The 288,358-nt window shown below is 44.3% G+C and overlaps 1 protein-coding gene across 1 annotated transcript; it reads right to left on the reverse strand.

Annotated features, from left to right (window-relative positions):
• Positions 1-33,023: 33,023 nt before the first annotated feature.
• Zswim6 (zinc finger SWIM-type containing 6) lies at positions 33,024-187,060 on the reverse strand. Its single transcript, XM_051182902.1, has 14 exons — positions 186,221-187,060; positions 89,382-89,738; positions 78,406-78,554; positions 74,759-74,909; positions 55,295-55,474; positions 51,264-51,440; positions 50,847-50,993; positions 47,922-48,068; positions 45,929-46,189; positions 42,102-42,237; positions 38,802-38,959; positions 38,042-38,205; positions 36,377-36,458; positions 33,024-35,163 (listed from the first exon to the last, which is right to left on the reverse strand). The coding sequence occupies exons 1-14, from the start codon at positions 187,032-187,034 to the stop codon at positions 34,301-34,303; spliced, it is 3,786 nt and encodes a 1,261-aa protein (XP_051038859.1). The 5' UTR covers positions 187,035-187,060; the 3' UTR covers positions 33,024-34,300.
• Positions 187,061-288,358: the final 101,298 nt, after the last annotated feature.

Consider the following 288,358-nt stretch of genomic DNA (forward strand, 5'->3'; position numbering starts at 1 on the left):
ACACAGCGTGATTACCATCCCCACCACACATGTGTACACACAGCGTGATTACCATCCCCACCACACATGTGTACACACAGCATGGTTACCATCCCTACCACACATGTGTACACACAGTGTGATTACCATCCCCACCACACGTGTGTGTACACACAGCGTGATTACCATCCCCACCACACATGTGTACACACAGCGTGCTTACCATCCCCACCACACATGTGTGTACACACAGCATGCTTACCATCCCCACCACACGTGTGTACACACAGCGTGATTACCATCCCCACTACACATGTGTACACACAGTGTGATTACCATCCCCACCACACATGTGTGTACACACAGTGTGATTACCATCCCCACCACACATGTGTGTACACACAGCGTGATTACCATCCCCACCACACATGTGTACACACAGTGTGATTACCATCCCCACCACACATGTGTACACACAGTGTGATTACCATCCCCACCACACATGTGTACACACAGCGTGATTACCATCCCCACCACACATGTGTGTACACACAGCATGCTTACCATCCCCACCACACATGTGTGTACACACAGCATGATTACCATCCCCACCACACATGTGTGTACACACAGCGTGATTACCATCCCCACTACACATGTGTACACACAGCGTGATTACCATCCCCACCACACATGTGTGTACACACAGTGTGATTACCATCCCCACCACACATGTGTGTACACACAGTGTGATTACCATCCCCACCACACATGTGTGTACACACAGTGTGATTACCATCCCCACCACACGTGTGTACACACAGCGTGATTACCATCCCCACCACACGTGTGTACACACAGTGTGATTACCATCCCCACCACACATGTGTGTACACACAGCATGATTACCATCCCCACCACACATGTGTACACACAGCGTGATTACCATCCCCACCACACATGTGTACACACAGCGTGATTACCATCCCCACCACACGTGTGTGTACACACAGCGTGATTACCATCCCCACCACACATGTGTACACACAGCGTGATTACCATCCCCACCACATGTGTGTACACACGTGCATACCCCTACCGCACATGTGTGTACACATAATACCCCCTTCTGTTGTTCCTTTCTTGATGTTGTTCCTTTGTTACAGTTATAGGGTATAGGAATAAAGTTGGAGAGGGGGGGAAAGGGGTACGGGATGGTGTCCCGCGTGGAGGTCCCACGGTAAGGAGCTGAGTGGGAGAGCGTAACAGGTTCCATAGCAGGAGAGGGTGACGGAGGCCGAGGCGGAGGGAACAACACTCCAGGCAGATAGGGCTTACGGGAGAAGTTTATGTAGAAAGGGAGGTGAGACATAGAGACACCGGGAGCAGAGGAGAGCGGTGAGGAAGAGAGAGAGAAGAGCTGGAAAGAGCAGAGAGCAAGAGAGAGCATAAGTGGGCGGGGTCTGTCTTTTAAAGGGCCCTTTGCACCCGCGTGCAGATTACAAAACCATGGAAGCCTGGGCTGACCTGAGTGTATTCTGCCAGGTGACGAGCAGGCAGGCATAGTGCCTGAATCTTTACACCTACCACACATGTATGTATACATACATACCCCCTACCACACATGTGTGTACACATACATGCCCCCTACCAAACATGTGTGTATACATACATGCCCCCTACCAAACATGTGTGTATACATACATACCCCCTACCAAACATGTGTGTATACATACATGCCCCCTACCAAACATGTGTGTATACATACATACCCCCTACCAAACATGTGTGTATACATATACATACCCCCTACCAAACATGTGTGTATACATACATGCCCCCTACCAAACATGTGTGTATACATACATGCCCCCTACCAAACATGTGTGTATACATACATGCCCCCTACCAAACATGTGTGTATACATACATGCCCCCTACCAAACATGTGTGTATACATACATACCCCCTACCAAACATGTGTGTATACATATACATACCCCCTACCAAACATGTGTGTATACATACATGCCCCCTACCAAACATGTGTGTATACATACATGCCCCCTACCAAACATGTGTGTACACATACATGCCCCCTACCAAACATGTGTGTATACATACATACCCCCTACCAAACATGTGTGTATACATATACATACCCCCTACCAAACATGTGTGTATACATACATGCCCCCTACCAAACATGTGTACACATACATGCCCCCTACCAAACATGTGTGTATACATATCCCCTGTCACACGTGTGTACACATACATGCCCCCTACCAAACATGTGTGTATACATATACATATCCCCTGTCACACGTGTGTACACATACATGCCCCCTACCACACATGTGTATATACACATACATACCCCCACCACACATCATACACACAGCATGCTTACCCCCACCACACACGTGTGTATACAGAGAGAGCGTGAAACTGTAAGTTTCCACAGGACCATGAACACCCGTCACGCAGGGCAGCTAAGCAGATTGGCAGGCACGGTAGTACACAAGTGTTTGGAGCAGGGCGACATGTTGTCTTGGCAACCACATTGGACTTTCTACTTTCATGACATGTGTCATCACCAACATGCAGACAGCTCCAGCCAACTTTGAGGACAACTCTGTTACTTTGTGGGTCCCAAACAGAGGGGCACTTCAGTACCGCCCTCCGCCCAGTGTCTATCACTTTAGAGGCACCGAAGCAATTTCTCAGGAAAACAGGAGTTTCCACTCTTTCCCCTTCCCAGCATCCTCTTTCCCCTTTCTTCACATTTCAGGCAGACAGCTAGATCATGAAGCAGTATGCTTTTTCATTCCTTTGGGGTTGGGCGTCAAACACTGAGCTGCACACACGCTAGGCAAGCACTCTGAGCTATACTCCCTCTCCGGCACCACGCTTCTCCTCCTCGTCTTCTCCTCCTTTGTCCTTTTGTTTAGTTTTTGAGACAGAGATTCTCATGTAGTCCTGGCTGTCCTGGAACTCACTCTGTAGACCAGGCTGGCCTCAAACTCACAGAGATCTGCCTGCCTCTGCCCGTTGGGACATGTGCTGCCACCCGGGCTAGCACCATGCTTCTTAATCAAACACCATGAAAGATCCTACTGAGACACCATTATATGAAGAATATAACTGTTGGGGTTTGGCTATTGATTTGTAGCTTTAATTCACTGACTTAACACTATGTGTGCTATGTCTTCCTGCCCTTCAAAAATTCCAAGACAGTTTTCAGAGTGTTGCAGCAGATACTGTAGAGTGGCTTACTAGACAGCTAATCCTAGTCCCACTTTCTTTACCTTTAATACAGGGCCTGAAAAGCCACTGGTGTCCTCGGTTTCTTTAGTCATCTTCCAGGTAGGAACAGCCATGTTGTCAAGAAGTAGAAGCCTCAGGAAGCATGCCTCTTTTTCAACAGAAGGATAAAGCCTCTCCAGGGGAGGCTTCAGCACCCACCTTATTCCCACCCGGAAGCTGACTTGTAAACAGGAAGATCAGCCCAGGGATGCACACAAAGAAACGATGGGACAGAAAGACATAGAGGAACTGGCAGAACCATGGAGTGGCCATGCCAGCCCCTGGGCTGTTGACCTCCAGACTTCTCATTATTAAAGGAAAATGAAGCCCAACTCAGTAGCTGAAGTCTCTTCCTGATGAATTTCCTGTTATCTATAACGAAACTTGTTCTTAAATTATACAAGTATCATCTCCTGGGGACCTTGGGCATTTGGTATATTTCTCTCCTTAGTCCCTGACGAATCACAAAATAAAGTGTTAAGCTTTGTTTTGATGAACTACAGGAAGGGTCAAAGAGGAGGAATTGGAACTCTCCCCAGGCTCTAAGACCGAGGTTAGCCTGGCCTGTGTTGTGTTGCTTGCACCATAGACTTCCAAGTCTTTTGCATTGAAGGATTTTTCAAAATTTGACATCTATAAGTAGTCTGGATGAGACTGAAGTCTCCTGACATAAAAACATGAATGGTTTCACTTTTCAAACATTCCAGCTGAATGTTTGCCAAAGTTTTTATCTCAGAGAAACTATTTGCTGAGGTTCTAATATTATGTAAAATACAGAAGCAAGACTCCACCCAGGGGGGTCAGATTACTATTTAGCTTTATATTTCTTCAGTGCCTCCAATAAATCATGAACTTCCTCAGAGATGTTTGAGGGCAACCTATGTCTTTGACTGCAAACGACAAGCCATGAATACTGCATGCAAATCTCTTGTAGGGGCTTCTAAACGGCACAGCCTGTTCCCTTTGGACTCTGGCTTGGTTTTGAACAATTGCTCAGTGGAGCCTGGCTTCTGGTGAGTTGAATAAGCTTGAGGCCTCTCACTTCCTATTTATCTTAGGAGTCAAGACCAAAACCAGGAAATCTTGAATACTAACAGGTGGCTACAACTTCCAAAAATGAAACTAGAAAACCCTACAGAAGGCATCCCAGGATGTTCTAATTTTTGTAATGAGACTGAAAACTCCCAAGAGACATTTTGGTTCTCTACAAGCAAGTCCTAAAGTAGAGTGTCTAGACCTTAATTGTGGCCAAATAAATATTTATTGTATGGGAAGATTTGATGGATGGATAGGTGGGGGGAATTTAGGATGATGGATGGTTGAGCTCCCATAGCTGGGGGAAATACAGAAATAGAGTTGCTGTGATATAAAATCACAAAGAGTAGAAGCAGGACTTAATAAAAGTTTGTTTACAAAATTATAAATCAAGAGAAGCTTCACGAAAATGGCAAATGCAGAAGAGAAGAAGTTAACGTTACCGAGCACAAAGAAAGCCTAGAAGGCCCATTCACTTCAAGATAAGACAGGCCCCCTGTTGTATTAAGCACTTCTACTATACCTCTTTCTTCCTTATCTCTCTTTTTTTGTGAGTTCTCAAACAAACAGGCATACTCACCATTAACTCAGCAAACATGTGATGATCTGGCATTCCCCTTGGCCAGCCATCTGAATCCGTCATCAAGTATCTCACGGATGGATTCCAAAGTTCAGTGTCTACTCTGTGTAAATCATTGCATTCCTTGACTATATGAGTTCTAACATTTCTGACCACTCCCTGAATTCCCGCCCATTCTGTGTGATTTCTCTACAGGCTCTTACTTCTTCATACACCGTGTCCTCACTTTGTGTCTTCCTTCAGGTCCGCTGCCTCCTCTCAGCCCTCCCTTCCCCTTCCCTTCCCCTGCTACACTCCCCCGGCAATGCCAGTCGCAGACATGACTTTGGGTATCCACCCTTTGTGAATTATCTCCATGTGTTATTTGTCTTTGCAACCCGAGTCTCACTTAGACATTTCCATTTACCTATTCATTAATCAAACACTTATGGTTTGTCCTGTATGAAGTCTGGCACTGGAAATTGAATATACCCAGAAAAATAAAATATGGCTACTTTTAAGGATATAGAAGTTTAGGGGAGAAATCAAAAGTACATTGACGCATAATAGAAAAGTACAATAATACAGAATAACAGTTGTCACTACAGAAGCAAGCACTGCTGGAGACTCTAGGGGAAGGCTAATTGGAATATTGTGATAGCAAAAGATATCCTAGGCAGAGGGAAGGTCAAGAGTAGGAGGACTCAAGAGCAAAACATTGGCCAGCTGAGAACCCTCTTCCAGAAACAGATGGAAGCAGATGCAGAAACCCACAACTAACCAATGGGCCAAGCTCCTAAAATACAATCTAAGTGAGGGAGGAGCAATAATATGAACAAAGGAGTCAAGACCTTGGTGGGGAAACCCACAGAATCAGCTGCCCCGAGCCAATGAGAGATCCCTGACTGAGGTCGGACATATGGGGAACCTGTATAAGACCGACTTACAGACTTATAGACTGCCTTAATACAGGTGACAATGGTGTGACTGGGACATTATGAGGCCACTGGCAGTGAGTACAAGACCTAACACTAATGCACACACTGACTTAGTGGAGCCCATTCTATATGGAGAGATACCTTGCCCAGCCTAGACACAGTGGTGTGGGGGTAGAGAGGTGTCTTGGTCCTGCCTCAACAAGATGATGGGAGAGACTTAGTAGATTATCTATGGGAAGCCTTATCCTTTCCATGGAGCAGATGGGAAGAGGGGTGTGTGGGGAGTGGGAGGGGAGGAGGGAGGGGGAACTGGGATTGGAATGTAAAAAATAAATTAAGAAAAAAATTAAGGAAAAACCCATTGGCCAGCTAGCACTTGACAGTTCCCACCAAATGCAATCACCGTGCTCAGTGCTTTCACAGAATGTCACCTCCCGTCCACTTAATGATTATTAAGATCTAAGTATTTCTCTAGATGCTTCCCAATCTTCCAAAAACCCTAGAGATAAATGTGATTCCCTCAGTTTACAGCTGAAAAGACACCATCTGTGACATGATCTCATATCCTGACGGCAGCTGACAATCACCAGAGTGAGAGTCAGGGCCGAGGGAGTTCAGTAACTTGGAAACAAGTAGAGGTATATTCATTACAAGGCAGCTTGGGTGTGACAGGAACTACAGGTAAGTCTCATAAAAAGCTAGACTAGCCAGGTCTGGTAATATAGGCCTGTAATTCTAGCTACTGGGGAGGGTGAGACAGAAGAATCACAAGTCCAAGGCCTTCCTGAGTGAACTACACTGTAAGTTCAAGACCAGGCTGGACAACCTAGTAAGAACTTATCTCAAAATACAAAGTGTACGGAGAGCTGGAAAAATAGCTCAATGGGACAGCACTTGTCTACCATGTACAGGTACAGAGCTCTGAGTTCAATTCCCAGTAAAACACACACACACACACACACACACACACACACACACACACACACGGGGGGGGGGGAGGCACTAGAACTAGACCTAGGAAACCTCAGACCAAGGCAACTACTTCCTCCTTCCTAAGACAGCAGCTCCTCTCTAGCCACCTTCTCCACCCCTACCTCTTTCTCTACATCTGCAGACTGGCTTTCTCCCCTTTCTTATCGTGGTCTGTAGAAAGAGTGTGGTAGCTCCAAAGTGGTTTTCTTGTTCCTCTTCCCCCAGACAACAGCTCCCATCACATCAAATACCCACAATTACTGTCACAGTTGGGTCTATTAACTCTAAGCCCTCACAGAAGAGATTCCCATTAGCCCAGGCTGTCCACTCTAATCTCATGAGCTATAATCAGGGGCTGGGGGCTGGTGGTGGAAGTAGATTGGATGAAATACCAAACATGGCTTCAGGATAGGCTATTAAAAAAAAAAAAAAAAAAAAAAAAAAAGGAACCACAGACTGAGCCCATTATCCCCTAGGTCCCTAGACTTGGCTTTGGATAGTTGACTTTCCACCCCAGGCATTCTGGGCAGATGTTTTTCCTCCATCCCTCACTGACTTACTCAGTTAATCACATCCCAAATCAAGGCATCCCTGAGCAAGTCTCTTTTAATTCTTTATTTCAGTTCACAACATCAACCAATGCCCCCTCCCCATTTAATATTTCAAAGTAAGCATCCTTGTATCTTCCTGTCTTTAACACTCCACCTAATGTCTTGCCCTCAGCGTATTTGAAGAGAGCAATCATTTTTCCATCTCAGAAGCTCATCCAAGTGTTGATGGAGTTGGTTTTGCCTAGTCCCACCACCCTTCAGCCCCAAATAAATACACAGAGGCATATATTAATCATAAACTGTTTGGCCCATGGCTGAGGCTTCTTATTTGGCTAGCTTTCTCTTAATTATCAACCCAAACTATTAATCTATGTATTTCTACATGGCCTTATCATACCAGAGAGTGCCCAGAGTCCTATCTTTCCAGTAGCTACATGGCGTCTCTCTCTGGCAACTGTGTCCCAGAATTTCTCTTCCCAGAATTCCCCTAGTCTGGGAGCCCCGCTTACACTTCCTACTTGGCTACTGGCCAAGCACTGCTTTATTAAATCACTAAGAGAAACGTTTATTCACAGCATAGAGAAAGACATTCCCCATCACCCACAGTTGCAGTGCAACAGAGAACATCATCGCCTGTCGTCCAAAGGGCCGCCACGACAGGCTCTGCTCTGCTCACACAGCCCAGCCGTGAAGTTAGGAATTGCGATGGTTTGAAGGAAAATGGTCCCCATAGGCTCACAGGGAGTGGTGTCACTGGGGATGGGCTTTGAGGTTTCAGACGCTCAAGCCAGGCCTGATGGCTCATTCTCTCTGCCTGCTGCCTCTGGATTGGGATGTAAAACTCTCCGTTCCTCCTCCAGCAGCACTACATCTGGACTAAACCTCTGAACTGAAAGCTGGCCCTTATTAAATGCTTTCCTTTTTAAGAGTTGCATGGTCATGGTGTCTCATCACAGCAATAAAACCCCGACTAAGACAGCAAGATTGATTAGCCTATCTTGGGAAGGGCCAAGACAAATACAGAAGTAATTGTTACATATTACTAGTAAACTGACATTTATATTTATATTTTTTAAAAAAGATTTAGCAGATGCAAGACAGAAACAACGAGTAACCTTTCACAGTCAAGAAATGGCAGGGGGTTTGCCTCTCAGTTAAACATAAACTGACCAGAGAGCCAGGGGGAGAGAAAGAAAAATGTGTGACCTGAATTGATGCTAGCAAAAACGACCAAGACCTGAACAAAGGACCCCCCAAAACCCATGCAGGTCTCAACAAGCAAAACTAACAAACCTTCATCCATGTCCACAGCAGTGTGTTAACAGGTGTTTAACAACTGGGCCTTATGTGGATAGGAAACAGATAAATCGATACCAATTTCTATGGTATGAGTGCTCCTTCTGTGGTCAGTTCCAAACACCCAATCTGATCTTGTCAAGTGAGGAATCAGGGAGAGATGCTAGACTTGACATTCTGGAACAATGAAACCTGGTTCCAGCACTCCACAGGGCCGGCCCAAACTTCCTGACTGTGAATGTGTTCTATGCTGGAAGGAGTCTCAGTTCACCTGAATGAAAAGGCCCCTTTCTCAGCCAAATGAAGTCACCCTGGGATTTTTCTTTTATTTGAAAATAAAAGCACCCTACTCGAGATCAAACACCTCTTCCGTCTTGCTGTTAATCAATTTATGTTGTGGCACATATTATAATAGATGTGCCGAGCAGAAAAGGGCCCTGGAGAAACAGGGAAGAGGGACGCCCCTTTGACATGAAAGAGTTGGAATTTGGTCTGGATTCGTGAATGGAAGAGGGCATGGCAGGTGATTCAAGGCAAAGGGATGATTGAAACCCCGGGTGTGTCAGGAAGAACCTGCTCAAGGTAAGAAGTGGCTGAAAGTGGGTCCAGGGAGGTATTCTGGGTCAGCCTGGCCACTAGGAGATTTTTCCAAGGCTTTTGAAAGCAGTGTGGTCTTTGGACAGGGATGGGCAGCTATGTGAGTATGTATCTATGAGTGTGTGTGTGAGAGCATGTACACACAAGTATGCTGGAGGAGTGGTCAAGTGAACATGATAAGAAAGAAGATGGAGAGAGAGAGAGAATTCACACGAGACCACAGACTTGGAGGCAGTGGAGCAAGTGGAGAAAGCAAATCAGAGAGACCAGGCAAACAGAGCATCTTCCATCTTGTAAGGCAAGATTACACTGGAGAGATGCTCAGCGGTTAGGAGCACTGGCTGGCTGCTTTGGCAGAGAACCTGGGTCTGGTTCCCAGCACCCACATGCAGCTCACAACTGTAAACCCAGTTCCAGGGATTCGGATGCCTCTCTGGCCGCCATGGGTGCCAGACATGCATATATGTAATAGACATACATATATGTAAGCAAAACATTCATATACATTTTAAAAAATCACAGAAAGGGACACAGAACTAGACACACGTTGGTAATAAACTTGTGAGGAGAAGAAGGAATTGATCAGACATGGGACAGAGGGACTGTAATATATCTACTGTGCTGGTTTTGATAGTTTTGAAACTGCGCAACATGAATGTATTTGCATAGCCAGAGAGTTAAAGCTCCTTTGAGTAAATGTATAGAGGGTAAACATGAGGTTCCAGAGAACTTAAGATGTGTCTATGACACACGTGTAGGTGTGTGGTTTCCTCTGAAATCGAATCAGGAATCAGGGAGACCAACTGGGAATGAGTGTCAGCCACTGACCTATGTCAGGTCAGGACTCAGGGCTGGGTGGGCAAGGGTTCCTGTGGTTTGCATCTGTCAATGAAGTAGGGCCTAAGGAGGGCTCTTCCTTCCCTGAGAAGTAGCTGTCTCTTTACTTGAGCAAACTCCACCTCCTGTAAACCTTCATTCTCACAGCCATGCAGTAGTTCCGTCTTGTTTTTGTTTGAATGAGGTCTCCCTTGTGTCTTGAAGGGTGACCTTCCAGTGATTTCTTTACTGTGTCATTGTCTTGGCACGCTTCCACCTCGGCCTCTCCCTTACCATATGTGTAGGTGCAGATGACAGATACACTCTCTCACTCACTCATAACCCATGCAAAGACTGCACCCCTTCTACAGGGATACTCAGCCCTGGATGTGCTGACCAAGCCCTCTGTGATCAGAGGATACTTCCAGAGCCAGGAAGAGCCCGGCAAGTGTTTCTAAGCCTGCAGGGCGTCTTTTGGTCTCTGCCAGGGACTGCCCCTCCTCCATCACTTCCAGGTCCAGATCAAATCCCAACAGTTTCATGTCAGCTGGGGCTTCCTTCAAGCGCCCTTTTCAACGTCAGCCCTGTGTATTTGATACTTTGTATGCAAGGTCGTAGTTGTCTTGAGTTGAATGAATGAATCCATTGTGAGTGGACCCCACCTGGTATTTCCTGGCACAGTGCCTACTTAGCATCTTACAGAGCCTACTTAGCATCTTACAGACTGAACAAGCAAGACCCAAACTGTGAACTGTACCCTCATCCACTCTGTAGCCCTCTCTCAGGGCCGAATTTCAAACCAAGTACAGGGCTGCCTGGCGAAGGTTGCATTTCCTAGCCTTTCCGATGCCAGCTCTGGTCTTAAGCCCGGAGTTCTGGCCAGTGGGAAGTGAACCAAAGGACATACGTAGCCCACATTCTCTCCTCAGGAGTGCACTCCTTCTGCACCTGGGATACAGATGTGCTAGCCAGCCAGGATGGCCCTGGAGCATAGCATGGAAATGAGAGCAGAAAGGGAGCTCACATCAGACTGCATGGGGGTCAGTTAGTTTCCTCGACAGCCAGCAGGGCTGTCAACACATCCAGAGAAATGAGTCCTGCTGGGGCTGTTTCAGATCAGCCTCACGACGGCTGCTTTTGTGTTTCAGCTAACACAAGGTGCTTGGTAAGTGTTTCCTAAACCACATTCATGGACACTGGAGCCCAGTCTAACACAGGAAATAAGGACGTTAAAAGGCTTTTCCTTCACAAGCTTTAGACTTAAGTTTAAGCAGCATCACCTTGGGTATCAGTTCACCATGCCCTTGTCAAACACAAGACCCCGGGGGGGGGGTGGGGAACGGAATTGATCCTGTGCTTTATTGATTAAGAGTACTTATCCAAGATCAAATGTGCCTTGGCTGCGCCTCACGTCCCCGTGACTAGCAGGCTTTGCAGAGTACAGCCCTCCTTGCCTGGGAGGCCTCACCACACGGAAGATCAAGGCCCAGCAAGTATTCTTCAAAGACTCCTGTGACCTCAAGTGTCCTTTGGCTTTCTTCTGTGTTGAATCTGATTTTGTTAAAGTCGTGGGTCCCCAAGGAATCTGCACATCTCACGGCTAAAGAGTCCCATTCTTGTCTCTCCCCCTCCCTGGGGCGTGCTCTCCAAGCCACTCACAGCTGTGACGCCCCACCCCCATCCCAAGCTGCCCTAGACATGAGGGACCAAGAGAGGGAATGTGCCCTGTAGCTCCGCAGAAAACACTGAGGCCTCCCTGAGCCGCCAACCACTAGGCTTGCACCACGGCGTATACGGGAACTGGGCACCACATGTCCAGTGAAAAAGAAGATACAGGAAATGAGCCAGATTCCTGGGTTTGAGGGAGGGCAGGGCAGGCTCCTCCTTAACCAGAGGGGTCAGAACAGCAGCAGCCACATATGGCATGCTGAGCCCTTGGCAAACGGCACAAAGGAAGGCTGTGTCCACCCATTCTAGGGACAATTGGGTAGGGGGAGGGGCGGAGAGAAGGCTGGTGAACTTTGTTTCTTTTTCCCTTAGCACAAAACTTTGAAAAGTCTGAGTGTTCTCCCCGCCCCGTGTGTGTGTGTGTGTGTGTGTGTGTGTGTGTGTGTGTGTGTGTGTGTACACAAGCATGGACCAAAGCACGCATTTTATGCACAACTGTGCATCAAACAGTCTGGGAGTTCTACAGACCGTTAAGAGGCAAAAACGTCTAAACGGGCTCATGCAGCAGACAAAACCAGTGTTGGAAAAATGGCCAAGTGCGGCCCGGGAGGTTTTCTGACTCAGGACTCAAACCACACAGGCCAGCTCCTCCCTTTCAGAGGCTCACCACTGCATTTAAAGTCAAGGTACAGGATCCATGAGGAGGCTGAGCTACAAGATCAGATTGGTGTTGCCCATGTACCTTCATCTTCTCCTACATCCTCCCTGGACCTCAGCCACGAAGCCTGGGACCAGATCCTTCTATCCGGAAAAAACAAGTAGTTGACCCAGATTCTTGAGCTTGTTTTCTTCTTGTAATTGTTTTTTACTCCTGAATCCCAGGGTTGGCAGGCCTTCTGAGGACAGTAAGACCTTGCTCCATGCCCTGTGCCTTGCAGGCGATCTTTGGGGTCCCCTTGTTCATGAGTATCACTGTCCCTTGCTTCCAGCTTCACCTGGAATCTTTCTCCATGTGCATGCCTGGTCCCAGACTTTCCCCTTTTTATACAGACACCAGTCATTTTGGATTAGACTCCCAGTAAGGAGATCATCTTAACTCGTTTTATCTGCAATGTCCGACTTCCTAACAATGTCGCATTCTGGAGACTTGAGGGTTGAGGAGTCTATGTGAGAATTTTAGCCTGGACTGGGTGGGAGCATGTACCTAACTCAACCCATCACTCCCTACCTGGTATAACCATTGAAAGGCTACCTCTGGGCAATGCCTTCCCATCATGCTCCCTGTACTGCAAGGAAGGAACATGGATGTGGGGAGGGGCATGGGAAGAGTGGGCCTGGACAAAGCTAGAAGCCCGTGTCCATCTCCTTCTCTTAAGGTGATACATATCTGAGTGTTCTGAGCCCCTGGGTTGTTGAAACTCCTCAGTTATTTCCAAACGGGATTTACTAGGAAAGACAACTGTTGGCCTTTTACACCTAGCTTTGGTCCCTCGCTGGTGGAGTCACATTCCTATGGTCTTCCTCAGTGAGCCTGAAATCTTGGGCTTGAGGATAAAAAGAACCCACGTAACCAATGGGGGCCTCAGAAGTTCTACTCTAATAGCACATGCCATGACCATTCTGGGAAGAAACCAACACACCGAGAAGCAGAAATGACAAGATTCACCTCAAGAAGCATCAGAAACATACCCTCCAAAAATGAACTCAAGCCTCTGGAAGCCTGGGTGGGACTTATTGCACAACTGCCCACTAGTATCAGTACCCAGTGTCTTTCACCAGAACCAGTGCCCAGTTCCAGTAGCCAGCAGTTAGGGCTGGTCCCTTCTACATCCTCACCCAGGCATTAATCCATGATCCAGGTACCTGTCCTCCCACGAGGGCACTAATGATGTGCCCATTATTCTTATAATTCATGGTTGCCTGTACCAGAACTAAAATAGGAATACTGAAACTCAGTGTTGTAAGCTCAGATGTGTGATATCAATAAGGCACCTAGAATAGCCTGCATCTTTCCTTCATTGCTGACTGTGAGGATAGTTATGCTTCTTGAACACAGTAGGCACCCATAAAAATGCAAAGTGGGTGTTGGCTGAAGATCGGGTACAGAGGATCGTGCAAGCATCTCGTGTGCTGGAAGCTGGTTTGCCTTCTGCATCCTGAGCCTATTGTGGCTAGAAATGAGGAGGTGAGCAGGGAGGATGCTGCTGGTACTCTCAGTGGGAAGACTGAGCCTGTGACACCTTTCTCCCATCCCAGGCTTTTAAAAAGTATGAAATTTGCATTCTGTCCCTTTGGGGCTTGGCTCAGTGACCAGAGCCTCAGGTCTGAAATACTTCTGCTCCTAGGAAACTGCAGGTTCAAATCCCTGAGGGATTTCTGCCAGGCCTGGCATCCTTCTGAGACCCGTCATTTGAATAAATGCAATTTACTGAAGGCAGAGCCCGCAGAGGGGAGGCAGCCTCTGGAAAGGCGAGATGGAGAGCCAGTGGGAGGGCGCGGAAGGTCAGAGTTTTATCAGAGTCCCTCTGCATCCTTGCCAGACATCAAGGCTAATAAAAGGGGGGAAGCCAGAGAGAACTCACAGCGTATCTGTGGCCCAAAGCCTGGCCCACTCCCTGTCTTCCCTGTAAACCATTTGCTTCCTTCCCACCCCTCCCTACCCTCTGCATGGGTGCTTTTTGGAATGGGGGGAACCTCTACTAAACTCTTTTCTAATCTGGAGACCCCCCACTCCCCCCATCACCAAGCCCCAGCCTCCTTCAGTGGTTACAGACTCAGCTCACCTATCTGTAAATCCAGGCTTTCTCAGGTCCTGCTTATGTTGTCTGGGAAATCTGCCATGGCCTGCCACACCCTGTGCGCCCCCCCCACACACACCATGCATTTGCCTCTGCATTTCCAGAAGCATCTTAGTGTTATGAGCTCCCAAGCACTGCCCTGTTACTCCACTGCCCAGAGCACAGGGATTTGTTGGATAAAGGAGTCTATAAGGAAGCTCGCAGCAGCCTTATAATTCCCCAAGCAGGGTCAATAAGGAGCTGTCAGAGGGACCGAGCTTTATGACATTGGGATACGTCCCCCAAACCCTTCATTCCCATAGTTCACTATGAGCCCCTGAGAGTCTGCATAGCATTTTAAGGGCCATTGTTCTCAGGGCTATGATTTGCATGGAGGAGTATGAAGGGCTGAGGAGGCAGACCGACTGGTAGAAAAGATGGGACCCTGTCTGGAGTTGCATTCTCTTATATTTATGGTTGCGAGCCTACACTTTAATGGCTGAGCTATCCCTCCAGCACTGGAGTTGCATTCTCAGAGGACAAAGATGAGAGGGCTATCTGCTCACGGGGGCAGAGTCACATGATCAATACCCAGAGCCACATCCTAGCGTGTAGCACAATAATGGGGGGGGGGGAAAGTGTGGGGGGGGGATTCCATTTTGGCCAGGGAACTACTAGGGCTGACCCTGCATGAGTTTAGCATTGTATCTAGGAACATGGAGAGATTTCAAATTGCTGAGTCCAGAATGGAATAAAGTCACAACAGAATAAAGAGGATTCTCCTAGGACAAGACCTTCAAGGGCGTCTGAGCTGAGGTCCTCAGCCTCTGCCCGAATGTTCTCATTCCACAGTTGGGCTACGCTCCTCTTACTTACCTACTACAAGGTTGTTGTTATCCCTTTCTTTGTAGGAAAAGTTTGGCTGATCGTTTGGTTTCATACATGTATGTAATACACACTGACAACTCCCACACCCTACCCTCATCCCCTTACCATCCCTTTCTACCCATACAAGTCCTTTCCATGTCCATTTGTTTTGTTTCGTGATTCGTGGAGTTTAGCCAGGGTTGTGTGGATGGCTGTGCATTTGGAGCTAGCCATTAGAACCTGGTGGTGTTAGCAGAAGAGATGCAGTTGGAGACAATGACTCACTCACCCTGCTCCTAGCGACTACCTATAGTCAATAGCTTGGCACTGATTGGGTATGAGTCCTTGCTCCCTCCATGACTGACTGTTGACAGAGTCTGTCTTGTTCCCACCCAGAGAAAGTAACAAAGTTGCTATAGGTTCATTACCGCAGTGGTTGTATGGAGTCCAGAGGATGATGTGATTGTTTGAAAGGCGATGTCCAGCCATAGGCTCACCTATTTGAACATTTGGCCCCAGATTTAGGTGGTTAATGGACCCTTTAGGAGGTGTATTTTTGCTGGAAGAAATCTATTGTTGGGGTGGCCTTTCGAAGTTTATAGCCTTGCCTCACTTCCAGTTTTCCCTCTGTTGTGCATGCGTGTGTGTGCGTGTGCGTGCACGCGTGTGCGCGTGTGTGATCTCTCTGTTTCCTGCTCCCACTGCCTGTTGACATGTGTCTCAGCCCTTCACACTGTCTCCTGGCTCTTACACGCTTCTTGTCACTTTCTCTACAGTGTTCAACAAGTCTTTAGGGAGGTGATACAATGTCTTGTTTAGGGCTGAACCTTCCAATGGTAACTTACTCTCAGCATCTTGGACATCCATGAGTCTCTGCCCTCACTGCCATTCACTGTGAAGAGAAACATCTCTGACTAAGACTGAATAGATTTTGTTTATGGATATAAAATACATATTGAGAAGGCAGTTTATGTAAAGTTAGTAAGCCTACTTGAGCCTTAAGCCTCTCAATACACGAGTTGTTAACTACAGTTAAATTCAGCAGTACCCACCATGGGTTCTTTCCAGTGAAACAGGCCTCAAGTCCAATCAGAGAGTAGTTGGTTATCCTCAAAACAATGATGCCACTACACAGGTGGGTAGATCTTGCTCGTGAAGTTTTGGTTACTAGGGTTTACAGCTGAAGTTAAACCTCTCTAATGGTAAGTTACTACGGATTTTCTAGGCGAAGTGACTCTCTACTATTTGAAGACACCCTGCTTCTTCCATTGGGCACCAGCCGTGAACACTTGTTCATTCATTAGACAAATGTCTCCTTTGTAGTTTTCACATCCATCAAAGCACTCAGTCTCCATTGTGGAAATCAGGGGAGGGCACGGCACTGGGTTGAGAGTAGAAGAGTGAACCAAAAGTCTTCTATCACACAGCAGACAGCATCCTAGGCAGCAAGGCCAGACGCCGGGAGGAGACCTGAGACATCTTGGAGTTGAAGCTGTAGTAAGTGATGATAGTTTTGGATGTGGCTAAAGTGTTGCCTCCTGACTGGGAGCTCCCAGGGGACCCTTGCCGATGGCTTGAGACATTTCTGTCACACATGGGTGCAGTGCTGATGTTATCTAACACAGACAGTAACACAGGCCACCATCCCGTAATTTATCGTATGGGCAGCCCATACGATAAAATTTTATATGTTAAAATTTTCAGTCTTGCCAGTGTAAGGACCAAAGGGATAGAAATGGTAAGCCAGTAGATGGAGGTTAGACTCTGAAAGGCCAGACTAGGAGCTTTGGGGAAAATGATTTAGAGTGGGCTGACTCTGGGGTCAGGGGGGCTCTTTAGGAAGCTACAGGGTTGTCTGTCATGTGGGGGTTTGTTCATCATTTGGAGAGCATCTCTTAGGAGCCCATGCCTCTGTTACCTATGCAGGTCACTGGGGTATAATGGTAGATGAAATAGGCACAGTCTGTGTCACTGGGGGTTTTACAGGCTGAGTGTAGAAGAGACTAAACAAGCACCTGAATAATTCTGAGTATCGATCCTCGCTCTGGCGGGTACCACAAGGCAATAGCAGGAGCCGCCAATCACTGGTGGTTATGATAATGATAATAGGAAGAGCTGACTAAGGCTCCAAGAAGAGGCCCAGGTGGGAGATATGGCGAGTCTTCACTGAGCAAAGCATAGAAAAGATGAGCCAGTGAAAGATAAACTGGGGAATGGCAGGATGTATGGAACTTCATAGTCTTGTTAGAGATTACCTCCTGGGTCCAGGCAACACACTAGCAACAGTGGCCAAAACAAGATGAAGAGGGATTGATAAAGGAGAAACTGAATCTTTAGAATTGTATCAGACCTGTGAAAGATAGCTGCGTGCCCAAAGTGGTCCCCACATCCCATAGTAATACAGTGACAGCTAGCTTGGTGATAGAGCAGCTTTTATCCACTGAGGCGTAACTACTTACAACCTGTCATTTCTAGCTAGACAAGCCCTAAGGGGTAAAGACTGACTCCATTTTATAAGGAAGTCCCTATGGTCACAGAGAGTAGGTGACCTTTCCCAGGATGCTCAGCTGGATGGCGGTATAAACAAAGATCCCAGCCCTGGGCATGTAAGAGAGAAAAGGCAGAGCCCATCTTCCAGTTTTCTACTTCAGCGCCTAAAGTGGGACAACCCAAACCCGCTCTCTGGACAACGCAGGCTGGGCTAAATGGATCTGGAAGCAATTCAGTTCCTCTTTGCCTCTTTCGCAGCACTGAGATTGTAACAGGAAAATGAAACTTCTTGGAGGGGATGAAGCCACTCAGGAAGCAGATACTAGCTGGGAGCCAGGCTTGGGAATTCCGGGGGTTAGAGGACATAGCCTGCTGGTCCCCTTCAAGAGACCGAGATCCCAAGACAGCCAAGTGGACCAGTGATGTCCCACGGGACTCAGTCTTCCTGGACATTTAGCTTGTCAAGCCATATGCCAAGCAGGGCTCTTCCTGTCTCAGCATAGCCTGGGATCCTCTGAACTGAGCACGGTGGGTGTTCAAATCCCCACACTCCAGAGTGAGCTGCAGGGTCCTCTAGGCAGCAGCCTTCCTTGTCCATAGCCTGGGGGCATGGTTGGAAGCTGGAGGTCATTAAGAGTCAAACAATGTCTGGATGGAAGGCTTTGTCTGGAGAGGGTCACATGTGTGACAGGCTGTCTGTTGCTGAATATGGACATGAAATGGGTGGGTCCCCCAAGAGAGTGTTCTGCGGGACTATGGTCTGTATTTCCTGGAATTAGAGAGGCTGCAGAGATGGGTCCCTGACTCAGTAGCACGAGACAGCTGAGCTGGTGAGCTGAGAGGCACGCGTTTGCCTGAGGAGATAGCAATGGAGCCCCAACTCATCCAGAATAAAGACAGAACGTTAATGGTGGGGACAACCAACGAACTAGCTTCTGGAACCCTGTGATGAAGAAGCATTGTCCACAGAGAGTTGCTGAAAGCGAGAGCCCCCGGGAAGGGTGAGCCATCAACCAACCCACAGAAGCATACATACCACGTGCGAGCATCCCCTGGGCCCTGACCTCGCTCGGTAGTCTCATAGCTGCAGTGTATGTACTTTTGCTTGCAGAGTTCCTTCCGGAAGGATAGCAAACAGGTAAGTAATAGAGATGGGGAGTCTCACTACAGGACTCCAAGTTCTGTGAAGAGGCCCTGGTGTGTGTGTGTGTGTGTGTGTGTGTATACACTTCTGAGTGGGTGTGCGCGTGCAAGTAGGTGTGTGTGTGTGTTCGTGCATATGTCTGCACTTGTAAGAATCAAGCAGGAATTAAGGTTTAGACCTGGGGTTGAGGAGCACTTTGATTTAGATGTGCTGGATTTTTAATCCTTATGGGTGCCTACACCACTTTGAATGATGAAGCTGAGCTGGAATGGCAAGTTCATGACTATCGAGTGACTGTCCAGACCCATGGAGTGAAGAGGCAGGCAACACTGTAGATTTCCGAGGGACACTTACACCTACCTTGTAAAGTCCACTTTAGTCGATAAACCTATCACCTGTACTGAGGGAGGTGCCAGGCCATAGCTTGATTGTGAAGCTGTACCTTGCTCGGCCACAGTGGCAATGATAAGGGAACATTAACACCAACCAGGCCTGCATCCAGGGATACACAGTAGCCTGAGTACTGGGGACAACCAGGGCTCTACTCTTCACAAAGAACACCCCTCCCCAACCAGGCCCAAAGTATCAGGCTAGATAGGAAGCCATCAAAGAGAACTCAAAAAGTGTTGGGGATGCTGAAGAGTAGCGCTCTGCAACTGATGGATTCTGGCGGGGGTGTGGGAGGGGAAGGACCCAGTTCTACTTAAGGGGCAGGCCCCTGAGAGTTTGACCATGCTCTGGTGAGTATATCGATAGCACAAAATGGACTTGTTTTATTATTCTTACTCTTATTATTTTTTTTGGGGGGAGGGGAGAGGTCACAAGGACGGGGTGAAGCACAGACATAGAAGGACTGGGAAATGAATGGGATTGGGGTGCATGATGTGAAATTCCCAGAGAACCAATTAAAACATGTTGGGGGAAAAAAGAATGCAGGGAGGAAGGAAAAAAAAGGGGAGGGAAAGGAAGGGAGGGAGGGAGGGAGGAAATTCCCAGTGTCAGAACGGAGCTCACCAGGACCCTCACTACAGGCTCCTCTCCCTGACCCCCTCTCCCCTGTGGTGGTAATGGATGTGCAAAGGGCCCTGCTTCCCCCTTGCTAGTGAGGTTGGTAGGCATGAGCCTTGTAAGCCACATTTCTTTACAAATGAATTGCTTGCCTTGGGGCAGAGAAGATGCTGCCACCTCTCTTCCCTGAGCCTGTCCCTTCTGGGTGTTTTGAGAACAGTGCCTAGGGCCACTTTGTTTCCACAGCAGGAATGGGCCAACTTAATGCTCAGGGGATGGATGGTCTGGCAGGGTAGAAAATCTGTAGGCCATAGTCATGTGAGGCAGAGGACTTGGTCCTCTAGGATGTCAAGGACACAAAGGAGGGTCTCATAACACACCTCTGACAGGTCCAGACCTGAGTCAGTATGCTCTGCTGAAAGCCGAAGCTAGGTTCTTAGATCTGCAATGGAGCTGTGGCCAGCTGGCCTCACCTATCTGAATCTGGGTCCTTCCTTCAACATTCCTATAAGCAAGAGAAACACGTGAAACCCTGAAGTGGGAGCCATTGGGCCGATTAAAAAAGAAACAGTCTCGAAATGGTTAAGACCAGTGCAGGCACATAGAAGCTTTTCGCCGGGGGGTTGTTAGCTTAAACATAAACCCAGGAGGCATATTTCCTCAATTTTCGACATTGTGATGGCTTGCCTATCAGCTTGTTATCCTATGGTTCTCCTCCAAAGGCCTTGTGTGGGGATCAGGCAGAACCAGTGGCCAGGTGTAAAGAGTCAGGGCACGCTGCTGCCAACCAGGCTCCCAAAGGTCCGTAGTCAAAATTAGAGCTCCTATATACACTGCCAATCTTCTTTTCTTTCCTCCGTGACCTTTCTCCACGATGGGGACTTAATCACACACACACACACACACACACACACACACACACACACACACACACACAGCTCCTGGATAAGCCAGGCTGCCACTCTGCTGATGGCAAGAGCCAAGGGCGGAAATAGAAGACACAGTCCTGTGAATTCTGATGTCCCCAATTCCAAGACATTCTTTCCACAGTGTACACGGAAGCCATATTGCCATTGCTTTCTCAGGGTGGCCGCCTCTCTGAGTCCCACTGCAGATTAGAACCCCATCCCCACCCCTCCATGCCTTTATCAAATGCGTTGCTATGCTTGCTGACTGTGCCATTGTGAAGTAGATGTTTCCAGGGCCTAGAAGACCCCAGCATCCCCTGGTTATTTATTGACTTAATTAGTTTAGCCTTCATTGCCTCTAAGAACTATCTGAGGACCCAGCAATTCATTTCGAGACCCAGTCTCCGGAGGCCTGTAATGGTTGCCTCTTAGAAAGATTTCATGCAAAGGTCTGGCTCCAGCTGCTAGCAACGCGATCATGGCCTCTGAGTCAGACATGGTTTTGGCCCCCTGAGTGTGTTTAAATAAATGCCCTCTGGGTTTTCTATACCTGTAAACCAGGGAGGGGCTGGTTTCGAGACCATAAAGATGAGAATTTGGGTCAGAGTTGAAAGAGGGTCTCCTCCGTGCTGGGCCCTCTGCCTGAGCTTGGTTGGTGGCAATGCCACATGCCTCTTACCACTCCGCAGCAACAGGCAAATTCCTTTCCTCGGGTGTGTTCATGACCACAGTATAAAACCTTGGGCTTCCCAGCCATCAGACCTCCTCCCAGTGTGCTTCCTCTGGTAGAGATGGAAACTCTGGAGCTGAGCCTGGGAAGAAGCACATCCCTGGGTGCAGCTATGCACTGAGGAGCCACGCGCTCTAGATGGTCAGTGTCTTCCAAAATCCACGAGTTCCCACTGTAAGAATAGTAAGATGTGGGGCACAAGGGCTCCTCCCCCAGAAAGAGATTAGATGCCTTATAAAAAGGGTCTGTCCTGGGTAGCTTTTCAGCCACTCCACCATCTGTGGTGAGACGATGTGACAATCTTCCTTCTATAGCAGAGTTCACTCAAGGTCCATCCCAGAAGCCAAGAGCTGCAATCCTCACAGACAACAAGCGTGCTGGCGCCTTACTCTTGCGTTCCCTCTGGGTTCCATGAGTTAGTTAGTCAGGACCGGCTTTTCTGAGCAAAGTCTAAAGCAGGTGTGGTTCTCCAAGCCTGCTCTCCCGGAGGCCCAGGGGACCTACCATAAGCCATTCCACCTGCCCTAATAAGCCCCATTCAAGGGTGGGAAAGTTGGGGCACTTTGCACAGCTCTGGATCCCAGAGACGATGCGGTTCAAACAGTAAGAATATGACTGAGCTCAGGGAGAGGGTGCCAGAAGGCTGCCATTGCACACTTATTGGCACAGCTGTCTGACCACCTCATGCCAAGGGTACTGTGACTTCGGACTTCACAACTGAAGCAGTTTCTGGCCTGGCTGAAAGCTAGATAAAACACTACTCCCTGAGTGCTTTCGGGAAGAAGCCAGCCGCTCTGCTACCTCAGAAGGAACCGGTTTGCCTAGCATGAAGAGGGAGTCAAACACAAGGGTGCATCTTGGCATGGGCACTAGCAGTTTTGAGAGACAACTATCCATCCTGCAGCGAGCAGCAGCGAGCAGCCACCTTTGACCTCACTGGGCGGCTGGTGCTCCGCAGGCCCATTCAGGAAGCCCAGGATTTTATGAGATGAACAGAAACACACTGGTTTGGAACAATTCATCACCTACTCTTCCTCTGTCTCAGTCCAAGGCTTCCACTGAGTCATTGGATTCAATAGTAGAGAAAGAGGCCATTGCCCGTATCTCAGCTCTTTTGTGCGGAGTAGTCCTGCCTCAGTGGGTGACAGGTTTTCCGTAAAGAATAAAAGGACAGCCACTTTTATTACACCCCTTTGTGGTCCTAACCCATTTCCCTAGCTTTCTTGCAGCAAGTGTCTTTCCCTCTGGTTGTGCACATTCATCTGAGGGAAAGGTCCCTGGAGGAGCTTGTGGCAAGGTTTTGGCACATGCTTCTTCAGATCACCTGGAGTCAAGCAAAGCGAACTCAGGGCTGAAGCAAATGTGCAGGGGCAGCCAGGAAACACAGTGACTGGGAGAAGGGTTAAAAGCGAGGCTGTGAATATGTATCAAAGGCTGAGGTTAAACATAACCATTAATGCCTGGTGGCGCTGGCCCACACCTTTGACCCTCCTCAGTCTGGAGGCAGAGGCAGGCGGATCTCTGTGAGTTTGGGGGCAGCCTGGTCTACAGAGTGAGTTCCAGGGCAGCCAGGGCTACACACAAAGAAACCCTGTCTTGAACAGGTAACAACCATTGATTAGATAAAAGTGAAAAATTGTCTCCCTCCTAGTCTTGTACCCAAACCAAGGAAATCCCTTCTCCTTCCTAAGGGAAGGATTGTTTGAAAATATTCAAGTAGCTTTCAGTAGATAATCTACGCAGTCTATGAGCATATTATACATATGTTTTCACTCATTAAATATTATATATATATAATATATATATATATATCTTGCTTCCCCCCCTTAGCAGCATATTCAACAACTACCTAATTGCTTGCAATTAAATGTACTTATACTACTGTCATTTATCTGCTTTAAAAATCCATTGACTCCCAGATCTAAAACGCTTGAAAACTGCTGTCTTAGTCACTGCTCCATTGCTGTAAGAGACGCTATGACCACTGCAACTCTTATTAAAGAGAGAATTTAATTGGGGCTGGATTACTGTTTCAGAGGTATAGTCCATTGTTGTCTCGGCGGGGAGCATGGTGGCATGCAGGGACATGGTGCTGGAGAGGGAGCTGCGTGGTCCACCCCTGGATCCATGGGCATCAGGAAGAGAGCGCCACCAGGCCTGGCGTGGACTTTTGAAATGTCAAAGCCCACTCCCAGTGACACTTCCTCCAACAAGGCCACACCTAATCCTTGGGAACCAAGCTTTCAAATCTTGGGGCCCGTGGGGGCCATTCTTACTCAAACCACCACATGCTGCTTGCCTTTACCCCTCCTCTCCAGGCTCTGGTCTTTATGAAAGGACAGTATTTCTCCACTGAGAAGGCACGCCGCACTTACAGCCAGTTTCCACAGATGTCTTCACTGTTGCCTCTTCCTCTGCGGTAGCTACTCTCTCGGGGGAGTTTACACCCCTGTAAGCTCATGTCTTCTTCTGCGGTCTCCCCCAGCACCTTGCCAATGCCACTGGGCGGTTAGAGGCAAGGTGGCCTGAGATGTGGTTACCAGGATGTAGTGAGATAGTCCTTCTCTGGCACTGACCACACCCATTGGGGGTGGAGCCATGGGCGGAAGTGACCTGTGGAAGGAGGTCGGAGGGGGCCAGGAAAGGTGCTCTCTTTCTGGCATTACTTGACTTCTGGTTGTTACCTGACTTTGGGTTCTTCATTTAAAGTGAGTAAAGGGACAGCACTCAGTCACCTACCAGGCTGTTGTAAGGATGGATGAGTTAAGACAGAAAATTGCTCTGAGCCACCTTGGGCACATGTTAAGGTCTGTTTGTGAATTGAAAAAAGGAGTGAGTCTTACTGATAATAGCTGCTTTTCCTCCGGCTCTTAATTCTCTGCTTTGAGCTTTTAGATTGAGGTGCCACATTGTTTGAATTCATTTATTTTTTTTTAAATAGGATCAAGGCTTTTATCTACGTGACCACATTTTTCTGACGCCTGCTTTTTTCCCTTTTAACCATTCCTTTTTCTTAGCATCGCTTTCATATGTTTCTTGTAACATATTTGAATAGACCTGGGCTGATTCCTTTTCTTGATTAACACTCCTTGCTAGATTGTTCCCTTTCAATGGGACTAGCTTCCTTGGACCGGTGTTTTACAAGAGATAACTCTGGCAAGGCTAGCCTGAGTTTCAGACAAGCAAAAAATTGTGTAATCTTAGTACAAAGTCATTTCAGAAATCAGCACTTATGGATTAGGTAGCATGTGGGGTCTCTCTTCCTTGACCTCTCAACATGTCACCCCATGAACAATCTGTGACCCTCATTTGTTCTTAGTTGTCTGTCAACGCTGATATCAAATAGTAGACCAGCCTTGTCATCCCTTCCCCCTCTCCCGTTTGCTTCCTCCATCTCCTCTCTCCCCCCATCCTCTCCCCCACAACAATGTCTTCACGGTGTCGTTCAGAGTGGCCTTGAACTCTTCCATTTTAGCCTCGTAAGTGCTAGAATTACAAATATGTACCATCACACCCAGCTAAAGTTTGCTTTTGCACGGGTGGAGGTGTAACTGGGGAGCAAACCCAGGGCCTTGTGCCTGTTGGCAAGCACTGCAGCACCAAGCACTGACCCCAGCCACGGCTCGTGCCTGCCTAAGGCACCTGATTGGTCTGATAAAAAGCTGAATGGCCAATGGCTAAGCAGAGAAAGGACAGGTGGTGCTGGCAGGCAGAGAGAGAATAAGTAGGAGGAGAAATCTAGGCTCTAGGGAAGAGGAATGGGAGGAGGAAATGAGGGTCATGCCTGAGGGAAGATGACAGGCAGCCACCAGACAGACCCAAGGAGCAGAGAAAGTAATCTGTATAGGAAGGGGAAAAAAGTAAAAAGCCTCAGGGCGAACGGTAGATAAACAGGTAATTTGGTTAAGTTAAAAAAGGTCACCAGAAATGGGCCTAAGCTAGGCCAAGAGTTCAAAACTAGTAAGTCTCCGTGTCATGATTTGGGAACTGGCTGGTGGCCCTAAAAGAAAAAAGCCGGGTACACCTGGCTTCCTTGGTTTTCGAGAGGGTGATCTCTGTTCCTAGTAGCATTAGTGAGAGCTCAGACCCCATGTCACAACCACGCCATGGACAAGCGAGGCCCCAGGGGACACCCATCATTGGTGAGAGCCGCCTTTCCCGCTAAGCAGAGCCCATTGTGCTCTCTGCTTTTACCTACTCACTCTGAGATTCCCATCTGCTCAAGTTGCAGTCATTCACTGCCTCCTTCACGGGCTTGTAGTCTTCAGGTGTGTAAAACTGGTCTCAGCTTTAATGGGTGTCCGGATGAGGCAGACACCGTGGTTATTTGTTGAAAATATATGTTTCCTGACTACTCGATCCTGAGCTGGCTACCCTTGGTGTTTGCAGAACCAGAAGCGCCAGTGGGCTGGGCAACGTTCAGATTAGAAATGTATAAATGAAAGCAAACAGAAAAGGCAGGTGGTTAGGGAAATGGCTCTATTGACAAGGACTTCTTGTGCATGCATGAGGATCTGGATTTGATGCCTGGGGCCCAAGCCAAAACAACACACAAACAAACAAACAAACAAAAAAAAAACAAAGCAAAGCAAAAAACAGAATAAAACAAACAAACAAAATCAAGCTTGGTGGTGTTTGCTTATAATTCCAGCGCCAGGGAAGATAGAGATGGATTTCCAGGGTTGACTCTGGTTAGTCTCTGAGCTCCAGATCATTGCGAGGCTGTATCTCAAAAAACAAGGTTGGCATGTACAACACCCAAGGGGTGACACATCCCGTTGGCATCCAGCTCCCCGACCCATGTGTAGCCTACATTCATATGTTCATATTGACAGGAAAGACAATGTCATTTCTGCCTGCCTGGGTCATCCCAAGCAGGCCAGTCAAACACTTGAGTCACCCACAGAGTGTACACAATCATTTTTACCCCATGTGAGGACCTGCCTGCCAAAGGCAGGAATCCACTTTCTTTACACAGGTTCTGGGTGTGTCCCAGAAGGGCTTCAGGGGAAGCACGCCTCTGCCTCAAAGTCACTTCTGTACACACTGCAAGCAGAGACACTTTAGAGTGCCTGGAAGGCAGAAACCCAACTCATCTACTTCAGTCTCTCCTAAGCCATCAGGCAGAAGAAAACCCTCATGGAGCTGAAGGGCAAGTAGACCTTGAATGGGAATTCTCTGCTAGGCTGTTTCAAGAAATGGTCCTCACACCATTGGTTCCGAGTCCCCCAGATCTCCCGGAGTGACAGCAATCAAAATTGATTTGGGGAATTTCACCTACAAATTAAGTTTACCAGTCCCCAGTGCAGATGCTTGTGACTTTGTTTGGCTGCAGTGAGGAGATGGGAGGGTTTGAGGCATGACACGGGGAAAAAAACAAAACAAAAAGGCATGTATTTGATCATCAGGCATGCTAGAATAGCTTAAAGCAGAGGCTGCAGATGCTCCAGCTGTGAGCTGGGGTGGGTGTGGCTGCTCTGGAGTGGGTGTGGCTGCTCTGGGGGTGGGGGTGGCTGCTCTGGGGTGGGTGTGGCTGCTCTGGCGTCTGGCAGTGCCCTTTCTAGGGAGGCAGACTGTGTGCTCCTGGGTTCTTTTAGGTGCTGTGCATAGCTCATGCCAGCGTATGGATTTTCCCAGGAAGCCACGCTGCCCAAGATGTTTCAAGAGGACTTTTGCTGAATTCTTTGGGTTCCACTCATACTCTTCTTCAGGAGAAAGCCTGCCTGGGTCCACCCTGCAGCTATTCAGCTATTCTCTCCTGACTACATGTGGCCTCTGCAAAAGCCTGCTCCCTGCCCTTCAGCAGATGCTGCTTCTCTGGGTGGCAAGAGGGATTCCCAGAAAAGATGAGCACAGAGCAGGTGGCTGGGCCAGGTGAGTAGGGCTGGGATCTGGTTTTAACCAGAGGCCACCCCACAGATGGCTTTCCCAGGCCATCCTATTGGTCAACCCGCCTCTTACATAATGCGTGAGAATGCTGGGTATAAAAAGCAAAATAGTTCTTTTTTTAAAAGCTAAGCTTCATTATATACAGTCTTGTGTTCCTTACTAATAACTCAGTCTGGGCTGGTGTTAGTGTGTCTGACTGTCCTTCTGGCGCAGCCCTAATGCAGGTGGTTCATAGAGTACATTCTAATAAACAAACTCTGGTGGACCGGGCAATGCAAATACTAAAGTGATTAGATATATTTTGCTAATGTAAACATTAATGGGCTTGTCCCTTCCCTAGCTCCATTGTTTGCTGACCACTGGCTGGGATGCAGATGTCATGGCTGAATCCAGACTCGTTAATCAGGACCCAGAAACGGAAAACATGGTTGTGCCTTGGGTTCTCTCCGGAAGGTTAGGCAAGCTGATATGATTTCAGATACACACATACGTACACACCGCACAGAGGAGAGGCAGAGGAAAGCAGGAGGCGAGGCACGGATTGGAAAATGGTAATGTCACACAGCTCCACTGAGCAAGAACTTGAAAACTCAGGATAGGGTCTCCCTGTCACCTTGCTCACCCATTTTTAAGTTCATCTTAGCAAGTTCTCTTGAGAGTTAGAACTATGTAGTATATTCCTTTGAGCTCTACGGTGCAAAGACACGGGACATGATCAATAAACATAATTCCACGAGAAGCAACAGAGCATGAACCGCTTAGGGATATGGTTTTGGAGACAGTTGCCAGGGCTGGTAGCTGTTCGCTGCTGGTACCTGGTACCATGTTTTTGCTTCTTCATGGGCAAACCTGGCGTGGCAACAACACACAATTGAGCAAATGCATTCGCCAACGTAAACTGCAGATGAAAGACCTGCCGTTTTGTTGGCCTGTCACGACAGTGATAACCGAAACTCTGCGATAGGATCCAAATGTGCTCCACTAACCCTGAACATCCTTTGGTGTCTGTGGACCAAGATGGTGCGTTGTTTAAAGTGGAAGCAACGACCCCACCGTTCCAACACTGTGCATTTCCCGATTGAACATATTTACAAGGCAGCGCTCATTGAAAAGCCTCACATGGAAGAAAAGCAAGCCCCCACAACAGGCCTGTGTTTGAAGGTCTCTATTCTTCCAGGTGGGATTTCCAGTGGAGCTGAGAGCTTCCTTTTTTTTTTTTACCCCTCTTTGCTGAATGTTAATACACACCTATATAGGGCAATTTAGTTAGTTTTGTTTTGAAGATAGGGTTTCTCTGTGTAACAGCGCTAGCTGTCCTGGAACTCGCTTTGTAGAGTCTCAAACTCAGACATCCACCTCCCTCTGCCTCCTGAGTGCTGGGATTAAAGGTGTGAGCCCACCACGACCTGGCCCGTGGTTAGCTTTATAATTTTTTCTTTTGCTCTTCACAGTTCTTCCTACCTCCAATAGGAAGAAATCTCCAGTCTGACTCAGGCGTTTTCTCCTTTCTCACCTTGGACACAGGTGCCCATGTCACAGTTACAGTTCTCAGCAGAGCCCAGCCTTCCACACCGACAGGGCCTGCAGCCCAGGTCTAAGCTATGGATGTGAGGATCACACGGACCATTAGGAACACTGCAGCTTTCATTTCATTACTCTTTCAACCTTGAAAATTCACACACATCCCAGAAAGCTGGGATGGGGGGGGGGGAGGAGCCAGGACGGGAAAAGTACAGAGAAATCGGGGTGATAGCTTTAGTTGAATCTTAAGTAACTAGTAAGTATTCTTCACAAATGTAGACACTATGAAATCCATGCCAAGTGACAGCGCAGTAAAATCAAACTATTGCTAAGGCAGCTGTTCCTTAGGCTCCCATTGCTCTAGGGATATAAGTCACAGCTGCGGGCAGGCTCTCTGAGAATTAACTCTCAATAAATAGCTTTACCTGCTATGACCCAGCCTCAACAGGGCTTCCTTTGCCTTCTTCCAAATGAGAACGCCTCAGACATGACGATGGGCAGAAGCTTGCTTTCCACATATGGAAAAACCATTTAAGAGAATAAAGTCAGGCAGGCGGATCTCTGAGTTCAAGGCCAGCCTGGTCTACAGAGTGAGTTTCAGGACAGGCTCCAAAGCTACACAGAGAAACCCTGTCTCAACCCCTCTCCCAAAGAGAGAGAGAGAGAGAGAGAGAGAGAGAGAGAGAGAGAGAGAGAGAGAGAGAGAGAGAGAGAGACTAAAGTTAACTGTGGACAATAAGGACAATCTCAGAGGCCCCAGTGCAAGAAGGGAACTACCTTTCAGAGGTCAGGACCAGGAGAGCCTGTGGGAGTGAGGTAATTGTCATGGTAACAATTCAATTAGGCAAATAACGTTTTCTTAGGATTTTATTTCAGATAAAATTATCTTCACCCACTCCTTGGCCTATTACTGTATCAAACACTTAAAAATGAGACTCTTAAATGCTTTCTAGCACTGAGCTTTCTCTTGAACTACCCGCTGACAGATGCATTGGGGTCTTACAGATTTTTTAAAATGTGTAGCATGGACTGAACTCCTTTCCTGAGAAACCTGTATCCCTAGCATCCTCTCTATTTCCGTTCATCTCCCAGCAGCTCAAGATTGAAACCTGCGAGTCATTTCTGGTGGCTTTCCTTTTTAACACACAGCATTTAAAAACCAGGCCGTGGCTCAACCTCCTGCAACACAAACTACAACCACTGGTTAACATTTCTCCTGAGCCTGGGCAGTCCAAACTCAAATGGTTTGTCTGCAACAGCTTCCTAACTCATCTCTCTGCTTCTTTCTCATGCTCCTGACCACACGGTAGCTTGCAAAGGCTTCTCAGAAGCATCCTTGCCCAATCATGACCTCTCGTACCACATGGAACACTGCGCCTCTGACGTTTCCCTGGCCAACTACCTTAGTTCCCCAGGAGGCTGCTCAAGTCTCTCATCAGGCCATCCCGGGCTGGTCTTCTCTCCTTCCTTAGTCACATTTACTACCACTGAGCTGTTTACTCATCTCCCTCTCCATAGGATCCATGCTCTACAGAAGCTTCACTTTATTGTTATGTACACAATTGTAGTGCACAAAGTTTACTGAATGAACTTTCTCAATACATTTCCTTTTTTGCCTTAACTAGACTGTGTCCATATTGGTGAATATTTTTTACCTGGTTCAAGTGTTTTACTAAAGCACATCCCATTTCAATAATTTTCCTATCTTCTGATCATTTATTTCCCTACGTTTCTCAGCAATGTAAAAAGAATTTATTTTCCTCCGTTATCTTATTGTACTATTACAGCACAACACGACTAGCGACCTCAGTTTTTACTCAGTTGACAACTGAAGGTCATGAAACATTTATCACCCCCAAACTATAGCTCTTATCCTCAAATAAGATACCAAATAAAGGCTCCAATTAGGAGTCAACTCCTTTGCCTCTGGTGACCTACAATTGTTCCTTTGAAGTCTGCGAGTTTGCTAGCACAGAGCACTAGAGATGGGAAAACATGCTCACAATCGGGCTTCTGGGCTGAGGGCAGACAAAGAAGGGTCTGGAAGCTCAGACCGCTCTTCCATGCCTCACAGAGGGCTGCGGTCCCTTCTTGGTAACCAGAAAGCACGTGTCTTCTTCCTTTGGTGCCGCAGTTCCCTTTTGGTGGTCCACTTCTTTGTGGCATGTCCCAGCACCTAAACAGACCTGTATTTGCCCTTAGCAATATTAACTATTACAAAAGTATGAATACGCTCGCAAAAGAAAGAGGCAGTTCTGTACCACGTCAGCCTTTATTACTACCAGGCAGTAACTGGACTTTCAATGTCACCATAGGCTCATTTATTTTTCACTTCTGCCTACTGGCTTAACATCTGTCGCCTACCTCTAAGAACAGATGTTGGGAAACTAAGAAATACTTTAAAAGGGAACATTCTGAAAACAGGAGAACCTTACAACAACAAAAACCGTAAAAAAAACCCAAACAAACCATTTTGTCGATTTTATTTCTGGGTATGTACTTGAGAATCTTTCTAAGAAATATCTCCCCAATGTTAAAAGCATCACTGTTAACATCAGCCAAGGAGCAGAAGCAGCTCAAACGTCCACCGACAGATGAGTAAACAATGTGGTGGGTCCATACAACTGGATGGAGCGCAGCCTTAAAAAGCAGGGAACTCTGGCACACACTTCAACATGCATGAACCTGGAGGACACTGCATTAGGAGAGAGGGGCCAGTTGCAAGAAGACAGATTATCAAACAGACGGAGCCTTCATTCAAAGCAGCTAATCAGGAGCAACAGAGAGTAGACCGGGGCCAACGGGGCACTACTATGGGAAGTTGCTGCACTCTGCAAGCTGAGAAATTCCTGGTGATGTGCTATCCAGCAATGTTAATACACTGTACCGGACTGTAGTACTTCGGGGTGCATTTTGTGGTATCTTAAAAATGCACCCATACACACACTACATTTTCACCTTTCTGTACACACATCTTCGATAGAGGTAGTGCAGTACAGAAATCTACACTTGTATGTATACAATTTACCCCTTATAATGGGATTTCCTTTAGAGCCACTTACACTTGAACGCCTTACAACTTTAGCGTTTATTAAACATACAAATGACTTAGCATCCTAAATTAAGTCATTAGTCAGGGAGAGATGCCGAACTGTACAGACTGAAAACAATTCTGCTGCTGTCTCGTTTTTATCTTTGAGGTCATCTGATTTATATCTGTCTTGTGTGTCAAGTAGACAGCAAGCCCCAGGCTCTAGTTTTGTTTGCCATCGTATCTATCGAATCTCTAGGGCCTAGGAAAGTGCCTGGAGTACTGATCAGATGAATATAATTGTTATTAAACACCTCAATGAAGCAACAACCAGATTGATTATCACCCAAGTCAAGCATAGCAAGAGATACACCATAAAGGAGGCAGAATCAACTTTCAAAAAACTAATTTTAATCAAAACAAAAATTGTTGATCATTAACAAGTTTATAAAACAGTGATTTAGTTACATAAATAAATTGATATCAGTGTATCAAATCTTAATTACTTTCAACTTCATGAGCATGTTTACATGAGTGATGAAGTACAACCTTTTTTTTCTTTTTATCTATTATAATAAATAAAATGGAGCGCATGAAATAGTTCTTCTAAACAAAAATACCTACAAACATACCTCTAGCATGTTCTCTAATGAAGGGGACAAGAGACACGGGACAACTTTTGCACCAAAACATAAAGTTGCTTTAAGAAGCACTAGGTTACAGAACCGTCAGCTAAAGGAAAGACACTACACTGTAACCAAGGTTGGTATTTTAATAATATAATCAACAGTTTGGTAGTCACATCTCCAGTTTGGTTATTTTAAAGCATTAAGACAAGGCAAGATAGAAGGCTGCTTTCGTTTGAGTAAGTCTAGAGAAAATAAAATATATTAAAAAAAAAAAAAAAAAAAAAAAAAAAAAAAAAAAAGAGAACCGAAAGAGTCGAACAGTCATACCTACACAACTTTCTGTCCTGCACAAAGTCAAAATACCTATGCAGAATAGATATATAATATATATAATGTTATCTGTGCACAAACGTTAGCTTATTAGCTCACTGCAAAGGCGTAATGGATCATGTCAATTGTTTTGGAAAAACATCTTGCGTTTTGTGTCAAAAGGGTATTTTACGTTTCCTAGGCTAGGAGGCACGGACCCCAGTTCTGGCATACTGTATATTCTTAATGCTAAGGCTTGCTGCTCTGGCTGTGTGTTGTCCCTCTGTAGTTGAGTGCCTGTCACAAGCATGTGTGGTGTAGTGGTTGTTGGTGTCTGTGTGTATACATATATACATGTATACAGGGCTGTATAGATATATATACGTATGGAATCTTCCCGACAGATCTCAGTCCAACTGCGCGGTCCGAAGGTGGCTCTGCAGATGCCCAGCACCAGGTTCACTGCCTGAGCCAACCCCGAAGAAGCGAGGTGTACTTTAGTCCTTCTGATAAGGTTTTACTCTCCATTTTTGTTTTTGTTTAAAACCAAGCTACTGCAGCTTCAAGTATTTTGCGTTACATAGAATATTTTTTATAAATTAGTTAATGTTATATTTTCAATATTCAGACATATACTATAATATATATACAGTACAATAAATGCTCTCATTCTTTTTTTTTTTTAATTTTTTTGGATAAATCCCTGAGAATGTATGTTGACAGTCGCTAAGTTTCCACATGCACAAGCATCGTGTGCCAGCTGCTGGACGAACAGCACTGCGAAGCCGCGTGGGTCAGCCTTTTCACTACTAGTTTTTGTTGGTTTGTTAAATATGCTGAAAATGTGAAGATGAGTTACAAAGGAGTAAAGCTGAATCCATTCGAGGTACTTGTCACAGGATGGAGGTGTTTTGTTTGGTTTTTTAAAGCCATTTCAATTTTTTTTTTTTTTGAGGCTGTGAACGTATACAGAAAACAGGAGAGCTATGTGGACTTTTGCCACTTGACAACATATACTCAGTGTAAACCAAACCTTTTCAACCTCTCTCACACAAACCAATAAAAAAGAATTAAAAACAAAAGGAAAGAAAAAGGGAAAAACTTAAAAACACACAAACTTTCACAACAGGACAATTTAGTCTGCAAACGCAATATAACTATACACATATAATACCGGTGTGGCTCTGTTCTTTAAGTTAAAAAGGGTACAAAGGCAGGCTCAAGTAAAAACAAACCATCCCTCCCACCCCGCCCCCACCCCACTCATACAAGTTCTATCAACCAAACCTCTCTCGAACCAACATCATCAGTTTCTTTTTGCCTTTGTAGATTTGCTTCAGGTTGTCAATGAACTGTGTGAACTGAATGTGTCCGTCATGTGCCATTAGGAAGGTCTCTCGGGCCTTGCTGAGGAACTCTATAAACTCACTATAGTGCCGAGGGCTGATGTGTGTCAGTCGTGAATGCGTTGTGTTGATGTAGGCCCCAATCGTGGCATCCAAGAGTTGCCTCAAGGGAGCTTTGTCCAGTGACATGAGCTTACCAGAGTTCCTCCGTCCATGAAGTCCCACCATGCCAGGAGTGGTCAGAGTGCACCTGCGCAGAATGTCGGACAGTACCGTTGCACACTTGACACTCTTGACCACCAGAGGTATCACAGCTGCGAGCTCATTCTTACCAAGGGAGTGACTAAGCGCACAGGCCCACAGAACGTCGTTAATGGCAGGGTGTGTGTCCTGATTGTAGCTCAGGTTGAGATGGGTCATGGCCAGCGTAGCCAGCTTGTAGGCCCTCATGGGGTACCCGCGGTGCTCCATGTACCGTGCTATTGTAAAGAGCTGTGTGTAGCTCATGCCGGTGGTAGCAGCATCGAGGACAATTTGGTACGCCGTCTCAAAAGCTATGTGATCCTTCTCACAGAGAGTCAGTGCAGAGAGGGCGCAGTTCTGCGGGTCCTTCATGGCGCACTGCAATGCCAGTGTCCGGGCACTGCTGGCCAGCTTTTCCTGCTGGTGGCAGTCCAGGTGGAGGCGGACGATGGTGCTATTGGACATCACAGTAGTCGCAACAATACTCGTGGCCTCGGTGGGAGTAAAGAGTGTAAACCAGCTCTGCATGATGCTGTCCAGGGCATAAACACCTGTGAGGAACACAGACAAGGCTGGTTATTACTAACAGGAAGGCTGGACACAGGTTCTGCTTGCACTTTTAGAACTGATGCTCACATTGTTAACCACTACGGAACATGAACTAGACCGGAATCCTGAAGGTAACGTGCCTGGGAGCAGCCTTTAAGAAGAAGGTTACTTGCACTGTTAGTCTGTGAGTTCCGAAAGGAACACGAACGTCCTATAATAAAGAAGCAATCCTCTTGGTGGCTGGTATTTGCACTGCGCTGTTTGCCATTTCAGACATTTTTTTACTAATGAGTACTCCTTCGCTGGAGCCTCTTGTCAGTTACAACTGGAGGGGTAAAAATAGGCAAGAAAATGTCACCCACTATCAAGAAGTGGGTAGAAGGTGATCTGCAGATGACGCAGGAGCTGGAAAGGGCCGGTCAAGGCTTTGACCATTTGTACCCAGAGCCCAACCACTCAAAGCAGATGTCAACCTTGCCACAGAGGCAGAGGCAGAGGTGTAGGCAGTTCAAAAGCCCCATTACCTTTACACTGTCTCATCAATAGAGCACTCTAATAATCTAAAATGAGTTGTATGCAAGGTCAAATTCACAGTTGCCAAAGTAACAATATACCACACGCGAGTGAAAGAACACCAGAAATATTATCTAATTACACTAATGCTACTAATATCTGCTGGCAGTGTTCACTCAGGGCAGTGTCTTCCCAGCAAGAGGTGTGTGTCCTTTTGTGATGCACACAGGACCAAAAACAGTTTAACCAGTCAGTTTCAGAGGCCACCATTGCCTGTGTGAGTTCTTTCGGGGACAGAACAGTTCTGTAAGTCCTGCAGACACCAAATCACAAAGGGCCCTTTAAATCACAGCTCATGGACAGCCAGAGGACTGTCTTATGTTGGCTACAATTTCTCACACAATTCAAAGTCATCCAAGTTACAGAAAACGATCATCCTTTCCCTGCTATTCAGATAAAGAAAAACCTCAGAGGAATGAGGAGGTATTGGAACTGAGTAATAAAACATGCTTGTTCGCCGGTCCACTCCATTTAAAGCAGGAGACTGGAGCTGCCCGGTGTGGTAGGGTTAGGAGCAGTGTGTAAGCGCAGTGTGTAAGGGAGCCCTGGTGTGTGCTAGAGCGGGCAGGGCCCTGGCAGCCAGTGTCTCCTGAGATGAAATTCTGCCACGAGCACACCCACCATTCTCTGACAGTTACCCACCAACTTCAGTAGCACATGTCACCAGCCACCGCACCATTTCTCGACGTCGCCAATTGAGGGTTGACAGTGTCATTCGCATAACCTGTGAAAGCAGGGTAACAACATGTTTTGAAGATAATTTTATGTCAACAGGGAAAACAACCAATTCATCCCTCAGTCTAAAGTCTAGGCAGACTCTACGCCCAGGGGCCAGAAGGCATTCTTATGAGAGGGAAGATCTCCATGTCTGTTGGAGGTGTCCTTGGCTTCCCCCAGATGGCCTTGCCCTGGCCTGGGAGGTAGGAAATCCACTCAGTACTCCTGGTAGAAGCCACATGTGACATTATAGGAAAGCCATTCAGTGTCCTTTCTTTTTGTTTCAAAGCATGGGGTTAAAAAATTCGAGTCTGGACCCTCTCCTTCCCAGCATTAATATCCTAGGACTCCATTTCTGAGGTTTCTTATGAAGTTAAAAACAAACAAACAAACAAAAAACCCACAAGGCATGTATGGGTATGATGTACTTTACAGCAGTAACGCTGGTTGTTCCTTCAACCTTTGACCATGATGATGACCTCAGATCTAGGGTAAGTAACCGTCTTTGGCATCAGTGCTGATTTCTTTCCACCTACATTTTATTAAGAATTTCCAAAATCATCTTATACGCCTCTCCATGTTTACAAAAATATCTAGTATCCCAACACCCTGATGCCTTAAAAAGGGCCTGTGGTTCTAGAGAAAACGGGGTGAGGGTTGAGCACCCACAATTCCAAGCAGGCAGAGAAACCTCATTAACGTTTCTTTCTGCATTGCACCCTGAAAGATAAGGCAATTTATAATAAAAGTAAGCCAAATAACAAGAATTTATGCGTAAGAAAATAAATTGGAAACCATATTTGAAAGCACCCTCTGCGTCTTTGCTTATACAGTGCCTGTTACAATGGTAATGTGTTTCCCACTGCGTTAAACATTACTAATACGCCACAGAAAGAAGAATCGGTAACTTAGAAAACAAATCAATAATCTAATCACGGCCGTCTAATTCCCATGCTTTAGGTATAGTGTAACTACCTTTTAATGAGAGAGAACACAAATGTTAGCACAGGACTCAGGAAGAAGGCAGGGGCAGGCGTTGGTCCCTGGCCTGTGCAGGAACCTGTGTGGGAACTGAAAGGAAGCAAATGTCACCTGTGCCATGGACTCCTTGTGCCCTGCATTCTCCTGCTCTGAAACTGGGACCAGGCTGACGGCCCCGCCTTTACCCAGTTTTCTCAGGGTTATAAAAACTCACACTGCCTTTAAAAAGCCAGCCCTCACAACTCAATCTGTACTGCATGTGCTAGCTTTCCTCAACTCTCTGGTCAGCAGTGAGCAGTGTTTCTCCATTCATTCATGAGAGAAACAGGAAACAATAAAGCTGTATTTCAGAAAAGAAGAAGAAGAAGAAAAAAAAAAAACAAACAAACAAACAAAAAACCTGTTTTTACAGTTGAGGATTCTAACTGCGTGGCTGCAGTAACCCAGACTAAAATCTGGCTGAGCTGGAAGCAACCAGAGCTCTGGAAAGACAGAGGTGTTCAAAAGCACCTCACACCTGGATTCCAGAGAGTCACTAAAAAATGCAAACAAACACAACCCTGCAAGGTTGTTAGCGGCAGTCTTTGGTGCCCCAAGAAGGACCAGTACCTGCAGGCCCAGCTCCAGAGATACTTTCAAAAGAGTAATGTCTGGCAAACTGTCCATCAGAGTTGCTATTTTAAATGCATCCTGGGCAAGCTTAAAGATGTGTGATGAGGAGTGAATGTTTTTCTGGATGGACTCTAATACTGTTTCCAGCCTCCGAACATCGCCTGCAATGAACAAGGGAGAAGAAGTCAAACTGAGTTCAATGTAGGCGGAGCAATACAGAGACAAGCCTTCCAAAGAGACACACACACACAGGACAAAAGGGCGCAAAACAAAAGCCCAGGACCATTTACCTGCGCTGCTTGCAGCTGGTACAGATGTTATGACTAAGTGTCCCACAGTCACATAAATACGGGCTGAGACATACCCTCAGTGACTAAAAGCACACATAACCCAGAACCAAACAACTCGGGGGCATGACACGAACAGCTCTCCTGGCTTCTGCTTATGTACACTGCAGTGAACTCTCGAAGGACAATGAAACTAGCCACATCTTTTGTTCTATTTCTAAAGCTCAGTGATGTGGTGTTTTGTTAGGGGGCAGGGTTGCATAGCAGGTAACATGACGTAGGTAAACAAAGGTAATGCCAGTCTCAAATGGAAAGCACCCATTTGCCTCAAAAGTAAGAAGTCAGCTACAAAGACCCTTTGAAACTGATAGTAATACCACCGTGGAGAATTGAACTTAAAAACAATTAAACGAAAGGAAAAGAGTGCATGCAAACCAATAAAACAGTGAGGTTTCCAGACAGTACACTACCTTTGGCTGCAGTTAGCATGGTGGATGCCAGCTCACACTGCTGGGACTCAATGTGGCTTAAAGTGAACCAGCGAGGGTATCGGTTGGGGACAACTGAAGCAATGTGGTGGGGACGGGTGAGGTCTCCTGTCGGAGCAGTAGATTCCAATACTAGTAACCTGTGAAGAGGGGGTAAAGAAAGGCCATTCGGTTGTTATCTGTCCTTCACCCTGGCCACAATGACTAGCCCGAGGGAGACAGGGCCGTGGTAGGCACTTTTTAAGAGACTGATGCTAGTCCGGGGAACTGTACAGCTCACCGCTCAAACCTAATGACTTCCTATCACCCCGCAGCAGCACCGAGAAAACTGTGTGACGTTCAGGAAAATTCAGACACACAAGAATTATGAAACATGAGACTCGGTTCCCATGCACTATTTTTGAATCTTATCGCTTATTAAAAAAAATAAAAATAAACAAGCCAGGTGATGGCACATGCCTTTAATCCCAGGCTCAGGGAGGCAAAAAAAAAAAAAAAAAAAAGTAAAATTAATACTTAAGACTGAGATTTTACCAGAGAACACTAGATTAAAATCTTAACTTTTTAAACTATAAAGGGAAGGAAAACAAAATAGCTTCCTTTCTATACATTTATAACTTCTAACAGAATTAGTTCCTATAACTTCTGACTGAATGTAATTTCAGACATCAATTTTATGCCATAAGAATCATGAACACATTGGCTCCATCAACCCACTAGTATTAGGAACTATGAAATAAAAGCTACGGAACTCTGACAGTGACAGCCGGAAAATACTGTTGGCCCCAGGTCTGTTTAGACAGGCCAAATGGACCACTCACTGTTTACATCGAAGGTCAAAGAGATGTTAGCACTACAAAATGTGACCAGGAGACAGCCGGTGGTGGCGCACGCCTTTAATCCCAGCATTCAAGAGGCAGAGGCAGGCAGACCTCTATGAGTTCAAGGCAAGCCCGGTCTACTGAATGAGTACCAGGACAGGCTTCAAAGCCACACAGAGAAATCCTGTCTCAAAAAAACATAAAAGCAAAACAAACAAAAAGTATGGTAAGGCAGAGGTTAAAGAAGGAAGAATTTTAGCAGAGTTGCTATTCGGCTTTTTACAGAATTCAAGAATGCCGGTCTCCTTAGCAAGATCCTTGCCAGAGCTGCTATAGAGCAAAGTAGTCAACAGTCCTGGGGAGATGAAAAAGTGAGGACCCAAGGCTGCCCTTCCTCGCCTCGCGCAGGGCCAAGAAGCAAGCATGCAGGCTACACCGCTCTCTTCCTTTCCCGATCCCTGGCTGCCCTGAAATGCTCTTGTGCATTACTTCCCTACGCCCCATCCACAGTGCAGGAGAAGGCAGTGCCCTGTGCCCAGCTAGTGCCCTCTTGCCAGTGTTCCTGGCATCCATCAGGACAGTAGTTCTGTTACCAAGGAAGCCAAAACCACACAGCAACATGAGGCTATTTCACCCTTTACTTTTCAATGGTAGTAGCAACAGTACCTGGAGGTATCATAACTAACACTCTTCCCCTTAAAACAAGAATGAACTTTCCAAAAATGGAAATTTAAATCTGCTTATGAAAGTGTGCTCTAAAACATAAACCAAGTAGTATTGAACAATTTTATGGGGAAAAGTGTTGCTCACGTTAGTTACTGACTTATTCTTGGGCAATTTAAAGATCAACATGTTACGAGCAGCTTTCCTACCAGCCTGGTCCCACAGCCGCTTCAGCTTCAAATAACACACAGAGTCGCTGTATTAGACATAAAGCTGTTGGCCTGTTACTAGCGTTTCTTATCGGCTAGCTCTGTGTTAAATATTAACCCATTTCTATTAATCTAAGTGGTTCCACATGGTCTTATCTTAACGGAGTGAGGGTCTGGACCTCTGCTCTCTCAAGTCTCTACATCTCGAATTTCCTACTACATCTCCCAGAATCCTCCTTGTCTCCTAGCCCTGCCTATCTTGCTTTCCTATTGGCCAACAGTGCTTTATTCATTAACCAATAAGAGAAACATATTTACAGAATGACATCTCCTATCATCAAGAGAATATTAGAAGGTTCCTCTAATAAATTACTGATGTTTCCAGTGGTCTAGAAATGCATGTGGAACTACATGTCAGCCCTGAAACACCCTTTCACACAGGTGTACACATAAAACGTGTACACACACACCCCTAACTTTACACAAATATAAGGGTGCAATTGATTAGCACATGGTACTTATACAAGTATGAGGCAGATAGATGTTATAGTAACTTTGAAGACACTGGTAAGGATTCATGTGTCAATCTTACATCAATTATGGACAAGGATTTAAAGTTTCTTATGGGGTCAAATATACTTTTACATCTACACAGGTCTTGTCTTTAATCTATTATAATATATAATCTGAACTACCCATTAAAAACAGAGTGATTTATTCATCTAAAACAGGAAAAGGGAAAAGGCTAAAGCTATAAGAATGGCAGAGGTTCCCTTCAGGCTCTTCAAGTTGGACAGGTCATATACAAGATTTAAAAACAGGCCCTTAAGAGAATACCAGACAGTGTCAACCTTGAACAAATTCATGTTAAAAGCAATGATTTGGTGAATTAACTTTTCAAAGGGAAACTAGAGTAAGCAAGTACAGTGGCAGAGATCATTTCCACTGCCGTGACCAAATCCACTAAGGAGGAGAGGGGGGTAGTGTAGCTGAAGTGAACAGATCTTGGGAGATGCCTTGCAGGGACTCCTTTAGACCCAGACACACCCATTTGGCCTCCACTGGTGCACGTGTCCCGGTACTGCAGGCCCCTCCTGTACTAGTGCTGCAATGTGGGGTCCTGGGTAGGAAAGTTTTCCTCAATCCCCGTACTTTGTTAGTTATTAATATTTGTCATTCGTCATGTTTAAAAAACCAAATTCTGTTTTAAAGTAACTGCACTCAGGAAGAGTTAAACTGGTATCCTGTGATTAAATTGTTCTGAAGTTGTATTTTATTGCCAAATTCTACCATTAAGAGAAAAGGCTATGGTGGCCATTGTCTAACAGTAGTTGAGAAAATTAGTGCCCACTTACTCTAAAGCAAAATCAAAACATAACAGACAGATTGCCTCACAACAATTCAGGAAGGAAAAAAAAACAAAACAAAACAAACAAAACAAAACAAAACAAAAAACCCCAAAAAGAATCTGTAGCGTCTCTGTGGCCTCTAAGAGGCATGACTGAATATGAGGTCAGCTAACGGCTCGTTTCTCCCAGTGGGGGACTCAGACGGCACTGCGTCTGCTGGGCTGGGCTGTGGGTACATACCGCATTGCTCTCAGTGCAATCCTGTATGCCAATTCAGCATCATGAGGTAGGAGAGAGGTGAAGAGATACTTGGCAAATGTGTGCATTGGAACACTCTCCCGATGGATTATTTCACCTAAGCCACTGTACGGTCCAGCTGTAGAAGAGAACATAGACAGTTTACATCCCAAAAGCAAGAACTAACACGTCTTATTAACTGTATTTAAGATTCTTTATGTAGATTTATAGCTAATTTAAACTGTATTTCAAGTCCCTTATGTAAATTTACAGCTAATCAAGTTTAAGAATTGGAACTAAGTAGAAAGAAAAACAACTGTTAGTCAAAAGGCTCTTGAGGGCACAGTACCCCATACAGACTTCACATCATGAACAGTTCCCCAAGTGTCCCACTGCTAGACAGCAACCACGGAAGTGAGAGGCAGGGCCCACACACAGAGCAAGGACCGCTCATAAAGAGGGCCCCCCGAAGCACAATTCCTTGCAGAACCCAAGCAAGTTCTTTCTCGGTATATGTTAACTAATATCCAGATACAGAAATGCACAGAGGGCTGCTTAGCTAAGGAACCTGCCTCTTGACCAACAAGGTTTTAGGGCCACAGATGCTCCGGTTCAGAGAAGAGCTCAATCTCACACATGGGAGCACGCTGGGACCTCAGCACAGACTCCGTACACTGCTGCTTCTAATAAGCAGAAATAGTAATTCCATAAAGGGTCTAATAAGAAGTTACGTATTTGGTATTCACTATAAGCAAAGAAAAACATTAAAATAATGGAAATGTACTCTTCTGGCTCCGGCAGGCCAATTTTGAAAGCGAAATCACATTTAAGCTGTCAAAACTCATTTCTTAGTAAATTCTGACAGGTGCGGTGGCAGCAATGGTCCCCAAATGCTTCTCTCAGAGGAAGTACAGACTTCAGCTCTGAAAGGAAACCACCATGGTTAGTTCTAACACTCAGCATTTAGGTGTCTGAGGCTCAGTTACCGTAAAGTGCTTAATAAATTAGTTTCCACATCACCTTTGGGTAACATTTGTTTTACGATTGCTAGAATTATGAGCCATGACACTGCTGCTCAGGACACAATACATTTGTTTCCCATGAGAAAAACCAGTCTGGGAAGGAGTTCAGAATGCAAGAAATGCAGTTCAGAAAACATGGTGACACAAGTTTACTGAACTCAGTTTTGGGTAGGAGCAAGATACATTCTAGAGCATTCTAGAGCGATCTAGAAGTCATTTTGTAATTCAATTCCTAGTTTAGCATTTTTAAGTTATTCACTATTTAAACATTTTGAAAATCATAAGACAACTCATTTTAATAAAGTACACAATCCATGACTAATTTCTAATTTTGCCAAATCTATTAATCTTTGTAAGGCATTTCAAAATGTTTAGTAATCGAGTATTTGTTAAAAGTAGGTAGTATTATATGTGTACCCTTTGTTCACAAAACTGAGTTCCGTTACTGGGGTTTCTGTGATAAACTAAATGTGTATGAATCCCCAAACTTATACAGAAAAACTCCCACCCCAATGTGAGAACGCTCTGAGACACAGACACTATGAAATCAATTACATTTAAACAAGGTCCTAGGAGTGAGCAGGGCTAGTTCCTTCTTGCCCAGCTATGAACTCTCTGAGCTACAATAATAACTGGCCTGGCAAAATATGCCCACTCACTGGTAAAATAGCAGTACCAATAGCTTGGGAGTGCAGTCACTCTCTGATTATATCCAATGCTTGCTCTCCAAGTTAGAACCCACCTGGGTCTGAGAACCTCAGGGGGAACGACCTTCTGCTTTTACCCTGCTAAAGGAGCCTAGTATTAATTGACTCCTACGGACTGATTATTACAACCAACGATTAGTGTGTCTTTCAGGCCCCATCACAGAAGCTTCTTTTTGAAACACAGCAATTTACAGAGACCCATCCACAACTGTTCAAAATGCAGAGAATAAAGGACCGAAATGATCAGCCCTAAGTGGGACATATGTATCACACCCCTTCCTCCCTAGGATTAGAGGCCACTATGGGAGAGGGCAAAATGACGATGAGCCAGCAGCAGTGGTGACTACAAAGACATGGTGTTCTGAACAGAGCAGTGCAGCTGTCCCTAAGAACTCACAGCAGCTGTGACAGTAAGATTCAAGAGCACAGAGCGGGAGAAGAGAGACATGAAGTGCCACCCCTAGCTAAGATGCTATTAACCACTGATGGCTGCCGGGAGGGAGGGAGGGAGAGTCAGTGTCCTTCAGGTTACGGCTCTTGGGAGGCTCCCCATGCTCTGGTGCAAGGCCACGCATAAGAGAGTATGTGACAAAGTTGGGCGTGTAGAGGGGGGGGCAGTGGCCTAGGAAGAGTTGAAGGAGGAAAGTGAAAAGGATTCGAATTCCCAAAGGACTAACTTTTGTAGGGGAGGAGGGGTGTTGCAGCTTTCTCTGTCTCTGTCATGTGAGGGCAGACAGAGGTCTTCATGTCAGAAACAGCCCTCTGGAGAAGCAGAACTGGCCAACACCTTAGTCATGGATTCCAGGCTCTGCAAATTCCCAAAACACTGCTAGAAACGCAAACCTATTGCCTGTCTTGCCATCCGTCACGTGCTGGGAGTGCACCTAGGTGATACAAACCCCCAGGTCCATTTTACCTCGGGACAAATCACAGCGATCTACACATGCAGACCACCCACAGTTTTCACTAGACCTCCACTGCCTTTCCGAGTTCCCTTTAAACCACTAAGCTACCTTTTCATTACACAGAGAATGCACACTCAGTAAGTAAAACACTAAGTTCGGCATTACAGAATTACTTCTAGATTAGCAAGGGCTATACTCGCTGAATTTAAATGTGCTAAATAACAAAACCCTGACATATGGCATGAAGTTTCCCCAAGGGCACTTCTCTAATATGTGACTCAGTCACCAGTGCCACGGTCGGGAGACAGTCACACTCAGCAGCAGTACAGTTATGGCTCCCTCTGGTTGGGTGTCCAGCCTGCTAAGAAATTCCCGACTCTTTACAAATGCATGGAGCTCAAGCAGTCAACCCACTAACGGAGCTTGTTATCTTAGTTATGTACAGACATGTCCCACAGTCGCCTAACGACTGCTCCAGTCCTCTGGCAGCTAATCCCAGGCCCTAGAAGGTCAAGAAAGAGGAGGAGCCAAGGTAAGCCAGAGTCCCTCCCCCATCCAGACAGTTATTTTAAAAAGTTTGATGAGGAGTGAACTAATTAAAAACGAAGACTTCAAATGAAAGCATTGAACACAGAGATGTATTTAAAAGAAAAAAGGCAAATGATAAAGACATCACATGTTATCAGCTTTGGGGAAAAAAAATCTACGGCTAATGAGCCTCTGACATGATTAAAAGCAGTAGAGAAGCACCCCTGTGCTCTTCAGCACTTGCTGGCAAGTGCACATGACACTGAGAGGCCAGGTGTTGGTAGCAGCTCAAACATCTACAGGGATGCCAACGCTTCCACTTGATTATTTACTTGACCAAGCAAATAGGCGCATGGGTACCAACATCTCACTAAAGATCACTGCAGTATCTCAGGAACCACACAGCATGACAAAACTAGTCCTTTACCAAGCAAGTAGCATTCAGTGGGCTGATTTCAAACAAGCTATTCTGTATGACAACCTAAATCAAATGATAAAAAAACCTAAACATCTGTAACTTAAGTCGGTGGACAGGTCTCTTAGTTGAGCGTATTTTGGATGCTGTGTGATTATGTCCAAAAGGACACCGACCATATTCGACGTATCCACACAGTGCTCCTAACACAACAGACTAGTCCATAAACCAGACCCCTTGATCAGTTAGTTACCTTCTAAGAGGAAGACTGCTTGCTTGCGAAAAATCTTCACCAGTGTGTCATCCAATTCAATTTCCTGAAGCTTGGAAATGAGCTGCTCTTCATTGCGGCAAACTTTCTCTTGTGTGTACAGCCCATCAGGCATGACCCGCTGCTGCCCCAGGCCTATCAGGGCCACTTCCACGGCCAGCGTCACATAGGACTCTCCTTCTTCTAAGAACTTGTGTGCAGGCAGATGATGGTATTCCAAGGACTTGCACTGTCCCATGTTTTCTATTAAATGCCACAAAAATGGACTTAAGTTACATCTGATAGAAACTCTATGCTCCAGTCAGAACTAGTGAATGAACTGACTTAATTCTGAGAAAACAAGGACATCCAATTTTTACGTTAAGATGCGTAGCTTTCTTTTCTTCCCCTCTGCTTTTCGAGACAGGGTCTCTCTGTGTAACTGCCCAGCTTTTCTGGCACCCTCTCTGTAGACCACGCTGGCCTCGAACTCAGAGATCCATCTGCCTCTGCCTCCCAAGTGCTAGGATTAAAGGCATGCGCCACTGCAATCCAGCTAGCATATTTTAAACAGTAACTAAGGATGATAAAATATGTATTTTTTTTTCCTGGGATTAGTAGTAGTTTGGGTTTTTTTTTCCTTTGTTATTGAAAGTGAGATACCAAAGAAAACTATAGATGTAAGAAAATATGGTACCTTGTAAGAATCTTTTTAAAAAAATATTTTTTCATTTATTTTAAATACCAGGTACTAAGGATCTTAAAGAGTGAAAAACAGATTTTAATCAAAAGTAAAATTACATGTTATAGAGTTGTAAGACTCTATAACCAATACATGCTAATAATAAAAAGTTAACTTATTATTATTGTCAGTGCATGACTGACTATAATGGCACATTTTTAAGATTGGCATGGAAATTGTTTTCATACTTTTACTGCAATACTAAAATTTCCAGGGAAATCAGTAAAGAATAGAACATATGTAATTCAACTAACTCCAGGGTCCTTTGCCATCCAAGGTCAGTCAACGACAGCGAACCATTCTCTGTCCAGGAGCCTCAATCTGCCATTGTAAGTTTAGTCATCCAGCTCCCAGGGAAACATGAGTGTGGACTCATATTTGCTGCTCTCCCAACAGAACTTGGGTCACCCCTAACTCACGAAGACAGCTGAAATGGACAAGTTAATCAAACCTGTTTCATCTCGTTACAGAACTAACCCTCACTCCTCTTCACCCCTGCCTCAGGCAAACTTTTGAGGGATGATTCTGAATTCTCAAGAGACTAAAGAGAAATCTCAAACCATCACTTTTAAGGAATGTGCGGCACCATACAAGTTTGAAAGATATTTAATAGTTCCCTTAAGTTAGACTTTATTTAAGTAACTTTTCATGCAAAGAAAAATTTGAAAAGCAACTTAAATATTCTAGTTCTGACTGCTATGGTGCATGGTTTTATTTGTTTATTTATTTCTGTTTAGTCAAGGTTGGCAAATCATAAATGCTACTAAATTCTTAGTGCAGTAGCATGTGCCAGAATAGAGTACTTTCTGGGTAACCGACAAATATTGCCAGACGTTGACTCTGAAGATTTTCCTATCGGCAGAAGACCACGCAAGGCACAAGTGCCCACTTCCTAGCTTCACTAAGCCACAGGCACTATCAATTGCATGGTCTTGTAAAATATACTGTAGGGGCTGGGGGAGATGCTTGAGCAGTTAACAGCACTGGCTGCTCTTCTGGAGGGCCTGGGTTCAATTCCCAGCGCTCACATGGCAGCTCATGACTGTAACTCTAGTTCCAGGGGATTTAACACCACCACACAGATATACATGCCAGGAAAACACCAAAGCACATAAAATAAAAAGTAAATAAATCATTTAAACACACACACACACACACACACACTGTAAATTTATATACTGTAAAGAAAAACAAAGACGAGCATCCCTCTGGGTTTAGGAGAAGACAGCAGCAAACACGCGCTAATGGCTTTACCTGTAAAATCTGAGAGTCCAGAGAAGGTTTCGTCCTCAGCGTGGCAAGCTCCCATGAGGCTACTGAAGAGAGTACCCACAGGGTCTAGGGGGTGTCCAACCCAGCCTTCCAGATTGGTTATTGAGGTTATGCTTTTATGGGGTAGCTCTGTTTAAAAAAGGAATTGAGAAATGGGGAGAAGGTAGATGAAGGGAGAGAAGGGTAATAGAGACTGATTTAATAGCAGCATTCTGAAAAATTAATAATTCAAATGGAAAGCCCCTTCAGTTAAAAAAATAAAATCAGTGGAATGATGCTATAATTCCCACCTTGTGACTGTTTTGAGCTGTAAAGTTTCACCTACCAATCACTATAAATGGCACCTAAGTCCAAGAATGGCTCCCACATCTGTTTAATTCCTGTGTCCAACACCATGTGTTAACATTGACAGTATTGTAGAAAGACAGAATTCTGAGTTTTTCCTAAGAAGCTAAGCACCCTGGCAGAGGGTCGGAGATGCAAAGAGGCCTGGGCTCCCTGGCTGGGTCTGCTCTGAGCCTGGACACTGTCACTGTACCAGCACTCACTGGGCCATCGCAGGAGGCAGCGACGCCCTGGGGCTGAGTCAGACCCCACTGAGCACTGATTGATCACCCTATCCCTTCTGTGACCGGCACCGCGAGTGGACCTTTACCAAGGGAAAGCCACAGCACAGGTTAGATGAACATTGACAAAATGCATTCGCTCAGTTTCCGCACAGAATGTTAGCTCTTTCATGTTAACATGTGAGAAAAAACCTTGCAAATGTTTTAAGGTATAATCTACTAAAAATGCTATTTAAAGCTGCTCACCAGAATAGTAAAACAGCAGTATCTCCTTTTTAAAATATAATAAAATCTATTAATAAGCCGACGTAGCTAGCCAAAGGGTCATTTCTTTGGAAGCTTTCTGATTTTACATTATTAACTCTTAGCACACAAGAACCGCACATGAACGCTTATTCAAGTTGGGTCCCAGGGTCCTCAGAAAGGTCACTGGTCCCTGGTTGCTACCACTGGCTTTCATATGCATAGCAAGCGTGAGAGGACAAGCAGAGCCTCCCTCACTCTCTGTGACACCCAACTCTGTGCCTGACTAAAATTGTGTAGGTCAGAGGGACTGTGTGGAAACAAACACATCTACAGGTAGGTGAGGACTGTCGGAAACACACTTTCTCTCAGAATCACCGCATTTCCTAACCGTAGTCCATTTACAAGTAACTGCAATGCACACCTTGACCTTGACAGTGGCGACTAAACCTCAGTCTTTAATATTAGCAAAAACAGCAACAGCAAATTGGGGAGATGCATATGTAGGTTATAACCCACCAATATTCAAGAACTACCCGAGACACTTGGAAGTTTACAGAGAAATGTATCTGAGATGAGTCAGACCTGGCTAAAGCATGACTGACTCTAACAGTTTTACACTTTACGTTTCTTAAATAGAACATTTTTACACAGCAGAATTTAAAAACTAACATTCCTCAGAAAAATGTACATGGTTGCTATAAAAATCAGGCATAACCGTCATGAGCCAGCTCTTTATATGAAATGGAGTACTGCACATCCTCTTAGCCTGAAAGCTATCCTTCACACTATTCAGAAACAAATACCCTGGGCCAGAGAGGATCTGTGTGTTTAGAGAGAGTGGATTTTAGAAAAGATTTCTACAGAGCCTAGCAATGCATTCTGGGAGAATGAGCAAAGTCATTCCATATCGAGGCCATTAACATTCCAGTCCCATCTGCACTTTCTTTCCTCTCTGTGGTTAAAACGCTAACTCTAGAACCATCCCCACTGTGACTGACAGTGCCCCTCCACACTCTTAATACTTCTAACACAGAGGGAATTAAAACGTACAGTCACCACTTGCTCTGACTTCCAACCCATTCCAACAACCTTTAGCTATTACAGTTATTTATACTCAAGGTGAGTACACCAACACATTAAAAATATAAGTGAGAAAAAAAGCCAACAGTAACTAGAACTGTTTTTAGTTAAAAATAAATAAATAAATGAAAAAAAAAAAAACCAAAAAACAAAAAACCAAGTCATCCCAAGAAATGTCTGCCTATAGAAGGCATAAAGAGTAGGCAATCAGGCAAGGGGGTGCACCCCACTATCCTGGCAGAGGCAGGGAACCCGGCTAACAACCTTTGCCATTACCACTGTGGCGCTTACTCAAAATTAGAAGGTTCGTAAACAGATAAAGACAAGTTGAATGTGTCCTGTCATTTGACAGCTTATGAAATGTCATTTGTAGAACTCAAAAAACAAAACAAACAAACCAAAAAAAAAAAAAAAAAAACCAGGAGGGAGTTCACGTTTAGTAAACAGCTAAACAGCGTGTCCTCAAACACAAATCACTATGGCTATAAAGTAATAGAATGTCAGGCCCCGTTTAAGACTTTCTCAGTGGCTCTCAGAGACAGGCCCTCTGCTGAGACCTGAGAAAATAGTCACTGACCAAGGATGCCCAACATGAAATCTACTTCCGGAATTTAGTCATTCTAGAGTTCTAAGTGTTGGCGTTAAAACAGTTATGATCATTTAGATGATCCAGACATCTCACCAACTATTCCAAAAATAAAAATCTCCTTAAAGAATTATATAAGAGTTTTTATTTCTTTCAACATTCAACCAAAACAATTTATTTTTATAGATGTTATCAAATTTAATTTCTTCCTTTGTTTTTATCTTACGTGTATGGGTGTTTTAATTGTATGAATGTCTCTGTACCACATGAGTGCATTACCAAACATTTTTAAGAGTGGCGAGTAAAGCCATTTCTACGGCTGTACTTTAATTTAAAAAAAAAAATCTATCTCCTCTAGCAGAACATGAAACCAAGTTACATCCTCACCAAGAACCCCACTCCAACAGAGAGAACCTCCTCCACAATCACCTTTTTTTTGAGTCCGGAACATTTCCAACTGTTTCTGCTGTTGTCGTCGTAATGTGTTCACAATAGCTATTGCTAACCTCAGTGCTTCTCTGGGGTACCCATGGGAACGCAATGCATCCACTCTTGCACAGGCTGTAGGAACATGTTCTACAACAGAAACCCAAAGGGGTAAAGTTGCCACTGTCCGAACATCCATAAAAGCAGGCTACTGCGGTAAGATGTTTCTCCCCAAGCACCAAAGGAGATATGGGAAACCATTTCTGAACTGAGATCTGAATGAAGAGGGCAGCCCCTTTGCCAGGCACTCATTCCATCCCCCACTGAATGCCTCGATTCTCTCCCTCCCACTCCAATAATGCCATAGAAACTAAACAAAGAAGTAAGTCATGTAAGTGTCTTTCCAGTTTGGCCACTTACCATGCCAGAGAGGCCACCCTCGGGAGTCAAAGAGGGAGTTTTCAGTGTCGTCATGGTAACCGTAGTTGGTGTACAGGTCACTGCTGATGGTGTGCTGCAGGTGAGTATCCTGCCAGTGGAGATCACATGCCTCGATGGCTCTTGTGAACACTGTCCGATGTGGCCTGTTCGATGAATCTGTTTTTTCCACAATTCAGAAAGCTGTGTCAGCTATTATTCGCATGTGAATAAATCAGTCATACCATTCTGTGGCCAGATGTTCATGAACACACCCACACACACTGTCCTGCAGCTCCCTAGGCAGCAGGGTGAAGGGTGAACGGATATTCTCACATCCTAAGTGCATGAAGGCGGTCAGCCTAAAGAGCCTCCAGTCACTCTCTTGTTTTATCAAACCAAACATTCTGCAGCCATTAAAAGCTAAGTTAAAGGCATCCTGCAAAAGGAACTGTCAAGTCGACTCTCCATGCTAGATACAGTCAGAAGAGGCACTCAGCTTAAAAAAATCAACAACAACAAAACAAAAAAGCCACGTGAAAACTCACTGCCCCCCACTTCTGAGGTGCCGTGTTGGGCTGTCCCTGATGGGATCAGCAGCTCTCACAAACACTGTGCAAGAGATGCGACACCAGCCATGGAACCTTTCAGGAAGACGCAGTCAGCCTTAAAAATATGCATAAGGGTTGTGCTTTTGGTTGTATTTTTTAACTATATTGTGCGGTTTTGCACAATTAAAACTATTATGCTTCTTGGGATATAATGATTAAATGCCACTTTATATCCCAAAGGGCATAAATGCATATGTTTAACATTTCACAAAGCCACACAACATAGCTACAAAACAAACCAGCGCACTTACCTTGCCCCTACAGGCTGTCTCCTGACTCCTGGGCAGGTTCCATGACTGGTGTGATGTCCCCAGCATAACGTGTGCCGGGACATCACAAAAGAGCAGAAGCATACAGGCCGAAGGGGGTTCAAGGTTGAGGACCTGACGAAGAGAAGAAATGTTTGGGGAATAAAGGATATTCTCACCTCAGCTCCTTGGATTATTCAACCCCTAAAGAGACCACAGGCACTCCCACCCCTGGGCCCCAACCCTAAACTCACCTTCTCCTGTGGCACTAAATGTCATAGAGCAGTGAACAATTTCATTTACGCAGACCTAACTTTGCTCAAGTATAGTCCCCTTCTCTGCTGTCCAAGACTCAAATAAGTCAGAAGCAAAACAGGACCCTCCTTTATAGCAAGGGTTCACCTTCCTGCCCCACCCTGTCTGAGCACACAGAGGGCAACCATATGGCAAACAACTGAGCTGGGAAGCAGAGCCTAGAGAATCCATCTACTTGGGTTCTCTGTTCTGCTGAGGGAACTGTGCAGAAAACACCATGACTTGTCAGGATCCCACAGTCAGGTACTGCCAAGAGTCCAACACACCCCTTACTACAAGTTTAGCTAATGCAGCCACTTGCAAGTCTCACGTCAACTTAGTTATCCGTATCTAGAAGAAGACTATCACAGTGCACAGATGACAGATACAGCCCCATGTCAGCACGCCTGACTAGGACCCTTGCTGGCAGCAGATGGATGACCATCCATAAAGTTGGAAGGATAGGCCCAACTTATAACAGCTTTTTGTCAAGCAAAGTAAATGTGCTGTTCCAAGGAAGAAAAAACAGTTTTAGAACTCATAATCAAATTCCTCAAATTCAAGTATCTTGTAAGTATTTGTAAGTGGCCTTACCACTTACTTTGTTTATTTCAAATTGTAGAGGTAAAACGTAAAACTAAAGGGACTTCAAAATAGCAACTGGCTATTACACATGCTATGAAAGAGAGAGTTAAGGGTTCCAAGCACTGACTTGGCTCTCTATCTACAATACTAATATGAGCACGCAGTGAGGTTCCATTAGAAGAATAAACTGCAGTTTCAGTTTCATGGCAGCACAAAGAAAAATGGAGAACATACACAGCTTTTAAGATTGGTTTGCTCCAAGATACCAACAGAACCAAAAGTCACAAAAGGCTACACTCTCACAAAGTTATATTTAAATGACCATGAAGGCCATATCACACAAGAAGCACAAAAACTGACATATATAACAATATATTAGAAATCTGAGAAAGTAAAAACGGAGTAAGTTTTATTTTTTTAAAGTACCTACAAAAAAGAAACTGGTTTTCTCCCGAAAGAGGATGATCCAGATGCCATTCATCAGTCTAACACGTCACCCTAACCACGGGGGATATCAGAAGCCCCTGCATGTGTACTCTAACACATGTGTGTGAAACATATCTGCCCCACAGGCACAGTGATCTCAGGGGGATGCCATGGCTTTGGCCCCCCAGTCCCCAGGCTCTTCCCTAGATAGAGGTTTTCTAGGTATGAGTAAACATACCCTCTGTGGGATGATAAATAACCGGCACCCTCTGGGGAATGGCTCTTCTCTAACCCTCAGAAAGGGCTGCGAGTGTTTTGCTAAGAGCAGACACACTGGCTGCAAGGCACACACAGGCACAATAGCTGCCAGCTCTGTCTTTGGATACAGACCTAGATTCACACTGCCTAGACCAAACTGTGCTGTCCTGCAGGCCAGACCACTTCTTCTTTAACTATACTGGTGTTTTGCCTTCCTATGTGCCTGTGTCCACAGAGGCCACACAGTGCATAAGATCCCCTGAAACTGGAGTTACAGATGGCTGTAAGCAACTATGTGAATGCTGGGAACTGAATCCAGGGCCTCTTCAAGAGCAGTTAAGTGCTCTAACTGCTGAACAATGCTTCCAAACCCATCCGTTTCTATAAATACAAATGTGAAGTGTAGGATGCCCCCCCCCCACAGCAGCAACCTCAGAAAACGTCCAATTAATGAAACAAAAGATAAAAGGTCATCTATGGAAACATCAAAGAGCCACTCCCTAGCCATGAAAAGAATGAACATTGACCGATTAAACTTGACAACTAGGAGAAAAATGGAGATCTGAGGGGTACATTTAATTATTAAATAACATCACCACGAGCACGAGATAGACAGGGTTGACTTCAAATACTGAATTCCCAAGGCCAGCACCCCCAGGTAAAAGAGGGCCTGCCAATCATCTTCCTAGGCCCTGAAACCTCTTCTCATTGAACTAGTCCCTGTGGACTTTCATTGTAAAGACAGAAACCCGGCCAATGACACATCAGCACACTGCATAGCATCTCCTTTAGGAGTATCAGTTCCTGTAACAGCAAAGAATGCTTGGTTCTGGGTCCTTCCGACGGTGATTCCAATCCTGCTTCTATGCTATGATTTTAATCGCTTTCAAGTCCCCCACAGAGCATAAAGTCATTCAAGAACATTGGAATGAGTTAGTAAATGAGAGTAGATTTGTCCAAGACTTAAGAATGTGATTCTGCAAAAGATGAGAAAATTCAGCAGCATCTCAGAGAATAAAGCCAAGCTAAGGGGTAGTTCATTTTTAAAGAACCACAGGCTAAAACAATCTGGAAACATTTGGGAGCATTTCTTGGTTGTCTCAGAGACTGAAGGGCACTATTTACCTACTATGGGTGGGATCTAATATACTACATAACCTTTCACACAAGGAATTTCCCTGATGCAAGTGCCAACAGTATCCATCACAGGCCCCTCAGTGTTACATTTCCTTGCTAATATCCGAAATCTAAGAATGTTTAATTAAATACACAATAGCCCAAATCTAAACTGACCAACAAAGCCAAAAATCCTCAAGTCTCTCAATACCATTTTACATGGTAATAATATATTATTGCCCTAGTCTACATCTTTAGTTAAAAGGTAAAATTTGAACTAAACCATTAGTGGATTATTTTAATCCATATCAATACTTAAGAATATCATATCTACAATGTGTATAAAAAATGTTCTCACTTAAAATAAGGCACACATTCAAAGTAAACATGTATTGTCCTTGAATTAAATAAGTCCCCACACTCATTATCTGTTAATACTACAAACACACACACCAAGAGGTGGGTAGGAACTTGCATGATGCCACCATGGACTCACCTTGGTTGGCATTTGCCCCCTGAGGCAGGGCATTGGTCAGGTTGGGTAATTCACTGCCATGATTTCCATCTTCCCATGGGCAGACATCAACACTGTTCCATTTTTTCAGTTGTTTTAGCCAGCTGGCCTTCTGTTCCAACTTACAGTGGGGGTTTAAAACTATACACATCCACAGAGCACCTAATTAAAGAGGACAAAGAAACAAATTTCAAAACAATTACACAAAAGGTTCACAGTTAACAGCTTAAGAAGAATTCTGGATTACTTCAAGATGGACACAAGTCTGCCAGCTCTCCTAATATAAGACAAGATACAACCTAATCTTAACTCAAAGAACAAAGTGCTATTAAATATAAAGATGAGATGTATTTCACAAGTTCTAACTGTGGCCACATTCTTATTTGTATTAAACTTTATATATAAAAGTCAGTAACAAACAATCCTAGGGCCTAATTTAAACACACTAGTCCTTCAATATACTATTCCACATCATTCTTCCCCAATTTAAATGTACTTTCAAAGATTATCTTTGTACGATAAAATTATACAAAGAATATATAAGAATAAAATTATACTATAGACATATGTTTCCTAGTCTCTTTACTAGAATTTCAAACATTATGTTTATTAATTAATATCTGTAATTATGTGCATGTGTGTACACATTCTCATACACACACATCCACACACACACACAGACACACACACAGAGGTAAATGGAAAAAAGTCATTTAGGCTTAGAAGTCAATAAAATAAAACTTTTATAAATAAAGCTCAAAGCCAAGCATGGTAACACACAACTGCCATTTGGGAAGCTACAGCAGGAGAGTCACAAGTCTGAGGAAGCCTATGCTACATAGTGAATCGATAGCAGTCAAATACAATCTCAGAGACAACCAAACCAAACAAAATTAAAACATCTCCCATCACAGCTCCATTAAGCACACTTTCCTAAGCAATTCTAATGGGTACCAATCTTCATAAAAATCACTAAATGCTAATAAACACATTTCTCTAGTTTTTCAAAAGAAAAAAAAATAAATGCAATGGAAAGGAATAACTCATAATTTAAATATAACAATGGTGATTCATTATGCTTTCTGCACAGTTCAAAAAAGGTAGTTCACACAAATATTTTAAGTTTTAAATATAAATTTCGAAGATGATACCCCCCCCCCAGAACATTCACAGCATGTTTTCTCTAGAAAGGCATGCATGTCTGTCTAGGTTTTGATGACTCTTTGTCAGCTGGGTAAAAAAGGTAGAAATGAACAAGATGAACAGTTTTCTTTGTCCAAAAGGGATGCTTCACAGTCCTTCCTATTTAGTGCACAGAATACTGTGTATGTAAAATAGCGTAAAACAAAATACAGTTTGTAAAAACAAAAAGAAACTTCAACTTGCTTAAGCCCCAGATATTTACAATCTGCCTTTAAAATTTTTCAAATGCCAGTTAAAAACAAAATATGCTCAGCTAAGACAGAGTAAGCCCACCACAGCCTCACTTCCTCTCAGTGATCACAACTAAGAACTCTGTGGACAAAACAAAAAACAGTAACCCAAGGACTTTGAGAGGTAAACATCAGGAAGCTGGCAGAGAGGAAATCAGACAGCGAGGAAGCATATGGCTCTTATTTTCCATCACCCCCTCACCCAGTTTTTCTTCTGGATTTGACTTAAGATTAATAACTTCTCTTATGGAATACTGCAGGGGCACATGCATGAAAAAATGGAAACTTGACTGTCCCCAGTGTGTTGGGAAAGGAGAACACCCAACTCAGAGTGACTGAGAAGGGCTGTCCAAGTCCCCGTCACAGCATGTACAGAGCCAAGGCAGAGCAGCAGGGGCTCTGACCACGGACACTGGAGCGCTCCCCCAAAGTGATGTGACAAGGTATGGTCCCATCACCTTAGCTGGTTGCTTGTTTTAATTTTGTTTACCCTCCATGAAATTTTAATAGAATCCCGAGTCTTACAATATCCAAAATGACTGGAATCTAAAATCTTGGCTTACAAAGATGCGGGAAAAATGTGTCAACTCTCAAGAAAAAACTCTACATCAAGTAAAATGTTAGAAATGGAGATTTGAAAAGTCATAGTAATTGTGTTCTGTGAGTATGAAGGGAAAAGTAATTATGAGAAAAAAATATTATTCCCAGTAATGAAATGAAAAATATAAACAACTAAACAAATTTTAGAGGAAAAAAAAAAAAACCCCACTACATTTACTGAATGGGATGGAAAAGGGTGAATTTCGGGAGGGGAACTACCTCGTGGGACAAACGGAATACCCAGATGGCACTGGATTCCAAGATGAGAGGTGGAGGCCTGGGACAATAACTACTAACCCTTTTCAGATTTGCAGAGCGATGTTAATTCTCAGATCTAAGATGCTTAGTCACCCTCAGAAAGGGGTCTGTTCACAGAAAACCAAGGCCATCCATAGTATAGTCAAGCTGCTGGGAGCAGAGAAAAAACCGAGCAAGCAAAAAAAAAGAAAAATCAGAAATTACACAGGACAGAATACAATAAATGACACCAGCTGAGTGTTAAAAGAAACTGAAAACCCAATCCAGAATTCTACGGGCAGTGACAAAAATCACCCAGGAAGTATGGTGATACAGGCATTCTCAGAAAAAGGAAAACACAGAGCATTATTACAGAAAGAAAGATCTGTCTTAGAAAAAGGCTAAAGCCCTGATTAATGAGAAACAACCCTGAAAAGAAAGCTGATAATCTTGAAGTAAAGAATAACAGAAATAATGTCTGAGGAAATACATCATTTTTGCCAGTTTTGTTCTTTAGAAATAAATGAATATTCAAACAGTTTTATAAATTTTTAAATGTATAATATATATTTTAAGAACTACAATAAAGAGGGAGATAAAGATATCTATGATTATTAGACATTTAATGTGGCAAAAACAATTAATTCAATATTAGGTGCAGGCATGTTTTGCTATGCCACAAAATAAAAAGGATAAAGTAACATTTAACAACAATCCAATTAAGATGAAGTTCATGAAAACAGTTACAGAAAACAAATCAGTACAGAGAATAGAAAGAAAACAAAATATCCTCAACTATGTCAATAATTTCATGAGACATTGTGGTCTTGAACTAGAGATGAAACTTAGCTTGCCTCACATGCATGAAGCCATGGGCTCCATACTTGGCACAGCCAAATACACACGTGTGTGTGTGTGTGTGTGTGTGTGTATGTGTGTGTGTGTGTGCCTACACATGTAAAATGTATCTATGTTCTAAACATACCAGTTAAAAGGGGAAATCAAGTCAGATTAAAAGCTAAGAACCAATACTATGTTGTACATAAAGTATGACAATAAATGCAAAAGGATTAGAAAGACCATGGAGACACTTTCAAAATAAAGCTGGAACTTCACTGTAGACTTGAGCACAGGTATGGAGTCAGACATTACATGATAATAAGCATTTTCTCCAAAGATACAGTCCTAAGCTATACTTAAGGCTTCAACACAAAAGCAAAAATAGAACTATAAGGGAAACCAACAAAATTTCAGCTTATTTGTAGAGTTCAATACTGCTCTCTCAATAACTGACAGAACATGTGCACAGAAAATTAGCAAATAGCTCAACGAGTAAGGGAAGTCAAAGTGGACCACACACTTAAAAATCCAACTTAGCAACACAAAACTCCAACAACATACCTTGAGCTAGGTAAAAATGCAGCTGGAATACCAAAAGCATGGCCTATGAAAGAAAAACTGACAAAATGGACTTCATCCAAGTTGAAAAGCTTGCTCTACAACGACAAAAGAGGCCAGTCTCAAAAGGCTCCATACTATGTGATCTGCAAAAGGCGAACTAATGGGGATGGGGGCTATCAGTGGTTGCCCCAGCAATTAGGCAAAAGCCAGCCATGAAGATGGGAAGAGGACAGAGAATGTTTAAGATGGTGAAACTCCTCAGAGTACGATGCTGCAAAGGCAGGAATACACCACAAAGAAATCCTGTCTCAAAAAGACCAAACCAAAGGAAATCAAACCAAAAACACTGGTAACAACTACAGGCAAGGAGCCAAAGTCTAGGGGCATGAAGTAGTGGACAGCTACCTGCAAAACACATTTACCACAGGATCCAGAACTCATTCCTACACATTTGCCAAGGAGAATTAGCAAATGGCCACACAAAAATGTGGAAAGCTATGCTATTAGTTTGACTGAGAACAAAGAAAGACCAAAAACAAACTATGGTCTATCCATATAAAAGAACAAACTAAGCCTTGATACACTACACAGATACAAATGCACGTGGGTTGGTGATGAATATATTTTAACGACATTTTTATAGTGTTCACAGCATGTGTTTTATAGTATAGAAAGAATCAGACAACCTTAAATTCATCATCACTACAGTTAACGGTTAACATTTGCAACACACGGCCTAGAGTCTGGTCCTTAGTGCTGAAAGAACCACCAAGCAAATTGCCATATACTGGATGTCCACTATAAGCTTTATTTAAAACCTGGCAATCACACCTAATCAACTCATTATAGTAATACTCTTCAAAATTATTACTATTTCAATTTTAAAGTGAATGTCTTAGTCAATTCAGTCACTATAACTACATTTTACAGGCAACAGAACAAGCCAGTCTTCTGGAGGCCCAAGTGAAAGATCAGGGTTCCAGCAACTCAGAATACCCCTTCCCGATGGGCAGCAGCATCTTCCTGACGGATGGCCCCTTCCTGAGCATCCTCACATGGCATAATGGCACCGCAGCTCCGCCTGCCCCCCCCCCAGGGCATCTTTCAAAAGGCATTAATTCTACCATGAGATCTCAGTCCTATTCCCCTCCCCAAAGATCAGCCTCTCAGCACCAGCACCTTGACAGCTCAGATCTCATGCGAAGCTGGGGTGGCTACAAATATTCAGACATGGAGGGGGGGGGAATCAAACTCAAGATCCTAAATGTTCTTGGCTCATTTCAAAGATTTCTACAGGACCCGAGGAAAATAGAGATTCATAAAATTTGCCTCGAGTTTTCATGTTCACATTTCCCTAATTAGAAAAATTCCCAGTTTTCAGGAGAAATACTTCTTTTCCCCCAAAAGCTAAGTCTTTACTAATTTGCTTGTAACACCCTTTTATTGCTCACCTCCCTAAAGAGAGGTTTCATCCTAAATGGGTGTTCTTAATGCTAGATTCAAGTTTAGTGCCATAATAGATATGCTCTTTTATCTTAACAGTCATTAATACAAAGGCTGTAATTAGCTTTAACAACCAAATTAACCAAATTGAGTAAGTCATTCTCCAAATTTTATTAATTCAGAGCCCCACTTTGGGCATTTATCTCCTTTCCCTCCAGTGTGCCTTTGTAGCTTTAAAAGAAGTTCTTTACTGGTTAAACTCCACTTTCTCTGACATGGTAACCCCTTCAAAGATTCACCTGGAAGGTGGTAAGATGTGGTTAGGAGTTAGCATTGCCAGGGCCCTATGCTGGACCTGTAGGACACATAGTACAGTACTTCTGATTTTCATTACAGAGGATGCTTACTTGTTAGGAATTACAATGAAAACAAACTCCATATATTCACATTGATTTCCTAGGTTCAGGGCCTCAAAGTAAATAATGCTAGTACCAAATCCAGTTTCAGAATTATCTATATTTCAGCTCTACCTTTTCCTACCACTGTGGTGATCTGAATTGGAAACACAGGTTCAGGCATTTGGACACGGGATTCTCAGCTGGCCACATGGTTTGGAAGGTCTAGGTGGCGCGGCCTTACTGTGGCAATGTATCATAGGGGCAGGCTTTGAGATTCTACAGCCTTGCCCTCTCTTCCATTCTCTGCTTTGTGTTTGAAGGTGCGAACGTTCAGGTCCCTGCAGTCATGCCTGACACTTGTTGTTACATAGTCTTTTCTCTGCAGAATAAGCCAGTTTCTTTTTTTTATTACAGTGACAGAAAAAAAAAAAAAAATGACTAATACAGAAGTTGGAACCACAGAAGTGTGGTTATAAAGAACCTGACCATGTTGGTTTCTTTTGCGAAAGTGTGGAAGACTAGAACTTGTGGACTAGAAAATTGGTTGAAATCATAACTTAAAGGTAGGGAATTCCAGTTAAGAGCCTAGAAACTGTAGTGCTCAGAGCAATGTGAACTACGCAGGCCCAGTTAAAGGTTTCAAATGGGGAATAATATTAGCAAATGGTCTGGAGGCCAGTCATGTGAAATTTCTGAGGAAGAATCCAGCTGCCTTCTGCCCATGTACTGGGAACTTGCTTGAGAATAACGTAAAAAGTAATGGACTAATCTAATGGAGGAGAATTTAAGGCTGCATAATGTTGAGTCTGTGACAGGGTTGTTACAGATTCCCCATATGCAGGCCTACAGTGAACGAGAACAAGTCTCACAGGAAGAAATGAAGAATACACAGTGTAGAGAAATAGCACTATGAAGTTTAGGGTGAAAGACAAGCCACGGGCTGAAAGTGGATGCAACCGCTAAGGAAATCAGGCCCACAAAGAATTTGTAAGACTTTATTCTCTACTCTTGTTGAGATCAGACTGTACCCAGTTCTAGGTTAACCCAGATAGTGGAAATTTTGTTGTTTTGTTATGAGCTTGTGCTTTACACCTAGAGACTCCATTTTACAAGCTGCCTTTGATGCCATTTTGAGGATGGTAGATCAGTTGGCATTTGAATAGACAATGAATAAGCCCCATCTGTCTGGTACCACCCACTAGCAACAACTGATCAGGGCATTCCTGGAGTAGACAGTCTATCTCTCTATAAATTGAAGAGGGTGAATTGCTGCTACAGAGGCATACAGATGTGCTGAAATCCTACCAGGAGAACTAGGACCAAGAACTCATCATATACACATTACTAAGGAAAGGGTGAAACCTCACTTGGACCCTATGATCAGCCTATCATATGATGACTTGGTATGTGCATCAGGACGCAGACAACTCATGACTATTACATCAGTCTTGCTCAGTCCTCACCGCTTACCCAGCCTATTTGAACTGCTGTTCATCCCGTTTGTCACCTGTCTGGACCTGCTGCCTATGAATTTTGGACCCTTCACTGCTCTTAGTATCACCTCACGCTTGCAGCTCAACTCTAACTCTGCAGCCAGTCTCTCAAACAGCAGCAGGCCTGTCCATTAGACTGTGACATTGTAGAAAGATAAACTTGTCTGTTTTTGACTCAGTGCACTCATGACTAGTACCCATTATCAATAACATTTATAAATAATCTTAAATTTAACAAATATATCTATTTTTAAGGACAAACCTTAGTCTTCCTTACTGCTATTTTCTTTCTCTAAAATATGATCCAATACTCAGAATAATGGCTTTCAAACAGGGAGGGCTCTGTGTCCTTCTAGGACATACCTGGCCATAGGCAGTGTTATTTTAGTCATATAAAATAAGCTCCAGAGACACTGCTTAAACATCCCACAACACAAGGGATGAACCTCCACAACCAAGAACAACTTGCGAATGTGTGAATATTATTAGCTCAAATAATCACATGCAAATAAATCAATCAACAGACGAAAGAGCTGTAAGCCAAACAAGAAGCCATTATACAAACTTAACAAAATAGAAGGTACCCAAACACACTGCATTATTATTACATGCTGCTTTGTATGCAAATTTTTATCCCTTCAAGGAAAATCCTAACAATATCAAGTTACACATGTTGGGTTTCTAATTAGATTCTACATTTAACGTTTTTAAATGTCTGTCTTTAGGGTACAAAGATAGTTCCATCTAATTCAACTAACATTTCTAAAAGTGAATGGCATCTATACTTATTTACCTGACAACAACTGCTGTCATTTTACTGAATCTTTACCACACATTAACCCTGTTTAAATAACACATTAACCCTGTATAAATATTTACATAATTATCACATTACCCTCACCCCCCCAAAAAAAAAAACCAAACAAAAGGCACTACTCTGTAGACAAAGAAACAAGTTTAGAGAGATGATGCTACTAAAGGAAGGAGGAAAAATGTTCAAGGATTCTTGTTTCCTCAAAAACAATGTCCTTAAATACTACAGCTATTTTAACCTTTAGCTATGTAACCAGATAGTTGGGTTTTTGTTATTTTTTTTAAAGTTTGTATTAATGAAAATTCCAAGGCTATTGATTTTAGTTTAGTTTTTTCGACAGATTCATCTCTTGTATTTTATACAAATAATAAATATTTTATTAACTAAAATTATGACTATCCTGAAATCTTACAGTTAATAACCCTGTAGTCTATTTAATTGTGTTCTTTTAAAAAAAATGTATCTTTATTTTTACTGCATGACTGTTTTGCCTACACACATGTCTGTTTGCTATGCGTGTGTCTGGTCCCTGTGGAGGTCGGAACAGGAGTCACAGGTGGCTGTGAACCATTGTGTAGGTGCTGGAAATCAACCCTGGGTCTTCTGTAAGAACACCCAGGGCTTTAACCCAATAAGCCATCTCTCTAACACCGAACACCTGCCTTTAGCTGTGTTCTTACACACTTGATTCATATATAAGTAATTCAAACAAGAACCACAGGTCCATCGAATAAAGCCCAATTAAACAAAATAAAGCTGCAGGTTTTCAGAACTGACAGACACAGAAAAGAGGCAATTTCAGTGAAGATTGAAACAGTAGATGGGCAACAAAAGCTAACCAGAATTCAAGAGCGCTTATTCAGGTCAGATGGCATCTGTCTTGTCTGGAAACACTATGGTCTGCTCTGTTAAAGTTCAGCCTGCACCAGCACTTCTGGGGGACCCTTCTGCCTGGTGGCATATATCCTTGACATGGAATTATGAATTGTGAGCAGATAACTCAGCTGCAGATGCCCACTATTCCTAACTCTCCGAGCAGCTCCTTTGTCTTGTGTTTTGTTGGTGTTGTTAGTATCAAATCAATCCTGTAAGTCATAGATCTTTGTGGGGAGTTTTTTTGTTTTGTTTTAAGAGGGGAAGGAGGTAGAGTAATTAATATAACCCTGTTCATCTTCTGTAATGGATACCTCATTTATAAATGCTGCTCTAGGAAGGAACAGGTGTGCATGGTGCCGGGAAAACAGAGATGGTGACAATGGAGAAAAGGCCAGCGCCGGGCAGAGAAGCAGCGCCATCTCCAACAGATTAAAAGTCAGAGGATGGAAAGTTTAGTGTCGACATACTATTGTCATGGAAAGCCTTATGAAGTAGTGCAGGCCAAGTAAAGCAATCACTTTTAGTATTTCCAATGGCTATTAAAAAAAAATACAATATTTATTTTTGTTCTCAGAGGCTATTATAATAGTATAAATTTCATGCATGATCCAATTATCTAATCATATTTATTTAGAGGCCATGAAATACCTAATTGCAGCCACAAAAAGGAGATCACTGGCGTAATTAGTTGTGCTAGCAAAATGCAGTCACAAAACTTCTTGGGTCAGACCACATGAAAACCGTGACCCTAATCATGACAGCGTTATTAACAGCATAATGAAGTTTTAGTACATCAATCACTCTACGTTTGGAAAAGTAAGTTTAAATGGCCAAATGGTCTTCTTTAAATTTGATACGATAGCTTTTAATTTATTAAAACATTTCTGGAACTTTTTCAAAATCAGACCCAAGGGATAGTGAAGCAAGCTCCCAGAATCATTTTAAATAAGGTTTCTTTCTTTTTATCATAAAGGAAAATAGTTAAAGGGAGTTAACTGACATCCTGGATTGCATCCATTATCTATTAAACAAGCTTTCCCATTGCATTTGATCTGTCAGTGCTGTGAGCCTGGCCTCACTAGGAGCTTCCACTCTGTGGGAGATCACAGGACCAGCTTCTCCACACCCTCAACAGCCCTCTCCTTTTCAAGGGACCAAAGGAAAGAGAAGACTCAAGAGACAAGGAGAAAGGCAGACGGTGGTCTGTACTCCACGAGAGCACAAGGAACAGGTGAGGTAAAGGAATGACTTGGGGACAGCATGAACACTTGCGTTCTGCGTTGGCTTCATTTCTGACTCATCTTCATAAACAGTCCCATGGTTCATTCAATGGTCACGACTTCAACTCCATATAAACCTTTCTCTGAAAAGACTCAGCTGGCAAGTGGCTTCCTATACTTCCTCAAAGCCTCTATGCAGCCTGATGCTCCTAGGCTGTCTCAGGCTGCCTTTTGTTTCCCATTCATTTATTCTGTGTCTCGACTAGGCTTCGAGGCTGAGTTCCCCAACTGCAGTACACATACACAGCTGTCGTGCACGAACTACAGGACACACAAGTAGGTTCTTGCCTGCTATTCCTCAGGCAAAGTAGTCCTTGCATTCATGCTGACACCAGAACCAATTAAGCAGAAATCCATCAAAAGCCATACTAAAAGTGATCAAACTGACCATCATTCTAGAGTGTCGAAGGTGAAGTAAACACTATCTACACATGTGTGAGATACCAAAGCGGGAGGGGGGAGGGACGACGGACGGACTCCTGCAACAGTCTGTCTGATCGGAATGCCGATTTGTTCATAAAAACAATTTCTGAGTGTACTGCTGTTCTGTGGGGTGCAGAAAGAACTTATGATGGGTGTTGGGTTTCCTAGAGAGCAGAATGTTTCATTTTGCTCTAATTCATCCTATTACTGAATTAAACTTTGATGTATTGGTCTTGACAAGTGCTTCATGCTGATTGTATTGTGTATGATAGTATAATCACTCCCCATGCATTTCCCACAGGCTGTGTGATTAATGCAATAGATTACCTGCAGCATGGATGGCAAGGGGTAAGCAGAGCCTTTCTGTACTCTACAGTATTTGCTTTTCAGGACTTGACACGCGCGCATGCATGCATGCGTGCGTGCACACATGGGCACCCATGAGTATCCTGAGCAGAGACAGCTAGATAAACCAAAAAGTGGGAGAATAAAAAACGGATGACACATTGAAGATTAATGTTTTTCACATGTTTACTATCAAAAATATGATTTTTAAACCTACAAGAAGGTAGATGGCACTGTGCATCAATTATTCATTCCCTTTCATCTTCACAAATATTTATTGAGCACCAACTACATGCCAGACACATTTTTCCAACAACATGTGTTACTTTCAACATTCCAGTTACTTGAACACAAGGGGAAAAAGATGGAATAATTTTAAAAAGGCAGGGATTAACATTTTCAGAAGATGGCCAGAAAATTAGTTTCATGTCTAAATAATGACAGCAATAACAAGAAGACCATTAATATTAAATACACTAAGTAGTTTAATACTTTTGCCAAAAAAGCCCTTGTATGATTTGGTCTATACTTCTAGGAAAGTAGATGCTCTGTGAATGACTGGCCTGTTCAGAGAGACGATATTTGCTAAGCATGCTGGTGACATGTACGGAGGGACTTTTGTGTTCTTAGCAGTACCGTCAGGCATTTCTCCTTGCATGACTTTCTCTCATGCTGTCTTGGCTTACCCAAGCTGTTACTCCCAACTGAAGTCACTGCAAGGTACCTGTTCCAATTCCCATTTAAGAGTACTCTCTACATTCTTCTCCAGGTCTGCTGATGCAAACATTTGAAACTTACTAATACATTCCAGAATGAGAGGAGTCAACTAAGTGTATCTGGTCATGGATCACAACCCATGGCATTAGGCCAGGGATCCTAATGTTACCCACGTTCACAAGACGCGGCCACTGTCCCCTGGAGGCTATAGCACCAGGTCAGTAAGGGACACAGCCCCCAGTGGGGTTGTCAACTCACCGCAGTTCGTCAATGAGACAGCAGCAGTCTCTTACTCAGGTGGCATGCCTTTGTTGTTGTTTTTTAATTTTGAAATTCTAAAGAAAGTCATTAAAACATTACAAAATTATCAGACAAGCCTATGGTAGCAGCCTCACAAAAATTCACCTGCTGCAAATTATTTAGCATTCTTTCCGCCACCAAAGAATACGAGAAAGTCACCTGTATAAACTGAAGTAATTCTTTTCAGTATCTTAAAGAACGTGACTATTTTAAGAAATCAGTGATGACGAAATATACATTTCTAATCTTAGAGCTATTTATTCCATGAAACTGTTCCCAGGAAGTTAAGTCAGTGTTGTGCCTGGTGGGACCTGCCTCCCCCTAAGTCCTCTTCTGTCCCTAAGGGCTTGGCTGGACAGTGGCTGAACCCCTCCCCAGGAGGGCAAGCATGGCCAACCCTGTAGACCACCACTCAATGCAACATTGGTGTCTGTGAAGTGACTTGCCCAATGCCAGCACATGCCAAGAATGGCCCTGGTCACGGCTTCTGGCTTGTTTCAAATGGCTTAATATGGAGCTTCTTGGGCCTCCATGATCTCTGTATGTTGCTCCATCAGGGGAAGAAATGTTCCACAGCCTGCCTGTCTTCACACCTACCCTCCCGATCAGCAGTTTTCAACCTGTGAGTGTCAACCTCTCCATAGGGGTCACAGATCAGATATCCTGTATATCAGATATTTAGATTATAATTCCTAACAGCAAAATTACAGCTATGACTTAGCAATGAAATGACTTAATGGCTGAAAGTCTCAGCATGAGGAACTGTATTAAAAAGGGTCACAGCATTAGGAAGGGTGAGGACCACTGCTCTATGTCCTATCCCACAACAATCTTTCTAGATCTCAATCCAGCACAGAGGCATTTTGGCTGCTGTTTCTTGGGGGGAAAGAACAGTGATAGCTCTTAGGAAATGGGGACTGAACTTTCCTAGAAATTATTCTAAGGAGAAAAGATGGACATCACATACCAACTCTGAGATTCCTATCGACCCCTAACCGGAAGAAGAATGTGTATTGTAAGTGTACTGTTGTAGATCAACAGCATTAAACAAAGTAAAGAGAGTCCGTTTTTGGTATAAATAATGCTATAATATGCATACATGGTTGCACTACAACAAACCTTATCTTAACTTCTAGCCAAATTGCTACTGTCTGTATTTAGAACAGAGGTTTATAAAAACACAAAAGTGAAGTCATTCTAAACCATATACATTCATTATGAATGATCTAATTGTACATGCAGATAACTTGGACTACAGCATCTTTAAGAAACCAAGTGACCTATAATGATCTCATTTAGTCCCGAGAGCCTATTACTTCCCATTAATACATATTTACAGTTTTCCTCTTCCTGACATGGGGTATTAAATGGATAATTAAACCCTAGAAACTATAGTCAAAAGAAAGACAGTTCAGATAATTACACGGGAAGTATTTATCACAGGTTTGCTCATTGTAAAGACTACATTCTTTCCTTTGGAACTTCTGATTTAAACTCTGGGAAGCAGAGAAAATCCGCCCCCCCCCACCCAAACTTCACCACAAGGGATTTCTCAGGCCTGTGGCCTGAGAACACAGAACACTCTAGTTTAAGAGACACAGTCATACAACTACAAACGCCAAGCCCTGGTAGGAAGGCCCAGCAGCAACCAGGCGCTCTGAGAACATGCTGGAGAGAAGCACACAGCACGGGCCTTACACCCAGAGCAGCTCCGGATTATAACACAGGACGAGGAGGAGACCATCCCATGCAGGATGGTCCACGAACAGGGAGGCTTACAAAACCTACCGACCGCATGAGACCAAGGAGTGTCAACAACTCTAGGACTGCCATCAGGGCCAGGTACAGGCCAGGACAAAGACACTGAGCAAAAGGTCTTCATCAACCATTACTGAAGAGTATGATTCAAGCTTTACTGGGCCCAGCTGTAAGCCTGTACTGCCTGTGTCTGTGATGAGCTTAGTGAGTTCCAGTCACTGCTCCCTCCATAAAGCAGACCTGCACTGTACTCACAGCTGTCTGCTGTTCCCAGGGCTGATGGTAGAACCCCCAGAACACAGCTGCTGAGAGGCAACCAGACTGCCCGGGGAGACCAGCCAGGAAGGTGAAGGTGGCCTAATGAGAGTAGGCAAACAGGGAAGGCCCTTCCGCAAGAGTTAGGGCCACTTGGTCACCTCCACTTTGCCTCTAATAGTGTGGATACCTGACAGAGATCTCTGAAAGTATTTTAGGATAGGCCGATAATGCTTCGGTTTTTCTTGGTTGAAAATTAGCACTAAAAATTAGACCCGCATCAACAGTATTGTTTTAAGGATGAGGTAATGTAATGCATGCGAGAAACTGCTGAGTGTAGTGCCTGAAAAGCAAAAGTGGGCAACTGTGTGTGCTATCGACAGTAGCAGAACCAAGCTCAGGGCCCCTGCAGCCTCCTCCCCTCCTCTCTCAGGTTCAGTGCCAGTGGACAGGGCTGGACTGGAGAGCTCGGAGCTATCACTTTGACAGTAAACACCTTTCAGAGTCTTCCCGTCTTGGCCCACACTGCTTCATCCTTCTGGGTCACTGGCCCTACTTCTCCGCCATTCTTCCCACCCACACCTTACAAACCACGCTCAGGGCAGCTCCTAGTCCATGATAACTGCTTCGACTTACATGTCTCATGATGCTTGCTTTACTATCAGTACTGTTGCTAACACTAAAATCTAGATCCAGGGAGTCTACTCTTCTAGGCAAAGTGCTTTCTGCCAACTGAAATAAAACTTCTGGAAAAGGAGGGGAAGGAGGCTCCGGCAGCAAATGCAGTGGTAAAACTGTATCCTTCTTGAGCCCAGGGGAAGACAGACTGATAATGACAAGGAAGCCCTGGTGAGCAGGTCATTAGACCTGAGGTCTACCCTGACAGCAGGGCGGAGGGATCCCAGCCTGCACTGACATCTTTCTGCTGCAAGGCCTGTCATTGCTCCACGGCCCTATAACAAGGTAACCCTGTAACAAGAAGCCATTTTGTTAAGGCTTTCTTTCTAGTTCTGCATGAAGCAGTGATTCCTTGATGGGTTTTTAACCATACCTAACTTTAATATATGCCAAGCCAAAGTTTGAATTTGCCATGGAAACTAAGGGTAGCAGTTATTAAGCCTGCTGCGTTTAGAGATGTAAGATGGCATTCCCCAGAACAGGAACATTTAGGTTTTTATTTCTGGCTGTGAACAAAGAGCATCCTAAATTAAGAGGATTATTCTAAATGTGTGACTTCAAGATTAACAGGGTAGGTGTAGAATTGTTATTTGTGCAGATGAGAAAGCATGCTGGGTCCAGGGAGCAGCAGGTCATTTTTATTTTAGTATTTTTCTATAAATGTAGATGCAACTCGTGGGTTGCATTCTCTACTGGTGAATAGAAGTTTGCCCTGATTCCAAAGCCCTGGGTCTATAGACTACCACTTAGCCTCACACCTGACCCTGCAACATGAGAGCTGCTGCCTTATGCTTCAAATGAAATTAGAAAAGAATGCTTAACTCTGCCAGCTTCTGCTCATAAAAAAGTCAGTCCCCAGATGAGAAAACGTGAAAAGAGTTACAAGAGCCACCACCTTGTTCTCAAGAACACGCAAACAAACTCAGTACGGTTTATTCTGCCCTCACAGCTCAGAGCCCTCCTGTGAGAAGGGCTCACACAGACAGCTACGCTCATTCCCCACAAGAGAAAACGGCTTCAAATGTGGGGGAAAGGTACACAACACGTGAAAGGTAAGAATGTTCCATGTGACAAAAACTGTAATTAAACTGCATTTAACTGTTTCCTTTAATGATATCCACTTTAATTAGGTGTTAATAGACTGGCAGCCACAACCTATAGCTTTATAATGCCAAGTAAAATTACAGTCTTATAAAAACACTTAAGGAAAGAGACCCACCAAAGCCTATGGCAGGTTACAGTCTAAGCCCCCTCCCCTAAAGAGGTGCACGGTAATTGGGGGGGGGGGGTGAGATGACCAGGCAGCCATCAGGGATAACATAGATGTGCTTGCCACAAGTCAGCATGGGGTTGTTCTTTTGGTCCACAAGTCTTTCTAGGATCTGCTTCCCAGAAAATATGTGGAGCACTAATAAAACCGCGACACGAGAAGCCTGTGCTTGACTGACTACCACATGCATGGCCTTGATCAAACAGTCGGCTCTCCACCATCGTCACAGGCTTGCTTTTCTGTCTTAAGTTTGCAATGCAGACGTTCCCCATAGCTGATTTCGTTCAAAATTACTCATCTTCAGAACTCTGCCATGTGTTCAGGAAAATGAACATCACACACAGAGAGTAAAATTATTATCTGAAAAAACAAAAAAACAAAAAAAACAAAAACAAAAAACAGGTTCATGCACAAGATGAATGCATCTGTGAATGAGGTGCAATAAGGAAGGTCGGAATAGTATGCACCTGTATCTATTTCATCCTGCACTATGAAAATCAGTAAGAAAATCACAAAAAAACAGCTCAGACCACACGAGGATCACAGGCACTTACGATGGGAAGTACTGGGAAAACTAGCCTCTTTGTTAGCTGGAGAATGGGGGAAGAAATGGGCTGCCCAAAACAATTTTGCACATATTTATGTGAAAAGGGAAGAGTTTAGAAAGTGAATGTGCTATTTTCAACTATTTCTGAAGCATCAACAGTGTGAAATTTCATAAATCACATATAACCAGAAAATTACAAATCTTGGGAAGGGGCTATCTGGTCCTATGAAAACGATTCTGTCATCTTCTGGCTGAGAATCTGATGGCTCCGAATCCTTCGCCAAGAAGCAGAGTTACTTGGCTACGATACGTGTACACTTATCACATGGAAGCTTCCATGCCAGCAATCTCTCCTCTGCTGGTGTATGGCCACTGCCAGAGATGGACCCATCACATCCACTGGTGCTAAGGAGTTAAGCATCTGAGATTTAATTTAACAGTTTCGGCTTTATTAAGCTGTCACGGAGCGGCCCTACTTTGATAACAGTAGCTGCTCCAATTATGGCTTGGTTTAGGGTTGACAAGTATAATGATTCATTCGTGGCACATGAGAAGCAATAAAAGGTTGTTTTGCATTACAGCTTTAAAAATGTGGGCACTTTTTTCATTTAATTTGTCACTTAGCTTTTGCTAAGAGGACATTTAAATTGCAGTAAAAGGCAAATGGGGCTTTTAGTTTAAATGTAATCCCCATATTTAAATGATCTGTAATGGTGCAATGTTGGAGTGGGAACACTATTGTCTCACAGTGGGTCCTGATGGTGACATGTGACATTTGTATTCAGGTCCTGTATTATCCATGTGGCTAAAGGGCTTCCAATTTCATTTCACAGCCAGAAGCCTGCAGAAAACACCAATTAACTTGCAGATCCCATTTGCCCACAAAACTCAGCCTCTTCTCAATGTCTGGCATCTGGTGGTGCTCAGCACTTAATTCCAGAGCACAGCCTTGAAGCAATGTGAGCCCTGAGTAGGGGCACAAAGTCAAATTCCCCCATTTTATTAAGAAGCAAAAGCCTTTCCTTTTGTAGTCTAGAAGGAACTTGAAGTAAAATTTTTTTGGTGAACATACATTACGATGTGACAGCCACTATGACTTTTATAGGGGAATCCTCACAAAAGTTAGATCCCATTGCAATGGCAAAGGAGCTCTACTTGGCATCAGAGCACACAAGAGCATTTCACTAGTCTAGTAATGATTTCAAGGTGGGACAGTGCATGTGTACCTGGAGAGAGAGAGAGAGAGAGAGAGAGAGAGAGAGAGAGAGAGAGAGAGAGAGAGAGAGAGAGAGAGAGGTATGTGTGTGTGCGTGTGTGTACGCATTCTTGATTCTTATCTGAAATCAAACAACCAGACTAAAACCTGGGTCTTACTAAATCAGCTGTCTGAGAACGTAACTAGGGTCAGCTGCCCAATCTTCACCCAATGAGAACTTTGATTTCCAAGTGACGGTCTTGACACACATTTTTCCAAACCAGCTTGGAAAGGTAAGGTCTGACTACAGATTAAATGTGAACACGGTAAAGTTTGTTCAACATTATCCTTTGCATTTTTCTTTCTACCCAAATAGTAATTTCACATTTCTAAGCACCTTAGCTTAACATTTTATACATTTAATAGCAACCCAATGGTTTTCCCTGTATGATCCTTTCCATTATATTTTTTAAAGGTTTTTATTTATTTTACACACATTGGTGTTTTGCCTGAATGAATGTCTGTGTGAGGGTGCCAGATCTTGGAGTTACAGTTGTTGGCAACTGAACCCAGGTCCTTTCTGGAAGAGCAGTGAGTGTTCTTAGCCACTGAGTCATCTCTCCAATGCCCCATTATTGGTTTTTAATGCTAGTGCTTTTTAACCTTTACAAACCAACTAGTGAATTCATCATGTTCTATGAAATCACAAGCTAAAAAAGCTTTATTTGGAAAACCAAATCAGCTTCCTGAAAAAATATTTACTTAAATAGTGTATGTTCTTTAATACCACACGGTGCCCCCAGACTTCACTGCAATACATGCAAGCGAGTTACTGTTTTTACAGATTAACTTAAATTTGACTGGGGGAAAGTTACTATTGATACATCAGGAAACCCAAGGAAAATCCCAGATACAGGATGCCATTTTTTTTTTTAAAAATCAGACTAGAGAAAAGCATTAATAGAAACATTTTAATATTTGGCAAGTAACAGACATAGTTCTATAGAAACAAATGAACCAGAGTTTCTACCTTCAGTTAAGTCCTTGAATAAGCAAGAGAGAAACACTGGCGTCAATTTCTTTAGTAGCTTATTGAATAACCCTAATGGGCCCATTTCACTAACTTCTAGAAATCTCCTCCCTGGGGTTCAGCTCCCTTATCTCCAAATAGTTCATCTCAAAAGTGCCTTCCCTTACAATGATGTAAGACCTTTCTAGACAAATATTCCTCTTGAGGTAGTCTAGGCCTGGGATCAAAATGCATCAAGTAGTGAGTGGTTCATCATCAGTCCTCAGGACTTTTGCTGACACTACATATGCAGCAAGCATTTCCCTCTTTTTAAACTAATAGATATAATGTTTGCCATCCTATTCATTTCTTAATAGAAAGACAAGATAGCAAATGTATTATTTTTTATTTCTGTAGCAATGAGCATTGGGTAAGGAGACTCATTCCCAGTATTTTCATGCTGAATGACAAAAAAATGTGTTTTCTCTTTTCAGCCAGTTGCTATATTTACATCTTTGATAACCAGAGAGTTTAGGCAACAAATTTTAGAGTTAGCAATATGGAAACACTCTCAAGAACAATGGCTGACCTGGCTGTGCATCACTGAAAATATAGTGAGTATCCAAAATCACTTTTGAGGATTCCAATGAGGGAAAACAAGGTGGACTTAGAAACTCAGATGAAAACGTCACTGATCCTACAATGTACACCATTGGTCCTGAAAGCGCAGACCCTTTCACCAAGTACTTAGAGGAGATTCCTGTGCTGTCTTCCCCCAGGGGCCGCCCCTCCCAGGCTGTGCTCAACTGCTTTCTCCACACTAGCCTGAATTCTTATCCTACTCATCTGCCCAGGGCACAGGCACAGGCTCCACGGAGCATCTCTCTCCTGCACATCAGGACCATGCTCTTAAACATCCAGCTGGGCTCCTATCTACACACAGCGCCATGTAGTCTGGCAGGAAACTCATTTACCAAGCTCATCCCAGAGCTGCCTGTATTTGTCAGTCATCGCAGTGCCTTGCTGCCTCCAAAGTGACAGGCGGGGGTCAGCCATGAACTGCTCTGTGATCAGGGTCAACATACGCGCCCCATTCGAGTCTCTCATCTTCAGCATCTCCCGCACCTAGTGGGGGAGAAAACAAAAATGTTCAAGAGTTTAAGTAAATAAATAACAGCAACACAAGAGACAAAGCTTACTTTTACTTTTATTTCTTGGGTGTGTATGTGTTTGTGTGTACGAGAGAGAAGCCTTCACACCAGTCCTCTAAAGAATACAAAAGTATGAAAAACCATCCTGCATCCTGAACTGCAACGTACAGAGAAAGGCACCAATCATTATAAACTGTGCTGTACAAGTCACATGCAATAATGAAGTCTCCCCAACTGTTTGGTGTGTTTTATGCATTTGATTAAAGTATTATGTCATGTTTCATAGAGGGTAAAAATGCAGTGTGTGTGTGTGTGTGTGTGTGTGTGTGTGTGTGTGTGTGTGTGTGAGAGAGAGATCGTGTGTGATCTTATGAGACACAGTCTTGCTCTGACCTCTAACTCATGATCCTTCTGTCTCAGCCTCTTGACTGCTGAGATTACAGGAATGTGACATCACACCTGACTAAGTCTGGAAGGGTTCCCTCAATGACTGCCTTTCATCTAAACCAGATGGACTTTGTGGTCAGACTACAACACAGAAAGGGACTAGCTAATTCATGCTTCAACAAACTACAGCAGTGTACAGAAACAGGTATCCAAACCTGACAGACTCATGAAAACTGACTTCAGCAAGGTGCTGCTCCTTCACAGGGACAGGAGTCAGGTTTCATACCGAAGCTGCAGGCATGCACACACGCACATGCACACAGAACTACATTTTCAATCCCTGGATGGTTTCTGTCTATGCAGAACCTGCAGACACAAAGGGCTGTGCACACTCACACAGCGAGAAGCCTTGTGGTGATAAGAGGGGCTGGACAGAGTTGGAGGGTTAAGAGTGCTCGGTCTGTATGTAGACTCCACAAAGCACCAGAACAAACAACAAAAGCCAGCCTCTGACTTAATAACTGAACTTGGATTTTCAAGCTAAAGTCGTGAACTATCCATTCATTTCTCTGTGCTGTACTTCCTGAAATAGGAAAGAGAAACACCAGAGTTAATCTGTCTATAGGAAACCATAAATGAACACATACAACCTCAAAGTGTATGATGCTCACTCCACATTAACACACGAGAACCCTAACTTAATGACCACTGTCCCAGTGGGTGGGGACAGGGACTGTTTTTTTTTTTCGGGGTCTGACATGAAAGGCAAGGCATGAAAAAATCAGAGGCTCACCTACAATGTGGTACTCACTCCACAGACCACAGACCCTCCACCTCAGGCCTGGGCACTCACTCCACAGACCACAGACCCTCCACCTCAGGCCTGGGCACTCACTCCACAGACCACAGACCCTCCACCTCAGGCCTGGGCACTCACTCCACAGATCACAGACCCTCCACCTCAGGCCTGGGCACTCACTCCACAGATCACAGACCCTCCACCTCAGGCCTGGGCACTCACTCCACAGATCACAGACCCTCCACCTCAGGCCTGGGCACTCACTCCACAGACCACAGACCCTCCACCTCAGGCCTGGGCACTCACTCCACAGACCACAGACCCTCCACCTCAGGCCTGGGCACTCACTCCACAGACCACAGACCCTCCATCTCAGGCCTGAGCCTTGTGAAGAACCTGCACGCACTCTCCCCTGAACCCAAACCCAAATGAGAAAGCAGCACAAAGTCACCAAGAGGTGGGGTCAGGAGCACAGGTAACTGTCATTTGCTAGACACTGTGCTCAAGAATTTGACAGCTATCTATGCTCGCTATACTGCATTTCCAAACATCTGGACTAGACCAGATTATAATCCTCATGTCATGAACTCTAAAACCAAGTCTCAGAGAAGTTAAGTAACTGCCCAAGGAACAAAAGTAACACCTGGAATCAGCACCCACATATGCCCTTCACGCACATACATAATCGCATATATAATACATATGTAACACACAGGGACACCAGTAACACCTGCAGACTGGTTTAAAATACGCATTTTACATTGTTCCCACTGGGTCATAATGTGCTCTGTGAACATGGAACATATGAAATGCTTCCTCTGTGTCTGAAAAATTTAATGGATTTGATTTATTTTCCTGATACATTTCTAAGCTAGCATAGATTTAAGTGCACTGCAATACAAACTTTTATAAACCTGATAATCTACATATAGCTGTAAGATTAATCTTTTTAACAGAATACACTATACTCTCTAACCATGTTCAATAACAGAATTCATGCTAAACTTTATGAATTAAAAATAAGTGAGCATAAAGTATAGACCCCTAACTTTTAATTTTTATGAATACTAGAGAAGCTGTTTAACAAAAGCATCAATTAATAAAGTTAACTGCTCCCTTAAAAATAATTTTAGTACACAATCTATAATAATGACTACACCTTCAAGAAGAATATAATGAGTTGGCATTAGGGTTTGTGTTCATGTATATAGGGGTGAGCATATGTGTTCATGTGTAGGTTCTCAAGCACACGTGTGATCACAGAGTCGAGGCAGAGGCTGATGCAGCTTGAACTCTCCTCCCTCTGCCCTCCCCGCCCTTCTAAAGACAAAGTCTGTAACCGAACCTGGAATGCTCCAACTGGCTCAGATTACAGGCATGCCTCCACCACACCCAGCTCTTATGTGGGCTCAGGGGAATCTAAACTCAGGTTTGCATGCTTGTGCAGAGAACACTCTACCCAGCAAGCCATTGTGCTAGTCCCAGAACTGTGTTCAGAGAGCACTTTTCTAGTCTTTAGAAATGATATCATAGTACCGAATGCTCTGCAAAGCTTCTGATCACAAAGAACGTGTCTTAGGGACACCAGGTATTTCTTAGGCCATCGATATTTTAGTAGTTGAAATAAGCATGACATCATTACTTAATAGTCTTATCAAGACAATAGGAAGAGAGATGTTTCTATTATTTTTATAGGTGAAAAAATTGGCATTTTCCAGAAGTTGTTAATTTATACACTTAGACACAGTAGAACTTTGAAGTTTATGAAACTAACTCACACTTTGAAACTAATGTTAAATATCACTGAAATTATTAAAATGTATGTATAAAAGAAATGTTTAAAATTATGCTCCATTTGGAAAAATTACCTAGAAAAAGAAACACTTGGAAGGATACCAAGTAACATTAAAGGTTTTACCTTTTGTTTTTACTATTGAAAGAAGTTTGGGGATTTGTTTCTTCATTTTTTGAGATAAGGCTTTTCTGTGTATCAGCCCTGGCTATCCTAGAACTTGATCTGTAGACCAGGTTGGCCTCCTGCAGACTGGGATTAAAGGTGTGCACCTCCAAAACTCTAACAAATGATCACTATTTTATAGTAACTAAGAGAGACCAAAATGCCCCCACATGCTGCAAAAACTCAAACAAGTTAAAGTTTGTATTACAATACAGGTTTCTCACTGGCTCGTTTCTTTAAACCTCCATCCTCTTCCATACAGGCTCTCACACAGGCACCATGTGTGCTCCTGCACTTGGAATCCCTCCTGGAAACAGGCAACCGTACCTTTGCAAAGAGCAAGTTAAGCTGCTTCCCGGATCCATGGTACCCTCCCTGGGAAAGGAACAATTTAACTTGCTCCTGCACCTGCTCCTCATCCAGGTGCCAGCAGTTCTCGTCGTCGACACTGGCACCGGCCGTAGGGTCAGGAGCACCTACAAAGAAAAGGGACAGGTGTGGCATTAAAACTGTACTCCAAGGGTCTGACGACAAATCCACAAACAGTCAGGTTCTGGTTTTGCCTAGACACCTTTAAAGTTCATCTCAGTTCCAATTATACATACTGATTTATGACTGAAGTAAATGCAAATCACCTTTGATTTCCAAGACTTTCCTCATCTGCAGATTAGTGCAGAGCTCAAGTATTTCTGGTTCACACACAAGCAGAGCCTCTTGTTTATAAAGAGGCTTTTACAAGCCTCCTAAAGAACTCAGTTGCAGGGTGGTGGTGGCGCACACCTTTACTCCCAGCACTCGAGGCAGAGGCAGGTGGATCTTTGGGAGTTAGAGGCCAATCTAGTCACAGAGCTGGTCCAAGGACAGCAAGGGCTCCGGAGAAACCCTGATTGAAAAACAAAATAATGCAACAAACAAACAAAGAATTAAAGCTATTTTATTATAAATGTATGGTGCAAGAAAATCTATGAAGGATATACTAGAAAAATATTTCTTAAAGGCCCCCAGAAAACACAAGAGTGACTTCACTCTTTCCTGTTAACTCAAGAAGCTTCACCATTATCTGCTACTGTAAAATAACATGCTGACCTAAGTCTTTACTTGCAGAAACGAAAGATTAAAAAGGGAAATGAAGACACATGGGAGTCGGCAATGCAGCTGTTGTGCGAACTCAGGTTGTAGTATTACCTTGCCAACTACATAAATATTTTATTGCTGAAGTACACAGAAAAGACAACAGCTATGTAATAAACCCAGTGACTGAAGGCTACCTTAGAAATTTAAAAGTTACCTAGACACTTAGGGAGAATTTTCAAGCTTCCCTTTTGGTTAGGAAACTAAAACAATGGCATTTTAAGATCTAAGCCCTGTAAGAAATGAGAGTTTAAATATAAGGCCATTTCACTTCTGATGTCTCGTATCCTTATGAGCCTTTAGACAGCTTATAGATACGATTATATGTCACTTTTCATTTAATGATCAAATGCAAAAGTCACTGGTCAAGGAGATGATCACTAAATGATCACTAATGTCTCCTTAGAAACTGGGTCTCCTTGACTCTAGTGGAGAGCCACAGCGGGACAAATCCTAAAAAGTGGCATTTATTATTCTTTCAGTCAGTATAGCCACAGTGACAACTCTGCCAGCCTGCCTCCTGGCAAAACATGGAGATAAAAGGGCATGCAAAACACACAGAATCCCTGTTTTAACTAATTTGAAACTTATTTTCAAATCTAGTACCTACAATACTAAATACCATTTACACTGTGTGTAATATTGATCTGTGTGTTTATATGATCACAACTATGTATTAAACTGAAATGTTTGACTGAAAAGAAACACCCTTAGCATAAACGCAGTGGGCTGATATTTGCTATTCTACTTCATTTTTTAAATGACTTGGTATAACTCTTTACACTAATTCTATACCATAGTTGAATTGCAACATACTACTTGGAAAGCACAGTTCTGAGTAAGAGAAAAAGCAGTGCAATAATAATAATAATACAAATTATGATATATGTATGCATAATGCTGAATGGTGGCAGTTCCTTCAGGTCAGAGTTTAGGAGACTTAGCAGAACTCTGAGTTAGCCATGGATTTCTAGAATAAAAAACCTTCAGGAAATGGCAATGAGCTGAGCTCTGCCTTAAGCAGATTAGAAGCCAATTAAAAGTCCACTAAAGGCTGGGAAAAGAGGGATGATCACATGCAGCACTAAAAAAAAAAAAAAAAAAGAACGTAGGCAGACAAGCAGAAGGAAACACGGTTCATAGAAATAAAAGTCCACTCAACCCCAGAGTAGAGACAGGGCAGAACAGCCCAAGACAACCCTGGAGCTCAGGGTCTCTTCCCTGGACAATGAGTAAGAACTCAGGAGGATGTTACCCGAGGTAGAAGATGAACACTTTTCATCCCGATGTGCATCAAATGCAACATTCTTACCATGAATATTAATTATGCAGCCACAAAAATGAATGAATGTACTACAGTAGAGTACAACTAACCTGGAAATACTATTGAATAAAAATAACGAGAGGAAAAACATACATAAAGGCACTAACTTCATGTGGACAATGAGGCTTTTTGAAAGAAGTTATGCGTTATCTCATTACACAGACAATCTGTGAAAGACAGCATAGATGAACAACACTTGGGGAGCATGTAAGCATGTAAGGGACCAGGAGTGTGGAGAGGCACTGGTGTCTAGATTAAACCACTACACAGAATATGGGACAATTCTGACATAAGGAAGCCTCAAATTTGGGAGTTCAGTTTTAAACACAGTGGATCTGGAATAGCTTGGAGACAGGGCAAAGGAGGGCAAAGGGCATGAAGGAGGGCGTGCTATGGGAGCAGCAGGTTTTGAAAGGCACCCCAGAGAGTGTGCCCCCCACCCCCTTCCCGCCCAGCAAAGGCTCACATTTAAATGTTGGGAGGAAAGCCGGCTAGGGCAGAGGGAATGAGTGTCCTCTCAGAAGAGATAGAAAGCACTTTCCCAGAGGGAGGGAAAGAAGGTGGCTCTAATTAGGGACTGGGCAATTAGGCTCATGTCCAAACTGTGTATGAGTGAGGACTTTATCTGCCCCTACTGCCTCAACAACCTGGAAACCAAACAGAGGAAAGCATCATGAAGATTGGGGGGGGGGGGGAAGAGCACGAATATTTTCTAGCCAAGGATTCTTTTTGAAAGGATAAAACAGCACTGTAAAGTATCCCTACATACATGATCTCCTACTTTCCTCCCAAGGATGATTATGGCACGTTTGCCTCACGACTGTCATCTCACAGGGAGCTGTAAGGACACATGATGCTATCTAACGCCTAGGTCTACAAATGTACCTTTGAGGGATTCAGAGACCCTAATTCCCATCGTCCTTTTGATTATTGGGACCATCTCACACATGGTGGCGCACACCTTTAGTCTCAGCACTCTGGACACAGAGGCAGACAGACCTCTGAATTTGAGGCCATTCTGGTCTACAGAGCTAGTTCAAGAACAGCCAGGGCTACACCCAAAAACCCAGGCTCAAAAAAAGTCGGTAGGTTCTGTCTTCAGGAATGTTCACTAGCTAGCTAGTTCAATGACAAATATTTAAAAATTAACTTTAAAACTGGGGTTTAACTGTTTAAAACTCAGTATGTCTTGATTGTGCTTGACCTGGCATCCTATAAAAATGCAAGAGCTGCGGAATTTACTTCTACTTATTAAATGGTCATTTATAATCAAAGACAACACCTAAGAATTTACCTTTAGGAAGAAGGTGCAGAGAGGAACATAAATCATACATTTATATATTTACTACTAAATATCCTGAGTTGGGCAGGTATCAGAATCACTATGTCTATAAACTAAATGCTTTAAAAGCTATCCTTTTCTTACTCCTAATTATAAATGCTATAATATTTGCAATGTATAATCAATCTTTGAGGGTATTTTATTACAAGTTCATTCTTCAGTTGCAAGCCTTGGGGGTTGGGGGGAGGTGGGTGGTGAAACAGCTAATTGTCTATTGTTCCCAGACAGGTATGTGTGAGTCTGATTCACCTCGCAGCCTGGCACGGTGGCACCAGAGGAAGAAGCGAGGGGAAACCATGGACGTGGAGACCCGTGATTCCTAGGGCACACTGGGTACCCTGGCAGTACTGAGTCACATTTTTCTCTTTGAACTAAGAAGGGGAAGAACAAAGGACATGTTAAAAATCTGGCTAAGTTCTGAACCTTAATAATAAAGAAAGGAATTGTGGTCGAGGTAACACATGGGCCTCTCCCATTCTCAATGAAGCGCATCCTAAGCCAGTTATTGAAACAATTATCTCACACCATGAATGTGCTGCCACCTCTCAGGTTTAGACAGCACCACATCATCCTGAACATTTTACACTGACCCATGAAGACAGAAGCACAGTGGGCTTCCGCTGTGTTTGGTCCATGGAGTTTTGAGTTCTAATTCAGGATGAGAAGGTAATTCTTTCTCTTCTACCAGGGTGGTTGTGGAGCACACCTTTAATCCCAGCACTTGGGAGGCAGAGACAGGAGGATCTCTTAGTTCCAGGCCAGCCTGGTCCACACAGAATGTTCCAAGAAATCCAGGGCTACACAGAGAAACACTGCCTCTTAAAAAAAAAAAAAAAAAAAAAAAAAAGCAAATAAATAAATTAATTCTTTATCTTCTACTCTACTTCGTCCTACTATCATTTCAAACACTTTTTTTTTTTTAATATTTACTCAATGTGTGTGTACATGTGCAAGTCATTTCTCTCCATTATGTGGGCTCTGGGGCTCAAATTCACATGATCAGACTTGGTGACAAGTGCCTTACCCACTAAGCCATCTCACTGGCCCCTAAATAATGCTTTTAGCTATTCATACTTAGAAGAAATGTTACTTTTTGCTGAAATTATCAATTTGTTCTATTTAGGCAGCAGATGTCTATGCTACAGAAGTAATTCAGTCTTTTTTGGAGGGACTACAGAAGAATACTATTGTAGCTTTAGTGTCTGCTGTTTAAGCCAGAAAATGTTAGGTCAATGGGTGCACCTGTCTTATAAACTGAAGGCAAAATTGTGTCGTCTACCATTGGCTCTGAGGAGAAATGGGCAAACCAGCAGTCTGGTGACTCAAGACTCAAAAACATCTTTCGTTAGAGCAGAGGGAAAACAGAACACTTTAAAAAGTGATACTGTGAACTGAACAGACATGTTCTTTAGAAAAGACTTAAACTCCATCCCTACTTTTCCTTATAAGATGGTGTACAATAATGCTTGTGTTTCCGTTTACAACTTTGTTCTAGTTCAAACAGCAAGACCATCCTCAGGTACTCTACATCCATCTCACGCACCCTGCTGCCTACCGGGAAAGAACACGTGGCTTGGTGGCTTCTCCAGAAGCTTCGGGGGAACAGCCATTCCCTTAGCTGTGGGGGCTGATGGCAGACGGGCTTTTGTTCCAGCCAGTCAGCTTCCTATAGCTAATGTCAAGGAAGTAAATGAGCAACACTTGCCAATCTTGCCAATGGAAGTGACTCAGGGTTCTCAGTTTCCAGTCTCTCCCACCATTTCCCCTCTCTGACCATTCCTCATCTTTTATTATCATTTCATTTACTTTAGTCTTCAGGAGGCCTAAGAGACCCATTGATGGACAACAAGAGCAGTCTGCTTTTCTAACCAACATGGAAAGACTGGGTTGTCAGCTAAGGGAGAAAGAACAGGAGCCTCTGTAAATGAGGGCTAAGGGTATCAGAGATGACTGCTTCACCTGAATGAAAAGGGACATGACGAGGCTACTGAGCTCAAATACCCAGCCTATCTCGCATTACACCTGAAAAAACTCTTCCTGGGTGAGAGACTTTGTAATTCCTGCAAATTAAGAGGCATTAAGCTTCAAGACTACTTCTTTTGCTAAAGTGAAAGGACAGGATTCCGTGTGATCAGAGTATTTGGTGATATTCTGCTTATGATCAGAAAATCAGCGTGCAAAGCTAGCCACGGTCACAGAGGCTGGGCAGTGGTGCTGCACACCTTTAATCCCAGCGCCAGGGAGGGGGAGACAGGAGTGATGTGGCTGGGCGGAGAGAGGAATATAGGCGGGAGGGGACGGGAAGGCATGGTAGTCTCAGTGGGTCTGAGGAGCAGTGCAGCAGGGGCAGTCTGAGGTTCGGTGCACCACCCCTTCTGTCGGAGCATTGGTAGGTGAGAACTCTAATGGCTGGTGGCTTTGCTTCTCTGAGCTTGAACCCCAATATAATTTGTGCTACAAGAGTCCACTAATATTTTTAAAGATGTATTTAATGCATGATGCAAACATCAAATTTTGGTTATAATTTGGGGTAAAATATAATTTTTAGAGAGAGAGTTGGTAATAATTACAAAGTCCAAAATGCATGCACCATTTATTCTAGCACTTATACTACTGGAACACTATTACAAAAAAAAAAAAAAAAAATACAAAAGCAAAAGTTCGCATACCAAGTGATGGCCCTAAGAACAGCACTTACATGCAGAGAAACTAGGACAGTACCTGTTGTGGGTCGCCCGTGAGGTAAATGATAAGATGCACTCACACGAGGGGCCACAAAAACTAAAGCAAGACAGTTACAGCTAGCTACCCCCATAAAGGCGCAGACTACAAATGAAGGGTTCAACGTTTTTTTTTTTTTTTCTTTTAAAACTACATTTCAAGTTGTATGTGCACGGCACAGAAATGTTGTCTGCAGGGGTTGATCTGGTGGGACCCTGCCTTTTTATCTTCATGTGCTTCTATAACTACCATAATTTTTTCCAAAATCCATTCTGAAGAGTTTTCTTTAGGTTTCACATTACTGCCCTTTCCAGTGGTGCAGTTAGAGAAACTTTCTCTTCTATACAATGTGTTTATTAATTAAACAGGCCACCAGTAGGTCCTACTTTGATTGTGCCGACTGTCAACATCTGAGTGCTCCACAATAAAGACAGGTTGGTAATAATCAAATATCTCCCTAGGACACTTGCAAAGGCTGGTTGCTAATGTCTAATTACAATGAATGTGACCACCCACCGAGAAATAAAAGGAAGAGAAATATGACATGAAGCCTGCATCGGATGACACCCCAACTGTCACTCACCAGTGGGTTTGAAACATGTTTACATACACTTACACGTGTCATAGAAGATGACAAGCATTTTCAGCATGAGAGAAAATGTGTTCCACCCAGGAAATCAGGTAATACAGATCAGAGACAATAAATACTGAACTCTAGATCTCCAGTTCTCAAGTTCAGTGTTCAGTCCTTGGGCCACAGCTAGCCAGTTTAGACTGCCATCTCCTTTGGGGTGTGCCCTGAGACTGAGTCTTGCTATACACATGACCAGGTGGGGCTGGAGCTGCAGGTCAGCTTCGGCCCCCTTACACAATCACGCCTAGCTAGTGTACCTCCCTTAATAGGAGACAAAGCCAGAAAGGCACCAATTCACATCAGTAGGGGAGTGAACTGAATACTCAGGAATCAACAAATCCATAGGTAACTACGCAGCAAAGATGCTAGTTTCATTCGAAAAGAATAGTATGCAAGGTAGAAAGTTCTATTAAGATATAATGACAAAAGCAAAAAGTTTGCTTAAAAATGCACAGCCACAATCTCCTTGGGAAGAAAGTAGCATTAAATACCTTGTACCCACTTTGAGCACATAATAATTAACTTTATTAATTTTATCCTAAAGTCATATAGGAAAATACACGATAACACAATGAAGTAAGACCTGACAAGGACCACTATCATGACAAAGTCTGTATTCACACTGCCTTACCATGGCTGTGAATCACCATGTACACACTACTACAACTGTATAAAGCAGAGTTTACTGTGTAAGGAATATGAATGAAACAAAATGCTTAATGGATTAGATAAAAATATTTTCATAAATATTGCAAAAAAGTAAGAAAAGAGCCAGGCAGTGCTGGTGCACCCCTTTAATCCCAGCACTCGGGAGACAGAAGCAGGCAGATGTCTGTGAGTTTGAGACCAGCCTGGTCTACAAAAGCTAGTTCCAGGACAGGCTCCAAAGGTATAGAGTTCAAAGCCTTTCTTGGGGGGGGGGGGGAGCAAGAAACAGAAAAACTATAGTCAAAACTGCTAATTTTAAGTTGAATTATACTATTCTTTCAAAAAGAACATGTCATCATGAAACTTATTAAAATAATTTAGTCTAAACCCTATATTGGCCCTATGCATCTCCCAGTTAAAGGTGGTTCTTCTCCTTAGAGAAAAATTAAATCACCCTCAGTATTTGTGTTCAAAGCATTTTTCTCAAATGAAAAATATTAGCACAAAGTCATACAAGTACTGTTTTGAAAACACGTCTGAAGGCAGGTGAGACCACATCCTCAAAGAATCTTTGAATACTACCCTCTACTAAATCATTAATCTAACAATTAAAGTTAGGCCCTCCAGAGAACACACTCCCCACATGTCATATAAGGCTGTGTGGCCTGTACCCACCTGTCTTGAACACCATCACACTAGAGGGGAAGGCAGTAAGCAACTTGTGTAAATGGCCCATTTCCAGGCCCAAACCAGTGACAAATTACGCCATGAGACAGCCGGTAGTGTAGAGCGCTGGCTCTCGGCTCTCAAGAGCTCTTCGTATACAGAAGTTCTCTGAGATTCCAAACTGTCTTTCCTAGTGTCCCTAAACACTGCTGCTATTCCAATCTTAGAAATTTTCAAAGAAATATCATGTGACACATTCCTGCAAACAATCATGGTTTACAATATTTCATTCGGAACACAATTTCAACATGGTTGAACTTAAAAATATCTTTTTACATGAGAAACCTAGGGAGCTATTAACCTCAAAGCAAGATAAATCCATTGAATACACAATTGTTGATGGGACCTTGGTTAAACTGAAACTCAGAGAACAAAATGACTTTAATGGGTTATCTGAACTAAGGAAAAGAATGTTCACTGAACACTTTAAAACAAGTAGTCCTAAATCAGTGGTCCTCAACCTCCCTAGCGCCGCAACCCTTTAATACAGTTCCTCATGCTGTGCTGACCCCAACCATAAGATTATTTACTATTTCGTAACTAATTTTGCTCCTGCTATGAATCATAATGTAAATGTCTGATGTGTAACCCTTGTGAAAGGTCTGTTCGACCAAACAGGGTCGTGACGCACGGGTTGAAAACCACTGCCCTAAATGGGATGACTCTCGGCTGATCTGAATTTTCCTCAGGCAGCAAGGGTAAGAGGTGACTGCAGGGCAGGGGCCTACCTGAGAAGCTCTTGAAGGCATGCACATGCTTTCTGTGGGCCGCAGAAGGTACTTCTGCAACATAGCTGTTCATACTCCTGCATTTAACAGTGTCAGCCTCTTCCAGGGAAAATGCTTCCCACACCTATGACAGCCACTTAAACAACGCAGAGCCTGACACGGGAGCGGCAGAGGAAACGCGACTGCGCAAATTTGCCTCTGACATGGCACGGGCCAGCAGACTTCTACAAGAATGTTCATGGCAGCTCTACTGTAGACAAGGCCCAGCAACAGTGGAGTGGACAGATGAACAGTGGCAATCTCACGCCCAGGGTATGCCAAAGCAAAGTGATGTTGTCGCTACAGACTTGCAGGGGGAGTCTGGTGTGACTGGGGGTCAAACAGGCACCACATGAAAACTATGACTTCCCAAAGGACGGAGAAGAAACAGCCTGCCTTCCTACAGACATTCACGCACACACTCAGACATGAACACGTGAGCGTGCATGCACACACACAATTTACACCAGTGACACATAACCATTTAACTATTGTTATTTTTGTCATTTGACATGCATCATAACAGTATAAATCTTACTGATTCATTAAGAGGCAGACTGAATTTTACTTAATAACATTAAAAATATAAAAATAAATCTGACAGCTAACAATATAAACTATATTTTAATCACTATTTATTAATATGAATCAGAAAATGGCAGTAATAATAATTTTGCTTTTTATTTTTTAAATTGTGTCTGTTAGGGCCACAATGCATTTCTATTAGACAGGGACATATCCAAATGACAACACAGGTACATGAGACAACATGGGTAAACTCTACTGTTAAGACTTTAAGTGAGATGTAAAGAAATCATACTGTACAATAGCCAAAAAAAAAAAAAAAAAAAAAAAAAAACAAGCTAAACCAGCATCTAATGATGATGTAAAAATGCCACTACCACCAAGGAAATGCTTACAATACCAATCAGGGGAGCCTGTCAGGAGGGGAGGACCTGCCTCAGCTTGGCCTACAGGCTGGTCTGCTGGGTCTGTTAAGTGTATTCTGACTTCATTACAGAGGGTCATCTCGGCTGTAAAACAGTGCTTCCCATCAACACTCCATGGTGTTGAAAAAACTCACTTTGAAAAACCCACAAAACTAAAAGAATAAGGTAGAATGACCTGCCCTATAACTCAAAATACAACAAAATACAAACATCTTAATAACATCAGGGTCCTGTGCTACTTAGCCAAGACTGTGATACCTCAATGTACTTTTAATTACTTACAAAATGGCAGCAAGCCCAAAAGATCTTCCTGTGTTTGCCAACTACAAGTGTGCCATCATACCTGGCTTTTTAAACATGGACTCTGGAAATGAAACTCGCGTCTTTTGCTTGAAAGGTAAGCGCTTTAAGTGAATGAGCCATCCCCCCTATCTAGTATTATTCACATTCTGAACAGTTCCATAATTCTTTAGGGTTCCTTTCAAAGAAAAACTGTGTGTGTGTGTGTTTTAATTAAAGCTACATATATCATAAACTCTAAATAAGTTATAATAGTTTTCTAAAGTTTATTTTCTTTTATAAGGTGCCACATAAACTATCTGCACTAGAGAGTTATTTTCAAGTGAAATGTACACTTTCATGTGCTAAAAAGTATAAATTGGATGACAAGTGTTTTGTGTAATAAGTACTTTAGATGCAATGTTACTAAATTAAACAAAGTGTAAGAACCAACTTTTTAAAAAGGGAGTTTTTTCTGAGTACAGAAAGCTTGTTCCTCCAGGTTTGGTATGGCATACAAGTCCTCCCAGGGGAGGTGGGAGGCAGAGGAGGGACAAGCCTGAGTCCCCTAACAACACCACCTTACCTAGCTCTCCCCCAAAAGGGGCTTCTCTAGCATGAAATCCTTTAAAGGAATGCTGTAGCAAACAAAGCTAAACTAATCTCTCTATCAAAGAACATTACTGATGACTTATTTCTCACACTTAATTCATTTTCTGCATAATTGAACTGATAAATGAAAAATAATCCAGAGAAAACTGACATCATCTGTCATACTCACCATGAACTTGGTTGATTTCTGAGTTCTGGGAAAGAATTTCATCGGCCAGCTTTTGAGCAGTTGGCAAGACTTCAGTGTGGTGCACTGTGATCAAATACTGAACGAACTTCTGCAGCTGATCTCTGCTCATCTGGAAGAGAGTCTCTGAGATGGGAAGGTGCAGTTTGACCTGATCTGGCTTGCGGATGCGGTATAAAGACAGTGCCACAACATGGGCACAATAAAATATGTCCTTGTTTCCACAGCTGCAGGTCACTGAGGTAATCTTGCAACGGTCAAAGCTGATGGCCACGTTGCAAATGGTTTCTGGCTCCGATTGTATTGCAGGTTCTGTCACTGTACCACTCAAGTGGAAACCTAGGTGACAAGAATGGCAAAGGTCAGCTTCGGCACTCAGACACCAGGGAAGTCCTAGTGCTGGCGGTAGCACGCAAAGGAACTGGTGGAAATGGCCACACCGCTCTCAAGCACCAACTTCTCTAGCAGGGATGAGCGGACAAAGGTCCTTCGCACGCCAAAATGAAAACGACAGCAGCACACCTTGATCGTAGTGATCATAGTGAACTGAAGTAAGACAGCTTCCTAAGAACGGACTTTTGTCTGTCTGGGGCTCTGACCAACCTTACTGTCTACCTGTCTTAGGATAAGACCTGAGCACAGCAACAAGGCCAATCCTGTGTCATCTGGTGAAGCATTTTCAAGTAAGTAAAACTGAAGAAATTACAATAACCTTCTGCAGTATGATTGGGCCTGGGTAGTGGTACACACCTTTACCACCAGCACCCCACAAAGGAGGCAGAGGCAGGTGGATATTTCTAAGTTCAAGGCCAGCCTGGTCTACCCAGCAAACTCCAGTCCACAGTAAGACCCTGTGGTAAAACGAAGTCAGTGTAAGCACGGGTTCTATTCAAAGGGACACGGAAGGGCTTCAGAAAGTCACAATGGTGGGGTGTAAAACAGTTAGCATGGGCTGAGGATTGACCCAAGACACAGACAAAACACCAGTAACTCCAGCTGAGTACGGGGGGATGGGGGGGAGAGGACTTATTTGAAAGGCAAACCAGGCAGCAACAGAGAAAAGACTGGAAGGCCCTAGAGCAAGGACAAACACCTGGACCACAGGAGCCTCCAATTCAGCTGCATCATGCCTTGTGAGACAGTGGCTCCTGCAGCCATAGCAGAGTCCATATTGTCACTGTATATGACTAAGAGGGCAGGGGCACTAATCTGAAAAAGGATTCACTGTTTATTACTGAGCTACCCTGAAGGCCCCATGACAGGGAACAATCACAAGTCATGGAGCCCGCCTTCAATCTGCCATGGGCGCAGAATGAGGCATAGCCCTGTGGAGCTGAGGTGGGAAATGATGGCTGGAGTCTGACAGGCCAAAATACGCCGGCCTCAGAGGCTTGGTTCAGACAGACGAAGACGGGGGGGGGGGGGGGGGGGGAGGCAGACAGGTACACCCTCAATGGCAGGGAGCCATGCTTATCAACCCAGAGTAACCAGAGAGCCTTCAGGCTGGGGTCAGTGAGTAGACCAAGCACAGGAGGGGACTACCTTTTCAGAACTCCTAATGAATGAAGTCTTTGGATTAAATAGAAAACACACAGAAAGCATCGCCAAGAAACTAAAACAAATAGACAAAAGGAGATCAGGAAGGAAAGACAGACAAAATACTACATTCAAGCAGCAATACAGGGAAAGAGAACCCAAACAGCACAGCCGCAGTGGGTGGGGAAGGAATGCACTAGTCCACGCCTGAGGAAGCTGGTGCCCTGGAGACAGCTCTGACAGACAGCAGGCGAGCCCCCCTTTACTTCCTCTACACCAGCACACAGCAAGGGAAAGGCACGGGCCCTGCGGAGCAGACCCCAGGCTGCACACACCTGCACCTCCGATCCACGGGAAGAACCCACTCTAGCTCTTCCTTTCTTACTGCTTTTAGCATCCTTCCCTCGTCACTGTGCTTTAAACGCGCAGCATTCCTGAGGACTTTTATCCCATCTTACTGCCTGCTGTTTTTCAGTACTGCATTTTCTCTCCCCTCTCTTTCCCCTTCGTCCACTTTGTTTCCCTGGGTTTTCTTTCTACGTGAACGTTTACTTCATCTGAAGCTATCATTACACTTGACTTGAAGTCACACTACAGTCAAGCAACAAAAATGGTATGGTACTAGAAAAGACATAGACACATGGAATAGAAGATCCAGAAATAAGCCCACACAGCCACAGCCATCTGATTTGGGGTAGGTGTCAAAATATACACCAGAAAACAGAAGAAAAAAAAAAAAAAAAAAAAGATAGCTTCTATAACAAATGGTACTTGGCAAACCAGATACATGAAAAAGAAATGAAATTATTTCCTCTTACCCTGCAAGTGTGCGCATGTGCACACACACACACACACACACACACACACACACACACACACACACACAGAGGAGTGGATGAAATCCTGACTTCCTGAAATCCGTGCATTACTGACATGAACGTCACCATGCCAAGGACCTCAATACCTCAGAAGCACGGGACTGGCTAAGCCTCCCCTGGGTCAGGCTCAGAAAAAGGACAAAGCCTTCCCTTCTTCTAGCCCAAGTAAAATGTTACAAAAAATTTGACCTTCACTTAAACCAGCGATGGAGACAGTATCAACCAGTTTCCTTCTCCTGATGAGTGCAGCCCTACAGAGACCTCCCCCCCCCCCACACACCACCTAAGGCACCTTCTCATTTAGTGTCCATAGTAAACGTCTTAGCCACGTACAATAAACTCAATCCCGTGCGGCAGTGAATAAACCATGACTGCACCGAGCTTCTGGAGCTGCTGCATCTCCATCCGAGCGCACAGCACACCCAGTCTCAGCTTTTCTGGACACGTCTTCATTCTCTCTTCACTTTATACCCTTGGGTCAAGTCCAAAGTCAAACACGTCAAGGCCTATCTTAACTGTAAGACTTATAAAACCTTGAAAAAGGTTGAGGAAATGCTTCAAGACTTAGCAAAGACAAGGAATCTAATGATAAGGACTAACAATGGGACTCTGTGAAACCAAATGGTTGCTTCTGCACAGCAAAAAAGTAACCACCAGCAAGAAGAAATTAATGGCTAAAATATGTACGGAGCCACAAAAATACAATCAGTGAGTAAGCGGGCTACTGAACTGAAATGACAGGGGAGGGCAGTAAGTGAAAACGTATTCAATCACTTTAACCATCAGGGAGCAGGGTTACAACTCTTTAAATGTCCATCTCACCCCAGTCAGAGCTGCTGTCATTGAGAAAACACATGGCAACAAATGTTAGCAAAGCTGTGGGATAAAAGCAACCTTTGTATACTGATGGTGAAAAGTAGACGGCTGCAGCCACTCTGGAAGACAGCAAGGAGGTTCTTCACACAACAAAAACAAACTACCATGACCCAGCTAGACCACTTCTGGGTCTTACCAAAAGTCAACATAGCACAGCAGACACTTGCATACCATGTTTGTTTCTCGAAGTCACAACAGCAGTAAGAAACAGAACGGAACTCAAGACCACCAATAGGAGAATGGCCAAAGGAAACATGTTACACATACAGAAAGGACACAAATGAAGTCCTGGCACTTACAGGAAAATGGATGAATTTAACTAGAGCTCACCAGAGTTAACCGAAGCAAAGATGCCCTGTTTTAGCTTGTACACACAGAATCTGGGGTGCAAGTGTTTGCGTGTGTAAGCAATATTGGGGAGGAAAACATGGAAGTAGCAGCAAAAGAAGATGGTTGGCACGCGAGTGGGAAGGAGCCTTCTTTTGCAAGAGAAGTGGGAAGATGGCTTCAGGCTAAATGGTTAAGAACTAAGTATAATGATACATATGCATGAAAATTAAAATAAACTAAACATGTTTGTTCGACTCCACAAGACAAAATCTATTAGGAAGTTAGTCAGGAAGAATGGGACTCACAGAGCAAGCTGCTTTCTTACCCTATTAATAGTCTGCATTCTCAGGCCCCAGGAATAGAAGGAAAACTGTGTAAGGCAGCCAGCATCAAGCGGGCCTTAGGACAGATAGACCGGCCCCGCCCGGGTGCTGCTTCTTAGATGCTGTGTGCCTTGAACACATTACTCAGCCTTTTTGAGCCTCGCTTTATTTGTGCTAGTACATGGTGCAAGGCTGTTTGGGGAATTAAAATGAAATAACACGTGTAAAGCACCTGGCACACAGTAAAAGTGCTCATTAAATTTTATTTCCCTTTCCTTCCATTCCCAGCTGGAGAAACAGGGGGGCGTGGACATGCTCCCTTCATCCACAACACTTTCTTTTTCTAAGCTACTGGAATCTTGGGGGAGGAGGTTGCTCTCATAGGGGGCATGAAAAGTAAAAAGAAACCACAAAGTCTTTGGAGGCAAGGGACAAGGGGAACACGAGAAGAATCATCTAGAAGAATCATTCTTACTTGAGGACGAGACAGAAAAACTGAAGTCATTGTATCTTTGTTCAATTCAGCTCTTCCTCACCCACTTCCCTAACACTGATGAGATCTCATGTGCAGAGAAACTAAAAGATATTCTGGAGAGCATTTTAAAATTAACTATATGTTTGAAAATAAGTTAATGCAGCGAGTTTTAGAATAGGATACTAACCCCGGCCCCCAACCCTCAAGTGACTCTAAGACAACAAAATCTTTCATAATTACACCTAGACACTAGTGACCTTTTACACAGTCTTTCCTTGGTGCATATTTAGTTTCAAGAGGCTGACATGATGTGGGCTACCATAACAGAGACAGATAAATAAAAGGGCTGGATTTTCCTAAGGGCAGACATTAAAGAGATTTGCACAAACAGAGATAATGTCACTCATTTCAGTAAAATATTCTTATTGGGAATTACAGGAGTTTTGTTTTGACTTTTTTTTAAAAGAACGATTATTAATATGCACTTACTACTATCACTGAATAAACATGCATTTCAATTATTTTATAGGTTTTAACTTGAAACACGGTGTCTTAGTTAGCATTTCTATTACTGGGATAAAACACCATGACCACAAACCACTTGAGGAGGAAAGGGTTTATTTCATCTAAGAACTGTCAGATCACAGCCCATGACTGGAGGAAGTCCAGCAGGAACTCAGGCAGGGGTCTGGAGGTGGAAAGTAGAGGGAGATCACAGTAAACATTTGCCAGCCGGCTTGCTCAGCTTTTCTTTTACACAATATGGCCACCTGCCCAGAGGTGGCAATGCCCACACTGGGCAGGACCTTTACACATCAACCAAGGAAAAGGCCCCCACAGGGTTACCTACAGGCATCAACCATCAATCAAGGAAACACCCCCACAAGTTACCTATAGGCAAATCTTATGGAGGTTTTTCTCAGTTGCAGCTTCTTCTTATCAGATGACCCTAGCTTCTATCAACAACAAACAAACAGAAACACAAAGTATTGGCCAACAGTTAGAAGCCCCCTAAACAAAAGCCTTAAGGGATTTTCCATAAGTGACCCAAAGGTTCATTATAATGCTTTGAAGAAACAGTTCAACTGAACTTTGCACGACATTATTTGCATTTGGATTTTTTTTTGAGACTTATCTTCATGTATGTGTATGTATGTGTGGGTGGGCACCTTGTAAGTCAGCAGGTACTCACAAGGCCAGAAAGAGCATCAGATCACCTGGAGCTAGAGATGCAGGTGATTGTGAGCCACCAAACATGGATGTCCCGGGAACTAAACTCAGGTCCTCTGGAATAGCAGCAAGTTCCCGTAATTACTGAGCCAACTCTCCAGCCCCTGCACTTGGATCTTACAGTGAGAGACCAACAGTGAATATACTCAGCAGAGAAACAGGAAAGGGGCAGATTTCTCACACATGGACACATTCAAATCACATATATTTAGTCTTAGCAAAAATGAAGTTTTCTGCAAAGAAAACTTTTTTTCTTCACTGACCATAAAAAAGTTTTTTCTTGAAAGAGATTGTCCTCGGGTGTAAGTGTTGTGTTGTTGAGTTTCAAAAGGGACAGAGACCGGTGACATCATGGAAGAACAGTTTGAAAACACACCAGAAGTTCTAGAGGTTCTAACTGAAAAAACGGTTATGACCCTGAAGCATTGGAACATTTCTAAGCTAGAGTAAACTGGCAGTCATGAAATAAACACACAGGACTGAAGCCATTCCTTTGGTAGCATTCTTTTCAGAAAAATACCAGCCCAGTGCATGAAGTGCTCAAGTAACATATTCTTTGTTAGAGAATTTACCAGAAGCCGTGGTGTAGTACTTACACAAATACATCTTTCACCCCTTTCCTAAATAAAAAGAACCCCTGGGGAAATTAAAGGCAGGAAGCAAGGCACACAATGTTATGGCTGGCAGGGTGGCCATGGTTGAGAGGGTTTTTTCTGTCTTCTTAAAAGCTAGGTCTGAGAATGCAAAAGTGTTAGCATGTAGTGCTCTCGTAACAGTGTACCTGTTTGTCACCTTGCACTCTAGTCTGGTTCAATGTGTCATAACCAGTACTGATTTATGACTGGTAAACCAGGTGAGGTAATCCTTACACCCCATCTAACAGTGAACCTTTCCTAACTTGAAACTATTGCACACAATCCAACAGACTGCATTGCAATGATCAGTGTACAAATATGCTCTCATTCAAATCTTACAGCATCTCCAGACCAGCAGTACAGGCACTGAGGGGCCCAAGATGGGGACAATAAATGCAACTCAAAAAACAACTTATCTAAAATGTCATATTCCTTCTTTAACTACAGAATTTTCTCAAAGGGAAATCCTAAATTACAGAGACTACATCCTGTGCGCTGGCTAATTAAATCCTCTAGCCCTAATTTCTAATACTAAGCTTAAACAGCTTACAGAAAGACACTGGGAGATTTTGCTGGTAATTGCTAATGAAGTAGTTTCCATCTTTTTGAAAAATAATTTTTTTAAAGGAAAAGCTTGGGTACTTGAGACAGACTCACTTGTACACTTCATTAATATTTGAGAAAGACAATGGCAAATTAATGCAACGGCCAGACTGTGGAGCACACAGCAACCATATAAAGAACATAAAAATTTACAGAGCATGCCCTGGACAGCCCTAACCAAGAGTTCCCGGCAGCACTCTGTGCATTACTGGGCTTGTTTCCTCCTTAATGTGAATTCTTACACCATTTCATACAAAGGTCCAGTTAATCAGAACACCTATGTGCTAGCCATGAGTGGCATTAGTTACTTCAAACGCTTAAGAGAAAAAAACACACCAACTTGGCTCTTAGTAACCAGCACTAAGAGGAGATGGGAGTTTAAGCAGGAAAGTACAGGGATAAAACGAAACTAAGCACTAACACACACACACACACACACACACACACACACACACACACACACACACACACCCGGGAGCATGTAATCTACCTCTCACCAAATACTTTTTCATATTAGAGGGGCAACAACCAGCGCTCAGCCAGAGAAGCTGGGCAGCAGTAGGGGACCCAAACAAACAAATGGAGTTAGACATTCTCCTCTTCAAGGTGCTTAGCAATGTAAATGTGATCTTTTCTCTGATGCCAACCTTTTCTAATAATACGAGTAGAGCAGTTCTAGCCTTTGCCCTTCTAAAGAGGACAGAGCAGCCCTGCAGCCTTCCCCTCCAGGTCCCAGAACCATCTGCAGTCTTCACAGCCCCTGCACATTTCATTAGGCCCTCTCCTGGGTCTCCTAACGTCTCAAGTGCAGATGGAGTTTACTAGTGCCTTTGTTGTCCCAACCACAACTAACTCTGGGCACATCTGCACACCTTTGTCTTGCCTCCCAGGACCCAGAGGTTAAGAGTCCACAGAAGACCTGAACCTGTTCATTTCCTGTTTTGCTTGCAACCCTCAGCAGCAATGGCAGAGGGAAACACCACGACAGTTGTGTTTACTAAACCAAGAGGTAGGGGATTGTGGGAGGAAACTCCAAAGGGGAGGGATGCAAGCCAAGTCCTGTTTCCCAAAATCTGTAGTTCTGGCCTAACTTCAAACTGAGCGTGAGCCCCCATGCTTGGTACCTAACTCAGACTCCATCCAGCCCTATCCATCAGTTTCATCATTGGGATGAAATGCAAGCCTAAGATTCCTTTTCAGGTGGGGCCACTGCAGAGAAACTGGGTGCTCTTGGAGAGGCGGTGGCAGAGCAGACTCAATGAAGTGTGCCCCTTAAGGATGGGAAGAAACGAGTTTCTGTGATCCAAATGACGGGCTTCCACAAATGCAACCTTTCTGCCCAAGCACAAATGAGTCTAGAAGACCAGGAGACTAACAAACACAGACCCATTATATGTAGCCATGTCTAAGGTTTAGGACTCTTGGAAACTGTATTGTGTGTCCACATCGGAAGCCCAACGATCCATAGCTCTTAAAACGGGGTAGGCCCTGGGCAAAACACTCGTGAAGGAACTGACTGGGCTCTTCCAAGCAATGCCTGCCTCACATCCTCCAAGTTACCAAAAAAGTAAACCCTGTGGCCTCCAGCCCAGGGCACTTTAAATTAACTGAGAACTGTTTTTAAGACAAGCTCTCTTTTACTCAGAACTGAACTGGCAGCTTGGACACAGCAGAGGTCTGCGATGTTCACATCACAGAGAACCTTCTCAGAGAAGGTACCGGTTAGAAGAGTCTGGAAGATGAAAGAACCCAAGAACATTCTTGGCATGTGAAATACACAGGCTGGTGGTCCTCAAATGGGATGCACGTGAATCATGTGGAGAACTAGTAATAACAGACATGACTAGGCCACACATCCCGAGTCTCTGACCCACACCCAGTCATGCTCATCGCTGCTGGGCTAGGAACCAGAACTACTGACCTGAATGATTCTAATTACAGCCCAAACAAGGCTCGCCCCTTCGAAGTACCCGAGTAAACACAGCCAATGGGACAATAAAGAATACCTAATTCTTTATTCAAGAATTGCATGGGGGCTGGGCATGTGGGCCCATGGTAGAGTACATGGCTAGGACACACAAGACCACCTGGAGAACTCTCAGCACCAAAACATCATTTTAAAACATATACACAAATTTGTAACTTATTATGTGACCAAATATTCTCACTTCATCAGGTGTGGGGTAGTAAGAAGAGGGTAAGAAATAATATTTTTTAGTACCGCGTTATCAGTAAAATCGTTAATATTTATTAGCATAGCACCATAAATAAAACTTTCATTAAATATAAATTTTAAAAAATAGACCATTATTAATCACAGTCATTACTTGTACAAAGAGATTGTTGTACAATGCCCATGGGATACCCCATAATTGAAGGGGTTTTATATATGAGAAACAATTCAACTAATGAAAAACTACCAGCAACTCCTGGTAACACATTTTTGCCTGAGGCAGAGGCTCCACGGCATGCAAAAGGCAGAGGGAGGCTGTGCAGCAGCAGCAGCTTGTCAGGCCAGGCGCGCAGAGCCTCTGAACGTGCCAGCATTTCCTCCCAGCTCTGGTGCCTGCCTCAAGGACCTCAGGAAAGTCACCTGTCCTCCCATCGTTCGCAGCACAAGATGGGAAGGCAGCGTGTGCCGGCTCTAGGGGTGAAATGAGAGCTGACACATATGTAAAACACGCATTCTTGCGGAATGCCTGTTGCCATCATTACCGTCATACAGGGTCACATGTTCTGGAAAGCTCGGCATTTTCAACATATGCCAGGGAGCACACTTGCTGCTAGAAACACCAATGCTCCCAGGAACACACACAATTCTACTAGACAGACAGACAGACACAGACTGTCTACTATAGTGATTCACGCCTAGCGAACAGACTCCATAAACACCCTATTTGTCCTTTTTGCGTTTTTATGGCACATCCTTACAATGTGATCTGTTTCAAACAAGGAGAAAGGGGATTCTTACTCTGAATAACTTTCGACTTCAGTAAGTATGTTACTTTTTTCTTCCTACTAAAATATAAGGTGCCCTTTCATCCCTAATCTTGGGGCTTTTTATGAGGAATGCAAGTATTTTTACAGTTCAAATATGTCCTGTAATTGAGTTGTAGACCAATAAAAAAATTGGATGTTACAGTTAAAAGATTCATGGTTGTCATCAAACAGTGACCACAGCCTTGTGTTCACAATCATTTGTCCTGACCAACCAGAACCCCTCCTCTACCTGAAGACACCAGGAGCACTAGCTTCTGCGGGACTTGAGTTAGTGTCTGCCCCTGCCAGCAGGGACACAGTAGGGAAGGAAGCCACTTCTACTCTGTGTGGTGTCCGCAGGACCAGTGAGGTGAATACAGTTATGCCGTGGGTATAGGATGTTTCATACTATGCACAGTGATAAAGGAGAAGCTGAAACAGAACATCTGTTCAATACATGGATAAAACTACAAAGGCACTCCCAACCACAGTGTACCGTATCTTAGTAGGTATGGGAAAACTTCTACATATTCATTCATAAGGAAAAAAGTGTTCAAGATATTTCTGAATGAAGAATTTGACATACAAGTGATTTCCAGAACATGTTCTGGGAGCCTGGGGATGACGTCACATGCATCTTTCTCAGGGGCTCTCGTAACCCTGAGTGAGGCTTACCTTTAGGGCTTAGCAATGGCCCAGAGAAGGTGGGCCACATGGATGGCGGGCAAAGGAGGCAAAGATAGACGGAGGAGCCCTTGATTTCCACTGCTGTCTAATCTGAGCCCCAGGAGCTTCGGACTTCTTGTTCCCTCCTCTTCACACGAGAAACACATTATTAAGATGGTTTCTATGCACTACATAGGCAGAGGTAAGTGGCAGAAATGGTGTAATACCCACAACAGGCAGATGTCACACACATTTAAATGGCACACGACCTCTGATGGCTCTGGTGGCTAACAGTCACCTTAAATGACAACTTTTCCTCAAAGAAAGGGACAAAGGATAAATCCTGCAAAAGCAGCAGTCACGTGTTTCACTGGCAATTTTTAAGCTTTGTATGAAAACATAAAATCAAGTACATAGTGATTTTTACATAAATAATTTTTAGCCATCAGTTTTTAAACAGCTGAGATAAAAGCATGGTGTGTGTGTGTGTGTTTTTGTACCCAAGGTAGCTCTCATGAATACACATCCACACAAGACACCTAAAATATTGCATAAATAATACAATAGCATTCTTTCAATATCCCATTAAGGATGGAATGAACCCATGGGTCACCTTGACTACCTGCAGAACTAAGACGCTGCATCCTTTTTCTCTTATCTCTTACTATAGCATCATGAACATGTGTGATGATGCCACTAACAGCCACGCCCGTGACCAACCATTTGGTAACAGGCAAATTCCAAGTCTCCGAGAGATGTATTTGTGGACAGCATAAAGATTCCCATTCTAAGAAGTCACTGGATCACTGGACAATGACAGCTTAAGGAATTAGACTGGAGCTAAATTCAGGGACATCGTTTTAGTGTATATCTCTATTTTCCATGCCGTTTATGTGTGCTAGGAGTAAGAAGGCATTTCCAAGGCCGGATAGGTTTGAACACAGTCTCACTTGCTCCCTTAGTAAGGGATTCAGAAAGCACCCTGCAATGTTAATGGGTCCAAGGACTTCTGCAACAAAGAGATTCTTATTCAACACTGATAAGGAACTCTCTAGAGAAGTGGGGACAGTATAGATCTAGAGCTGTACCTATGAATGTGGAACAAGCTCAGGACGAGCTGCTAAAGAGAGCTATCGGGCTCAGCTGAGAGTTCACAAATCATAAACTCACATGAACCAGGAGTTCAAGCCCACACCCAAGCCTAGGACCTGGGTCTTAAGTGCTAGAGATGCCTCATCAATAAACCCCCCTTCTACCATGAAGTAATCAATTATTATTGGCAAAGGTAAGTTTGTTGTTGAAAACAGACCATCTTTCAATGACAAAATGCATCAGTGCTATCATTATTTGCACTAAAGATAGTCAAGGGTTCACGTAGCATATTCTCAAATAGAATTATCAATCATTATTGGTAAACCAGACTACCATACATCCATTATCCACAATGGTCAAGAAAGGCATTTACAGTATTTTATATGCAAATCCTTAAAAGCAAAGCTGTCCTTATGGCTCAATATGACTTTGCGGGGGGGGGGGGGGGGGGGGTTGTTTAAAAGTCTAAGATGGAAAAGCGTCCTGACCATGGTCAGCTAAAGTGAACATTCAGGTGGCAGTTAAAGTAGCTGTAATAGCTGGCATGGTGGTAACAACCCCAGATTTGAGAGTTGCAGACAGGGGAATCAGATGCTGACGGTCATCTTCTACTACACAGTGTGAAGCCAGCCCCGGCTACATGATACCCTATCTCAAAAACAATCAGATGAAGCATCAAAAAATAGCACTTGCCATACCATACACAACCAGTATTTGCAAACAAATCAGATATTATGTTTATGCATGTGTCTGTTTGGGTTTGTGCATGTCATGCCCAGATGCCAGAAGATGGCAGTGAATCCCGAAGCTAGAGTTGCAAGGGGCTGTGGGCCACCTGATGTGGGAGCCAAAGTCAGATCTTCCAAAAGAGCATCTTATACCCTTAACTGCTGAGCCATTTGTCCAACTCCAAAATTTCAATTTAATAACAGGTTAAGTGAAAACCAGTAAGTCAGATTGCTCCATTGTAGGGAACTGAAAAGAAAAAAAAATATGAAAAAAAAATTATTTACAAGCCTTATCCAGGAAACATGACATGATGGAGTAGTTACCAAGATTTCTTACTGTGACTATTTCAAAATCTCAAAAATGGCAACACTACTACACACTACTGTATATAAGAATTTGCTTTATTTCTTCTGAAAATCAAGTGTTATGTAAATGAGTAGATATATTCTATTTTAGCATTAAGAGAGTACACTGGTGGAATACTGCTGATAATTCAGAAAAAATCAGCCATTAGTCCCAGATCTTACTAGAACTTTCTTTTCAAAATCAAATCACTGTTAAGTAAAGCTATTTATGAATGATTTCATGTTTGCACACTTTAAGAAAGTCATGATTATAGAATATTTAGTACTGCCCACTTTTAACAAGACGTGCAAATAGTAATTAAGTGTCAATTATGTATACCGTGGCTTACATTTCAGAATCAAAATCTGTGTCTCAGCAATGACCCTGCAATGAGAAGGAGCGCTGACCCTAGACCTGCTGTAATCAGCTGCTGGATTTCCTACCTTTCATTTTACTTTCATACCTGCAACCGGAAACTAAAGGGGTTATGCCTTCTTCGTTGGGGAGGGCATGTGGCAATGAGGTCATAGGTAATGGAGCAATAGATGTCCTTCTCCCAGACTACGTATAAAACTCTAGAACATTTCAGAGGTCTATTACATGGTTAAGGCAATTAAAGACTCTCAAAATCTTAAATTTTTAGATCCTAAAAATGTCAAAACCATATATATATATATATATATTCATTCAGAAAACATGGTTAAAAACCCAGGCTTTTGACAATGGTACCTGGTATATTCAAATTCCTGCATGGCAGAAGTACATTTACCCTACCTCCTATGCTTTGGATTTTAGTATCCCCTAACCCTTACCTACAGCCCCTCATCCGCTCTCTCCTCCGTCCTCCTACTCTTAGCCGCTTGTTCTCCATCACGGTCTTCCGGCCTGCCTCACCATAGGGCCATGAGTAACACAGCCAAGTGGGCATGGACGGAACCAGAGCCCAAAATAAACAGTTCCTTCTTTCAGTTGATTTTCTCAGGTTTTTTTTTTTTTTTTTTTTTTTTTTTTTTTTTTGGGGGGGGGGGGTCAGAAACAGAAAACCTGACAGACATACCAGCTCAGAGAGACTATATCCCACTGTTGAGAATCTGTAAGAGGGTATCAGATGAGACAAAAATAATTCTAGAAAACATTCCCAACATGAAGAGAAGTCATAGAAGTAACTGCTATACTGTGTATGATTAATTGCCGTCCTATTTCATCATAAAACTAAAATGAAATGCCAACTACATGCAGACAAAATATATTTCAAAAACCGTGAGAGCAATCAAAAGGTACTTGGTAACTAATCAGTTAAAATTGCTGTTTTAAAAGGTGGCTTTAATTGCCTACCATTTAAATGCACTTGGCTATGCATTCAACGTCTGAGCTAAAAGCAAAAATTTACCTGAAAACTAAACTAGAAGGGCAGCTTGCAGGTTCTGAAGCTTTGAGGGAAGCAGACCAATGCCCATATAATTAGAATCAAGTATGTTACCTCAAGGATGTTTCTTCACAGCAGAGTATGTGCCCTTGTACTTGAGGGAGAAACTGACCTGCATCTTCTAAGGCAGGAAGGGATGCAGCATTACAAAAGCTCTCATCTCCAATAGAAGGAGTGAAATGAATCCTAGCCTAACGTGACAGTATATCTATTATATAAATTTTAAGACAGAAAACTAGAATCAACAGGTTTATTCCTGAAGGAAAAACCATGCTAGTACAATCAGATTAAATGAGGATCTGATTTTTCCTGATGTTTAACAGCAGTATTCTGTGCTCTTGGTAATTCAGAAGAACCAAGGTTTTAGCCTGAATAAGCGAGGAAAATGGGAGAAAAACAAACAAACAAACAAACAAACAAAAAACAAAACAAAACAAAAACAAAAACAAAAAAAACCCACGAACTCTCATCACAGTACTGAAACTCTTATGCCATGGACCAACACTCCCCTAGCTCAATAGAGTGAAGCAGGGCTTAAACTTTATTTCTGCTTCATGGGCACTTTATCTGGGCAGGGTTGACTGTTGGTTGGTTGCTTCCTTCTTTGGAAGTCTGCATGGCATCTATTTCATGAAAGCATGTCCTGAAGAAGGCAGTTAGGTCAGCTCCAGCTCAGAGGCCTCTGGCCCTGTTTCTGAAGTACATGGTGTCTTCAGCAAAGGGAAGTACCTTCCAACTCGAGGGGACAACAGTAGGCACTGTATGTCTGGGATGTTTGGGCAGTCTCTTGGATAGCCCTGACAAAAAGAGGGTTTTGCTGAGAGATCTCTATCTCCTGAAGGCCATATAGGCAGCCCAGTTGGTAAGTTTGTTTAAACTGTGTATGTATATTTATACATAGAATTACATGTATTATAGGTTTTCATTGTCCCACATACTAACTAGGATGATTCTTACAGCTTTTCAAACATTGCTACTTTACTCTCCACTCTCCTTCTGTATTTATGCCGCTAAAGAGCTCCCTCTCATCCCTCAGCTCTACCTCTTGAGCCTCCCTGGCCCCTCCTTCTCCAATCTCCCCCTCAGACCACACTTAAGCTAAGGGTGCACATACCTTGGTGGTATTCAACAAGTCTTTGATCAGATTCCCTGGTCAACAATAGGAAAACTGTGCCTGGTATGGAAACCTAGCTAACTACTCTGTACCAGCAAAGCCAAGGATCCTGAAGAACAGCACACAATCATCAATTTATTAAAGCAGCATATTTTCTAACTACTTTCTCCATATTTTTTTGTCCATGGATGAGTGTAGTCCTCACCCCTCAAAGAAACTACAAAACAAGACCATTACAAAGAACCACAACCTATCAAGCTGCAGAGTTGTAGAGCCCATTCCCAATGATACTTACAGACGACACTCCTACACCTAAGCTCAGGGCACTTTGTAGAAGAGGGGGTAGAAAAAATTTAAGGACTAAGTCCTGGGTCACTCCTGGGACAAGTGCCAGTCTCTGCTTTCCCCTTCCTCACAGAGAAGTCACCTGTATTGTAAACCCCTCTTTCTTATTGCTGGGAACCCTCTGGTTCAATCACTGACTTAAATCTTTTAGATACTTAGAAACCAGCTAACCAACACTTGTATGTCAATGAAGAGTAACAGTGAGTCAAAGCCTGTTTGATTCAGAGTTAAGGCCTAAGACCTCACTGGGGGTTATTGGTGAATTTAGCTTGGAGGCTTCAGGGACCCTATCCTTTGTTCTTGCTTTGTGTCCCAAATAGGTAAAGTGACTACTTTTCAAATTTTCCACAAGAATGCAACAATCTCAAAAGGACAAATTCTAAACTCACCTCCATTATTAGAAGTGTCTGATGATGCAGTAACATGGCTAATTCACTACTCCTGTCTGTGCTAAGATGAAAATAATGTTTACCTGCCACAAAAGCCGATCTCCTTTTTTGGTTTTGGATAGCAGAAAAGGTGACTTTGAAGATAGATAGATAGATACATACATACATACATATTTCCTTCATGACAAATACCATAATATAAAACAAGACAATACCAAAATCACCCCAGTTTCTAAATATTATTTTTCAAGACACCAAAGCTTTTTAGAGAAAATGCAGGTACAAATTAAAAAAAAAAAAAAAAAAACCTACTACCAAAAATGAAGTTATTTTAAAACTTTAGAAAACTGGTAAAACATGGAAAAGTCCCCAATGACCAAGCCACAACTACTTAAGAAGGAGAACAGCAACAATAGTATATTTTAAATCAAAGGGTTAAGTAACCTATGGGTCCATACTGGTATAAATAAATTATTGGATGACTGAACGGGGAGCATGGACATTATCTTCCTTACGAAAACAATGGCTAACTGGGCAAAGGGCTGAGGGGGCAGACCGGAAGGGCGCCAACGCAGTGATGACAGCATTACTGTACAGAGAAACAGAGCACGTGCATCGCTTCACAGTATTTCCTCTCCAAGTTATCTGGGAGCAACTTGCGATTGCAGCACACATCCGCAAAGACTTTGTCAATCCTCCCACTGACAGATAAACTTAATTTGTCCCTTTACTTGAGTGTGGCTGGACCCTTCTATTGAAGTATAAATATTCTTAAAAATTACTATGAAAGCATATGTATTTTCCTACAAAACAACTATGTGAGATAATACCAGCTTGAGTAATTCCACAACATACATATACTTCATAATGTCATGTTATATATAACTTTTTTTTTTTAAAGGACTTTAAGGAAACCATGAAAAGCAAAATGTAGTAACTACAGTGAAAAATCCTGGCATCAGTAATGGACACAACAAGAAATCTTCTTAGTATCATTTACACCCCCTGACATAATCAGAAGTATACGAACCTAATTTCTACTGTGTGCTTTCCAAAAAAATATAAAAGAGGAAACAAAAAATGTGATTCAATTTAACACGAGAGGGTTGGATAACTCAAATGGGCAGACCCCCTTCAGAACACTTAACCAATATTCTTAAGTGTCGAAGTCAGGGCTTGTCCCACGAGTATGAGGAGTTGGATTGGGATTCCCGAACCCACCTAAAAAGCTGGGCAAGAAAGCATGTGCATGCAATCCAGGAAATGGTAAAGAAGGTAAGCACAGACAAGCTGGCCTGGCCTACAGAGCCAAGTTCCAGGTCAGGGAGACCCCGGCTCAAACCAAAAGGTAGATGCAACATGTGGTAGTCTGAGTGTAAGAGGCCTTCACAGTCTCCTAGGGCCTGGCACTCTTAGGAGGCGTGGCTTAGAGTGGATGTAGCCTTGTTGGAGGACCTGTGTCACTGTGGTGGGAGGCTGTGAGGTTTCCTATGCTCAGGACACTGCCTTGTGTCTCCGTCAATGTCCTGATGCCTGCAAGACGTAGGACCCTCAGCTACTTCTCCAGCACCACGTCTGCCTGCACAGCTGCACGCCACCATGCTCCCCACCGTGATGATAATGACTGGACCTCTGAAACTGTAAGCAAGACACCCCAATTAAACGTTTTCTGTATAAGAGTTGTCAACAGGAACCCTAAAACACAATGTAAGGACTGACACCCCAGGTCGTCCCCTGACCTCATCCCACATGCACCCGTACATGCACGCGTGTATGCAGCGCGGGAACTTAGAACAAAGTCTGCGTGGGACTAGGATCGCTGCCTAGGATCAATGTGCCAAAAGGCAAACGAAGCAACAATTCTGAAAGAGTTCTAGCACTTTCTATAGATCTCCTGAAATGTAAGCAGCAACAAATGCAGACTGGGACTGTAAATCACTCCAATGTTTGTACCTGACTTCCTGGATCTAAGACATTCCTACCATGGGTCTCCTTCCTTTCTCAAAGGACTGAGGAAGCTCAGGTTCGCCCTGCGCGGGAGTCAAAGACACGAAGCACCTGTGCCGTGGGGCTGTAAGCAGCCTGCACCCTCATGAGCCAACGCCGTCCTTACTGATACAGTGAAAACAACTGTGCTAGCCGGATGGTCAGCCTTCGGGAGCAGGGAACACTGAAGAGTAACAGAGCGCCACGGAGCCTGGAAACAGACTGCTTGAAACCACACTGCCCTTAAAGAAACAAACTTCAGTGCAATAAACACAATTACAGATGGCCTTAAGAAATACACACAAGTTTTCCCAAAATGGCCAGCAGCAAACAGTCCTGTAGCACAGTTCTCCCAGGAATGCTAGGTGTTAGCCTGCACTTGCTCCCTTCCCAGTGGTCAGGGGAAGGTCTGCCCACCATTTTGGGAGTCCTGTAAATATTTAGCAACAACAATCAAATGGTTACGAAGCTCAAATATGCATCATTCAAAGGAATGCACACACAAACTTAACCAAGACGTGTTCAGCACCCACTCCATGCTCACTCTTGGGTGTAGTGATAATTTGTTCTTTTTTAACAAACTATACAAATGAGAAACATTTAGGCCACGCATTCACAAGTCTCAAGCATCTATCCCCATTCCACCCCGCGTAGGCTTTATGGAAGGAAAATGAGTCAGATGTGCCAGGCACAGGGGACCAGTGTCAGAGGTTAGGGTTTAGTGAGTTCCCAGAGTGCTTCTGTGCACGTGGCATTTCAAATGGAAGATGTCAAAATATCCTGTCTATACCTCTATTCTTATTGGTGTTGTGATTTTTCTCAAATTATTGTAGTATCTCTAGTCAAAGCGGGCTTCAATCAATTTCAATTTCTAATATGGCCTCTTAATTCCCTAATTCCTCTGCCAAGTATTCCCCTTCTGTAAGTCCTAGCCCCGTGCATGGCCTCTCTCTAGCCCGTCCTCGAATAGTGGGAGGCCCCTGTTACCTACAAGTCCATTGCCCCTTCTCCACACACAAAAGTACTTATTCTCTTCTATGCACCAGTCTTTTTTGCACATTATTCTTAGCACTGTTAGCACAAACACTATGGAGAATTGTTCATGTGCCTGTCTGTTTCAGTGGACAGTACGCTGTCTCATTCATCTTTGTGTCCTCAGTACCTACCAGGACCAGGCACATGGCTGGCATGCATTAAATGTTCACTGAATTGAACTGAATACAATAAGAAACTTCCCATTCACTCACGCAGCACAGCTTTGGGCCTGAACACTCCCAGCATTTGTGTCGGGACATGTTTTAGATGGGAAAAGCACCTTCAAGCACCCTTTATATGCTGAGATCTACTTGGAAAAGGTATTTTTAAAAGCTTCTTAAGTTCTTCTCTTTTCCGATGAACTTAGGGGCCAAGAAAGAGGAAGCTGAAAGTTGCCCCTTATGGTAAGCATCCAGCTGCTGAATGTAATATCCATGATTATCTTTCTCCTGCCTGAGGATATCAGAGGGGGTGAATCAACTCCTTCCTAATCCTTCCCTAGTGCTATACTGTTCTTGGCCCTAAGCTCAACAACTTTCTCTCTCCTTTTTTTTTTTTTTTTTTTTAAATTTATCTCCTTCCCCCCACCCTCCCTTACACCAGTGAGCAGCATATATAAGAGACTGAATTTTTCTATTTTGCAAAAAATCTGAAAAGAAATCTGGGCCTTGAGCCAGAGAGTTGTCAATTTTCAAACAAGATTACCCTACCAAATCAGTCATCTTTCTTCTCCCATTAGGAGAGAGATTAAAATAGAATTACACTTCCAAATGTGAGTACAATGTTTTAAAAACCACTCAGCTTTTTGTATCCCTAATATATACCAGCTTTTTTTTTTTTTTTTTTTTTTTGTCATTTCCCCCCAGCATTGAACAAAACAGTAGCATAGTTTCTGGTCTCTGTCACCCTCTCCTTTCCTTGCTAGTTCCCAGGTTTGTCAACATCTATTCCAGATTCCAGGTAGCAGAGTAATGACCAGGACTCTGGGCAAGATGGACATTAAATTCTGTATCGGGTATATGAAATATCCTCAGAACGGATTTCAAACCAAACATTGGATAACCTGCCACACATCCTCTTAAATTAGAACAATGAATAAAAAATAGTTTATCCATATCGAGCCAAGTTAATGCTATGCATTCTACTACATGCCCTGAATCCTATTCCTGGTATGTGTACTTGACTCTGAAGTATGTGTACACAGAGACCAAGATACAACCACAATGCTTCAGCACCATTCCAGGAGTTCACCAAACTGGAAACACTAGCTCAAATATCCCAACAGTTCACTGGGTAAATAATATGGCCGAGCACTAAAACACTGTTAAACAGCCAAGAAAAAGCAGTAAGCAACATAGACGACCCATGTAATAAGAAAAGCAGCAATCATAAGGCACTTCCATGCCTCTCCTACTGCAGACATGCCGTATGAACTGTGTGGGTGGTGTACTGCACAGCGAGAAGCGGCTTTTTAAAACCTCTAGTCACCACACCAAGTCTTTCCACCAGGCTACAAAAAGCTTGAGGGTGGGGGTTGTTGTTTGTTTGTTTCTCATTTTGGGGTTCCCAGAACATCACAGGACATAACAGGTGTTCAGCAAGTATTGACTGGATAGATGGATAGATGAACTAGGCATAGGGAAATCCCAAATGGCAACTGAGTTTCCATGAAACAGAAGAACACAGTGACTTGCCTTGTCCTACACACACACACACACACACACACACACACACACACACGCATGCACGCACGCGCACACACACGCACACCATTTGAAAAGTGAGCCCTTTTCAGTCTGCCACCTACACTTTCACAGGCCCACATCTATCAGACAGTTACCCTGATACAGCATAATTTTACAGCACATTTTCTCAAATGCGCCTGAGTTCAATTCAGCTACCACATTTTGCTTTTCTCTTTTGCAATACAGATGCCCAATTCCTAGCTGCCTAATGGTATTAATGATTCCTTAAAAACCCAAAGTGCAACCTCTCCATGAATTTACCCCAAGAGTTATGTTTCTCTGTGAATAAACACACCCTGCTGCTCTAGGAGGTAGGATGCCATCCTCCTGGGCCCCTGATCAGTCTCCTATGGACCACAGGCCTGAGATCAGCTATTCATGACATGTGAAAGTGCACTGGCTAGCACCACGTACTGCAGAAAAAGACTGCTGTCTGACATGCTGATTTCAGCACCAAGGCATCTGCTTGCTACCTTACTAACATGTGCAGTTAATGTCTATGATGGCACAACTGTTAAAGGAAATACTGCTGGATTAATTCAATTTATATATTTTAAAGATGCTTTGACTCCAAAATTTAAGTTCAAGGACAAGTTACTGGGGAAAAGCATTTCTATTTTTGTTTCCACAGAAAATGAAAAGCTGTGGATTCCTTCCACACTAATGTGGTTTGATCAAGCCAGGCCCCCTGAAACAGAGTCGCTGGTGATACAACATTCAAAACAGCTTGAACAAAGCAGCCTTGCAGACCACAACCAGGATATCTGTGTCTTCTTAGGATCCCCATGACAGTGCCCCCTATCAGCAGGAAGTAGTTTGGAAAGAACGACGCCCAAATTCCCAAATATTGTTTATAAATGTTTGTTTTCATTTAAATGGGCTTGGTTATAAATGGTTAATGATCACAGCCAATTCTTTTTAAAGGTAAAAAGGGGATTATGGTATAGATATGAATACTTTGTTTTGGAATCGATTTTCATTTATTGATATAATTTAAGGTCAATTTTGTGATATGTATATTTCTCCTCTTGTTTAGGCATTGTGTTTATATAGCTCATTTAAATGTAATATATAATTTAGTACAGATTTTAGATAGTTACCTATAATAGTAAAAACTTATAGCTAGGTGAGTTAGGTTTTCTAGATATATAGAGATATATTTGAGATAGATAGGAATTCTTCAAACCTTTCAAAGACCTACAGAATATGGCATTTAAAATGGTTTAGGGTTTTTCTTGACAGTGAGACATAACTGCTCCTGGCAACACCACCTGCATCAGAAAGGAAGACGGACATTGAAGAAACAAACTCGTTATGAAGTTTACTTCCAATATGACAAGACTAGCCATTTGGACAAGATACTGCTCTTGCCTGGACTGTTTGACTTTAATGCTGTATAAACTGGACATGCAGGACCCACAGAAAAGTGACTGCTGATTCAAGATGGACATTGCTACAGCGTTCCTGCTTCATGGAAGAGTCTGCAAGACTGTATGCAGGACACAGAGAAAAGTGACTGATAAACTGCCAATACAAGAAGACAGTTTAAAGTTTCCTGCGTTGCTGAAGAGTCTGCTAGACACACTATGGCCTATGGGCTGAAGATGGAAGATTACAAAAGAACTTTGGGTGACCAGGCAGTGAGTTGTCTCGGTCATTTCTAGAGTTTATATACTATCCTTCTGTGGTCTTTGAAGGAGTTGAAGACAAATAGTTATGGTTATAGTTTTCCTTAGTTAGGATTAAAGATAAATTACATATAGGACTTTAGACTCACAAATATAGGATAGATGATAGAATAGTTTCTTAAATCTTGATAAATGTTAATGGACTAAATAGTGTTCACTGTGATTCTTATTTGATAACTGTTGTGTGATATATTTTACTATGCTAAGGTTAAAACCCTTCCTTTTATTTTAGACAGAAAAGGAGATGATGGGAGATGTCATTCTGTATATTTGTTTCTCATACTGGTTAATGAATAAAGCACCGTTGGCCAACAGGAAAGGAAGATAGAAGGACTAGGAGACAAGGAGGAAAGAGGAAGTAGTAAGGAAGAGCCAAGATGGAGAGTCGGGAGAAAGCTGTATGCCAGCCGGCTCCCCGGTAAGAGAAATACATAGATCAGCAGAAATGGGTTAATAATTAAGACAGAGCTAGCCGATAAGAAACAAGTAACCGGACCAACAGAATTATATCAAATACAGAGTCTCTGTGTATTATTTGGGGCTGGCATAGCGGCGGGACAGGACCGGGCGGCGGGAGGAAAAAACCTTACTCATTACATGTCTACATAATGTACAGATTTGTGTGCTGCTCACTGCCTGTCTGTTCTCATACTCTTAGGTGGTAGAGTTCTCAATTACTCTCTTTGAAAAACATGGAACTTTTATTAGTACTCTCTACTGTGTGTCTGTGAAAGGGGGCATAAATGAAGGCATGCACGCGTGGAGTATTATAAGTGCAAATAAATAAATGAGAGAGAGAGAGAGAGAGAGAGAGAGAGACTTAAAGTAACATAATGAAACGCCTGATTTTCAGCCGCAGCCACCAATGCAGGTTACTCTCTCTGCCTTCTAGTATCCTCTCTTCTGAACACACTTTCACATTAGGCTGCTATGATGTAAGGAATTAAAGCACAATGCACTTTAACTTTTCATTAACTGCTGATGAATCTAGAACGAATCTTCTTTTTCTTGAAAATCTAAACACTTGTGTTAAAGTTGTATTTCTACAATGCCCATTAGACAATTCATTCCACATAAAGATGTTATTTCCCCCTCTAAATTGTGGTAATACAAGTCACTGGTAAACTATGGGATGGGGAAAAGGCGTAGAACGGGGTATATGAGTAAAGAAACAACACGCTGGGCAGCATCTGAGTTGTGTGGTCCTCATGGTACAAATTAGACTTGCTTTTGTTGTCAACCTTCACACTCAGCAGGGAACACGCTATTCGGTAAGAACCACCCTGGCTAAGCACATGAACTGGAGGCTATGGAGCAGGAGAATTGCTTGACCAAGTTTGAGACCAGCCTGCCACACAACCTATTAAAAGGACTACTACCTCCTGCACCCCCCCCACACACACACAAGATAAAGTTGACCGTGTGTGTTGGCACACTGTGGTGACATAAAGCTTGCCTGAAGATCAGAAGATGGAGCTTGCCACTAACTAACCATAGAGGTCTGGAGGGCTGTACAGAGAGACAGGAAGTGAGATTGGGATGGCTGGACAGAGGAAGGATGTAAGTGGGAAGGAACAGGAACTTGTTCTCTTTTCCACTGGAAAGCTAATGAGGTAAAGGTGGTTTTGGCTTGCTCCTTCTCGCTGATCTCAGCATTTTCCTCTATATCTGACTCCGTGTTTTTATTATTTAGACCAATCAATAACTCCATTTACAGCATACAACTGGGAGGCTAAGGCAGAGTGACTAAGTTCTAGGCCAGTTCCACAAAGCAACCAAGAACCATCCTGAACGACAGACGCTACTAAGATTTAACTGCTAGTAACCTGAAAACAATGAATTAGTGTCTGTGTAGACAGATTTAAAGGTGTCATACTGTAGAATAATCTGGACTGCTTCACCGTAACTGGCGATGCTGTAATTAACTTGTGTTGATAAGTTAGGCTATTATGACTTCATATTTTGAATTTAAAATTTTTATTCTGTGTTTTCACGTGCTTACATGTACACATTAATGTGTGTGGGGTGTATGTGTGTGTATGTACGCACGCATGCAAAGCAAAGAACAACAATGCATATGTTTCTCAATAGCTCCCCTTCGTTTCTTGACTTAAGGGTTTCAATGAACCTAGAGCTCAACATTGCAGCTAGATTCCACTGATCAGCAAGGCCCAGGGATCTTCCAATATGTGAGTTCCCAGTGCCGGCATTACAAACACATGCCACCACACGCAACTTTAACATGAATTCTGAAGACCAAACTTGGGTTTTCATGCTTGTGTGGCAAACACTGTACTAACGAAACCATTTATTTCCCTAGTCCCTATCCACATTTACTATCAGGCACTGCCATTAATTCTAAGGTTACTAGGCTTTTTTTTGTGTGTGTATAGTCTGATGTAAGTACAATCTTACTGGTGTGCTACATATCTTTTGCCATCTTAGGAACTGCAGTAAATAACTGGCATTTTGCTTTTACTCACAAGTCTTATATTCACCAGTCTTATAAACAACAACAATAACAAAAAATTATTCTATTTTCCTCTTAGGTATGGAAGTTTCGGTGCCAGTACTACAAGTACATAAATCTACAAATAGGTATTCACACCCACCACACATGACCTTTTAGAGCTCCTTAGCAACACTAAATTGGTGCTGACACAGCCTCAATTTCCCCTCTGTGCTATAGAATCTTCTTCTTGATTTTGGCAGGGCTTTCCATCAATTAACTGGAAGTGTGTGTACCTCATGGGGCCTTCTGATCTCTCAGATGGAGGCAATAAGGTCAAGTGTAGGGGTGCTTCTGAGTCACAAGCAAAATAAATAGGCAGTAGGAACACATTTGGGCCGGTATAAAATAATCAGGAGTATGTCAGACCAAAAAAAAAAAAAAAAAAAAAAAAAAAAAATCAATACGGGTTGAGAAGACAGACAAGTTACACTGTTTTTGTAGCGCACACTAGCTCGATTTCAGAGAAAAGCAACCATAGAGGGGTCTCCACCTTCTGGCACTTCTAGCACAGTTACAAGTTTTATCTGTTGAAGCTTTAACCTTTATCTTCCATACAGACGTTTGGGATCATCCCTGTATCCTAGCATCATGTCCAGTATTTAATAATTTAATAAGAACGTTTGAAAGCATGGACGCATGAATGGCAGAGTCTAAGAGCTGGTGAGAACATTCACACAAACCCACTCAAGTACAACAGACCAGAAAGGCCAGTAGTGAGTGAAGGTTCCATAAAGAAGCTAGCCTAGCTCCCAGTGGCAAGATCTATAGAATACAAGGTTTGTATATTTAATGAACAGTGGGGCTCCGCCTGGCAGAAGCCTTAATTATAATACATCTAAAGGAAATAGCCCATCACCATCACCCAGGAAATTTAACAACAGGATTACTCCTGGGTTATCTGGTCAAACACGGCTCAGCTGCTGTCCAAGGGCCTGATGTCTCACTGGTCCATCATGAATGCACTTAAGCATGATAACTGGTTATTTGCCTTTTTGGTGTTTTCTTTTGTTTTTTGTTTTGTTTTGTTTTGTTTTTGAGTGCTAGGACTAGAACCCAGACCCTCTCGGTACTGTGGAACAATCTCCTCTGAGATCTTGCAGTGACGCTCCCTAAGAAGAAAATAAATAACGCAAAATAGCTTCAGGAAGTCCCTGCAATTGATCAGATTCACTAGATGCAACCCTCCTAGAGTAAGCAGTAAAGACTGCTCAGATACTCCCAGAGAAGCCAAGTTGCCTGGAAGAGTTTTAGACCAACTGAGTCACTCTGAAGGGACACTCTTCAACCTGTTGAGCTATCTGCAGGTTGTCCAATATGCTCCAGGTTCCCAGCTTTTGTGATCTGTCACCAATGCTGGAGTGGGCTTTAGTGATGCCATTGTTTTAGTAATGTCTGCTCCTGTAAGTAACCTCAATGAAACTCACTGGCTCACCAAGTTGGACTTTGGTGCTATCTGTACTTTGGTGGGTCATGAGCTCCCTATCTGAGGTGACTAATATATGTAGTGTCTCCCCAGGAAAAGAAGTCACACAACACAGTGACCAGGAATGTGCTCAATCATCAAACTACAAGCCAAACCCTAGATATATATTCTTAACCACGTAAGAGTACATTTTAACTGATCGCATAACACCTTTTCAAAAAAAAAAAAAAAAAAAAAAAAAAAAAAGCCCCTTGACATTTAGAACCACTACTACAAACTAACAACCTTAGACTATACCATAAATCCATTTCTATTTAGTGAACCATGATTTTAAAACAATTCCTAATGGTTGTTTAAACATGCATAACTAGGTTTAGAATAGTTGTTCCGATTTAAAGCAAAGAAACATCTGTTTATGAATACAGACTGACAGCAGTTTGGAACATCCATCACAAGAAATCAACTGCCAGCTTAATAAGCATTATTTGTATTCTATATAATACTATTTGTTCCCTGTAGCCACTGTAGCAATAAAACACACTCAAATTCATTTATTGTGCACTAAATCCAAGGTACCTAGGCAAAATGCTGAAAACCCCATTTGGATGGTTCCCAGCCCATAAAGCCCAACTTTATTAAGTATTAGGAGCATCTGGTTACTAGTCCACATATACCAAAACAGTGGCTGGCTCTGCACACATTTCTGCAGCAGCTGTGGTCAAAAACTTTAAATCATTTCATTTGGCTAAGTGAAAACTCTTCAGGGGAAAAATATAGTATTTGGATTATATATTTAAAATAAGTTCCATTACAAGTGCTCATATCCTCCTCCAAAGACAAAATTAACAAGAATGTAAACTGTATTTGGACATTTTCATATGTTCAATCATTTATCAACTGACTGAATGTCCACAGATGTCGAGTGATTTGTCCAGGACCTGACAACTATAAGCTGGACTCTGCCCAGGTCAAGGGTGTCTCCTGGTTTACAATTTAAGTCTTTTCACAAAGCCAGCCACCTGAAGACTGCAGAACAGGAGTTGAAAATATACTTAGGATAGCGTACATGGAAATGGATGTTCCGAGTATTTGAAGAGAATCTAGAATTTCCATCAAATGTGACCCGCTTATCAAAGGGTAAACTGTGTCAAGAGCTGAAAGCATCCTGAGAATTTTTCATTGTTAAGTCTATAAACATTGTCTCTTTTCAGTTTCCCCCAAAGCCTTTCCACAACACTAATTCTATACACCAATCCAATCTCTGTGGCCAAGAGACTAAGCTACTACTTTTTTTTTTTTTTTTAAACACTGATTTCTTTATTGAGCATATGTGTATGGGGATGCCCACGTTCCACAGCATGGATGTAGGTGTTAATGGTCAGCATGCTTAAGTCAGTTTTTCCTCTCACCAGCGGGGTCCAGCATTCACTTAAGTCATGAGTCTGTTGGTGTTTTCATGTATGAGCCTTGATGCAGACCACAAGAAAGCAGGCAGCTACTTCCAACCAGCATTACTTAGAGAGAAGAGAACACTAAACACCATACCGCCCCTGTTTTCCAAAGAGAAAGCCTTTGCCTAACTAGAACTACCAAACTCTCAAATGGCATCTTTCCTAAGAAACAAATCTAATCTCCAAGTGCAAATATATATTTTCTATGACTGGGAGGGGCAATAAAAGGCACTATAGCCAGAGAAACTTTATAGAAATCTTTTGTTACAAGAAAATCATCTTTTTAGGATATGAGTATTTTAAGCTTATTTGTATTAGTCATTATCCTTACTTTGACCAAAATGGATTGTTTCTTTCTTCCTTTTGTATAATTTCTAAGAATTAAGAAACAAGGTAAGCAGCCCATGGAAACAAAGCATGGCTTGCACTCGCTCACTGTGAAGCACTCGGCTTCAAGAGGGAAAACAATGGTCAAGATGAATGCTGGCCATTCTCTGCCATGGCCAGAGAGGCTTCTTTCTGTAGAGTCACTTTTAACCTGTCATCGTGCTGACAGTAAGTGGCTGCTGACTGCTCAGCCCTATAGCTTCCCTCCAAGGCCCAGAAGACGGGGCAGAGACAGTGAGGAGGGTGAGGAGGCGGGTAATGAAATACTGTCTTCTGAGTGTAACACGGCCATCACAATCAACTGTGCCCCCCCCCGCCACACACACACACACACACACACACACACACACACACAGAGAGAGAGAGAGAGAGAGAGAGAGAGAGAGAGAGAGAGCACGTTGAGAAGGAGGAAGGCATCTGGAGGATTCAAAGTGGCATGAGAGGGTAACGGAGATGAACATGATCACAATACATTTGTGAACGTACAGCACTGGCAAAAAGCTTGAAGTACTTGCAAGCGTAGGTACAACAGGAAGTTGCTCTTTGCAGGTGGACTCTATCTAAACTAAGGGTAATCGCTCAAACCAGACTTACTGAGATAAACCAAAGCAGTGTTGGTCACTGACAAGAAGCTTGAGGAGGTGGCAGCAGGCAGTAGGTTTGTAAGGTCACGCTACAAAGGCAGTCCAATGACAACCCCAGACACGGTCAGGACTCAGAACAGTAAGAAACAAACTCACACCGTGGCTCTAGTCAAGCCCTATGTGCAAGGCCTCAACCCTGCTTGTGTGCCATCTCCCCTTTTCTCATACACCTACAAGCCTGACGGCCCATCAACAAGTTCAGTTCTTTCTAAATTCAAGCCAAGCACAGGGGCGCATTTACTGTTTGGGAGAAAAGTGAAGCAAAATTGTTTTGAAATTCTCTGTGAAAACAACCTGTTGTATTAGAACAAACAGCAGCTTGTTCCTATTAGTCCTTTGTGTGACAAGTCTGGGCTGGCTAGAAAGGGCATTTATGCCTCAAAGTATCAAATTAACATTTGAAGACATGAATTTTAAAAGTGACCATTTGCTTCTGTTCTGTGAATGGCTAACGTAGTTCCTACAAGAGAGAAAAAGTTCACACAATCTTAACCAAGCCCCCAAAAGACAGTAACCAAAACATACAAATGTTCCACATGGTTCTCGAACAAACTCAACGTGGGCTTCATTTAACACGTGCCACGACTTAATTCAACTTCATTCTCAGACAGAAGATTTAAGAAGGGGATACAGTTGCCATAGAGATGAAGATGAATCACTAGTTATCATAAGATGGTACCTGGTACATCACCCAAAACACCAACTAAGGCTCTTCCCTCTCAGCCAAAATCTTTACCCTAATATCACTAACAGTTACACAGGATAATCTCCCAGCTAGTCAGTGCTATCCTATTTTTACACCATCAAACACGGTATGTTTTCCTTAAATTCCTATTTATCTTCACAACACAGGTCTCTGCTCTTCTATTTTGTAACTGCACGCCATCATTACTAACTGCAGCTTTCCACTATATAAATATTAATCCAAATCAGCAAATACTTCAGCTGCAATGGAATTATCATGAGGACAGAAATTACTGTACTTTTCAGGAAAGTTGTTTTTACTTTACACACAAATAGTGGAAATAGCACAATTATCATCTATATTATGGGAAATACCCAGGAATGATGACTCAGACCTGACTTGGTCAACTGCGCACAGACATCCTTGGCTAAAGTTCCAGGACAATCTGAACTATAGATTGTGGCTCTCAAAAGAACAAATGAATAAAACTTTTGAAATGGAAGAGTTAGGATTAAATATGATTTAAAACAAGAGAAAGCAGGTAGACGTGCTTGTCACATAAGCAGGAGCACTGGAGTTCAGATCCCTGTGCCCATATAAATGCCCAGGAGGGGGGTAGTCCGGCTGTAATCTAATGTGGGAGGAAGAGCCTCAGAGCACACTGGACAGCTAGACTAGCAGAACTGGTAGGGACTGGGTTCAAATAAAGATGCTATCTCAATACATAAGGAGGGCGGTGGTCAAAAGAAGGTAGTGGACAAAAGCCTTTGAGGTCTGAACCATGTGTATACACAAGCATGTGCACCCCAAACATGTGTGAACATACATACACACCACACACAGATAATATACAGCAGAGAATGAAAATCTTACTAATGGCTCAAAATATTAAAGAGCCATTTTTGCAAGGAGGGAAACTAAAACATCACTATCAATTCAAAGTAATCTCCAAACGAAATGAGCAAGTTGAAGAGACATGTGATCTACATGTTATTGCACTGCTTCACAACAGCCAAGAAACGGAAACCACCCAAGTGTCCATCATAGTGCAGAGATAGAGAAAGCTGGTACACACCCACCATAGAGTACCACACGCCCACTTTTAAAAGAATGAAATCCTGTCGTGTGCAACAGCATGGAAACAGCTTACACCATCATGGTAAACTGAGTGCAGAAAATCAAGTGGCACATCATGTCACTCACATGCAGCATCTAAAACTCTGGGCCCACAGAAGCTGGGAGCACAGCGAAGGGAGAGGCTGGCCAATGCCTGCCAAGTCACAGTCACCGAGGACTAAGAAACTCTAGCGTGTTCTTGCACAATGCACTCAAACTACAGAAATGCTGCCTGAAAATTAGACTGTATTTTAATGCACTGGAGGAATTATTAATATTTTCACTATAAGATATATTTGAGGACAGACATGCACTTACTCTGATTTAAACATTACAGACTATATATACATACATGCCTTGCAATATCATATGACCGGTGATTAAGCAATATAAACTCTAAAATACATATTCACCTCATCCTATTACCCCCTCCAAAAGTGTTCTATCACAGTCAGTACAAAACCACGCCTCAATCCTGCAGTGTCCTAAGTCGCTTCCTACCTCTTCTCACTGCTCAACCTCCTTATAGCCCACTTTCTTCCTGCCCTAAGTACTCCACCAGCAGGGGTGTCCAAAGACCCACTGACTTCAGAGCAAAGCCTCCTCCTGGGCCTCACCCTCTGTGACATCTCACACTACACACTGTGACTTGCCTTCTGAAGCACTAAACTGCCACAATGGCACCTCGTGCTCACGGTGCCCGGACGGACACCTTCCGCTGGACCTCCACATGAGCCTGAAATCTGCTTGCCCTCTCTGAAGATCTGCTCCACTGAGCATGTCCTCGGTCACACGAATGGTAACGTGATCGGTGCCCGATGGAGCAGAACAACCACGAGTCCTAGCCCTGGACTAACCTCAAGTCGTGGCTCCCTTAAGGCTAGACAATAAACCTCTGTCCCCTACTTTCCACCAGGACCCACAGAGTACCACCATTACCACCCCCATGCGGACAGCCGGACTTCAACTCTGTATCTTCATACCTATTTTCTTTTCTGCCACCAACCCTCCCTGATCAAGTCTCTTCCAGCTAACTCCATATAGACCAGTGGCTCTCAACCTGTGGGTCATGACCCCCACAGAGACTGCATATCAGATATCCTGCACATGACATCAGACATTTTACATTATGATTTGTAACAGTAGCAAAATTAGTTATGATGTAACAACAAAATAATTAAATGATTGGAGGCGGAAGGTCACCAGAACATGAGGAATTGTGTTAAAGGGTCCCAGCATTAGGGAGGTTGAGAACCCCTGACACAGGCAATACCTATGATTTTGTACTCACCAAGTCCTATTCTGAACACCTCATCCTTGAACGGCTGCCTTTATATCATGCCAAAGAAAGCACCATTTTTAGACAGTGTCAGCCATCATTTCCCCTCTCGTGGCTACAGCAGATCTAGCCAAATCTTCTCCCAAACTCCATTTCCAATTGTTCTTTGCATTAGGCCTCCTTTCCCATCTTAAATAAATGGAAATAAAGCTCTCTGGCCCAGCATGCTCTCCTCAATTCTAGCACTGTCTGTAAAACAAAGGAATACTAACATCTGTTCTGCCAGAGAGCACACTACATTCAACAGGAAGCGCGCGGGGGGGGGGGGGGGGGGTGGCACTGGAACCCTTGTCCCACCTTCTGCTTCTTTCTCAGTGCACATGGCCACCCGCAGCTGTCACCGTCTAGAGAAAATGAAACCTAGATTACTCCAGTTTTCATCAGTCGAGCCCCCAGTAAAAACTATGGCAACAGTCATGAGAAACAAGTCAAAAGCAAGACGCCCATCCTGTTCTCTGGGACAAGGCCTTAGGGGACAGTCTCCACAACGCAGCACAGACAGTGAGTATGTCAGAAACTCAACTTCCAACAAGTGACATCATCTGGTCGACCCTCTCTTGACTGAAATGTTCCCAATGTTTAAAACAATATAATAAAGACGGGGACTGTAGTCGGCTCGACAGTGTTTCCTTTCTTCCTCTCCATGACTGAGTAACTGTGTGACATGGTATCAAGCACGAGCTGCCCAGAACATGAGAAAAGAGAAAAAGATTAGGAAGACTGGAAGTGAGGACACACACCATGAGCGAGCGCCTCCAGAGCAATGTGGGCCTTTTCTACCCTTGGAGTGTTTCTCACATCTTTTAAACTTTAAAAAACGAAGTAGCAAACAAAGGAACAAACCCTACCACAACAAAGCCACATATGCTCCAGAATGCTCACTGTCCCAGCAGTGGGGAGGCAGCGAAAGTCCAAAGGGTCACTCAAAGTTCTAGAAAGTTCTAGACCAACCGGAGCTACAGAGCAAGACACTGTCTCAAAAAGACAGAGAAAATGCCACTATAAAAGCTTTTTAAAAATGTTACACCACCAATTTCACTCAGGAGAAACAAACAAGGGCAACTAAGGCAGCCCACAGCAGTGCTCACTCCTATGTCTTGGAGTCTGTGTTTTGTTTTGTTTGGGGGTGGGGTGTGACATTTCTTAACACTAGAATCAAAAAACAAGTATCTGTCTTCTCTGCAACTAAAGTGACAACTGTGAGCGAGTGATAACACCCTTAGGTGCTGCGCTCTGTAGACATAAAGTCCTCCATGATCTCCACCCCCAAAACATGCAATTAATGCTGACCTCCAACAGGCAAGTGTCAAGGAGCCAGCATGGTGTAAGGCAGGGACAAAGAAAGCCCCTGCTGGGTAAGGCCATCTCAGCATGAAATGAGGGCTGGGTACTTTAAAATCTCCTTTATGGATGAGTTTAAAAAAAAAAAAAAACGTTTAAATATCAGTTTGAGGATTTCTAAGAATTTTATTAAAATTCAGTGTTCGATGAGTATAAAAAAACACAATAGAATACATATAAAACAAAATCCATCACGGTTCAATTATTTTGCAGCCATTTTAGTAAAAAATGAGATTGGGCATGCATCCCCAATAGAGGCCAAGTCTGGAGGGAAATTCTGACAAGGAGCAAGATTTCTGTGAGCTCAAATATCCCCCCCTAGATTGCTTATTAGTTCCAAGAGAAAAAATAATAGCCAATTAGTGAAGCAATTGGGAAACATTTTGACTAATGATCACAATTAGCAGTGTCAACAAGGGCAGAGATAGGCTTCTTACTCAGCAGCAACTGTGATGCCCCGAGAAGGATAAAGTACTGGTGAAGAATTAGGTAAGAAAACATAACTTCTTCAACCTACCCGTAAGCAAATACCACTGGAACCTGAATAAGGAACATTCCATTTAAAAAGGATGAAGTATTCTATTCTTTAAAACATTATGTGTCACAAAAGGTAAAAGTCTGGAAATCCTCCAAAATAAAGGAAGCCAGAGAGAAATGAGAGCCAAATGCAATGCCTGACCTAAGTGGGCCCTGTATGGGGGTGAAGCCTGACCTAAGTGGGCCCTGTATGGGGGTGAAAGACATCTTACCAGGAATGTTACTGGGTCAACTGACAAAACTGGAAGATGGCACATTATGTAAAACGCGCCAATGTTAAATTACTGAGGTGACAACTATTCTGTGGCTCGGTTCTATAGGAGAAAATTCACGGAGGATGCACTCTCTAATGATTTTTTTTAAATGTTTGTGTGTTTAAGCGTGTTGGGTGTGTGCTCATCCAGGGCAAAAGCAAGCTATTAAGTGATGGAGCAAAATCAACATGTCTTCACCCATGACTTCCATAAGCCTGAAATGACTGTGACTTTTCTATCATTATTATTTCCACCTGTGTTGGGAGAGAGGGGTAACCTTCACCTGTAAGAGGCACTGGGTCTCCTGGCGTCACAGGATGTGGGTTGTGACCCACCCAACACCCGTGCTGAGTCTCTCTCTGCAAGAGCAGTGTGAGCCCTTAACTCCTGGGCCACCTCTCCAACCATGAGAACCCAAATTATTTTTTTATTTAACTTATTTGTTTATCGAGACTGGTTTTCTCTGTATTGCTTTGGAGCCTGTCCTGGAAGTAGTAGCTCTTGTAGACCAGGCTAGCCTTGAACTCACAGAGATTTTCCTGCCTCTGCCTCCCAAGTACTGAGAATAAAACCATGAGCCACAACTGCCAGGCTTAATTTTATTTTAATTTTACATATCAACACACAATTCTCCCTCCCTCATGCCGTTCACAAACACACACCTCAGAGAGTGTATGATCTCCCACAGGTAGTCAACAAAGTCTGTCCATCACCACGTTGAGGCCTGACCAAGGCCACCTGCCCCTTGTGACTGGGCTGAGCAAGGTATCTCTCTCCATAGAAAATGGGCTCCAAACAGCCAGTTTATGTACTGGGGATAGATCCTGGCCCCACTGCCAGTGGCCTCAGAAAATGCCCAATGCATTCAATGTCAGCACACTCAGGGGTCTAATTCAGTCTTATGCTGGTTCTGTGGCTGTCAGCCCTGGTTTCTAAACTGTTTCCCTAACCACAGTGACCCTCCTGCACGGACAGGCTACTGAGTAGCACCGGGTCAGCAGTGAGGGTTGCAGCATCCTGAGAAACCACTAGGAGAAAGCCCAAACTTGGGGACAGTAAACCACAATAAACCTTCAAACAGCTGGACAAAGGCCCGGATTGTCTGCAGGAGCATCTGCTCTGTGCAGGTCTGGCCCAGGGCTCAGGCCTGGCCACTTCTCTGCCACTTACCATAGGAGACAGTCTCCAGGTTATTTTTCCTGGTGGAACCGTAAGTCCTCAATGAATACAATGACAACCTTTGGGAGTGAGTTATTTAAAAAGAGAAAACTAATGAAGTACACTCCTTATATTTGAGTCAGTAGGAAATCATCGCCTCACCTCAAACACTTCAGTGGGGCCTTTCATTTTTAGAAAGCTGGAGTCTGTCCCATTCTATCTCCTAGCCCAGACAGCACAGCCAAGTTAATCCCCACCCCTTGAAGCAGTCCTTGTCTTCAAGAGCTGTACTCACAGGAGCCTGGAGCCTTCAGAACCTGCCTGGCCATTAACCATGATAGAGGGAGAGGGGAGGATGGAAGAGAGCTATTAAAATGGGGAATGGGGGAGGGGGCACCTGCTCAGACAACAAGCAGGAGGGACAGCTCTGCTGTGCAGAGAAGGTAAAGCCACCTGCAGAAGGCGGTCATGTATGCTCCTGGCTCACTGGCTGTTCTGAATGCACAGATAACCATCCACTGACAGGGGAATGCCTTCCTGAAATACTTGAAACCAAACCTACCACCTGGTCAGTGCTGTCTGATCTGCAGCAGGACCCTCCTGGAGACCTGCTTAAGCCCTCCCCCACCCCAGGCTGCCTCAGTCATTTGGGTTCTGTTCCTCTCAGGGAAGACTCTAGCACAAATACAATATCTGTCACCACTACTTAATGAGTCCTAAGTCAGGCCAGAAAAAAAAGAGAAACAAACGACCACAACAACTTACTGATTTCGGTAAAATCTCTAGAAACCCTGGTATAAAGAGTTTAAAACTTCACCATGGGTGATCTTTCCATCTGTGGCTAAACGTATGAATTACTGGTCTAGGAATAAATGATAATCTATTGCATTGTTAACATTTTCAGATATAACCTAGCCATCTAAGGATTTAATCTAATTTATAATTCAATCTCATACTGTCATTTGACTAACCCTCCAAAGCACGCTCCCATTTTGCTTAGTTTTTTCCAATTCTTTAACAACTGGTACAGGATACCTTCCAAGCAAAGATGAATAATTTTAAAGTAGCTGTAACAGATTAAAAATCCTACTGTCTGTAGTGTGTACAATGGCCACATAGAATACCGTTTATAAAGCATTTTTCAGCGGGGCAGTGGTGGTGCCCATATCTAGTCCCAGCACTTGGGAGGCACAGGCAGGCAGATCTCTGTGAGTTCAAGGCCAGCCTGGTCTACAGAGCTAGTTCCAGGACAGTCAAGGCCACACAAGGAAACCCAGTCTCCAAAATCCTAAATAAATAAACAATAAAGCCTTTTCCGATTCTTGTGGCACAGTACTCTTATACTATTTGACAAGTGAAAAGACGAAAATTGGAGACAAAGAACACGCTCAAGTCTGTATTTCATGAGAGTGGCAGAGCTGGGCCTAAACCCAGACTAAGAGTTATTTCCAGGCTCTTCCGTTTAACAAAGCCATGACTACTTCTAACCTATACATCTAACACAAGCCTAGATCACGGTTATTATTGGCTGTGTGTTCTTTTTGTATAATTAATACAACCGAAAGATAAGGGCAACACACTATCACTGCCTTAAGGGGAATATCTGTCAGGACAAAAAGTCTATCAGAGGGATTTGCATGGATGGAAAAGGAATGTGACTCTAGACAAATCTTGTCCAGCAAACATTTCTCAGATGAAGAAATGTTCCATACCTAAGCTATTCAATACATTAGCCACCCCAAATGCAAAAGGAAGGAACAGAATGTTCAATGTTATTTAACTGAATTGGTTTAAATTGAAATAGTCACTGGTAGTCAGGGTCCTATTTTTGCTGGGAAATGCCATTCTATACCTGGAAGCCTGGAAACAGGGCTTAATCTTAACATCTGGATGTTGCAATGCACCTGTGAGAACAAATGAAAAGAAGCATCAACTTAATCGTGAGCCCAGACAGCATTGGTTTACTCAGTAGGTTTGTGGAACTAGAATGGAGGTGATACCATCAACAGTAACACAACCAACAAGATAACAGTACAGTTATCTTGTGATCTTTGTAAAACTCCTCTGGGCAGAAGCCAAGCCCTGTGGCTGACAGGGAAACGTCAATTTGATCCCATAGGCCACAGTGGCTTTCTTGGTAGAACAGTCACTCTACAAGGGAAGTACCTCCAATGGATTATAATCCCAGACTGACAAATGTAAAAGGTAGCTGCTCTTAGTGAGTTTATACCGTATCTGTGCTTTAAAGATTTGAGGAAACAGCTTCACAGATATGTCCCTGTAGCAGGGTGTCCACATGACATCTCCATTCAACATGTGTCTGTCTTCTCCCTTCATTCACCTGGCCAGGCACTAGACTCCCCTCAAATAAAAATGACAGGGTTTTACAGCAAGTTTTTCTTCATGCGTTAAAATCATGGAAAGATTTTATGAATTCCATGAACAAAAGCAGGTGTCATTTCCTATTGTTTTAGTCTAGTCTACCTTCAAGGAACCTCTCTAGTATCTTCCAATTCTAAATCTAGATTTTGTGCAGTCGAATACTCTACCACTGAGCTATACCCCAAAAACTAGATTTTGTGATATTCCCATTATTTTTTTCGGGTCTTTGTTGGGGCTTCCTAATTACAATTAATCAGTCTCTCTTTACACATACACGGACACCCACACTGTAATTTATGTAGCAAAATCATTGTGTACAATCTACTTTAGTTAATCCATCTTTAAAATGTTTACCAGTTTATGTGTAAAAAAGAGATAGCTCAGTAGGTAAGCATGTTTGCTGAACTATCTAGAATAACTGCATTCAGACCCCAGCAGCCACACAAAAGCCAGGGCTGTCTGAGCACATACTTAAATACACACACAACAGCTGACAGTAAGGTATACAGACTACATGAGTTCAAAAGAAGGGGTAAGCTTCACTAAATCACTCCCAAAGGGATGGAACTACATGGATCGAATGCATGACCCACGTCTCATGAGCGATGAGGTTCTAATCACTTGCCTAAAAGAACTCACCTGCTAGTCACTCATCACTTCTGAGAGAATCCATGAAAAGGATGCTATCACACCCCTAGGAATCAGAGTTGCATGTGCTCTGACAGGCAAATAATCAGCTAGCAGGAAGATCAAAAGCAGCAGGACATCTGATGTGAGGACTCCTGGAAATCACTACTGGAATTTCTAAACTTCTTATTAAAATAGTCAAGAAGTTTCAGGGAGAAGTGATGATAGCATGAAGAGAAGCTTCAACGGCAGGCATGGTCATCACGGTCATCAACTTGGCTGGATCTAGAATCAACTAAGATACCGTAAATCTACCCTACTGGGTCCGTCACTGCTGCCACCAGCCTTCAATGACATCAGATCCCGTTCTTCAGGCTTTCAACATGAACTCAAGGACAGTGGCGCTCCAGAAATTCTTCAGACCATCAAGGCCAGTTCTGTTTTCCAGTGTACAATAATCACTGTTGGATTGGCAAATACATATGCTGTAGGTCAAGCTAATAAACCCCTTTGCAATAATATCCAGTCAACTGACCCTGTTCCTCTACAGAACCCTACACCTAATAGCACCAGCAGGGAAATCCCAAGCTTTACTAGACATGACTCGTCATCTTCAACAAGTCTCAGTGAATTAGGAGGAAAACAGCACTATGAGAACTTAGCACATCCACGACCTTCCTATGTTCCTCCACAGAATGTGGATTGCTTGAGCAACCTCTGATTGCCTTTTGTCCTCAAGTCTCTTGTGCAAACAATCCCCATTGGCTTCTTTTACCACTAGTGATTCCCAAGACCACCACACTTATTCTACCCACCTTACCTAAGACATGCTTAGCCTTACATAGTGATCTGTGATTTTGTCTTGACAATAAAATCAGATTGCTGGTATTCCAACCCCTGACAAAGTAATCTTGAATAACTTAAGCTCTCATTACCTTTCATTGGTAAATATTTTATGAAGGCTTTTGTCCTCAAGTTCTCAGTTGTTTAAAAAAAAAAAAAAATGTTTCCAAGTCCTAACTGTTCATTCTGGGATAGAATATAGCATACTACATAATAATTCTGGTTGACCCAAGAGGACAAATCAAAAGACGGGTTTTAAGCAACTAGTGATGTTCTCTCTAACTGTATGTGCAGGGGAGAAAAGGGTCCAGAAACATGGCCAATGGCAATTCTAATCTCATAGTGTTACACACACGTTTGTGCCTTTGTCCTACGGGTGAAATGTGTGCACACACAGACACACAGGCACACATGCTTTGAAAAAAAAAGTATACTAGTCATTACAATGCTATTATAAAAACCTCAGAACATCCTTAAATTGTGTCAGTTTAATGCTGAGCAGTTATGCAGTTGGGTAATTTTTGGCCAAATATGTTGCCTTTGCCCAAAAAAAAAAAAAAAAAAAAAAAAAAAGTTATCAGTTTTTGCATTGTTTCTTCTTAGTCTTAGGACTTCCTTCACACAAGGAAAAGCCTAATGACTAACATGATGGTGGATGCCATGATGCCTAACAGACTGATTGTGATCATGAACTGAGGAAGTTTCTTAGTACCACCACTTTTATAAATCGGGGACCCCTCAAACAGTTACTCAAAGACAATAAATGAAAATGAACTTCCTAGGGAGAGAGGGAAGGAGGGAGGGAGAGGGAACTGGGATCGACATGTAAAATAATAAATTAAATTTAAAAAATGCTTTGGCTCCAAAATTTAAGTTCAAGGACAAGTTATTGGGGAAAAGGATTTCTATTTTTGTTTCCACAGAAAATGAAAAGCTGTGGATTCCTTCCAGACTAATGTGGTTTGATCAAGCCAGAACGCCTGAAACAGAGTACCAGGTGATCCTACATTCAAAACAGCTGGACAAAGCAGCCTTACAGACTACAGCCAGGATTTCTGCATCTTCTTAGAATCCCCCATGACAGCGCCCCTTACCAGCAGGAAGTAGTTTGGAAAGAATGATGCCCAAATTCCCAAAAGTTGTCTATAAATGTTTGTTTTCATTTAAATGGACTTGACTACATAAAATAAAAAAAAAAAAAGAAAGAAACAAACAAAGAAAGAAAATGAACTTCCTGAGGTAACTTCAGTAGACAGTCAAAATTGTCTTTCTTTGTTGACCTAGTCAAGTCATTTAAATTTCCCAGGAAACCCAGTGGCACCTTTTTACAATCTGCAAACCAGTACCAAGGCCTTTACACCACTTCTCACTACTTAAACCCCCTTCACAAAGTAGGTAATAAATTCATTGTGATCCGCCTCACATCAGCTAAGAACCAGAGGACCAACAAAACTCTTAGCTATGACTAAGCAAAATGATCCAAGTCAAGAAAAACAAATGTGTTAAACAGTAAGTTAGCCCTGGTGAAACGGGGCGGGGTATGAGAAAACAGCTCTGCACATAATGAGATGTCATCGAGGTTGAGGCCAACATTTTTCTTTAAGGCTAAAATGCCAGCTGCAATACCCCGGAGATTCATGGCCAGGGTGGTGTTCATACAGGCATTCAAATGTGGCTCTTCCCCACATAATTTCCCTACCTTCTGATCTCTGCTTTACAAAATTGCACTCATAGCTTCTTCGATTTCTTCCACATGCCAAATCAAAAATGAAAATGGATTTTAGTAACCAAAGTCGAGGACCTCACCATCCAACAAAACATCACCTTTCTGTTCCCTCATCTGGAAAATCAGCAAAAATGTTTGAGTCTCCCTTTCTCAAAAAAGAAAAACTTTGAAAATGGCAGGTTGCTATTTAATTTTGTTTAAATTAAACAGAAGCAGTACAGGACTTTAACACAAAAGAAAGTTGTTGGCCTTATTGGAAAGTATCATTATCGATAACCTGAGTATTAATGCCACCAAACCTGCTGGCTCCGGGCTTCTGTAGCCCTCCTCAGCACACAATGCGACTCCACCCACTCGCTGTCAGTCACTTAAAGGTCCCGCTCTGCCCCGCCCACTCCACTCCAGTCCGACTGCGGCTCTGGCCCGGGGCTGAACCGTGGAGCTGACGTCAGCTGGCGACCGCGGCGCATTCCGAAACAGTTCAGACAAACCCAGTGGTGGGAAGCTTCGAAAGCCCTCAGCTGTAGTGAGGGAACCAAAGGCTTGGCTGGCAGCCAGACTCCTGAGCTCAGCATTTTGTAATGCACTTCCCTTTTACTTTAACAGCTTGCATAATCCCCTTAACCCTTTCTTACCTGCGGCACACCTTTAACCCTTTCTTTTCTGGGTCCAAGTTCAAACAAACCATTCACTCCAAATCACAACCAACTGACAAGGATGGAATTTAAACACACATACTTCCCACCGCCTAACTAAACTGTCCAAATTTCACTTCCGAAAACATTGATTTTTCAAGCACAGAACAGAAACACTGTATTAGTTTTTAAGGTTTTGTTTGTTGTGTTTGTTTGTTTTTGTTTTTCGATAGGGTTTCTCTATAGCTTGGGAGTCTGACCTGGAACTCTGTAGACTAGGCTGGCCTCGAACTCAAAGATCTGCCTACCTCTGCCTTCCAAGTGCTGGAATTACAAGTATGTGCCACATCTGGGGGTCTAAGCTCCCCCCACCCAATGACACTGAGAACTGAACCAGGACCTGGATCAGACTCCATGGGTGGGCAACTCTCCACTGGGTTACATTGCAGCATTAAATATTTTAATATTTTCACAACCCTTCAAAATGTATGTTTTTAGAAAGCATTTTTTTTTTTTTAAGGGTAGCTTCAAATGGTCCAAAATACAGAGATACACTGACAGAATAACTCCCTCCAAGCTCATCTCTGGGTCTTTTGCTTTCACTCAGAGTAACCTAGCAGCCTTTCTCTTTGTAGACACCCAGCAGTTGGGTGAGGGGGCAAAACTATGTTCAAACCTACTTTCTCCCTCTCTCTACACTCAGGTGGCTAATTTGCTCCCTTGGGTTAGGGTTTTATTTTAAAATGCAAGAAATTCCAGTTTTTCCTCCCCTCTATACAGGAGCAAGCTATTTCCAATCGTTTTTGCTTAATGCTATCATGAAATTCTCTATCGCTACATAACGAACATCCCAGGTGAAAACAGAGCATGGCAGCACGTGGCTCTCGTCCCAGCACTTGGTAGGACAGCAGGAATGAAAGCAGGAGGTTGGGGAGTTCAAGGGCAGCCTCCGCTCCAGAGCTGGTTAGCTAGTTTAGGGTCAGACTACCAGACTGTTTAATTTAGAAACACCTAAATGGAAACTTGCCCGATCCAAGGCGACAACTGTGCTGCAGTGTTAAGTTAATGAGGTTGTCCACCATCCTCCTAGTGGTACCTCAAGATGCATGGTCTCTCGTGCAACTCTGAGCTCGGTGTTTGTAACATGCCTTCCTTTCATGCCACAAGATTGCAGGCCTTTGGTCAGCCACTGTTACCAGGATTTTTTTTTTCCTTTTTTTAATTTTGGAAAACAGATTTCAGTATACAGCTCCTATTATGAATGAGGCTGGGCAGTTGGCATACATCTAAGAGCCGTTTGTGTTTCTTTATACACTGTCCCATCGTGCCACCTACACGTGGAGATGAGAAGACAACCTGAGGGAACTGGTTTTCTCCCTCCACCGCAGGGGTCCTGGGGACCCAACTCAGGTCACTGGGATTGGTGGCAGTTGGTCTTCTCCTGCTGAGCCATCATCCAAACTATGCCCTTTAATATATTCTTGGAGGATTTTTAAGAAAATATAGACGATGGCTCAGCTGTTAGGAGAACCCGTTTCAATTCCCAGCACCACACAGCCGCTCACATCCAACCGCAATTCCAAGAGGACTCAGTACCCTCTCCTGGTTCTACAAGCACCAAACATGTAGGTAGTGCACACATACATTCAGGCAACACACACATATGCCTGAAGCAAAATATATCATTATAAAGCAATTTTTAAATGAACACGGAATAAGGACGAACTGATGGGAGATGTCATTCTGTATGTTTCTCATACTGGTTAATGAATAAAGCACTGTTGGCCAATAGGAAAGGAGGATAGGAGGGACTAGGAGACAAGGAGGAAGAGGAAGTAGTAAGGAGGAGCCAAGATGGAGAGTTCTGACACCAGATATCGCGGTTAAATAAGGATCAGGATAAACAAATAGGCTGAATAGATGTTTATTCAGGGAGAAATAACTTACAACCTAGACAGATGAACACCAGCAAGTTCAACCGGATGCTCTCCTGTCCGAGTCCTGCCAGCAAGAGAGTGTTCCCCAGCTCTTCCTCTAACCTCCTTCCACAGGTCACTTCCGCCCATGGCTCTACCCCCAATGGGCGTGGTCAGTGCCACAGAAGGACTATCTCACTACAGACGAACTAGGCCTTTCGGCTCTGCCTCCCCCTTCTTTTGATATCTCTTAGGAATTGCTATGCTTTGTCCCTATGAAACGCCCGAGTTTCACATTTATGCTGGGTCCCTATGAAACGCCCGAGTTTCACATTTATGCTAGGTCCCTATGAAACGCCCGAGTTTCACATTTATGCTAGGTCCCTATGAAACGCCCGAGTTTCACATTTATGCTAGGTCCCTATGAAACGCCCAGTTTCACATTTATGTAAAGCAAACTGACAAACTTTTGAGTGTACATGTGTCAAAAGACGGTAATAAAAATAGCAATTGGTTGCTGAGACAGCAAACTACTGTTTGAATAGGAACTCAAGATCGGGCAGGTGTTTCCCACAGTACAGCACAATGACACATCTTCAGGCATTCAAAGTACCTGAGTGTTGAGCTAAGAATGGGGAGGGATGGAGAAGAGGAATTCTGCCAAAGTCAGAAGCCTCAAACGCACCAAGATGCAGAAGGCCCTCGAGGCACTCAGCCCATGCCCTGAATGACTAGGTTACCATTTATATTTCACAGTAGTCCAGTGACCAGATCGCAAAGGCACACGGGATGTCGAGAAAAAGCCACTGGAATAGTGAGTTTCCTTATGTGATAGGAATATCCTACATGTACACATCTTGAGGTTCTCAACATGACTTTAAGTACTTTAATCTTTTAAGGGGTGCACAGTAATTACTGTCTTAAACACAGCTTCCTACAGAAACTGTGACACAGAGAATAAAGTCCCAACAACCCTTATTGTCCTTTCTTTTTTTGCTTCATGGACCTATACTTTGGCCCCACGGGTTCAGGTCTGAACATGTCGGCTCACATGTTCTTCTATTCAGAGGCTCCCCCAACACAGAAACCACTGAATGGGCCTCTCCTATCTTACAAAACCTCAGCTGAGGTGCCACCTCCTCACCCTTCCCTTGCTTCCCAAGGCCAGGATGGTGGTGGAGGTAATAAACGCTGTTGAAGAAAAATAAATGCCATGAGTGTGCTTAAATTGTTTCTATTACAGCTGAGATCCAGGAAACCAGGGGCATGCTGTATTAGATGACAGACGGGAACAAGAACCCTTGGCCTTGTTTTTAAATACTCACTTTGGTATCTACAGCATGTCTTTATTAACTCCCTCTTTGGGGACTAGTCAATCACTTTGTATACATTGTCTTAAAACACAGGTTCCCATCAGTTGCAAATTATAACAAATATAAAAAGGACAAAAACTAGTCCATCTTAAATAGGGTATTACAAGAACCAACCACACCAGGGTGGATGCTATCCAGGCTCACCTGCTCTCACAAATCGACACCTGCCATTTCTAGGGTCCCCAGTTCCAGAGGAGATACACAGGTGTTAGTATTCGGCAATATGTACTGTCCTTGGGGTTCTGACAGGAAACACCCTCAGCTGCATCCACTAAGAGCACCGCCTGCGCATATTCACTACACTCCCTTTTAAAAGGGAACCCACCTCTCCCCCTCTCCTATTGAGGTTAAATAAGGATCAGGATAAACAAATAGGCCGAATAGATGTTTATTCAGGGAGAAATAACTTACAACCTAGACAGATGAACACCAGCAAGTTCCACCCGATGCTCTCCTCTCCGCCTCCCACCAGCAAGAGAGCTTTTCCAGGCTCAGACCTCCTTCCACAGGTCACTTCCGCCCCTGGCTCCACCCACAATGGGCGTGGTCAGTGCCACAGAAGGAGACAAAGGGAATACCCCACTATACCCTCCCTGTCCCCAGAGACCTGTCTGCCTTCTCTCTCCCCAACTTTTCCCATTCACTTCCCCCCCCAAAAAAAAAAAAAAAAAAAAAAAAAAAAAAAAAAAAAAAACCACCCTCCATCCAAGTTCTGTCTCATGGCATCTTTCTTTCAAATGCCAATGCCACTTAAAAATTACAACAGGCCACATTTTAGCTACTGGTATTGACTCCTCTAACTTTAACACCAAAACTCCAAAGTTTAAGGTGAGGCACATAAGCCAGTTCTCATATCCAAGCCTCAGAATCACCGGCATAACTCAAGCACTAATAATAACCTCAAGACTCAACCTAACTGAAACATGACAACTGAGAACAGGGTCCTAGGGTCTGTTTGGGCAGGAGGCAACCCTCCCTGGGTGAACGAGATGCTTTGGAAAAGACATGAACCCAGCTGTGATGGGAGCAAGTTTACCTAAAGAAGTTCTGGATTCCCTCTTTCATACCACACACACACACACACACACACACACACACACACACACACACACACACCTACTGAAGAACGCTTCACTAACAAGGGCCTGGCCTGACTGTCATCCTCTACAGTAAGCCTCCACCACCAAGCCTGAACCGTGGGAGGGGAAGGGCAAGCACTCCCTTCTTGAGCCATTCTTGAGGCAGAGCTCAGCAGGACAGCAGGTCTAGAGATACTGTGAGGGTGTATAAGCACTTTCAAGTTACCATTTGCCTCAATAGGGACACAAAGTTTTCCTGTGGCATTTAAAAGGCAAAAACAAAACCTAATTTTTTTTTTAAAGCTCCCAGAGTAGATGTTAAACAGGAAGAGGCCATCTAATTCATCTCCCAACAGACGGGACTACAGTTAGGCTATCCGGGGGAAAAATACTTGAAACTGCACTTCAGGGACTGAATTTCTACATAATTTAATTTCCTCACTGACAATACCAATTATCCAGAAGCTCACAAGATTGGAAACTAAGAGCTGAGCTTTTTTTTTTTTTTTTTTTTAAATCTACACTGGCAGAAAAAAAAAGTTTTCAACTGCCATGTGTAAGTTTTTACAACTCCACAGTGGTGAATGTTTTACTTCTGCCTTCACTCATGAAATTCTCTTTCCCACTAACATGAGAGAAGCAATTGTTTCTTTCCTGGCTCTTTCTCCCCTAACCTCTCTGTGATGAAGCACCATGCGTGTGCACCTCACAAAGGTCACAAAGGACTGTAGGGGTCCATCTCTCAAAGGCTGAAGCTGCTGGCTTCATGCGGATTCAAATTTCCCATCTGCTCTGTATCACAGGAAGGAAATGAACACCATTTTTTATATTCTGGCATTATTTTTTTTAAAAACACTGTAGCTTTGGCAACCCAAAAGGATCCTGACTGTCCCTGCCCCCATCTAGATTTGAATAGGATAAAAGTTGTGCAGAGAACTAATCTTAAATGTCTGTCTCAATTTTTTCTAATTTCTGCCGACAGTTTCAAAATTATTAAGTTCTAGAAAGAGTTGGAAAGTCAAGAAAGTTGTCAAAGGCATGTGTCCCCAGGTGTCTGAAATCTTTGTGTATTCTAAGTCAGATATATGCACTGGGCAAGGCACATGTTCTGCAAACAGCACACTGTGGTTGCTGGTGCAATGCAACCTGGACTCCCAGAATTTTATCAAAGTCACAGGTAAGACATGCATTCCCCACACACACTGCCTAGAAGTCTATCACAAGATCAGAGGTTTGTTTTCTGGGTTTTTTGTTTTGTTTTGTTGTCTAATTTATGATTTCTATTATCTGCAGGGCCTACCTACGGTCACAGCGTATGTACAAATCACTACTGATTAATTGCAGCTCCACAATTACAACACATGTAAAATTAGTTATTTTCTCAATTAGATATAAAGCTTAAGTGTACATAACATTAAAATAAAATTTATATATTTATGTCCTACAATGCAAATACTATATCTTTACATAAGACTTAGTAATGGTTACTAACTATAGGAATAGTAACTGAAATGCTACATTCAATTTAAGGTGTACTTAACCAAGCTAGATACCTCTAGACTTCTACTCTCTATCTAGAACCCAAGAGTACTGTAAAAGCCAGAAACTACACGGCATCTTGTTATTATGTGTGTCAAGGGGAGGGGAATGGAGGGGGTGCTCATTTAAAACATCTTCATCAAGATTTCCCGTACTTTTAGTGGAAAAACCACAAGTACAAAGCTACTGTCCATGTTGCAAAATCCCTAACAAGTTTATTTTTCAAATGATGAAAGTTTTACATCAGACAAATCTGAGTCAGGTAAAACTGCAGACATATTAAGTGATGTAGCCAAATCCTGCTGTATTTTTTTTTAAGTCTACTACAACAACAACAAAAAAAAATATTAAAACTCAAACACTTTTGGATTCCTCTGGAAAATAACTCAGGTGTACCACTATGGTAAGGTGAGGAGAAAGAGGTGGGCGTTATGTTCGAGTACATGCTTAAGCACTCAAGCACCCAAGACAAGGGAAAGGAGAGAGAAGGTTAAGGAGCGGCAGGGGAGACTGGGACTCTTCCTGCTGATTAATAAATGCTTGGCTTAGAGCAGTCGGTGAGCAGTGACAGTTCCCATACCCTTACCCTGGTGTTATCACCCTGTAGCCTGACGCAAATGACAGACTTCTGCTAGGAAGGTGCACAGGCTGCAGTTCCAAGTCAGACTGACACAGCTTATCTTCTTACACACACATTTTTACCAGCTTCTTTCCAACTACATTCCACCCATGCTTTAAACCCATCTCACCAGTTTCTTCCATTTCCTCAAAGATCCTATCTCAACACAGAACATACTCAAGACTACAGAGGCCGTCCTAGAGGCAGGCCACTTGTAAAAGCTGACTCCCAGGATATGTTCAGACTGCTCAGGTTGAGTCTTCTGAAACACCCTGGTGTATAGGGAAGACTGGAGACTTCCTTAAGTTTTGAGGTTTCCTGAAGGAACAAGCCCTTTGACAGTCGGTATTAAGAACTCAGGGTCAGGCGGGGCTTGCTGGTACACGCCTTTAGTCCCAGCACTCAAGAGGCAGAGGCAGGTAGATCTCTGTGAGTTCAAGGCCAGCCTGGCAGGACAGGCTCCAAAGCAATACAGTTCAAAGCAATATAGTGAAACCCTGTCTCAAAAACAAAACAAAACAAAAAACAAACAAACAAACAAAAAAACACTCTGTCTAGACAGAGATCATGGAGACAAAGAAAAAGGAGAGGAAGGGAGTAGAACTCATTAACTAAACATGACAAAGTCCATGGGTAAGAGTCACTGTCAGGTTCTCCACCAGCCAAATACAGACCGGTGGCGGTCTACCCCAAAGCCTCTATCTGCCTGTGCCCTGGTGAGCATTTCCATTTAGCACTTGGGATGAACTCCCGGGCATGACTAGCAAAAATGGGGAAGTGCCATAGATTAGTGCTGCCTGGAGCCTTGGCCAGAGCTCCTCCCTGGAGTGTTCAGCTAATGCAGAGACTCCTGACTGGTCAACAAGTCTACTGAATGCTCAGGCCTAAATGGGACATCTGTACTTCAGCCATCCCTAAGGCTCTGAGAGCACGGGGGGGGGGGGGGGGGGGGGTGAAGGAATGAATGGAAGAGCCAGGGGGTGGGGGAGTTCCTGTCAACTGCTGTCTTGTGGGCATGACAGGCGGTTGTACCCATAAACTCTGCAGCTATGGTCACTCAACATTCCAACAGGCAGCACAAATGGACTTCAGTGGGCTACTAACAATAGGAAGGGGAGGACATTGGGGGGGGGGCACGCTACAAGTACCTACATGAAAGGGATGGAGAAGTTGGGGTTCCTGGAGGCAGATGTGGGGATCTGGGATGCATATGATCAAGATGTATCATTTACATATATAAAATCGTCAAAAAATTTGTAAAACATTCTTTTATTTAAAAATAAAAATAAAAGTTAGGAGGAACTTAATGATCCCCAGGCCAGAGCAGAGGTTCATTAAATTTCACAGACCAGAACAAGTAACAGAAAATAACCCACAGAGAAAAGAGTACATGAAGTGCTCTCAGGGGTTCAAAATATCAGCTGCCTGTCTATAGCAGGAGGCCCTGCTCATGACAACTCAAATGTAAGGCAACGCAGGCGATGGATGCTACACACAGAGGTGCTGTGTGAGTAAAAATAACACGGGCTCTGGAAGGAAAGCCTGCAGCTCTGAAGCAATCTTAACTGTGTCCTGCACTCAGCGGCCCCTGTCCCGTGTGCAGTTCTGGATGGTTTCTGAGGGTCACATTTTAAAAGCAACAGTGAGAAACTGGAGTAGCTGTAAAAAGCAGGCATGATTACACGGAGTCTGAGATCATGTCCTAGGAGCATAAGCAAAGCTTTGGAGGCACAGCCAGGAAACAGCAGACATAATCCCCACTCAGAACCCGATGATGTATCCTGTAAGATCAGAAACAGACCGACTGAGTGGCAAGGACCCCACACAACACAACCAGCTAGTTGTAAGCCACTTAAAAATTCTGAAAACCAAGGCTACCCACCCCCACCTCCAAGAGAAGCAAAAAAACTAACAAAGTGAAATGAAGCCCTTGCCACGGACATTTCAGCAAGGGTCCCTACATGCTTACATCACACACAGCTACTGCCAACGCTGTGGTTCCACAAATCTGGAGGTTACCTGTGCACACCGAGGGTGTGGCAGAAACTGAAGCTATCCCAGGGATCCGGCACGTTTAGGCACATCATCATCAAGCAGTATGCTGGCTTCAGAGGCCACTTTTCTGGACTCCCACCTCTGTATTCTTTCCGCTCCAAACATCATGCCACTTTAAGGTCATAACAAGGGACACATGGTCTTCCTAAGAGGCCACTTAGATCTTCCAAGTCAGGGCAACCAATCACCTTGTTCAGGATGACAAGTTTTGTTTTCAGTTCTTTGTGGCGTATCCAAAAGTGCTGAAATTGCTCAAAACACTGTCCCTTAACACATGCTGATACCTTCCTAGTTCCTTAGAAGTCTGCCCTAAGGGCTTTACAACCAGAACTTCAACCCTAAGCCGTGAAATGCATGCTTCAAAGTCTTGCTCACACCTTTCATTCACCTTAGTAAGGGCGTAAATCTGAAAAAGCAAAGATCTTACTGTTTCCCGCCGTCAAAAAAGAAGAGATGGGTTACTGGCAGAGCAGATTTCCATGTGTAAGAGAACCCGGAAGAAGATAGTAGGTTTATCAATGCAATGCACCAGACAAACTCAACATGTGCAATCAAAATAGACTGTGGTTGTTGTTGAGACACTCGATCACGCCAGCCTTGAGCTCATGGCCATTACTCGTGCCTCTGCCCTACAACTCAACCTTAAACTAAGTCACCTTTCCTACACTAGTGGCTCTCTGGTGGCAATAGTTCACAGGTTGTTAGCCCTCTAACTCAGAAATGACATGGTACAATGGTTGCTCCACCTGAAAAACGCCATCATAATTGAAGCTGTCACTGAGCTGAGTACTTTGTAAGCCATGCTGATGACGTAAGTATTATACCCATTCTCCAAAGGAAGAAAACAAGGCTCTGAGAGAATAATTGACTTGTCAAGCTCAAAAGCTACAAACTGTCACAATTCCAACTCAAATCTAGAGCCAGAAGCTCCAAAATCTCAACCGCCGCACAGCCATGTCTGAGGAGTTGCTCAAGAAGCCGGGTGCAGTGAGGCTCTGGTTAATGCCTGGGATCACAGTGAGGGAACGGGATCCAAGTTCACTCACGAGTTTCAAGCTACCAGACAGCAAGGCAAGTCATTATCCCAACTCCCACAGAGCTGCTTTGGAAGCAGAGACTTTAATGGCAGCAGGAGCTGCCTGGCATACTTAGGGCAACGGCAGTTAATTTTCCTGCTGTGCTCCAATGCCTTCACTTTTCCCTCAATGTACACGAAGTAGAGTTGGACCATAGATATTAATGAATCAAACAGGTCAATAGTCTGTGTGTCCCCTTCAGAAGTCACCTCAAAACATCTTAGATGTCACTGATAAAAGGCCTACACTACAGCTCCTCAAAGAGCCCACAATACCCACAGGCCAAGAAAACGAAACTATCATTTTTCTCCAGAAATGAAGGCAGGCAGCCCTGACTGCCAATGCCCAGGGCATTCCCTGCCATCCTCATAGAACACTCAAGGCAGACTTGATTAAGATGAATTTGTTAGCAGTAAATCCAAGTATTTAAGGAAAATTCTTTTGATTATTTGTTTACAAATACATTTTCTGTACGAAGCCCAAGCTGTTTACAGAGATAATGCTTATTTTAAAAGGGGGTACATTTTGAAATAATGGGATGTTCTTAGACTGCATACAAATCAATACCCAAGAGTGAATAGCCTGCTTATTTTATATAATGAAAAACCTCAGCAGACTCAACTATAGGGTACTAAGTCAGAGACACTGGTTTAGCTCAGGGCCTCATTCACTAGTCAGACAGCTGTGGGTAAGCAGCCTCCGTGAGAGGCAGCTCTGTAGTTTGCACACTGGGAACAGTTTCTAAACTCTATGAGGACAAATTCACTGGTATCATATTTACAATACTTCTAAGAGATTTCTCTAATTTAACAATTTACTAGGAATTAGGTGGAAGCCCCTCGAATACAGTGCTGCAAAATATTTAGTTTACATGTAATCTAGACTCCCTCTTCCATTTTTGGGGGGTGGGTCAAGACAGTTTTCTGTGTAGCCCTGGCTGTCCTGTCTCTCGCTTTGTAGACCAGGCTAGCCTCAAACTCATAGATCCTCCTGCCTCTGCCTCCCAAGTGCTGATATTAAAGGCATGTACTGCCCAGCTCCCTTGTCCTTTCTTACACTTGCTTAAGCCACACCAATTTAAGCATTACACTATACTACATATATCTATACTATACTATATCACTAAAAAACCTTCTGATACCATCACTGCCATTTGCATAACATTTTATGAGCTAAATAAAAGGTTTTGCTGACATTTGAATGAAAACATCCAAATCCCAAAAGACACTAGTAAGGCCAAAGGAGTTAAGTACTGCTGGGTAATTTCTCAAATGAGGAAGGTAAGTTTATCTCACAGGACAAACTTAAGTCACATAATGCCCTTAACTTGGTGGGACTGGTACCCACTACACAGAAACCACACCTAACATTTGTGTCTCTTCTTGGGTAGAGATAAGTGCCACAGTACTTCTGGCAGTAGCTACAGCCCCCACGGCCACAGGGCCACAAGAAAAAAAGACAGGCATTCCACAGGGTCCTGTGCTGCTAAGCAGGGTGTACACTAAGTGCACTTCTAACTTAGTCACAGGGTTTGGGGAGACCTAACCCACCTGTCCACCCCAGGCACAGCAGAGGTAGATGGGACAATGTGCAAGTCAACCCTAGACCTCAGGCCCACCCTGCCCACGATTACTCTGCCTCCAAAGATCACACTGTAGCTCTGAGTTCAGTCTGTTAAATGCACAAGAAACACAAACTTTTCAAACTCTTTAATTTCTAAGAAATATAACAAGTTGTCTTACTTACATCAACTCCTGTCAGGTAGCGCTTAAGATGAATAAAACATTCAAAATCAACAGCCCGCTCCCCCCACCCCCACCCAGTAAAACAGTTTTCTCTGCTTCATCTGAACAATAAATTATCTTACAAGGCTTTAGTTTCAGATTACCAGTGCAGTCTCTGGCCTACTCTGTTTTAGTTATAAAACTTTACTTAAAAGGTCAAATGAATAAAATACTTTACAAATTAGGGATCTGAAATCTCAATCACTCCTGACACATCAAAAAGAAACACACAATTTCTACCAAGTGTTTTTCAACTTTTGAAATCCATTCTGTTTGAGGTCAGGTTCCAAGACATCAATTTACCATTTACTGAGCTATCACTGTATGTCCTGTGCTCATTTCCTCAATTAAACCACTGATGTTTTATCATAACTCTGCTGCTGCTTAACTCATTTGAAGATGACACCGTGACAGATTTGTAGCCAAGTGTGGGTATGTGTGGGGGTGGGGATACACGCACACCAAGTGGCCTCCTGCTCTCCGAAGACTGCCCCGTCGTGGGCGGGCCTGTGTGAGGCCACACCCGCTGCTGCCTCCTCTGCCTGCATCCCCCCCCCCCCACACACACACACACACACACACGGGCTGCGCACTGAGCAGTCTGCTCAAACCATGTCCCCAAGCCCAGGCTTCTTCCCACTCACTGTTCAGGTCCTGACACAGCACTCATGACGGCGTGTCACCTCAGAGACTAATGCCCTCTGGTACTAACCAGCTCATTCCCTAACTCAAAAATACATCTGACCCTCCCTCAAGTGAGCAACCAGGACTGGATCATCCCAGCATCTCATCATGGCACCCGAGACCCACCACAGCCCAGCCTGCCTTTACACACGGCCTCTGCTGCTCTCTGCTCCAACACTGTGACGACACACGTGTATCAGCCACAACTAGGCCAACTTTCTTGGGAAACAACAGGTAATTTTCACATCCCCATACTTGCCCAGAACTTACTGCCTAAAATCTCTTTCCAATCCACCTTGTCTAGCCAGTGATCTCTCCTTCTTAAAGATACATGCCCAACAACTCTTATTTACCATTATTAGAACAACTTTTCCTTTATTTTGGAAGCCCTTACAGGTCCCCAAGAATAACGGACAGTAACTCCTCCACCCTGATGTGTCAAGAAGCCTACTGGCTTTTGAAGCTACTGCTTGCTTTTACTCCAGTGAGCTCCAGAAGCATGGGGGTGGGGGGGAAGGAATGTGAATCAGATTTGTGCTCTCAGGACTCAGTGAGCACAGTAAGATGCTACCGTGTAATAGAAACAACAGCCTATTCCTCAAACTAAAAGAAGTCTTTTTTTTTTTTTTTAAACCAAACCCAACTAGTAATTGTCTACTGGAGGTCTCTTTATTTTATTTCATATATTATATATAATGAAGTTAGTTGTTTTCCAACCCCTCCACAGATTTAAAGCATGGCATTTAAGAAAGGAGATAATACAAAAAGAAAAAACTGTAAAAGCCCACACAGCACCCTTTAGTGCAGGGAGCTGAAACACCATGTCCTAGGTATCTGGATGCTCAGTGCAACTGACCTGGTATGACTTAGTTGTAACTGCATGGTTATTTTAACAGTACTAAGGACAGGGGCTGTTAACAGGCAATTAGGTCATGAGGGCTCTGCTTTCGTGAGTGTCCCGGGGAGTGAGCCTTCTCTCTGCCACATGGATGCCTTCTGCCATGTTAGAACATGTTAGAATAGGTATGAAGGCTATCAGCAAATTCAGCTCACCAGATATCCCCAGTCACCAGAATCATGAGCTAAATAAACACGCACTGGGATGTTCCCAGTGTGTAGTACTCTGTCTGCTATGGGGGTGGGGAGGTGGGAGGGCCAAGACAGAGAATACAACCCTGGCAGGAAAACATGTGCGCGACTGGGCACCTCTATAAAAATCGCAGACAAGCTCTGAAACTGCTACCTACCCCAACTGTTCTATTAAACTGCATCGCTTCTGGGCTGTCTCCAAAGCAAGAGACCACTTAGTGGTGGGAGGGAGTGCAGGGGAAGGGACGCGGCGTTTCACTTAGGAAATAAGAGTGGAGGAGGCCAGGTGCTTGAGAATATGTATGCACGTATGCCTGCGTCTAGACAAAAAAGGGAGGCAAGAAAAATAACACAATTTCCCAATTCTAGGAACTTTTCTCTTTGTAAGATGAATAAAGGATAAAGAATCATAGAATGTAAAATGTAGAGTAACATTCTTAGTCACAATACATACATACGATAGCTCGAAATAAATAGTGCCAGCGAACTTTTTTTTATTAAAAAGGCATTTTTTTCCCTAACAGCAGACTAGTTGGGAGGACACTTTGGGCAGGTGGGATGCCGTAGAGGCGTGTAGAAGGCTGGATCCAGGAAGGAGTCAAGGGGAGTCAGGGTGAAGATGGAGCGAGTAAGTAAGGAATATCCCACGGTCCTGTGCTCAGAAAAAGTCACCGAGAGGACAACCTCACAGAAACTAACTGAACCAGACAAAGGGCTTCTTTCTTAGCTCCTGTGTCACAAACGTGTACACCGAGGCTGGTACATACATAGCAGGCTCAGCCTCACCGGGACACATCTGTGGCCAGCTGTAACCTCCACTGACAATGCTGACAGTTGCAGACAAAGAGGAGACGGTCACAGCTGGTTTAAAGCTGTCCCGAGTGTGTCCCCAGACTGTCACGTGGCACTTTGTCCTCCTGTGATGCAGTGTCCACATGCATTCGCTCCTGCAAGCACTGCCCTTGGCTCTGTCAAAGATGGGAAGGCCCTGAAGCTCCTGTGGGAGCTTCCACGCGACAGCAGAAACAGGGCTGTGAAGACCCATCTTCCTGAAAGAGTGAGCTCCACTTAGGCCAAAGACGCCCCTGAAAGCGAGCCAAGAGTGACATATGCACCAAGCTTACAGTGACAGGTGAAGACGTCCATCTTTTTCAGTCATCACTGCTAAAACTGTTTCTTCTTCTTCTAGAATGTGTTTAAAATGCACTGAGATCATGTAAGTAACAAGTCTTTCTATGCTTCTGCACATCTAAAGTGATTCAATGACTCCTAAAAGTGAAGTCCTGCAGATGACTGAAATAACAAGTTCTGAACGTCCGCACTTTGCCAAATTATCACATTTCACAGTCATGCCTACTTCCACATAAACAGGGAATAAGTGTTCCCATTTGAAGATCCCCTGGCAGCAAACACCCTAAGTTACGACAACAATCACCCACACCTCAATGCATCAGAGTCACCGTGCAGCAGGGGTCAGGACCCGGGCTTTAAAGCCACCGTGAGCACAGACAGCTCACTCAATGCCTAGTGCCTCGGTTTCCTTACCCTACAGTGTCGGTGGGAATTTTTAACAAAAATTCCAGTCCAGCCCTTGAGGTATTATTTGGCTCTTTGTATAATTAACTGTCATCACTGTCCTCATCCTCCAGTTTGGCATGGGCACTTCATTCACCTCTTATTTATTTACCAGTGTAGACCCAGAATAGAAAGCTTCCCCGTGGCTTCAGAGGCGCACGGGTAGTGTCGCTCCTAGCGTTATGGACTTGACTGTATCAAGCATGGTTCCCATGTGAATGGCTCCCGCTTTTAAGGGGGAGTGGGGGGAGAAGGGCCAGTTTGTGGGTTATTTTGTTTTTCAAAGGGTGGCCTTGACATGCCATTAATTCTAACTAATTTTAAACACATTTGTAAGAGCATTTGCTGTGTTAAGTGCTTCTGCCTTACAATTCTAGACTACAGACTGCTACTAACCACTCAATTAACTCCAAGCAGTGCTTTCCTACAAAATAACTTTTAACAGGAAAAGTTACTGTAAGCTTCCCCCCTATTTCCTGTACTTAAAATATCCTATAATAATTATAGATATCTCTAACTTGAGACTCGGATGAGACCATGGACTGGACCTGGGGGAATGCCTATCACTAGGCTGTTTGATGGGCAGTAGTATTTATCTTGTTACTGGTATTATCCATTTGTTGACTTGAGGAAAGCTGATTTTCCCTGAAGCAGATGGCCAATCCTTTCCAGAAAGCTGCTCTCAGACACATGCAACCAACTGCAGAGAAATAAAAACTCACAAGGATCCGAACAAGCCCCTTTGAACTCAGCACAAGCCAAATGCTCCCTTGAAAGGGATCTGACTTAGCAAGTAGAGAGAAAGGGACCTGTTGTAAATGGTGAGCTGGACAGAGGGCATTCTGGCAGGGGAACACGGGCAAAATGTCTTGAAAATAAAATGGGAGTCTGAGATGTCCCTTGAGAGTGTAAGCGGCTCAAAGGTATGTAAACCAACACAGAGGGGCTTTAACACAGCACAGCCCACTAACCCACTACTTATTGGGAGTTGATTCTTAAGGACAACCACATTCTGAAAAGTTCCACATCCTGAAACATACTCCTGATTAGCGATGCTTGAGTTTGCAGCTGCTTCTGCATGTGTTCCTTGTGCCGCAGCCCTAAGTCTGCCAACGCCTCTGTCCCCTCAAAGGGCAGCTCAGCTCACCTTACTGGAAAGGCCCTTCCGGGGTGTCAGCTGTGCACATGAAGTAAACAGCTGGGAAGGGCGGGAACCCAGTGACTGGGGCCTGAAAAGAAAAAAAGGGCGTGAGCACAAAGGGTCCCGCCATTTGCTGCAGCAGAGGTTAGAAAACGTAAATTTAAGAACAAATTAAAAAGACCGTTCATGCTCTGCACCTGCTCAGAAAGGCTTTGCCACACACCACCAATCTATGTAGACTAGCCACAGCTCAGCTAAGGGAAGTACTTTTTAAATCCTTGTTTAAATGGGGCGAGAGGGGCGCTGCCAAGGAAGAACGGCAAAAGAAAAAAATCGGTGAATGCCAGAAGAGAAATGTCCACTGATGCACCAGGGATAAACCGAGGGTCTCGCTGAGGTATGAGCTTCCCCAGGTACTCTAAATAAATGGCATCCCAGAGGCAGGTAGGAATCAATTTAGGACGCAAGCAGACTTCAAAGCATTGAAAAGTGTGTTCCTAATTAGTATGCAATGTAGGCACAAACGCAGATAGGCTTTGTATTTTCTATCTTCAGCAATGTTCAACTGCCTACCTGGGTGCCTCGGTCCTCGTTATCTCTTACCAGTGCCCTCTATCTTCCTTGAACCTCTGCAAGGCCGTCCACTAAAACCCCTTGCCCAAAGCTGGCCATGAAGCAAATGCAGTCGGGAATCACAGCCCAGGCTATCTGCCTATACTCAAATGACACCGTGCATTGGGAAGAAGCATCCCATCATGAAGTAAGAGGGAAGAGAGCATTAACACTGGCAGTACCTATACAGTGACCTAAATTCCAGGCATGTATCACCTCAATTAAGTAACTGAGACCCGGGGGAGTTACCTAACTTCCCCTAAGTCACAAAGGAGTTAAAAGGCTAGAAGGAGAATTCAAACTCATGTCTGTGGACTACAAAGCAAGTGCTCCTTCGATCCAATCTGCTGTCTTTCATCACTCCCATCACAGTGCTGCTATGAAGGACTAAGCTTTAATTACAGTCATCTATAAAGGTGGCCTACGACGCCAGAGACCTGAGTACTTCCTCCTTTGCAGGGAACTCCTTGAAAAACACAAACTCTCCTCCTCTTATGATAAAGGACATTAAAAACTTATTTTCTTGAACAGCTGTAACAATGTACTAGCCACAACAGTGGTGTTTTGCCATTTTCAAAGTGTGCAGTGCACTTCAGAGGTAAGATAGCTACACAAACCCAACAGTCCAAAGACTGGCCTGCAAAAGTTTCTTCCTAACATTGTTCCAACTTGCAATGATTGGTTGTTAAAAACTAAACAACAAAAGCCATTTACAGATGATCTCATGAATCTAAATAGCATGTGAGACACTTTGGGCACACAAAAATTCCAATACCCAGTCTAAATGCAAAGTCTTTCCACCAGCACTTCACATTAATCCTGGGGTGGGGGGACAAACAGCATTTAAGGGGCCTGGAGAGGTGGCTCAATAATTAAGAGTGCTTAGGGCCCTAGTTCCGGTCCTAGCACCATGGTGGCTGAGACAGCTCACACCTACCTATCTTTTAACTCTAGCTCCAAGGGATCCAACTCTTTCTAGCTTCCAGACTTCCTTCCTTCCTTCCTTCCTTCCTTCCTTCCTTCCTTCCTTCCTTCCTTCCATCCACCCACCCATCCATCCATTTCTCCCCCCTCCCCCTTTAAAACTAAGTTTTCCTGTTTCCTGGCTGCCAATCCCCTGCACTCTAATCCATTACAAATCATCTCCTGTAATTTCCTACGCACAGTACCACACACTTGGCACCAATCATCCGCCCTTCTCACCTAAGGTGTCCTATCTTCCTGCCGAATGATGCTGTGTTTGTTTGTTGAGAAACTGCTCAAAGATCCACTTAATTTTGTAACAGATTTCTGTGTGGCTCTGTCTAAGTCAATGGGGACACCAGGGGACAGTAAAGGACATTCCAACTAACTTGAAAACATACACAGTGAAACAAAAAATATTGAAGTGTCATGCTGGTTTCACCAGATGAAATGGGAAAGAAAGAACAAGCATGAGATGACACTCAAGACAAGCTAGTGCCACGCCCATCTAGCCACGGTGTTCCTCAGTCCTGGGCGACAGTCACATGGAAAGGGCCAGCTTCAGGCCTGCCCCGAGGTCTCATTTGCTCACCTATCTGAATCACACACTATCTACCCCTCAACCAAGAGCATGGAGTTCAAAGGGTGGACCTTTACTAGAACAACAAATGTTAGAGAAACCAGTAAAGGACCAGGTAATGCACGGGGGGGGGGGGGGGGTGTCTGTTCACCATTGCAGAAATGCCTTGGTTACTAAGGGGAAACGGCCCTGCTCATGACTCCAAAAGGTTGACTACCTGGATTTCTAACTCAACAGGGGAAAGTGGCGCTCAGATAGCAGGGAGGAATATTCTACACATTCTTCCTAGCAAAGGGGCTCCAGGTCACAGGCCAGAACAATGAAGCAAACTACAGCAGCACCTTGACCTGCAAGGGAGTCCTTCTAAGACACTGCCTCGTGTGTGTGTGTGTGTGTGTGTGTGTGTGTGTGTGTGTGTGTGTGTGTGTGTCACCATGGATACTTTACATCGAATGTGCCCCCTTCCCTTCATCTCTCTCTCTCTCTCTCTCTCTCTCTCTCTCTCTCTCTCACACACACACACACACACACACACACACCCCTAAGGTTTAACATGGATTACTCAGTGAGAGATTAGCAGCAATGAAAACAATTATAAAGTATCAGTAATTTAAAATGTATGATTATGGACTTTTTCTAAGAATGTGTGTTTCTTCATTCATTTATTAAATTTATTGTGTGTATGCACATCTGTGCGTGTATACCACACCATGCATGTGAAGGTCAGTAGCCAACTCTTCGGGAGTCCAACATTTGAGGCAGGGTAAAGGAGACAGCTCGCCACTACATTGTACACTGTCATTCTTCTGCTTTAAGACAGAACCATGGCCTGCATGTGTTAGGAGCTTTTTTTAAGTTCGCTGTCCAGGACAAATGTTCCTTGCATTAAATTCACAGTCCTACAATTAAAAAGGAAAAAAAAAAAAAAAGTACAGATGTTTTCCCTTTATGAAAGAATTTGCAGTAATATTCTCTATAAATAAATTCTAGGATGGGCCAAAGTGTGTGGTTAAAAGTGCTTGCCGCCAAGCCTGGCAACCTGAGTTTAATACCCAGGACCCAAATGGTAAAAAAAGGAAATAAATTCCTGCAAGTTGTCCTTTGATCTTCACACATGTTGTAGCATGTGCACACCCACCCACATACATACAATAAACAAATGAATGCAAACAATTAGCTCTGGAATGACTCATCCTACAAATAAATTTATCACATGCCTTAAGGAACATAAGTGTGAACACGTGAATGAGTCCATGCTTGCAGTAGACTTCTAAGGTAGGGGTTAGAAATCGCTGACACAAAACCAAATGGAGGGTCATCACTGAGGACTTAATAATGGTCACTGTTCAAGAGCATAATTTCCATGCTCTAGTCAACGTTTTCCAGTGTCAGATTTGCTTTTAAAATCTGTGTCTGGGTGCATGCACATGAGTACTGGTGCCCACAGCGTCCAGAAGCCTCGGACCCCATGAGGCTGGAACCAAAAACAGTAATGAGAGCCAAAACAGGTGCTGGGATCAACCCTGCTCTTCTGCAAAAGGAAGGCCCAAATGCTCTTCACTGCTCAGTCACCTCTCCATGCTGAACTGGAAAGCTCTACTATTGCCAATCCTACCTTGCCAAGAATTGCCTTCATCGACACTGACCTGACACACAGATAGGACCCTGACTATTCGTAGCTATTCACCCTAGGATAACACACTCGATAGCAGTAGCTCTGTCAAGATAATTGTAGCAGTAAGAACTGTGAATGATATACTACAGCTATTTTTTAAAAAATGAGATTAAAATCCAGTGAGAAAACCAAATTACAGATGCAAACTGTTAGGGAAATCATCAGGGTACACGTCTATAACTGAAAACTATACAAAATCTAGTATGAGGCTAGAATAATAAACACAGAACAAAATAGTTCCAGGGCTACCGAGAGTCGTGGAGAACAGACAAAGGCTAGGCCTCCTCATGCATTGTCACACGGGCAGGCAACATTCTGCTTACTATCCATCAGAGGCAACCTGGCTTTTGCATTGCTAACGGTCCTTTTCCAAATGCGCTCACACCCTTAAGTTTCTTCTGAGTGGCAATAATGAGCCTGCCCTGGGGATGAGGCATGCTAACAGTATCATGCCGAGGAGCGCATTTTCAGTCAGGGTACCCCCAGCGCAGAAAACCCTGAGAAGAGGGATGCTAGCTTCCTCGGGAAGGCACTGTACCAGAAGGTTCGTTCTGCTTTGTTCTGATTCTCACTTGAAACTGCATAAAGAGCAGGATCTTCCCAAAAGGCCCCCTCATAAGAAACAAGGGGAATAAAGCCTCGCTGGGAGAGCTGCCTGCTGCTGTGTGCTGTGCAAATCTCACTTTCTTGTGGTCTTAAATTCTTTGTCATACAGTTATCAACTCAAACTAACCAAAAGACCCTTTGGAAGAAGGGGGAAAACAGCAAGGCAATGGATTGCTCAAGCGTAAGTGAACAGCTACAATTTTAAGATGACAGTACACTTCTGGGCAGCTGTTTAGACCAGCAATAAAGCATATACTTCACAAATCTCAAAATACAGCTCTCAGGATAGAATTCCCTTCACAAGGTCTAGCCTGGAAATTACAGTTCAAGTTTTCTTTCTGAATATACTGAAGACATGCTGTTAACTCGTATCCTGATATTTCTTCTTTTATTTTTTATTGTGGCTCACAACTGAAAAAGTATGAACAAGTATCCCTTTCCCCAACCCTCTCTCAAGCAACTTAAAATGATCGCTTCCTTGGGAACCTTTCCAAAGAAATACCATGCACAGAAGCACCACTTAATACCCGTTCCCTCTTCTCGACCGCAGCTACGCTTTCGCTGCTTAATGCATTGTTCCACTTCACTAACTTCTTCACTCTATTCATTAAGACGTATTACACTTATTTCTTTGTGTGCACATGCATGGTCATGACACACCACACATGTGGGGAGGTCAAAGGGACTTACTTGCAGGAGCCGGTTCTGGCCTTCCACCAGACAGTTCCCAACCAAAACCATGATGAATGTCCATCTCCACACTCCTCAATTGGCGATCGCTCCATAATCGCCAACAAGTTGTAAATTTTTTAATTTAATGGTAATTTTGATATACAGAAATCTTTATTTTTCCAGTCTAATTTGTGAATCTTTTCTACTGCTTTAAGAATTACATTAAAGAAAAGAAAAACTTCCTTCTATATTACAAAAAATAAGTCTCTTCTATTTCTATGACTTTGTCATTTAAAATCTGTCATCATGGAGGTATAAATTTTTTTTCCCTAGATGTCTACCTAGTCAACCTAATGCTTATTTAGCAGGTAAACCAGATGGCCCCTTCCAGCCTTACTATTTTTATTGTATACACACGACCTCCTTACAACTGCATCACTGTAGCTCATTGGCAGGCATCTTGGAGAGCAGGACCTGTGTCTCATTTCTCTTTTTCATAAAGTTCCTATACGTGCACTTCTGTATGAATTTTGGTGTTAATTTATCAAGCCAAAAAGGCCTACCAGAATTTTTATTAAGGCTATTTCCAATTTGCAATAATAGGGTGATATTTACCTTTAAGAAACAGCCCCAATACCTGACAATTTTGTGCCAACTGACAAATGGCATGATGCATGCATTAATTAAAGTACTCTTATTTCATATTAATATCTCCAGTTACAAGATGATGGTCTTCCTCAAAGGTAATAGAGGCATTTGGCATTAGCTTTCTACATTAAGAGGAGCTGCATAAAAAATGTAAAAAATGTCAAATGTACTGATAAAATCTGAGTCTATGCATAAATAAAATAGGAACAGGAAACTATCATAAACTGCTTTCTTGCCATGCCACAGCGGCAGCTCAAGGCAGCATAAAGAGCACAGCAGATGACCCAAACGGGCCCTAAACAAGCCAGTCTCCACACTGGCATCAGCCCACAGCGTGGTTATTCTATAGGCTTGTTCCTAATCTCCCACTCAAAAGACACCGCACATCGGTACCTCGAGTCTACTTCACTCCAATATTCCTATAGAGTTATTACATGTTTAGCATCTTTTTGAGTAAGAAAAATTATTTCTTTTCCTTAAATGTTTTTAACTGAAATAGAATTACATCATTCCCCCCTCCCTCGCTTTCCCTTCGGGTACCCTTCCCTTCCAACCCCTCCCCTGTTCCGCCCTCTCTCAAGTCAGTACCTTTATTTTCTTTGATTGTTATTGTTTTACACGCACATGCACACACACACACACCTGTATATATGTGTGTGTGTATGTATATGTATGTGCGCGTGCACGAATATATAAACACCACATTTTTTGTTGTTTGTCCGTATATGATTTTGGAACTGACCACTCAACACTGGACAACCAAAAAAAGGGGGCCCATCACACCAATTCTCCTTCTCCAAGCAGTCATGAGTTTCCTGTAAGTTCTTTGTCTAAGAGGGATATACCCAAAATAAACCCCCTTCCATGTTTACATGTTCACTGATACTGCCAGTGTCCCAATGTTGTTTAATGTAGCTATTTCTAGAAGACTGTTCCATAACAGACCTTCTGATACACTGAACCCTTACAATGTCCCTTACCCACCATCACCAGACATTCAATGTTTCCTGCGACATGGATGCAGAAGCTGTGATGTAGATGTAGCCATTGGAGCTGGGGTCCCCACAATCTGCTGATCTCTACACTGTGTCCAGCTGTGGGTGTTTTGTTTTGTTTATGGTGTGTGTGTGTGTGTCTGTTGGCCTCAACTTGCTATATAGAGAGGTTTCTTTGATGTGGGAGTGTAGCTACATTTATCCAGGAAAGGTGGCTCATACACCATAGAATCCTTAATTGTCATGAAACATGGAAATAAAAGGAACTATGAAGCAAAAAGAAAAAGAAATAGTATTTTACACATGTTTAAGTTATCAACACTTTCACAATAATCACATCTGCTATGCATATTAAAATTAAGAACAATTTTTTTAACAAAAAATTTTGGCAGCCAGGCAGTGGTTGACACACACCTTTAATCCTAGCATTCGGGAGGCAGAGGCAGGTAAATCTCTGTGAGTTCGAGGCCAGCCCAGTCTTCAAAGGGAACTCCAGGACAGTCTCCAAACCTACAGAGAAACCCTGATCTGAAAAACCAAGGCCTTGCACTGTCAGGCAATCACTCTGCTACTGAGCTTGCCTGAAGAGCTATTACGTATATAGACAAGAGTATTTCAACATTTTCTCATCTGGACTGACAATGATCCTTCCACAAGCCAGACCCATTTAACAAAAACCCCAATACCAGGTATGAGAAGTCTTCTTTTGAGTTGCTGGTCAAGGTTGTGCAAGGGATTCCCAAAACATTACAGGGTATGGCTGGTGCCCTCGGTTGTCCCAGGGACAGTTGGTATTTAAGCCCCTATAGTTGAAGATGCAGTGCACTTCAGAAAAGGGTCCCAGGGGCCCCAGAGACAGAGCTAAATTGAACGCTTTCTCCTTGAGGACTAATTTTCATGGCACCCTAAGGTACCATGCAAGCTTCCAAAGGAGGGAAGCAATCTACCCGCCGTCTTGCCCAGCCGTGATGTCCATGGACCATAACGATGACCAATACGGCATAACAGTCCTAAAAGGGTGGCACACATTCCTTGGCAGTAACCAGAGAAGTCATGGATCTTGGAGGAGAACCTACAACCACTTTACTAAACCAGAACATTCTACATATTTGTCATTATACCAACAGGTAAGTGTAGTCCTCACCCCTCATCAAGAACGTCTCTTTCCAACAGATGGAGACCATTACAGAAAACCACAAATAATCAAAACGACAGCTTGTGGAGCCTACTTCCAATAGATACATCTAAGGCTCAGGGATCATTGCTAAGGAAGGGGCAGGAAGACTGTGAAAGCCAGAGGACCAATGAGTTTGCTATAAGTCTCCATCTCCTGGGAATGTCAGCAGCTACACCCATAAAGTCTCACCAACATGACTGCCTAAACATAAGCTGAACAAGGACAGGAGACACGTGCCGAAGTGCGGGAGGATTACACAAAGAATCACAGGCAAATAAAGAATGATGCCAAGAGCAGGAGAAATAGCCTTCCCCATCAAAGAGCACACTAATTTTCTAATACCAAAGGTCACCCCTGAAAACATGCATACCAATACATACAGACTGAGTAGGTTGTATTTAGGAATACATACATACCAACAATTAATGAAAAAGATTGGGCCTTGTTGGAGAAGTGTGTCAATTTTTAATGAAAAAGATTGGGCCTTGTTGGAGAAGTGTGTCAATGTGAAGGTAGGCTTTAAGGTCTCATACATGCTCAAGCCACACCCAGTGTCTCAGACCACTTCCTGTTGCCTGTGAGCCAAGATATAAGAACTCTCAGCTCCTTGATGGGAAATGTCCTTCTGTATGCTACGAATACGTATTGCTTTTATTGGTTGATGAATAAAGCTGTCTCAGCCAATGGCCAGGCAAAATATAGCTAGGCAGGAAATCCAAACAAAGATGCAGAGAGAAGAAAGGCGAAGTCAGGGAGATGACATGGAGTCACCAAAGGGGTAAGATGCCAGAACATTACCAGTAAGCCACAGCCAATTGGTGATACACAGATTACTAAAAATGGGTTGAATTATAAGACAGAGCTAGCCAGTAATAAGCCTGAACCATTGGCCAATTGCAATTATAATTTAATATTAACCTCAGAGTGATTCTATAAGCGGCTATGGGGACCCAGCAGGTGGGAAAAAACTGGTCCAGTGGTACTGGGTGAGACAGAGAAAGACTTTCAACTACAGCTCCTTCTCTGGCACCACGGTCTGCCTTTGGGCTGCCTTGCTCTCCACCATGATGATGATGAGCTAAAGCTCTGAACTGTGAGAGGCCACACAATTGAATGTTTTCCTTTACACACGCTGCAGTGGTCAAGCTGTCTCTTCACAGCAATAGAGATCTAACTAAGACAAATTTTAAGCCAAAATAAGCTTCTCCTTCTCCTCAACAAAGAGTATTTCAATATGAAAACACCAATTTCTTCTATCTCCTAGAATTTTAATACTAAAAATCTTAGTTTCAAAACAGAAACATAGTCCCTGTTGAAGGGTAAGGAGAACATGAAATAAGATAAAACAAGGGCCAGCTCATCAAAGGCAGTGGTAAAGTTTGGCCTCAGAAATGGGTGAGAGATCTTAAACAGAGAAAGGAAATAGTAATCAATTCTTTAAAGGTGACTGGTCCAGCACAGAGGACCATTAACTGCAGAGGAAAAAAGAACAGAGCAATGGAAGGCTCTGCATTATTTTAAGGTGTGTTACTTTTGTTTATGCTCTGGAACATTTAACTTTATAAAGATGGGTTGCTTTTGTTTATGTGCATTTGCTTAATTCTCTGAAGCTGTGATTCTTTGCCTGTCTAAAAGACCATAATAGAGAGCTGAACAGCCAATAGCAAGGCAGGGGAAAGTATAGGCAGGGCTGGCAGGCACAGAGTATACGCAGGAGGAGAAACCTGGGAAGAGAGGAAGGAGCAAGATGGAACAAGGAGACAAGATGTCAGGGGCCAGCCACCCTGTTACACAGCCAGCCAGCCAGCCAGCCAGCCATGGCTTAAGAGTAGAAAGCAAGATATGCAGTAGTAAGGGGGGAAAAAGCCCAGAGGCAAAAGGTAGTTGGGATAATTTAAGAAAAGCTGGCAATAAACAGGCCAAGCTAAGGCTGGGCATTTATAAGTAAGAATAAGCTTTCCATGTCATGTTTTAGGAGCAGGGTGGGGGCCCCTGCAGAAGAGTAAGAGCAAAGAGTTTAAAACAAAACAAAACAAAAAAACAGCTCTGGACTAGGGGATGGTAGCAAGTCCGATGAAGAACAGAGACTTCACCAAAAAGATACTGGAGGTGGAGAATCAGAAATGGTAAGATAGTGATGACCTTCAGGCTTGAGAAGCTCAGTGGACAGTGGCGCCATTTACAGAACTGGGGAACAAGCAGGGAAAGACAGATTTGCAAGAAAAATAGTAAAGCACAAATCACAAATGCGCTAAGTTAGTAAAGACACACAGTGAACAGTTTCGGGCTCCACAAGTCTGTTGCTCGGGAAAGTAAACATTTGAAACTGGCACATGGTTTCTTGAGAGTAGATGAGAACTGAAAAGGGCCCAAGAAAGTATATCCAAGTGGGGAGCCTGAAAAGGCCGGGGTTGCCAGGAAGTAAGCTGAAAAGCAGAAAAGCTTGGATGTATGCGTTCCCAGTAAAGGCTGCCTTACAGGAGAGGTCTTCTAACACAGGGGTCGTGCTGAGAGCTGTCAGCTTCTAACAGCAGTATGATGAGAAGTCCCTTCTTTCGGCTCAGGGGAGTATCGGACAGAACTCAGAATATACAGAAGAGCAAGGCACAAGGGGTGAGGTGAATGTAAAAATTCTGAAGTGAAAAACAGGATATTGAGGAAAACTGATGGGATGAAAAGACTCAATGTCAAACAAGGGCTTTTAAAAAACAAACAAAACAGTACTGGGAATTGAACCTGACGTGTTAAGCACATGCTCTACCCTTGAGCTAGGTACCCCTAACTCAAAAGGAGACTGCCTCGTCTAATAGACTGACATTTAAGTGTTGTTTATGCACCACAACAGAAAGGGGAAAATGCTCATTTTTTCAATACCTTACAATATGGAAAGCAAACAGAACCGCGGCTTAGACCTAAGGACTGTGGTGGTACTGTGAACGTGCAACCATCCTTCAGTGAATCCAGAAACCAACAAAACCACCTCTTCAGCAGACAGGATTCATACAGAATGTAACCCGTGAGGACACTCACATCAAAACAGAATACAGAATTTAAAGTTCCAGTGGCCAATGTTCACCCACAAACCTGTAAGCCCTGAGATACATTTTCTCAGCATAATCAGATGAGAATAATGTGTGCTTCCAGTGGGTAAACTTCATGTGATGTGTCTATGAAGTAAAGGTCAGATATACATACCACGAAATAAAAAATAAAAAATGATGACTACATGAACAGCTGGGTTATTTCCAACTCTTGCGGATCACACACCGTACATCTACTAGTCTTATATTAGGCAAAAGATTTAACAGACAGCCCTCCTAATTGCTCCCTGGGCATTCTGTATCACCATGTGATCCTGAGATACAGATTCCTATAAAAAAAAAAGTCACCTGGAAGAAAAAAGAGAAACATCTGAACAACTTTTCTGAAAAGACGCAACTGCTATTTACCCAAAGCTAACAGTCATAATACCAAGTAGTAATATTCCTAATAATTCTGAACTACTTGGTTTTTTTTTCTAAATTAAAAGCCACAGGTGGAAGTGTTAACAAATCATTTAAATAAACATCACTGTGCAACAAACTTTGAAACTTTTGATTGTGCCACAAATAGTGTCAACTTTAAAATTCCAAAGTGGAATTTTTGTTTCTGAGGATGTTTTTATATCTTCATAATAGACACAGAAGGCCGGGATTGTCATCAAGGTTAAGAGTTTAAAATACAAAAGAAACATCTAAGTAACTGGAAGAGAGTTTTATAAACTAGAAGAGACACAGAACGGAGTGATGAACCCCAGGGACCAGCTATGGGGCTCACACCGTTACCTCAGCTCCTGGGAGGTGACCTCCTCAGGGAGGTCAGGGGCTCAGGCTGTACGTAAGACTGTCTCAGGCAACAAAAGCAAAAATAAAACCCAGGAAAGGCAGGCAAAATTATATAAATCTAGGGGAACAAAGACAATCACTCACAATAAAATCTTCCCAGTGTCCTAAAATGCAGCAGGTGACAGCACCTGGGCACTCTCCACTCACCCCTGGGGGCAGAGCAGATGTGGAGACTCTGGCCACCAAAGTCTGCAGAGCACGTGTTCAGCACCACTGTGCCCTCTGCAGCAAAATGTTCTAGTTTCCTGAATACCCCTACATCTTCATGATAAAAGCAACCTTTTTGCCATTAATGTGGCAAAAAATATTAAACTACCCAGTGTGGTAATACAGAAAGTACCGGGCAGTTTGGTGATACATGCAGGGTGCCATAAAAACACCTAACAAGCTCCTTAGCCCCATTTCCGCCTCTGGAAACCTAAGAGCAAACATCCCGAGATGGGCACAGTGAAGGAAGGGGCCTGATGGGAGGGGGCAATGCCCTGAAAGAGGAAACTTAGAAGCCAACTAAAGGTATAGCGCAAGACAAAGCCAATAAAACACAGTAGAACAGCAGTCCATTAGATACTAAAATAATTACAGCATGTATAACATAGGAAATACTGATTCGGTTCTAAACCAACAGCAAGATATGAAAATGTACAGATAATGAAGTCCTTTAACACAGAAAAATACAACAGCAAAAAAAAAATGCTCAGATGATAGAATATTTTTTCCTAATAATTATCTTATAAGGTGATTTATTTACTTCTAATAGTTTGATGGAACTTTCGAAAACAAGAGGAGCTCACAGGGTAGCCATAAACTTAAAGTATAAGACAAACTAGTTTGGGTATGTACGGGACATAGAGGAGAACAGAAAGTCGTATGTCCTTTGAAACCGTCCACAAGAATCAAGGTCCCAGTACAACTACAAGAACATCTCAGACAAGCTGTCCCACACAGCTTAGGCTCCATGACTGATACTTGGAAAATATATGCACATGACTGGAAGCTCGCCTTAGGCCTTAGACATTATCTCAGAATCCACTTCCATTTTAGGTTGGTTGGGGTTTCCTCATCTAGTCTATCTACAGCAGTGGCTTTCAACATGTGGGTCTTGACCCCTTAAGAGGTCAAGCAACTCTTTCATGGGGTCACCCAAGACCATCAGAAAACACAGATGTTTGCATTACAATTCAGTAGCAAAATTGCAGTTATGAAGCAGCAAGGAAAATTTGCAGCATTAGGAAGGCTGAGAACCAGTGATGTACACCCTCCATTCTCCAGTCCTCTTTTAGGGGAGGAGTGTCTATCAATCTTTACCCAAGAAATGTAACCTTTATTGTATGTATTATTACCGTGGGTGCAAGCATCAGTCATGGGGGAGGGTGTGTCTCAGAGGACAATGTGTAGGACTGGGCTCTTTTATGATGCTTAGCCCCTCCGTTTGTAAATGAATTCTCTGTATAAGGATTAGTGTGGGGACAAGTACAAACTCTAAACTCTAACTTTGATTTTGGCAAAATCAAAGTCCTACTTTTCCCAACAACAGCAACCGACATCCCCATGTCTGTCTTCCCGGCTACTCTAGGAAGCGGAAGGAAGCACTCTCAGGTCGATGACCAAACTGGATCATGTAACAAGATCCTGCTTCCAAGGCAGTGGGCGTGGCTCTTGGGGAGAACATGAATAAAGTCCCCGCAAAGCCCTGGACAGTGCCATGAAACATTCAGGAAATAAACAACACCAGCACAGCTCCTGTCACCAAGGAATGGTTGTGAGGAGTAAACATGATTCTTAGAAAGCAGCAACTGAGTGATTTCCACAGAGTTCAGTGGTTACAGTCAGCAGCAGCAGTGACTCCTCAGGGGACAGTGACATATTTGGGGCTTTGGCCCCATACCAAGTGGCCTCAAATTGCTCTCAACGAGTTCCAGAGTCTTAATTTTTTCCCACTTTTTAATGTTTTCCATTCTCAGGATGTCACTTAATCAAGGCCACTCAGCCACTGGTCCCCTTCTCCATTGCCTTTACTATGCTTTCAAATGTGCCATAAGCTTGAAAAGCCCAAAGCCAAAGATAAGCAGAGAGAACAAGGCAGGTTTGAGGGCTGGGGTACTGTACAGAGGAGGGAATAAGACACTGAGTAGATGTCCTATTTGAGACACAACACTTCTGGAGGCCATCCACCCCCATGCTGTCTGTATACACTCTTTGGCAAATCAGCAAAGGGAACCAACTGCAACCTTTCAAGGATGGACCCATTAGACAAAGTCAAGCACTGCAAACCACTAAGTGGTAGAAGAGAATATGATGACACTGGGTCCCATGAAAGCAAGTATTCACTGGATGGATTGAAATAAAAGCACCCAATGGGGAGAAATGAAGGTAGACTACATAGAAAAAAAAAAAAAAACTGTCAAATCAGAGCAATCTTCAGAATATCTACTCATCACAGAAACTATACCACTCTTAACCATTTTTTCAAGATTTAACAAGTTACCCACTTTCCATCCAAGAAGCTGGTCTACAAACTATAAAGAGAAGCAAATTTCATGTTTTTAACAACCAAATTATATTATCTACTGTTGGAGAAAATTATTTTAAGATGTGTTACATTTGTTCATGATGTAGAATATTTGTTTTAATGATGCAAAGATGTGCTATATTCTTTTATGTTGCATTTTTTTTTAACTCTGTGAAGCTGTGTTACTTTGCCGTTAAAACACCTGATTGGTCTAATAAAGAGCTAACAGCCAATAGCAAGGCAGGAGCAATGCTGTCAGGCAGAGAGAATAAACAGGAGAGATCTGGGAAGAAAAGATCAGGGAGCAAGAAAGGGAGGAGAAGACACCAAGGGCCAGACACAAACAGCCAGACACCGAGTAAGAAGTAAAAGATATACAGAAATAGAAAAAGGTAGAAGCCCAGAAGCAAAAGATAAGAGATAATTAATTCAGAAAAGCTGATTTAAAAAACAAAAAAACAAAAACAAACAAACAAAAAAAAAAAACCAAAACAGGCCAAGCCAGGGCCAGGCATTTATTAAGTATTTACTTGGAAACTGGGTAGTGGGTCCCCCAAAGAGCCAAAGAGCAACATGAGAAAAACAACCAACAACAATCTGGCTCTGTGACCATGACATTTTACATTACAATGCTTACACACAGTCAAGTCTGCTGGCGGATGATGAAATACAAACCACATAGTCCAAGGGTTGGCAAACTTTTCTGTAGACGGTACAGACCTAAGTATTTAAGGGTTTACAGGCAATGAAATCTCCATCAACTACACAACTCTATACTGCCATGAGAGCAGTCGCAGATAATTTGTAAACTGCTGTGTTCTGAATGCTATGTGACCCCCAAATTCACATTAAAACCTAGTTACCAATGTTGATGGTGTCAGGAGATGGAGGGCTTCCAGAATGCAGGTCCCCACAAGCTAGGTTAGCGCCCTTTATCAGGAAGACACAAGAAATAATCCTCACCACATCTGCAACCATGTGAGTACACAAGGAGACACCATCTGCTAAAACCATCCCTTGCCAGGATCCAAACCTGCAGGCACATGGCCCTGAAACACCCAAGGAAGCCCTTAACCTCCAAGATGGAGAAACAGATCTCTGCTGGTCATAAGCCACTCAGTATTTTGTTAAGCAGCCTGAGAGGACTATGACACCAATCAATGAGCAGGGTGGGCTCGGACAAGTCTCTTTTGGCTCAAAACTCTCAATTTCCTATGTGTTTTCACACATCACAAGATAGTACTCCGCAATCAGGGTTCTAACCACTTTTCTAAACATTAAGAACCAGTCTTAGTTTTCAGGCTATACAAAAAACAAAACAACACAGGCAGCCAGCCAGATCTGACCCCAAGACCATAAATTTTATAATTCCTGACTGATACAAACTAATATTCAAAAATGGAAATGCATAAAATACCAACCGCAATTTTCATAATTACCTTCTCATCTAAAGTGGACACTTGCTTTTGTGTTTTCAGAAACAAAGTATGCTGTACAAACTAATCCAAAGTCCTGGCCACTAGAGTTAATACTAAAATTTTAAATGAATCTTTGCCTTCTTAATACTATTTAAACATATTTTAGATTTCCCCCAGGAATGGCTGAAATAGTGGCACCATTCATATTATTAGTGTAATTGTTTTGTATGGTTTTCTTCTGCTTTCCCTTTGCCTGGCTTTATTGGCAGGCGCTATGTATTCTGGGATGTCCTCAAACTTATGGCCACGTGCCTCAGCCGGGCATTACTGGGATTACAGGTGCATGCAACAGAGTATTTTTAGGTCCATCCTGATACCCAGGTTTTCTCCCCAGCTGGCTACAAGTCAATTAGCCATTAAATCATTTGGGCTGGTTATATATTTCTATAGCACGATAAACAATATTTCCTGAGGCTTCACTGGAATAAACCTGCTAGTCTAAAACATTCGGCATTCAGGAAGGGAAAAATATATGTGGGAAATGTATTTGTTTTATTTGTTTTGCACCTGAGAACACTCATTTCACTGTATCATTTTTTTTAAAGTGCTAATAATCCCATTTGTAAACATCTTTGTCACACACACAAAAGAAAAGGTAAAAACATAATTTGCAGGAGGATCGTCCAGCTAGTGCCTAGACTAACAGTGACCTAGACAAGAATACAGTCCATGAAAGTTCGGCTTCCTAATGCAGGGGGAAGCAAAGGATCATTTCATCCCTTCTGTTACACTGTAATCATTTGTTTGCCTCAAGTATGTATGGTCTCTGACTAAGTGGGCAGGCAGCTCCCCATAAACCAAGGTATCTACATAAAACTACAACACTGCTTCAGAACAGTGTTTTGCAAATAGTGATTCAGTCATGATTCACTCACAGGTCACAGAGCGCATTCAAAGACGGAACCGGGCAAGTATTAAGAACATGGACAAGCACAGCATGTTTGAAGGGTTAAGTTCTCTCAGGACGCTCCTTTTTATAGTAATGTGTGTGCTGTGTTGTGATATAGATCCTCACTTTACTGTAAAAATGGCCTGAGATGACTGCCAGACCAAAGCAGTCAGACCTAAGAGAAGCGTGAGGAGACAGCATCCCTTGGAGGCTGCTACCGTGGCCCAAAGGCGCGTGTTAAAACTTGCTTCCTTGGGCAGCATTCCTGGGGAGGTGCAGAGCCTTTACGAGATGGAGACCACTGCTAAGCCCTTGTTCTTGAGGATTGTGGAACCCTGGTTGTCTTTCTCTTTTTTAGCTGACTTTAAAGGAGTCTGCTCCACCATGCATTCCTGTGCAAGTGGACCATGACCTGGAGCTTTAAAACCAAGCCTTTGGGGCCACAACATATGTGGTGTGCTCTACTGCAGGAGCCGCACCCCACCAGACAGCCAGAGCATGTGAGTATGGCCAATCTTAGACTGCCAAAGCTACAGGATAAAATAAACCGGTCTTCTCCGTAATTATCTCCTGGAACCCTTTTCACAGCAATTCAAAAACTGACTGGCACAATGACATAGAAAACTCTGGAAGGGTTGACACTAACCACAAAAGCCCAAGAAGGAGAGGCACAAAAAGGTAGCAAGAAACCAAAGAGCTGACAGTCTCCCTTCAAATGTCCTCAAGTGCAAGAAAAGCAGAGCCAAACAAAAGCTAAAACCCTCAAAGTTACAAGTCAGTGTGTCCTATCAACCTTGCACCTTTACAAGGGTTAGATGTGAATGAGTAAAGAACTGAGGAATATTTACTAAGAAATGAAGATTAAAAAGCTTCCTACATGCTGGGCAATGGTGGCACACACCTTTAATACCGGCATTTGGGAGGCAGAGGCATTGAGTCCGAGGCCAGCCTGGTATACAGAGTGAGCTCCAAGACATCTAGGGCTGTTTGTTACAAAGAGAAACCCTGTCTCAAAAGAACAAAACACACTTCCTACAGAGCCTGAAGAATTGTTCATTCCACTGATACACATCTAGAAATATCTGTCTGATATTTTATGATGGATAATGTATACCAGGAAAGGGCTCTGGTACTCATTTAAGCCACCTGTTTGCATATCTGAAGATACTACACGACAGAGTGACATGATGGCAACGTATTTTAGGGCTGTTTTCTGAGGCACCAAAATCTCACCCCGTAGATTATATTTTCAATATGTTTTTCACTATCTTCTTGCAAATTTGTACTGAATTTCCTGCAAAGAAGGGAGTGTTCTTGGTGATGTGGAGGCAAACACTCTCAAGAGAAGCTATAATGGACAATGGTCACCCTGTTTACACTGGGCTTGTTTCAAAGCTATTATCCTGAGCCCATCAATAAAAGGCACAGAGTCATGTGAAGGAAATAAGATGTTCCTGAAACTTCTAAGGTCTATCATCACTACTACTTTAGAGGCCTTTTGCCCAAGTTCACGATTTCTTACAACTATTTTGTATTCTTGGCCCTAATAAAACAGAGCATTCCTTAGAGTGAGGTGGTGATGTCCTCTGTTGCATAAGTTACTTAGAACAGAAGCCACTAGTGCTTGGGACAACACAGAGTTGGAGCTGGACAGTGGCAGCCACGCGGGACTTAAAATGATCTAGGCAGCTCCCCTCATTTTCACAATGAATGATGGGAGACTTTCCCAACTGATCTAAAGGAACCCTGGTGTCAGTCAGATGGGGGTCCCCACCCCAGTTCCGTGGTTTCTTTGTCACAAAGTTCTTTATTGTTAAAATAAGGGCAGCCACCAATGCCACACCCAGAGCACCGGACACACTTAAAACATGTAGTTCAGAGCTGGGAATGGTAGGCGCTGGAAAGGAAGTCCCTCCCCCTTCACTTCCTATGCTCTTTTCCTCCTTGTTCAAGAACTCACTGACTGCTCAGAGATAATACCATCTACACCATAGGAAAAGGACACAAGAATGCCTACACGGTGTTATTAGTCTTTAACACAAAAATGAACATTTAAAAGCACCCAATCCAAGTGACAGCAATACTTTAAAGGGAAAAGAAAAGAAAAGCAAGCACCTCTGTAAGAGAGGAACAGGGTCAAGGGCAGCCCTACAGTGGTCAAGCTGGAATGCCTTAAAAACGGTCTTGGGTACTGAAAGCCAGGGAAAGACCATGGAGAGACAGAAGCCAAAGCACCATGTTTTGACTATAAAATCATTGATGACCTAAAGAGAATTGTGCCAGAGAAATCAAAAGAAAATTAAGTGCTAAATTGGCAAAAAAAAAAAAAAAAAATACCAGAAACAGCCACCGATTTGAGTGCTCAGCAATAAGGAAAAATCCAATCATCAGATACAGAGCACAATCAAAGGAGGACCTAAGGGTGAGTGAGGGCTTTGGAACCATACTGAATCTTCTGTCCAATTCATAAAGCAACTGCTTGACTTTAGAACCAACCGCATGCCTCAGTTTCTACATGCATAATGATGAAAGTGGTACTTGGGCCGAAACTCTATCAACTACTCACTCTCAACTCCCTGGACAATTGCCTTCCAGTGTGGTTTTGTGCACAAAAGAAAAAATAAAAAACCTGTAAGATTGGGGGAGGGGTTTCTAGTCCTGTTTCAAGCAGAACCCACAGCCACTGCAGTGAAGACCTGAAGATGGCCCCATCACTGGTAGTGATTTCTAAACAGCTGTATCTGAGACTCCCATCAAATCTACAGTGCAGCACATTGGTAACATCTCCTCTTCTGTTCAAGAGTCACCTATGCACCAGGTGGTAGTACACATCTTTAATCCCAGCTCCCTAGAGGCAGAGGCAGGCGGATATCTCAGTTCAAAGCCAGCCTGGTCTACAGAGTGAGTTCCAGGCCAGCCAGGACCACACAGGGAAATCTGTCTCAAAATAAAATAAAATAAAATCACCTATATAATACACACATCAACATACTGAACAGGCATTAACTCTTACCTTTTCCCCTAAGTACTTCCAAACACACTGTAACTCCAGTTCTTTGAATTAAATCCCTTTCTGCTCAAAAGGCCAGGCTGGACGCCACTAACACATCTGTGGAGATGATTATAATAGTGTATCCAAAAAGTATGTTTGATTACTGCCTGGCACCTAGAAAGCATGTTGTAAATAGCGAGAACTCTTATTCTACAAGCTCCTTACACAAGATGAAAGAAAGCTGTTAAAGGACAACTGACTGCTTCCTGAATTGGCCACAGGATGGTACTAACAGCCAGGGGCCCCTCAGGTAGGAGCTAAGACGGGTCAGGAATAGAGAGGAAGGATGGTAAGATGGCACCTCCATAATCACAAGTCCCTGAAATTCTTTCAAAAAGACATTTTGGTTTTCATAAAGATGCATGTGCTCCATAAAACTATTATATCCTAAGATTTTTTTATAGTACAATGCCTCCTAAACATTTTTATTAAAATAATAACCTGTTTACCCAAAGACCCTGGTCTCTGTGACTGCTGGTCACTACCCAGGTACACACCATCCCTCCAACTCCTTGGTCATCTGGCTTTTCCCGGGTTTCAGCCTGTAACCAGCACTGATGGAAAGCTGACAGGAAAAGCAGAAGAAGCCAGGATGGTTTTTCTTCTTTCTCAACTTCAGGCAAGGTTTCCAGAAAAGTCTCCAGGCCTTTACAGTTCTGTATCAGGAAGCTCCATTCTCCTGGGCTCCTAACTGCCACACCCTACCTCTAAGGTCACATGATCGCCCTGCTGTGCCTCTTCAGGTGGGCATCATGTGATGTCTTCAGGTGGCTCCCCGTTTTATCTTGCTATCTCAGTTCCTCCAACATTTGTGTGATCAATCAAATTCACGGAATTCCTGCTGTTAAAACCTGTACTGAAGATTCTGGTTCTTTCTCGGTGAGGACACTCAACAGTGTATATTGGGCCACAGTGGTTTTAGCATTCAAATTACCTGGAAGACATTAAAATCCGGAGGTGCTAGATCCTGGAGAAGCTCCGCCTTCCCAGTCAGTACTTCTGCAGCAAATCCCAGGTGCTGAAGAGAAGAACCCGCTGGTCCTGGGACCACTGCAGAAGAAAACGCCTGCTGCTCTGTCTCCCAGCTGTGTTTAATCAGACGCCAAACTGCACTTTTAAATGCAGGGAAAATCCCGGTATCCGGCTTTAAGCAAAGAGAAGGGGGAGATGAAAAGGAAAGGAAAACAGGCTGAGAGGAGCCAGGCAAAGGAGGGAGGTAGCAGGGTAGTTAAAGGCAGAGAGGAGCCAGGCAAAGGAGGGAGGTAGCAGGGTAGTTAAAGGCAGAGAGGAGCCTGGCAAAGGAGGGAGGTAGCAGGGTAGTTAAAGGCAGCTTCCTTTACCATAAATTGCAGTATGTTTTGAAGGAATGAATTTCGAATGTAATTTCAGTGTTTGCTGTGTATCCCACTTAGAAAAATCTCAACTTTGGATACCAGCTCATTGAACTTTTTATGAAAATAAAAAGCAGTATTTAAAATAAAAAGCAGAAAACACTCAGCCAATAAAGTGATCACCCTTCACAGGGTTCATCTATCTTAGAAATTTAAGACTGAAAAAACTGTCCCAACAGAAAAGGCAACTAAAATGAAGACTCAGTGTCTTGAACCCAAGTTTAAATAATCACTATAAGGTGTTTAACTGTTAAAAAGTCAACATCAATTAATACACACACACACACACACACACACAAATAAAGTGCTTATTACCAGACAAAAAGTTTAAAAAGTGAAAATAATAAGTTATTTCAATAATTTAGCCATAATATATTTAATTCTTTTTGGTCTTCAAACTTAGAGCCCACCACATGCCAACGTTCAATAGTGGCACATGACTAGTGACTATACATGTCAGCTCAACCGTGGCACATGGCTAGTTGCTATAGATACCACAGAAATTCATGTCTTTTTCTTAAACGCTTTGATAACTGGTGTGGTGGTAACAACTACTTTTTCCACATATATCTGTGAATTATAATTTTAAGAACCCTGAAGCCTTCATGTTTTCATACTGTTGAAAAATAAAATAAGGCTACAAAAGCCAATAATGTCTCACCTAACCCTGTGCTTCTCTCTGGAGGATCACACTGTAAACAAGTAAGCCACCAACACTGCTATTTCGCTTCAAGTCCCAAGGCCAAACCCCATCTCAGCTTGCTTTTCTCCAGCCCAGGGGAGGAGTGAGCAGCCCGCCCCAGGCCTCTGGGCTCCCTAGGTAAGGAATTCTCATCTCCTGGGCTTGTGAACTGGGTGCTAGCTAAATCTTAACTGCCAACCTAAATCTCCAAGGCAGGTATCTGGTACTCCGGGAGGGAAGTTGCAGCATCTGAAAGCGCCACACTGAACTTACTTAAGCAGTTAGGAGAAATTTTTATTAAAAATAAAGATCACATTTTCATGATTCAAGTACTACCTTAATACTGAATTAAAAGAAGGAAGGACAAATAAGCTTCAAGTGCTAAACCTTCAATTCCTTATGACCTATGAGACCAGACAGAATACACAGCACCTAAAACCTAAGCAGCCTAGTGGAAGGTCTTAGGCATTACCTTTAATGGAAACTGACAGTCAGTGCAGATTCTGCAGAGTGAGAAGCTCTGAGAAAAGGAGAGGTGCTCTCAGCCCATCCCTAAACTGCCCTTAGCGTCTAAAATCCAGACGACTCCCGCTTACCTCGGAACCCAGTGCCTCGTGGTTTAAATTATGCCCTAAAGGAAGGCAGGGGGATTGAGACGGGGCCTGTAAAACAAAACCATTTCTGAATCCCTCAAAAATAATGGACTGTTCTTTCACTTATCAGAAAGTGGGTTTTCTTTTGCAAATAAAACTCTTGCCATAAGCATAACTGTGCTTGTGTGTATGTGTAAGTGTATGAGATAATTACATACCTCTGAGGCCTAAATACATCTGGGGTCACATCACACCTTAAGCACACAGCTATTTCATTTTGAGCCATTCACTCTAGAGAGTAATTACTCATCCCATAACTTGGTCATAAAAAGCAGAGCTCACTCAATGTTCCAGCAACCATACAGCAGAGGTGGATTTTTATATGGTACTTGTATAAATCAGATCATCCAAACAGTAAAAAGTGCTAAAATTATGGCAAGTTATATAGACTTCCTAAGCTTCTGACTTGTAACCAGACCACACCGAAAGCTGCAAATGCCACAAATAAAACCCAGCTATGGAGCAGAAAGCTGAGTGCGTAGCAAGTCGCTAATATGAGAAGATGCTGTTGTGAAAGCCCAGAAGCAGAGACCTGGGATGTTACCTAGAAAGACCCATCTAGTCTTTCCTCCCCTGCAACAAAGATGGTTGCTAAAAACAAGGGCGGCGGAAATGCTTGGCTTGCTGCGCAGTTGGCAGACCTTCAGGCTGTAATGTGATAGTAAGAGTGAGCACAGCACGGCACCCATCCGTCAGCTTATGGTGTCCAGAGCCACTTTCCTGTGACACAGCTGTAAGCACCAACGCCCCTGCTGTACTGAGATCCTTGAAACATCTCCTCCAGACAGCGCTGCCATGTCCCCTCCTGAAAACAAGGCTCTAGTGAAAGCGGAAACAAGACATTTTTCAAGCCCAATTCATAATGTCACCAATGTAACTGAAACTACTGTTTTTTGATAGGTCTACCAAGGAACAAAAGATATTGTCACCTAAACACAGTATCAGCTCCAAGGAGCAACCCTAACCCTGGATGGGTCGGATAGCCACTACTCTGTGTAAAGATGGCTATTCACAGCAAATTCAGAAGTCCGGGAACACTACTCAAGAAGCTGGACGAAGACAAGCTTTGAGGAACAAGGGTCGATTCCACCTGACCCGTGGGGCTCCTGGGAGCCCAGATCTACCAGACTGGCTGGGTGCTGCTGCATAAGGAGCTGGGCATGTCCAACAGAATAAAATGCCTATAATAGGAACCACGCTTGTTACACAGTCCTGGCACTCCAAAGGTGGATAAATCAATACAAACTTTGGATAAAAGCTGACCCAACCCTGACCCCCAATATGACTTTTCAGTTTTTTCCAAGACTATTTCCAGTATGCCAGGAAGAACTTTATCCAAAGGATAGTTGGCTAGTGTTTCATACATCCATCACTCTAGCCTGCTATCTTTCTCTTTGGCTAATGAGGGACAAACGATTAAAATGATTGGGGGACTGAAAAGGAAAAGCTGAGTGCAGGCAGGAAAGCAGAGTAAGGTGGGAACTGTTTCATGAGGACATGAATTGGCCCACACTGCCCCCTGCACATGGCGCCTCCTGACCAAGTGTAACTATTCATCAAGAGAGCTCGAAGAGAAAGGAAGTGACCCCTGCAGCCTGGGCAAAAGGAAGATGCCCGCCTTTCCAATGTACCTCCCTTCTCTTGCAACCTGTGACTAGAAATGTAAAGCTGTTTGCTTTTTCCAAATGTGCCAATTTCTTAGCCCATATATTACAAACCCACATTCCAATCACCTAACCTTGATAAGGTCCTTACTATATGCAAAGAGTATGGAGATCTCATGTTCTAAGAAAGCCTAGCAGCAGTGAATGCAAATATACCTTCTGGGAAATTTGGGAGTAGCTCCAAGTGACAAGAAACATAAAACAAGGAAATACTTTCCAACTGTCATTTCTTTATGTGGCAGATGAAGCAGTGCCTCCTCCTGGAGAGTTAGAGAAATAATTCTAGAACAAAACACTTCTTTCACTGAAGCAACACATTTTTACTGAAATTCAACTATGTACAGCTGTCTGCCGGGCATTGCTGGTGCATTCCTTTAGTTCCAGCACTCGAGAGGCAGAGGCAGGCGGATCTCTGTTGCGTTCCAGGCCAGCCTGGTCTACAAAGCTAGTTCCAGGACAGGCTCCAAAGCTACACAGAGAAACCCTATCTTGAAAAAACAAACAACAAAGTACGTGCAGTTGTTGTCCTAGGAGACAGGAATTGAAACACACATATACATAAACATAACATATAGACATGTTTCTGCTCTTGTCGATCTTACGATCTAAAATAGGAAATGGGGGGAGGGGACAAAAACTATGATTAAGGTTACAGGGGGTAAGGAGTGCAACTTGAATAGCTATGAATGGGTTTGGTCCCATGAAGATTCCAAAGAGTGGGAACAGTCAGATCCTACTGGCTATGATACAGCATCGAAGAGCTATCTCCACCTGTTTGAAGATTGTAAGATCTGCTCTTACATAATCGTGTACATAATACACAAATACACAACCAACTCAATTTATTAACAGATCATGCAGAACGTGAAGCTTCCCAACAGAACTGAAAAGCCACTGGCTAGAGAAAAGCAGTCCAGGGAAGGGTTACAGTCAACAGTGGACAAATCAAACTAGTGAATGACCAGTCCATCTCTGGAAAGCCAACCCTTCTGTGAGCCAAGCATGTACATGGGAAAGTCTTGCTCAAGAAAACTTCTTTGGTGAACCCTATTTTACTGCAAAAGTCAGTCCTAAAAACTTCTCAAGGCAAAGTCATTAACATTTTGCAGATAAATTTATTAAATTATTCCTATTAGCTATTTTCAAAATGTGCAAGTTATTATGGGTGTTCTGAAGTCAGGTGTGCTTTTGCAAGTCATCACTGTGAGGGCGTTGTCAAAAACTACATTTGCTTTTCTAATCTTTGAGTTTTCTTTGAAGGGTGAGCGGAAACTCAGGTGCACTATGTGGCTGCTAAAACTCAGTTCTCCTGTTTCAGCCTACCTGGGTAGGGACAATATTAATAATAATAATAACAACAACAATAGTAATAATAATATCTTGTTCCACAAAGGTATTTTATAATACCAAGAATATTCCTGGCCAACCCACAAATACTGTTCTGCATGAGAATGTGCCAGGTTTCCTACTTGACACTGGAACCATCCAATAAATGAATTGCTTTCAGAAAAGCTTTTGGGTCAGTGCTAAAAGAAACGGCCTTGCTCCAAGCACAGAAAAAAAAAAAGAAACTTTATACAACAGCCCAATACTAAACACAACCGTCTATCCAGTAGTCACATTCTTACAAACAATACATTAACATACCAAGTCACAGCAACACAAACTCAGAAAACGAGATAGAAATAAGAATTTGAACCTTTTTTTTCCAGCATGGAAGGTTTCACCAATACTACAGGACTGGCAGACATCATCTACCATTCGTTCAACTGACATTTCAATGTCTACTATGTACACACGGACTGAGACTATTAATAGTTGGTTGTCCTGGATTTAAAATTCATCAGTTTTTTTTCCAAGCTACCAGACTGATCTTTCATCTTTTGTACAATGGCAAACTCGTGTAGCCTCAGAACCACATGTGGCTGAATTTTTACATTTGTTAGCACTCTGCCTTTCAGTCCATTTAATTAGCTAACCCATGCTCCCCTCATCGAAGATGCATAGAAATATGCAATCTGAGATGAGATTAGGCACACTGATTTCTCATAAGAAGCTGTCATTCATTTCCTGTAGCTTTCACATTAAAAATGAATTCCACGACTGAGTTCTCAAGTTTAGTTAATCTCTTCAGTAACTGGAATTTTATGACCTTCAGGTCTACTTACTGTCACTGGACAGAGAGATTATTCTTCAGTCTAAGTTGAAGCCCGTTGTATCTATGTGACTTACCACTGTGTTCTACTGGGACTTCTAAAATGCAGTACAAGGTATATAAACTCTAGGGCCCAGGAGTTGGGGTGCACTCAGGGAGCTGAGGCAAGGAAACTGAATTTGAGCCAGCCTGGACTACACCGTGAAGCGTATTTTAAACAACTGTTTTAGTTTTTAAGACATTAAATGTTTTAGATGTGCTCAATATTGCTTCTTAAAAGAGTTGGGTTCAAAATTCAAATCTCAATTGTTAAAAGGTCAAGCTGAAAGGGTTTGTTCCAAATGACTAAAAGGCAAACAGCACCTGGGTGTTGGTGGCCCACACCTTTAGTTCCAGCACTCAGAGGCAGAGATAGGCAGAGCTCTGTGAGTTCAAGGCCAGCCTGGTCTACAAGTTCCAGGCCAACCAGAGCTGTTATACAGGGAAAGCCTGTCTATTAAAACAATGAAAATTTAAAAAAAAAAAAAATAGAAAAAAGGTAGCCAGCAACTCGTGCAACAAGCCTGTAGACATGCAGCAGCAGATATTGCTGAAGTAGCCACAAGACTGACTTGTTGCATGTCGAACGTTCATGCACACTCTGAATTAGCAGGTGCTCCTTGACTTGGTTAAGGAATCTGAAGGGCCTGAAAAAATAAAAACTACTTTGAAGTTCTTGAGTTTTGCCTCTCTGTAAGCCCAGGAGGGCTGAGACAGAGCTCGCTGAAATCTGCCTCCCTCGGGCTCCTGAATGCTGGGATTACAGGTATGAGCCACCAGTCCAATAAAATAGAAATGCCTGGAAGTAGGGTAGGGCCCTCTATAGCTGTCCAGAGTTGTCTGAGTATTTTATGCTTTCCTTAATTTACCCATCAGTACCACCTAATCCCCGACAGACAGACAGACAGACAGACAGACAGACAGACAGACAGACAGACACAGACAGACACACACACACACACACACACACACACACACACACACACACACACACACGAGGGAGTGATGGCTCTACAGCTAACATAACTCGATGCCCCAGAACAAGACCCAGGTTCACTTCCCACAACCCAAAGGGCTGCTCACAACTGTCTATTATTGCAATTACTATGCAACGCTCTCCCGTGGTCTCTATGGACAGCAGATATGCACGTGGTAGCATTATGCATGTGAAATATCCATATGTATGAAATAAAAAATTTGAGACAAAACAAAAACTTTAAAATACATTTCTTAGGCATAAACCCACAAGTTTCATGATTTCTAAACCAAAGCCACTGCTAGGCTATGAATTACTAATGCAAATCCAGACTCAGTTACTTATTAGCTCTGTCACCAACTTCCTACAACACCTAAAAGTATGAACTATGAAAATAAAATCATAGTAAAGAAAGAGCATGAAGAGATCAACAGTAGAGAGCTAGCCTAGCCTCACATGCTCCAGGTTTTGAGGTCAATCTATATCACTGATTTAAAAAAAAAAAAAAAAAAAAGTCATTTTATAAAGAACATGAAAATCTTCAAATGAAACTAAAATCTGATAAAATAGTTTTTAAGTCCACTTGAATCTTTTTATTGTAAAATAAATAGATTTACTTTTTACTTTTTTTTTCTTCCACTAAAAACATCCTTACTGAAAACAAAACTGTAATATTACCCAGGCTTTCAGAGTTCCTTGCTATTTATGAAACAACTTAAACAGAATGCCTCTTGAATCACTGCTAAGAGGGATCCATGGAAACTGCAAAGAAACTGCTCTGACAAGTTTTAAGGAAGGGCATCATTCAAACACTCTGCCTACAAGGACTAAGGTCCACTGGTCTAACCTCTACCAGGCTTCGGTTTTAATCAGCTTCTGAAGGCAGGGCTGATACTACATGATCCCCCTAATAAATCTGAAGCAAAGAATTCAAACAATAGTCACTTATTATCTGCCATACAATAGGTTATAATTTTCATAAATCATAATAAACTTCATTAAAAAAAAAAAACACTCGAGCCAGGAAGTGGTGGTGCACGCCTTTAATTAGTCCCAGCACTTGGGAGGCAGAGGCAGGTGGATCTCTATGAGTACAAGGCCAGACTGGTCTACAGAGCTATTTCCAGGACAGGCTCCTAAGCAGAAAAAATAAAAAAAACTCCTTAAAAACTCTGCAAACACCCTTGATGTGTCAACTGATCGATGGCTAAGCCACACTCAAGATAACCTAGCTGCAGAAACCATCACAGCCGGTAGTACATGCCTGCAATCTGCAATGCCACACTGTGCTGGCAAAGGCATGAAGCCACAAGTTCAAAGCTAACCTGAGCAGCACAGCAAGACTGCCTCAAGAATAAGAAAGTGAAACTGCAACTACACAGATGCAATAAAGCCTGTGAAGCGCCCAGCAAAGCATTTTCCCCTAAGTCATTCCACACGAACTTGCTTCTTTCCACAAAAGTGAATTCACCAGAATGCATCCTTAACTACCTTAAAGAAATCAGTCTGATTTTACACCCTTGCTTTGCTGCCTTAGGAGGGTGTGTCCGGTCAGGGGAACAACATTAGCTCTACACTGTGCCACCTCCTAGAGAGTGTGGGACTAGCTAACTGTCCCTGTTTCAACCCACAGCCATAATGTCCTCCGAAGTACACCACAAAACCAGCCCGAACATGTCAAGTAAGCTCTCAAATCTCAGATGTATCCTCAAGCTTAGGGCTCAGTTCGCAAGAGCGAGCCCCTGGCTACCAGCCAGAGCCTCAGAACTGAGTCTCCGCCCATCAGGTGAAACCTTGCTACTCCGTATAGAACAGTGAGTGTCTGACCATTTGCCGAACCTACGCCCACAAGCACGTCATCAGCGACGCCCACAAGCTCGTCATCAGCAACGGGAGTGCTGAGAAGTGCTGGGCTTTGTCTTTTTTTTTTTTTTTTTTTTTTTTTTTGATCTGATGACACCTATAATTATATAATTCAGCTCTGTCTCTCCACACCCTCAACAGCAGTGGCAATTTTAAAGATGCTGAGGCACATTAATGAACCGCGTAAACTTTGCACCTCTTGGTGCCGCCACAAAGCCCAAATTACTGAGCTAAATATATGTCTGACCTGATAAGACAGTTCTTAAATCTTTCTCCTCTCTAAAATAATCTCCACGGCACATGTTTCAGGATTTATTATTTATGATGACTATTTTTAAAAACCACTTCTTTTAAAAAAAAATCCGTTTTTTTTTTTTTTTAAGAACAAGTTAACGGAGTGTTGTAGAACAGGGTTGTCTCAAACTCAGTTAGATTGATGAGAAATTAAGTTTCCAACATTGGCCACCAGTCCCGCAAAGTGCTGGCCCTATGCCACCATGGCCTAGCGCCAGCCTGATGTGGGGCCAGGCTAAAAATAGCAGCTAAGCAGCAGCTGGAACATATAGGTCCTTCTGACCTCAGTCAATTTCCCTAAACCAAGGGAGATGGCGGGGACGCCTGCAGACTGAAGGGAAGCTCCCGGTAGCATTCCTTACCATCCCCGTCTCTTTCTCTGCCGCATTCCCCCAAAGCATTTCACATATCTTACCCCAAGGGAGGAAAGGAGAGCGGAAGCAGAGGGGAGGAAGGGGAGAGAGGTGGAGCACAGGTGGGAAGGAAAGATGAGCCAGCTTCACTGTCCCAAAGCATCCACCCCGGGTCCAGGGCCCAGCTTCATCCCTGCCCAGCACCTGCCACGCCTCTGGAGGACAGATGGGCCACTGGGCTGAAGATCACTTAAGATAAAAGTTACACAACTGATTTGGGGGAGAGAAGGTGGGAAGTACTATAAGGTACATCAGAAACACAAGTAAGATTGAAAGATGCTATTGAAAAAGAAATCCTCAGGAACAGGTTAACAAACTTCAGAAGTTTACTTCTAGGTCACAGGCTACAAGTTCTTAATATCTGAGTTTTAGGATTTATTTCACAAGTATTTAGAAACCAGTTAAGGAAATGGGTACAAAGGTGTCTGAGAATAGTGTAGCCTTCACCTATCTATCCAAGTCCTTACTAAGAAAGGCCAGTACTCAAAGGACCTTGTTGTCCTTGGTAACTGAATTATAAAATACCTGTCCTTCGCGTATGAAGATGCTCCTCGGATGCTGGCTGCCATCAGCAAATATTTAACAGGCAAACGTAGCTACAGAACTCTAAAGAATCAAAGTTGCAGAGGCTAAGGAGATAGCTCAGCAGATAAGAGTGCTTGCTGTAGGGCTGGACAGACAGCATGATGGTTAAGAGTACTTGCTGCTCTCCCAGAGGACCAGGGACTGATTCCTAGCACCCAGACTGTGGCTTGCAACTCCAACTGGTTGTTAACTGCAGTGCTGGAGAGCGAATGCCCCCTTCGGACCCCTGTGAGCACTACATGTATGTGTTACATATACATACAAACAAGCAAAACACTCATATACATAAAATTAAGTAAAACTTTAAAAAAAAATCTTTTTAAAGCGTGCTTACTGCTCTGGCAAAGGGGACCATGTGGCAGCTCACACCCACCCATAACTCCACTTCCAGGGAATCCAGTGTTTTCTGGTGACCTCCAAAGGCTCTGCACGCAAAAAAACCGCACAGAATAGAGAAGTCTCTATTAAAAAAGGAGTTTAAAACTCAATTCTAAGGTTTCATCTTTACATTATCTTCTTAGGGATATTTCCTATATATCTTCTAATTGTAAAGGCCTGGTATTAGTTAACAACAAAAACATTTCAAGGAGACTGTTAAATAAGGCAGACCAGACAGGCAGTCACCTGAGTTTTAAGCACATAAATTCACTTAATGGGCTTCCAATTTATCTGATCAACTTATTGGGTTTTAAGAGTTTAAATGTACTGAAAGGTTTTGTTTCATCCTACCAATTAACATCTGGGCACAACTGCACAGACGAAACTGTTCCGCCAGCATGAAGGAAGTACCACCATATTGTGTGAGGGCCTTACAACGAAAACTGTAATTCCTTAGAGAGACTTGGAGAACATTCTATGCAGAACACATATGACCAACTCAATCTCATTCCTCTCTCAAAAATGCCACTCCTCCTGGAAGTAATCAGTCCAGCTGTCCTCCAAAGTTGAAATTCAGCCGAAAGAATTCAAACGCATGTTTAATGGCAGCTATAGCTTGGTGGTAGGCAGGGGACTGTGGGTGTGAGGGAAGGAGTGACTGGCTAAGACAGACATTACAACCCAAGTTAGAGTCGCCATTTGACGTTCAAGTCACCGTGAAGGCCGCTGTAAAAGCATCAGTGACTGCGAGCTTGAGGGTAACCCAGATTAGGGACAATGCAGCCGTGCAGCCGTCGCATCACAGGCAGGCTGACTGGGCTCACACAACACTTGCCCTTTGCTCCGACATCATGCCAGCTGCTCTCCGGAAATAACAACGATAGGCCTACCTAGTCCCGTAAAGAAGCGGGGTGGGGGGAGAATGGCATCTAGTACATTGCTAATGGCTTTACAAATTTAGCTTTCACTACTCTTATGACCACTAAATGTTACAGCAGGATATCACCTGCTGAATCTACAAGGATCTGCCCCGAACCCTGAAAAGGGAAAAAACCCAACTTGTTAGAAGTTCCGCACTTAACTGCATTTACGAAGAAAGAACTGTGTGTGCGTACCCGGCAGGTGCGTACCCGGGCAGGGCCCTGAACACACTATCTACTGAGGAGGGGATGACCTGCTGACCAGAGCAGTGAGATATGCAGACATGCCCTCAAACAAGGACATGACTAGACACACGGTGCATACACACCACAATTCTTTCTAGCATGCCTGCCTGCATTCTGTGTAAGCACCACACACTTTCTGTGAATTCTTTATTACAGGAGTGTCTGTGCGAGCTTCTACATGGTTGCAACAGCTTCCTACCATAGCAGACACAACTCTGCATGGACTTTACATCGAAGCATTACTAATTCCAACACCTACTAATGTTCAGCCATAAACAGCACCTATTTTGCATGCTAGGACCATCACTGAACCGAAGCCCTTTGCAGTTGGCCTGAAACACAAATGCTGTCTGAGAACACTGCCAGAGCATTCAGTGGTCACCAACCACAGCAACATCTGCACCAGTTCACACTGCCAGAGCATTCGGTGGGGTCACCAACCACAGCAACATCTGCACCAGTTCACACTGCCAGAGCATTCGGTGGGGTCACCAACCACAGCAACATCTGCACCAGTTCACACTGCCAGAGCATTCAGTGGGGTCACCAACCACAGCAACATCTGCACCAGTTCACCTTCAAGAGATGCTTGCTACCATTTCTGAGGTTACTAAACATCCCAGTAAACCAAGAGAGTGCAAGCTGTAGAAACCAGAAAGTCAGCTGTTTTCTCTGCCACTTACCAACTCACTCTGGACAATTTCTCCTAGTGTCTGAGCCTCGCCTTTTTATCAAAAAAACTAAGAAAACCCAGGCATGGTGGTTCACAACAATGACCCCATCACCTGAGAGGCTGAGGCAGGATGGCTGTGAGTTCCAGGCCAGCCCAAGAGTACATACCCTGTGAGTACCTGTCCAGTCTGAGCTACAGAATTAGTAAGACTGTTTAGAAAATAATGGTATCTTTCCATCTCTGAAAGCTCCCACAAGGACAAACAGACAACACTATAACGTGTTCCATTTCTAAAAATAGCTTTTTGTATGGAGGAATGCATCTGCTCATGGCACAGAGGCACTGAAGTATTCTTGAGGCGGGAATGTTCAGGCCTGTTTCTTTTTCTACTGACTTGTGAGCATCTCAAAATCCTCATATCAGGGCTCCACAGAAACAGGCCGGCACCTGTAATCCCAGCATCTGGAAGGCTTTAGGCAGGCTGGTCCTATTTTTACAGAAATGAAAACCATGTACAAACATACTCTGAGCAGTACCCAGGACACACCCAGGTGTCGTCAACAACTCTAACCAACACTTTTTTTTTTTTTTTTTTTGATAATCTGGCTAGACTGAGAAGCAAGAGGGGTTTTTTGGGTTTTTTTTTTTTTTCTTTTCGATTTTTACCAAACAAGATGATATAACATCTTTCTCCAAATTATCATTTGATATTAATTTCTCATGAGAGTCATTCTGTTTACTTCAAATGAGGAACAAGGAACTTGTGTTCTCAAATATAAAGTAGTCTGCACACATATACGGTCAAAACAGTGAATAAAGCAAGGTAGATATGAATTAGATATTTTACTGAGTAAAACCTGCTTTGTTTTTTCCTTAATTTATACAATGGTGATTTAAAAGGTAATAGAAAATTATTTTGTGGCCTTTAAGAAATATACTGACACTTCATTTGCTTTATTTCTAAGACATTCACATGTACCAATAATTTTCTTTTCTAGGCTAAGTGTTCTTTTTAACCTAACAGTTTAAGTCAGTAGTAGTTGGGAGTTTAATGACCCCCCCATGAGATTCCCTAAGACTAAGTGAGTTTGCCTTATCACACTTATGTGTAAGTGAGCATGAGGTACCAAACTCATTTCGATTCACTAAAGAAAATTTACAGTCTAACATAAAAACAGAAATAGTAAAGATTCAATCGTGTAAGTTTTAAAATGGATCGCTTTCTTAAAAATCATCCTGTTCTCTGAACACATTACTAGCAGAAATTACACATTCTTAACTAAAGGCTAAACATGAGTGTGAGTGGAAGAGATGCTGGCCTGCACTTTTCCTTATGAAACACAGGCAAGTGACTAGGAACCACAAAATGAGCATCTTAAAAATCAACAAGGACATACTTAAGAGAATGAGAACTTCCAATGTTTGATTAATTGCACTAATTCTCTTCCATTAAAGGCCACGGCTCACAGGCATCCTGATGTTTCCACAAGAAAAGCATCAAAGTCGAGCATTTCCCAAAGGAACGAAATTTACACAAAAGGGAAAAAAGAGACGGCCTTTGCCATCCAAGAATGTACTCATAAGACAACTATTCAGCAAGGAATTGCAAGACCCGGGCTGCAGATGTGGCCCTGCAGTAGAGCACTTGCCCGAGCATCAAAGACCTCAGCTCAACTCTCACAAGAAAAACAACAAACAGAACTGCAAGACTGAAGCAGAAATAGAAATGGCTGCTTCACACGAGCCTGCAGTTCCCGCTTCCATTGTTGCTGAAGTATCTGTTCCTGTGCACATACGTGTCCATTCGGTGTATTTATCCTGTCACGTCAATGCCCGTACGTCTGTGTATGCACCTGTGCATGGAGGCCACAGGTCAACAGTGAATGTGCGCCTCGGTTACATTTTCTTTATTCAAATAAGGTCCATTAGTGAACCGGAACTCAACAACTGGGATAGGCTAGATGTCCAATGAGCTACAGGGTACCTGTCTCCACCCTCTCAATGCTGGAGTTACAGACACACACTTTTTAGAGAGTACTTGGGAGTCCAGATTCAGGACCTCATGCTTGGTCAGCAGGCATTTTACTGTCTGAGCCAGCTCCTCCTTCCCTTTGTTGGATCAATATCTGAGCTACCAAAAAAAAAAAAAAAAAGTGTTGCACCCGCTGGACAGGAGATTTCCTCATTGGACCAATACCAACTGTCATGGAATGAAGCATCACAAACGCCAGGCATTCCTAACCTACCAGGTGCTGAGAAGTAGAAAGCAAGCATCTCAAGCCACACAAAAGCATGTGAGTGCTTCCAAAATTTCTTCTTTTCTGCACTTAACTCTGTCATTAATCAAAAGGCAGACACAGGGCTGGGGGTGTCGCTCAGCAGTGGGCATTTGCCTCACATGGCCCTGCATTTAATCCCCCTGAAAAGCAAAAATAAATTAGTATATAGTCCTATACAAAGTTGTTCCCTATTATTTTACACTAGAAAGTGGGTGCAATAAAGCATTCTAGCTGATCTAAGATACACCCAACTCTGAAGTGAATTTAGTCTCATCTTTCTATAGTCATTCTTGGTCAATAAAGAAAATAACAATACTAAGTAAAGGCCAATAAATTATCTGATTAAATTGTAACAGATTCCCCTTTACAGCCTTGACCTCCCACCGCCCCAGCAAAAAATAAAAAAAGGAGTATCTGAGCCAACATGTAAATAAAATTTGAGCAGTATTTTTCCCTCTCAAAAGCAACCACCAAAGAAATAGCCAACTGCTTTTAAAACTTAACTCCTTCCTTCTCACAGAAAAGATTCTGGTTGTGTGCTTAAATATGCCTTGCTTCCAAATTAATAATTTTAATCAAAATAAACTGGAATAAAAAGTAACCACAGACATTCATCCCAGTCCCTCAGAAAGAACATCTTCCCACATACAAACACATCAAAAATACATAATAACTCAAAAGTAGATATTAACCATCATCAATTCTGAAAATATATGTGCTGCTTCAAGACAGAAATCAAACCTCAAAACCTTGCTGGTTCACTCAACTCGCTTCTCCACAGATACCCATGATTCCCAGTGCCTGCCAAGGCCTTTCTTTACACCAAAGTCTTCTGCTGTTGTTTTAAACAGGAAGTGAAGCATCCTATATGAAGTTAGATATTTGTTTTTTGTTATTTTTGAAACAAGATCTCAATGTGTAGGCTGGCTTGGAACTCACTATGTGGAACAGGATGACCCCCAAACTCACAGAGATTCCCTGCCATGAGCATTGGGATTAAAGATGTGTGCCACTACATTTGGCCTAAGTTATTTACTTCAAAAGGTCACCTTTCTTTGTGAAAATATATCAACTCACTTGGTTTTTTCATAGTTGCATAGTATTCCACTCAGTACTTCTTGACCAAATCCTGCCTGACAAATCAAGTTCAGCTTTTCAATATAGCAACCTCCATACAATGGGTATTCCCACAGCAACACCTCCATGCACCTCCATGCACCAATGTCCTTATCATCCACAGGATACATTCCCAGAAATGACACAGAAGATTACACCAAGCAGTGGGCTGGACACCATGCTTCCCCACATGCGCTAACCAGCTTCGGGCACTCTCTCTACTTACCGTTTTTTGGACTTGAGCAATGTGGTAGGAGACAACTGCATCTCATGTGTACTTGTGTCTCTACGTAAGAAGAGGTCGTGTGCTTATTAACTGGCTTATTATGAGCTCTTTGCCTCTGAGCTGTGATGCCTACATTTCCTACAGGGTTATTTGTCATTCTTTTGGGAATCTTCTGCCTGCCTTTTGTCAAACACACCAGAAATTGCTCCCGTTTAGAGGTTTTACTTGGTTTATGGTGTCTTCAGCCCAACAGAAATTTTTTAGTTTTCCCAATTAAATATATCTGACTTTGCCTTTGATTTTAGGTCATGTACAGGAGATTCAGACAAAAAACCTAGGGGAAGTTGCTTGTGCAGTATCTGTGAAATCATTGCTTAACTGGGATCAAGACAACAAACCAACAGACAACCTTCCAGCGTCCTAACCGAACTAAAATAAGTAAACAAGTTTCTATAAAACTACCACTTCCCAGTACTAAAGGCTTAGTGCATTGCTTCATTTCTGACCAGCCCAATTTCCCACTGCTCACACTCTGGAGAAGCTTCAATAGTAACAAATGTAAGGTAAAGCCCAATAACTACATTTCCTCCTATTGTGACTAGCATTCATTAACGTTTCCCATAGAAACCCGAGCTGCCAATATGAAAACTGCTTATAGTGAGATCAACACCCTATTTTGTTCTTTTCCATCTCACTTTCTGGGGTTTTTTTGGGGGGGTCCTATAGAAAATCACAATTAAAAGCTTAAGTAAATTGATTCAATCCACCACTTAACGCTAAATTAGGTACTTAATCTAGCTGGCCTCCCCATCCCTCATCAAGGGCAGACAAAGCCTGGTTCTAAGTTTTGTAGTTCTCCGTGCCAGCTGCCAGGCATTTATTTAGCAGCCCTTCTATCCCTAAGCTGACTGGCAACAGTAAGACAACTTGGATGTTAAAGAAACTGGCAGAACTCAGAGAAAGGAGAGAGGGGGGGGGGTGTTTTCTGCAATTTGTACAGCATTTGTTTAGCACGTATGCAAGTTATTTCCAGAGTGGGGGTCAAGTCTTCTACAGTACTAGCAGCTTACCACTTCAGATGGATTCAAGTGGCCGCCTTCCCCTTTGGGGACCATTTCAAAAGTTACTGTTTTCTTTTACAACTAACTGTTCACCCCGGCCTCTTCCACTGATGAAAGCAGGCAAAGCCCACGCTGTGTGTCTGTCTCCTAGAGAAGATTGCATCTTTTATTTATCGCCCCTTGGCTTTATTTTCACAGTGAATTCCTGGCTTAAATGCAATCAGCCAAGAAACCCTCCCTACGTGCTCTCCTGTCATTCCTCATTGCTTGCAAGCAGAGTCAAACACAGCAAGGGGAAGGGGGCGGAGGGGGGGGGGGACTCAACGTTGCCAGCCAAGCCATAAAAATTCACAGACTCTAGTTATACTCAGAAACCATAGATGTGCTCCAATCGGTTTCGGGGGTCGAGGGAACCGGCAGGAAAAGAGGGGAGAAGAAAAAAAGATGTAACTTTAAAGAATGTTAATTAGACGTTAAAGAATCGAAGAAAGGAGGGGGGATGGATAGCCTCAAAAACCAACCCCCCTCTAGACAGAAGGAAAGGGTGCTGAGCCACACTGAGGGCTGCCTTTGGAAATAAATGACCATGCAGAAAATCACGTTTTCAGATTACATTAGAATTCAAATTAACCAAACAGGATTAAAACAAATCTCTTGTGTAGGGGCCACTATCCAGACCCCCATTCCACTCCCAAAGACAAGGATAAAAGGATCGGACTACAGAGAAGAGAGCAAGTTAAAACCCAGAGAGAGAAAGACACAGCGTCTTTCATTTCCACCATCCTCATTCATTTGGTTCCGGGTCCATCCCTTCAATTTCAACCAGACTGAGGTGGGAGAGGGTTATAAAATAGCCTTCAGCAATCAGGAGGGGAAAAAAATTAAAAAAAAAAAATATGGGGGCAGAGGAGTTTCTCTGCAGCATTGTTCCCTTCAGTCCAGTTCAAACACTCCCGTGGCTGGAAAAGATATCTAAACAGAAGAAAAAGAAACCGCACGGTGGAGGGAGAGGGGTTTGAGAAAACTCTCCAGGTCTGTCAGAGAAAGGAGGGCTGTGCAGCTTTAAATCACAAGCCCCCCCCCCCTCGCCTTTGTCAAATATCTTCTACTTTACAAGCCCTGAAAAGAAATAAAGAGGCTCTTTTGTTTGCTTTCCCCTTTTCGGAGGGTGACAGAAAATTGAAAAGGGGCACACATGAACCTGAAAGGAGAACAAAGTGCCGGGCGGTGCGGGGCGGGCAGCGGCGCAGGGGCCGCGGGGCCCCTCGGCGCGGACGCCGGCCACGGGTCACGGCGTCGGGCGGTGCTGCCCGGCTCCCTCGGCACCGCGCCCCGACCCCGGGCGGGCGCAGCCGAAGTCGGGCGGCGGGGAGCCTCCCGGGACGGAGAAGCACACGCGGCGCCCCGGCTTGCCGCCGCTGCCGGAGGGGGTGGCTCGGGCACCGGGGCGCGGGACTCGGCCGGTATCCGTCGGAGCCCGGAGCGGAGCGGTGGCCAGGCGGTGTAGAGGCGATCGCCCCCCCCACTCCCCGTCCACTCGGACCGCGGGGCGCGGAGCGGCGCCAGAAGAAAGGACGCGAGCCGGGCAGCGCCGTGCGAGCGCCCCGGCCGGCATTGTCTGCGGCCCGCGCCCCCTCCCCCGCGCCGCACGCCCCAGCCCGAGCCCCGCGGCCGCCCGCGCCTTTGTCCACGCCCGCCCCGCACAGCGGCGCGCGGCCCTGCGGGGCAGACGGCGGGGACGCCGACACCCACCGGCCCACCGGCCCGCCCGCCCGCCCGCCCGCCGAGGGGCGCGTCCTGCTGATTCATTTCCCACTCGCGCTCGCCCGTCCGGGGAGACGGGGGCGGGGACCGGCGGGAGGAAATGGGCGCTGCGCTCCGCTCCATTCCGCTCCGCTCCGGGGACCGTCCGAGAGCGGCCCCGCTGCACCGTGCGCCGCGCCCGGGGCGGGCTGGGGGGGGGCGGCCCTTCTCCTCCCCCCAACTCCCCAACCCCGAGGGACAGAGGGACAGAGCGAGAGACCGACGGCCCGCGGCGGCCCCGTGACTCACCGACTTGCAGGACGTTGTCTACGCAGCCGCTCTCCAGCAGCGCGATGCCCCGGCGGAAGGGCAGCCGCGTCTCGTCGCCGCCGTCCGCGGCGCTGGCCGCCCCGACCGACGGGGTCCCGCTGCCCGCCGAGGCAGAGGCGGCGGCGGCGGCGGCGGCGGCGGCAGCGGCGGCGGCTGAGGCGGCAGCCGGCGAGGATGAGGAGCCGCCGCCCGCGCCGCCCGCGCCGCCCGCGCCGCCGCCCGCGCCGCCGGGCCCGCCGCTGTCGTCGCCGGGGCCGCCCGCGGAGCCGCCGCCGGTGTTGAAGGACGAGTACATGCAGATCTCCCGCTCGCTGCGGGGGAAGGACCAGTAGACGATGCGGCGCTGCACCGGCTCCGGGATGCGCTCGAAGCGCTCCTCCACGCGCTGGAACGGCCACTTCTCCGCCACCCTGCGCGCTGCGATGTCCAGCAGGGACTCGGGGCTCTGGGTCTTGCCCGGCGGCAGCAGCCCCAGCGCCGCGCCGCCCCCGCACGCCGCCGCCGCCGCAGCCGCCGCCGCCGCCGCCGCACCGGCCGCCCGCGGGCCGGGCCGACAGGCAGAGCTGTAGCCGCCACCCGCGCCGCCGCCGCCGCTGCTGCCCCCGCCGCTGCCCCCGCCGCCGGCGCCGCCGCCGCCGCCCGGCCGGCAGCAGAGCCGTTTCGCGGGAGGAGGCTGCTGTCCGCGCTCCGCCATGACCGCGCCGCTTCTAACCCGACAGCGGAAGTGCCGGGACCCTATAAACGGCACAAGGAAGCGCGACACGCACACGCCGCGGCGACGCCACGCTGCCATCTAGGGCCAGCCGCTCCTTGTAGGGGCACGGGGGGCGTGGCCTGGGCCGTGACGACGTCGCCGAGGGGGAGCGCCGATAGGGCGAAACCTAGGGGGTGGGCGGGGCCTATGCAAATCACTGGGCCGAAACATAAATAGAGCGCTCCGTGGCCACGGGGGCGGCGGGGGCGCTCGGCTCGGGTGCCCGGTGGGCAGTGAGAATGTCAGGCTGCTGTGACGCCGCGGGGTGGCGGGGTGGCGGGGTGGGGGCGGGGCCAGGCGGGGTCCCCGCGGGAGGGCAGGGCAGGGCAGGGGAGGGTCGGTCCCTGCGCCCCCTGTCTACTACTCAACTTCGCCCTCCAGCGCCCGGCCTCCTTTTGATGTCCGCCGAGTGAAGACGCGCCTCGTGGGTCGCCGCGGGCCGGGCGGGGAGGACGGGGCGGGCGGGCCGGGAGGGGGAGGGAGGGGTCCGGGCTAAATGGAGGGCGGGCCGACGGCTCGATGCCCCACCCCACCCCCGTCAGCCGGCCCCGCGGGGAAAAGCCTCTGGGCGGAGGAGGCGCTTTCAAAACAAAGAAATGCTGCGTGAAGCCCCGGGGACGCGGCCGAGAGGAAGGCGGGGGAGGCACGGCCCGGCCCGGGCCGCCTGCTTTGCTTCCAAGCCGGCCGAGCGAACTTCCCCCACCTCCGGCCACGCTGCGGCTGCGGCCCCGGCGCCGGCGAAGGGGAGGAGGCTTGAGCTCAGCCACTGTTTTCCACTTCACTTTTCGCCGACCCAGGTGGGGACGGGGCGCGGCTGCCCCGCGGAGCCGCAGCTCGCGCAGCCCTGAGCCCCGGGTTCGCTCCGGCCCGATGGCGGACGGGGAGCCGAGCTGACCGAGTGAGTGCCCCGCACACGCCGAGCGCTCCGAATGCGCCCCGCGGCCGCTGGACGCGCGTCCCGATCCGGCCGCCCCACCCCACCCCACCCCGCCTTCGCACTCCTGCAGCCAGCCAGCCCTCCGGGCCAGCCGAGAAGCCGGCCCGCCCGGGTACTGCCCAGAGCCCCAAGTGCCCTCTGCGGCGACCTGGTGCAGCCCCAGGGTCGGGCTGCTCCGGTTAGAGCGCGCACACACACGGTCGGTGCATCGCGCCAGCTCGCGGTCGGGACACGGTTGCTCGCTCACCGGGCGGACAGCGGCCGCGGACGCTCTAAGAGCAGGCAGGAGTCCTGGCGCTCGGGACGCGCGCCGCCGCGCTCCCTGCAGCACCGGCGGCGCCCGGCCGGCTGGTCCTCCCGCTACCGGCCAGCAGGGCGAGCGAGCAGCGCTGGGCGCCGGTGCCGGGGCGCCAGCGGAGGCGGCGAAGCGAGTCCCCGTCTGAACCGGGAACCCTGCGGACATTGTTCTTTGCACTCCGCAGAGCCTGGTTAGAGCTCAGCCAAGACGCAGGCTTAAGGACAGCGCTAGACACCTCGACTTCTTGCTCCACCTTCTGTTTTTACTGTAAACAGTGTTAGAGATACTGCCCTATTGTTGGAGATAAGCCCTAGCTCTTCCGACACTTTCGCATTACCGGCTGCTCCCCTACTGCCTCCCTGGGCTGAATTTAAAGCGACGAGGCGCGTCAGCGTTGTAAAGAAAATTGCCCACTCAAAGCGAAGGCCGCCCGAGACATTGGACGTGATCCATGTCGGGCATCAGGAGCCCCAGGCTAGAGGTCCCTGGAGACAGGACGCTGGCAGACTTTCCATAGCTGCTTGTTAGGAAAATTTTGGTGACATGTTTTTGTATATCCATCCAGTATTTTTCTAGGCACCTCCTCGGCGCCTGGGGGGGGGGGGGTGAAGCTGGGCAGAAAACTGGGAGATCTTTATGGGTTAAGTGAGAGGAAGTCCTTCAGTTGTTTAATATCTAAATCTCTTTAAAAATTATTTTAAGGGACTTTTAAACTTAGGCTATTGGTGTAGAACGTAGGGTGAGCTCTAGTCTGTCCTCTGAGTCATGACAGGGCTTGTGCAGTATGAATCGCCAAGCATTTTCATCCGTGTACACAGACCGATGAATTGGAAAGTTAAAGATGACAAAACGGGTTCCCTCAGAATAAATGACTCATTCGGGGCCAGATGTGGTGTTAGTGGAATGGGTTAATTTCCATCACAGGAAAATAACACACCTTTAGAGGAGACTAACATTTAAAGAATTTGATATTGTAATGAACTAAAGAGACTAGATCTAAGGCATTGATTGACCTTCCCTGGAGGGATCCAGTCATTTTATGTTTAGCTTTTGCTGTGGATGGAAACCAGGCCTTGAGCCCGGGTGCTCTAGGACGGAACTATACCCCTAGCCCCGGGGCAATCCAGCTTCATTTTCTAATTCAAAGAAAAGCTCAGCCCACCAGCCCAGTCTAACCGAACTTGATCTCCCTGTGGCCGGCCTGGGATACCAGTCCACTCTTCCCTTTGAAGGGTTCCCCTCATTGGCGTGTGTCTCTGGCACTCTGCTGTTTCTTTCATGTCTTCGGGTCATCTACCTCAAACTTTCATGTACCCCCATCCTGTAGCCTATTAGGATCATCTTTTGATGACACCCGTTGGCGGCTCAACACCAGCCAAAACCGCAGCTAAGCTCTTCTCCATGTCCAGCCCCCTGCAGTCACCACCAGAGTGCCAGTTCCAAACTCCCAAGTGCTGTTTCTCCTGAGTCCAGGTTCTCTGGCCTGAATTCTTTCTCTCCCAGCTCCGATAAGCTATAAAGAGGCCCCCAGCTGGAGCCCTCTTTGACATCCTCTTTCATGCGATCTCCCTCTCTTCCCCCCTACCCCCCCCCCCTTTCACTTGCAGGGTTGACGCTGGCATCCCTTCTCTTCCTCTGCTCTCTGCAGGAGCCTTGCTGCTGGCTTGTCATGTCTGTGCAGAGCCCTTCCTCCTCCAAGTCCTCCCCCCAAGTCCTCCCCCCACCACCACCCCACCCCACCCCCGAACAGCTGCCCTGCACATCTCTGTTGGTATCATCCTCCTGCTGGAGCCCCTTTAAAAATGTCTCTGTGCACCTCCTGGGAAAAGTCCAAACTCTGATCTGTCTTGACCAAACCCAACTTTCCAGCCTTGTCTTCTACTAAAACCCCAAAGAAAATTCCCCCAATCCCCTAACAGGAATGCTGTTATGTCCCAACAGGACTTGCCTGCCCCACACATTTGCTCGAGACATTCCTGAGGCCTGAAACCTCTCTCTTCCCTTGGAATTTGTCAAATTCCTACCCTTCCTTCAAGGACTTGCTCAAATGCCACTTTCTCTGGAAAAACCCACCTTGGTGTGGGACCTCTCTCCGAGAGCCTCAATACTTTGAATCTGTCTCGTGACATTTATACCATCCTGCCAAGCATCACACTTCTGAACTACTGTCTTCTGTTTCTTGCCAGGTTAGACATTCTCTGAGGGGTTGATATTATGTCCCCTCTTCTGGCGCCTCTGAGTCCGCCCTCCCCCTCCACACTAAGGCTTCTAGAAGCCCATAGTTAGCTACACCCAGAAACCCAGTGATGGTGCATCATCTCCAGATGGTGCTTATGCTGCGTCTCAGTTTTGAGGATATATGGCAGTTTTTTTTTTTCCTGTTTGTATAAATCATGATTAAATTATTTATAATTTCCCTTTCCTACCAGGCCTCTACCCCAGGGGCCGCTGAATCCTGGTTAGAGTCCTCTCCAGTGGTAGGGAAGCAGACTACTGAAAGGCGACAGCTTCCCATATGCTATGACTCATCACATCTCACAGCCAGTGTGGTCAGGAGCTAGGTTCCCCAGTTGACTTTCTAAGTAGTTCTCCAGTAGCTAAACTGATGAGCCCAGGGAAGGAAGAAACCCTCACCCGTTCTTAGTCCCCACAACGAAAACCTGGCCTGTGGGATTTGGGTGCATTGATGGGTGAATAGCAAGCACTCTAAGGCCATGAAGTCCAGTATTAGATCTATCATGACTCCTCTTGCGGTCTTTAAATTTTTATTATTTATTTTGGTGTTTTGAGACAGGGTTTCTCTGTATAGCTTTGTAGCCTGTCCTGGCACTCCCTCTATAGATCTGCCTGCCTCTGCCTCCCAAGAGCTGGGATTAAAGGCCTGCACCACCACCACCTGGCTACACCTTTAAATTTAAAAAATAAACACCTGTATGTCACACAGCAAGCAGAGGAAGGAGGATTAGGCATGCAAGGCCAGCTTAGGTTATTTAGCATGAATTTCTTTCAAAGGAAGGAAAACTGAATTTTTTTAAAATTAAATTTAGTATCAGTTTATCAAATTCCCAAAGCACTAATTTTCACTGCAGCCCATAATGCACACCTTTGGACAGGGGGATCAGGAGTTAACGTGTGACAAGCTTCCCACATGAGTTTCAAAAGTTACCCTTTGGTTGTAAGAACTTCACACAGTCCCAGTACTTAGTTAGACTGCAAGGGGAAACACATTGTGTCATCATTATTACTAGTCGTCTCAGCTAATTAAGACAATAATTTGCCATTAGTAGGAAGATTGTAGGACATGGAAATTGCATTAAATCTAAGGAACTTTGAGTCATTTGAAGACAGTCACACAACTATGCTCATTTCCTTGCTGTTTTTCATACTGGGATATATATATATATATATATATATATATATATATATATATATATTTAACCAAAGCCAAAACTGTTCCATTGAATATAATTCAATTCTTTAGAAGGGAATAGAAGCCTCAAATAGCATAGTTAACCTCTGAACCAAGCATGCATCTCTCCTGCAATGGAATGACAGATAATTCCATGTTGTGTGGGTAAAGAATGGGGTCTTAGAGATGACATCATCAGAAAATGCCTTGGGAAATGAGAGTCTTCTGCGCCAGTGGTTACTCCCAAAGAAACTCTTGGGCAATTGAAGAAGTGGGCATAGGTGATGGAGAACCAGCCAGTGTAGAACAATTGCTCTGCCTTTGGAGAGGGGGTAAATTTGGAAATTCATTTGTCTTTGTTAAATCTGAGGAACCAAGCCACTAAAGTCTTGCTGTGTTGTTGAGAGTAGTCACAGACATGCCTTCTTCAGTGGGTAATCTACTCTCACTATTGATACATTGAAAACTTAGTGTATGTGTGTGTGTGTGTGTGAGTGTGCAATCCTAGTCTCGTGAAAGGGGGCCAGACTGTTAGCTTCCTACTCTTCTTTCCAAGCCAAAGTGCAACGGCAAAGCTCTTCTGTGAAGAAACACCACAGACACTGAACAGTTTGTGACACCTTACAGCAGGCTCAAAGCTTGATGGTAAGCAAGAATGAAATGTCACATACAGCTACGGCCCTCAGTCTTTTGTCTTTTAAAACTTACCTTTAAAGAAGAGTTTGGTTTAGAACATCACTTATAACACTGTTAAAGCGGGTAAAGAGATTTACTTCAGTTTTTACTGGTGTCCACCAGGAAAAAACAGAGCTCGCAGTTTTTAACACTGTAAAGGCACCAAAAAGGATCACAGTTTAAAGAAGTAATGACTCCAATTTCTGTCAATATACTCTTTTTCATATGTGATATGGTACATGGAAAACACACTTAGGACATTTTATGAAGCCAAAAGCTCTCACATGTATGAAAGATATTGCTGTAGAAAATAATGTCATTCCGTGTGGCTCAGGGGATGGCTCAGTAGTTAAGAGCAGCAACTGGCTGCTATTCCAGGGGACCTGGGTTCAATTCCCAGGACCCACCTGGGGGCTTGCAACCATCTATAACTCCAGTGACTTCCAAGGGCACTGCAAGCAGGTGGTGTATGGACCTATGTGCAGGCAAGACTCCCGTGCACATAAAAAAAATAATGAAGGAAACAGCTAAAGAGAAAAATGTCATTCCAAAAGTCATCTTGTGCCAGAAGTAGTGGCACACACCTTTAGTACCACTGAGGCAGGAGCAGGAGGACTTTTTTGTGAATTCAGGACCAGCCTGGTCCTCATAACAAGTTCCAGGCCAGTTTGAGATACATAGTGAGACCATCTCTTAGAAAGGATAATAAAATGTGTAGGAAATGTTAGTGTATGCCTTTAATCAAAGAACTCAGGACGCAGAGGCAGATCTCTGTGAGTTGGAGGCCAGCCAAGTCTACATGGTGAATTCTAAGCCAAGGCTATGCAGAGAGATGAAATAATAATAATAATAATATAAATGATATACTAAAATCCATCTTGAAAGTACATAGCACAAGTGTATCAAATAAAGTAAAGTGATCAAATAAAATGTTAGTTTACATTTCTATCTGTAGGATATAAAGATGTAGAATTTAGACAACCAGTATTTTTTATGGGTAGATCTTATGACTAGATAAAAGAGTACTTCTGTTTAAGAAAGACATTAAAAAAAGTTTAAAATGTCTAAACCAAACTTGCAAATGGGTTTATTAAGAGCATGTTATCATCTATAGTATTTTTTAGTATTTGGAAGTCACTTCCTGGCAGGAATAGCCTCAGGACAATTCAGACATGAAAGTGTCACCTCCCATAACTGTTCAAACCCAGAATTAGGTAACTCCTAAAGATGAGGTTTCAGGGGGGGAAACGGTGATTTGATTTTCTTTTTCAATGTGAATGTGCCTTCACTGGCGCCTCCAGACCACAGGTTCTACAAAAGCTTCAAGAGGGGTACCCTGAACAGACACGTCCCACACTGTAAGATCTGGTTTAGCTCTGAGACTCCCAGGATACTCAGTGACACAGACTGGAAATCCTTCTAAACAATGGCATACTTCCTGGACTCCACACGTTTATTGTATGGACTTATAAGACCATTTAACATAATAAAATATTTAAGCTCTAGTAAGGTATTTTTGCTTCAATCCTCCATCTCTCCCTATCATTTATATATTTTTATTTATTTTATTTTATGTGTATGAATGTGTTGTGTGATAAAAACTTTTCCTGGGGATGCACAACATATGCATCTACTTACTTCAAATAGGGAGCCCACTACAAACCAAAATAAAGATACTATCCAAGTCCAATTTGGGAACCAATCAGTTTTATTGGGGTTACTTACAGGAGCAGAAATAACGCAAAACCCTCCCAGCACAGGCGACAGCTGGCAAAAGCTGGGAACCTGAATCATGCTGCAGAGCCTGCAGGTAGCTCACTTAGCGGGCGAAGAGTGTCCTTCCCTAATGACTCAGTTGTTCTAAACTCTTCCAGGCAATTCAGCTACTTTTCTGCCTGGGGTCTGGTGTCAGGGTCTTCTTTGCAGCATGACTTGTCCAAGTCTTCTTTGAAGCTTGGGAAGCTCGGCTTTTATTGTTTACTCTGGCAGGGAGGGACCTAGTGAACCTGGACAGTTTCAGGAACTTCCTGAAGAAGCTATTGACTTGCTTTTGTCTTCTGGCATAAAGAGCTAACCCACAGGGATGGAATGTTTCAATCTCAGAGGAAGCTGGCAACACAACTGTGTTTTGCCTGCATGCATGTTCCTTCACCTCTTGCATGCCTGGAGTCCAAGGAGGTTGGAAGACTGTATTGGATACCCTAGAACTAGAGTTACAGACTCTTCTTAGCTGCCATGTGGATGCTGGGACCTGAGCCTGGGTCCTTTGCAAGACTAATAAGTGCTCTTGTGAGCCATCTCTTCAACCCCAAATTTATGTCCATGTCTTTTTTTTTTTATCCTAGTTTTATTTTTGACTCTGTCTTTACAGTAGTGCTGTTCCTATTACCTTTAATTAATTATTTAATTATAATTATTTAATTCTTCACCTGCACCTCCTCATAACAACCCTTCACTTCCTAAGCCATTGCCCCCACTCTGCTGTGGCCTTGGAAAACACAAAACCTGCATGATAGAATTTGGTAGGTTCCCTTGGTCACATTCATTTTTGACTTCAGAAAGACTGCCTGGATTTCAGCTTGTTCCCAGATAGAAGGGAGGTCACTGAATGGCCAGCCCGTGGCTTCTGAAGAGTTAGCATGTGAAAGGCATGATGTGCCCACTGAATTAGGCGTAAAATAACATACAACGAACACGGTATAGTTTTAATGTACTTTGTGAGACTATAATGTTCGGATTCCTTGGCTCTCTTCCGGGATCTAGAGCAGTGCTCCGACAGACTTCAGGTGGTCCAGAAGCTGCTGAGGCCAGATGACACACAGGGACAGTTTGCTATGCATTCCTGTGGCAGCCTAAGCTCCTCAGAGTTCGCCCCAGGCTGGAGACCAAATCCCTCCTGATCCCACTCTGCAAGACTCCCAGCTGTGTGTCGGGATGACCTAGCCCTGCCCACCTCTCCAGCTGGCCTTGCCCCAAGCTCTCTGCCTTCACACTCTGAGCCTCTGCCAAGGCAGGCTTCTCAGGCTTGCTTTCAGTTCCTTGAACACTCATTTCCTCCAGGGGGCCCTTAGCAAGAGTTCCCATTGCCTGGATGTTCTCCCTCCCTGGGCCCTGAAGCCATGGCTTGTTTTGCTAGTCTCAGTTTAATCACACTTGCGTAGGCTAGCCTGGCCACTCCGCTAGGTCAATTCTGCCTATTACACAGCCCAGTAGTTAACATATGCCAGGAGAGTTAATGGAGTTACCATTTTTTTTTAATTGTATATAGGGCAGATTATGGGGGGGGGGAAATATTAGATGCTCAATAAATATTGGCTAACCCTGAAGAAGGGAGAAAGCAAAGGCACCTCCGCCAGGCTAACCTCTTCTCATTGCAGTTAACATGGAGGTGTGTGTGCCGGGAGAGCCATTTCCAAGGGCTTACAGGCACTCCTTTGCTGCCAAGGCTCATGGGTCGTTCCTTTCCTCCCCTTTCAAGAAAAGAATAAAATCTACTCTGTGAACGCTCGGCGGCATGGTGGGAAGCCATCACTGCTACACTCTGGAAATCATCACATCATTTCCAAGCAAAGAAATAAAAAGACAATCTTCCCAAACAAATGTCAGAAACTTTACCACACTGTCATACATGCTGCTTGGAGCATTTGTCTTTTGTTAATTTTTTTCCCCTGGCTTTCCTCTCAAATGTCTCTCAAGTTTGGGCAATTTTAAATCTTGTTACCATAGAAATAGGAAACAGTTTCTGAGTTTGGGGGAGGGGAGCTAGCCATGCTGTCAGGGTTCTACACCTTGCCACTTTTGATTTTGAGAGAATGGATTGGAGGTGATGCTTCTTTTTATCAGCAAGTTTTTCTGTGCTTACCATGTGCTGGGGGGCATTGTTCTGGCTATGACCTCCATCTCCAACTTTGCGGTGGTAGTGCCTCATTTAATCCCAGCACTCGGGAGGCAGAGGCAGGTGGATCTCTGTGAATTCAAGGCCAAAGCCTGGTCTACAGAGAGAGTTCCAGGATAGCCAGAGCTGGAAACAGAAAAACCCTGTCTCTAATACAAAAACAGACAAGACGGCTATATTCTCCCAGACGCTGACTCTCAGTTTTACTCTCAAGTGATGTGCAAACAGCTGCCTGAGGAAAGTTACTAAAGGCCCTTTCATAGCCCTTCACATAGCTTATGAGCCCCTCTTGTCATTCTGGGAGCTTGGATTATAAAGGAAGGAACCACACTACACACAGTGTCCGATTAAATTTTTTCTGTTCTATTTTTTAGGTAGATAAAATATCTCCCCTTCCAGGGCAAAAAAAAAAAAAAAAAAAAAAAAAAAAACCACCTTAACCCCAGGTGCTAAAAGCCTTTGGTTGTTGTTCTGTAACCTTAAAATTTGATAGTTTCTCGTATCCATTGTAACTTGAACAGGCATTGAAATTTTTGAGGAATCTAGAAAATAGTTCCCCTCTTAATAGGCAAATACCCATAATTATCCGCCTTTGTATAATGACATATTTTCTTTCTGGGCTTGAACCTATACCTCATTGGATTCAGGTAGCAATATAAGACATTGTTTTTACTATGTTATAATATATAATAGTAAAAGAGTCTATCTTATGTCACCAGAAAGTTCAAAAGTTCTCTGAAAAACAGATCCTGAAGATCTGAAAACTAACTACTAGTTTCTGCATGGAAAATTAGCCTTTCCACCTCTCTCTCTGCATATAAAGAGGTCTCTCTGTGGGGTACCCACCTAACAAATGAATCATTCTCCATCACAATTCTTCATCACAAACCCTCTACTCTTCCCTATAATTCTCGCCTTGAGAATCCCCCCAAAGGGGGTGACTCAGTGGTTAAAAGTCTTAGCCACTCTTGCAAGTGACCCATGTTCAGTTCCCAGCACCCACAGGCACCTCACAACTTGCTGAACCCCAGTCCCATGGGATCTGACGTGTCAGACACCCTCAGACGCACATACAGATAAAATAAATGATTTTTTTTCAAAAGAATACCCATAAGAGACCTCTACTCCCCCCCCCCAAAAAAAAGTCTATTTGAGCAGAGCCAAGTTCTCAGATTAAAGATATTTACTCATTTTCAATCCACCCACTAGAGATTTAGTTCTTTTCACTTTAGTAAACCCCCATTGAAAAATATCAATATCCCTCGAAGGGCTTAGGCTGGAAGTCATTATCAGTTTATACTCCCAAGGGATTCCTTCAGCTGACATAGTGCCAATCCTCCATGGAAAACCGACATCAGGGCAGGCACTGGAGGGTGGCGCTGATGGGGGGAAGATGGCAATAAAAATTAATACGGCCTTGCATTTCACACTCTTCAATTCCCTGATGCCCCTTGGAGGTTCCCCAACCCTCTCCCTCTCTCCCTCTCTCCCTCTCTCTGTCTCTCCCTCCCTCTCTCTCTCTCTCTCTCTCTCTCTCTCTCTCTCTCTCTCTCCTCCCCCCTCCTCTGTCCTCTCTCTTTCTCTTCGGCTCTGTTCTTGTCTAGGCTTGTCTCTAAGTGGCTGTGTTGTATGCACTGTAGATCTCTGTGTATAAAATGCCTGGATTTGCATTCTCGGGTCTCCCATTGTTGGTAACCATGAAAAATTAATTGACTATGTGTTGGATGGTTTAGGCATTCTCAGCTTCATTGGCAACGAATGGATGAACAACGAATTTCTCAACCAGAGTTTGAAATATGCTTTCAATATGGCTAGACTAACTGGAGTGACCATTTAAGGGGGCATTGGGAAGATAGCATATGGATGTGTCTGTTGAGGGAACACGTGCTTGCTTGTGAGCTGTCTGGGCATGTTCCTGGAAGGTTCCCCTTTCTTACCCAGCTTCTATTGGGTCTGCCTTTAGATCCTTCAGTCACCAAGCCACGCACAGCCAGGTGACCAGTGAGGTCTATAGCACCCTGAGAGGAGCTTCCACAATATCTGCAGGTGAGCTCAACAGTCAACTGCACGCCATCGGGGTTCAGGGCAGAGCTGGGGTGTAATTGTATACAGCTAGAAGGCTGGGAAAGATGCCTGCCGTTGGGGATACAGCCATGTGTTCTACCACCCTTAGAAAACGAACCTCTTACCTTGCCCTTAAGAACAGATTTAGCATCAGGGACAGAGCATGAACAGTGCATCAGAATCTTACAAAAACTCTTTCTGCAACCACTGAAAACAGCCTGGTGGGTAGGTATGGAGATTTGGTTAGTGTGTGAGCAGGGCAGACACAAGCCACTAACCTTTGGCCACACAGAGTCCTCCGCAGGTAGAACTAACCTTGTTTGCCCTTGGCAGGGGCCATTTCCAAGGACTGTTTAGCTTTGTCAGGGGTTTCCTCTTAACATTTGTCAATGACCATTGTCAGGTGTTGCTAGGGTTGCAGGAGAAAGGCTTCAGATGATTGGCCAAGCCACTGTATACTTTAGCCAATCCGAACAATCCGAATGCTGTGCGCGGAGGGAGGGAGCTTAGCAAGATAGAACAGTATCAGTACAGGCAGATGCATTCCGTATACTAATAAGGCGTCTGGATTTGCAGTATGCAGGAATACTATGCTCTGCACAGCTCCAGCCATGGCCTAGTAGCTGCTCAAAACGTTAAAGTGTGAGTTAAAGCCATTTCCACTGACTAGAGGCTATCACGATTTCAAAAGAGGGGAGTAGCTATTGTAAAGAGGAAGTAAAACTCCTTGCTCATTGTGTTTTACGGCCTTCCTTAGTAAAACTGCTGAATTGTAATTTGAAATATTCCACCCTTTCAAATAAACTAAGCACAGCGCTTAAAAACAGGAAACGAGAGAGGCACACTTGTATTGTCAACTAAACAGTCACAGGCCTTGCACCGCAGAGTCGAGCTGAAAAAAAAAAATCATACAAGTCTTAAGATTTCATTTAAGAACAGTGACAAGGGTCACCACCAAGGGAACCATTGTGCCTCTGACAGTGTGTTGAAACCTACATGGTAATTATGAAATTAATGGGAGACAAATAATCAGCTTAAAAGAAAGTTTGGATCTGTCCTGATGTTAGGTAGTGGAAGACTCAGACAGGGTGGGTGGAAGAGCGCCCTCGACCACTGCTGGCGATGGCTGAGCCTCTGCAAAGCCTCGCCCTCCTAAGAGATGTCCCCACTGAACTCAGGTTCCGCATCAGAACCAGAGCTGTCTCAGCTTCAAAGTAAGCCCACCTTCTTCGTGTAGAGATTCCTCATTCAGTTATCAATATTGCCACCAAGCCAGAACATTTTTATTGCCAGATCTTACTCAACCCGTAAGAAAAGTCTTCCTTGCCAAGCTTCACATTCGGCTCAGACCTGAGCCTCAGAATGTTGGGACCGCCACTCAGGAAGAGCAGCGGGAAGGTGTGTGTGTGTGTGTGTGTGTGTGTGTGTGTGTGTGTGTGTGTGTGTGTGTGTGTGTGTGTGTGTGTTGCACCAGAGTCTGTTTTCTGCTGTGGTCGCACACTGCTGTCCCCTGCCCTAGCCAGCTCAATCTCTTCGGTTCCCAGCATGCCCCACAGCCCAGCTGGCAGGCTTGAGCTTAGCTTCAGGCAGAAAGGATTTCTCCGAGTTCTGCACGATTGCTTCGGATACATTTAGGAGCAGCTAGAAAGAACCGAAAGGACTGAAAGGTTCCCGGGGCTAGGCAGCTCCCCAGTTCCGCTTCTGCTGAAGGAAGAGCATCCACCAGCAGCAGAACTTAACTTTGGAGGGTCATCCGCGGCAGAACCGCCCGGAAAGATGAACAGACCTCAAAACTGTGGGGCCTGCTCGATGCCCATGGCGCAGCTGGCGCAGATCCTGATTGGGCTTTGCCGGTATTCTCCAGCGCCTTAGCGGAGGCACCATTAATAACAGGAGTTCTATGTCTGTCTGCTGCCATGCTCCCTGCTGTGGTGGTGATGGACTCCTATCCCTCAGGAACTGTCGGCCCAAATAAACTCACCCTCAGCTGCCTTGCTCTTGGTCTTTGATCACAGCAATAGAAAAGTATCTAACGCAGGCCATGACTTAGGGAGTGACATGTCCTTCTTGAACATTAGGCATCATTTTTTCCTGTGGCCAAGTAATGGGTTCCATTCATCTGTCATCTGTGATTGTTTCCATCATCTTAATTTCAGAAGTCGTGGTACCTCGTTGGGGATTTATTTTTGTTTAGTCTACTTAAGCTTGGTTGTTTTTGAGACATGATCTCATGACTTTGAACTTCAGATTCTACTGCCTCTACTTTCCAAATGCTGCGATTAAGAATGTGTGCCACGGGGCTGGCAAGGTGGCCCAGTGGATAAGAGCACTGACTTCCCTTCCAGAGGACCCAGGTTCAGTTCCCAGCACTCACATGGCAGCTCACAACTGTCTGTAACTTTAGTTCCAGGTTCAGACATACATATAGATGAAATACCAATGCACATGAAAGAAAAATAAAAAATAATAAAATTCTTAAAAAAAAAAAAAAAAAAAAGAATTCCGTGTACCACCATGCCAGACTCCTGTTTGATATTTCTCACACATCATCATACTGACCTAACTTTTCTCTCCAGGGACAGAGCTAGAAAACATATAGTGTATCACTCACATCTCACATCAGGAACCAGCTAAAGCTTAGAAGGTAGGCTGTTAAAGGGATCGTTATCTTACATCCTTTCCCAACCTGGCATGCAGACTCACTGCACTGGATTCTTAAGAGTTAGAGCTGCCCAGAGCTTTTTGAATTGGTCCTTTCTCCGTATTTCCTGTTTCTAGAAAATTCCCAATGAAAATCATCCATTGATCTATAAGTCTACTAGGTCAACGAAAAACAAACACTTGATTGCAAATTTCACCCTCAACCAAACAGTAAAGCGTACCCATATAATGGTTTCCATTCCTAAACCACAGCTCCTAATAATCAGGGAGAAGTACAGAAAGCAGGAGTCAATGGCTCAGGTCAACTCATAGCTCAAGAAGCACAGGGAGGTGTCCAAGAGAAGACAGAATAAGACAGAAAGCTACTCCAGTGAGTGTGCATGAATGGCGAAAGCTCGCAGTCCATCTGCGCCCTCCAGAGATCACTGAAGGGAAAGTAGGTCAAGCAACAAGGACATCGGGCAAAGAGATGTGATTTACTTTTCAAAATATCATGTCTGTATTGAGTGCCCGTCTAGTCCAAACAAAGCAGGGGGAGAGCAACTTCAGGGACAAACAGAGCAGTAAAATCTTGGGAAAGGTTTTGGTATGCAGTCTAAGAACAGGCCTAAGGAATCACTACATCCCTACAGCTAGCCTCCACCATTCCAAGTCCTGTGTCTGTCATGGAGGACCATTCCCCCGTTCAATCTATACCATCACCTGCTTCTCTCTTAGAATTTAGCTTAGTATGTCCCTAAGCATAAAACTGGCTTGATTCCATGACAACATGGTTTGTCACTGGTGACGTTTTCCAGACATCAGACAGAGGCTAATAACCAGAAAACAGGGTGAAAGAATGGTCTAGAGTTGGCCTCCTTCTCCAAGATATATCTGAGAGGTTTACAGATCACCCGATTCCAAAAATGGATGTTTCTTTTTAGGCAAAACCATTTATCAGAGCAGAATTTGAATTTTCTTGAGCCTACAAACAGATTGTAGAGATGTCATTTAATAAAATCCAAGTGCTTCAACTGGCTTGCGGAAAACAATATCCACTAAAGAAAAATTAGATATGTCTACCGAAGTTCTAAACCGACAAAAAATTTTGAAACCTCTCAGCAAAGGGGAGCGTTTAGAATAGACAAGTCATGGATGGGAAGGGAAGAATCACAGGACAAACTGGACAGAAGATGGATGTCCAGGATCAGTCAAGAGCTTGTAGTGTCAGGCATGGCGGTGATGCATGCAACCCCAGCACTCAGGAAGCAGAGGCAGGAAAAACACACAGATTCAAGGCCAGACAACAAAACAAACAAAAATACCTCAGGTTTGCTAATAAAGATGAAATGTCCTGCATGGACAAAAGCTCCAAACATGTACCTCACACAGAAGATCTGTGACAAATGGCCAGGTGGCTCCTCATATAAAGGCCTCCAAGCCTGACAAACCAAGTTCAATCCACAGAGAAAAAGAGAGAGCCAGCTGCTAGGTGGTGGTGCACGCCTTTAATCCTAGCACCGGCAGAGGCAGGGGGATCTCTGTGAGTTTGAGACCAGCCTGATCTACAGAGCTAGTTCTAGGACAGGCTCCAACGCTACACAGAGAAACCCTGTCTTGAAAAACCAAACCAGAAAAAAAAAAAAAAAAAAAAAAAAAAAAAAAGAAGGGGAGAACTAATTCTTAACTGCCTGCCACACTCTAACCATAGTTTGTAAGCATACACACAAACACATGCACACACACACACACACACACACACACACACACACACACTCACCCATAAAATACATAAACGTTAAAAGAGAAAATGGCAGTGAAATATGGCTTTAAAAATAAGATATAACCCTATTTTAAGAAGAAGATAAATGAATGACACACAAAGCCAGTGTGCTCAATACCCTTGGCCGTCAGAAAAACACAAAACCACAGTGAAACAAACAGCAGTGCGTGCCACCACGATGGCGTAAAATAAAAACATTAATGACACTACACAATGATGTTTTTTAAAACGAAAAACAAAAAATACACTTGGAACTCTTGTTTGTCATTATTGGGAATATAAAATGGCATATTCACTTTGAAGAAAAATTAATTTCTCTCTAAACGAAGCGGTGATCCAACAATTAGACAGTGGGTACCCCCCCCCCCATCTCCGTGCAAATTGACATAAGACACAGCGGCTTCAGTCCTGACAGACAAACCTGGAGACATCCCAGGCATCTGTCGGGAGGAGACAGTCTTGTGGTGGCTTGGTACTTAGCACTGCAAGTGAGTGAACCACTCTTACAGTGATTCACAAAGAGTCCGGACTGCATGGCCTAGCCATGACATTCTAGAACAGATGAAAACAGATCTATGGTGAAACATTTCAAAAGAATCAGGTCCCTGGGCTCGAGAAGGGAAGCGATGACAGGAATGTTGGGAGAGGGTCATGTGAGTGCTCTTTGGGGTGATGGAAATGCTCTCTGTCTTGATAATGGTTTGCGACACAGGTCATTATTTCCCTAAACATATAACTCTCACATTTCCACAACACCACATTTTACATCAAAAGGAAAGCATACATGCTGAACTAATGTTTAAAGTGGAAAAAGAATGATGTTGAGGACTGAACCCAGGGTGTATCACATCACACTCATCTCCACAGTTTTTTGTTTTGTTTTGTTTTGTTTTAATACTGCTGTGATTCAAACTCAGAGCTTCATGCATACTGGATAGGTATTATACTATTGAACCACATCTCCAGCCACAATTTGCTTTCAAGTAAATGAAAACATAATAAGGGGTGTGTGTGTGTGTGTGTGTGTGCATGTGCATACATGCATGTGTGTGACACACACACACACAGAGGTACCTTTTTGATGTGTATTGCCTGCATGCAGATCTGTGCATCACAGGCATGCCTGGTGCCCCCAGAGGTCAGAAGAGAGTATCAGATCCCCTGGAACTGGAGTTACAGACCATTGTGAGCCACCATGTGGGTGCTGGGAATTGAACTTGGGTCTTCTGGAAGAGCAACTGATGCTTTTGACCACTGAGTCATCTCTCCAGCCCCCAGAACAGTACAATTTTAATAGTAGCATCTACAAGAGTATGGTTGTTCACCGTAAAGTCCTTTCACGTTGGTGCGTATTTGAAAACCCTCACAATGAAGAGCTTCGGGGGAAATCAGTGTGCTTTTGTGACCTGCAGGCCCTCTCCAGTCATTTGTTAGATCTGAATGCTCAGTTCCTTAATGCTATATTGTTAGCAGATTACAGAGGAGACAAAGACTGGGATTGGGAGACTCTTCTATCTGACTTCTTTTCTTTCAAACCGAGTCTTTTTATCTGCATGGACAAAAGAAGCCAGAAATGGTTACTATGAAAGGAGGGAAGATGGAAGAAAGGACCTGCGACCTTACAAACAACAACACAAAGCTCCTACTGTAGAATACTGAATCTCAAGAGCAAGCACTCACACCAGGCTTTGCAGAATCGAGAAATTAATGAAAACCTCAAGACTGCATCCTCAGAGCCACCGAGGAATGATAATTACAGACAGTATTTCTGGAGCAGACACATAACCTTGGTTCCCAGGATACCCCCTAAAGCACTCTAATAGTATGCTATTTGGGGAAGGTTTTTCCACCTTTAATAACAGAGAAATAATGTTTGAAGGGAAGAAATCCCTTATTTAGCCACTGGGGTGTTATTACCGAGCCCCAGCTGAAGCCCCCCTTAAAAACATCCATATGGCAAAAGAACATGTTTCCCCATGAAATCAAAACTGAGCACTTCTGAGGCTTCTGAGCATCTTTCTCCTTGGATCTTAAAATGGATCTGTGCATATTTGTGGAAAACATTTTTATGATGTGCTATCTTCCAAAGTGAATGGTTATTTATAATTCATAAAAGACCTGGGCACAGGAAAAAATCTCCCCTTTTATTAGCCCCGTAAAGTTAGGCCAGCTGATCAGAACATATTACAGACATCAGCCTCCCCGTATGGTTGAAGTTTTTCTCTTCAGACTAAACCCAAAGGCTTGATGCTACAGAGTCTGTTGCTCTGAAACTAGCAGGGTCCAAATCTCTTTTGATTAAATGTTAAATAAACAAAACATCACTCACAGAGCCAATCTCTGAAGACACAGAAGGGAAAATACTTGGAACGCTAAACATACTTTTAAAATCTCACATAGCTGCTGTAAGAATGATGGTATGTCTTACACGGATTTTCTTTTCAGTCTCCGGCATTTTACTAGACGTCGTCGGATATGGCAGCCACATAATCCTTTCCTTTCTGCTGGTCAGACAGAGACTTGAGTCAGAGTCCTGATGGCATGAGCAGAGTGAGTTGGGTTAATGAGTGAGGACACCAAGGACTTGGACCCGTTACAGGGACCCTGGTGCCAAGGGTTTCCACCCAGCTGCACCTGGCCACCCCCACAAGTCATGATGTCATCAAGAGTTATTCCCGCTGCCGGCGTCATGCCCGCCTGCTTTGCTGGTGTGCCACATAAGAGAATTACACAGACATTCCAGCAGTCTCAATTAGACCCGAAAATGCATGTCTTTGGTGTCTCTGAACCGCCCTGCCCTCTAATATTCCAGATGAGCCCTGTCAACTCTATTTTAGAATTATGTGGAGATAGAAACTCTCCCCCCCCCCAATCTGTCCAGACATTTACATTATGTAAAAAAAAAAATATGGGTTGCTAACTGCCAAACACAAAATGGCAGTTCATTCATTCAACAAGGTTCTTGTCTAGAAAGAACTGCTTTGCTATCTATTCTATACCGAACTTCTGCCCTACCACAATCAATGATTTTCAATCACCTTTAAAGTCTTGCTGCACAGAGTAATTCTTTGATCTTGCAGACTGTCTGGATACCTCACCTTGTAGTGCCTAAGTTAACACTGGACTTCCTTGCTCCTGAGCAATTAAGAGTCCCATCGGAGCAATTAAGAATCCCATCAATATTGCTTGGCAAAGGAAAAGAGACTCAGTCAAGAGGCTACCATTTTGGTCTACAAACCACACTTAAAGCTTACCTTAAATGGCTATGTTAGTTTTCTGCTACTGCAACAAACGCTTGCAATAATCGAATGCCAGGGTAAAAAGATTTGCTTTGGCTCATGATTGCCAAGGTTTCGGTGTGCGGTCATTTGCCTTCTCGTCTCTGGGAGTGTGGCAAGGCAGCACATGGTGGAGTGGGACATGGCTGAATAGACTCAATTCATGACCATAATTATAATAATAATAATAATGATAATGGTGGTGGTGATGATATCAGAACACTTCCCTTCCAAGGTATGTTCTCCAATGAACTGAAGACTTCCCATTTTCATCCCCTCCCAACAGCACCAAACCGTAGGTAAAGCCTTTAGTGTATGGGCCTTTGAGAGGCACTCTAGACCTAAACTGCAGCAGAGGGGAAGAGTGACTTGGGAATAATTCGGTCCATTTCTTTCCTTCATATGAGTTAGTAGGGTTTCAGCTTCCAGAGAACAGTGTGGACGCAGTAGCGTAGTCAAGTTACAATAGCCAAGCAGTTTTTGGGCGAGTTTCTCATCATCTTGAGCTGCCTGAGTCAGAAGGTCAGAATGGAGAGGGCTCAAACCTCTGATTGGATGCCAACTGTCCCATGTGGTACCGTTAGTAGGAACAGAAAATGCAATATTTATTCAGAGGTTCCTGACAACATCATCATGAGGCCACCCGTCCACCCCAAGTGCATTTTATAAGATCCATTGAGAGGCTCAATGAATAGGAACCTAGTTCCTTTTCCACCTTTGCTGTTGCTCAGCATAGCTATCCAAGTATTGTTTGCTTTAAAAGGTGTGTGTATGTGTGTGTGTGTGTGTGTGTGAGAGAGAGAGAGAGAGAGAGAGAGAGAGAGAAAACCAATTGTACAATGCATTGTTATCCCATTTAGGGGTGATTCACCCTACCTAGATTTATTTCTCTATTACAAAGATGAAACCTGTTAAGATCCTCTTCATCAACCAGCACTCAAAACATTAAATCATTGGATGACATAAATGTTAACAAAATATCTATCAGAATCTCACAGCTACCCATCTTCTCTACCCATTCACACTCTAAATATTCACGTGGTAGAGACAAAGAGGTAAGTCTCTGTGATTCTGTGATCCCTGCCCTTTGGGGGGTCATACCAAGGGGGCTCTCATCCATGTCCCCATGCCTGGCCTGATCACAGGTAGCTTTCTTCTGATCCTGTAACAGGGCAAGAAAGCGGGAGATGTAGACTGGCTTCAGACAGTACCTTCTGGCTCGTGAACTCCGTCTACCTCAGTTTCTGGGCCTCCGCCACCTACTCTGTCTGCTGGAATCTGGTACATGGTCAGTCAAGAGAAGAACTACTGTTTTACTTCACCGGGAAAGCATCCTGGGATACAGCTAGGGTAAAATGTCAAATGCTCACTTTGTGTTCCTGAAATTTAAGCCAGTGCTGGCAAGCACAGCGTTTGATTTGCTTTTCTTCTTTGTAGGCTCCCGACCCCTCCTCTTCCTAGTCACAGTTCAGGGGACTAATCCTCTCAACCCACGCTCTGCTCCAATCATCTGAGCTCCAGAGACAAGCCTTTGCTTTGAAGGATCCTGAGCATGTCCACTGAGCTAAGTCCTTTGAAAGCCTAGGTCTTGGAGAGTAAAGGGGACAATTGTTTTTATTTTTATTTTTCCAGCCCTGGGATTGAGCCTAAGGCCTCACACATTCTAAGTAAGTTCTCTACCACCGAGCTCCTTTTTTAAAAGCTTTGTTTTGAAACAAGGTGTTGCCAAGTTGCATAGGCTCACCCCACCCTGTGGCCTAAGTGGGACTCAAACTTGATGTTCTTCTTCCTCAGCCTTCCAAGCCCTTGAGACTTCCGGCCTGTGCTGTAAGACCTATCTGAAAACTGAATTGGAAAGAAGTTTGGGTGAAGAGAAGGGTGATAAGGAAGAGCCAGGTGCAGTGGCTCACACCAATAATCACAGAAACGTGGATGCTGAGGCTAGGGGATGATAGCAAGTTCTAGACCATTCTGGGCTACAGATCAAGACCACAGCTAAAAAGTTAAAAAGGAGAGACAATGCCAAGAGGAAACCCAAGGCTTCCCTCTTGCACGGGGCTCTGACTAATGCTACAGTTTGATTACAGCGCTTATTAAGTAGGCTGGACAAGCTCCAGTGGCCAGTAATTCTTGAGGAAGTTTCCATCCCCCAGGACAAGGACAGGCTTCCTGGTTTACTGGGGGCAGCTCACCAAGGCTGGGTTACAGGTATGCAAATGCTACAGGTCCATCAAGATAGGGTTGCCCTCAGCTCAAGAGGCCTCTGCTAGGGCCTGAGGCCCTGAGGCAGCCATCTGTGGAAGGTGGGTCCCTCTGCCCCACCTTTTACTAGTTGGACTGGTTAGAGCTCTTCCAGAGAATGGCTGAAGACAGCACCCCTTATGGGCTTGGGGGCATAAATTCCTGTCTGTCATCAGTATTCTAGCTGACAGTTGGTCACTTGTCCTCAGAAGCCCTCAGGGCTCTATCCCTTTTGATCAGCATAGAAGGCAAACAGGCCCAACTGTTCCTCTGCCCGGCGATCACTTGGGGCAGCCCCCGGCCTTGCTTTCCTTGGTGCTGTTTAGCCAAGCAGCTCTGGCACACACACCGTGACAGCCGCTTACAGCATCTAAATGCTTCTCCTGGAGATGCTTGAAAACGAGTAAAATCAGTGCTTTGCACCCAGAGTTATACCTTTGTCTATTTATGGAAAAAGAACTGCCATACTATATAACTGACCGATGAAAATGTGGGATTTAGTTTACCGATATATATATATTATATATATATTTAATATATATATATACATGTATATATATATTAAATATTCTGAGCTGGAGGACAGAGTGGGGTACATGGCTCATCTTAGAAAGGGGAGAGGGGAAAGAAAAAGGGCGAAAAGGCCTGACTAATAGTGCTTACCCCTGATTCCCTTCTAGAACACCCTCTGTCACTAATCTGCCTTTTGTCTCTGTGAATTTGCCCACTGGCCACTTCACATAAATAGAATCATACAAGGTGTGGCCTTCTGTGTCTGGTTCCCTTCACTTAGCACAATGTTTTCAACGTTTATTCATGTTACAGCATAATTTACAATAAAGTTATTTTATTTAGCCCAATCTACCCAAAATATTATTGTTTCATGTAGTCAAAATAAAAAATGATTGATGACATGTTTCACTTTTTTTTATATTAAGCTTTTTGAAGGTCAGTGTGTATTTTAAACTTCAGCCAGCTATGTTTCAAGAGTTCAGGGACAACACGTGACTCACAGCTACTATACTGGCTAGCATAACTCTAGCCAGAGTCCTGTCCATCGCTTGACATTTTTGTTGGGTTTAGTTTTCTTGTGTTTTGGTGAGACTGTGTAACCCTGCTGGCCTGGAACTTGCCCTATAGACCACATTGGCCTCGAACTTGTGGCAATGCTCCTGCCTCTGCTTCCACAGTGGTGGAATGACAGGAATGAGCTAGGCTTTTTGCTAGTCATCCATTCTAGCTCAGCATCCACTGACCTAGTCATTTGAAAGACTAGATTTTGGTGGGCAAAGGGGATAACTTTTTATTGTTATTTTTCCAGCCCTGGGGATTGAATCCAAAGCCTCACATTCACTAAGGGAGTGCTCTACCATGAACTAAGTTTTTAGCTCCTTTTAAAACAAACAAAACCTTTATTTTGAGACAAGGTGTTGCCAAGTTGCAGAGGCTTGACTTGAACTCACTCTGTAGCCTAAGTGGAACTTGACCTTACCATCCTTCTTCCTCTGTCTTCTCAAGCACTTGGGATTTTAGGCCTGTGCTGTAAGGCCCAGTTGAAAATTGAACTGGAAAGAAATCCGGGTGAAGAGGAGGATGGCAAGGAGGAGCCAGGTGTAACGGCTTGCACCTGTAATCACAGAACCATGCACAGCTCCACTCTGGCTACTTTTTCATCCACCTAGGCACCAAACTACACCAATATTGGGGGGTGATTTAGGGATCCTAATCCTGGCCACACTGACATTTCGCTAAGTTCCCTTGTTCCCTGAAGAGGGCTGTAAAGCTTGTTTGTTGTCTGCCTTGGCCATAGTAATGACTCGTCTTGGGTAGCAACTTGACTACATCTGGAATGAGCTACAACCCAAGCTCCTGGGCATACCTGGGATAGATTTTCTTAATTTGATGGTCTGAGGTGGGAAGACCCACCTTCAATCTGGGCTCCACCTTCTAAGGACAGGCCATGTGCAGGACATGGAAGAAGGGAGCGTACTTTGCCTGCTTCCCCCACTCTCCATGGCAAGTTCATTTATCTGCTCTTGAGGCATTCCTTTGCTGGGATTAGGATCTGATTCTTCAGATTCCAGTGTAGACTGCAGGAATCCTCAGGGACTCTAGCACCAGACTGGGACTGCTGAGACATCTAGCCTCAGGGACTGCGCAAACACCAGATTCTCAGCCTTTCCATTACAAGACAGCCATTGTTGACTACCCTGACTACATCCAGTAGGTCAGTACATAAGTCAAATAGTGTGTGTGTGTGTGTGTGTGTGAGAGAGAGAGAGAGAGAGAGAGAGAGAGGAGAGAGAATTAATGAATTCTATCAGTTATACTGGAGAGAACCTGGCTAGTGACACAGAAGTGTAGTTCTTGCCATTTGCTCTTGTTACCTCACTGTTAATAGGTCTTAAGTGTGTGTGTTCTTAATGTTCCTTGTCCTAGAGCATACTTGATATTTGCTGTCTTTGTATATAGTTTTGTATCAAGCCTAAATCTTTTCTTTAGACTAAAAGGGGAATTGTAGTGGGATACCCGCCCTGCCCGCACCTATCCCCATGCCCAAAGAAGCCAACAGGCATGTGGGTCTTTGACGCCCATTCTCCCCGCTCAGTTTGTTTCCTCAGGCACCCAGGGGATGGAGTACCTTGCTACCATGGAGCTTTCTGCTTCTCCCTTAGAAAATAATCTTCTAACAAAAAAAAACTTTTTAAAAATAATCTTTCTCTTAAAAAACAAAAAACAGTCTGACATTTCTTTTTAATTTTCTCCCAGGTACATTTTTCAGTCGTTGTTTTGCTAATAATAGCTTCAAGCACACAAATAGAGCTCAGTGGTAGATAGGTTTGTGAAATTGCTCCAAGCTTCCTAACAGCTTTGTTCTGCTCTTGTAGGCCATTTCGTTGAGAGAATGGACATTTAGTCAGTACAAGGGCGCATCTTATTAGTCTGCCTCCTTCCAGATTCCAGAGGAAAGTGAGAAACTTACCATGCTGCCAGTGACTGCCCAGGACACTGGGGTTTCTGTATGAAGCAGTAGCTGTGTGAACTAAATACAGTATTTATCTCTGATTGCTTCATCTGTATGGTAATATGCAAGTGATCCCTAAAAGTTTGTGACTCTTAAGAAATGTTTGTGAAATTAAATTGCTTCTTTTTTATTTAAAGAAAAAGCTTACACAATTGGGGGTTACGTAGTCCACAAAGTAGAAGATTGAGGGTAGGCTTAATAGTCCCACATTTAATGAGGAGATAAGAATAACAATATTAGATTTCCGCCCCTTTCAGAACAGGAAGTCAGGGGATGAGCCAGAACTGCCGGAGAAGGGATTTGGGGTTGGCTTTAGGAAGAACTTCCTGTTCATAATGGAGACATGCTGGAGAGCCTCATGGAGAGGGCTTCAAGAACATTCCACCACTGTTGGAAGCACACCTTCTAGAGATATCCTGTTTTCTATCTCTGCTCCAGAGATTAAATCAGAAAACTTCCCCTGAATTCTTCTCTAGACTCTGGCTTTCTTAACTTGTATTAATAGTTTTTTTCTACATTCAGAGATAGCTTCTTCTTCTTTATAATTTCTTTCTTTGCTTTGCTGGGTATTGAACCTAAAGGCCTCCCAGATGCTAGGCAAGCGTCCTAACCACTGAGCCCTATTGCCTTTCCTTTTCCTTTGAAGGTTCACAAGACTCACAGTCCTGAGTCTGAGTGGGGAGGGGAGCTTTTACAATTATGAATTATTCTAACAGTAGAAAATCTGACCCACTACACAAGTGAAGACTTCTTCAGCCTCTCCATTAGCCCTTCACAAGGCAATAGCATTCTGGGAAATGAGAGCAAGGGAAGATGCCAATGAGGGTTGGAGACTTCCTATGAGCTAATTTCATAGTATCTGTTTCCTTTGACTTCACTGGAAGTTCATATTCCAGAGAGTCACAGTCCTGCTGCCAATCTAGGATTCCTCACCACACCTCACTCAACCACCGCCTGAGTGTCTGTGCCCAACAGTTAATACCCAGTGCCCCAGGGAAATCATCAGCATTGCCATCTCCATTGACACCCAATTCAACAAGTTGTTAAGAAAAAAGTTTTCTTGGGAGCGACCGGCTATGAGTCACAGACCCATTGGCTTCCATGTGGAGTCATTTTCTGCTGTAATTAATTTTTGCCCATTGTGCACGTTCCTGAGGTTGGAGATACCTAATGCTTGCTAGGGTTCTACATCCAATTTCACAATCCTATGAAATCACTTCAGCTGTTTCCAAGGCAACCTTCGTGTAACCCAAGCAATTCTACTACTGCTGCCGTTTAAGACTGCTTGAAACATCTTAATAGTACCATCCCCACCTCCTTCCGATTGCTTATGTCCAAGTGGAAGGAATTCTTATGATGTAATAGGGTGGTGAAGAGAGTTTGCTTAAGTGCAGGAAAGTTATTCCATGCTATATTTGAGTCAGTCATTTGCATCTGTCCTCTATTTGCTAACATCAAGGGGCTGTGTTTGCATAACTACCTTGAATTATGAAAAGACTTCCACTTTGAATGGTTAATCTATGTGTGCACTACCACCACTACCAAGAATAAGCTCCAAGCTAGAAATACCAGTCTAGGGAAAACTGTACTATGCCTACTTCTATGAGAGACAGAGACAGAGACAGAGACAGAGAAACAAAGACGGGGACATAGAGACAGAGACAGAGCAGAGAGGTAGACAGAGATGTATACACAGTGAGATGGATACCAGTAAAGTCTATCACAAAGCCTTTCTGCTTTCAATGTCATCCCCTCCTTTTGAAATAAGATCCCGTAGCCCGAGCCCTCCATCAAGAGGGAAGTAGCCGGAAGTGGCGTGACAGGCCACCCAAGAACGGAGGGAAAAGTTCAATGGAAGCTTAAGATGACCTAGTGAATAAGTTCCTGGCACGCAGGTTCTTATTTTCCCCGGTGAAGTCCTCAGTCTTGGGGCCATCATCTAGCCAGAGAGGGCTGGGCCCTGTTACTTTCCCATGTGCTTACCTAAGCCCCAAGGAAGAAGCCTACCAGCCCTTTCAAAACCAAGGCTTCCAAGTCCTTGAGCAAGGTCCCTGTGTTTAGTCTCCTCGTGCTGCTGTCTTCCTTTCACACACATTTCTTATCATCGTCTGACGTTCGCGTTCTGTCACTTCCATTAAGCTACAGAGTTCCTGAAGACAAAGACTGGGTCCACTTAAGTATGCATAGTGCCTTCCTTCTAGTCCCGGGGCAGGGGGATTGCTCAGCTCTCCTTGCTGAACTTTCACTATTTGTTTTACTATCACTGTAAATCAAAGTTTTCTCTTTCAGATTGTGAGAGGGATCTGTGGTGACAGGATTTCAGTTTGTAAGGGTGTGAGCAACTCCCTGCCAGACTGTGACATTGAATGTGGGGGAAGCAATCGTGTATGGGGTGTGATTTAAGGGGTCTAAGAAACATCCTTCTACCCTCACCTACAGAAATTTCAAAAAGGTGACACTTTGGCTCCCAGCTTTGATCCTTGTTTGAATACAAATGCCCCAGGGAGCCTCAACTTGATAAGCTGTCTGTGGCTTCCGGGAGATGGGGAGATAGGGAGCCTGGGAAGGAGGAAGGAACCAGCCCTGGCAAAGACGGGGAGGGCTCGCAGTTAGTGCCGTTCACACCACAACCCTCCTCTCTTTTTTCCCCTCGATTTTTCTTTGTTCTTGGTGTCTGTCACATCATGCATTTCCACCCCATTCCTTCCACCATCCCTTTGTCTCTCCATCTACCGTCTGCATTTGCAGGAAGAGATCACTCTCATCATGGAAGCTGCAGAGTGACACAGTGAGTCATGCAGTGGACACTTTTATCCATACTGTACTTGCAAGTGTTCCTTGCAGAGAGTCACTGGTCTGGTTCGAGGCCTCCGTCTCTACTACTCTGTTGATGATGCTGGGCCCTCACTGGAGCTTCTCTTGGTCATCCCGTGGCTCCCCTGTGTTGTAGAGGTCCCTTCACGGGCTCCAGCAGATCACAGATGGGGTGGATGTGGGGACGGGTCAACACATAACCCTAGTTCTGGGCCTGGGTAGTTGCAGGGTTGGTCAGTCCGCCAGCTCTGGCTTGTCCTCACCACCAGAGTGAGCTCTCCTGCATCGCCCTGGCTGGTTCACACCTTGCAGTGATGAGCAAGGGTAGGGTCGGATCTCCCACACCTACACCTTCAGGGCCAGCTCCACTTTGTTGTCCAGGCCGCCTGATGAGGGGCAGGACCAGCTCTCCCATCCGTCTGCCTCAGGCATTCATGGATGGGGGGAGGGGGTCTCTTCTCTACTCAAGCTGCCACATGATAGATGGGTAATAGGGACAGCTCTCCCATGCTCACAACTTCAAGGCTGGCTCACCCACACCTCCCCCAATGGGGCTGGGTCTATTGTGCTGCCCACACAAGCTTTCTTGTAAGGTAGCATGGTATAAGAGCGAAGAAGCCAAAACTATGAATGAGAAGGGGTGTGGGAGCGGAGAGATGGCTCAGTGATTAAGAGCATTGGCTGTTCTTTCAGAGCACCTGGGTTCAATTCTCAGCACCGCAAGGGGCCTCACAACCACTGATAATCCCAGTTCCTGGGGATCTGATGCCCTTTTCTGCCTTTCTTGGACACTTCGGATATGTGTGGTGCACAAACATACATGCAGACAAAAAACACCCACACACATCAATAAAAGGGGAGGAGGAGGACATTAAGAAAGCATTGACATCGTGCCAAGCAGTGCTCTGAACACACGCCATGACGAGAGTAACCTCATCACTGCCTCCCCCCATCCATCTTCCTTCCCCCTTGCCCTAATACTCTCCCCACTGCACAGATGAAACATGGAAGCCCGGCGATCCTCCCTGTCAGTCAGACAGGAGGCAGCCAGCTCCACAGAAGAATTACTGGCAATTAAATAATTAAACTCACCGTCCCCTGCCCCCTTTCCCTCGTCACCTTTCACCTGTGATTTTCATTCTCCCTTGTGGAAAGATTTACCTTAGACAAGGAAAGCAATCCTAGGTGTGGGGAACAGAGTGACATGGCCGAAGGAGGAGGCAGACAGAGTCCCTGCCATATCTGAGTCCCCCTACAGAGAAGAGCTGTCCAGCAAAGGCGGCACGTGATGCAGTGAACACCGCAGCAACGAATTTTAAAGTATTTTAAAGTAGCCCGAAGCCCTCTATTGCTGTGGTTGTCAACCGGTGGGTGGAGACCCCTCACGATTGTGTACCAGATATTCCCATTACAACTCATACCAGTAGCAACATTACAGTTACAAAGTAGCAAGGAAACTCATCTTATAGTTGGGGGTGAGCACATCATGAGGGTGACAGCATCAGGACAGCTGAGAACCATTGGTCCATTGGAACTCACCCACTCAGATGCTTTCCCCCATACAGCGGACTAACCAGACAGAGGTTAATCAAAGCAGCCATCCCATCTCTGCTCACACCCTCACGGAGCATGGCCTTCTAGGGTGGGGTCCTGCTCTCCATGTGCGCGCGCGGAGTCTGCGTCTAAGTCACTGCGTGAATAAGCCAACCGCTTCTTTTCCTTAGGAGGCTGAGTTGAGAAAGTTCATCTTGATGCTCTCTGCAAGGGAGACGCTATTACTCTTTAGCCTGGGAAAACTTGATAAGGACTGGCTCTCTAGAACGCAGGGTGATTCCCCGATCGTCCGTCCGAAGGCGATCCAGGGAAAACAACCACTAGATAAACATTGAGGCAAGAGGCTGCACGGTGTTCTGATAAGAGTTCAGCGCACAGGTGCAGGGTTAAATGGAGTGGTGTGGTAGGACACTGGAAGCGAGATTGCCTGGTAACCCTCCCTCCCTCCACCCCCTTCCCACACAAAGCAGTCCTCAAGAAAACAAATGAGCACGGCTGGGAGGCGACCTGGACACCCACACCTCTTCTACACAGCCCCAGCTGTTGCTGGAGTTCCTTGTTTAAGGGAGGCAGTGGTGTTCGAGCTGAGCAGCCAGGGTGCAGGAGCTGAATGAAGCAAACTGCTCTTTGCCAACCAGGACTGCACTGCTGCCATGTTCACCTGCTCTCCTGAGTCCTGGGGCCGAGTCCTTGCCAGGCACAGGTAGGACCAGAGAGAGAAAAACGCTGGCTCCCGCGCCAAGCTCTGTAACCTTCCTGAAGATCACAGGTTTCAGGGAGCTTTACAGATAGCGTGCCTTCAAATCCTTTTTTCCTCCTTTATCGTGTAAGAGAAATAATTCTTCACAGCAAACCTCTTAGACCTTCCCTGAAGGTTAGTTTTGTCAACAACAAATCGGGAGTCAGATATGGGGTAAAACCTGGAAAACCAGAGACCCGGGAGCAGCCAGAGCTTCCTTCCTCTCTCATTCCCCAGTCTGATCCTGTCTATGCCCCACCTTACCACTTCCCATCTCTACCTCTGAGTGCTGGATTTATAGGACTGGGCCACCAGCGCAGTGATGAAGGGTGTGAGCCACCACCGTCTGGCTTCTATGGTTAACTAGTGGGCTAGCTCTGCACTCTGACCTCCAGGCAAGCTTTCTTTGTCAGAGCACAAACAAAAAATCACACAACACTTCCCAAATTATAATTTGGGGCCTTTGGGGTGACTGATCTCTAGAATGGACTATGCAGAGAGCTTACCACATATTTCCTTATTATCACTAGAGGCCACAGTTTATGTCTTTGTGCACAGGTGGTGTTGATGTGGGACGATGCTCTTGCTCACTGTAAAGATTTGTCACTGTGTTGGTTTAATAAAACACTGATTGGTCAGTAGACCAGGAGAATTCTGGGAAGAAGACAGAGAGACTCAGTCATCAGCCAGACACAGAGAAAGCAAGCTAAGAACGCCTTACTGAGAAAAGGTACCAAGCCATGTGGCTAAACATAGAGAAGAAATATAGGTTAATTTCAGTCATAAGAGCTTGTTAGTAATAAGCTTGAGCCATAGGCCAAACAGTTTACAATTAATACAATCCTCTGTGTGTTTATTTGGGCTGGGCAGGACTGAAACTTCTGTCTATATGGTAGAGAATCAACTTGTTGAGGTTTTTGGAAGATTAAAACCACCAATAAAATGCTGAGAAAAAGTTGTACTTTGCTCTTGAACTTATAAGATATGAGTAGTCTATATTTTACTATGAAAGAATTTTCAGCTCTGTGACAGCTTCAGCCTTCACCTCTATTCATTGGCACAGAGAGTGTTGATAGCCCCTTAGATTGGGCGTCTGCTCTTCCCATCCCTGGCTAACATTAGAGCCACGATACGGATCCCATTCAGCCCGGGGTTTATCTGTATTTAGAGAGTCTTAGAGAGGCTCTTTTTAATTCTGGAGAAAGAAAGAAGTTTTATTTTTCTTACCACATTCTATAAAGTTTTCAAATATCAACCCTAAGTTCTTCTTGAACTAGCGGTAGGTAACCTTTAACAGATGGGAGTGAGAGACGTCTAATTCTTCTCTACATCTGCTCTGAGAACTTAACGAAGAATCCATGAGGTCTTACCACTGACTGCACTCGCTTTCCAGGTTCTTCAAGATGTTTTAATAATGTGTGTGTGTGTGTGTGTGTGTGTGTGTGTGTCCTATAAGGACAACTTATAGGAGTTGATTATCTCCTTCCACCATGTGAGTCCTGAAGACATCAACTTGACAGCAAGCACCCTTTCTCACTGAGGCTTTGTGTTCCTCTTGTTTGGGTACCTACTGAGTGATGCTCTAGCTGGTGGCATCTTTAGTGAAGCACTCTGTGTTTTCAACCCCATTCTCCTGGGGAAGAGCAGAGTCCTTGCTCAGCTCTACCTTAAGGGAACACTTCCTTTTTGCTTAGGCTCTTTCATTGGAAGACTCTTCAGTGGCCATTAGCTTGCCATTGTCACTGAAGTTATTGCTGTTTGAACACTCATCTTTATTGTCACCTTGAGCACACAAACACTCATGACTTTGGGGGCAGTACAGATGAGGTGAGCAGACCCCTCAGATCTTTGACTTCAAATTCAAAGGGCGCTCAGACCATGGCAGAGTCATTCTGAGATGATGAATCGAAGGACCATCATACAGGTCCTAAATAAACGCACAGAACCAGGGCTTGCAGGGTATCTGTAGAGGAGAGGCCCAGTCAAGGAGTAAGAGACTTTAACACGTGGAAGCCTCTTTGTTCTTTCAGAAGCTCTTGGCTGCCCATGTATGTGTTGCTTCAGTAATGCTTTGCTAGTTGCTACAGCCCTGACTGCACAAAATTGTTATGTCAGCAGCCATCCGCCAACAAATCTCATTGTTAAGGTACATCCAAGGTCGTGACAATGCCAAGGCTGTCTATTAAGAATTGCAACAGGCCACATTGCCAAGCCATCAGCAAGAATCAGGATGTGTTGTGGAGAAGTAGCACAGGCCAGAAAGAGTTTCAGCTAGAGGGCTCTATGCTACTTGCCTGGGTGAGCCAAGACCCAGCTCTTAGAAAAGCTGCTCTCTCCATTTGCAAGCAGAGACAGGGCACCCAGGAGGGGCCCCGGGAGGCTGGGAGTATGCTCAGGCACATGTGAAACTCAAGCCCTGTAAGCTAAGCCCCAAATCCAAATACGCTCTTACGCAAAGCGTCCACAGATTGGCTCGTGCTCAGTCATCATATGAGGTTACTCCCTGGCATGCACTGCAATTCTCTGGCATACCCGTGGCTCATCAGTGGCGTTCCTTCTCGAGTCAACCCTGACCCGCAGCCTGGCTCAGGGAGGACGCTTCAGACTCGTCCAAGAGGCCATCGTTTTACGCGAAACCCAAAGCCCATGGTCCTCTTGTGTTGGCATCACCTGTTTGCCTTTTCCTCTCCAAGGATCACCCTGTGCGTATATCCAAAGAGTGCTTGAAAGGCTTGAGGAAAAACCCTGGGTGTTGCACCTAACTGCTGAAGTGCTGAAGAGTTATCTGGCATCAGCTGGATGCCAAAAGTTACAAACCCGGCCAGGACTTTGGAGGCCAAGGAAGATAGCATCTCACATGGGAGCAGCGTTAGGCCAATTACAACGTTCAGCATTTTCCCAGCACCCCCGAGTCCAGAGCTCTTTGCAATCAGTTTGTTTCTTTAGCTGAGTTTCTTAAACACACGCTACCCCTTGTGGCGCTCTCTGGGCCTCCACCCAAAAGCTAAAGGATACAAAGAGGAAGAAGAAAGGACTGCAGAGCCTGCTCTACAAAAAGGGAGAAACCAAGCCAAACATTTCAGCCTTGCCTTGTTCTCCAAACGCCTGTCGGTACTTACAATAGGGGGATCAGGAAGAGCTAAATGTGCAGCAATAGAAGGTTGGCTCTGTATAGTGTAGAAAAGACAAGCAGTCATTAGAATAAAGCTGTAGATTATGGAGGAATCGTTAATGATGTGGAAACATATAAACAAGAGATTGTGGAGTGAGGGGAGTTATAAGACAGCATGCATGTCTGGCTGTATTTTGTAAATACAGAATACATACTTTTTACTTGATGTGCTCATCAAAAAAAAAAAAAAAAAAAAGGAAAAAGATACAGGAAAAATCTAAGTTAAAATGCTAATAGTAATACTTATAAGTAAGGATTGGTGAATGAGGTTTTTTTTTATTTATTCTCCTCCAAATTATTTACAATTTCAACACTTATTTTTTATTTTAAATATTTCCAATATTAAAAAATATGCTCATAGTATTCAGGTCAAAAAATACAGGAATTTGTCCTCTTTTCCTGTAATATATCTGGGGCATACTTTCCTTCCTTCCTTCCTTCCTTCCTTCCTTCCTTCTTCATATTTTCTTCTTTTGAGTTTGAGCCTTACGATGTAAGTTAGCTTTGAACTCTTGACCCTCCTGCTTCAGCTCCCAAGTGTGGGATAACTGGAGTCGGGAGTGTATCACAATCTCTCTCTTTCTTGCTAAGTCAGTCTGCCGGATCTGTAGCCAGTGGAAAGGGGAGTTGCTTTCACAACCTCCTTGCTGCAGGCAGAAAATTGAAGTGGTTGTATCAGCACTGGAAGGGGAGGGTTCGGTGAATGGGCTGTCTCTGAAGTGGTGAGAAAATGAGCCTGAAGTCTACGTCTTCCAACCCCGAGTCCAGCCTTGTTCTCTCTGTACCTCACTACGCAGCAGGGAACGGGTACTGTCCAAAAGAGCTTTTTGGCTGATGTTTTATTTCAGTCTTAGCATCCCTGGAGGTAGCTGGGGGAGTCCATCCCCCTTATTATATGGGTAATACTTGCTGACACATGCTAGGCTCTGGACACCAGGTATGAAGTCAAGCTATTTCTTGTGAATATCTATCTCACATGTTCTCACATGAACTCTTGGGGGTGGGAATGTGGCTGTGCCTATTTTACAGATGAAAAATAATAATAATAATAAATGAGGCTTGGGAACAGTGAGCAATTATAGGGAACCCACAGCTAAGACATGATGGAGCCAAGACTTGAACCTATATTTAGACACAGGTTTGTTTTTTAAACATTGCACTGGACCTCTTGCAGGCTTAGCCCTCACGTGTTTTAATTACTCTTTCCTTCCCCTAGTTTTGTTACCCAGTCTTTTTCAAATGGAGAAAAACAGGAATAATGTTATAAAATGCAGGCCAGTGTCAGGCAGGGTTCAGGGGCCCCACTTGGCATTCAGGACTCACTGCCAAAAATCTAGGGTCAAAACAAAATGAACCACCCAGTCCAACCACAACAGCAGCTGGCAACGGAGGCGCTGGCACTTTGCCTCCAGGGGTTCAGCCTGTCCCATACAAGGTGCTGGCTCCCCAGGTATTTGTAGCTCTTATGTAACCATGCAGCGCTTTCAACTTGGCCAACACGTTAGTGCTTGTGGGTAAAGCTCGTCTTTTTTTTTTTTTTTTCAGTGAGGCACACAATGCACCCTGAGTCATGTGTAAAGGGCTTGAACAATGTTTTCATTGTGAACAGAGCCCTGAGGGCCTCATCTTACAATCCTCACATGCGTGTTGTGTCACCCGAGTAGAGAAAGGGCCTGCCTGGTGCTGGGGCCTCTGCTCATCTGCACCAACAACAGGCGGTCTTGGGCAGGCCGTGAGCTGTCTGTCCCCCCCCACCCATCACTGGCCTTCTAGTCGGAGACTTGGGGCTTACTTGAACAGCTTCCTCTTTTGCTTTTCCTTCTACTTTTAGCAATCACAGCGCTAGCATTCACGCCCTTTGCCTTATCTAATTTCTGATTTGTGTTCTCAGCTTGTGTCTTGGAAGGCTGTATCCATCAACTCCATGAGACTCAGAGTTGATAGCTGAACTCCCTTTTCTCTCTTCAAATGCCCCCTCTCTGCTCCACACCGTGCCTCACACATGCATTTCATAACTCCGTGTGTGTGTGTGTGTGTGTGTGTGTGTGTGCGCGCGTGCGCGCGTGTGCACACACACGCATATGAACGTGTTTATGTGGGTACACACATGCTTTAGGGTTGTAGGCTCATGCATGCACTCCAGTTCAGAGAGCAATATCAGGATGTCTTCTTTAGTGCTTTCCACATATTTTTTTAAATTGCTTTCCACATTATTTTTCTGAGACAGAGTATCTTCACTGAACCTAGAGGTTGCCATTTCAGCTAAGCTGGCTGGCCAGCAAGCTCTGGGTTTTCTCCTGTCTTTTCCTCCCTGTACTGAGGTTGCAGCTGCTCAGGGCCATACCTGGCATTCTCCTCCGTTTTCATAGGAATCACTTTGTCCACTGCTGTCTCTCCCCAGCCTCTCTCTCTGTCACAATTATATCAGTTAACGGACTGGAGGTGGTACCCAGAGAACATGGAGGCCTGTGTGTTGGAGTAAGTCAACACATTGCTTCGGGAGCTAGATGCTAGGAGAAATTTCTCTGTCCTAATATTTGCCAAACTCCAGATCCCGGAGAACACTCCTTATCCCTACACAAATCTCATGTTCTCTGCAAGTGAAATGGGAACAGATGAGCCCTTTCTTAGCATTGTTAAGAGCCCTGTGTTAGGCTCCAAAGCTCTGGGCTTTGGGGTTCAGCTTATATGTGCTGTTTGTGGATGATTTAGACCACAATACTGAACTCCTCTTTGCCTGGGTAACTTTGCCTACAAATGATAGTAATAAAAATGAGAGCTCCCTATCGGTGCATCAGAGATGATAGTGGCTAATACACATCCAATCACTTAGTGTAGTGCCCAGCACTGAGAAGCCTCCTTTCTCCAATCACTTAGTGTAGTGCCCAGCACTGAGAAGCCTCCTTTCTCCAAAGTTGTCCATCATGATCTTTCTTCATTTGAATGGTACTTGCCAGGGCTCACACACAAGCTGGTGGCCCCACAGCTGGAAACTCCATCCTCTTGCTCTCTGCTCCTTGGTTATTTCTTCTATCCTGAAGATGACAATCCTGCCCTGGGTCTGTCCTCACAAGCTCTCTCCTCTGCCTTCTGTTTAGGTGAAATCTAACCTTGGAAGGGCCTAACCCACACTTGAATGGAAGGACTGAGGTCGGACGGGACCTATTTCAAAAGAAGAAGGAATATGAGCATGGCCAACAAAATCTTTCCATTTGTAAAAATAGTGCAAACCCTTTAGAGTATAATGTCCCGCAGAGCAGGGGAATTGTACAACAGCAATAGAATTGTCAGCTTTCAATAATAAGCCACATTGTTCATAGTATTTTGTCACTAGAAAAGCACTTTTTAATAATCAGTATGTATTTACCTATTTATTTACTTATTCTTTGGAAATCATCGGCTTTAGGCACATTTGCCTTCCTGGGCCTCTTTCTCCATTAATACACACACACACACAAACACACACATGCACATAAACACTTGCCCACACACACTAGAGGGGGAGGAAGTTGAGGGCTATGTTTGGAGCTGAGATCTGTCATGGGCCCAGCAAGAGCACTGAGGAGCCAGCTGCCAGCACCACAGAGGACAGGAGGGTCAAGGGGAATATGTCTCCAGGAAGCAGAATCTTTCGGAAACTTGGGATTTGGGGCTGGATTTCACGTATCAGCATTTCCAGAAGGCCTCTTGAAGAATTAAGAAGTGGATGTTGATCCAAAAGAATTAGTCTCACTATGTGGAGGTAGTGGACTGCATAATCCCTTAGCAAAGTGGGATTCCATTTTGCTTCACTGTGAATACACAGGAAGACCTTGATGTCAAACAGCAATGATCAGCTGGGTGGGCCATGGGTACCAGGTGAAGGACGATGACTAAACAGAGGGGTGAGAAGTTCAGGGACTTCAGCTGCTTCTGAGGGAGAGCTAAATGTTTAGTGGGCCATGAGGAAACCTTCCCCTCATATTATCTAAAAGAGCATGGTTAAGGCAGAATATGATTCTCCCCAATGTTGAAGAACAACCGGATTAATGATGTAATGGCGTGACAATGAGGGAGGGGGGAGTATGTATTTTAAACCCTGATCGAAATCTGGCAATGCAGTTGCCAGGTGTTCAAGGCTCATGAGTCTGCCAAGCTGCTATGGTTAGAATACCTACAACAGACATTCCCGGTGCCTCAAGAACTTCCTTAATGTTTTTCATGCACGTCAGAATTCTACTATGTGAGTGGGGTTTTTGTTTGTTTTTGTTGTTTTGATTTTTGAGACAGGTATACTCTGTGTAGCCCCGGCACTCCTGGGAACTCACTCTGTAGACCAGGCTGGTCTTGAACTCACAGAGATCCACCTGCCTCTGCCTCCTGAGTGCTGGTAGTAAAGGCGTGCACCACCACTCAGCTGTCTCCATTTTTTTTTTTTTTTTTTTTTTTTTAATGAGTTATCTCAGATCTGGAGCCTATGATAGCCTGCTTTACTAACCAGCAGAGCTGGCATTCAAGCTGAAACTTCCCTGATCTAAGGTTGACGATCTGGCCACAGACTCTACTCTCCCTAAAACCCCTTGGTATCTGTCCCTGTCTGCTTCTGACCAGCCTCCTGCAGGGGCAGCACCTCACCCAGCAGGGCAGATCGGATAGGAACCCAGTTAGCCCTGACAGGAGCTCACCAGAAGTGCCCCAGGAAGCTGACATGCTAGCATGCACGATTTTGCATGAGTCTCACAGGATCAAACGATTCACCTCTGCGAGCATGGGCAGTGATGCCGCGTAAAACACAGGACACCCAGTTAGCTTTGATTTCCCAACAAACCACTAATACTTTCTTCATTTCAGCCAACCTTAAATACCACATGGCATGTAGGTATGGCTCAACAAATTCTTTGTCTTTTACCTGAAATTGAAAGTTAACGTAGTTGGGGTTTCTATTGCTGTAAAATACTGTAAAAAAAAAAAAAAATGATCAAAAAGCTAGCTGGGGAGGAAAGTTTGTTTGCCTTACACTTCCAGATCATGGTCCATCATTGAAGCCAGGCCAGGAACTCAGACAGGCCAGGATCCTTGAGACAGGAGCTGATGCAGGAGCCATGGAGGATGCTGCTTACTGGCTGCTTCCCGTGGCTTGTTCAGCCTGCTTTCTTGTAGAACCCAGGACGACCAGCCCAGGAATGGCACCACTCACAATGGACCCGGCCCTCCCCTGTCAATCACTAATTAAGAAAATGCTTTACAGGCCTGCCTACAACCTGCATCTCACGCAGGCTTTTTCTTAATTGAGGTCCCCTCCTCTCAGGTGACTGTAGCTTGTGTGAGTTGACATAAAACTATCCAGTGTTTTGTTTGTATTTTCTCAGCCTAGCAGCAGTGCCCAGACCATTTACCCTGCTTGGGACATCCCTCTGTCTCTGCTCAGCCCCTCAGGCTTCCCCAGTGCCCAGTGGACAACCCTTTGTTTCGCCCCACTTTCCTGGAAACTCCAGGCTGTAACCCGACTGGGCAAGGGCCTTGCCAGGCACACAAGATAGAACTCCCTAATCACAGCCTTCCATAGACAGACACGGTTTCCCTCCTTGTAAAACCCAAATCCCAATCAATGAACCCGAGGTGCAGAAAGGTAAATCCATTACCAAGACTCTCATCCGCAGCTCACGCTCCTCTAGTTTCTTTCTTTGAAAGAGCTTTCCGGGTTCCCCTTGAGAGACACTTAAGCATTATTAGAATGGCATTAATTAGTTTAGACCATCATTGGCTCATTTAATAACTATCTCCATTTGTTGGAAGAAACTCCCAGCTTTGCAGTCAAAGGGGTACTGTGACATATGGACTGAGCAAAGCAGTCTCCAAACAGTATAGCGTCAAGATGCCCGCCATCTCCTACTTTACTTTAGATGAGACCGGCAGAATGCAAAGAGAAAGCTGTTCTACCTCTGGTCTTTACAATAAGCACAAGACGCATTAGTACCTCTATGCAGAATCCGTAATATGTCCATTCCACCCAGGATGACTGACAGCAAAGACATCAGTCCACAAAGCTTGGGGTTTAGTTGCCCTGCAGTCTGCACAGTGTCGTTCCCTTACCATTGCACTTTCTCGTAGGTTAGCGCCCTAAAAAGTCAAACTGCTCACACTTCCAGCTTTGAGGAAAATGGACAGCGTTAGAGAAAGCCTGTGCCACAGCTCTGCCCTGCATGCACGCAGGACTGAAAGCACATCCCCAAGACGGTCAGACCTCGCCTGAAAATAAGCCAAACTTGAGAAAGAAAGCCAGGAGCCTCTGCAAGACTGGGATGACTGTACGTAGAAACAAAGCACCCTTTTCTTTTGTGGAAATGTTGAAATGGAAGCAGGTTTTGGCTCTCTTTGTCTGCCAGAAGGAAGCTACAAAGAACCAACCATCCTTATGGAGGTGGGGAAATTGTCTCCAGGGTGCTGACTGGGCACTCTCCCAAATCTGCCATCTCTGCTGGTGCCTCCAAAGATCCAATGAGCCTTCTCTTACAGTAGCCCAGGGAAGCAGGCAGATTAGAGGAAGGCTCCATCCAGTTCCCTGTCACTCCCTGCCTGGTCCCCTGGGCATCCCAAGGCCTCACCTGCAGCCCAGACTGTGACCTCTGACCCTGGCCTTGTGCCTTCCAGGATCATGGAGGCGATGGAAAGAGAGAAGGTTGCTGGCTGTAGTCATACATGAAAGAAATCAGTTATTTCCCTAGAGCTGTAAAACTGATATTTCTCTAAACCCTGGATGCTTCGTGCGGCTGTGTGAAGAAGCTGTCCTTGACAGTTGTGCATTCGTATGTGTCTTTCTTGAGAGTCTGAGACTGGCTTCCTGTTCCAGCTCCATCCCTGCCTGGTTCTGGGGCTTCGGCCCCGCCCTTCATCTCTCAGGAATCTCATTTTGCCTCATCTTTGAAAAGGAATAGTAGCATCGCATGGATACTTGGGAAAGGTGGAGAGTACGTTACAGAGGAGGCTTACTAAGTAGGTTGACTCTGGGTGTCTGTTAACCACCACCTCTAAAATTAGTGAAGACAACTTCACTTCTTCCTGCTTGGATTTTCACCTAAGGTTTCCTTACAGGGTTCTGTTATCTTCTAGACAAGACACTTGGTGTAGGTGTTTGTTTGTTTTTGTCTTTCCTTGTGCTGCTAAGGATGTGATTGTGTATGGTAAGGAAATCAATGTTCTACATTGAGCTACACCATCAGCCTCTTTCATTGGCTTCTGGAAATCATCACTAGGCTGTCTCTAAGTAACCTTCCAAATGTAATATTCTTCAACTCCATGGATCTAAAATAAAAACTTAGACTTGTCGCTTTTCAAAGATTTTATGTGATTATTACCTATTAAGGCACAAATATTGTTATCACATTCTACCCCATAAATCTCCACAATTAGCGGTTACTTTTCTTTGTGTTGTGAAATGGGTTCACTATCAGCCTAGGTAACCTTGAACTTGTGATCCTCTGTCTCCAGCTCTTGAGCGACAGGATGATAGACACATATTTTCACACCCAGTCCTAAGATATTCTTTTTAAAAGAGCACACGCTACTTGGGAAAGTGAGACAATTGAGATACATAATAATACGTTTATGATCCTGAGGATTCTTGTAGGATATATAAAGTTTTTAGAGCCCAAGCCCCCGTATTTGTCAAACACACACACAAAAAAGGCTCATCTGTTAATTATTCAGCCGCTAGCACAAAACAGGGACACAGCTGTATGAAGAAACCGCCTTGGAAACATCTCTGCATGTAACATAAGGCTCTTGCAATTGAAACATCCTTTTCTCTTTCATATCAGTAGTTATTTTACGGATCTGGGCTTAGACAGCTTAGCAACAAAGGGCACCGAGTTACTGAATTATTCATGTAATCTACATTTCCTGGCTGCTGTGGATAATTGACAGGTGTCATGTCACCTTCTACAAACGTCCCGCAATTATGGACCATATATCAGTGTTTGACTTCGCAGTAATGCCTCCTTTCTAAGCCAGTTTCATATTTTATTTACAGCTCGGTGACATTTTTTACTTGGCCGCCTGTCTCTCTCACTTTTGATTCCAAGCCTTTTGCTCCACTTAATATACCCAGGAATATTTAAATAATAAGGCTCGTCTCCGTTTGCTAAAGGCAGTCATTCATTGCTGCCGTGTTTTATTCATTCGGCCATTATGTTAGTCAATTCCTTGATTTAAGAAACTTGGGGTGAAATGCAACTGTAAGGAAACCATAATATAAATCTGGTTTTATGACTTGTTTTGTTCACAGGGAAAAATCTAAAAGCAAATCTTCCCGGGGTCTGACACAAGTTGTAAACTGTAAGGAAAGTTGGCTAGTTAAAGAATATGACATAATAGGAACAGTGGTATATTTCAAACCCGCTCTGATCTTGGAAGGTTTTTTCACATTGGAAACAAAGCCAAGGTAAGTTGTCTTTCGTTTAGAGAGAAAGCCTGGGGGAGGGGAGGCTGGAGTTGGTAACCCTGAAGATGGAGCGGATATAGTCACACATCAAACATTCCCATCCTCCCTAAAAGGAAACCGAGGCAGGAACTATACAACAGATACGTCTACCCTGCAAACGCCGGTTAGGGGAGGAACTCACAGCCAGGTGGATCAGTTTCCACTCCAGCCAGCACTTTTGTGATTGCGCCATAAGGTAAGTCATTTTGTTAGTTCCCATTATCTACCTTTCTCTTCCAGTGCCAACAGATACTCACTTTTCCATGGGACATTTATCCCCTCCTCATTCTCCATGCACAATTTGTGTAGAAGTGCCTCCCGCCTACTATTGGATCACATATCACTAATTCCTTCCATCATCGAATGCATTTTTCCAAGTGGAATGGTCATGTGATATCAAGGGGATCAGGGAGAGACAGTAACTCCCAGAGTGCAGAAGCCATTGTTGGAGACGCTGGTGGGAATTTTTCTGCCCCACCCCCACCCCCAGGCATGGTGTAAGGAGATGAGGTTTGGAGCTATTTTGTGACCTGTCTGAGAAGAGGTTGGAGCTCTCAGGAGCTGGAGAGGAAGACCTATGTATCGTGTGTGATCTGGGGTGATGGCTGCCAACATGAAACATCTGAGCGGGGTCAACTAGACATCACCTGTCTCCTAAACTAGGACCATCATGAGGATGAAACAGGACAGAATAAACGCTAACCCAGACCGGATGCTGGAACAACAGACTCTGGACAATCATGGGTGCGTGGTCATTCTTTGCCCCAATACGAACATCTGAACTGCTGGGTTAGACCTGGCTCTGGGTTAAGCTAGCTGGGTTAAGCAAGTACTCTCTCTGGCCTTTTTAAACTCAAGTGACATTTCCCCCTGAAGCCAGCCAGGGTTTGGGGTTTCAAAATGTTCCAGTAAGGATTTCAGTTTACATAAATACAGGCTTCCTGAGTGCATGTTTTCTGAGGTTAACTCTTACAATTAAAGGTGGCTACTTCATGTTTTAACTTTAATAGACGTTACAACTTCATAGTTAACATTATCACGCCAACTCCTTCAAGCAACCATCCTGGAGAAACTTCTGTGTTTGTTACCTTATTTTCACCAATAACGGGAAGCAGATATCAGCTAAGAGTTGGATAATTCAAAAAAAACTCACAGGGCTGAGCCAGTTGATACACAGCTATACTTCTCCAGGAGGAGCAAAACCCAACAGCAGCGATTTTTCTAAGCTTCTGTTAATTGCATGTGTGCTCAGACACATGTAATGGAGGCCAAAGAACAACTGTCAAGAACCAGTTCCCTCCTCCTCCATGTGGGTGGCAGAAATTGAACTCAGGTCCTCAGCCTTGACAGCGAGCACCTTTGCCCACTGACTCATCTCACCAACCCCCTCCTGTTTGCCAGCTGTGTGGTGCATTCCGGCAACATCTGGTCCTAATCTGACATTACAGAGTACGCGGCTCTTATGAGCCAGCTCCTGTACCTCTGTGGCAGGAACGTTAATCCTGGACACGTGACTTCGTTTCTTTAGTTCTTCCTATGTGTATGCTCGTGGCATGTGGTGGCAGGCTGGCTGTTCTGAACTTACTCTCTCAACTACAGATGTGCCCCAGGGCTAGTGATGCTGAAGGCCTTCAAAGGAGTTTCTGCTGGATACTGACAGCAGTGGCTCAGCCAGCCAGAGTCTGCAGTTCCCCAGCCCGCATCTCCCAGGCCCACTCAGCAGGACTGCACCTGCAGCTCTATTATTTGGTGCGCTCTCTTCAGGGTGTGGCTACTTACTGGCCTTCCTCCTTCACTCTGCTCTGCTCTTCCCACTTGTGGGCTGAGTGACTGGCAAGGCCCACTCTCTGTCTCTGTGCAAGAAAGTTGCTATTTCCTGCTGCCCAGAGGAAAACCATCTAACTGGGGCTCAGTCCCGATTGCTGGCTCATACATGCGCGCACACACACACACACACACACACACACACGGGGGGGGGGGGCAGCAACAGAGTCAGAGACAGAGATAGAGGCAGAGAGACAGAGACAGAGAAACCGACAGAGACAGACATGGACACAGAGAGCTAGAGGAAAAGCGAAGGTCTTGGAGTAATTCTCTCCCTTGGTGTCCTTGAGGCTGGTTCAACCTGCAGTTGTCTGTATTCTCCCATCAGTCCCGGCAGCATCTGGCCCCCTGCAGCGATGGGGGGGCGCCTCCCAAGCTTGTTCACATTCATTATCTCATTTGACAGTATCGACAGCATTGTGTGCTAAATGTTTTGCCTCAGCAGAGAGAGAGAGAGAGAGAGAGAGAGAGAGAGAGAGAGAGAGAGAGAGAGAGAGAGAGAGAGAGCTTGGAGAACAGTAAGTCAAGTGAAAACCCTGGTGGCAGCAACCTAATTTGCAGTCCTGGGGCTTCAGGGAAATTAGCCAGTCTTAATAGGGCTTGCCTTACATGCTCCAACCTCCTTGGTTGTGAGCAAATACCACGGAAATCTTTCTTGTAAAAATCCGAGGAGCTGCTGCACAGCAATAGTGGAAGGATTTCTGCATCGTGACACCCAGGTGATGTAGTTTGAAAATTAGACCCTTCTGGTAGCATCACAACGTAAGTCTTTACAGACTCTTCCCTTGTGCTTGTGACCACTTTTCCTCCTGGTAGTTACAAGGGCAATGACACACACCACAATGCTCACAACAGCTACTTCCAGTGTGGTCCCTGCTGTCAGAGAGTAGGGAGAGCAATCACGTGGCCTCACTGTGGCATGGGCTTAGAACCTTATGTCGCAGCATCTGAGAGGTCTCTCAGAACAAGCTGAGAAAATGAAGACATGGAGAACTGGGTGGCCGACCCCCGCCCCACCACGCTGCCTTCCTGCAGTGCAGTTCCTGGGGAAAGGAGGGCTCTTCTCTAGAGTGACTGAAAAGCTTCTGCTTTCTCCAGCTTTTCCCTACAGCACACATGGTAACCGTGTCTCGTCTTCTCTTCCACACGCAAAGAAAATGGAGTGGAAATGATACCCACTCCGTATGTGCGTATGTTGATGGGATTACTACTGCTATATGTGTAAAATATGAAGTCATGGTTAAAAAAAAAAAAAGCAGTGGTTACGGTTCCATTCCAATGCGTATGATCTGACTGGGGGGCTACCCACTGCACGGCAGGGAAAAATCCACTGAAGGATATATTAACAACAATAAAGAGGTAATGATAAATGAGGGGCTGGAGCGATGGCTCAGTGGTTAAGAGTGCTTACGGCTCTCACAGAGGACCCGAGTTCAGCTCCCAGCACCAACGTCAGGCGACGACAACCACCTACCACGCCAGTTCTAAGGAATCTGATGCCCTCTGGCCTCTGTGGGCACCTGTGGGCGCCTGCGTGCACGTGGTTCACACAGATTCACACAGGCACACACATGCACCTAAATAAAAGGCACAACTAAATGACGAAGAGGTGAGCTGCGGCGTGCGGATGGGTGAGGGTTTAAAACCCTGAACTGAACACCGAGGAAGTCTGGGAAGATGGGAGAAGAATCATTCACACGGGCTTTTGAAAGACACATAAAAAGGAGACTATTCCAGCTAAGTAGAATGAACGCATGGCGGGACGCACAGCGGTGCCACGCGCGGAGGGGTTTTCTGCACGAACACCGTTAAGCAGCTTAGGTGAGAGGTGGAAAGTGTGTTGGGGAATGGTGACAAAGCTAGCTCTTGCGCAGGGGATGTGTTATGGGCTCACAACGTTAAGAATGAGCTGACCCTGCCATGAAACATAATGTGGCGAATCCAGCTACCTTGACTGGGAATTAACCACAGTCCATGTGTAGCAGACCGTGACTCAGAATTATGTTTCTTGGCACATTAGCAGCCACATGCATTCAGAGGGGAAAGTCTTGGTATTTTCAGTTGATGACTGGATTGGATTATGCGCAGTTGATTTGATTTGCTGTGTAGTCAATTTTGCAATTAAGGTGACCACAAAAGAAACCAGACATTGATAAATCCGTGACTTTTAAAACGTTGTGAACTTTTCCTAGCAAATATTCTAGGCCCAAAGGACGGGAATGTAATGGAAACGTAGAACTAGCACATATTTCTGGGTATTTAACTGTGTTTCTAAGTCTAGAGACAGCGCTGATAAATAAAGGGGAATCACTCCACAGTGACCCAAGACACATCGCTATGGCAGAACCCGTGTTTTGTCTTGTAGAAAGTGGGATGATCTAATGCTTTGAGCCTTTTCTTTCCTCTTCCTTCTTCCCCTACCTCTAGTCAGAGCTGTAGCAAGAGAATGGGTCTCCTCTCATATAGGAACATCTGCCCCTAGAAAAACAGTCATTTATCTAAGGCACCAAACCCTACAGAAGGAAGTTTCTCACCTAGGGAGTCTATTCAGTAGAACCAGGAGTGTCTCAGGGAAAAACCAAAAGTGAAATGATTCCACCCAAAAGAAGAAGAAGAGGGGGAAACAGTATGTACAAATATGAGAGAGGAGTTTCCTGAGAGATGTTGACGGGAGCTAGAGAATCTCTTCCCATGGATATGTGGGGTATGTGCATGTAAGAGTGCCTGCCATTGTTGTGATAAAACATCATGCCCTAAAGCAACTTGGGGAGAGAAGGGTTTGTTTCATCCTATTTATAGTTCCTGTTCACAGCCCATCCCTGAGCGAAGTCAGGGCAGGAACTCAAGACAGGAGTCTGGAGGCAGGAGCTGATGCCGAGGCCATGGAGGGATGCTGTTCAATGGCTTGCTCCTCATGGCTTGCTCACACTGCTTTCTAACAGCATCCAAGATCACCAGCCCAGGGGTGGCCACTCTCAAAGAGCTGGACTCTCTTTTCTTAACCATCAATCAAGAAAATGGCCCACAGGCTAGTCTAGTGTAGGCATTTTCTCAATGGAAGTTTCCCATTCCCAAACAAGTTGACATAAAACTAGCCACTGCATGTGTAGTGTGTGCGTGTGTGTTGGCTGGATATCAAACCCAGAGATCTGCTCTGCACATGCTAGGCAAGTGCTGGCATTGAGTATTAAATACATATATATATATACATATATATATATGTATATATATATATATATATATGTAGTGAGATAGTCCGTCTGTGGCACTGACCACGCCCATTGGGGGGTGGAGCCATGGGCGGAGTGACCTGTGGAAGGAGGTCAGAGGGGAGCCAGGAAAGGCTCTCTTTCTGGCATGACTCGGACAGGAGAGGATCGGGTTGAATTTCCTGGTGTTCATCTGTCTAGGTTGTAAGTTATTTCTCCCTGAATAAACATCTATTCGGCCTATTTGTAACCGCGATATATATATATATATATATATATATATATATATATATATATAGTGTTTACATAGAGACAAGTGAATGGCAATAATTATCCCTCTCTACTTTCTTGATTTCTACTGAACTTCTATTCCAAAATATATTTCTGTAAGATGAAAACAGTTTAAGTCTTACTGGAGAAAAAGAAATTCCCAAAGTGGCCAAATAAAAACTTCCACAGGCAAGCAAGAACAGAACAAAAAGAAAAAGCGTTGACACCTGTTGGCAACATTGGTTGCAAACAACACGATCTTTGTTAGGTCACTGTGGAAAACAGGAAGATGCAGCAGCAGCCGCAGCATCTGTGTGGGCTGGGAGACACAAAGCAGGCATCTGGGACCAGAGGCGGGCGCCCAGTGTGCCTGCTCCCAGCTAGCTCGTCTTCTCTCTCTTAACCAGTTTCCCGGCTTCCCAGTGATTTCTGCTCCCTCACAATCAGGATGCATATGGCTTCTCATGCCCGCTTTAATGAAGACTCTCTTGTATTTTGGATCCCCCAGCCTTCCTGCTACACACCACCAGCAGATTGTTATTACTATATTATTATTTGGATTTTTAGGACAGGGTTTCTCTGTGTAGACCTAGATGTCTTGGAACTAGCTCTTGTAGACCAGGCTGGCCTTGAACTCACAGAGCTCCAGCTGCCTCTGTCTCCCAAGTGCTGGGACTAAAGTCGTGCGCCACGACTGCCCAGCATAGATTATTATTGAAGCTTAAATTCTGATTGGCTTGATCCACCTTTTGGGGTCAAATTATATCACAGACTATTGTCTGGCCAAAGGAATGGCCACTCTTTGGTGCCCACCCATGGTCAAATTCATAAAAGCAAATGTGAGGTGGAAGGTAACGTGGTGTGGTCAAGGCATTTCTCGTCAGAAAGGGTTGGAGTATTTATCCACTCTTGATTACTTTGTTAAATAATGATGGCAACCTGCAAGGGTGCTCCTAGAATGCAGCTTGAGGAGATGTTCTTCTTGTTTAGTTCATTTTTAACAAATCTGTATTCATTCAATCACTGGTTCATTCAGATGCAAACCCAACGACAAAAGACTTGAAGAGACGTGCTAGTCTGTATTCAGGATATGATGATCAAATAGTTGAGCATATACAGGCAAACAAAGGGGGGGAAGAATGGGAAAGAAAAAGGAGACAGGAGAAAATTAGCACAGATAGCATATTACCACCCAAGCTTGGAAAACCGCTAAAGGTGAGTGCTGTGGTTGAATTGCATCTCACAAATACTGATTTTCCCAGATGTAACAGTATCACAACGTGGATCCTTCAGGAGGTGACTTGCTCATGAGGGCAGAGTCCTCACACATGCAACTGGTGGTATCATGGAGGATCTTCCAGGATTCTGTTCATCCCTTGTTCCCTGGGAGAATGTTCAAGAAAGCATCCTCTTTGAAGGAGAGAGGGTCGCCTCACCTGACACCGGATCTCAAGCCTCAGGAACTGGCTGCCATAATTCCCTATTGTTTATGAAGCCTAAGGTATAAAGTTTGTTGCAGCAGTGAGTAGAAACTAAGAGAGTGAGCCTTGAATCTGTTTCTTTTAATCTGAGATCTTCAAATTTAATAGCAAATGGCTTCCTACACCAGAAAAGTCCTGGAAGAAAATGCCATTACAGTAGGCTAGGCCATGAGACAAGCCTGTGGAAACCTGTCCCTCGAGAGGGACTGGGTCTTCTCTTGGCATTTGCTCTGTGGACAACCTTAACAAGGAAAGGGAGTCTAGATTATATTCAAGCCTCTTTTGGTCTTGAGTTCATAACCCTTGAGAGTTAAGGGACAGGAAATAATCATTAAGAAGGCAAGAATGTATGTAACTAAAGCCACTGAATCTCTCATTTCTTGTTTATTATGCATGGTAAGGCATGAAGCACACAGAAAGGCAGGGTCAGTGGTTTCAATTTCTTTTCTTGGTTTTTGCTGGTAATATTTCTGATATCCTCAGATCTGATGAGGCTCTCGATGTCCTAATTTCTCTTGTCTTGTTTCTTTTGATGATGGAGCAGCAGAAAGCCCTTGGAACCTTGGTTCTGGCCCACAACAATGAGGGAGCTCTAGGGGAGACAGGTGGCCTGGCTGTGCTGGATGGTGTGTGGCCTGGAAAGCAACACAGGATAGACTCCTCAGACCCTAATCGTTCTGTTTAGAGAGCAGGTGCTGTCCCATTCCCAGTGAGCAGCGGCCGCATTCAATGCGCCATGCGAAGCATGTCTGTTATTGAAGAGTTTTGAAGAGAAGAGGTTGGGTTCTGCAGGAGCTCACTACTCTTGACACTCGCCTTGGTAACTCTGCAGCAAGGAACAGAAGGGATTCTCCGGGCTTTAACTTTTGCAGACAAGAGTGCTGTATGCATTGCCAAGATGGCGATCCCGAAAACCATTTACAACATTCAATTAGCCATAATTAAAGCACTCAGTAGGAAGCTCCTTGCTGACTTGCTAAATAGCAAAAATTGGTACTTGGCATTCCCAGTGGATAAGAGAAAAGATAATAAGTACCACCAATGTAAAGAAAATCAAAATGAAACCAATTATGACCAAATTATATTACACACATAGAAGCACAAGTTGAATCAAGAATATTTAAGTTTTTGAGAAGAAATATTAAAAAGAGATATAATAACATTTTAACCATTAATTGATCATCTAATCTAGTTTTAGTTCATGCAAAGGAACTGGTTTATAAGCCTTTACATTTCATATAGGTTGACAAGGGACCATGGTCTATTAAAATGCTGCCTATTTGAATAACTAGGAAAGTGTAATTTTGTGTTAATATAGTTAATAATGAACCATAATTGATTCTATTACCAATAGTCTTATTAAAAAGGCTGTTAGCTAGTCATTTAGTCCATCTTTTCACAGTCATATATTTCACAAGTATTAATGCTAATTTGATTTACTATATATAACTTGTGCAATTTTAAAGTATCCTGTAACAACCGATTTTTATAACATTTAAAACGGTGGTTGTTGTTGTTTTACTTCTTTTTGACTTTTTTCTCAACTACTTCTTAAAACTCCTTCACCAATTTCTCCTCTTCCACATCCTGGAAATTGTGCCACTCTCAACTTACAATGATCCTTCAATACTGAACTAAGGTACAAGTCACGGGTTGCCTAGATATGCTCACAATGCAGTGGGTGTAAAACAAGAGCCCCCGATGTGTCTTATCCGAACCAACCTCTGTCAGTAGATGAAAATGTGTAAAATGATATTTCAAATTCACTAACATTCAAGTCTGAAGACCTCACCCAAGCCTATCTCTGGCAAAGGAAAATTAATGAATTCATTATTCCATATTATTCATTCAAGCTTTAGTAAAATCTCCCATCCTAATACTCTGGTCTGTTCTATTCGTCATATCAACTCCCTTAAATTTGTGCTTTTAGAAATTTTGTGAGTATGTTTAGATAAAGCCTTCGTTTTCACTATGAGACAGCTAAACTCAGTGTTTTCTAATGAGAACGACTCTGAAAAGGGACAAATCAGATGCAAACATTTATGTACATCCATGTAAGCATGTATATGCATAAGTGTAGACATGTGTTTAACTATATGCACACATTTTTTTTAAAAAAAGGACCACATGATAACTAATTTAAGGACTGAACAACAGTATGGATATATTTTGCTTAATTTGGTGAACCTTGTATTGATTTTAATGTTTAGTTTGTCCAGTTTTTTCATAGATCATCTTTATACCCTAAGATCTCCTTTGAATTGAGTTTCTTCAGATATATGTTCACACACATACTCTCTCTCTCTCTCTCTCTCTCTCTCTCTCTCTCTCTCTCTCTCTCTCACACACACACACACACTTTGCCCCAGGAAAGGTGGTTTCAATTATTGTCATTGCCATGGGCAGTATATGGAAGTATCAAATGACTATTCAGGATAGCTGTTTTTTTCTTGTCTGAAAGATGAAAGGAGACACTGGCTGCCATTAGTATTTTTGATACTACTGATGTCGAAAATGTTCCTACATGTCATTCCTTTCTTCCTAAATTCCCAGATCGTTTCTGTCGTCCACTTTCAGGTACTTAGGATACTGGCTTTCTGTTGGTTTCACATTCAGTGTTGCAAGCATCTCCTCCCCATCTTTTAACTTATCTTTTAACTTCTTGACTATTTTTTTGAATGCTTATTTTTAAATATAAGTGCTTGAATCAATTTTGACAAGTTTAAAAAATAAAATCCACTTAAGAGACTGAGGGTGTTTTGTCCATTTTTTTGGAATATTTTTTAAATACCTTTCGTTTTCAGACTGGGCTCAGGAATTCCAACAGAGGGGTGTGTGTGTGTTTCCTTCATTCTTTGAAAAAAAAAATCACTAAACAGCAGGAGGTGGGAGGCAGAGGCAGGTGGATCTCTTGAGCTCCAGGTCAACCTAGTCTGCAGAGTGAGATGCAGGATGGCCAGAGCTGAAGAGAAAAACCCTGTCTCAAAGATATACAAAAGCACCAGGCAAGCTATTGTGGGGACACTGCTGTCGGACCTTTGAAAAACAAAACAACTGCTATTCAAGGCTGAGTGTGCATGACCAGTAAGTAGCAGACGGTGCAAGAATATATTTGAAGCTCAGTCTTAAAAACAAGATTGCTGAGTGGGAATTGTGCAGAGGTGTATCTGTCGATAAGCCAATGGGTTTGTTTCAGTAGAATGACCGTCACTGTTGGCATTAGATGGTGTGCCACCTTCAGTTACACCCTGCACCTCCACTAAAGAATCTGTCTATCAGATCCAATAATGGACTGTGGTTTGCAGAGTACTGCCTTAGCCCTACTACTCCTGGTCATCAAGGTATGTTCTCCACCCACGAGAAAGCAGTGGCCTGAGCTAACGTACTTCGCCAGGGAGAAAGCCTCCTGGATGCTGACCTCCACAATTTCCATCAGAGTCATAGTTTGCTAAGGAGCAAGCTGACCGCATCCTTTATAGGCGCATGCTCAGCCAGCTGGTAAGCCATTGCCGGCTCTCTCCCCAGGCAATCAGCCAACAGCTCAGAGCTCTAAGCAACATTCTTCCCCATTGCAACATTCGATTGACTTTGTTTTTGAGGTGCTAGCCACGTTCTGTTAATTGGGACACTTTTCAAAGACTTCCAGAACTTGTGAAGCACCCATCCTCCCATCAATTTCTACTGAAAATGTATGGTCCTGTCACACAGGTTTTCAGCAAGAAATGTGTAAGATTTTTTTTCCCCCTTTATACCTAGCTCAGTGTAGCAGAAATGAGGCACCAAAACTGTCAGTCATTTCTAAGGCTGACAGTTTTTCACTGCTTGACAATGTGCAATATAAAATCCCAGCTATTTGATGATCCACACCCCCCCCCCCCCGTACGAAGGCATGCACTGAACCGTAGTAGAGCAGAGGGCTTTGCTTAGGCATGATAATTTAGGGATATAGTTTGCTCATCAAGATTGGCTAAGCACCGGTTTTCATATTGTCCAGATAGAAAGCGCTGACCCAAAACTGCTGCTTAGAAATGGGGGCTAGAAAGGAGGGAGAGGGGAGTGTGAGGAGAGTTACCCGTATTCAATTGGGACACTTTCCACTCCAGGATGAACCAATAAGGGTTAAATTGGTAAGAAACTTCTGTCACAGCACAAAGGGAACCTGCTCTTCTGCAGCCAGGTGACCTCAAACAAGACCCCAATGGACACATCACAGATGAGTCTTCATTCTTAGATCAGAATCCAAATGGACAACTTCCAGTTCCTAAAATTTCCTGTTTCAAAGTCTTGCATTAAAAACCCACATTGATCATTTGTAACTGAATTCACCCAACTTCAAAAAAGTCATATTAGAAACTACTAACATGTTTGTTAGCATTTCTTAGGACTCATATTCTGCAACTGCATGGCTAGACAGAGTAAAAGTACCTACTAGACAGGTGATTGGGAGCCAGAGTAAGGTAAGGCTTGGAAAACCGGACTTGGCCTACCCTAGCTCCTTAAGACTGACTCCATAACATCTTCTTGGATGTAACAAGTTGGGTTATATGGGGAAATTGGCATTTGATGAGAAACTTGAGATTGGATGAAATAGAGGAAGTTCTAGGTAGGAAGAATAAAATGGAGACAGATACCCGAACAGAGAACTCAAATATTTGAGGAATTCCTGAATTCAAATGCCTAGAGACAACCAATCTACTTTGCCTGTGATCCCAATTGAGATATTAATTTATCTTTTTTTGTTTGTTTGTTTGCTTGTTTTTTTAAAGATTTATTTATTATGTATACAGTGTTCTGTGTGCATGTACACCTGCAGGCCAGAAGAGGGCGCCAGATCTCATTACAGGTGGTTGTGAGCTACCATGTGGGTGCTGGGAATTGAACTCAGGACCTCTAGAAGAACAGCCAGTGTTCTTAACCACGATATTAATTTATCTTATCCACAAACACTCACTGAACACTTATCCTGTATGACACAGCATGCCTGACGGTACAGAGCATAAAGATGAGTTTGTACAAACATTTGTTCTCATACAGGCCTTAACTAAGCACTTTGAATAATAAGAGAAGTGTACATTTATGTTTTGTATACATTTCTATGCTTCTATATAGTACGTGCATGCAGGTGTGTGTGTGTGTGTGTGTACATCAGAGGTCTTATCTGTTGATTTTCTCTACCACTCTCTACTTTATTCCTTTAAGACAGAGTCCCTACTGCACCTGGAGCTCAATGGTTGGCTAGAGTGACTGAGCAGCAAGCTCCTGGGATCTGCCCATCTCTGCCTTCTATCTCCGGGGTTACAGATTATGCTATCCATGGACAGCTTCTCCCCAGCTCCTTACATAAATTATATACAGAATACTGAATTCATAGAAGAGGACAAAGAGTTTTTAAAAATCTTGTCTAAATTTACAGACTTTGAAGGCACTGTGTCCTCTAGCACACAGAACGAAAGGTATGAATTTGGATGAACACAGAAACAATCACTGATTAGCTCCGAGCAACATTTAAATTGATCTTCCCAGTGCAAAGGCATTAGAAAAAGCAATCCGAGGAACACCTGTTCGGCTGTGCTGGCATCAACAATTAGCTTCTTTGGGGGAAGGGGGACTTTCGACAGCCTTCATTCCAATAAGAAGCAACAGAGCTTAGCATTTTTATGACTGTCATCAAGAACATTTACCAGGGCTAGAGGAAAATAGTCACACCCACCTCTTAATCTTGAAGAGGAGGCAGCTCACTTAATTAGCCCGGGCTCAGGGTAGGGCCCCGCTGGGCCTCTGAAGGATTCTGTGGATTTGACATTTTTCCTCTTTACCCAATCTGGGCTCTGGACTTTCCAGTCAGAGAGAGAGAGAAAAAAAAGAGTCCTTCTCAGCCATCTGACAGGAGGAGCAGGTGGTAAATTTGATTGGTGCAGAGGTGGGGGCTACAAGCCTAGCGACCCCATGTGGCTTTAATCCAAAGTGGCTGGGGCTCCACACTGGCTCAGTCTGAAGGGGCTAAGGCTGGCGCGCCTGAGCCAGGCAGCATGGTTCACAGAGACTGTGGTGAACTGTCGCATGAGCTGGTGTGGCCTCACTCCTGCCTGTCTCCTCCTTGCATTTCTCTTCTAAGAATGCTAACAGCCGACCTCCACTGAGTATTTACTGCCTGCCAGATGCCATGAATTCTGTGTGCAAAGTCAGTCTCACTAATTCCTTGGGACCCCTCTCTATGACCTTGGCAATAGTAATATCCCCGTTTTATGACAGTTAAATAACCATACAATAAACTCATTATCTCAGTTGGAATGCTTTTGAGAGAGAAATGAGGTGATTGATACCAATGACACTGGGACAGTAGGTATAAACCAAAGTGTGTGGCCTCTCCAAAGATAAGGGCTCCCGGCTGGTACAATGTCAGCTTGTACAAGACCAGGCTGAGCCCAGATTCCTGGCAGTGGCGGCCGAGGCAGGTTCCATTGAAGATTTTTTCCTCTCTTGGTGCCAGGCCTTTGGAGTGCTCGCGTCTTTATCTGTTAACAGGAGGTAATGAAATCTACACAGATATGTAGAAATGAAATGAGGACAAAGTACCTGAACCGTGGGGAGGAGCTCAGGGGGACAGCCACTTGATAAAGCTCCTTGCTCCCAGCTGCCTTCTGGGTGACCTCCAGAAACCCTTACATTCACCTGCCGTCTTCGTGAAAGAGTCGGGGGAAGGTGGCAGCAGCCCTTGGAACTGGCATTCTCTCTTTGGGGTGCTCACGCATGCATACTAGGAGACTTTACGTGGAAGAAATGTGTCTTCCGTTTACGCACCTTCACTTGGACCGCTGTCCCCAGAAAGTGGTCACCCCCACGCCCCTTTGCCTTCTGATTGTGCTGGGATCTCCCAAGTGACCTCCTTTCAGTGTGAAGCAGAAGTGAAGCTGGTCTGGTGGCGGAGGAATCCCTTTTAGACTTGCCTGTGTGGGAGTTTTTCCCTTGTAACTGGGTGGGAGTTTTCCCGTGTCCTTTCTTGGGGCCATGACATGTCCACACAAACAAACAAATAAGCAAATAAAAGCCAGAACCCACATCTAAAGGTTACTCTACAGTACCGTCCGCTCTGTGGATTTTTCTGGGGAAACTTAAAATAATGAACAGAAAGGTCATTGACAGGCAAAGAAAAGACTATGCCCAAGACTTGGCGAACCCGAGAGTTTATTGGGGTTACTTACAGGAGCCTGGGTGATCCCAAGGCAGCTAGGAGGCCTGGAAGTTCCCTGGGTAGCTAATGGGCGGTTATCCTGGAAGAACTCTCCCTCTGGCATCAGCCACTTAAGGGAAATCACTGGAGTCTCGCCTATGCTGTGTGCAGGCAGCCATGCTACAGAAGACTTACTTCTGCCCAAAAGTTGTGCATAACCCCATGAGCCAAGGAGATCTGGGAGCCTCCTGTTCCTTCTGGGGGAGGGTGTTAATAGTCCTGATTTTGTGTGAGCCGCATGGAGATAGATAGACATGCTCTGATCCAACATGATCTATCTATCTGATCTCTAAGATGGAGGCAGAGCTACATGACACTGCCATAATGACTATTTTCCTGAAAAACAAATATATCAGCCTAGTAATGAAATGCTTTAACAAACCAGAGGCAATAGAAATTGAGGGCAACACAGAGCAGCTTACCTGAACAAGGGGGGAGCTCATGGACCCCAGACTGACAGCTGGGAAAGCAGCATAGGACTGACCCAGACTCCCTGAACATGGGTGTCAGTTAGGAGGCCTGGGCAGTGTATGGGGCCTCTGGTAGTGGATCAGTATTTATCCCTAGTATACTAATGGACTTTGGGAGCCCATTCCACATAGAGGAAAATTCTCTCAGCCTAGACACACAGGGGAGGGCCTGGGCCCTGCACCAAATGATGTGACAGACTTTGAAGACTTCCCATGGAAGGCCTCACCCTCCCTGGGGAGGAGAAAGGGGATGGGATGGGGTGTGGGGGGGAACAGGGGAGGAGGGGAGGGTGAGTGAACTGGGATTGACTGAAAAGTAAGCTTGTTTCAAATTTAAATAAAATTATTATCATTAAAGAAAAAGAAAGCGGGTGAGTATGCAGGACCTGCCTACTAAGATGGCTCCCTGCACCTGTCACCAAGCGCTGCAGAAGTATAACCTACGAATAGCAAGGACCCTGGCCTGCATCATTGACCCCTTACTGAAAAGCTACTAACTGAGTACCTACTGGGTTACACACATCAGGCACTGCGGTGGGCTGTGAAGGCAGGCGTGGGGGGGGAAAGGAGGGGGCGAGGAGGTGAACCCCAACAGAGCAGGTTCTCTGTGACCACTCATTCTCTGTCAGTGAGAGCTAGCAAACTAACCACTCATCAGTGTATATGGGGTCCTAACCCGCCATGCCGTACTCGGTGCCCCTGCAGGCTTGCCCTGGTTAGGACAGCTGGGCAGTCTCCCCAAGGGAGTGATGCAGCTCCAGTCCAGACAGGAAGGATGAGTTGGCATGCCCCAGACAGAGGAAGTGGCTTTTGTAAAGCCCTGGGCTGGAGGGCAGCCCCTAAGTCTGAAGAACGGAAAGGCCAGGGAGTCTGGAATCAACCAGGAGGGACAGCGAGAGGGAGCGGAGGAGAGAGGTCCGGGTTCCACGCCTATCCTTGGAGGCCTTTTTAAAGACTTGGGCTGCTCCTAAAAGCCAGCTGTAAGCACTTTGCCAGCATTTCCAGAGGAAAAGTATTAGACGCAGGGCTGAGTTTGAAATGACCACTTTAGGGAAATGGATTTCAAGGAGGAAGGGAAAGAATACAGAAAGAAGAGACCGGGCTACAGCTCAGCTACCAAGGACTCAGCAAGTACTAGGCCCTGGGTTCCAGCAACGAGGAAGGAAGGCGGGGGGGGGGGGGGGGGGGGGGCAGAGAGAGAGATGAGGAGGGGAAGCGGGGAATAAGCCAGCTGTCATGGTGACAGTAGTTACAGTAGTTACTGTTCTCTGCGCTGTTACCCTCAACCAGGTGTTGCTTTGTGAGCTGTCCACAGATTACCTCATCTAATCCCCATACAGTGCTGTGGTCTTGGTCGTTTTACTGAAGAGGAGACTGAGCTGCTGGAATCCCTTGCCATGCGCTGGACGAAGGCTGGACCCCAACAGTTCATCAGGGGAGCACACACCGCCCCACAGGATCTTTCTTACCCACAAATCAGGAGTGTCTGTGGGGCTGGTGGGGAGGTAGAGGCCTCACCACCTGGGAGGTATCAAGGGCAGGGCCCCTCGGGGGAGCTTGGGGAGAGTCTGGGATTCTGTGGTGGTTGGTGGGGCCGTGCGTGCCTTTGCAGAGCGAGCCCAGGGCCAGCTGTGAGGTGGTGAGGAGGGGTCTTCTCCCCAGCTGCGACCTTCCCCTCAGGCTCCAGGAGAGGCACGCTGCTTGCTCTGGTTCTCTTGCCTTGAGAACCAAACCCAGGCATTTATTTCTGTGCCTGCTTTATTTATTTGCTCAACGTCATGTTTTAATTTTTTCCAATTTCTAGAGCTTTCATTGCACTCTGACTGCATTTCCTAAAACTTTCTGGCTGCAGGCTGCTTAGAATTTGTGCCCACACTGACACTGCTTAGATTTACACACACACTGACACTCCCCGATGCTCTGACCTGAGTAGACAGCCACAATTTCTGATTCCCAAACACTTCCTCTTCTGCCACCTGACATTCTTAATTCTGACCCTGATGGCAGTGACCTGGGCACTATACTTATCACTTTATTTCAACTGTCTATTTTAGGTGTCTACATGAAAAAAAAAAAAAAAAAAGTCTTACGCAATAAAGAATGCCCTTGTCTCCAGCTGCCCTTGAAATGTATTTTTAAAATACCCAATTTTAGCCAGGCTTGGTGGTGAACACCTTTAATCCCAGTACACTGGACGTTAAGGCAGGTGCCTTCCTGAGTTCGAGGCCAGCCTGTTCTACAGACCTCATTCCAGGACAGCCAGAGCTCCACAGAGAAATGCTGGCTTGGGGCGGGGGTGGGGGGGTAAGGGGGTAAGAGGGAAGCAATTTGCAATATGTTTGTTTCAGAATAAACCCGTGGAAAGCATTTGAGAGAACATTCTTCTGCGGTGAGGGAAATAAATGCTCACTTGCTGAAACACTGAGCAAACATGAGGACTAGAGCTTGGATCTCCAGAATTCACAAAACAGCCACATCCAGCAGTATGTGTGTCTGTAAAGCACCCCCACTACTGGAAGGTGGGGTTAAATGAAGCCCTGGAACTCACTGGCAGCCAGTCTCACTGAGTCTCTGAGCTCCAGGCTCGGTAACAAAGCTTGCCAATAAGAATAAGAACAACAGCCATGTGGGGAAGAGAGACACCTGACTCCACATGTATGCACACACGCAAGCGTCTGCACATGCATGTGTACATCCCACAGGTCCATGAATATAAATACTACACATTAGCAACACAAACAAACAAAGAAAAGAATAAGGAGGCCGGACGTTGGTGGCACATGCCTTTGATCCCAACACTGGAGAGGCAGAGGCAGGCGGATCTCTGTGAGTTCAAGGCCAGCCTGGTCTACAGAGTTCCAGGCCAGGCTCCAAAGTAATACAGAGAAACACTGTCTTGAAAAGCAAACAAACAAACAAATAGAAATTTTAGAATAAAGACTGCAAAAGAACAGATTTCCAATTCAAATACTGGGGGTCACGAGGTTCACTTTGGCAGAGCTATTTTTGACACACTTTCATGAGTCATGACACCCACAAAGTTTTAGAAGGGGAGCCGAGAAGGGGAATGTAATGCAGTGCCTAGCACAGGTAAAGCACAGAGCTAGCTCCATTAGTGGGAGGGCAGCTAAAATCTCAGCTGCTTTGGAGGCCAAGGCAGGGGAATCACCTGAGCATGGGAGTTCAAGGTCAGCCTGTCCCCAAAGGAAGATAAATAACAACAAAAAGATAAAGACATGCGCTATTGCAACATTCTTTAAATTTTAAAAATATACCAAACACACAAGGGAAGTTCTAGCCAAGTAGCTGGAATTGCAACCTAATTTGGAGTCCTCTTGCCAAAACCTTTCCTGAGTGGCCCGGCAAAGGCAGCCTTTCTCTTGTTAAGATCCATCACAATGCGGGAGTTGGCCATGCGTCTGTCAGGTTGGGCAGTGATTACTTGCGGGCTCCCACACGCCTAGACTGTGGCATGGGCATATGCTGGGTATAAATTCCATCTGACATTTTCAGGCTCGTGGCGGGGTCTGAACTAAAGAAGCAGTTCATTACAGGGCAATGGCTGCTGGGGTAAAGAAGAACCATCTAGCTGTGGGTGGGATGTGGAGGGCAGGTGTTGGTCAACACCACAGGTGCAGGAGACGTCGAGCTTAAGCTGTGCCTCGAAGGATGGGTAGAGGTCAAGCAGAAAAGTTATGGCAGACGGTGTGGGCAGAGGCGGGAAAGACGTGAACAGTAGACCTGGGTCCTTGGCCATGGCACGCCGGATTTCGTAACCACATTAAGTTATCTGGGATTCGTCCTGACGACCGCATCAAAGGAGGAATGTGTGGAACCGATTGAGCAGCGCGACTGGAAGTACAAGGCTTAGCCAGAATGCTGGAGGAGTAACGGGAAACGATGGCTGGAACTGAGGGGGCAGATTCAAATGTCAAGCAGAAGGTCAGCTGTGTGAAAACGCGGCAAGGAGGGCATGAGAGAGCTCTCGGTCTGGCGTGGAGTGTGGTGGCTAACAGAGACGTGCGCTGCGAGAGAGAGCACAGGGAGAGGCAGGCTCCCTCGTGCTGCGGAGGAGGTACCCAGGGACACATCACATAGATGGTTGGTGTGCCGTTCGTTAGCCGGGGAGTCTGCACGCGAGCGTGGACATCACAGTTAAAGCTAGCTAAAGGAGCGGAAGAGAGTAGGTACCCCGGAAGAGGTGCACCTGCACGGGAAAGGGGTACCAAGTGATCTCTGACCCCACACCCCCAAGTTCCTGTCATTATGCCAGGGGGCATGGAGTGACAGCTTCTTTCGTAGGCAACAGATCTGACCCCAGTCATACTTTTTACTTCCTAAAGAAATGGGTAGCCAATTGAAACGGCTACAAGTTAATGATTGCTGAAAGTATTCATGTGTGTATGTGTGTACACACACATACATACATACATATGAGTTATATTGTTGGAGTCCAGAAAGAATGAATCACATTAATTTATAAGTAACAAAACACACGGGAAAGGAAACTAGACCTAAGCATTCAGGCATGGATGTAGGGCGCAACTCCATCACCCCACCCAAGGCCAACGGCCCGTCATATTTCATATCCTGGAACATGCTTCCTGAAAGTCCTCATGTATGTGTGTGTGTGTGTTAGTAGTAGTGATTGTTGTTATCGCTGTCACTGTTGCTGTTGTGTGCGCTTCATTCTTTAGGGAGGGGAGGTGTGTGTTGGGGCATATGAAGTTAGAGAGAATTTGTGTCATAATGTCAGTCAGTGTGCACTAAACTTCCCTGGGAGCTACCCTCACAACCATAGCAACCGGAAAAAGGTGACTGCAGGTAGAGAAGTCCCATTCCTGGCTTGCCTGGGCTGGCGATCACTGGCCTTCCTCCAGAGCTCCCCTCTCCTCTCCCTAGTTGTTGGAATTTGTGCTCCTGGTACCTTTAGGTTTTGCTGCTATGTGGTCCTACCAAAGTCATGTCTTAAGGAAAAACGTGCATTTAGCTTATTTGGAGACAGGCCCCATTAGGAATCCTGGCCCTACCACTTACTAACTGTGAGACACACAGTTTACTCGATCTGTTTTGATCGTTCTGAGTTTCTGCGTTCATCTTTGAAGGGAGGAAAATACAACCCAAGGTGCATGGTTTTGAAGGGGTCTGTGAGGATGTTCTATGCCAGTCTCTGGGTTAAACAGCCAGGGTTCTAGTTTAACTCCAGTGACTTCCCAGACGGGTGAGTTCAAGTGAGTAAAGGAGCTGTGTGGTGGTGTATCCCTAGCAGATAAGTAGCGCATCAGGAGTGCTCGATAATTGCTGTTGTTATCATTAAACATCATGTGTACAGCATCCAGGATGTCAGGAAGGAATTTCTGTCAGTACTTGCATTCAGTAGTGTGAAATCAATAACTGGTTATATTTTGACAAATATATCCAATTCTTTAAGCTAAATTTACAGATAAACAAACTTATAGCTTTTAAATTCTTTGTTAAAATGGAATGTAGTATCACCAAGTACAGGTGTCTTAAGTATGCATTTATGTTTAATCTTGTTTCTAAGCGATTCGAAGAGCGAGATACTTTTTCTGATGAGTCTGTCAGTCAAAGGGAAGGAGGCTCGTTTACCTAATTAAAAGTTACTCACAGGCTAAAAAGGTACACAAGTTTTGACAACAAACAGCATGCATGTCACTCAGACTGTCACCCACTCTCGGAACCCACCCTGAGGAGCCGTTGGCCTCAGTAGGTGCTGCAGCGTTCCCAAACAGAATGACACTTGTACAGCAGCTCTGTGTGTCTGTGTGTCTGGTACCTCATTTAGAATCTTTTTTTTTTTTTTTTTTAACTTCTTAGTCAGTTACCAATTGTAAGCAGTTCAACTGATCCTTTGTGTATGTGTGTGTGGTTGGGGGGGTGTGTTTATGTGTGTACACTGTTCATACAATGTGTATGCTTATGTGTGTATAGAATGTAAGTGTATAATGTGTGAACAATATATATTCAATGTGTGTGTGAACAATGTATCATGTGTGCACGCACTTAAACACATGGGGGGCATATATGTGCATAGAAGTCAGAGGGCAGCTCTGGAGTTAGTTCTCACCTACCTTTACGTGGGCTCTTGGGGTCAAACTCAGTCATCAAGCTTGTACAACAAGTCCCTTTGCACACAGAACTATCTCACTGGCTCTCAAGTGCTTGCCCCTCCCTTCCTTCCTCCCTCCCTCCCTCCCTTCTAGAAAGCAGTGGACAAATGAGTGAAACACAAACACCAAGAGCTCATGATTTTGAGGATTGTGTGTGTGTCTGTGTGTGTGTCTGTGTGTGTGTCTGTGTGTGTGTATGTATCTGTGTGTCTGTGTCTGTGTGTATAGAAGTAGGTGTGTGCATGTGTGTATACATGTAGAAGTGTGTGTATCTGTGTGCTTGTGTGGTGTGTGTGCATGTGTGTGTGTGTCTGTGTATGTTTGTGTGTATGTACATTTAGAAGTGTGTGTATGTGTGGTTTCTATGCGTGTGTATACATGTAGAAATGTGTATGACTGTGTGAGTTTGGGTGTATGTGTGGTATGTATATGTATGTGTGAGTGTGTATACATGCAGGTGTGTGTGTGTGTGCGCGCGTGTGTAGTATGTATCTGCGCTTGGGCTCCAGCACGTAGGTGACAGAGGTTGACATTTGGTGTCTTCCCCAGTTGCTCTCCACCTTGTTTTCTGAGACAAGTCTCTCACTGAATCTGAAGCTCACCAATGTGGCTCAGCGGACAGCAGATGGATCAGGAATCCTCGGTCTCTCTCTCTCCCTAGTGCAGGGGATTACAGAGCCATTCTGCTGTGCTCACCTTTTAATATGCATGCTGGGGATCCAAACTCAAGTCCTTTGCTTATGCTGCAGAAACCAGACCGGTGGAACTTTCCCTCTCTCTAGCCCTTGAAACTCCTTTACCCTGAAAAGTCTGGCTAAATTCACCCACTGTAGCAAGTGATAATTCCTCTTAAGCAGGCCTCTGCTAATCAGCACATTTGTAACAATTAAGCGCCTTCTGACTTCCAGAACATTCTAATGTGAGAAGCAGATGCACTTGAATGGATGGAATGTTATTGTTATACTTTGTAGCATATATTTCACCCACAGCGGCAAAGGTTGGTGTGTGTCAAATGCCTCTTCTCTCTGTTTAGCTTTTGATTTTGATGTGATGGTGAGCATAGACATGCAATGAGAGCCCTTGCTATCTCTCTAATGCATCTATCCTTTCAAAATGACGGATCTTTTCTTGTGGATGATCAGTTTGGCATGCCCACCCTGTCTCTAACCATACCGCTCTGCACTCCTGCAGACTTATCTACAACCACTATCCCGGGCTGGGCGTTGTGCTATGTCCGCTTTCTCTTTCAATCTTCATATTTAAAACATCGTAGGAAATTCAGTTTTACTATTTTTATAAAGACATGGGCTCTGATATAAATGCCCCAGCTAAAATCTCTGTGTGGAGGATGCTCATGAATTTGAACCCAAAGCACCACACTCCAGCATTAAATTCTCTCATCTATGTGCACTATAACTTTTTCCAACTGTACCATCTTAACTATGTTTGATGTACCCAGAACACAAATAATGACTTCGAGGATCTGTTGGGACACACACACACATACACACCAATTCATGAGGGGATTCTGCTTCACTAAAACTGTGTAAGGAAGGCGTAGACTATTGGAAGAAAGGTCATGTTGAATTAATAGACAGTATGAACTTTCATTTGTGTGTCATTGTTGTTGAAACGGGGTTGACATTGGCCTTGATCATCCTACCCTAGTCTCCCAAGTGCTGGGGTTATAAATATTACCGCTATATCTGGCTTGAAAGTAAGGACTTTAGGCTCATAATATGATAGATTTTCTTTTCCTAGTACCTTGTGTGTAGATTTCAAAATGGCCTCCTGCCCACTCTGTCATTTCATGCTTCTTACAAGCCCTTGAACTGAGCAGAATTGGTATTATCAACCTATTTTTACAGGTGAGAAAAATAAGGGCTGACAAAGTTGAGTGCCTTGCCCATGGTCACGGAGCTATTCTGTGGCAAGCCCACATTTCCTTACTCTGCAGGGTGACCTAACAAATTCCTTCCGAATTACCAGATAATTACTGGATAAGGATAATATGTATTCTTCTATTAATTATTCTTCTAGAAGGGGTTGCCGGAAGTGCTCCACGATGTATTTCAAGCATCCCCTTATAATCTCATCTACATTATTCTTCTGTGCTTTTTAGCCAGACAGCGTTTGCTAAAGGAAGGAAAATTCCTGCCCCGATCCCAATCAAGTTATTATAAATTCCAAATTAATAGGGGCTAAATAAATAAGAGCTTATTATGGAGCCAAGAGCTGATAATGTTATTTGTTTCTGATGTCTTTTTTCATTTGCTTTAGCCATAGTTGGTAAATTTATCTGCTGCATTCCCTCCCCCCCCCCCCCCCGCTTCCTCATTAAGAGGCAGGGTAGGAGCATCAATGTAAGGAGAGACATATCCATATGTGAATAATATTAATAACTTAAAATTATAGAAAGTGGCAGAGAGGCATCTTTTTGGTAATTGATCATAATGTGTAGTAACAACAATTTATAGTAATAAGATAACTAATTCCTACTTCTGGGTATGTGTGATATTTACCCATTTATGCTTTACTTACATTTTTTTTTATTACTCCATTTGTTAAATTATTTAAACTTACAAGGCCACCTCTAACTTATTAATGGTAAGGCAGGCTTCTGAAGTGTGGGTCATGCAAATGATTATTCCCTTTTTTTTTAACCCCTATTTAGAAGGGAGCGATAGACCTCAATGAGAAATCGCTGGGGTTTCTGGAGAATCTGAAGCCTGACTTCGGGGACAGGTAACCCATCCTGAACCCTAAAAACAGATGGCTTCTCCACAAAATAAACCTCCTATAAAAGACGGAGGTTTGGTTTTCCTGTTTGTGCATTTCCTTACGCTTTTAAAAAGTCCTAAGGGATGTAAGGGGGGCGGGACAGGCTTACGGCACCATAGTACGAAAGGCTTAGTGCTCTCCATGTGCCTTCCATGATTAAAAAATAATGAATTTTTTGTTGTTGTTGTTGTTGTTGGCCAAGTGCAAGGAGTAAACACTGCTGGCTTCTCTCTGTTCCCGTCATTTCTCTCTAATCTACAAACTGGCCACAAAGGCCGCTCTGTTCCTCCTTCTCTGGCCGGCATTTCTCATTTAGCCCTCCTTCCTGTTCAGCGCTGTTTCTTACTTCCAGTCGGTTCTTTGCTTCCCTGCACAAGCTTGAGTTTGTTTGTTTTTGGGGTTTCTCACATTTTCCTAGTCCTGAATTGTTTCTCTCGGTTAGACAAGCGCTCCTCCCTCCGTCTCGCTCCTTTTTTGTGTCTGCTACATACCTGGTGCTATTCATCGTCTGTTTCTATTAATTCTCTCCTCCTTGGCTCTCATTTCTTTATCTCTGGCCCCTTATTTCCTCTCCTCCAGTTCCCATCTCGATGCCCTTTGACCAAACATCCTCTCCCTGAGCCTGCTTAAGAACATGCTGGAAGGACGGTGTGGGCCTGGAAGGGACACTGGCTTATGCCAGTGACTTTCCAATCCCCTGTGCCTGGAGCCACAGGCTGGCCCCCATCCGGGCAAGGAAGGGAGCCACACAAAGCGGGAGGAAATGAAGGTGAGGGCCCAGCCACTGGCCTTTAAAAGTCACCCAGCCAGCATTTGTCAGACGTCTCTTTAAAAAGCAGGCGGTATTAGAGCGTGGGGCTTCTGGGTCCTCTTCCTCCCTGCTTGCCTAAGCCTGCGGGGAAGGGTACCTGCTGTTTCTGCTTGACCCCAGATCGCCCCACTGCCAGGCAGGGTGGAAGGGTGCCGGGCACCTCCCACGCCCGTGGCTTGCCTCTTGCCTAGGAAGGCCTTGCCGGTGTTCATTTTAAAAGGACTTCCACAGGTGTTTATAGCTGCCCAGGGCCCTTTAGCCCCACCTGGCTGCCACTGTACCAGAGAGGGCAGTCACCAGTGTGGACACTGGGCTTCCGTCCCTAACCCTGGGGACCCTATTCCAGGTTTTTAAAAGCCGGTGGGTGAGCAAGCGGCTGTCAGTCACTCAGGACACGGACCTCTCTGCCTGGCCCTCCCCACACCTGGGGGAGGGGAGAGGAGGGGAGGGGAGGGGAGAGAGCTGACCCCATGTCTCTGTTTCCAGGCTAGGTGCCCCAAAAGTTTGTTGATTTCGAACAGGAATCTCTGGGGAAACACCTTAGCCGTTCATATTCTCCAAAATAACAATAAATGGGTTCTCGTCACTCACTCGAGTCTGTTTTGACGAAAGAAGACTCTGGAGGATGAGGTCAAAGCAAGGGAAACCACCCCAAGTTTGCAATAGTTTTCCAGGCCCCTCCGTGACGTCAGTGCCCCTCCCCTTTCTGCCCCTCCCCTTTCTGCTCCTCCCCTTTCCGCCTGGCTCCTCCTTAGACGGAAGGGAGCAGAGCTGGGTCTCCGGGCCTGGGGACGGAACCACAACAAAGGCCCCCAGCCCTTTGTCTCACTCAGCACCGATCGAGGCCGGGACTGTGGGAGCTGTGTACTCCCCACCCCACCCCCACCCCACCTCCACCCCCACCCCAGGCAGCAGGAAGTCCTTCCTGGCACGGGCTTCTGGCCTCTCTAGGATTTATCGTGAGCCTGGGGGCACTTCTTGGCCCTCCTTTACAATATCCATAGATTTTGTTTATATTTTCTGGCCACAGAAAGGGGGGGGGGGAGAGGGAGGAAGGGAGGGAGGGAGAGAGAGAGAGAGAACAACAAAGATTATGGCTATGGCTAGCTGGGCCCGCTTGGGTTCTGCCACCAACAGGCCCTGAGTTCTCAGGAAGGAGGAATGAAAAAGCACAGCAAATAAAATCGCTGGAACAAAGAAGAAGCCATGAACTCATACTATTTTGTCATGTAAAGGTCACACACTGGAATAGACCAGTGCTAGACTTCAGCACATTTGTGTCCTAGAGCCCGATAAGGAAGCATCACAAACTGGGTGCATTCTTACTTACTGAAACAAGAGCGGTCCCCAGGGGAGGCGCATCAAGCTGTGCTCCCTCCAAAGACTACAGAAAGACCTGCTTCCAACCTCTGCAGCTCCAGCTGCCTCAGGCTGTGCGGGCTTAGAGCTGCTCTGATCTGGTTCCCATCTCCACAGGCATCGTCCCTGCCTCTTCCCCCCTGTGTCTGTCTCTGTGCCCAGCGTCCCCCTCTCTGACCTGCCCAGGCAAACTGAATTAGGACCCACCCTAAACGCCTCATTTTAAGTTGGTTATATCCTCTGCTAAAGACCTTATTTTCAAATACAATCCTGAGGTAGGGGACTTAGACACAATTCAGCCAGTCACAGCAGCTCGTCCTTAAACTGCTTTTCAGGGTACTGCTTGAGAAAGCCACCTTTGGCTTGTGGGGTGGCACGTGGGATGCTCTGTGACCGTATTAATGATGACATTCAAGCAAATGGCAAAGGACAACTGCTCCATAGGACATTAGTAGCCTGGCTGTTGCAGCTTCTGCTTTTCTACTCCCCTTCAACACGCAGGCTTAAATCTATTCCATTTCCCTGAACAAAGTAGAAATGCAATTTGTGCTTTGCATTGAGATTTTTCTTGCCAGAGATATCATTTAGCACTGGCGCACATTTGAGCTGCCTTTTTGATTTGTTATGTAATGCTGTCTCACGCCTGTAACAAAAATTTCTCCTCACCCCTCCATCCTTTTTGTGGTGTTGAGAATTGAACCTAGGGCCTTAGGCATGCTAGTCAAACACTCTACCACTGGACTACAACCCCTTCCCTTATTATTGCTGGAAGTTGGGGGAGGTGCTGGAAAACAAGTCAACACGGAGCACATTGGTTGCCCAAGAGTAATTCACACCCATTTGTAAGGTCACACGTAACACCAAGTGATAGTTAAGTGCTTTTGAAATTCTGAGATGAAAAGAGCAATTGTTGGGATTGGGTTGTCATAGTATTTTCCAAATAATATCAGAGCATATTAGGGTTAATGAACATCTGGGGTTCTCCCAATTTTCTAGGCAGTATTCATAACAAACCCATGATACAAGCCTTTCCCTCCAGGGCTTACAGACTGGCTAATCATCCTTCATTTCCATAGCAGTCCTGACCCACAGCTTGTAGCCTCCCCAGTGAGGGCAACAGACAGGAGCAGATGAGAAAAACCAAGGAGGATCAGAGAGTATGGACACTCCACAAGTGGTCTCTGGGAGGACAGGCCTCCGTCCTTGGCTAACCCTCCTTTTAGGTTAGCTGGCTGCCAGCTCTTAGCACAAACCCCAGGTGTAGTGAAACATGATTTCATTTACAGGTTAGGCTAGTTTTCAGAATCATGTTTGAACACTGTTTTGGGTTTTTGTTTCCGGTTTTTCTAGTTGGGTAAGATGAGGGCAGATAAGTGGGATCTGAGGTGAGGTCCTGGCCCATCTCACCTTGTGACTACAAAGGCGCCCGCCCGCCCGCCCGTGCGGGGCGATTTAAAAGGGTAATAGGGTGAGGGGAGCCAGCCCAGGGATGGAGTCAAACTCCTGCATCTGCATGGGCTACACAGAAAAAATTCCAGCCGGAGAGGACAGCAGGACTGGATTTTTTTGTTTCTTTTTTTTTCTCTTCCACTTTTCTTTCCAGTTTGAAAAAGTTTGTTTTCTGATTTGACCGTTCACTACCATTGCACAAAATCAAACAATGTGGAGAAAGTGAGAGGACCCACAGTTTTCACACTGCACTTCTCTCCAGGGGGTGGCCACACTGCTAGGTCAGCTACGCTTTCTTCCAGGCGTTAAAAACATCTTTCATTGTTTTATTTGTGTGTGTGTGTGTGAGTGTGTGTGTGAGTGTGTGTATGAGTGTGTGAGCATGTATGTGTGTGTGTATAAGTGTGTGTGAGTGTGTGTGTGTGAGACAACTTTTAGAACTCACTTTTCCCACTCTACCCAGAGATCCCAGAGATGATTGAGTTCAGCCCCTCAGCCTTGGTGACACGCACTGTTCTCCACTGAGCCATCCCTACTGACTCCTTTGCCAAGTCATTAGCATTATGACTGTCATCACATTCTATGCAGTCCCTGTCAGCTTTTTCTCTTCTGATATGGCAGGTAATAGTTTTTCATGCTGAACCACAAAGAAGGAAGCTATGCTTTAAAAACAAAACAAAACAAAAACAAAAACCATGTTTTTCTTTTAGGGTATTCATCTCTCATTTGTTTTACTTAGTAATACAGAAAGATATAAAATTTAAAAAGAAAAACTTCTGCTTTTACAAGCTAGATAATTTTTATCTTTTACAAAGTGTGTAAGTAGGCTTATCATTTTGTTGTTGATAATGTACTAAATATTAACATACTAAATATTAATGTACTAAATATTAACCTCCAAAAAATAAGTTTGAAGTTTCTGGGAATAGATATTATTATTATAAATAACTGCATGTACCACAAAGAATGGCCTTATTTTACTTTAAACAAAATAATTACAAGTTGAGAGCCACACTTGTGTAATGTCCATTAATACTGTTATCAAAGGGAAAACATGGGACAAGCTTTGCTGCAATCACACAGCAGAGATATTCTGCAAAATCACACAAAGTTTACACCATTTCTAAGACCTTTATACAAAAGCCATGTTTTAAAATAGAGCATTTCTCACATAGGATCGAACCACGAGCAGAGGTTAGCAATACAAAGTCAGTCTTCTCTCCTTGACCTGGAAGCATCATAACTAGTCTAAGGGCTTCTGTGGCCCTTCTAAAAGGCACAATGGCTTGTATGGATTTCCATATGTGTTTACACGGGGAATGTTTGTTCTGCCCTGCCTGCGCTTGGCTGTATTTACTGTGTCTTGAGATTTTAAGGAATCGGGAGGGAAAGGAGAAGGAAGGGGGTAGGAACAAAATACACTGTTGACAGCCACACCCCATGACTTACTCCGCAATGGGTTCCATCTCCAAGTTTCCATCATCTCTTCGGGGCTCACTAAGCTGTACACCTGCAAATAATATCAGCGTCCTCAGTCTCCAACCATTCCCAGAAGGCTTCACCTCTGAACGCTGCTGGACTGAGACCAAGCCCTCCACACAGCTTTGGGGGTTCATCTAAGATAGTAGTCCTCTCCATTATCATAGTTACCATTGCCATAGTGAAGACTTATGGTCAAGTAACTCTTGTTTTACTTACTGATTGCCTCCAGCGTGTAGTGATGCTGGGGGGCATAGGCGTGTCTGTAAGAAGCTGGGAGGTAAACTGACAAGGTGAACGTTCGCAACAAGGAAGAACTCATCTGCTGAAGTCACCAAGAGCTGTGGCAAGATGTTACTAGTCGCTTACTGTGCCCAATTTGTCAGCTACGTGTTGCCGTAGCAGAGAAGTGCACAGCTGATGTGGCACTTTCAAACACCCCCGACAGCCCCTCATGGACTGGGGGGGGGGGACACCTGCAAATTGGGCAAAAAAATTGAAATCAGAAAGATGTAAGAGAGCAGAACAGCTAGATGCTGGGTCTCTTTTGAGGAACAGTTTTAGAGAGATAGACACACTAAGAAAACCATTCTCACTTCAACAGCCAGCTCCCTCCCTACACCCTGTCTCTACACCCAGTCTCTCTCAGGCACACAACTCTCTACACCCTGTCTCAGGCACACAAAAGTAGAACTGATCAACACTGTGTCTGTCAGGCCCTTCCCTCACCCTCACTGCCCTTTGCTCAAAACACTTTAAAAAACAAGCCCGTGACAGGGCGGATGACATCATGCCAAGCAGAACGGCATTCATTTCTCCCACAGACATTTTCCTAGCAGATGAGTGGCCTCCTTGTTTAAATATGGAATTCACTGATCATAAAATGGATTTTATCCAGACACAAAACATGAACAAATGAACTCATGGGAAGTGGCCCTTGAAATTCATACCACCCTCAAGGCTTGAAAGGACTTTCTGTTTCATTAACTTCAGATGAGCCATAATAATCAAACATAGGATACCATACAAAGGCCTAAAAATCGCAAGGAGCATGCTTCATAGTTCCTCTCAAGCCTGTTTGCTTACCCTAACTCCTTCCTACGATTCATAGCCAGTCCCGTTGGCCTCTCCCCAGGAGTCATAGTCCTTCTGTTGAGCTACGGGTTCCATATTTGTCTGCGAACACATGCCATACCTCCTCTTATCGCTCATTTTGACATTGTATGGGCCTTTTCCCTAACATGATTGCTAGGAACATACCTTCTTCATCACTGCGTACCTACAAGTCCGCACATCTGCTGATACTTTGTGGGCCGTCAGTAGTTACCAATCTGCAGTGCTATTGCTAATACTTTGGACTATACTAGGAATGATCTGGTCTTATATTGGCTTACGTATGGCTGTCTAGCAGCCACCACTGTCCCTCCTTGCTTTATAGGTTGTCCTAATTTCATTCAGAGCATGTGTTTAGGATTACTTCCTCTAGCTCCCTGGCAAAGGGGTATAAGGGGGGATTGGCCTAGCCAACTTTGGCAATTACTTTCCTGGCTTGTGGCCCATTCCCAGTCAGTGAGGTACTAGAGCTTTGGCAAAAAGCTCGTTACTATGACATTGCGCGGGGCAACTAGGACTATTGCAGACGTCTTGCAGCACAAAGGAGCTACTCCTACTAAAGACCACAGAGGACTCTGGGTGATGCACTGGGACAGAAGCCACCCTGCCTGCAGACTTTTGGCATGAGAGACAATCGCTGACTGCATATGATAGCACAGTCATCACACTTAATAAGGATGGGAACCAGGGCTATAGAGTTGGCTCAGCACTTGTTGGTCTTGCAGAGGACCTGGGTTCAATTCTTAGCACCCACACGGAGGTTCACAACCATCTGATCCATGGGATCCGATGCCCTCTTCCGACCTCTGTGGCACCAGGCAAACACATGGTACATGTACATATAAACAGCTAAAAAACACACACGTAAAATTAATTAACTAATAAAGAGGAGGAAGAAACAGGAGAGTCGAGCATCTTCTATTAGGAAAAACTGAGTAGAAACAAAGGTTAGGAGGATCCAGAGAACTTAGGTTATGGTAGAGAAAACCTTATGGATGAACTTGGGGTTTTAAAATTTTATCACATTGCATTACTCTGTGTTGTGGGATGTGTGTGTGTGTGTGTGTGTGTGTGTGTGTGTGTGTAGGCACACTTGCCACATTGTGTAGGTGGAGGTCAGAGGACAACTTGTGAGATTCTCAGTTCTCTTCTTACACCTTGTGGGTTCTGGGTATTGACAAAGGTCATGAGGCTTGGCAGGTGACACTTTTATCTGTTCATCCATCTTACCAGGCCATGAAATCGGTTTTCAAATTCATGGAAGGTTTTATTGCTAGGATATCATGAAGATATTTCCATGACTTCTGAGGACCTAAAGGCTAACTTTTCTGTGAGAACATAAGACGTAGCTAGGGGGTGGCGGCACACACCTTTGATCCCCAGCACTGGGGAACCAGGCAGAGGCAGGTGGATCTTTATGAGTTTGAGGCCAGCCTGATCTAAAAAGAGAGTTCCAGGACAGGCTCCAAAGCTACGCAGAGAAACCGTGTCTCAAAAAACAACAAAAGCAAAAACAAAGACAAGATGTACGATGAGCTATCAAAGATGATTCTGTCCTTTGGAAAAAAACAAGGATGGGACCAGGGTGAGTTCTGAAGCATTTATTTATTCGCTTGCCTAAAGCAATGGGAGTAGCCAGACAATAACTTGCCATTTGTATTATATGGTACTCTGGGGGAGAGAGCTCCTTAAGTTTAAGCAGAAGGATCAGCTATAGATCCCTACAAGCATCATCAAGCTCTAGGTTTGACCTTGCAAAGCTAGAAATACCTGTTCCAGCACTATCGGGCTGAAGCGTCAGCCTGGCATCCAGTGTATAATTTACGTTGAACACACACTGCTTTATCAGAGCTTGGCAATTAGTCACATGCCTAGAACAAGGACATAGCTTGAGAAATGTAGCCTCGGGGACAGAGGCTGGTTATTTCCCCGGTGCTCATTAGAAAGGCTGATGCTAATTCTAATCCACTTTTCTCTATTAGGATGCAGGAGTAAGTACTGGCTTTGGTCTGTTCCTCTGACCCTGTCTGCTATGGAGTAGCTCTGCTTGGGGCCACAGGCTCCTAGGTCTAAGACCTAGACTAAGATAAGTGCTCCAATAAATGGCATTCATTGCACGTTGATTGACTAGCTGTGAAGTTATGAAACTGAGTCATAATTAACCTGAAACAATAGCTATCTCTTCACATAAGAGCAGTCTGTAGAAACGCTATCATTGTCTGGTCTTTGCATTACCCCAGAAGTGAATGTAAATGCAATAAAGACGAATCAACTTTTGTTTGTTTGTTTGTTTTTATGATTGTTTTGATTACGTCTGCACTACTTTGTTTTACTGAGATATTCACTGGGAAATACTTTTCTTTTCAAATTTGTAGGACAGATGCTTAAATGTGGGTGCTCTGTGCTGAAATGCAGCATCCCTCACAAATCCCTCTTCCTGGCACGGGCTTTTACAGAGACAGTCTCAGCTGACGGCCCGCTTTGACGGTCTTCGTCCCCAGGGCCACCATTTCTCGGTCTTCACATGGATCTCAACACCCCTTCTGTTAGACGGTTCTCAAACTTGCTGTGAAGCTGAGGTTGACCTCGAACTCCTGGCCCCCTGTGTTTTTTAGAATTACAAGGGATCACGACCATGCTCAGCTTTTATCTCTGTTTTTTGACTCCCTCTGTACCCTGGACTGCTGTTTCACCTCCCTGGGGGCCTGAAAATGTCTCTGCGTTTGGACGACCTCCCTGATGTCAGAAGTGCAGCCTGGGGTCTGGAGGAGCTCCCTGGGACCACTGCTGCCTCCCTTTACCATCCTTCTGCCTCAGGCCCACTCTTCCAGCAGGTAAAGAACTCAGCACGCTGCTGCAATGCCAGCCAGACTGTCTTGTTCCCGCCTTCACGCTGTCCCTTCAGTCTGTGAGAACTGAATATAGAAAAGGATGCTGGCACCAGGCATGTGACTCCAGAGCCATCCAGAATGTACTCGGCCATTTGATACCACTGTCTCTGACGTACGGTATTTCACCTCTATGAGCTCCGATGTCCTATAAAATGAGGGTTAACGCTGTACGTGACAGACGCTTCAAAAGACATTTATGTATTACTCAGGGTCCTTATAGAGAATCTCTCTCTCTTTTTTTAAACAGTCAAGGCCATCTAATATTTGCATTTGGCATCCAGCAATAGCCAGGATTTGCCTCCTGAACTCCAACTCCAGGCATTTCCTTTTAAAGGATGTAAAGGACCTTGTCAACCCTGGTAAAATAGCTGAAGCCTCTAAGGCCCTGGTCCTAGAGTACACAGGATGACTGTCTTTTTTTTTTTTTTTTTTTTTTTTTTCTAGGTGGACAGAGGCCAGACCTCATGCCTGCAGGGACACGGAAGGTTAGCAGTGTGATAACATCACCATGGAAAGTGCTGAGCTGTGCTCACCTCTACCAGCTTGCAATCACCCAGATCTTGGGGCAAGCGCTCGGCTCTGTCGTCTGGCTTTGGAAGAGCAGGAGCAGGAGTGAGACACAAGCCAAACACCCTGTTCCTAGCCAGAGAAAGGACAGCCGCATCCAGGCTGTTGCAGGAACTGGTTAAGTTTCTGTATTCAGAATGAGAGCCTGCAGGCTCGGAGGCCACTATCTACAGGGTTCCAATCAGCTGCCTCTCTGAGCTGACATTTCCTTTCCAGAAAACAGGATCCCTCTAGCCCATTTCATTCAGTTTAGAGGCCACAAAGCAAACATGTTTTGAAAACTTGAGAGCGGTGCATATTAATTAGGTGCTGTTTGATTTTCTCTCATTTCTTATCTGAAAGCAACCAAGGTCAACAAAGAAACGCCCGGATCTATTTGCCTGCCACATGGCGGTCTAGTTGCCTTTCCACGAGGCCAAATTGTGGATCCGGGGCTCTGAGAAAAGACGGCAGGATTTGGGTCTGTTTTCAAGGAACAGCTTAGCCACGGCTCAGCGTTTGCAGTGTCTGCAGCCACTAAGCCAGGCTATTATATAGAAATAGTATTAATTTTTATTTGTGTAGCTCTTGGACCTGTATCACCCCATGGTGCCGGTTAGTGTCTGTGTTTCGCCCGCTGTCTCTCCTGCGCTCTTTTCGAAAGAGTGCTCGCGCTTTGCTAGGTTTTAGCACTGCCGCCGCCTCAGAAGCGGTCCTGGGTCTTCAGGGTCTTCAGGATTCGGGGTGTGTGACCTCAGTCTAACAGGCAAGCAAGACAGCCTGAGCTGCCCAGGCAGTGGGGCAGAGGAGACACAGATGCCCTGTTACAGGGCATCAAGCGTCGTCCCATGACCCCGCCACCATGAGGTTTAGGAAAGACTCCCATTTTCCCAGAGCCTTTGCTGTGGCTCGCTGACAAACCAGCCCCTCAATAATCTGATTGTATGCTTTCAAAATAATTCTCAGTAATGCCCCAAGAATGTCTGAACTGCTGTGTGAACTCACTGGTTTGCATATTTTTCCGTTTATTATCGGGAACTCGGGTGGCCAAGGCCCATGACCTTGCTTTTCTGAGGACCTCCAGGCGGGGTTTGAGACAGTCCCTCAGGGTGGTGAACTTGGGGTGGCCTCCTGGCCTGTTGTGATTCTTAAGCTGAGCCCATACTCTCTCTTCCTGTTTCCTCTACATAGCCAAGGTTACAAAAGGAAAGCTTCACTTCGCTTTGAGAGAGCTCATGTCTTAGAGAAAAACATGAGACTCTAGGCCTGGGTTTTCATGAAGGGAGGTCCTGTAAAGAGAGAGATGGTGCTGCTTCCTGTGACCTGTTAGCTCGACCTCGGTGCCTGAGGAAGGGCACACGCCGTTTTTGATCGGGACGATTGTTCAACGACCCCGTTTGCTTCCAGCTTGCCATTCATAACTCCCTGATACATCCCAGGCCGACCAGATGCAATGCGACCTGAGTTAATCCTCCCATGGAGATCCGATACTAGAAAATCAAACTGTTCAAAATGCTACGAAAGGGCTTACTCGGATGTTTTAAAATTCATGGATGTACAGACTCGGAAGATATCATTGACCCCCACTGCTAGATGCAGCTGATTATAGAGAACCATACAGAAGATCCATAACAAACTTAGGAACTATAGGCTGAGGTACTTTGCAATTCCTCCATCTAGGCCTCAGCTACACGCATGCTGTGGATGTCTAAGCTTGTATGAAAGTAGGAAGGACGTTAGCTTCACAAACTTCCAGCAAAAGACAAAGGACCACTCTGGCCAACAAGTTTAAGAAAAATTCCCAGCCTTTTGTTTAGCTCACTCAGTCACTTTGGTGTTTATTATTGAGTATGTGTTGTATGCTTGTGCACATATATGAGTGTGTGCATTTACATGTGGAAGCCACGATCAATGTCAGGTGTCTTCCATCTTATTTTTTGAGACAGGATTGTCTCAGGGAACCTGGAGCTCATTGATTGGGGTAGGATGACTGGCTATTAGTTAGAGCTTGGGCTCCCTCTGCCCATCTCCAACCCAGATCCACTCCCTACCAGCACTGGAGTTTCTGATGGGCCACCGCCCTGTGCTTGGCTTTCATGCAATGCCAGGGAGCCAAACTCAAGACGTCATGATTTCACAGGAAGCACTTGTCCACTGAGCCATCTCCCTGGTCTGCTCCTCATTTAATAGAAATCTTTCCTAATTGTTGTTGATGTTGAATCTTTTTTTCCAAATATCCTTAACTCTATAAAAGATCTTATATTCTCTAAGAACCTTGGCTCTCCTCTACACACCTTTTCCATCCATTTCTTCCACCTTCCTTTTGTCTTTTGTTTGTTTTTGTTTTGTTTTGTTTGTACGGTGCCTTATCTGTGTGATCAACCCATTGGATTCTTATTTTAATTTTAACATTATTAAAAGTATTCTTATCTTGCAAATTGGAATGATCATTACTTTTAGTTCTTTGTATAATTTTAATCTTCCCTATCAATACTTTGCTGCCAGTCAGATGTACTTGTGTTGTGTGCGACTGACAGAATCTTATGTCATTTGGGAGCTTGATTCTGCTTTGTCTCCAGAATACTCCCTAGTAGTGTCCTGACTGCTTGTGTGTGAGGCTTCCTGATCAGGCCATAGTTTTTCATCACCATATTGTGGGATTTTTTCTTTTTTTTAAATAGGGCTTTTATTTGTTCTTTTTTTTTTTTCTTCTTTTTTTGTATTTTTGAGACAGGGTCTCTACATAACCCTGACTATCCTGGAATTCACTATTATAACCAGGCTGCCTCAAACATGCCAAGATCCATCTACCTCTGCCTCCTAGGTGATGGGATTAATGGTGTATGCCACCACACCCTGCTAGTTTGGGGAATTTTTTTTAAGGTATGATTGAAGTGGTTTTCTCAGGAGATGATCACATTTGTTGTAGCAACTATAACTTGAAAGCAACTCAATCTTTTTTTTTTCTTTTAGCTTGAGGGCATTTGGTCCTCACAGAGAGTTCTAAGTTTTGGGTCAAAAACTCCTGTGAAGGTTTATCTGTAGTTATAAATTTTCAGGGTAAAAATCCCCCCAACTTCTACTCAGCACTGTAGTCAAGGTAAGTGTCCACACTCTCTGTCTGTGGGAGGGTGTGCAGTTAGGTATTGCCCTTTGGGTTCCTAGCCTTATGTTACCATTCCTCTTAGATTCACCTTGGCCGAGGCTTGGGCGTGGTCTCTTGCTCCTTTTACTACACGTGCCCACCAGAAGGTGAGGTCAGTGTCAGCAAGGGTCTATCTATGTCTCCTTGGGGAAGACTACATTCAGAACACTTTATGCCTCTCAAGACTCCTGTGCTTGCATTTTTTTTTTATTCTGATGTTTTATATGTTCCCCTCAACTTAGTGATACATTAAAAGCCACCGTTTGATATCTTATTCTGAATGTTCAGTTGTTTGCATTGGAGGAATGGTCAGAGCATATAATCTGTCATACCGAGGAGGCACACGGGAGTCCTATTATATAACTCATTGTGTTGTTTTGTATGTTTGCCGTAGTTCATATTAAAAGAATACTAACTTGAAGAACAAACAAACCTGGAAGGAAATAGACCTCCTCCCCTACAGCATTAAATGTGGATGGCGAGATTATTGGTGGGGGTTCTTAACCCCCAACATTGTGAAGAAACTTTAAGGCTGGTAATCAGATGCGTCTTTAACATTGAATACAATTCTAGTTCATGGTGACTGAAGAGGCCTCCACTCACCCATGGGTGTCCATACTTCTTCTCCCTCCCTCTCTCTGTCTCATTCCCTTCTTTAAACACCAGTTCATTTCCATTTGAGTTGACAAGTAATTCTTAAATGTTAAGAAGAAGGAATTTTGTTCCCAAAGAAGCCCTGTGATATGAGCAACACTTCATATTCTTAAATATATCAAACTTACCATGTAACCTTAAAAGAAAAAATATGATTTTATTTTCTTTTGGTCTTTTAAGACAGGGTTTATCTGCCTGGCTATCTTGGAACTCACTCTGTATTCTGTAGGCCAGGCTGGCCTCAAACTCAGAGATCCACCTGAAATCTTTTGTAAATAAACGGTTCAAGTTTGTATCGTACTGAGTAAAGCAGTTTAGTCTGTTAAGAGTGTGAGGAATAGTCAACGGCACTCAACCCAATCAACAGCCTCCATCAAAAAACACAGGGATCGTATTTTGTAGCCTTCATTGATACTATTGGTAAACTCATTATCCTTACTCCACACTCACAAAGAAGAAGCAACCCAACTCTCAAATTGCTGCCTGTGTGATAGCTAAACACTGGCATCTCACTGTAATCCTTCAGTGACTACTTTGTCCTTTGTAATAGCAGCATATTCCATGACAATAAGTAACATGCATTTGTATGACTTCTCTGCTCACAGTGTCTTGTTGTCTTAGTTAGTCAGCCCCAGTTGCTGTGAAGAGACACCATAGCCACTGCAACTCTTGTAAAGAGAGCATTTCATTGAGGCTTGCCTATTCTTTAAAGGGTTAGTCCATTATTGCCATGGTGGCAAGCACAGCAACATGCAAGCAGACATGCTGCTGGAGAAGAAGCTGAGAGTTCTACATCTGGAGTAGCAGGCAATGGGAAGAAAGGGTAGCACTGGGCCTGGTTTGAGCATCTGAACCCTCACAGCCCAGCCCCTGTGACATGCTTCCTTCAAAAAGGCCACACCCACTCCGACAAGGCCATACTTGCCTCTCCTATGAGCCTATGGGGGCCATTTTCACGCAAACCATAACAATTATGTTCCTTTCTAGTTTTTGCTTGTCTAAAGAATGCTGTGCATGCATGGATACACACATATACACTTCTACACAACCATATTCAGTATTCTGCTACATGATGCTAGACTATCTCAGAGAAAATTGCCTCCTGTGTACATAGCCTATGGTGCTATACAGTTTAATTGTGGGATTGGCACAAATTCCCACCCACTTCAGACAAAGGCTCCCTTCAAATGGAATATAAATTCTTAGATTTTTTAACTTACATTTTCCAACTTTACATTATTATTATTATTATTATTATCATTATTATTTTCCTAATCTTAACCATAGGGATATCTTGTTATTAGAAAAAAAAATTATAGACACAAAAATTCCAGACTCGCAAAACAAATAAGGGAGTAACTACTTCCATTACAAAATTATTATTAGCCTTACAAAATGGTACCCATTTAAATCCCAAGCACTTTGACAATATTTGAAATATAGCTAGATGCAAAAACTCAACCTACAACAGACTTTTCCAGAATATATCCAGTATATGGAGGGGTACATCCAGTTGGGCATGACTTTGTGAGTCTGAGGAGGTCCATTTAATCTGCTGCTGGGTCTTTTTGAGAGGGAAATTGTATACAGCACAAGGAAGCCTATGAAGGATTAACACGCCTGCCATTAGGTGATTCCCCCCCCTCTAAAATTCTTGCTTTATGATTATTATTATCAAAGTCTGTGCTTCAAAAGCATATGCATTTTCCTCCTTTGCTTTTCAGGCTTCCCACAGCATGCCAGCCAGCAGAGTGGCATATGGCACATAACGTGAATAGTCAGCCTCCCACCGACGTATTTGCAGAACCAACAGTACATATTGAACCAAACCACACCTCATGCAAGAGACTCACAATCACCTTCCCTCTTCGGTAGAGCAGAGTGCGAGTGGGTGGGGAGGGGGACGGGAACTTACTTGATGGTTGACCAGATAGCGGAAGGGAATAAAGATACAAGCAAAGAGGTGGGGGAGGTGGTCTTCTTATTCATCAGCTCTAATCCCTCGCCAGACACATGAAATGACAATGCCGCAGGGCTCGGGGAAAATTGGGGCAGCTCTGGGGCAGTGGGCGGTGGAGAATGTATTAATGACAGCCTGTCTAGGCCACTGAGTGGCAGATAAAGCATGCAGATACACTCTCCCAACGTTTAGCCTGTCCCTGTCCTAACAGAGACTTTCTCACTCGCTTTTGTTCCAGCCACTCATCTTTTTCTGAGCCCGGTCCCAAAATATGCAATATGTCATTTAAAAATTCTTTCTTTCTTCCTTCCTTTTTTTTGGTGAGAGGTATCCACCGTAGACGCATGAGAGGAGAGTTTGGCATTTTCCCAGCATGTTCAGGAATCCCTGCCTGTACTCTGACCATAATTAGCATGTTGTTTTCAGAATGCAAGCCTTGGGGGAAGAAGATGGTAGGCTGGGTCCTCCCTGCCTGCTCTCCTCCCTGCCTGCTCTCCTCCCTCGCCACCCCTTAAGAGGTGCAGGCAGCCAGCAGGCGTGTCCTGGGCACCCCTAGAGGTCCAAGAAAGGTGCTACAACCAGGGGCCTGGGCTTGTTTGTCACACTCTAGATTTTCAGCTTTTGGAGTAGAAAACGCTCAGTCCATTTTGCCTTTATGAGGTCAGTGGGAAATTAGAGTAATTAAGTGGGAAAGGACGATGAAACTTGGCATCAGAAGACCTGGGTTTAGTTCAGCTTAGTCATGTGACCTTGGGCGGGAATCGTTCTCCCTCTAAGCCCGAGTTTTCTCAGCTCAACAGCAGCTAAGCCAAGTGATCCAGAAGAGTGAAAACCGGCATGTGATGGGTGGGTGGGCTGGGAAGGTGACTGTGCGCGCAGCGTTCTGTGTGCGTGTGTCTGTGGCATCCATTCGGACTACGAAAAGTCAGACTCAAGCAAAGATGGATGAAAACTACTGCAGTCCGAAAGCCCCACAGTGAAAGAAACATCGGGGATGGTCAGAAGGTCAAGGGAGGGAGAGAGATATCGTGGCTGCTGAAGCTGTATTACAGACTATCCCAAAACTCAACGGAGGCAACCAAAACCAAATGTCTCATGGGTTTCCACATAGATGCTGGCTGTTGGGGATGGAGACCGCTACGATCTGAAGGCTGAAATGGACCCTTGGATCATTCAATCTGGGCTCAAAAGGCTGCCGGTGGGTTGTGGTGGCCGGAAGCTCAGCAGGCTGTGAGCCAGAACACCTTCCTGAACGACTCCTTGCGGTCAGGCTTCTTACCGGCTGACCAGCGTCCTCCAGAGCGAGCACGTCCCAGAGAACCCAGAAGAAGTGCCATGGCCTTTTCTGAACCAGCCTCCAGGTCACAGGGTGCCACTCTGTAGTCGTCAGCAGCCCGTCTTGAGTGGAGAGGAAGTCAGAGAGTGTGGGGGCCATGGTTTTTCTTAGTATCTCTGAGATAAATGTCTTGGTAATGTATATAATTTAATCAGCTTTCGGAGGCAAGAGGCTCCCTGAACAATGCGCTGTGCTCAGTACTTAGGAAGTAAGGGTACTTAAAGAGCCAAGGCACTTTTCAAGTAAATTATAAGGCTCTGATCGGAGTTAACTTTAACCCCCACAGCTGTCTGATGTAAATAAAGTCAGCTGCAGAACTCCTCAGTGCCGGGGGGGGGGGAGAGGTAAAGACGCAGAAAAACAAATAAATAAAAACGCCGGACTCTGATTTCCAGGCTCCCCCAGGAGCCAAGGGCTCTAGTGATGTGGGGCAGTGTGCCCATGCAACCCAGAGAAAGACATCCACTCTCCATGAGTGCCCTGGGGCGGGGCTGCTCCTGGACCCCCCCTCTCACGACATTGCCAGCTGCTGGCAAGCACCCCTTGGGCGGGCGCTCTTCTGTGGCTCTAATTTCAGTGATTATTTGTTTCCATCATGTGCAGCCACCATCAGACTGGTTTTAGTCTCTAGGGATTAAGCAGTTTCTGAGGGTTGTTATCACTCTTTCAGCCGAGCGTATCTTCAAACACCTTCCTGGATAATTATCATGGCCCAGTGACCGGGGAATCGCTAGAGTGATTTTAAACACACACACACACACACACACACACACACACACACACACACACACACGCACCAGCAAGTGTATCTCTGTGTGTTTGTTTTGTTTCTGCTTTGTCAATGCCCAGCCATTCCTGAGACACAGTGGATGGAAGAAGACATATGGTAGTGCTTAAATTATTCCCCAAAAGGGAAAGTGTCCAATATTAAATTATTCAATCTTCCTACTATTCTGAGGTGGGGAGGACTCATTTCAACCAAGAAAATCATAGTGTACCCACAATACCCAGAGGAGCCTGAATTATATTATCAACTCTAAATACACTCAGCAATATTTCACTAGAAAAGCTGCTCAAAAATAAAAAATAAAATAAGAAACCTGTAATGTTTACACTGGGAAATGTCCAATCCTTCTTTATTCTTTTCCCATGCTTCCTCTGTCCCTGCACACACACACGCGCACACACACGCACACACACACATGCATACACATGCACACACACAGACACACACGCCCACGCACACACGCATACACACACAGACACATAGACACACACACATGCACACACACATGCACACGCACAGACACACACACGCATGCACACACACATGCACGCACACGCACGCACACACAGACACACACACAGACACACACACATACCACACAGACACATACACGCACACATACACATAGACACACACACAGACATGCACACACACGCACACACACATGCATACATGCACACACACAGACACACACACATGCCCACACACAGACACACACACGCATGCATGCACACACACGCACACACAGACACATGCACACACAGACACACAGACACATACCACACAGACACATACACACACACACACACATAGACACACACACACACATGCATACACATGCACACACACAGGCACACACGCCCACACACAGACACACACACGCACACACGCATACACACACAGACACATAGACACACACACAGGCACACACACGGACATACACACATGCACACACACAGACACATGCACAGACACACAGACACACACACATGCACGCATACACATGCACACACACAGACATGCACACACACAGACACACACACATGCACGCACACACACACAGACACACATACACACACGCACACACACAGACACACACATAGACACACACGCGCACGCACACACACACACACACGGACATGCACGCACCTCTCCTCTCAGTTTTCCAGGAGCCTCAGAATCACTGTGCTCTTTCTTTAAAAGAAAAACCATTTTAAAGACATGTTTTATGTATGTAAGTGTTTACCTGCATTTATGCCTGTGCACCATGTGTATGCCTGGTGCCTGCAGTGGGCAGAAAAGTCTCTCATCTTCTTTGGAACTAGAGTTACAGATGATTCTGAACTACATGTGCTGAAAACTGAACTCAGGTTCCCTACAAGAGCAGCTGTTCAGCCATCTCTGCAGCCCCTGCTTCTGTCATCTGCCTATCGGCCCAATGTGCACACAGATGATTCTCTATGAGATGCCCAGATAGTTAATTCCCAAAGGAAAATCTATACAAGGCCCAACTGTGCCTCGTTTTAAAATGTCCTAAGAATCTATGTGTTCATCTGCCATGAGCCATGAAAACCACCATGGGAAGGAACTCAGGCCATTCTAGAGATCTCTTTTCCTATCAGTTGATGAGAGGAGGTAGGTGTGGGTTGGAGCTTCCTCCTGTTTTGGCTCAGTTTCTGCAACTCTGTTTCCATCCGTTCAACCCTGGCCTAGACTTCTTTATGTATAGATTCGAATTGAATGAGATATACCCTGAGAAACATTTTAAAGAGCATCCCAGGGAGAGGTGGCTTCATTTACATGATACAATATCAGAACAATAGAAACGTCTCTGTGTCAAGAAGTCCTCATCTACCTATTTACTTTTGCGGGTATGTGCATTGTTAATTTCTTGTGTATTTATCAGGTATGTACTGATGCAAACAAATACAAACATCCCAATATTTTCCTCATCTTTTTCAGAAAGAACTTAGGAGACAAGGAACTGGCCATTTTGGCCCAGTTACGTTTCTATTTCTGTGATAAAGAAAGACCATGACCAAACACCACTTGCGAAGGAAAAGGCTTATTTGGCTTCCTGCTGACATTCCATCATTGCAGGATGGATGCCAAGGCAGGAACCTGGGGGCAGGAACTGAAGCGGAGTCAGCGGAGGAACACTGCTTACTAGTTTGCTCAGCTGGCTTTCTCAGACTGCCCAGGATCACCTGCCCAGGGTAGGCACCACCTGCAGCGTATTGGGTCAGCCCACAACAATAGTTAACCGAGAAAGAGCCCCACAGACATGCCTGTAGGCCAATCTAATAGAGGTAAACCTTCAATCGAAGTTTTGACTTCTCAGGTGACTCTGGTTTGTGTCAAGTTGGCAGAAGAAATCAGCACAGGCGGGAAGGTACCAGCAAAGAAAGCACAATGGCTGATAGCAACTGGGAAGCATAGGAAACACGTCTCAGTCACTTAGGCACCAGGACGCACGCTGTTTACTTCGGTTCCTCAGTTAAACCTATTCTTGGGGATCTCTTCCTCCTTTAAGGAAGACATTGTTGTCTTCACCAGCAACATTCTAAACAAGTCAGAAGACTCAAGCCCCTACCCCTCGACAACAACAAAAAGCCCAACAGCAAGGATGGTTCAGTGTTCCTCCATGAGCATTATCTCATGGCTTTTTACAGCAGGGTGCTGATGATGGCCTGTGTAAAGAACACTTGTCCCATTAATAGCTACTCTTTAGCTTTTCTTAGCATTGTACCCACGGATTGAGAAAACAAGTGCTTCAATATATAGTCATGCATCACTGAATGCTGGGGCTTTTCTGAGAAATGTGTCACTAGATAATTTTGCTCTTGTGCAAACATTCTGTGCCAAGATAAACCTGAATGGAGTACCCTGTAATCACCCAGGCTGTATGATCTATGCGTGGGGATGTGTGCTGGGGTGTGTATGGCATCACATCTTAGAGATGGGATGAGCGGTAACATGACAGTCAATCAAGAACAAGAGAGAACGATGTTTCCAAGAGCTGTGTGAACTTGAGATATATATGAGGCGGCTGCCATGCGATGGAAGACTGTTTTAACTCTCAACTTGTTTTCTAAATAGAAGGATCACACTCAATAATAATAATAATAATAATAATAATAAAAGTATGGTACAGCAAATATATAGGCAGTAACATTTGTTGTTATTAAGTATCATGCATTGTACACAATTTTATGTCATAGAATAGTAAAACAACCAGCAGGTAGGCTTATTTAGGCCAGCATTGCTGTAAAAGGCCCTATCTTAATGCTTTGTTCGGTGAGTGGTGCCCTATGCTGTGTGATATTACAAATGTTGGGGCATCACGTTGGTAAAAGAACATTGCTGGCCTCATTATAATGGGACCACTGTTGTATAGCTAAGTGGTCTGTTGTTGATGAAGACACAGTTATAAGGTGCATAATGGTATCATACTCGAAGAGGATAACTCTAAATTCCAGCGACTTCAGGGATGTGTATGTAGGCAGATACAAATTTGTTTTTGTGGGACCATGCTAGACCCCCCTAAAATGAAAAAATTTAAACTCATATTTTGGAAATGAACAGAGAATACCTTGTGTTTCAAGCAAGTAGAAATACAATAACAGTGTGTTTTGCTGTTGTTTTTGTGCAGTGCTCTATGCCAGATGGATAAAAGATAAAACTAAGTTGTGAATGACATAGACTAAGTTATTGCACAAGTGTATATTATAACAATTGCTTCCTACTGTAGACTTTTCCCTAAAGTGCTATAAGTTTGTGAAAATCAAATAAAATTTGATTAAATATTTAAAGCAACCCTTAAGGTGATTCATTTATTTTAATATTATATTTTAACTAGCTTTTTTTTTTATTAAAAAGGAAACACGTGAACATTATAAGACTTTTAAGAGTAAAAATGCATACAGCCAATTGGAGCTGTAATTCCTGGTAATTGGGAGGCCCACCAAGTTCAAAGCCCAAGCTCAATCCCTAGTAATCACAGACAAACAATAAATATGCAAGGAAAAGATCTCCCTCCACCTAATCTCAGGTAGTCAGGCCTATTTCCAGTCCTCTGAGATAGTAAACTGACACAGAATCTACTGTGGTTTTTATGGAACATCCTTCATATTGTAAGATGCTGTCTTAGGGTCTCTGTTGCTGTGAAAAGACACCATGACTATGGTAACATATAAAGAAAACATTTAATTGTGCCGGCTCATTTGCAGTTAGAGGTTCAGTCCATTATTATCATAGGACATGGTGGCATGCAGGCAGACATGGTGTTGGAGAGGTAGCTGAGGGTCCTACATCTTGCAGGCAACAGGAAGTGGTCTGAGACACTGGTCAATATCTTGAGCATATATGAGACCTCAAAGCCCGTCTCCACAATGACACACTTCCTCCTAGAAGACCACGCCTACTCTACTCCAACAAGGTCACACCTCCTTACAGCGCCACTTTTATTATTTTTTTTTTGTAGGCCATTTTCTCTCAAACCACCAGATACTTGTTTTTCAAGACAAGGGGACCTGTGTAGAAATCCCACTCTTTGTTTGGTCTGAAATAGTACCTTCATGTTTTATAGCCTTTCCCAGTGTTGCCTGACATGGCCTCGGAAGGGAGATCAGTCATGAGCTCTCCGGCTAGGACTTTCATTCAACACCCAAGCTTTATCTCTGACACAATGGAGCCCACCACAGGCCCCTTCCCGTCACGTCACTGCAGTCTGGAAACTCTCCAGGGATGTGCTGGGCCTCTGTGGTCCACAAATCATCGCGCCTTGCATTTCAGTGACTCCAGATGGGAGAAGGAACCCAATCAGCTCCCTTCTCCAGTTCAGTCTTAAGTAGAAGTGAGTGTCATATTTTTAAACACCAAAGTGTTTCCTAAACTTGGATGTGTACTATCATCTGAGAAACTCATTAAAAATAAAGATTTCTGGGCTTCCACCCAGAATTCCTGATGCTGAAGGGGCTGCCGGGGAGCTCGCATCTGCACCCGGAGCCTCAAGCGATATTGACTCCAACCTGCCATGGGCTGACCTGTCATCAGGGACCTTCTGGTTTATAGGAAGAGGGTGTTTGTCTCTGAGTCATTGCTCAGTAAATACCACCAACGCTTAACCTGCTGAACAAAATTAAAACGAGTGGTGAGGTGATTCCTTGCCAGATTTAGATTGCTGCGTTTTTTTGGGATCACACTTCTACCCCCCAATGAGCATCCAGGGAGGACGGAGCCCTGCTCTGAAGGGCAGCTCCGCTCATCCCGGCACAGAACAGATGGCTCTGTTTGATGGCAACTTGGAGGCTGAATTGGAAGGGGTATATTTACTTGTCTGTGCAGCGAGGCCACAAATCCCAGCAGTTTCGGTTTAGTTAAACTCATTTTGGAAAATCCTTTTGGCTCGTGGGGTCTCAGGCTTTGAGTTCCATTTTTAAGCACTCGTCCCATCCAAACCCACCGGAGCTGAGCCACACAGCCAAGGAAGATGCTGAGTTTCACACAGAGCTCCGCTGAGTCTGTAAAAATTTTTACAGATTTGTCCAAACTGCCTTGTTGAGAAACCAAACCAAAACAAAAATCCCTAACCCCAGTTGGGGTTTGGTAGGGTCCTGTGGTTTTAATCCAAAGCAATGGCAAAAAGCCGGGGTCAGTCATATGACTGACAGACCTAAAGGTTTCATTATGAAAGCTGAAAGGAACCCACAAGTTTAGTCTTAAAATATACTCCCAAGAGATGAACCAGAAGAAAAAGAAAATCATCTTAGTTTTGGCTCCGGAAGCATAGACTCTGGAAACAGGTCCAAACCAAATGCTATCAGGACTCGCTCATTTTAAATCCAAAGCTGAATTTTATTCCACTAGGGTGACAGTGTTTATTAACACTGTCTGTGGCAATTGGATTGTCTAGAAGGGTTCAGGAAAGCTGGAGGCTCCCTCTTGTTTGTGCTATGAACAGAACCAGACGGCTGTCCAATGAAATCAGAACCAACAACATAAATGATGAGATTTTGTTTTACCATATTTTCCTTCCTCTGGGATGTGTAGACAACACTGTACAACATAAATTATATTTTCTGTCCTTTAATACAAAAGTTGACTCATTAAATGTCAGATCCCTTTCCATACTGACTCTCATTGTAGGAACACAAGTACAATCTGAAATTTGTGGAGGGGCTGGAGGGATGACTCAGTGGTTAAGAGCACTGTCTGCCCTTCTAGAGGACCTGGGTTCCATTCCCAGCACCCACATGGAGGCTGACAACCAAATATAACTCTAGTTTCAAAGGTATGGTTTAGATGGGATATAGGTAGATTAGCCTATTTTCTTGAGAATTTGAGTAAGAATGAGATAGTATTTTACAGCTTACATTGTTGTGTATTTTTATGTGGTAAGCTATGTAAAATTAAGTTTATATTTTGTTATATTGTGTTAAATCTTTCCACTTACAATGTTTTATGCACATTATTTTTTACCATATTTATGTATGTATACTTTTCTTGTATTCAAGACATTTTGTATATTGTTACAATTTGGGATATTTATCTTGCTGCCCTTTATAGTTCTACCTCTTGTCTTGACACTTATACTCTACCTCTATTTTAGGGATTTACATGTATGTATATGTAATAGTTATATTGTTTAAGTATTTGTTCCTGCTTTACTCAGGGAAGTTTTAATCAGTCTTTTTAGCTAAGTTACTGATTATCTTCACTCACATTTCCTGTACCTATGAGATTAGTCAGATATACATGCTTAATCTTCAATCACTTCATAGACATGCAGAACATGGCATTTAAATGTTTTAATATTAGTATTCCATTGACATGAGACACTGTTGCTCCTGACAGCACCGTGCACTTTCCCGAAAATATGTTGGACACTGTTGTTGCTCCTGCTGGAGTTCAATCTCGCCTCAGCTAATGGCCTGTTGGGCAAAGAATTGCCCCCACCTTGACCACTGATTTGGACATGCAGTCCTATGTACTTACAGGAGACAAATATAGAAGACTGCTTGACCTTGCCAAGTCAGGGTAAGACAGCCATTCTACCTCCCTGCTGTTGTTGTGGTCTGTCAAGTTCTCTTGGCCTTAGCCAAATCTGGGTGTACCAATGTTGCTGTGAGACCTAGGGTGACTGTTCAGGTGGCTTGCTGTTTCTGTCCTTGCTGCACCTTTTGGAAGTTGTCCATCTGCATTTCCTGTCTACTCTAGTATTGTTAATTTCCTTCTCAGGTCTTGATGAGGTTGAAGATTAAACTATCACAACTATTATTCTCTCTTCCTAGTTAGATATATTAGGTACTAGACTTACGTTTTCCAGCTTAGGACAACTCTATTATAAACTCCATTGCCCTCACCCTAGGATTAGATATGTAGGTCATTTTGTTCTCAACTTTCCTTTTCTTAGAGCACACTTGTTATTCACTGTTTTGTATATAGTTTTGTATTAAGCCTAAATCTTTTCTTTAGACTAAAAGGGGAATTGTAGTGAGATAGTTCTGTGGCACTGACCACGCCTATTGGGGGGTGGAGCCATGGGCAGAGTGACCTGTGGAAGGAGGTCGGAGGGGGCCAGGAAAGGCGCTCTCTTTCTGGCGTGACTTGGACAGGAGAGGATCGGGTTGAATTTCCTGGTGTTCATCTGTCTAGGTTGTAAGTTATTTCTCCCTGAATAAACATCTATTCGGCCTATTTGTTTATCCTGATCCTTATTTACCGCGATGCATGTTTGTATCTGTGCATGCTTGTTTGTAGGCTAGTGTAGATTAACATGCATGTGGAGGCCAGGAGAACACTTGATGCAGTCAGTTCTCCCCACCCACCCTTCACACTGAGCGCCAGAGACTGAGCTCAGGTCACCAGGATTGCATGGCAAGCACATTTACCTGCTAAGCCTCTCTTGGCATCCTCTTCAGCTTGGTCTGCCATCAGAAAATACCACAAAAGACACTTGTTTTCTCACAGTTCTTGAGGCTGGGAAATCCAAGGTCAAGCTCAGCAGGAAAGGCATCTGTGGAAAGGTTTCATTTGGTCTGGGGATGGCCAGCCCCTTGTGATGCCTTCACGTGGCCTTCCCTCCGGGGATGCTCAAAGAAATGGAGAGATCATCCTCTACTTAGAAGACCTCTCATCCCACAGGAAGTCCCACACTGTCGTTTTATTTCTTCCTTTCTTTCTTTTTTAACTCTTTGGGAGCCGCTACCCAGCACCCAAACAAATACACGGAGACTTGTTCTTTCTTATGAATGCCTGACCTTAGCTTGGCTTGATTCTAACCAGCTTTTCTTAAATTATCCCATCTACCTTCTGCTCTGAGCTTTTACCTTTCTCTATCCTGTATGCCTTTCTGTACTTCTTGCTCCCTGGCTGGCTGTGTAGCTGGGTGGCTGCCCCTGGTGTCCTCTGTTCTTCTCCTTTCCCTGTCCTTCCCTCTTGGCTCTTTCTCCTCCTATTTATTCCCTCTGCCTGCCAGCCCTACCTATCCTTTCTCCTGCCTTGCTATTGGCTGTTCAGCTCCTTATTAAACCAATCAGGTGTTTTAGACAGGCAAAGTAACACAGCTTTATAGAGTTAAGCAAATGCAACATGAAAGAATGCAACACACCTTTGCATCATTAAACAAATGTCCCACAGCACAAATAGATCAATCAGATCTCACCTAATATTCCACAACATTGCACTCATGACCTCTAAAGCTAATTCTCTCCCAAAGACCCCACCTCCAAAGGCTAACACATTGTGGGAATCAGTGCATGATCTGATGAGAGGGACACCAGCATTTAGTCGGTAGCTCTTGGTCTCTCGTTTCTCTCCAGCCCGGGCTTTCTGCCCAGTCCTGCTGGCTAGTGTCTCTCAGGTCTGGCACCCAGGGTGTGAGTACAGCCAGCAACATTTTGGACTTTTAGTACAGACTCCTCCCTCCTACTCAGACTAGACTTCTGCTTCATCCTGCTGTAGCCTTGGAGGCCACATAATACGCAGACCCCAATTGCAAGCCATGCCATGTTTGAGAGAAGAGGGTAACGGAGATGAATAACTCTGGGAGAAACCTAAGAACTGGGTCAAACTATGGAAGGTGTTTCTGAGAGCCTGGGACCCGATTGTTGAAAACAAACCTGAAAATGGTCACCTGTCGTCGGAAATGCTGCACCGGCTGCAAGACAAAATCATGGTCTCTGAGCAGTGTAGGTGGGAACCACCCAGAGTCTGTCCATACGAGGGGTGGGGAATGCGTACCCACTGGTCAAGGATGACTGGAAAGAACCATTCCTTTTGGTCCAGATTGAAGGCTGTCAATTTTGAGCTTGGAGTTATGAGGAATGCTGGAGCCAGCAGCCTTCAGGGATGATGTAGGCATTGAGGCAGAAGCCTAGGCACAAGCAAACGGAAGGTCAGGGCCAAGCTGTGAGCCGGGAAACCAACAGGCATGGCGCCAAAGGACAGGCAGAAGCTAGGCCGAGCAGCTCTGGTCTGCACATATCAGAGTGGCCAGTGGGTTAGAGGATGCACTGCAGACAGGCCATAGCCCGGAAGATGCAGATCGGCATGAGTGGGCTGGGAAGATGGGCCACTTGGGAATCAGGTGTCCCTCGGGACCAAGGTGGACAAACATCTGGAGAGCCTCACTGCCAGTAAGAAAGTCTGGCACATTTCCTGTTGGAGCAAGAACAATCTCAAGGCTTCTGGAACCATCCTAGGGACCGGATGGGAAGAGAATACTGGGCTTCTGTGCCAGTTAGACAAGGGCCTCTGCTAGGCTGAGATAGTCTGGCTTGGCAAATGGGAAGTGACTCTCTGAGAAGAAAAAGGCACCCTTCCTCCCAGAAGACGCAGATGCACAGAGTGCAGCCTGTATCCAGCCCCTTGACAATCAAAGGAGCCCGAGTTTAATGTCCAACATAACCTAAGCGAAGGTAAGAGTGAAGGTTGGCTGTAGCCTTGAAATACTTGAAGGCACTGGCTTAGGTTTGGCCCTAGGTCAGGAAACTGTTGGATCTCTCTGAGTTCCCTTCTCATCCTTCATTACAGGACTGGAAATCCATTATTTCTGACGAAGTATGGAATATTAGAATTGTGCTAGCCCACTAAGCAGAGGCAGTATGTGAACCCCATGGGCCTGGTGCTCCAGCACTGCCGTGTCTGTCCCCCAGCTAGTCCCGTCCAGCACTGCCGTGTCACCCAGCTAGTCCGGAAAGTGGCTGGCAGGAATGAGGAGCAGGACGATAATGCTGCTGAGAGACCCCCTCCCAGATGTCCTGTCCCAGTCCGATGGCAAGCCACATGTCACACCCTGAATACCAGAGGACAGACTTCTGCTCTGGGCCTTTTAAACTCGGGTAAACACTATAGCACCACCATGGTACTTCTGAGGGTTGCTGGAGCCTCCTCAGCCCCGCCGTCGTCTCCGCTCACTCCCCAGTGAAGGTCAATGTGTCTGTCCAGCAAGTCACCAAGGCAGCTCAGCTTCCAATTTACCGCACACTGTCTGTCCACCCTGGCTTTCTTGCCAGCATGCTGGCCCTGAGGAGAGGCTCTTGACCTGATTTCTGTTTGGGTTGGCCCGACCAGTTAGGTCTTGTGTGCATTAATCCTTTGTTCACTCAGTCTTGAGTGCTGCAAACTCAGAGAGGGCTGTAACCACTCTCTCTCTCTCAAGGGCATTGCAGTGCTCTAGAGCCATGGGAAGCAGAGTGGGTGCTCAGTGGCTGCATCCCAGTGACCACCCCCTAGTTCCTGTCCCAATAGCATTCTAACCGCCTTCTAGCGCCCTCTTTCTTCTCCCCTTGCAAACGCACCTACTCACTCTCTCATCCATCAGAGGTGAGGCTCTGATGAAGCCAGAAGCCGATGAGTCAGCAGCTGAGCTGGAAGGAAGTGGAGGTCTACACTGTTACTCACTGACTGGCTGTCCCCAGCTGGGACTGAGTGGCATGCTGTGCACTTCAGTAGCAGCAAGCTGAGAGCAGTTTGGAATTTTCATTGGAGTTGCAGAGGAGCTATGCATCAATTTGAGGAGACTCGCTCTGTGCAATACTGAGTTTTTCCTAAAGCAGTGTATCTACGTTTATTTAGATTTTCTTAATGTTCCTTCAAGACCCCCCCTCCCACCCCACTCTGCTTGGTAGCCTGTTCATTTCTACTGTTACAAAATATACTATAGGGATATCCTACGTATGTTCAATATGCTAACAACGGTGAACGTATCACTGTTATGTGAGTGTTCGCTCTTAGAGGAAACCACCTCTAAGTGCTAGAACAATCCAATTTCCAGAAGAATTTCTTACTTAAATCTTTTGTTCCATACCCCCAAACAGCAGTTTCTTGCTATCACTAAATTTTAAAAACCCAGAGACTTACATCACAAATTTAAATAAGAAAAATGTTGATTCTTAATGAAATTAAGTGTATTTCCTCTTCTGGTCAAGCCATTTTCACTTTTCTTAAGGACTTTTGGAGGTTTGTTATTTACTGTCAATAACAGTCATTTGCCAATGATGTTTGTGTCAAACGTCGTCTTACATTTGTGGTATTTTCACTTTTTAAATAGTTTGTCTTAATAAACAAATGTTTTTCTTTGTCATGTAGATAGATTTGTCAGCATTTCTTAGAATGAGTTTGGTGTGCATGTACGCACATGTGAGTGTGTGTGTGCATGAGGATGTGTGTGCACATGTGAGTGTGTGCATGAGGATGTGTGTGCACATGTGAGTGTGTGCACATGTGAGTGTGTATGTGTGTGCACATGTGAGTGTGTATGTGTGTGCACATGTGAGTGTGTGCACATGTGAGTGTGTATGTGTGTGCACATGTGAGTGTGTGTGTGCATGAGGATGTGTGTGCACATGAGGATGTGTATTCACATGTAAGTGTGTGTGCATGAGGATGTTGTGCACATGTGAGTGTGTGTGTGTATGTGCATGAGGATGTGTGTGCACATGTGAGTGTGTGTGTATGTGCATGAGGATGTGTGTGCACATGTGAGTGTGTGTGTGCATGAGGATGTGTGTGCACATGAGGATGTGTATTCACATGTAAGTGTGTGTGCATGAGGATGTTGTGCACATGTGAGTGTGTGTGTGCATGAGGATGTGTGTGCACATGTGAGTGTGTGTGCATGAGGATGTTGTGCACATGTGAGTGTGTGTGCACATGTGAGTGTGTATGTGTGTGCACATGTGAGTGTGTGTGTGTATGTGCATGAGGATGTGTGTGCACATGTGAGTGTATGTGCACATGTGAGTGTGTATGTGTGTGCACATGTGAGTGTGTGTGTATGTGCATGAGGATGTGTGTGCACATGTTAGTGTGTGTATGGAAGGCAGAGGTCAATCTTGGATATCTTCCTCAGATCACGGTCCACGTTGTTTTATCTGACAAAGGCTCTCACTGCCCTGGGGCTTGCCAAATAGGTGGGCTGGCTAGCCATTGCCTTACAGGGATGTCAGTCTCTCCCTCCCCTGGTTCCCCAGATGATGGGATTGTAAGCACCTGCCACCATGCCTGACCCTTTTTATTTTACTTTTTATGAGAGATCTGGAGATTGAATATATGTTTTCAAGCTTGTCAGGTATGAAATTTACTGACTGAGCTATTTACACAGTCCTTACCAGTATTTCTTACTTATTTTGATTTTATGTGTATGAGTGTTTACCTGCATGTATGTCTATGTACCGTGTGCGTGCTGTACCCAGAAGAGGGTTATTAGATGCCCTGGAACTGGAGTTACTACCAGCAGTTGCAAGCCACTATGTGGGTGCTGGGAACAGAATCCCAGTCCTTTGCAAGAACAGCTACAGTGCTTAACTGCTGAGACATCTCTCCAGTCCCATGATCAGTTTTTGATCTATTTTAGTTAGTCTTAACCTCAAAATCAGAAAACTGTGGTCTGTACTTCCTGTTCCGTACATCAAAGGTGTAATTAGCCTGGTTTAGTTGTGCACATGTTGTGAGCTACAGTTCCAACTTGCTTTCCTTGTGATAAACAATGTTCTCAAAATGACAATCGACACCTCAGGCAACTATAAAACTACTGTTTTCATCTTAAGGCTCCATATTTACAGACCATTTTCTAGGTTTTTCTATTTTGTCCTTTTGCCAATTTGTTTAATCCTGAATCAATACTACATCATCTTAATTTGTAAGTTTACAAAAAAAAAAAAAAAAAAAAAAAAAAGGTGTAACAATTTGCTCCCCTTCCCACGGGCATGACTACCCTTAGTTGAGCTCATCAATATATGTAATGATTTAGTTTACCAAATTAATGTATCCACATTTACCTAGGTCTTCTTGATTTTCATTCAAAACTCAACTGCTGTAAGCCTGACACTACACCAAGCCAACTTACAGCTTTCCCTTAGAGCTCATAGAGCACATATCACGGGAAAAACAATAAATGGGGCAGATAAACAAAGGTGTAGAGGCAGAGATGAAGTCATGCACGCCCCTGTTTCTGGAAGAGCATGCTGGTCAGAGGGGCACCAAGACTGTACCGTTGTGTCCGTACTTGTTGCTTGTTGGATAACTGTAAAGAGGCTAGAGGGTTAGTTAGCGTGGGGATAACAAAGCCAGAAGCTGCGGGCACAGTCCTGGAGGGGATAGGGTCCCTTCACACAGCTCAGAGGAATGCCCTGCTCAGAAGTAAGGGCCCCTGACCGCAGCTGGACCACCCCCGAAGCTTTCTAACCCAGATGAGACTGCTGGGCTTATACCAGAGCAACAACCGGGTGATAATGAGTGGAGAGTAGCACCATTGCTAATGAGTGGAGAGTAGCACCATTGCTCACAGACTCAACACGAGGGATGGGAGGGCAGATACTGAAAGGTCTGGGGGATGGACCCGGGCAAAGGAAGGCTACTGCCGCTACACTGGCAAACACAGGAAGAGTAGGTCAGGGGCATGGGAGGAGGGGACGCCAGGAATTGAGATCAGATCTCTCAGACACGATGCCCTAGCGCCTGCTAGATAGAGAAGGCCGGCATCTAGAAGGAAGACAGCAAACACAGCCAGGCATTTAGAAATCATCCGTACGGAACTGTTCAGGATCTCAACAGAAAACCACCAGTTATTCAAGTAGGAACGTTTGAGAGAGACTGTTTACTACCAGGGGGCCATCTTTAGAGGTGGAACCCCTGGAGATGGGAGCACGCTGTGTTTTAAGCCGAGTGTGGCAGTGCAGTTATGAATTTGAGCTGTTACAGTGAGTTCTAGGCCTGCCTAGCACACATATAGCAAGCTTTTATCAATAAATAAATAAATGATGGATAGATATAGAGAGGGTTATCACACTTGCCATACTTGCATTGTACTGTAAGGAGCAGATCATGAGGGAAATGATGTGGGAACTTGGAAGTGGGGAACTTGGCGAAGGAGGAAGATCCAGAAGGAACAGCCACTGACCAAAGCTTCCTCCCACTCTCCATTTTGTCTTATTAGCCTACTACCACTTAGCTTGGCCACAACCAACCAGAAGCCAGATGGCCTGTGGTAGAGTACATATGCGTTAACCTTCTGGGTAGAGTCTTGGCTGCAGAGTACGTACAAAAGAACAAGAGGTCTTGGGAGCCAGTGCGTCGAATGGCATTTCAGACCACGACTGAATGACATGATGAGGGGATGGATGCAGACAGGAAAGACCTTGATGAAGATGATGAAGATCAGGGCTGGACTCCAGAGCATCCCTCAAGTTCCTGGAGTTGGCAAATGGAGAAAGCAACCAAAAAGGAACATCAGTTCCACACAGGGTCTGAGAAGGTAAGTGAAAAGACAATGGGCATGCTCAGTAGGTTGGAGAGGATGAGACATGTCGTCCACTGACCACTGGACACAGCAAGCCCAGCCCACGCTGACCCCAGTGAGCACAATGGGGTGGGAGGGGCACAGGCCTGAAGTGGGGGTTGATGGAGGAGTTAAAGGACTCAGAAGAGGTAAGCAGAAGTTTCTATAAGTTAGGAACTTAGGAAAGTAGGTGGCAATCAGAAGGAAAGTTAGATCAAAACAGATGGCTTTTGTTGTTGTACAAGATGAAGAGAAATAACACCACATTTGTAATCCGGTAGGGATAACAAAAAGGGGGAATGAATGATACTGGAGAGAAGTGAATTGCTGTTGGCCTAGGACACAGAAGATCTGGGGGAGCTGGTAGAGGAGGCCCTACTGCAGGGGCCTAGCCCGGCCTGGTGCGTGTGCAGGTGAAGCAGGTTTGAAAGGGTTCTCTCTTCAGTTTTTTGATTTTCTCATTGTCAGAAAGCAAGGTGAGGTGCTGACCGAATCTGGCAAGGGTTAGTGTTTGGGGAAGAGAAGGAAAAACATGAAAACCACTGAGCCAGCTCAGCCATTACCCGACTCCTTGGGTTGTATGTCTCCTAAAATAATTTTCCTAAATGCTAATCCTTATATATTTTAAGATTGGTGCCTGAAACTGTTCATCATAAGTTAAAGGCATTCACTGTGAAGGATGTCTTTCACTTATATAACCAGTTAGAAGATTTCTGCCAGAGCAAAGCTAAAGGTTTTTTTTTTTTTTTTTTTTTTTTTAACTCCTCAGAGCTGCCTATTAACAACCCCAAGATTATGAAAAACCATCTTAACAAATACTTTATATCAATTATCAAAAATAGTTTTGATGATGTATTAGCAACAATGTAATTATTCCTTGTTCAGCTTAATTAAAAGCAAGAATTGGAAGTTAAGCTGCAATAGAACATACCCCCCTCCCGAATGAGCTACTTATTTTCCCAACATAGACAACAATGTTTCAAGTTGTTTCTGAATCTGGTTTCTTGCGCATTGGGGCCAAGCAGCATACTAACATTCATTATAGATGATTTGCAAGGTTTTAATTTTTTTGTTTAAAAAAGAGAAGCATTGTGAAAGGAGACTCCTGAACCCAAAGGAGTCTCTGGCAAATGAAATTGTTAACTGGGGCTATGAGATGAGGAGATGGTTCAGTGGGAAAAGGAGCTTGCTGCCAAGCCGGACAATCTGAGTTTGATTCCCGGGACTCCCACGATAGGAGGAGATCCAGCTCTCAAAAGTTGTCCTCTGACCTCCACACATGTGCTGCGGCTTGCATGTGCCAATAAATAAATGTAAAAAACACAACAAATTGGGTGACAGATATATGCACAAAGTTTCTTTTTCCCAGGATCCGTACTTAACGTTTCTCTTGAGGAAGTTTTCACAAATTAATTTGTGAAATTGTAGGAAAATGTCTGGTGTATGTGAGGCCCCTGGTTGGATCTTAAACCACAAAAGTTGTAAGACAAATAAATAGATAAAAAGCCTGGCATGGTGGCTCAGTGGCCAGAGGCCTTTGTGTACTGGCTTAGTGATCTAAGTTCAGTATCTGGGTCCCACAGGTGGCAGAAAAAAAGTGACTCCCAAGACTCGTCCTGTGACTGCCACACTTGTGCCCTGAAATGCACATGCCTGCATACACTCACACAATAAATTACATATGTATATAGTTTAACATCATATATGTTATACAGATTTAGATATAGATAGATATAATTTAACGTTTCAATGGCTAACTGTAAGATTCCACAGCACTGCGTGAATTTCCATTGCTTTGCAGCAAACCAACTTGAGGAGGAGAGGGTTTATTTCATCTCACACCTTCAGATCACAGCCCATCCTTGAGGGAAGTCACGGCAGGAATCTGGAGACAGGAAGTGAAGCAGAGACCATGGAGGGATGCTGCTTACTGTCTTGCAGTCTGTGGATTGTTCAACTTGCTCTCTTATACAAGCCATGCCCATCTGCTCAAGGGTGGTACCACACACAGTGACCTGGGCCCTCCCAAATGAACCATTAACCAAGAAAAGGCCCCACATGCTTGCCTTAGGCCAGTCTGATGGGGGCATTTTCTCAATTGAGGTTCCCTCTTCCCAGATGACCCTACCTCATGTCAAGTTGACAAAAAACTAGCCAGCACACAACCCAAACTGAAATTCTATACCCACTGAACAGTAACTATCCATCTACCTTCCCTGACTACTAACGGCCACCCTGTACTCTTTGTATATGCAGATTTGACCATTCTGGGTGGTGCATACGAATCGAAGTACAGTACTTATCCTTGCGGCTGGCTTAGTCCAGTTAGCACAATGCCATGCACATTTACTCATGTGTAAGGAGTAAGGTCTTTCCGCCAGCCCACCGCTGGTCTTCCCATCTCCCATCACTCATGCTGTAACATACATCTGAATTTTTCCTTTTGTGGGCTGGAGAGACGGCTCAGTGGTTAAGGGTGTGTACTGCTCTTACAGAGAACCTAAATTCACTTCTCGACACCCTCAATCCCGTGGCTATGACTCCAGTTCCACCGGACCTGGCGCTTTCTTCCAACCTGTGCCGGCAGCTGCACGCACACGCACACACCCTCACATAGATACACACGTGCACACATAATTCTGAAAATATGTAAAAATGTAAAAGTAAAGAGTTTTACATTTTATAATCTGAATAATAGTCCATTGTGGGTCTAAACAAGTGTATGTATACACACATCACAATTTGCTCATCTGTTCATCTGATGATGGACAGTTATGTGGTTGTATCTATTGGTAATTGTGAATAATCCTGGTACAAGTGCATGTATATAAATAGCTATTCAAACCCTTGCTTTCAATTTTTGTATGTATATAGCCAGAAGTGGAATTGTTGAGTCATGTGGTAATGGTAATTTTCTGTTTGTATGTTTATTTAGCAGAAATGGGTCTAAAAGAATGTAAGCAATAATAAGCAAGAGAAATGTGATATGCTTGCAGAACATCCACTGAGATGGGCAATTTTGAATTTAAAATAAAACCAGTCATTATTTTCATATTTTTTTCCCAGCCACATTATTTGTACAGATGCTGGTATAGATTAGAATAAGTGTTGTTGGATGTAATTGTGATATGGGCTTAGTTAGACCGATGTGTCCAAGCAAGAGAAATGCAAAGGATTTGAAGATATGCATATAATTTTAATGAATACAGTTTGGATCATGGAGTAGCTTTGACAAACCTGTTTTACAACTTTTTCCATACTGGCCTCATAAATTCCTTATAAAAGTAATTTCTAGGTTCTTTGTAGATGAAGAGCATTCCAAATGTGTTTCCAGATATTTCTTATTAGAGGATACAAATTAAACTTATTTTTATACATTTATCATATTGCAAGGGCTTGGAAGTTGGCTTGGTGGTTTAAGAGCATTTGTTCTTGCAGAGGACTCAGGTTCAATTCCAGTATCTACATGGTGGTGTAACGACTAGCCTGGCTTGGCAGGTCCTGCCACCCTTCACAGCCTCCAAAGAAACATGCAGAAGCCAGATTAATTATGAAACTGTTGGCCATTGGCTATGGTTTCTTATTGACTAGCTCTGACTTAATAATTAACTCATTTTCTATTAATCTAAGTATTTCCTCGTGGTCGTGGCTTACCTGGAATGCCAGACCTGTATCTCCTTTGCCTGCTACATCTCCGTAGAGAAGAGAGCGGTTTCCTGTCTGTCCCTGCTTATATTCTGATTCTGCCCAGTTACGTCACTTCCTGCCTGTCTGTACAGACCTCCAGATCTCTATGGTTAGCTAGTGGCCGTATCTGCCATGCTACGTCACTTCCTGCCTGGCCAATCAGTGTTTTTATTCATCAACCAATAAGACAAACATATACAGTAGAACATTCTTCATCATGGTGGTTCAAAACATCTGTGACTCCAGTTGCAGGGGATCCAGTACCCTCTTCTGACCTCTGTGGATACCATGCATCCATCCATCCAGGCAAAACAATAACATGTGTAAAAAGTAAATTAAGAATAAATGTATCACATGTTAAAGTAGGCTGCAAACATACTCCTGATAGTGATGCTTTGTCTTCAGTTTTCTTTTCTGTTTTTTGTTTGTTTGTTTTGTTTTTTCATTGCCTGTTGTCTTGACTAGCCATTCTAGCATCACGTTGAATATAAAATGTCGCACATCATTCTTTCAGGACTAGTTTAAAATTTGTATGTGGGATGGAAGGGCTGTAGGACTCAGCTGTTAAAGGCACTGGCAGCTCTTCTAGATGACATCTGTTCTATTCCCAGCACCCACAGAGTGGTTCACAACCATCTGCAACTCCAGTCTTAGGGGATCTAACGCCCTCCTCTGACCTCCTTGGGCACTGCGTATGTGTGGTATACAGGCATACATGCAGAGAAAACACTCACACACATAAAAATAATACAGTAATTCTAAAAATTGTACATGTGTTCATAGGTGTGTACACACATGCACATGTGTGTAGAGGCCAGAGGATGCCTTTGGGGGCGGTCAAATGATCCTTCCACAGGGGATGCATATCAGACATCCTGTATATCAGATATTTATATTATGATCCATAACAGTAGCACAATTACAGTTATGAAGTAGAAACGAAATAATTTTATGGTTGGGGTCACCACAACGTGAGGAGCTATTC

This window comes from Phodopus roborovskii, unplaced genomic scaffold (genome assembly GCF_943737965.1).
Source record: "Phodopus roborovskii unplaced genomic scaffold, PHOROB, whole genome shotgun sequence".
In the NCBI taxonomy this organism is placed as follows: Eukaryota; Metazoa; Chordata; class Mammalia; order Rodentia; family Cricetidae; genus Phodopus; species Phodopus roborovskii.

Coding starts and splice junctions, on each gene's coding strand:
- Zswim6 (XM_051182902.1), bottom strand. CDS start 187,034: ATGGCAGCGTGGCGTCGCCGCGGCGTGTGCGTGTCGCGCTTCCTTGTG. Junction 89,739..186,220: donor AGACAACGTCCTGCAAGTCG/GTGAGTCACGGG, acceptor CTTGTCACCTAG/GTTTCCACTTGAGTGGTACA. Junction 35,164..36,376: donor GACATGTGCTACTGAAGTTG/GTGGGTAACTGT, acceptor TGTTCCTCACAG/GTGTTTATGCCCTGGACAGC.